This window comes from Danaus plexippus, chromosome 24 (genome assembly GCF_018135715.1).
Source record: "Danaus plexippus chromosome 24, MEX_DaPlex, whole genome shotgun sequence".
In the NCBI taxonomy this organism is placed as follows: Eukaryota; Metazoa; Arthropoda; class Insecta; order Lepidoptera; family Nymphalidae; genus Danaus; species Danaus plexippus.
In genome coordinates, this window is record NC_083552.1 from 88173 (window position 1) to 376530 (window position 288358).

The 288358-nt window shown below is 31.8% G+C and overlaps 2 protein-coding genes across 2 annotated transcripts; one reads left to right on the forward strand and one right to left on the reverse strand.

Moving 5' to 3' along the window:
• Window positions 1-5266: 5266 nt before the first annotated feature.
• Window positions 5267-136643, forward strand: LOC116775892 (uncharacterized). The gene is made up of 7 exons (XM_032668919.2): window positions 5267-5517; window positions 130088-130302; window positions 130674-130809; window positions 131154-131287; window positions 134455-134651; window positions 134970-135115; window positions 135426-136643. Exons 1-7 carry the CDS (start codon window positions 5460-5462, stop codon window positions 135485-135487), a joined length of 948 nt encoding a protein of 315 aa, XP_032524810.1. The 5' UTR covers window positions 5267-5459; the 3' UTR covers window positions 135488-136643.
• Window positions 136644-202592: 65949 nt separating this feature from the next.
• On the reverse strand, window positions 202593-204805 carry LOC133319535 (piggyBac transposable element-derived protein 2-like). The gene is made up of 2 exons (XM_061524403.1): window positions 204622-204805; window positions 202593-204281 (listed from the first exon to the last, which is right to left on the reverse strand). The coding sequence occupies exons 1-2, from the start codon at window positions 204655-204657 to the stop codon at window positions 202611-202613; spliced, it is 1707 nt and encodes a 568-aa protein (XP_061380387.1). The 5' UTR covers window positions 204658-204805; the 3' UTR covers window positions 202593-202610.
• Between the last annotated feature and the right edge of the window lie 83553 nt (window positions 204806-288358).

Genomic DNA, 288358 nt, shown 5'->3' on the forward strand with positions numbered 1-288358 from the left:
TCAAGTCACCAAGTACATATACAAGATGAAGTCAATAAATACAGCCTTTGTAAAGATATTCTACAAATCTTAACATTTATTTAAAAAATAATGACCGTCCGGTGAACTTATTTCATACGCTATGTGGATGGTAAAACAACGTTTATTAAAATTTGAAATGAACTTTTAATTTGCTGTGATTGGTATCTCATAATATACGTGTTACATACAATTAGTATTAAGTAAAAGTTACTGAATTCAAAAACTTAGACAGAAAATATTTTTAGAGCGTCACAGATATGCGAACGTGTCAATTGACATAATTTTTATGATAAAAACACAAATAAGAAGCTAAATTGCTTCGATGTTTAAGAAATTGATTATAGAATAAGTTCACCAATACTAAACAATTATAACAACAATTACCAAATAAATGTTATAAAATGTTGTCAAGACGATATGATACAGATAATTAAACAAATGTAAAGAAGAACCAGGCTTCTAAATCTCCACTCTCAAACATTCTCAAAGTCATTTCTACAAGAATTACCGCAACGGTATTCCAACCGCTGATTTTAGGGAATCAGAAATATGTAAAAACGTAAACATTCTACCTTTGAAGGAGGTTTGACGGCTGAAAATGTATTTGTTTTGTTGTATTTATACTAATGACGGGTAACATACAAAATAAATTTTTTTAGGAGTTCAAAACTCAACCGGAGTTTTGAACTTCTACAAATATTTACAATTCTAAAAGTATTAACAGTCACCGGTGTTTAGATATACTAAGTAACATTGCTTTAATATTGAAACTTTACAAGTTTGATAAGTCCGCAATTGAAACCATTTTCCGAAAATTTATAAAAAGAAGTGTAACGAAACGAAGGAAACGTTTAAAGAAAAGACAGTGAGTGTCCTTTGCCTTCACTTTTCTCCGCTTGAATATTGGTGAATAAAATTGAACAAAGAAAAATGGAATACAAACACACAAATTGATTTATTAAGAAGTTTTATTTCTTTGTTTATAGTTATGATTATACAAAAGCCTTTGCTTATCAACTATTTAGTTAAAAAATATAAAAATCATTTATTTCACTCAAGATTGATGGAGATCAATTTAATAATATTCACCAGCCTTAAAATTCTTTGCAAATCTTAAAATTCTTTCTCCAGTGAAACAAAAGCACATCCTTTCAATGTAATTCACAACTTTTTATTCTGTAATGGCGTCCAGACGGATTTTTAAGCGCAATAACTAAATGCATGTCTTAGTTTTAGGTACTACTAAAATATGGAATAAGTAGTAATAAAAAATACTATTTCAATTATATTTTATTATGGTATTGCTATGCATGTTACTACGTTTATTCACTTGAATCAGAAATCCTTATCGATTTAGCTGAAATGGTATATTAATCGTATTTATTTACATGTCTGACGTCGCCCTGCACACAATATGTCCAAATATCCAAGATGGCCGAATAGTTATTTTCAATGTACTCATGTTTCATTACTACGAAACTAGACACGAATGAATAAGCCGGATGGTAAATGTTATAACGTAGCAGTTGTAAGTGTTTTAACGTGACTTGGCTTATAGAACTGATAATAAATTTAAATTTGTTATCGTTACATATTAGATGAGGAAAATATTTTTGTTTGTCACTTAATTTTATTTTACTTTATTTGTAATTGAACGTAGATTTATTCACGATACATATGAAACATAAAAAAGGACCAAAACGAGATACGCTTTATAACAATATTAGAAAGTAAAAATAAAAAAAACAGTTGGATTAAACAAGCCACTTCACACATGCTTTGTAAGAAATGTTATAATATTAAGGTTAAATAAAATTTTGAAATCTAAGATTTTCACGTGTCCTCATTTAAATAAAGCAAAGCTTTTCGGATACTACGCGTCTTTTATTATCTTATGAACTACATAATCCCGACGTTTCGGTTCCTTTACTGCAACCGTGATCACGGAGAGATGAGAAGAAACGACGGGACTATGTAGCTGTAAAATAATAAATAACGGCTAATATAATCCAAAAATATTAGTTTTATTATAATTAAATTAAATTTCATTAAGTTTAATTTTTGAGATTAAAATTGATACCAGGAGCTTCTATCAAAATTTTCCACGCATGGAGCGTGTGCGATTAAAACATAAACAAGAAAGAGAAAGTAAACATCATTATGAACACGTAAGAAGTATCTCCCTGAGGAACGCCGGATGAAACGTCGACAGACATGCGGCAATTATCGCTTCATCAAGGCTTATTTTTATTTCGTTGAAAATAATTATTAATTAATCTCATTAATTAGCTAAAAAGTTTTGGCATTGCATACACCAGACTCACTCAATAAAATAGCTAGTGTGGGACCACACCTGCCACGTAGTATATTTTATGATAATGTAAAATCTGTTTTGTAAATCAATTCAGTTCTGCGGTTTTTTGGCGAATCCAGCATGTGATAGTCTATATGATTTCCAGAAGACACACTCAAAAAAAATGACTATAACCGGAGCAGAGTTCATAAATATTTTTTTTCATATTTTTTTAAGTTGTTTATAATAATGAGATATAAGATTTTCACGAGTATTCATTGAAATAAAACTTATATTTTTTTTGTTTATAATATTTTAACATAACTTTTTTGGTTCTAGAAATATGCTTAAGCACTAGTCAGAACCTTTTATGTTCTTAGATAAGTTCCATTCCTCGTGGGCGATAAATTTATTTTTTCATAACAAATATCAGGTATCTTGTGTATCATATCGGGAAACGTTCTAAATGTTTGACTCTTTAGACTTTTATAATTTTGTGTTACATTTTTATTACATAACATTATATTTACATACAAATTATATAAGGTGGCAACCGGAGGTTCACAGGAAAACTACGAAACTTACTTATATGTATTTTATAATAAAAATTACACATTAAAACTTATACCCTATACCTAAGACTACATGATTGCCCCGATGTTAGGATAGCAATCCCATTCCATAGCTTGTGTGGTATCAGGAATCTTCTGGTTCACATGGCTTGGTGTTGGTTCCGCGGAGTCAGCGGCTTCATTCGTTATATGATATTTTATCCATACAACGATCTTGCTCGGGGATCTTCATTTATTTTATAATATATAGCGCGTACGTAACATACATCTTATTGCTATGTCACAAAACGTCGATGATATACTTTCACAAGCTGGAATAGAATGACGCCATTGAGAAAAAATCACATTACACTTTTGAATTATCCATGTGCAATAATCCACACAACTTGTCCAGGATCCGAGTTTAAAATTGGTTTGATTCGTGAAACTTAAAGTTAAAGACCCGAAACTATGTTAAGTGTTAGCTAATAAATTCTCACTTCTAGAAATGAAGAATAAAACGATTATTGAAATAACTTAATGAGCGATAGACAATGTTGTTATATCAATGCGATGTTGTAGTAAAAAAAGTTATCGAAAATTATCTCAAAAGATTAAAATTTTTAAATATAAATATTTCTATCTTTCTTTATGTTTGTAACTACTAATCTTCTTTAAAAAGTTTGTCAAATATAATTAAATTTGGACCAAAAATATGTTCTATAAGGAATATATTAAAGACAGGCGAGTTATGATGGTGCACGTTCCACGCGTAAAAATACATTGTTTATACAACTAAAACACGCCACCTACTGAACAAGCTAATTTAATGTTTTAAAAGGCTTCAATGTTTGATGAAATCTCATTTTACTTATTAAAATTTTGTTAAATAAAATGTGGTTTTTCCAACTTTTAATAAAGTTGCTATTTGTTGTTATTTATTGCTAAATTATATTCCAAGTGTTATTGAAATACAGGTACTTATAAATACAACTATATGTTGCTCGAGCCCTACTCGTTATAATTATTATAAACGATATACGTGTTTTTCAATAATTTATAGTCTCTTTAGAAATTTTTAGCATTTAATATTACATTTTTTTGTATCTAGAACTTAATAAAGAAACAGGGAACAACACGTCTTTAAACAGATATTCTCCTATATATAATAAAACTACAATTTTATTCATCAAAAGCAGCGAAGTTTCAAGACAAAAAACATTTCAAAATATTATTACAATGTAAAGCAATATTCAGTGAGTTCGACCTCCTCATTAGGCTGGGGTCACACAAGACTCGGGACGTGGATGAAGTGTTAACGTTGTTACTGATCAATACTACCTTTATTGTAAGTCTTAATAACAATTTAAATGCTCATAAAATATTTAAAAAAATAAGAAATCTCGAGTTCTATGAACATTTGAAATTTGTTATTACAATTATTGAGAGATTAAGAGTAAAGGGATCCCGAACACGGACATACTCTTAATATGTGTAGGATGTTGAAGAGTATCAAGTGTGGCGTCTGTGAGGAGACTGTCAGGCTCCATAGGAAGGCTCGACGAGAATCTTCTCTAAGCCGATCGATTGTAATTTATTATTATAACCCTCCAACGGATTGTAACTTCATTTACTTGACTGTAATGTTTCAAATATATAAACAGAATACTTGTTTCTATTTTAAAATGTTAATAAGACATTTGTCACACTTTTCCATAAATTATTCAAAAGTCTTCATACTTTTTCTAGTCTCAAAATCTAAATATATAAAAGTCTTGTAATTTTTTTCTTTTACAATCCACAAACAACAAATATATAAATAAAGAAGCTATTGGAAAATACTAAATAGTATTAAAATTTATTTAATATATAATATATATTTAATTTAATTTAACTTAAACCTAAAATACTTTGCAGAACGTCTTTATAAATCATCTTGATACGTCACAGATACAATGTTACATTCTGTCACCAGATAGCGCTTGTGTTGGCAGAAGATATGCATATATTTGGCGATCTTAAAAACATGAAAACAAAATATAAATCGAAGAAGCGGAACAAAAGTAAGTAAGAAGGTAACATAAATAAAGGTAGAATAATAGTTGTGAACATTAATGAATTATTCTTTCTAGTTCCAGTAGAAAAATAAAATTAATATTGAAATATATTAATACCTTTTATGAAACAAATGAATTCAAAATGAGCCCAATCACTATTGAAGTTAATAATAAATGTAACAATATATGATGTAAAGCCGTGCGCCAATGCTAAGTTAAAAACTTTATTAAATATAACAGTGTATTCAGTATTGTATGCGCGGGATAACTCTCGTAGCGCGATCAGCGTTGTAGAGGGTCTACGCTGCCTCTACGTAGACTCTACGCCAGTCAGAGTGGACGCCTCGCCGCGGTCGCACGTCGCTAGTGTGAAGCTCGCCTTGTGTCAGTAGACAACTCGCGAGTTACAAAACATATGATAATATTTGTATCACCATTATAATATTCATATACTGTGCCCTGTGTCTGTGTCGTTGTATGTTTGTTTGTCACTGAGAGGAGAATCACTCGCCGAGTTAATTAGAAGACGTAAATTAAATGATAAAGATGAAAAGGATTTGTCACCTCATTTTCCGTCTGCTGTTTCTTCTTGACGGTGAGTTTTATTTTTTTTAATAATTTAATTCATTTTATTATGAAAAGAATTTTAATTTAGACGTGGCCTCACTTTTTTTTTAATATTGGGCTGTTTAATTAGGAAGTTCTGTGAGAAATTATGTCGCAATTAAATAGACGAGCGGACGTTAAGTGTCTTAAAAAAATTGTCTTAATTATTATAGACAAGTCTTAAATTAAATGATGACTATTAGTTTTGAATTAACTAATGAGAACGCCATATTAAATTAAATTATAATATTTAAGACTGGGATAAACTTTCTGCTACGTTTTGTTGCATCTTTACAATTACATTACGACCTCTTAAACTTAAATGATTCAGATATTAAGTGTTTATACATGTCAGAAAAACTAATTTTAATGAAAATACATTTATTTTAAACGAACCATAATTATGAATCGTGAGTTTCCCCAAACGTCTTCCGTGACCATTAATCTTTGATATCCTCGAGAAGACAAAGGCTCCACTAGGCTTGTTGTTTTCGAACACAATTGATTATAAAAACATCATAATTCAAAGTGAAGTTATTTTTTTAAATAAAGCGGCTTTGTTCATAACAATGGGTGTGACTAGCGGCGCCCCGCGGCTTCCGTCAAATGAGCCGAAGATAATTTATTATATTTTAATTTCCTTTACAACCTTTCTTTATGGTCCCTTTATTCTTACATAAATAGAGTTCGTTTATAACGATTGTAATAAAAACGACTCAAGCTTCTGTTTGTCTAGGACCTTATAGAAAACAATACCTCGAGTTAAAGGTTTCGCTTTATTTCCCTTTCATTGATTGTTCTTTTACTTAAAAAAATATATTTCGTAAACTGTACTAAATCCAGCTTTATACCTCAGTTCTATGATTACAATGCGTTCTATGATTACATTGTAAATTAAAGTGAATCCTTATAAAGATAAAGTCTAGTTTTCTTTAATAACGATCTTTAAATATTACAAGTAACTTTTATATGACATTAAAGTAATCCGGTCCGAGTGACGCGTCATTAGCTCCGAAGAAAGAAACAACTGTGAACTCTGAATACTTTAACCCCGAAACTCATTTATGAGGAGATGAACTTTGTGTCATCTGCATATTTACATACGTAACTTATGATGAATACAACTATTTTTTTACGAACAAAGTGACATCTATAATAATAAAGCAATTAGTAAAGTTAAATATTTTATGAGTGTGATTGATGAAAATCGTTTTATAAATGAAAATGTATCTGTGACCGTGATTTGAGCTTAATTAAAATTTTACGAGTTTGCTCGATCAAATTATTAGTGATCATTGAAATGTATGAACGTTATCTCATTCGTTGAAACGCTCTGTTTCATTGAACGCCGCAATCAGACGCCAGTTTATTGGTGGAATTAATTAAAACTGTTTATTGGATTTAGGCGGATGCGGATGATCACTGCTAAGTGCTAAGTGACACCCGCACAGCTTCATGTAAATAAAAGAGCATACAGATTCATGTGCACATTTTATTCAGAAAATACAAGCCGTATTTTTATATTAGCTCTAATGTCTTGAAATAAAGGCATTAATTACATCATATTTATTGTAATTTTTTAATGAAGTAGAAGTAAAATTAAAGTACCTAATGATATAATGTTTTCAAAGACATAGAAATCTTCGAATAAATATCACACTCAATAGTACTTACAAATGTATAGAATATAGTCCTACTTTATTTAAATAAAATTTCTGATTTATATATTAGAATATGTCCTCGGCTCGATATTAAAAATCTTTTCCATATAACCACACACATCCTCTTCACACAAATGTTACATAACATCTGAATAAGTCACAACACGCCCGATTCACTCACCCTCGTCACGAACGTGTCCTTTCGACTACGTTTCAGTCCACGAACTTGTATAACAAATCTTATATTAATATATTACACTCTCGCTATATAGAGCTCTGTATGTGATTTTAATTTACAATAATAGTCATTCTAGAAACAGTATCAGAACAAGTCATAAGACGCCTGTGACACGACTCACCCTTGTCATACCCTCGTGAGAGATCCTTTAGCTAAAACAGTTCCTGATACATTGTACTGGAGCTGGTTGTTGTGATGAAGGTTACTAACGTAATATACGTATTAAATATTGTGTAATCAATTATATCTATAACACACTTTGTATTCATGTTGTAACCTTTTTAATGCAAAGACAAATACTATAACAATAAGTCATAGAGAAACTATATATTATTGGTGAATTCTGTTTGGAATTCACTTTATTTTATTTTAACAAATATAATAAATCAATTATAACCTTCGAAGCTCATACAAGAACACAGATTTATTTGTTTTGATTCGTTTTGCTAAAATAAACTTATTTATAGTTTAAGTGATACTGATTAAACTTTTGTTCATGAGACGAAACCTCTCAGCATTCCATGGATTCACCGTGCGGGTGCCGGGTCCATCGCGTTGCAGGGAGAGGAACTTCTACAGTACCTGGGACTTGCGATCAGGTGTACGTTTAAGGGGCCCTATCTTACGCGTGTTAAACGCTCATCTCCACCGCCCAAGCACCTATCTCTACCAAACCAAATTATTAGTATTATATACTAAGTAACCTTGTCTCAGTATCAAATAGTGAGACATTTCTTTATTTGCTGATTTGAGACAAATAAAAATGATTAGCAAATTATTAAAGAAGACATTTTCTTCAGTATTTTGATTTACTTCAAACTAATTTTCATTTTTCTCTTTAAAATAATACCCCACTTATAATGTTTCTGACATAATAAATGTATAAATTTTCTCATAAACTCTGAGATAAAATAGTGTTAAAATACGAATACAATATTCACGTCTCAACAACTGTCGGAACAGAAAATAACTTAGAAGCAAAATTCTGGAAACGGTGGGAAATTGCAATAACAGAGTTCGGGAATTCACTTACACACATACGCCGGGAATGTTTTATATGAAGAGGCTTTCATCAATAACTTACTTATGTATTCTTATATTTATTCAATTTTGATATCAGAACTTAGGCAATGACAGGTAATTTATTATTTCTAGTATTATTAAAAATAAAATAAAATTAAATTACAATGTCTATTTGTCTTTATAACCATTTTACAATTCTTACAAGTTCGGATCTCCTTTTTTTCCGACTGTTCAGTTTTATTCTTAAATAACTAATTATGTTAAGAGTCAATTTTCATCGTACTAAGTTTACTGAAATCCCTTAAAATTGTATAAAGATAGTATAACAAGAGTAGTAGCGTGGGAAATAGTTCGGCTTTATAATACTTTGTATTATAGCGGAATCAGGATGGAGGCTGCGAAGAGCGAAGGCTTTATTAAATAATATATACATTTAAGAACTGTCAATACGGAATATTGAGAGTGATTTAGCACAGACACAATGCTTCCAGCTTGAATATGAACCCTCGTGCAAATGGAGTTGACAAATAATTAATTTTCAGACTTACGACACAAGCCGTGACGATATAAGAGTATAAATATTATATGCCGGACGGTTCCGAGCGGCTCGGGACCGAGGTTCACATGTTGAGAATGAAGTTAACGAACATTCTCGTTCATAAAAAAACTTCTTTTAATAACACTGGAGTATATTCGTATCACTCTAAATATGTTTTTAGTTCCACAAATTCCGCAATGAGTTTTGACACCTGTATTACAATGAACGTTTCAAATTGACATGAGACGGGATTGCTCTATACGGACTCCATAAAAAGCTTTTTTTATTACAAGGGTTGAAAATTCCTAACGGCCGCTCGTTCCACTCGCTCCAGCATCAACCTACGTCAAAACCCTTAACATTAACATAATCATAAGAAACTCGAACAAGATTCTCGTTCAACATGTCTATAATTGATCACTGGCCGTGTTCCCAGATGACGTCCTGATATTTGCATAATTACAATAATTACAGGTTAATACTGTGAGGGCGTTAATCGATTTAGCGCGTCGGAGGAACAGCTAAGTGCTAATTAATATTAACTTGTGTCAAAGCGATGACTCGAAACTGCTTTATAATGAGATAGTGATCATTATTGTAAACAATTTAGTTATAGATCATCAAAGGGGCACTTGAATCATTGAATTACGTTATAAATTAATATGAAGATGTAATGTTATGTAAGTTAACGCGATAAATAATACGTAGGTAATAAATAAGATAATTTTTCGATCATCCGTTAGCGAAACCATAATCGAGAAAATAATTACACATAAAGACAAGGGTGTGACAGTGGTGTCAGAAATTGATATCAGAGCGTCCCTAGTGTGCTATTACTTATGATACAATATTTTAAATAATTTTATTAAATCTCACATCAAATTTTTTGTTAGAAATTTACTAAAATATATTCCAGCTATGAAAACTTTAATGAATAGAATAATTAAAGTTTAAAATACAATATTTCTGTCAGTTGTTTAATTAGGCAAAAACGATAATGAAGGTGTTTAGCGTGAATAATGAACCCGCGTTCATCACAGGACAACCCGCGGCGCATAACTAATACACAACGAACTCATTAGGTACGAGAACACAGAGACGTTGCTTAAATTAAAAAGTGAACACTTTTACACAAAAATATTGCAAAAGGCAACAAGACTTGTAACTTTATTATTAAAAATGTTCTATTCAGCAATAAAACAAAACGAAGCGAATTATATTTTATAACGGTTATTGATACTTACATCGAGAGTAGCTCGCTATTTTTTAAGTTGTTATAATTAAAGTTACGTACCACTCGCGTGCTTCAGTAAATATTTACAAAAACACAGTAACAAATCATATCTCAATTTCGTTTATTTGTCGAATAAATTAAATGAATTGTCGTATCACGAGTGAGTTGAAGGACACTTCACAAGAGAGGGGAGGCTCTGTTTGAAGAGATCTCGAGTATCAAGGAATTCGACTACGAAAACAGATTTCATCTGTTGTGTTAGGGCCCGTTTTATTGTGACGTATTTGTATTTAATTATCTCTCAGCTTTCAGGTAAACATCTTGAGGTTTTTATGATTATTTATGAATGGCTTTCAACATCACCGCACTTGTTTTTTCCGTCTTTGAATTCTTTCATTTTAATGACGCCAACATATCGAAAGAAATGCCCATTTCTAAGAACTTAAACTTGAGTTAAAATGTTTGATGTTTAATAACTGTGAAGGTCATAATAGATATATTTGTTTGCCTCTAAATTTTAAGCTAGGATATGTGTACCTAACAATCCAATATTTAAAATCAGTGAGTTGCAGTGGCTTTGCTACAAATTATAAAAATTATTCGTATTAAAATATAAAATTGTATGTGAAATAAACGCGCAGTAATGAGTTCGCTTCATATAATAACAAACATCAGGCTCCGTAACAAAAATGTCGCCTGAAAAGTATAATTAATAATAGTTGTTAATCTTTATTTAACAGAGTAAATAGCGTCTTAACTGAGATGAAGATGCAATTAGTACAGCTTCCAGTGTGATGGACGATTTGCTGAGCGCAAATGAAACTGCGATAGATATAAATTACACGAATTAAGCATTTATACACCTATTGTGTTGGTTTAGTTTGTGAAATGTTGCTCGTTTAAATATTAAGGTGACGAATAAACGATGACATGGCAACATTTTATTGACTAGTAGCAAATATTTTTTTTATATTCTGTTGTTAATAAAGCGCTACTGTTTTGTCGTTAGTTAAATTATTAAAGCGCTGTCATTTTTCATTAGCATATAGTAACCAAATATTACTACTAATAATGTGAATAATATAAAAATATTGACATACGATATTAATATGAGAAACGAAAACTTTGTACCTCCTTTAAGCACACAAAGTGTACAAGAATATGTTTGTCATAGAAAATGTATAATATATATATATATTAAAATAAACATCCTACATATTATCATAACTCTGACTCACACAAATAATACGTCAATTTGTGAAGATTCCTCAATACGCGTTCCGTACGCGCAGCATCACTAAATGTCAAACATAATTACACATATTCTGCTATTGAATTTCAAATAATGAATCAATTATGGTCCCTGATTAATACTACAGAGAAATCTAGTACTAGGTACTTATATAAAAAAACTCTTTTACTTAAAACAAATATAAGAAAACAGTTGAAACAAATGCAAAACACGAAGCGTAAAGTAATTAATTAATACAATACAAATATCAGACATAAACAACGTCTCAACAGAGAGGTGGATTAGTCGGAGCTCTTAGCAAATGAAGTGAAGACTTAGACGGAACGATTAGCAAATCACGAGCTTTAGAGAAATCATCAAGCGACGGCTGAGTTTCGGTACATTCATATATCACTTGGGAGTTGAGTCGCGGAGGACGTCACGACGATAAGTAGAACAACAATTACAGAATTACTTTCAACAGAGAGAACTAAAACAACAGGAAAAGACTCAGAATTAATGATATGACCTTTAAAATATGGTAATGACGAGTATCATGAGACTAGAAGTAAATGTTACTGAACAAATCTAACTATTTACAATGACGGGTAGTTGATTACAGAGCACCAATCAAATAAACCGTTACGATATAAGGGTACATCGATGAATCGCTTAATTACTAAAATATCTCGATTTTCCACAAGTCAACAAATTAACCCCTCGCCGATTTATTGAGAACCCTCAATTATAGAAATCTAATACAGCAAAATCGTCTTTAATACACAAACGTAAAGCTTAAATTTCCGTTATTGGCGTTAATGTGATATTTTTCCCAATTAATCGTTAATTATTTTCGATTAGAACGTATTAATTAGTGCGGGATCATTTCCCGGGAGATTGAAGCAAATAATCGTTTTAATTAAATGACTTCATTCCGACGGTGAATATACTCGTATATCGTAATATAAAACGATCTTTAAGTCTCTTTTCTTGTAACGTAACGCTATTTTTAATAATCTCGCCTCGTTCAACATGTGAGACGTGAGTGTAGTATACACGTTTCCCTTTTCAGAGCTGATGTCTGTGTACAAGAATCTCTTATCGTTCAATTATAGTAACACAACAACAAAGTCGCGGCCGCCCCATCCATCAGACTATCCATAAATCTTTTTGGCATCTCAACATATTACTTAAGGATAAACAACACTACTCGTACATAGCGACTTTCCTCAATGGTGCTCTCCCTTTCGTTGTTTTAAATCTATCGCCGACTGGACAATCTTCACCTTGATAAATAAATAAATATATTCTGGTCTGATTTGATATGACAGCGCTTAATGGAAGGATTAGTCTGCTCATAATCAGAAATAGAAATCAAAGAGTTTGGAAAAAAAAGGTTTACGTTGAATTTGAGTTAACAAGATTTCGATGTTTAAAGTTATGGCAAAAGTTATCTGGATTGGAAACATTAATATTATATTTATTGATTCCAGAGGCACGCGGAGCTTTATAAAAATTCTACTCAATTATGACAAGTCTCCAGACAATTAGACTTGGAAATCGTCTGGTCGGACTTCTTGCCTTAATTAGATCAATTGATGTTCAAATTTTGAGTGAACTCTGAATAATTGAATTTATTATTTTCCTTTGTGCGACTGCGTTTCACAACATATGTTTTGGTTTTATATATCGTGACAGACGGAAGACATAGTGAACTACTTAGTATATTTGTAGCGAAACTTAAATATATTTTGTCTAAATATTTATCTATCTGTTAGTTTTTCATAATTCAGAAACTTAATATTGTTTATACTTACATTAGATGTAAAGCCAGTTGTCACAAAATTTTGCATAGAAGTGGTCTAAGAGTTATATTTATTCAGAAACTGTCTATTTCACAACAAAATGAGCTTTTAACGATAATATATTATATAGTATCGAAAAAATCATGTTCAAAATACTCTTATAAACTCCCATCGCCAACCTAAATAGCAAATTATTAAGGCAGACAATGAATTAACCCTTCCCCTGCGCCGCGGTCTGCAGTATCCGTTATGGCGGCATTATCCTGATAACGATATAACCGTATAACCTTTATAATAACTGTTACAACCCTCATTCATTCTTGAGTTCTTAGCTTGGCATCGATTTGAATAATTTGGAGATCATGATAAGCTGAAATGTATTTTGTTCAATGACAGTACTTACAGTTACAATTTATTTATTACAATTATCTGAATGTTTGTTTTTATCTGCTTCAAAGCAAACATTTAATATCTCTTGAATTCGGACGTTATATTTCTGTACTACATATAAATTTGATTTTACTCCAAAGACTTTGACTTAGAGCAACATTACTATTTGGAAAAATTGTGCTGTCAGATTATTATTTATGTCTGATTGATCTAAACATCACGGAGAAAACCTCATTTTTGTTCGGCTCCAACATTTTTTATGAAAGGGTGTTTCCACCTTAATAAATAACTGCTCTGAAACTGAATTAGTTATTATAAATATTATTATTTTGTTTCTCACTCGCTCGGAAACCTTAAAAACTGAAATACTAATTTGCGGCGTACATTTTCTGTCTCTTTCGCGTAATGAATGAAAATAAATGACTCTCAACGGATAGAAATAAAAAATACAACCTGCTTTTAAAACTGATTTTTTAGAAATTAATAAATTTGCTTTCATTAGGTAATTACGTATTTATAATATATGGATTTTTTGTTTCCTGACATAATGTAAGAAAAAAATGCATTTTTATTTTAGTATTACGTGTTTAGTTACGTAAAAATATATAAATAATTAACAAACATCACCAGGTTAGTGCCAATAATGCCAATATCAAACACACGGAGATAAAATAACATATAACATCTGACGTTGCTGACTCCGCGCTGCCATGGCCTCGCTGTGAGGACAAACAATATTCACGATTTCACATAGAAAATGAACTTCTATTGCCATCCTAAGAACGAAAAAATCATTTAGCTTCAGATTATAACCTTTAAATAATGTTATAAAGAAATCCTCAGTGTTCTCGGTACTTCTAATGGATTTGTGTCTCAGGAACATTAAGATACAGCTGCTGGAGTTTATAAGGGTTAGAAGAAAAGTTAAATAGATTAAATCTCAACCTTTTGAAAAGAAGACCAAGGCATTTTAACAAATATATATATAAAAACTCGTTGGAATAAGCTTAACAAAATTGTTCCCTTCACATCCAGCATTGGTTAAATTGTAATGAGATCTAAGATTTTCGCGAGTATTCATTTAAATGAAACTAGTATTTTTCGGATTTACTACGCGGATTTTATTATTTAAAAAAAAAAAAATTGATACAGTCAATTTAACCAATTAAAAATTGGTAATATAGGCGTGATTCACTTCTCACAACTATTTTACTCTCGGATATCCTTATAATCCAAAAGTTCCGAAAGAATCAAAAAATATCAGAGCAAATATTATTAATTCCGATCATTTTAAACAAAGGAAGCTGGCAATTTAAAGTTATAACGAGTGAATCAACATTACTCAATTTAAATTGTGCCGACACGAGCGCGTCAGTCCTTGTACCGGCCGCCGTCACACCGTCGTCACAACTATCAAGTATTTGTAATAAACCCTCGAAGTTCTCATGTTTGTCATACGGATTTACAAAATGTCCAATGTATGGTTGTTTCACAAATTTATTGCCTATAAACGTTACATTTTGCTGAGATGCTATTATTTATAACGGTTTTAATTGTACTTTGTAATTTAGGTTATGATTTAGTCGTTTTGGTATTTAATATTCTTCGTCTTTGACTTCGTTTGTCTTATATACAAAGGGTTCGGTGGGTGTTTTACGATTAGCAACTGAAAGTATGATGTGTCATTGCTTGAACCGAAATGCTTTATTTCGACCGCAGTGCGATATCGTCCACATTATGATAATATTAACATTGGACAGAGTCCAAACACATGATGTCTCAAGTGTTCCAATCTATGTTAGAGACTTCCAAGATTGCAACATATTCATATTAAATTGTAATATATTTCGCAGCTCTCAATGATTTAAATAATTGAAAACATTTCTCTTGACATCTTCATTTTATTCTCCATTATTTTATTCGTGAAATATAAAACAATTAAAAAATAGATACAACAAAGAAACGAAAGCGTTCTCAACTGGATAATGCCCTGCGTCTTGGAATTTTTCAAGGTCTGTTGGTTTCAAATGTCTGAGTTCAAGATTCAATCAAAATATACAAGAAACTACTGAGACGTATTGATTCAGAGTAGAAGTCCGACTGTTTTCCAAATATGTTAATACGACTCAGCAACGTGCGTGTTATGTTTTGATTTAGTGATATTTATTCAGAAGAGAATTCCACAAATAAGTATTTAACTATCTAGCTTTATACCGCTACTGACCCTATCTGAAATTTTCGTGAATTTCTTACGGCTTACATAAAATGACGTTTTACGTAAATTTTGTTGTCTTTTGCTAGAGACGTGAAAAATTTAATGAATTGTTTTGATTAACGTTGTGTATTTATATAGTAATAAACATGTAAGTAACATGTATATTTGGATTTAGTCAACGCCTTTATAGGATAAACAATCACGGTGGACTATGCTTGTGATTTATTTCAATAGTTTTCATATACACAATTATATAACCAGATTCCTATTAAAGTTGAAAAAAGTACAGCATCATGTGTGAACTAATATCTTTTCACTGTGTTATTTCCATTATTCGAATGTTTCAGTCGTAGTATCAATATCCAGTGTCAGTTTCGGAAAAACAGAGCCATCTTGCAACCAATTTATTACTCGCAGAGCATTGTGCGAAATAGATATGAATTTTTGTGTCATAAAAAGTAAGTTAAAGTTAAATATTATATAACCAGAAAACAAACAATATAGAATTCTTATTAAAATCGGTATCGTTCATAGTTACACTTTTTAAAAGCCCTATAGAAAGATTTATTTAGTAACAAAAAAGAAATTTGAGAGTTTGTCAAAACCAAATCATTAAAAATTTAATGGAACCTTCTTTGTGAGAAAATTAGTTGGAAATTAAAACAAGTGGATATAATAGTTTCATTTAATTTATAACAATGAACCCTCAGACAAAGCCTGTGTCAATTATACGAGAAATAAATGTAGCCTTAGATGTTTGTGAGAGACAAGTTTGTGACACGTCTGATTTCGATAATGGGGTTATTATGGATCCCACGGACACTGAGAGAAAAGGTTATTTATATTGGAAATATAGAACGCTGAGATTTATGATGTCACCTGGATACTTAGGGGCTCACTTATAGTTTTTCCTAGATCTAATATTAAGAGCAATGTTCGTTTTTTACACAGATTATAAAGAAATAATCAATGATAAATACTTGACTATCTGTTGGTCATTGCGCGAGTTATAATATCATATAATATAATGTAAAGGCGAAGTCTCAGTTCTAATATTTGTTTTTGATGAATATACTTTTTCTGCATTTAAATACAGTTTTTTGTCAAATTGATGCCATAAAAATACTTTTGAATGAGTCACGAGGAACAAATATTCCAATCAATGAGATCTAAGACTTTCACGAGTTTTATTCATTTAAATGAAACTAATATATTTTCGGATATACTACGCGGATCTTCCAATCAACTTAATAGGCGCTATGATTTACGAAGCCATCTCATATTTTTTCCAATGCGTAACGGACTCCGATTATTCTTTCGAAATTATTTGTTTTACCTCGAAGATAGAATCTGTACCTCTAGGTATGTCCTGTTACCAAAACTTAAGTTTCTCTTACTGATTGTTAATTTATAACATTAATGGCTCTCGTCATTAATATAAAATAGTTTTTAACTTTATCGAAGCGAACGACCTCAGTTCACTAACTACGAGATGAAGCTATTAAAGGAACCGCAGCAGAGTACAAGCGACTTCTATTGGTTAATTATTAACAAACCTTCACTCTCATTAAATATTATGACTAGCTTGAGCATACACATGTACCTAAGTGTGTTCATGCTACACAAGTCACAAATATTGTTGTTACAGCTTCAGAGAGCGTCAGAAGGCTTCTTGGTACGATAAATACTGAAGGTCTCCACGAATGGCATCAAAGAACATGTCTTTATTCTAGTTCTTCGTCTGCTGTAGGAACTGCCATTGATTATTGATTTTCCGGTGCGAGTAATCGCACGGATAATATGCGCAGTTCCATAAAAACTACAAACTTTTTATTTTGCTATAAAGATGTTCACTCAGCCTGTTACATGTTTAAGATATTATCATCAAATTCACAATTTATTGAGAACGCTCTCTAGAACTAACTAGTCTCCGTGTTTGAGTCGTGATTTAGGAGACTCTTTAAATTTAATTTCTTTGTTATAAATAAATATTATAAAGATTAATGTATAAGATTAAAAATATAATTATGCATTAAAATGTTCTTGCTCTGATTAAAAATTAGACAAAGGAATGAAACGTTCCGACGAAAAAAACCTTAAATTGTCAGAACACAATTAATTACTAATTATCGGAAAAAGGATCAGCCAAAAGCTTCCAATTAGATATAATACGCTTATTTTTTGGATTTTTCCTCAAACGAGCTGCGCTTTCTCTAACTCTACAGACAAACTGATTTCTTTAAATTAAATAGAATTTTGAGCCGTCCTCTCATTGCGTAGAGTTGCATTTGAAATGATAAGTCTCACTGTTTGCATTCAATTTATTAAAGTATCTTGATTTAAGTTTATTGGAGTGTCTCAATAATGCGAGTATGTTTTATTTTATGATATTTTCAAGTTAATGGATTTATTTCTTATTGAGAACAGACTGTAAACGTAGCAATATCAATTGTCAGTATGACGCAATTATTTTCGCACACCAAAGCTCAGAAACAAATTGAAATGGCTATGTTGTTCATAAAATTAAAAACCATTTTTATTCTGGAACATATTGATGTTATAATATTAGGGAATTTATATCAAGTGTACAAATATTTACCACGACTTAGAATAATGTTTAAAGTTCATAGTAAGAGTGGACTCCGTGAGATTTTATAATAGTAAATCTGATAAAGTTAGTCTTCGTTGAGATCTAATAACCTTAATTTTTATATTAAGCTCTAGTAATCCATACATATGAGTTCTTGTAGCTAAATGTATGTAAAGTAATATATTTATTGTGAATAGTATTAAAACTAATAAAAAAACAGGAACGTGAATAATGTTGAAGAGAATAACTTTATGAAACCGTCAAAACTATCGATGTATTGCAGTAAGGTATCTGTTCGTGTTTTATCAAATATCGTAAAACACTTTCATGTGAGGTTTCTGTTTCGTTATCTGTTGAGTGAAGTAACGAGTTCTACAATCGGTAAAGGAACGTCATGGCAACGTGACGACGGTCCGGTGACAAGCCGATACTGCCTTAATACATCGATTAGCCGAGTACATCCGGCAGACAAAGTTATATTATATTTGGAATTTAAATTATGAAATCGCTTGAAACATTGATTTTTATTTTGTTGGTTGTGATGACAAACGTAATTTTGTTAATTAAAATGAGCCATGGAATTCAATCAACTATTTATAATTTTCAATCAAATATCTTTGGTCTCTCAATATTGGAAAAAGTTGTATTCATTTTATAAATATCAGTTTTACTTGAATATTTTTCTGTAAACATATTTCTGTCAGACTATTTTAAACCCTATTTTTTTTGTTTGTACGTAGCAAACGTTCAAAAAGTTATAAATTTCAAGCTCGCTGTGCAGTTTTTTTCCAACTTTTCTGCTGACTGTACGTGACAGGCGAAGGCGGAAATTGGATTTTTTGATAAAATTGCCGATTCGCACGCCGGTGACGGGTTGAGATATTTGCGGCTATCTCAGGACTAAATTAAAACTGAAAGACGTGTGAAAACGTTATTGAATTTGTTTTTTGTCAACAAAAAATTTAAATTCTGATAATAGTGATACATTTCCTACTGCTATTGTATATTACTTCTCGTGTAATAAATACTGTGGCAAATGTGTAAATAAAAAGAAAATAGAAAAAAATTTAATAACATCTCATACAGAAAGTACTCGCAAAGCTATTAAGACTACAACGAACTGTCAGGAGCTTGTAAGAACGTGTTTCAGATGTTCTTTGTGATAGAAGTTTCAATAAGATCTAAACTATGAAATGAAAACATTTATCAATCTTAAACTATCTTCATACAAACTGCTTTTTGTATTTCATACTTTTATAAACATTTTTTTCATACGACGCCATAATTTTCTTCGAACTTCATTAAATACGTTTCAATGATTCAATTAACAAATTCATAAAAACGGACACAAGAATGACTTTTTATCGTCAGTTAATAAATAACAAAGTTAAATGCTGAATTATTTACTGAAATATGAAAATATTATAAATGAGATTTGAGGGAAAAAATATATTTTGACGTCGTAAATAATTTGATGTTATTTTCTTATAAAATAAAATTTTCCTTTGTAAGAAATGAGATTTTGAAATTTTACCAGAATTAATATATGGATAACTTTATTATAAAAAGAGTTGTCAGGCGATATGACTTTTTGTATCTTAGAATAACAATCATAGAAGTGAGACTAATAGTGTTCTATGAAATTCACAAAATTTTGTCATAAGATTGGAAACTAGGTGAAATATGAAACTACACTACACTAACTACACTAAACTACAAAACACTCTTTGATTTATAATCCTGTTTAAATATAGTCACCAGTTCAATCTACACTAACAGGTTTCGTTACTACGAGGAGCTTCAATATTCTATAGTTATGTGATGACGTCATCTTTTTGCAAAGGCGGGGAACAACGCGGTTTATAATTGTACTATCATTATTTTATTAAATATTTGGAAACAAATAATGTTTGGTGGCAGCGAAACGATTGACTCAAGACGGAATATATGTTTAAATCCATCTCCCATTCCCACCGATGGCTCAGAGTCAGCATTAGTACTTAACACTATTGTGGTACTTTAAACTTATTCCCCGGTTGCGCTTGCGAAACAAACACAATATATAAAAATAAAAAAGAATATAAGGAGAACTACGTTTTGAATTTATTTTTTGAAAAAAGTAGAGTCCTGCACTACGCGGGGCTTTTTGAACACCATCTTGTCATATATTATGTTATTATTATTATTTGACCACTAGAAGAGGCAATTATTACGACAAATATAACGAAGAGTTCTAACGTTTTCAAAGATGGGTAATCCGTTCTAAAATGACACAATTTTGTTAAGTTTACATAATGAGATCTAAGATTTTCGCGAGTATTCATTTAAATGAAACTTGTGTTATTCGGATTTACTACGCGGATTTTATTATTTTAAAGTTTTTATTGTCAAGTTCAGCTTTATATTATATTAAACTTAACTAAAAAACTCTTATAGTTATTAATCTGAGAAAACTGAACTAAAACCATTAGTCTTCTTGAGATCTTAGTTGGTTCAAGTTTTGCGAAAAAACATTAGTCGTGCTTAATACGTACAAGTACTTTGCATCGCTCACAACCCAACTAGGTCTTACGATACTTTGTCCTATTGCAAATGTATTGTTTTGTATCTTGTCATCCTTTTTGGCAGTTTCAAATCTGTTTGGGCAAGAAACTTATGTGTTTAAAAGAATCTATTTTTAGCTCGTGGCATATCTGTCTGGTTGCGCAAGTGCTCTTCAATTGAGGCCAATATCAAATTATACTAGGTAAATTCAAATATAAAATACCTATGGATTTATTTGGCAATATTTAATTTACATTAAGGTTACACCGCTTCTCTGAAACGTAACATTCTTAAATACAAGGGGTTTGTTACACCCCGCCACATTGTACAGCTGATCGTCCGCTGCGCCAGCGATGCAACTGTTTAATCAGTATGTGTGTGCCGTTCGTCATAGTCGTAAAGCTTTAACTCCTGGACTTTTCGATGGATTAATTAGGCCGTTTTAAAAGATATCAACATTTTTGTTTTTTGGGTCTCTATAGACCCCAAGGGATGTTCGCACGGTTCAAACATTAAATGATAGATAAGAAGTTTTTCATTTTAATTAATGATGTAATACAAATAAACTTGACCACAAATAAAACAAACTGAATGACTTAATACAGCATTTACAGAACCCATCTCGATGTTGATTTTAATAAAAGAGACCGAAGGAAAGAAAACTAAAACCATTTTCCTCAGAAAAATCATCACAATAATTATTTATTTAATGAAAATATGTTTTCATAATAAAACAAAACAAACTGAGGAAATAACTCAATTTATTTGTTTCGTTGTAAACCAAATCGGGTTTCAAAAAAATTATGTCGCGACGTTCGCACGACGCTTGGCTCGGGACCAGAAATAATGTGTGCTTAAGTTAAAAGATACGGCGTGTTTATAATGATAAGTTAAGAAATAATAAGTAAGAATAAAAATTATTAAGTTGAATATAAAAAAATGATTCAAACATAATTCGAGATGTCTTTAAGTTATTGTCCTCAAGATGGTAAATAATAAAAGTTATTAAATAACCAATAAGAAGGGATTTCTTATTTCTGATCCATGCCTCCTCAACAAATGCCAGTAATGGACATTGTACTGGTAACAGTTCTGATTCTTAACCAGTTTCAAATATTGTCTAAACATCAATGTGCTATATTCGCGGTTTAATCGTCTCAAACTCCTTTGCCAATAAAAAATGAATTTATTAAAACGAATCGAGCTTCTCCCCGAGACATGGCAGCGTTCCTAATAGCTGTTTGACGTCTAAAGTTTACATTTTAATAAATATGTGCAAACAAAAAGGAAATATCTTACGTCATACCAGAAATGTGATGCCATGGAAATGAAGTCTGTGAGGTATTATAAAATTATATCATTTTAAGTACATATTTATTACTTACAGAACTAGAATTGTAACATTTTAAAATATTAAACAGCCGCTTAAAATTATCGCATTTATATAAATATATATTATACGTTATAAGAGAACACTTGAAGTGCAAATATTTAAAATTAAGCTGAGTTTCATAGTTTTCGTGAAGAAATAATAAATCAAATATATTATGATTTTAATTATACTCTCCTACCGAACCTCCGTAACAATTGGATTTCATCATTTATTATCAAACATTCGGTAATATTCCCGTTTATCACACAGTGTGTATTGTCCTAAAGTGTACAATCATGAATAGAGTCGGAGAAGTTATTAGAAATGAAAACCTCAAGTTTTATAATATAAGGTCGCAGTGAATCACAAGCGAGGCTCAAGTTTCTGATGGAAACGTTTGAAATTGAAACGGAACTAGCGAAGAGTAAAGATATCATGAAGTTGACACGATAAGAGTTTAAAGTCACTGATGTAAAGATTGTAATGAAATCATCAGACGTATCTCACGGAATATAATTTGAAGAGCCAATTCGTAGTTTTTAGAACCGTAACCAATAACCGTAACCAGGAAGTGGTTTGAATATTAAATGAATTCACAGCTAACCACTCGATTGGTGTTCATTAATTTTAACAGCGTGCGGTTAATTACATTAAATTTCATCCACTAAAAGATTATTTGATTTGTATAAAATTTTTAAAATACGTGGAAAATATCATGAAGCAAATAAGATACATTGAAAATAAGAATAATATCAATAGAATAGTTTTTAAGACAAGATTTGCTGTTAACCTGACAACCAATTGGTCTTAAGACGGTGTGACGTAATTTTATAAATACTTCTATTAAGAAATATAAAAACAAAAAAAAATCGTCTAAGAGACATCATCTGCTGGCAGTGAAACTGCTAAATTCTAGTGAGGTAATTTTGTGTTATATTAAAGAACTTTGACCTTATTACAACCTTTCACACTATTATTTATTTTTCTTAACGGCTCGGAATAATTTATACGAAATAATAATAATACTGTAACGTTTTTTTCAAAAACTTTATTAGATATATGATAGATGTATGTTGGCATAAAATCATATTGATTAATTGTAGATAGTTTTCTGACCCGATTTTAAATATACATTAATCGAAGTGGAGGAAAAAACTGACTTATTACGAACCGAACTATGAATATTTATTAAGTGTCATTCATGAACTAACAAGCGTTACTGAGTTTTATAATTTTCCTTAAAAGGATACACAAAGGAAATTCTGACAAAACCATACACACGGGCTTCTTTACTTTAAGCAAAATGTCAAAAGACTCAATGGAATAAATGACTCTCCTTTATTCGGGAGAACTTTTTAACATCAAGAAAATTTTTGAGCCATCATGACTTAGGAAAGAAATTTCTTCTCACACGTGTGATAATAGCAACCGATTTATAACTTAAGATCAAAAGGTCGTTAGGTAAATATTCCCATAAAAATCAAATTATAAAATTACACACAAATATTGAAAATACTTTACTTCATTTACAAAGCATCAAATCGAAAAGCCGTTTTATCGAAAGCCAAAGGTATAATATAATAAAAACACGGAACGGAAGTTATGTAAACAAAACAGAAGTCCCTAACAATGGTAACTTGGCAAGTAATGGCCATCAAATGCAAAGCGGATCGAGAGTGTGTTTTTGTTATCTCAGTAACCGAAGCGCACGAAATGCAAGTTTCAAACAAAAACCTGTTCAACTGATCAAATAAGCCAAATATGGAAACTGAATTTTGGCCGCTTTGTTTTCCTCCTCGAGCAAATAAAACTTTGTTTAAATTAAAGTAAATTTTTCTTTTATTTCGTTTTTCAAACCGTGCGGTTCACTGCTGCTGCTATTTTCCCGAATGCGTACTATTATTAAAGATACATTCGTTTATATTTGCAACTGTTTTCATGTACAGGATTTTGTTTTAGAAATATCCAAGTCCATTGTCTCTTCTAAGCTGTTATGATGTTTACGTGATTGTAGCTGACGCTTAAAGTCGCTTATCTTGGAAAGAGAATTAAAAATTTTGAATATTACAAATAAAATTTGTTTTTAGCAATTAAAGTATTTAAAAGTAAAATCACAAACAAGTTCATTCATTGTTGGAATCGTATTAATTATTTATTTTGTACGTGAAAAAATTATTCCAAAAGCTGATACGCAAAAAAGGTTTTAAGTATGTCGCGTCAACTTTTGTAATTTAAATAAAATAATCGGCAGCGCATAGGACAGCTCTCTGTGTGATAAATACTTTTAAAAATGTATACGAAACACTTTCGTCGCATAAAAATAAAATTAAATACTTTTATTTTAAGAGAAAAACTATTAATCGAATGAAATTACATTTCCATAATTGATTTAATTGGAATCATGTCTGTGATAAAATGCTTCGTCATTTACAACCAATTAGCAACATGAGTTATCCGAAGATTCATCTCGTCAAGGACATTAATTAATACGTTACCACTCGTTTAAAAGCAATCCTCTCTCCAACGGCACGTCTTCGAATGCTCGAGTATTAGTATTTTAACTTGAAATGTATAAATTTATAGTTTTTTGTTTCTTTACCAATGTTTTATTTAATTTAATTTTTATGATAGCAAAATTACGAAATAAAAAATGTTATTTTTGTATTACTGTAAAGCCTTGCGATTAATAATGACATGTGAACCTTATTTTTAATGAAATTAAAAGTTCTTCATTGTTATGGCAGCTCATTTTTCTTTTGATTTCATTCAGACGAAGATTAGTCATCTTCATTACATGAGCTGTACAAAAACTTTGACGAAGCCACACTCAAGGGAAAGTTTCCGTTGGCTTTGTACAGCCTTACACTGAACACGGAATCTCATCGCTGAAATAAACTCATACGTTTTCCTGTAACTCTATTCTTTTTTAATTTAATAAATAATTTTATTTAATTGCTTCTCAAAATATTGTAGTTCAGAGCGTGGTGTTGTGACATTGTACAGTGAATTTTATTTTTGATAATTAAATTCGCTTACATTGAAATAGGCGTCGGGAGGTAAATTTATATTTTAAATCCAACGATTCGTCTCGTTTTATTGTATTTTTACGTCAGATATTAAATGTCTTCTTCGGTCGTCAAACAGCTATTAGGAACGCTGCCACGATTCACAAAGAAATGCAACTCGCTGAAATAAATTTATTTTTTATTGGCAAAACGAGTAAAAGGCGTCACCCATTAAAACCGCGATAAGGGCGCCATACTGTCGTTTGTATGGAATTTCATTCAGTTATTTTTATAATTGGTGAACTGAAATAATTATGAAGTTATTATAATTCCAACGGTTGAATGTTAGTGAATGGAAAACATTCTTATGGTTCACCATTAACTCATGTTAATTAATTCAATAAATATTTATTACTAGCTTTTGTCCGTGACTCCGTCCGCGTCCGTAACGGCAGAGTTGTTCTCTGCCGTTACGGCCACTGAATCTGAACTGCAATTCATGGTTCCACCCGTATAGTCTTCGGATCGGAGACGAGATCCGGGATCGGGTTAAAGGTAGCCTATGATGTCCTTTCCCAGGGTCCATCCATCTCTATACCATAATTCATCAAAATCCGTTCAACGGTTTGGGCGTCAAAAGGTAGCAGACAAACAGACAGACAGGCTTACTTGCTTTCGAATTTATATATTACTAAAGGTATTTTCATTTTGTTTATACAAGTACTAGCGAATGAATATTTCTTGTGACACATTACCTAAGTGTATAATGGCTGGAATTTTATTTTTATGATCACAACATATGTTTTAAATCGTAATATCCTGCTGGTAATATACATGTTTGTGCAATTTAAATGTCTGTGTGTCCTTATAGGTGCGTTACATTAAGCAAAATTCAAAAAGCATTGTTTTTGATAAATTAATGTAATTATATCAATTGAAATAATACTCAAACAACTTCTGTCCTAAAAATCTTAACGGAACTATTGCGTTCAAGTTCTTCGATTTTTTTTTAATACTTAAACAAATCACGCTATATTTTATTAGACGTATTTTTTTATATTTTTATTGGTAAATTGTCAATTTCAAAAACTGATATTGACAGAGCTTGTTACAAATAAATATAACAATATAAAAGTGCGCTTTACAAAGTATCATAGCGGTATCGCAGTGGCTAGGAGTATGTCGAGTCTGCATAAAAATACGAGTATCAATATAAGTATCGTTCCCTTGTAACTAGATTGTGTTATCTGTAAACAATGCGATGTTCGAACTATAACAGTCGCAGACGAGTTGTTTTGTTTCACGACCCTCGTGCCGTCATGCAGCGCTTTGTTTTATTTTCATTACTATACATAGAAACAGAGGATTAGAATGTACGATGTATACAGAGTGTATTTATATATACGAGTATATATGAGTGTATTTAAATAATATCCAAAGATAACCAAGCAGGCATATTTCGTTCAGATCACATTATAATTATGCAGTTTTTCAACTATTGTTATACTAGATGTCACCGGTAACTTCGGTCAGTTCATTATAACATACAATGTCATTTCACTATTATATAAGTCACTGACACTTGTATATATATATATACGATAATCAAAATCCTTTAAAGTTATATTATTAATAATTTTAGCTAAAAGAGTTCTCTTGTATTTGTAACACATTATCTGAAGTAACCGTCCCCGAATTTAAATGAAAACCGTTTTTAGAGTGTCCATAGCAAGTTGTAAACTGCTGGAGTCCATGTGAGAGGACGAGGCTTTACTTCTCATGACCTCAGTAAACCGTATCCTGTTTATTTACTAGTTTCGTTGTTGTCTCGAGGCTCCGTTTCTAACGATATTATCACATTTTTCTCAATTCCACTCGCAAGAACCACTACACATATAAGTTTGTTTTATAACTCGCGTCGTCTCCGCTACACGTTAACCCGAAGTTGTATCTAAAACAAAAATATGTTTATACATTTAATGTCTGTCTGTATGTTCTTCAATGTTAAATGTATCATGCAAAATGAATTCAAAATCTATAAGTTGTTTTTATGTACTAAAAAATACTGTTCATTCCTTATTTATTTTTTTTACATAAATTAATAACATTTGTGTTAATAACCGATTTTATTTAAATATTGCAAGTAAGAGGTCAAGAGGCGATAAGAATGAAAATCATTATAACTAAGAAAAAAAAGATATAATGAAAAAGAAACATCAAAACTGATCAAAATTTAAATATTATTTACATATCTTTACAATACGAAACGAGTATAAATTTTTTTTTATTGATAAATGTAAAAATTTACTGTACAAAATATATTAATAGAAGTTTAATGAGCAAAAAAGGAGTGAGGTCTTTATTTATTTGTTATGAACTCTGAGCCTATTTAAATTAAATGTTGTATAAGACTCAATGTGTATTATTAAGCAAAGCCGCTGGCAAAACTAGGTATAAAAGGAAATTTATTTCACTCCAACAAATTCCATAAAACTTAAAATCTCAAGTTCCGACCAAAACAATCGAACAAAACAAGGCGCCAAGTAATTCTCAAGCAATTAGTAATATTAATTATCTGGGAATTCACTCTCGAACAACTCTGAAATTATTTTATAATTTCTCGTCGAGTGAGGAAAATTGCTTTAAAAAAAGGTAGCCTCTGTAAGGTATTATAATGTCTCATCAAGGGTTGATATTAATAAACACAATGCTTTTATACCACACGGCTGGATCTGAATTTAAAACCTTAAGATTTTGAGTCATCGCTAGCATCTGATAGTCGACGGTTACTTAGCTCTTAAACTTAACGAGTTTATTTTAAACATCGAAAACCCTTAACTTAGTTCAAATATTTTTTCTGTTGGTTTTTAAATAACCAACAAAGTATGTGTGCTACGACTGAAGGCAGCATGAAAAATTTTGTATTATTATATACAGGAAACCTAACAGAATAGGACTTATTAATTTTTAACGATCTTATTATGTAAAATTTCTTTTTTAAATAATAATCACACTTCCGATCGTTAATTTATGTATAGTGACTTAATAACACGATAACGACAATTTTATTTGAAGAATAATTTAAGTAACGTGTTCTATGATAAATGTTAAACTCATGAACAAAACAGTTTATTAAGCCTTAGGCTGGTTTGTTTTTGCAAAACTGTTTAATATAGTATAAACAAGTATATCCTAATAAAAACAAAATACCAAGTTTGTTCTGTTTCTTCCAAATACCGTTTTTGAGTTGTTTTGATTCAGACATACGCGTGCGATATATTGCAACAAAGTAATTGAAGCTTCAAATAAATAAATGTCTATGAGAACGCTTTTGAAAATAAAAATAGCAGCGTTAAATATTTTCCAAACCAACAGAACGTATTTTATGACGAACACGATTTCATTCTTATAATTTAAGAGTTCATTTACCCGGGTCGCTCGCTGTACACACTATCTGCCGACACTCGTGTTCCCGAGGGAATTCAAGGAGCTACTAATAATATTTCGACGAACAGACTAACAGAACACACTGGGACATAAAAACATTACAAACAATTACCTCTACATATAATATAAAAGCGTACATAAAATTTTAATGTATCCAACGCACGTTGACCTTTGTTTATTAGCGAATACCTTTATTTGGTTTCCGACCTTCGTTTCATTCCTAACTTTTATGTTGCTTTAATATTGAACAATTTTTCGTTGCAAACACTTTCGAATACACTTTAAGAGTATTTCGAACTGTCATTGAGAAAGAAAAAAACAATATTAACATTCCACACACCGACATTAATGGAAAATTTATTATAAATATTTAGATGTTTCTCACAAACAGTTGGAATATTTAAAATTTATATCTTCTTAACTCTGTATTCAGTCTTTATAGATAGCCTTTTTGGAGTCATTACTAACTCTCGTCAATAGACGTTATAATAAAAAGTATCGGATTATTTGAATAAAAAAGTTGAATTATTTTTCTAATATAAAATAATTGAATATATTTATGTTATCAAATATACCAACCTGGCGTGTTATTCCTTAATAGTCTAAGACACGGGATACGTGGTCTCCACTTCTTTCCCAGTACCGGAGTCTTCAGTGTAAATGTAATTTTAGGGATAAACAAAAAAATTTTCTTCAATGTGTCTGTTAGACCTCGTTTTGGTTCAACTGCGCTCCAGTCTTCGTTTTCCCGGAAGTCCCACAATTCATTATGGCATAGGTTTGTTTAAAAACGTCTTGTAACGCTATTCTCTATAAATTCTAGTATATGAGAAGACATGTTAGAAGAGAGAGATTTTTTTTATTCGGAAATACTTTTTTCTTGTATTTAAAAATAAAGAACAATCATAAGAATTATATAAAATTTTTTCCTTAATTCTAAGAAGGAATTATTTTAAAGCAATTATTTTACTATTTATATTGTTGTAAAAAAAAGTAATTTAAGTTTTATTACCTCCCATGAAAGTGTTTATTCCAACGCGACTTACACATCCAACGGTTACAATAGCAAAGGAAGGTATTCCAAGCCGGCGATAAGTTGGGTGCCTGTGATGTACGATGACGTCACTTTATCTCTAAATATTTCCTCATAGACCTGTACGTCTCACCTCTATTATATAACATACACCGGGTCGTGGAACTTGGACTTGTTACATAATTAAATAGTTTCCAAATGAAATATATAAAGGTGTAAAAGATATTTTTTTAGATCATAATTCTTAAAACTCTTGTGAAAGTATCAATCAATTACTAATAAAAGAAAATATTATGTGCATTAATAAATTATTTGCAAACTCTTCTCGATGGCAAAGAATGAAAGAGAATTGAGTTTTCGAATTAATATCGTTCTCTTTTTACTTTTATTTCGTTTTGTGCTACACGTCTTTGTTTCTTGTCGCCATACTTTTAAAAATAAGGTTAAAGTGAACAAGAAAACTTCAATTAACTTGACACAAAACGTTGCAGTTCATTGAAATAGATTTTCACTTTACAGGAAATAACATTTTTAATATAAAAAATTCAATTTAAACTGTGGAGGTTACTAAAAAAAAAAATCTATTTCTAGTCTGTAGTATCAAGTATTGAAGCAGTAAACTATTATATGTCAATTTAAACTGATAATTTAACAAAGAATATAAACATCACTTAATGTTCACAGAAGCAGCTTCACATTAAATTAAATTTAATATTATATTGTGTGCTCATGTTATAGCTATAAAATTGTTATAAATGAATTAAATCATTTTCTCATTTAGTGTAGCAAGATTTACTTTTATAATAAAAGTGTTTGGTGTTGTGATTGTGAACCCTATCGTGCTGTCTTTAGTCAAGGGGTAGTTTTAACGCAGTTGTTTACTAAAAGCTAGTAACTATAGGATTGTCGACAATTTGTTCTACCCGACGTTTCTCGCTCTTTGAACCTTCAGGTGGATGTGAGGGTTGCAAAGAGGGTTCATATAAGTTTCCTTCTACAGCTTTGAAAAGAAACTAAAATGAGTACCTTCCCGTAGGACAGTTCAGTACTTTCCTGCCAATTCTGTAAACATTTGCGTGATTTATTCTGGCAAAGTTTTTTTGCAGGTTCTGAAGGAAGAATGTAATATTTTTTTTTGCGAAAGTCGCCTTTGAATCTTTCCAAGCTGATTCAGCAACCTAGGCTTGATATTTAAGTTTTTTGAAGCTGATCCTCTGGCACATTACTTACAAAACCAGCGTTACGTTTTGCCACCAATATCGACAACAGTGCTGAGAATGACACTATTCTGCTTGAATTATATTTCAAGCAGAATAGTGTCCGACGAAAAGCATAGCTGCTTCCACTAAAGAGATATGTAAAATTGTCGCCACGCTTCCCAATCCACTGACTAATAGCGCCATAAGAGTCTATACATTGTAAGCACTAAAGATGTCTCGATGTATGTCAGATAAAAATCAAAAGAACCTGAAGATGATTGATTGAAACCTTATAGTAGTACTGGCGAGAATACATCAGAAGTTTTAGCAAGGAAAGAGTATGATCTTAAATATCAGGGATTCTGGTATATGCCGTATATACACCATTCGGGATCAAGTTAAATTATACCTGACAGAGAGCCTGTGATGATAGACATTTGGGGACATAAAAGGATATGGATTAAGAACCCAGCTCTCTATCTCATCGGATGAAAAACAGCGCTAAACGCTACTGCACGTTGATCTTCTGAGAAAGGGTATCATTTCCCCGGTCGAGCCACCCCTAGTACGAGATACAGTCTGGCTGTTACTTGGATCTACCGCCTATGAAACCTTAATTCAAACTTTAGCAAGTTATTTATTATTCAACAGTATCTAAGTGATGAAATATAAGTTAATAAGTGTTACATAATCTCTTATAAAATTATTAAATATAAGCTAATTTCAATTTTAAAATCAAGTTATATCAGAAGTAGCGTCTCGGATAAAGAATGGTAATGTAATAAATTTAAGTGCTATGAATCTTGTAATGTTCTTTTATATTAATGGTATGGGATTTATTAACAAGGTTTAAAAAAGCCATCATCAAAAACTCGTAGTTTTTAAGTAGTTCCCTCTAGTACAAGATAGTCCTAATTAATGTTGGGCCCGCTATCAATCATTGTTTGAAAATAAACCCTTTAACTAAACTATGAGATTATAAACAAGTGTGTTGAGGAAAACTTTTGCCAAATGTAACCTAATTTGGATAATAATCAACGAATGTTTTCCGTAGTATATCTACGATAAAGATATTTTGAATTTTTCATGTTATACCAAACTCCATAATGAGTTTTAAAATAATTAAATAAAACAAAACGTTGAGCAACTCTCGAGTAATTAGTGAAATAAATTATCTGTGAATTCAGTTTGAAATAATTCTCCAAGTGAAATTAATTTTACGATCCTTATTATAAATTATTAATTATATTTTTTTTCAATTTAGGATGATTTGTCATAGGTATGAGATGGATGTGATCCTTTTGCTTATTAAAGTTCTATCAAAATACATTTCGTAGTTTTTGCGTGAAAGAGAAACTAACATCCAAACATACATAAATCCACACAAACTTTTACATTTACGATATAAAAATGGTCTTATTTTTGAAATATATTTACTAAAACGATTTGTGAGTTATTCAATAACTAATAAATGCATACATAATATAAATATAGCAAACTAATTACTAAAAAAATTCTGAAAATTTTATTTTTCTTATTGTTTTGGTAAAAATAAATTTCATTTATGAAATTATTTTCTTTTGTACGATATAAATTGTCTACTATCGTGTTTTCATAGGACAAGTGTCACTGTTCTGGAAATAGCTTGAGTAATAAGAATATTAAATTTTCCCACATGTAGGTTAATTATATCCCATATGTCAGACCCAAATCCCAGTCTACGACTCCGTCAATTTATTATCAACAAGTATTTCACATTTTAGATTTTCAGGTTTAATATCCTAAATGCTGTGAGTATCACGAATCTTTCCTTAAAGGTAGGTAATGATTGTTCCGAAATCGATAGCAATTGTAGCTTTCCTTAGACTCGGTTAATACTGAATATACGATATAACGGTAGCCCAGCCTGCTCTCAACTAAAGCTCAGGCTGGATACTTTCAGTGTGAAAGACTTTAAGACGCCAGATCTTGTACGGAGATGACGGCCGAGCTCAGTATAGACTTCCCTTAAGTTAGTATATTGGTTGCGACACTGGGGATAGTGAATTATTGGTAACATCAATTTTGTTTCAATATATATATATTTTTAGTAAAATTGTTGTTTAACTGATGTTTTCATACAATTGACTCAAATCATAAAATCTCTACGGCTTTGTTAAAATCTATTTATTATAAAAAAAATATTTTGAAATATTTTTAATCAACGCGTTGCATTGTCCGCTAAAATATAATGTGTACAGAATAACTTTTTTGATACGTTCGACTATTTGCATATGCCAGTAGTTCATCACAGCAATTAGTGCGGTTAATCGACATTCGATAGTTTTTTAAATATATATATATTTTTTCCAATGAAGGACTTTCATAAAACAAACACCAAATGCTGCTGGAAACTGCATTCGACGTAATTGTAACTATCAAAATTATGTTCAGTTGCTTGGACGATAAACGGAAAACGAGGGACAGTTGGTTACAAAGAAAAATAAATATATAAGCATATTAGTTTAACCTCTCTTTACTTTTTAATTGTTATTTCTTTGTTAAATAGGCACCGGTCACTCATTAACTCTGTCAGTTTGTAACACGTTGACGAATAAAACCTGGAAATTGATATTTCATTGCTATTGTATAAAAAATAAATAAATTAAAAAACTCGTTATGTCGAACCTATTCGTGATATAATAATATCATGACAGACATGTCGTGAAGAGTTGAGTTGAAGCTACAAGCATAAATATAATAGGTAATTTTGAGTAAGTATCAAGATCTCATATTTTTTACCAAATGTAAAACTAGTAAATAATAATATAAAGGAATAAAATTAAATGTTTTAGCTTTTGTCTCTAAAACCGAAAATCTCTTGCTGATATTCGATAACTTTTGGTGATGTATGAAATCCTTTAGTTACAAAAATCTAATATATTATTTTGCCTAAATCATCCCAAAACCCATCTATCTATAGATAAAAGGTCAATGGATATGTTTTATAATTATTATTACAGTTTTGTTCAAGACAGAATGATGGCACGTACATATTATCTATTCCTTAGTGTATTGATGTTTTGAGATGATGAGATTTGTGCATTATAAAGAGTTTGTTGTGTAAGAAACACTGGTGTAGGAATATGTGAGGGTGCCAGAATCGCCCCCTCTCTCCGAGGGAGTAAGTCCGGTCTTTGCCAGGATCGGCCAGTCGCTGGTGTGCCCTGTCGCTGACAGATCCGGGGTGCATCAACATAGCGGCCGATGGCTTTCGCAGTGGTTTTAGTGAGTAGGGACCTGCCCAGGCTGAGTCTCACACATCGTCTCCGGCCCCACCAAGGCCGGTTAGACGGCTCGCAAAAAGAGTCTCCCTGCTTCATCAAAAAAAAAAAAAGGAATATGTGAGGGTAGGAGAGACTCGAACGACATATAAGCAGTTGTCAGATGACATCAAAACTCTTTTTTCGTTCGTAACGCGCGTTGCTGCGATAGATCAATCGATCGTAATTTTTCAAAGTGTGTTTAAATCTTTCGTTTCTGTTATATTCACATTTCATCTCACGATAAGTTTAAATTGAGGTAGTTGATAGTTATTAATTTAAAATTGTTTTCAGTTTTGTGTAAATTTAGTAAATTAATATATTCAACATTATTTTTAAATAAAGTCAATTCTAATCTTGTTTCTAAGACTAGATAAAATTAGAATTTGTTTTGTAAGAAATATTAGATTAAATGAGTCATCTTGTATCATGAACAGAAATGTTGTTATTAAATAAATAATTCTTTTAAAATATTATTCTTTATTTTATTTTATTATTTTGTATAATACATACACAATCTATGTACATAATTTTATTAAAGTATATAATGTATAAAAGGTCAAATCAACTGTTAAGCTACTTATTTTGCATTGACATAAATATAATTTAGGTAGCGATGGCTCTCCAAGATATAAAAGATTAAAGTCGTATGAATATTACTCTAGCATCGCTTGATCTATCTGTCTTGACCTCGGATATTATACAATTGAAAACAACATGGCCGGATGTAAAGTAAATTGAATCTAACTAGGACAGTAAGGAGCGTCTTAGAAATAAAAGGTTTACTTAAGTCTTACTATTATATTATATGTAGAGGTAATTTATAATGTTTTTATGTCACAGTGTGCTATGTTAGTCTGTTCGTTCATATACTATTTGAGCTCCTGGACTTCCCTCGGGAACACGAGTGTCGGCAGACGGTGTGTACGGTGACCTGGGTAAATGAACTCGTAAATTATAAGAATGAAATCTTAGAAGTTCTGGATACCTTTCATAATCATGAAACAAATGTTATTAGCTTTCTTTGCAAACTTTTCTGTCGTTAAAATGTTTTGATGCTCTTAAACACTACATAATATAAACAAAATTTAATATTATTAAACAGATAGGTTTTTAAATGTCTAATTTGTTATTTTTAAATGCGCTCAAGTAAATATTGAAAGAATAAGTTCTCATTATTTTTGTAATAAATTTTTATTAAGTACGTGTCATTCGTTAATCACAAGTCAAAAGCACTGAAACAATTTACATAATAATTATATTTTTGTACGACGTATTGTTCTTTGAATAAAAACAGTGACAGGAACAAGAGTGACAAAATAATCTTGTATTTATTTAAGATTAAAATGTATTTAATAACAAAGTATATAGTATTTGGTTCAGTAGAAGATTTTATATTTTTGTTGTGAAAACGAATGTTAATATTTATGTTATGTTTCCATTCATTCTAAGATACCTTTTATGATAATCTTGCATTTCGCAAATCATCGTGCTCCTCCCATTCTGTGCAGATAACTCATTCCCGAAACCAATCAATATATTGAAATACAGATTGAGAGAATATTGTTCGTAGCAATATCATTATAGTGGTCAAATTACAGTCTCATTAAAAATGTTTCAGTAAAATCCCATCTATAGGATAATCTCGTACAAATGTGACAATTGGAAGCAAATGTACGACTATTGACGAGCGTCGAGGGTAGCAACAGTACAGAGCAAGCTGTCGTAGAACTACAATTGTCTGAACACTGCATTGTAAAGAGATAACACAATCTCCTAGTTGTACTAGTTTTCTACTACGGATAGAGGTAATGTTGAAGTGTCTATAAAAAGATAGCATTGGATACAAAAGTATATCGATTCCGATATAGTAATTAGCTAGATTTCAAATATATCTAAAAACAAACAGAATTATTAAAATAAATAAATATAAATACTATGTTATTAAAAGAAATAAAATGGTCTCTTATACTAACAATTGCGTAAATAGAAGTTAGTCCTGTGGACCCTACGTCTACAACACGATTAGACATGTTTGTTATGAGCATTGTAAAAAAATTGTCAAGAAACTGCTGTTATAACTGGCGAGTACATTGATTATACTCGTGTGTCGTGAGGTCGGACCTGAACACGGATACTATGTAATGTATCACCAGTGATTAATTTTTGTATTGTAAAGAAATATTTGCTATTCTTAATTCATTAATATTTATAAAGAAACACCTTCAGCCTTTATTTAAAGAAAAAAATTCACTCGCCACAAATCTCTGTCAGTAAATAGTCATGTTTAAGGAAAATCATTTACGGAAGTTATGTCGCATTATTTTAGTTGTAGTAAACATTAAAGCATCCGATATAAGATAACGAATAAATGGGTTCTTGTTTATACTTTATATAAAGTGTTTTTATTAATATTAATGATCAAAAATATTTCTTTGTTATATTATATCGCTGTAGTTAATATCATTCGGATGACTTGAAAAATATCAAAATTACAATATCACATAGAAAGAATGAAAAAAACTTAAAAGTAAACTTAAAGCTGAAAAGTTTGAGATAATTTAATTAATCTCTTCGTAGTCTGATGGGACAAAGGAAATTAAAGCGACCATACGGGTTCTTTTGCATTCAGAAACGTTTGAAAAACTGGGGATTTAATGCTAAAGAGACTCCGTTTTTTCCGACAGTGTGTACAAAAGGTTCTGTCGAGGAAAAGGTTTTTCCGACACTTAATGATAGCTAATATTTGCAACGAAATTGTATCAAAGGGAGGAAACAAGTTGCTAATTGATGTTTACCGCTAAATGACTATTATATTAGTCAAGCAAGTCAAGCGAGCGACATATTTTAATACACTCGTCTCTTTTAGTAACACTATTTTACAATATTACCTTTAAATATTTTTAGATACTGAAAGGAATTAGATTTTCTTCAAAACGTGAGTGATGAAACAAAGCAAAGGTAAAAAGAATTAAGAATAACAATTTGTATTATCTGAGTTTTTTATAATATAATTTATGTTTATTCTCATGTATGTGTTAGGATAACTGCACCTTTTTATATTTATTATTTATATTTCATTCGAAAACTATTTAATAATGTAACAAGTCCAAGTTCCACGACCCGGTGTATGTTATATAATAGAGGTGAGACGTACAGGTCTATGAGGAAATATTTAGAGATAAAGTGACGTCATCGTACATCACAGGCACCCAACTTATCGCCGGCTTGGAATACCTTCCTTTGCTATTGTAACCGTTGGATGTGTAAGTCGCGTTGGAATAAACACTTTCATGGGAGTTAGTAAAACTTAAAACCGGCTTGGGTGGGTTATATTTTAATAAATTGAGCTAAAATTTAAAAGGTTACATAATTATGACATTTAAAGTCTACAGCAATTTAATTTACTTAGACCTACGAAAATAGTAAGAGAAATAGTGAAACGACCATTCAGATATTGGATTTATTTATAATGTAATGTTAAAGAACCACTTCCCCAAGAATGTAGAAAGTTTTATCAATACCTACTTTATATTTAAGACTGATTCTGGCTTTTTAAGTGTTATTTTGTGAGTAAAATGTTAAAATATTACGCCAAATACTTGAAGACCAGGATGTATGAACTTTAAAGTCTTAGTTCCAGTTATCGTGTGTGATAGTCGTAAGGTCAAAGATCCTAACAACTAGCTAAACAATCCAGAACTAAATGTTTTTTCGATGTATGATAAGATAATATATTTACAAAGTTCACTGCTTTTAAATCCATCTCGTGTGGAATTTAAGCATGAGTTGAATCTTAAGATTTATATTTTGGTCCAACTTAGAAGCTAACTTACTTTTTTAAATACAAGTACAATATGTACGACTTGAAAGTTTAATCTTCTTGTCGTAATAGTTGTTGAGTTCTAAATTAAAATCTAAATATCTTATGACATCTGTTTAAAAAGAAACAGTAAATAAAGAAATATGAGCTATGAAAAATAACATTTTCAGCAAGCAGTTTCAAAATTGTATTAGTAATGTTCTTAAAATTTGTAAACCCATGGTTTATTTGCAGCAGCGGTAGAAGCAAATAAATAATACTACTTGAAATGCAAACACAATTGCACAGCAGTAACAAAAAAAATATTACAATAGAATATGAAATATTAAATTTAGAAACATTTTTCATTGTTTAAAATACAGCACAAAAACCGAGTACAGGGATTTTATGACTATTGAGTTGGTATTTAAAGATATTTATAATATATACTTAGCATTGTTATCGTTTCATATTATATTATTTTTAGGAACAAAACTACGGAGGTGTCGTTTTAAACATTACTTTGAATTTACCTTAATGAAACTCGTTATTTGTAACTTCGTCACATTCCTTGACTCAATAATATTGGTCGCCGTGTATTAAAAATGAGTAGAAATATTTCTGTATCATAGGCAGACAATATTTAGTTCGACAACTTTTATTTTAATGAAATAGAAAAGTTGACTTTTTAAAAGAAATAATAAGGACTGACAAAGAGTAGGCGGACCACGAACAACAATTTAGTTACGTCACGGTGTCTGCTTAAATTAACGACGCTGGTTATAATTGAGACAGTAACTATAACACGACATCAAAATGTTTATATTAAGTTATGTTATGAATTCCCAAGCTTAAGAGATAATATTAATACTATTCAGAACGAACGAAATCTCTTACTCATATTTGTTTTAGTGAACTGCAATTGTAGATACTAATAAAGGGAAATAAAATGACCTGAACCCTTAAAATAAACAAGGGAAACAAGTTTAATGGTAAAATTATCAAAACTTATAAATACAGAATAGTAACAAAGAAGACAGTATAGCCATTCGTCCCTTCGTACAAACGTTAACCCAAATAATAACGCGTCGAAGAGACAACTAAAAACCCTTCGAAACTGTGGATCCTGAACCTTTAACACTCCACAAGTGACGTTGTTGTCGGGTCATATACAGGGATATAACCCTGTAGCGTATTTGAAAAGGGGCATAACTATCCCATTCGAGTCGAAGGACCGAACTGGATAACGTTTAATACGGGGTAACCCCGGCCAGCGCTTAGCAAATAATCAACACAAACTATGCCAATTGTGACCGCCGACCGTAATTGAAACCCTGAATGCGATTGTATAACCCTCAAATGGAAATTTAAACCCGACATTAAATAGAATATCCAGACCATTACGTAAGTGAATTTAAAAAGTTTCAGCCTTTTTTACATGTAAAATATTTCATCATAAAAATTGTTCATAGTGAGGAATTGCCCGATAAAAAAATGTTCAAATATTTGAAATTCACTCGGTTGATGGAGTGATTTTGTGTATATTTTCAAACGGAATCTATCAAGGCGACTGCTTTTTAAGCTCGAAACGATGTCCATTACAAACTTGAGCTAAGTAATAAAAGCTAAAAGTTCTGCTACTGTGAAAATACACGGGCGGAGTGGAAGTTCGGCCGCGCGATGTAAATCGAGGGTGTTTTGTTCTGGCTCAATAACAGATCGAAGCAGTGTATAAAACAGTGGCTCGAGCACCGAAACGTCAGACATGAAACACTTCTTGGCAGCCACGTAAGGTTTCTGTATGAAGGTTTTATGGAATATTGTTACGTAAAAAGGTCATGAATTTAGAGAAGGAAATGAAATATCAATGGCTGTTCACGTGATTATTTTAAAATTGTATATGTATGTAATATGCAGAATGAAACTTTAGTCTTGGAGAGTGTATGTATATATTTAGTTATAAAAATAAAATCTCTTATCTTATATTTTAACATATGTATATTACTAAGCCGCCTTAAGCTTTCCAACAACAAGGATTTTAGGTGTCATTACTATATTTTACACCCTCGTATGGAATCAAACTCTTTAATTAGTTAAAGATATTTATATTTTGCGTCGATACTGTGTTTATAACCAAACATAAACGTTGTCATAAAACAAGTGAACAATCTTAATGTGAAAAGTTAAAACATAAACTGCAATGATTTATTTCATTCGAATAAAAGCGCAAGAATAATTTCCAAGGCATGAGGCGTTTAAAATACGGAGCGCGAAGTTTTGGTTTCTTTCTGCTCTCTCGTCCGCATCATTTAGTTTTTTAGTTTGTACGAATTTGTACATTTTCTGCAGAAAAGATTGTTAGGAAATAAATAATTAAAATATTTTTTTGGTATAAATACAAAAATTTATTAAAGAAGTAACAAAAAATTTTAATGATAATAATTGTATCAAAGTAGTGAAAGAGTTTAAACAAAATTTTCTTTAATACAAACGGCTTTTAGGTCCGATCATCTTATCTCTAATAATAATTTTGGTTTTAATGAGGTCGGTGAAAGCCATTAATCTAAAGTAACCAGTATGCGTTACCCGAACTGGAAGCGGTCGGTAAAGTTACATAGACTTGTCATGTAAGACATAAGTTTAAACGTAGAAATGTAAGTTGTATGTTAATTTTCTAAAACGAGATTAAAAATTTAGGAACAGTCCCGGCGGACGCTGACGTCATGCGACACACAAAAAGAATATAACCTGTTTGAGAAATCCCCACTAATAGAACGTCGACGTCGGGGCGGAAATTTCTCCCTCTGAAGTGAACTAGTCGTTATTTTAAGAGTTGTAACTTTAATTGAATTTTGTAACAGGAAAAGCGTCAGCAGCCTTGAACACCACCAACCACTCCGCAGAAATGAAATTTAGACAGTCGATTAAAATGATTGAAATGACAAATATAATTTTTCGAACGGGTTTAACTCACAAAATGTTAATACATTGAAGGAAATTTTTATACGTTTTTGATCTAACGAACGTTAAAGATGACATTTTAAAAAATAACGTATGACCCCAAAACGATTGAATGGATTTTAAAAGTTTTTCTGGTAAAGCTGATAGACTAAGCTTTGAAATAATATAAAAGTACCCAAAATGGGTCAAGCCATTTTTGAGATAGTTTTCAACATGAGCGTATACAAACAACACAACTTTTTCCTCTAATCCCCAGTACCTGTCAGTACCGCTATGTTGCTATGAAAAGTTATAAATATTCTAGACTTAATCACACTCAAATACCCTACATATATATAATATAACGTACGTTATAATTGTCTGCCTTATGATCTTCAATAAACATGTTCAAATATAATTTCTCTCTCCACCATCAAAAGGATTCTAAAAGAATAATTGAAGTCAGCAAAAGATTTCAGGAAACGATTGAGAATTAAAAAAAGTTCAAAGTCAAATTATTTGCAGTCAAGTTCCTTTAAAAGTACTGAGATTGTCAATCAATTAGTATCACTAATGGCTCGTAAATTTCCTCATCGACAATTTTGATGGGTAATTTATTAAACAATTCTCGTTTCATAGCTTTCAAAGATGCTTTAAAAAAAGTTATAAATTAATTTCTTCTTGTAATATAGAGTTTTCATATGCACGAATTTTTAAGAAAAGTCTGCAAGAAAATTTAAATATCATTTAATCATCATCTCCACAAAGATAGGTCCTTTCTCAATAGGAACGATTCATTTTATTTTCTGTATTACATTTATCTTGACAGTATTATTCAAGATAATTAATCTACTTTTTACTTATCATTATATATTTATGACACTAATAAATGCAACATATTATTTAACTTCTATTAAGCACTTAATTATAATAAAATGCGAGGGACCCATTTAGCTGTAAACATCTGAACTTACGAGTACCCAGAACTCTAGAGACGTGTTACATAACTCTAATAAAGGTTTTTAGTGGAAATACAAAATCCTTGTTGTCTTTGTTTCAGCTTTTAGAGACTAAAAACTTTAGAACAAGACTAATTTAACCTCACAATTTAAGATTTTATTTTAAGACGAAATTCCTTTTAGGTTGAATTTATTATTTAGGTACTAAATGTCCCTGCAAAATGTTTTAATAACTTAGGAATCTTTCAGTTGCGAATGATAGACATCTTATAAAGTTGGTCTGTATTTTGCAACTGATTTATTTCTATTTTTCAGCTTCAGAATACCGTTGCCTGGAGAATACTTTCGCCTTCATCCTATAATATGATGAAAGTTTTTAAATGAATTTTTTAATTTCATTCCATATTTTAGTTAAATAAAACACCAGATACACGCATTCTCGTTGATAACAAAATCGAAACAGATGTGCTAAGTGTGGATATCATATTCGGTTTATCTACGTTTTACGTAATAGGATACACATAATATGAAAACATGTGGATTTACACCCATAGCTTTCCTGTCACAAGCTAAACGAGTTGATTAAAACAACCACGATAGAGAATATACCTAAAGTATGCTCTTACAAGAAAAAGGCAATATTTAAAAAAAAACATATTAAATTCCATATATAACTGGTTTTCTAGAAGCATTAATGCATAAAAGAAAATGATTATTAGACACTAATACTAAATTGATATATAGAAGCTAACAACGAAAGACAATTAGAAATGTCTAGAACTAGCGAAACGTATAAGGTGTTTTTTAAGAATATTTATTTGTTACTATGAGAAAGTAGTTTATTAGGAAAACGAGTGAAAAATTCTTGAACACCAATGAAAATAAGATTGTCGAGAAACTGTTTCTATCAAACATTTTAAGTGAATCAATGAATATTTTTATTTATTTCCGTTCATAAAACGATGTCAACATTACTTTCGAAAAAAACTAATGAGATCTATAGAATACATTTTGTACTCAAATATAATTAAGTCAGAGAATCATTATACTGCAAGCTGTAAGTGCGTCATACAGACTACTAAGTAACATTTTTATTTTCACATAGCTGTATTCATTCATGTAACTGTTAGCGCCGTTTTCTTTCATAGCATCTCTGGCTAAGCTAATTGGTACTCTACACATTGGTAAATTGTTGTAACATTTTTGAAGTCTCAGCCTAAAGGGCCCAAGTTTTATAGCATCCCTAAATTCAAAGCCTCTAACTAGTATAGGTTCAAACTGATAAGAGTAATATGGCAGACGATCTGTCGTGGCTAAGGAAATCTGGAACATTGTCTTGTCACGGCATATACGGTCGAGTATTTTTTAAATTTTAAAGAAGGAGAAGGTTACTTAAGTCGAGTGTTTTTTTTTTTTAATTAAAAAATAATTATGAAATGTTTCGTTTTACAAATTAGAGGAAGAGGAACGACTTAAGCTTTCCTACAGAATTCTAACAACAACATAGTTGTGGTTTTAATTGCAAATCTGTTTGAGTGGTGGCAACTACTTACCGTTTATTGTTGCTTCTACTATTTTATCATTTTAGACACTAAAAAATTTTACTAGTTTGTTTGAAATCACAACTCGTTGGAAGGCTTAGTGTTTGAAATAAAATATTATTTTTATAAATGATACATATTAAAGTTTATATAAGTTACCTACATCAGACAGAATATATATCGGAGTAATAAAGACGGGATTCGTGGAAAATAATGATAAAAAATGTTGAAAAGTGAATGAAATACTTTCAGTCTGAAATATCGTTGAAAACTTTTTAAATTTATCGTGCAACTTGTTTATGTCCGTGTGGAGCGTCAGCCGGGGCTTAAGGCTTTATTTAGTATAACAATATGTCTTTCAGCTGAATATTATAATAAATAAAAATACTAAATACGTCTCTGTAACATTCTCTGGAAACAAAAATATATTATTTGTCGAGTGCCTTGGACAAAGTAGGAAAATAAACAGCTTGGCCGATTTTAATGAAATTGTTATTTCCAATGATTATTAAATGAGGTGGCGTCATATAGTCCGAGTCGTCGCTAATGTCAAGAAGTATGTTTCACGTTATATTTTGTAACCACCACTTGTGTAGACCTCGGGAAATGAGGAGATGACATCTCAAATGCTGAAACATGAAAGGGGGTCGGCCACCTAGGATTTATTATTTGGGGAATAGAGCACTATATATAATACAGTTCAACAAAAGGATTTAAATTTTATTTTAAGACTAATCAAAATTCTTCAAAGGCTACCGAGTAAAGATTTATTGATAAAGAGGTATGTAACTCATTAAGATACCTTTATTATAAACACACAAATGTAACCATCGATGTTTTCATTAATCTAAGTAAAATATAAAAAAACACTGCAGACATTCTTCAAAATGATACTAAAAGTTAGAATTCCTCCGAGTTTGTGCACTTACCTCTACTCAGTCGGATTTGTTATTGAACCGGGAACAAAATACTCCGGCCTTGGATTTCACAGAACAAACAATATGTTAACTTACGACGCTTTTATTACATTTGCTTTTTTTTAATGAAAACATTTTTGGTTTGAATCATCATCACAGAAACTGGAAATTTTGTGTCTCTTTCTGTGATGGTGACATCTTTAAATTGGTTGAAAGAACTCAAACATCTTTTAATATAAGTTTAATGGCGTGTCCTCAGATGTGTTTGTAGGATTTTAAATTTCCTAATACGCCAATTATTATAACAAAGTAATCGTTATGGAATATAAAACATTGACTCGATCCTTTCGTCATGTCATCTTCGAAGTACCAAACTGTCATCCATTTGTCTCTAATGGTATCAAAGATTGCTTTAAGAATTAATAGTTGTGTTTTTAATAGTAAGCCCAGAAAATGTAATTGAAATGTCAAATATCTGAAACCTATTTCAAGTCGACTTACTTCATATTACCTTATGATTATTTGACTTCGGCTGTTAGGTTGTTAATAGGTTTGTTGATTTTAATGTTTAATGTTTTATTTAGTTTACTTATTAATTAGTTAATGAATTCATAAAGAGAATTAACATATGCGCGGATGCATAGAGGTAGATTGTCTCTTACGAATAGTAAGTTTATGATGAATATATATAGGGTTTTCCATTAAGGGCGCTTGATCTTTCTTTTCTTCCATCGTAGCGTGTGCTGTGTGGCACGTAGCGCCGTCCTGTTGAAACCACATGTTGTCCAGATCCATATTCTCGATTTCAGGCCAAAAGAAGTTGGTTATCATCGACCGGTATCGCTCACCAGTGACGGTGACGGCCACACCATTATCGTTTTCGAAAAAATACGGACCAATCACGCCTCCGGCCCAAAATCCGCACCAAACAGTCACTTTCTGCAGGTGCATTGCCACTTGGTGAACCTCGTGTGGATTGGTCTCGTCCCAAATACGGCAATTTTGCTTGTTGACATAGCCATTCATCCAAAAATGCGCCTCGTCGCTGAAGATGATTTTTTTGCCAAAATCGGCGTCAACTTCCAACTGCTCTAATGCCCAGTCAGCGAACACACGGCGCTGTCTATGGTCATTAACCTTGAGCTCTTGGGTCAGCTGGATCTTGTACGGGTGCAGGCTCAAGTCACAACGCAAAATTCGCCAAGTTGTCGTCTGCGAAAGGCCGAGTTCCTGTGCGCGACGCGGAATTGACTGCCGCGGGTTTTCGAGGACACTGTCGCGCACAGCGGCGATATTCTCGGCAGATCTCGCGTTACGTTGACGCACGGGAACCGGCTGATTGTTAACTGACCCGGTTGACTCGAATTTGTCCACCAATCGACGGATAGTCGACTCGGCAGGACGATCATCGCGACCGTAAAACGGGCGAAGTGCGCGGAACGTTGCTCGAACTGAAGACCCATTTTCATAAAACAATTTTATGATTTGCACGTGCTGCTCGACACTGTAACCTGCCATGGTGGTTTGGGAGGACGGAATGAATATAACACACTGCATTTGACAGCTGTCACTCAAACAACATGGCCGCAATCAGCTGTCAAAGTTCAAGCGTCCCTATTGGAAAACCCCATATTTTAAGGATAAAATGTAAGTTATTAATAGCTGGTATCAGAGCTTATATAAATAGAATACATTTTGTTGTTTGAAATTTTTGCTGTAAATATAATTTAATGCAAAGTTATCTAAATATACAGAATGAATGAATATTTCGATTAAAATTTAGTTTTAATTTTGTAATACGATATCTAAATACATATCGGGTGTTGCACGATGGTTAGAATAGGCTTAGTTTGTGACCATTACTTGTCCCTTTGTTGTGTATGAAACGTTATTCTGTTTGAAGCCGAGGGATAAGTAAGTGGTAGTTAGAGCCTTTACGAATACGGAACAATGGGATTGAGACCTCCAATCAAAACAATGTTTTTGTTTATTCACTTACCGCATAGTCTAAAAGGAAATTGATAAAATTATAATACTTTAAAATTATTTCACACACACACACACACATATATATATATATATATATATATAAATGTCGCGCCGACAGCCTTCTCGTATCGAAAATATTCCTTTTCGTGTATTCGTTCATTATAATTGTTTTCAAATTACCCACTTCACCGATGTAAATAATTTTAGTAATACATCAGGTGATTCGTTTTTTTCAAGTACCCACAATTGTAATACAAAATTTACCATATAAAAGTCCAAGCATAATCGTACTGAATTCATTCTACATTGGTCGCTCTTAGGAGCCACACTGGTAGAATCTATGTATGTAAATTCATTGTAAGTATTTGTTAGCAATAAACAAGTATCATTTTGAGTAAAGACTATCTTTGCTTCAAAATGGAAGCCTGTTCATCGTCATCGGTACTTCACGCCCAGACTCGAAAGCCTTTTAAAGGACTAGGGTCTTGGCCAAGGTTCCACGAGGATCCCCTCGCTCTCACATCCGAAGCAGGGACGTCTCACGCTACATTTTTAACCGCCGGCTCTTCTACATGAAATTGCCTGGTTCAATATACAATTCCGCACGTTTTTGAAGACTCGAGAACCGTTGCACCACAATTTTTGAGTTAAGACGTTGGGGCATCTTATTTCCTCTTGGGGAACGAGAGTAAAAATAACGGATTAATTCCTAACGAACTTTAATTCTTAAGTCAGCATTGCCATTATAATGATATCAGCACTTATCAGCACTGCAACAGATCATTTGAACGATTAGGAAGTTCGGATGAAAGTAACTTCCCTTCTTGAAGAAGTTTGAAACATATGGCGAAGAGTTACCAACGACTAATTAAGCCAAAAAAAAATGCCGTTTGTGGAAGCTGCTATTGAAAATGCAGGTGACAAAAATTAAGAATAGCATTGATGAACGTAAGTTCTCATTTCGTACCTAAACTGATTTTCGTAGCTGCCACTACAAGATTAAAAAGGAGTTAACAATGGTTATCACAAGGAACTTCCCGTTTCACTTCAAACCATTAGATCTTATCATTTAATCATCGGATCTGGCTTGTTTTGCTATAGATGCAAAACAACGTCATCCTTAGGATGCTACTTCAACAGTAATGTCAATTACTAAAGATATTTCCTCGCAATAAGTGAACATCGGTAGTCCTACATTCACCACTATGGTAAAATAAGTTCAAAATTTATCTCTTATTGCCGTTTTTGATAGTGGTACTGATTGTGCGGTTATTAGAGAATCTTTTCAAAAAAAAATCCCTAGTTGTGAGTCATTTACTAACTAACTAGATGGAGTTGGTTCGGATCCAGTCATATTCGCGTCCCGTCGCGTCGCGTCATATGTGCGTCCCAGCCGACAAAAAGTAAAAAATTCTATAAAATCTCCTATTTCCAGAACTATTAACCAAGACATACAATTCAACGGTCTTGCAGGGTGTTTTAGAAAGTTTATTCCCAATTTTTGTATACATCAACCTTAACCAAGAAAAGTGAAATTGGAATTCGATTGACTAACAAGAGATGACTCATAATATGATAATATAATTCTTAACGGCTGAACCTGTTCTCTTCATATTTCAAGAAAACGCTTCTATAGAAATATATGTCGAGGCAAGCTCATTTGGTTATAGGACAGTACTCATTCAGGGCCTAAAACAGTCGACAGCATGCTGTCGATTATAGGAGCATACAAACCACTGCTGCTGAAAACGGATACCATTTGTAGGAGCTTTATTCTCACGTAGTAGTCCGCGCCATTAAATATGGTCACTATTTCTTTTATTGCAGAAAATTCAAATTATTAACACACTTTAACTCCTTAAAAGCACCCAAGTACAAACGAGTTCTTCTTTCACGTATTCACCGTTGGTCGACTTTCCTTCAAAATTTTGATTTTGGTGTTGAATATAAGAAATGTGATAGACTACAGAATACTGACTTCAGTCCGAATCTTGTCCATTTTAAAGAATCACTGGTGAATATTATGACCCTCGGGTCATAATATGGATAAAAATAGAACAGAGACGAGACCCCGCATTAAACCAATCACGGAGGAAATTATTGAAAGGAATTCTAATATTGCCTGTTTTCTAGAAGTCGAGGTCCTCAAGAAAACCATATCGCACCTCAACAGTTAACAGTTGTACCAACTGCTTTCAAGTGTAGTCTTATATATGCTTATCATAATTTTCTTCAACATATTGGGTGGAGGAAACTTAGTTTAAAATAAATGGCACCAAAAAAAAAAATAACAGCATCATTCGCACTTTTATAAATAATCGGTTAATCTTTAAAATGTTTTAAAGTTTATCAGTATCAAGACAACTCGGATTGCATCCCATACGAAATCACTCTTCGGCATTTGAAGTTATCCGCGTGTACGTTGCTAGTAAACTTGGTATACCAAAAGACAGGAACACATTATCGTGACTATTATTGTCTTTTCCTAATACGTGTTATAATGTCGTGCATAGACAAAAGCCACTATAGTATTTTGGCAGGTTTAGAACAAGTGAAACTTTTATTTGGTAATTTATTTGGTACACCAAAAGAAATATAATCGTTGACGGGGGTAGTGACTTGTTAGGAGAGCTTAAAACTTTCTGTGATAATTTTGGAGTTAGTATTTACTCCTTATAGCCAGGTATTAGCCGAGCAAATGCATAAGTAAAGCGCGTCAAGTCCATCTTAAAAAATAGTTTAGTGATGATCAAGAAATAGGTAAGTTCTGAATGGCATACTACATTAAGAGGATTTTAGCGCACGTTCAAATTGTAAAAGTCATAAAACTAGCATTTCTCCATTAACTTTACTGACGCGACGTTATCACTGCTCAATTAGAATAAGTAAATTTAATTAACATTGATGAGATAATGAGATCTAAGACTTTCGCGAGTTTTATTCATTTAAATGAACCTAATATATTTTCGGATATGCTACGCGGATTTTATTATTTTAAAACTACATAATTCCGACGTTTCGGTTACTTTTCAGCAACCGTGATCACGGGCAGACAAGATGTGAATGTCTGTCAGTCAGTCCTTTCTATTTATCATCTACCGCCATCGATTTCTTAATTTTCTGGCGTACCGCTCTGAATGCTGGCAGAATGCGCTTACGGTGTCGCGAGGTCATGCGGTGTGGTCACGGACGTGGGATTTTATATTTTTAAGGAGGGGATCCCAGGTGTTGGATAGATTCCAGCCATATCTTCTCTATTGAAATTCGGATGTTTTTTAATTTCAATAGCCTCGCGGATTAGACTCGGTTTGTACCTGTCTTCACGAGCGAGGATTCGTGGTTTATCAAACCGAATGTAGCGGCCTGGTTTGTCCATTGTGTGTTCACACACTGCTGACTTCAACGCGCGCCTATTTTTGATATTCCTTCATGCTCGTACCGATGCTCCTTTTTGTTTGGCCAATGTATAATAAGCCACATTCACAATCGAGTTTGTAAACACCCGCTTGTTGCAAAGGAATGGTACTCTTGATAGTTCTCATGAATTGGCTCAATTTCTTATGTGATTTGTAAATCGTGAAGACAGGTACATACCGAGGTTAATCCGCGAGGCTATTGAAATTAAAAAACATCCGAATTTCAATAGAGAAGATGGCTGGAATCTAGCCAACACCTGGGACCCTCCCTTAAAAATATAAAATCCCATGTCCGTGACCACACTGCAGGACCTCGCGACACCGTAAGCGCATTCTGCCGGCATCCAGAGCGGTACGCCAGAAAATTAAGAAATCGATGGCGGCAGATGATAAATAACAAGGACTACCTGACAGACATTCACATCTCGTCTGCCCGTGATCATGGTTGCTGAAAAGTAACCGAAACGTCGGGATTATGTAGTTTTAAAATCATAAAATCAGCGTAGTATATCCGAAATATATTAGTTTCATTTAAATAGAGTTTTTTCCCTATATTTATCAGAAATACTTTGTGATATGCATATTATTTTTCAACAAATTAAAATGCAGATTGCATTAATAATTTGTGAATTTTATTAAAGCAATCAAAATATTGTTTTCATTTTCGTGACATGCAATACTAGTGACATGTTCTTCATTAATTCAGTTATCTAATATTCCAGTTTTTAGTAGATTCTTTTCCTCGATTCTTCCTCGGTAAATCACATAAATAAAACAAAAAACAGTACGGAAAACAAAAATAAAGAAATCTATTAACAATATTATTACGTTTCACATTGAAAATATCCTTTTTGTTTCGATTACTCTGTTTTGTTATGTTTACTTCTGATAAAATAAAGAATTAACAGTTCACTAACTATATTAATTATTTAAGTTTTTCAAGCTATGCAATATTTTTTATTCAACAAGCATTAATTTTTCCAAATGTTCTACCGTCAATACGTTCATGTGAGTTTTAAATAATTGAAGCCTTATTTTGATAAAATCAATTTCCATATAATATCGTTTCTAGAAATCCCTATTTCATATATTATATTGTTATTTACATTCAAAATAAAGAATACATATGTTCTGGTTATAGTATTTTTATAATAAACTATATATTTGATTTGAATGGTTGTGATGTAAGCAGAAAAGCAGAAAACAGAGACGAAACCTCTTAGCATTCAATGGATTCACCGTGCGGGTGCCGGGTCCATTGCGTTGCAGGGAGTGGAGCTTCAACAGTGCCTGGGACTTGCGACCCAGGTGTAGGTTTAAGGGGCCCCTAACTAACGCGCGTTAAACGCTCACCTCCACTGTCCAAGCTCCTCTCCCTACCTAACCATATTTGAAAAGAACCTACTAGGGCTGCCTTCGAAGTACGTTCCAAGAACGAATTGATGTGAGTTCTGGACAGGCCTAAGTCTTTTAGTAGGTTGTAGAGAGATTTAGCCGTTATACCTCTCGCTCCCACTTCTACCGCGTATAAATCCACGACGAACCTATTTCGAGTGAGTTCGTTTGTGAGCTCGTAATATTTGTTGACCTTGATGGTATGGTCTTTGGGGATGTTGGTTTCCCAAGGAACCGTAAGCTCTATCATCACAACGCGCTTTAAGATTCGCGAATACATGAATATGTCCGGTCTGGAGGCCGACGCACAAATATCCTCGGGGATTTTGTATTGTTTTTCACACGTATCCATCATTATAGTCCAATCCGTAGCCGCTTTAAGGATGGAGTAAGGCTTGACATTTGTTTTTATAGTCCTAATGCCCTCTCTCACAAAACCTACTGATCGCTCGTTTGTGGTTATTCCTTTTTGCGCTCTGGCTACTGAAAGACTAACCGCTTCACGTATGATTTCCAGAACCCTATCGTGACGACGCGAGTATTGACCGCTATCGAGGAGTACCTTACATCCCACTAACAAGTGCCTAGCAGTTCCAACTGCCTTCCCACAGATATAGCAAGTCTTTTCGGTACCTTTACCCCATCTTACTAAATTACTCTGATCTGGGAGAGTCATCTGGAACGCATTGAGATAGAATTTTAGCAATGCTGGCGACCAATCATGGATTAAGGTGCGCCATTTTAGTGCTAATGGGATGCAAAAATCTCCTATGTCTAACCACTCGTTCTGCATTTCTAAACTTATTGCATGGATCTTATATTTATCATTCTCGTCTTGTCGAATAAAAGACTTCAATATATCCGTATCTTGGACCTTCCTACTTGATCCTAACCCTACTCTGTTACTTTGCGCTCCTATCATAAACTGCTTGTGGAATTGAAGCCTTGACTCTAGCTCTGGGGCATCTTTGTCTTTTGGGAGCGATGTAACGACGTCATCATGGGATTTCCCCAGGATATATCCCTTGGAAACTCTTAGGTGTTTATAGAGCTCCGAAGGCCTTTATAGACTCATCCCAAAACTATTGCGATCCCTAAATAAAGCCGATGAATCAGCCGTTAGCGCGAGCCCGAGCCACAACTTCAACATCTTTATGACGCCTGCATCTAACTTTGACAAAAGGGTTTTATTAAAATCATAGACGAGGAAAGGCCAATTTAAACGTGAAGTTAGATAATTATCGTAGATCCAAGCTTTTTTAACGTTACTGATCTGTTGGCTATCTACCTTGTTGAGATCGTTCAAAAAGCTATCTACTATACCTTCCAAAGAAGGAGTACGACCTATATTATCAATCTTCCGACCGAGAAATTTAAATGGTGCATTTTCTGTAACCGTAGAAATGCATTGACCGCCTAACGATAATCCCGGATCGTATGAGGTGTATCTTGTACTCCGCCTACCGAGACACAGACAGTGACATTTACTTGGTTTTGTCCTCAATCCATCGGTCCACTCACAGAATCTATCCACTTCATCTAATAGTACTTGACAGTGTTTGGGGTTACGTGTCAGTATTGCGAGATCGTCAGCGAAGGCTAAAATGGATTCCGTGTATTTATTATTAAACTTGAACCGATACCCCCATTTTTTCTCGTTGCTGGTTAATTTATCTACTAAGATGTTAATTACAATATTAAATACAATTGGAGACAAACAGCAACCTTGAAATAGTCCTACATTGTAACTAAAAGTTTTTGAATGGCCTTCTTTAGTTGTTATAGAAAACTTTAATTTTGAGTAATACGACGCGATCATATCAGTAACTAGGGGCGGAAAGTTGTACCATCTCAGCGCGAATAGCATCAATTCGTGTTGTATCGACCCGAACGCATTCTCTAAGTCTATCCAACAAACTGTAATTTGCCTCTCGCTTTTCCTAGCATCTTTTAAACTCTCCGACAGCAAAGTGTTGTGTTCTAGGCATCCAGAAATTCCGGGTAAAAACCCTTTCTGGTGATTTGGCCTAAAATACCTGTTGCTCAGCATGAATCGCGTCATTCTCGTTTGTAGAACTGAGAAAAAGATTTTGGATATAGTATTTGTTAAGGCTATCGGTCTAGTATCTTTTGGATCTGTGACTCGATCTTTTTTGGGAATGAGGACAAAAATTGCTTTCCCGAAGCACTCCGGGATTTGCTTCCTTGACCAGATTTTATCGTATATATATGTGAGATGTTTACGAACCGATGGACATTTTTTAAAGACTATATATGGGATACCATCGGGTCCCGGCGCAGATTTAGACGATTTTTTCTTTATCTGAATACTTATCTCATCTAGCGTTGGTGGAATGCCATGGAAATCGAAACGAGGAATTCCAGGTTTTTGTTCGTTGGGATCCGCATAGAGTCTTACACTTTTAGGCACTTCGTATGTGCTCTTAAAATGATCGTAAATTTGTTCATTGGTCAAGAGAAGCTGTCCGCGTTCTTTCTTAAAAATGGTTTTCGAATACTCAAAAGGGTTTTTATCAAAATCTACTTCCTGTTTTGCCCGGTCAAAATTATCGCGATTTTCTGCGGTTTGCGCCGATATTCCTTGAATTAATTTTAGAATCGATCTTAACGCCCTAGCTAGTTGATGACTAAGGTGATTGTCGCCTAGGGCTTTGGCTATACGTAGATTTTTTATTAATTCCCGTTTTTTCCTCCTCATTTTTATCTTGAAAGAATTGTCTTTATTTTTGCGAGCGTAATGATTTCGAGGTGGATATTGCTCGTTAAAGTAGTCGTAAATAGTATTTTGGAAAGTTTCTACTCGCGAGTTCAATTCCTGCTTCGAGCCCGGATGCTCTAACAGGTCCGCTAAATTGTCGTCATGAACTTTCCAAGCCGATTGTTTCATGTTTGGAATGCTAAGACGTGTCCGGATGTCAATGGACTCCTGGTAGTTTCCAGTTAATGGTTCACCATGGGATACATGAGGGTCAACTCTATCCGCAGTGAAAGTTGAAGAACTTACCGACGATTGTCGTGCTTCAACACCATTATGTGTTTTTAGATGTTTAATGTACCAGGCTCGTCTCTTGTAATTTTTCCCGCACGTAGGGCATTTCAAATCCGTATTCGCGCCGTTTTCGCCGTTTACATCGACCGGTGGACAGATCTTTCGCCCCCCCTCTCGGACTGTCCTAGGGGTATTTTTCTTAATAGGACTTTTAGCTTCGTAAATCCCGGGCTGGGCTTGCTAGGCCGTTGCCCTCGGCTGTCTTTCCAGCAGTCATCTGTCTTTCCAGCGCCATCTGTCTTTCCAGCGTCAACTGTCTTTCCAGCGTCAGCCCGACTCTCCGGGCAGTCGTTTTAAATGAGACGAAACCTCTTAGCATTCAATGGATTCACCGTGCGGGTGCCGGGTCCATTGCGTTGCAGGGAGTGGAGCTTCAACAGTGCCTGGGACTTGCGACCCAGGTGTAGGTTTAAGGGGCCCCTAACTAACGCGCGTTAAACGCTCACCTCCACTGTCCAAGCTCCTCTCCCTACCTAACCATATTTGAAAAGAACCTACTAGGGCTGCCTTCGAAGTACGTTCCAAGAACGAATTGATGTGAGTTCTGGACAGGCCTAAGTCTTTTAGTAGGTTGTAGAGAGATTTAGCCGTTATACCTCTCGCTCCCACTTCTACCGCGTATAAATCCACGACGAACCTATTTCGAGTGAGTTCGTTTGTGAGCTCGTAATATTTGTTGACCTTGATGGTATGGTCTTTGGGGATGTTGGTTTCCCAAGGAACCGTAAGCTCTATCATCACAACGCGCTTTAAGATTAATATTCAATCAATCAATACTGTACTGTGTACTGTATAGAAGAGATATTTAAAAGTGGGATTTTAAAAAGATGGAACGGGTTTATGTGACGTTAACAAATGTAGGTTTTATAAACAGTAAATTAAAAAAAGACTAAACAGAAACGAGAGCTAAACCAAAACACGAACAAAAGCAACAAAAATATCCCCAAGGCGGCAAGCAGTTAGGCTGTGAAATACACATTGTGAGCGGTTTTTCTGACTCAATCGTAAAATTAAGTGCAGCTATAAGTATTGACTTAATGGATAGAATTATTATATTTGTATTAATTTTAATATAAGTAAGTATGTTTTGTTCTTGTATGATGTACATGTAGTTAATACAGGACAAGTATGTGAAGTATTCCTAACTAACCCATTCAACTGATATCTTTGAATGAATTCAACATTTATTTTCTTAACACCTTTGCCATTTTTAAATATTTCTTCGGCTCTTGTTTTGTGAATTTAACTCTACAAAACAATGAACAGAACAATTTAGTCAAACATGTCCGCGTTATCTTATTTGTAAATTTTGCATGACATAAAATTGACGTTAGAATAACGAGTTTTAACTTGAATCGTATTTGAAACACTGGCTAAAACATCAAACATAACAAAATAAAAACAGTCGAAGATACTATATGCATTATGTGAGCCAAATAAAGAGAACATAGTAAAGATTTATTTCGTTGTCACGTGATTAAATCATCAAAGTGAGTATTGGACGTGCGATCCCTTGTGAAGGAAACATCTCTGTGATTTATCATCCCCGCTCTATTCTATCTGAAGTGTTTTAAGATTGATCTTTACTACAAGAGATTTGCGGATATGCATACCTTTTAGGAGAACGATGACGAGGAGGAGTCATTGATACAGTATTAATGTGTCAGTATAAATCAGATCGTATCTACAAGTTAAAATTAATATAACTATTCTTTGTTATTCATACAAAAACATTAAAATTTTCAATGCTTCTTTTAAACAAACAGATTTTTAATTAAGTATAAATAGATGTAGAATAAAATATAAAACTAAAATAAATATATTTTTCAATAAAATTGTGATATTAAAAATGTAATAAAAACATTATATTTCACCCAGACGATTTATATTAATTGTAATAAAAATATAGATTTAGTTTTTAAATGTAACAGTTCGGTTATAAAAATGTTTACATCGGAGTGTATTTCAAATTATAAAATTGGACTTAATTGGATAGACGTTTCATCGAGGTCACTGCATTACCCGTGTAATATTTATAATATAACCCGTGTGTATTGTTGCTCCCCGTTGATGTACTAAGCTGTACTCAGATCTGTTATTGTGTTTGAATAAAAACACTCACTTTACATTTTAAACACCAACAGCTGTCTTGGGACTCATTTTTAGCATTTTCTGTTCTAACTCTTGGTTATAATAGTCACTTCTTTGTTTTTTAAGTTGGAACTTCATTTTAACATCTCAAACGAGACGTTTACTTTACAATAATAGTTAAAGATTAAGTTAAAGATTCGATAGTTTTTAATTGCAAACGTAATATGAAATTTGCAAATGTGCTATATTCAATAGCGTTACATGATGCGGGCATCACACGTGATCATTGTTATCCTTTGTGTGAAACGTTAGCCCATTTAAAGCTGGAATAAGCGACATCGTAACGAGATCCGAGTGAATCTTCGTCACTGAAACAAGGAGGTGATGTCGCTGTAAATAAGCGAACTTTGTGTTGTTCAACTCGTTAATTAAAATTTGTTTGGTGGTTTCTATAAAAAGAGACAAAAAGAAAAAATACTCAAAATAACAGAGGTTTGTTTTTGTGATAAATAAATGTTGTATTTGTATGGTTTTTTATATATACGAGTATAATATTAATATATATGATAACACACATGTATGCTAACTTTACCACATATGTTTAGCAATAACTTTTTTTATGATGGTCCTTAAATTTAAAGACTCTCTGTTTGTTTTTTCTGCACGACTTTCTATGGGATTAATTAAATATTGTTTAATTAGTATGTATTTTCCCATTAATAAAGTAAATGATATTACTGACAAAATACATTTTAATTTGTATCTTTATCCTTATTCATATAAATTAAAATAGAATTCACTTAAAAAGTTTCTCCATTACGAACAATAGTCCTTACTTTGATAGAATAATGCTTTGGTCACGCTACCAAAATTCACTTCACGAGGGACTGATTGATGGAGTATAATAATTGTAAAAATAAAAAAATAAAAAATTTATTCGTGATATTATGGAACTATATTAAAATACGTCGGGGAAATAAGCTTCATATTTTGTTAAAGAACCGTACCTCGAACTTGATATGAAATAAAAATTATCAGTTATCTTATTTTCTGCTCTCGTTAATGAATATGTTTAATGAAAGTTCGAAAAAATACTGTTATAAAAGTGCAAACATTTCAAACACGAAATTAAAAGTTACAATAGTTCCTTCAACTTCGTGCACTCAGCTGCTCTCAGGTCTGCTACAGCGTCGGCGACAAAACATTCAGCTATTGCAATTCACAACCCAAACAGAACCTTGAGGCGGTTTTTTAACTTTTGTAGCTTTTAGCGCAAACGCAATCTTGTTTATGGAGACTTAATACTAGTTTCAATAATTGTCCATGCAAAAAAATATATATATATATTTCAACATGATTTTGTTAAACAATAACAGCCTTTATTTTTATGATTTAATATGGTGTTAAAATAAATGCTAGATTATATCGACATATTTACGATACCACTGACAACGAGCGTAGGTCGAACTCATTATTCGTTTTCCTATGAAACGTTGCTCCTTTTAAAATCTAAGCTAGATCAATGAACCGTTATGAAAAGTTATGAAAGAGGTTTTTCTGTATAATCTCATGCTTAAATATCTCAATTTCAGTATTCGAAATAGTATGGTTGCCACGGTCAAACAGAAAGGAAATAGTTCATAAATTCTATCAGTATTAAAGGTAGGGTTGGTATTATTCAAAAAACCTCGGTGAAAGTATTATCCAAGTAATTACGCACGAATATAGACGGTAGAGAAAGGTGTGCCAATGAGGCGGAGGATTTGATCTTATTTAAACTTACTTTGTGCTCCTATCATAAACTGTTTATGAAATTGAAGTCTTGAATGTAGCTCTAGGGCATCTTTGTCTTTTGTGAGTGATGTAACGACGTCATCATGGGATTTCCCCAGGAAATGTCTCTTGGAAGCTCTTAGGTATTTAAGATTTTTTTAATGTTCAGTATCAAAGACTTCTGCAGGACCCCTCGGATTTTTGTTCCATTCCAAGCGATGTAATGCATTATAGCTTATAAGTTTAAGGAAATACAAAATTAACACACTTGAAACCTTTCATAACTTATTAGAGAACGATATGTAATGTAACGCACCAAGATACATCGTAAATAGTTTATCAAAAAAAATTGTCTAAATCTTGGTTTTAATATTTATTTGAAATAACAAAGTTAAAAAGTTTTAGCGAATAATATCTATCGGCGTAATTCTCATTATTTGAATAACTAATAATTGAGGGTAGTTGAAATTATCAGGTGTCATCCGCATAACCACCTGCGTAGCCACATGTTCAAGTGTAGTCACAAAATTGAGTGTTGCTTGGTAATAATAAAGGCGATGGTACAGATTAAAACGGTCTCGTTCGAGCCGTTGCAGGGATCGGATCTCTTTGAAGTAAGGGGTTCGTCAAACCGGCTATGAGATTACCACCTTCAATAGCCTTAGAGCCTAACGACAGTCAAGAATAAAGTCTTTGGTAAAGTCTGTAATGCTGACATCACTATTCTAAAAAACGTCAAAGTGCTTCCAACTCCGACATATCAAAATACTAAATAAAAACTTTTAGAAGATATTATTTCGAAACTAAACTGTATCTATTTAATTAGTACATTATATATTTAATGATTGTCCAAGATATGTGACGCTAATAGAATAACTGACAAACAAGTTAGGAATACCTTCACTGTGTCTGCGTCAGCTTACGTATATTTTAAGAATCACTAACTTTTTCATTTATTCAAATAACACTACACTCTCCATTACAGTGCAATACCCCTTTAATAGTTTTTCTAATCAACTAATAGAAACTATAAAAATCAGTACTCTTTATATTATTTATTTATCTTGTACATATTTTAGACAGAGTTAGCAAATAAGTTGTAATGATTGAACTCTAAATATTTTTATTGATCTGAAAAGCTTCGTATAAAATATTTACCATAAAATAAAGTTACATTGTGTTGATAGTGTTGTGAATTAAGATGTCAGATTTAAATGAGTCTGAGAGACGACGAGAACAAATGGTTTTATAGATTGTATACTCTAAATAAAGTTTACTAACAATTATAATAGTTAAGAACGTATTTTTTTCGCAAATCATACTATACATATTTAACTTAAACGATGTGGCTTTCGTTAGTACTGTTTTTATAAATTAATTCGGAAAGTCTAGATTTTTTCCAGAGTGAATTTTAATTACCTTTCCAAATTATGTTGAATAAATTGAAAGTGAAATATTTGATTTTGAATTTTTATTGTTTATATAATGTTATGTAATGTCACGTGATTAAATCATCAAAGTGAGTATGAGACGTGCGATCTCTTGTGAAGGAAACATCTCTGTGATTTATCATCCCCGCTCTATTCTATCTGAAGTGTTGTAAGATTGATATACACTATTATGTGTGCATTGTGTGAGGACTTATCATTTTGAGAGTGAATTTGAGTTACTGTTTTCGTATGATGACACTTTGTCAGTACATTATGACTATACATTCAGAGCTATACTGAAAGAACTGAATTATTAAACTTAGTTGCAGTCTTATTTTGTTTTGACTGGCGCGTATTCCATAAACTGTGAAGAATTTTGAAAATGTTTTATTAAAGATTTAACATTTGTCCTAAAGAATCTGTTTCTGTCAAACTATTGGTACGAAGTGTTTTCTATATTATAATTAATCGTTAGTAAGGTCAATTAAATATTTAGTTTGACAATTGGGTAGAAAAACATTTCCCTCTACTTCTGAAAACTTCTCAAATTTATGTCTTACAGAAATAGTTTTATTTCAGTAAATCTATATCGTAAAGATGGTGATAATAGTTTGTCCTCTTGAGTTCAGGACAAGCAACGAGATCTCTTCAAACGATTTCGTTCAGCGCAGTAGAAAGCCTATAGTCGTTTAAAGTTCAATCTCACGGAAAGCTTCACGTAAGTGTTTCAAGATTTTATACAATTTATTTAACTGCAAGGTTATTTCAAATTTAAGTTAATATTTGAACATATTTGAACTCTGCTTTATTGGATTTATAAAAATATAATTCGTATTGGTTTTCTAATGTTCTTTATCTCAATAGAAATATTATTTGGACAGTTTTGTACCTATATTAAATAAAAAAATTATAATAAATATAATTTCATCTCAAAATGTATATATTTTAATAGAATTGAGAGCTAGCCATCCGTCAGATGAACAAACAAGATATTATTAGAGTTGAGCTGAAGCTGATAGTGTCTGCTCGTAAATCAACGACGCGTTACCTTTTGCGGCGGTTCGTTTACTTAAAATGTTCGTGGATATTTTAAAAACAACCAATTTTTTCTAAGAGTTAAATTAAAAAATACTTATATAAGTCAATTTGATATTGAGTGCCTTAAATAATGTTCATACAGGCGTTTAACATATCCGATATTGATGATATAAATACGCAAATCAATCATTATGTCCGTTTCGGTGTACATTGTAAGCTTCATTAATTCAATTACTTTTAATAAACAATATGTTAGTCAATGATTCACAAATATACCAAATGTAAATATTGGAAATTAATATTTCATAAATCAATGTTATGATCGTGTATGTGGTCACGGTGAAATTAGCCGTCTCATTTGTCGATATTCTTTAAATTATGAAGAATTAATCAAAGTTATTATTAGTATAGAAGTAGTAATAAGTTTCAATACTGTCCTATATTTATCTTTATATATAACAGAAGTAATCTTAAACTTCAACAGATATTTTGCTTTGAATGGATTTTATAAGAACGACCTCAATCAGAAATAATTTATTCAACCGTGACTAATGTCAGTGATGTTTTAATTAGTATGGTTATTAGGAATCCCGTCGCTGAATGTTTGAGTTAATAGGATTGTCTAAGGATATACAATGAAATAATCACAACTGTTCACTACATCTCATGAATTTGTATGTCGCCCATGCATGCATTAATTGATACGGGCTTAAACAAGTTGAAGAGTTAGCGTGATACGTATTAAAGCGGCCATTCATCGGCTAACGTGATACTAACATTAACATCAAAGGGGACTAAATGAAAACGAAGTGTTTACACTTAGCTAACTCTGTGAAAAGAAATACCGTTTGTTTTTAAGTGTATAATTTATTAATATCAAAACTCGATAGTGTGTTGATGTGAGAATTTAGCAAAGGTTCTTCAGGATGTTAAATGTTCAGCACTAAACGTTAACAACATTATTATTAAGAGTCTAGGGATTCTGTAATATATTTGTTAATAAAATTAATTTTTCAAAATATTTTTTCTCTTGAGTTCTTCCGCTATCGACAAGCTGTGGACTCTAACGATCTCATTAGACATTTTAGTGTACAACAACTTCTAGGTGTGTAAGTATCTTATTTGGTCATCTCCCGTCCCGAACCCCAAAACTTATTGACTGTTTACCTTTAGTGGATTTACCAAATCCGATTACTGTTAATCGGAATACTAATTTAGCAGCGTCATTTGATTTTCCTCTTTAATGGACAAGTGCAAATACAGGATATTTGTTCAAACGTAATTCTCGTACGCATTAATTCAGTTTCTATTGTTGTATATATCAAATAACAAAAATATTTATACATGTGTATATATTTTAAATATAATATGTACTGTTATCTGAAAGTATATTTTCTTATTTTTATTCTATTTATTTAAACTTTATTTTTGGTATTTTTTTTAATACGTATAAGTCACCGTCTGAAATTTGTAGTTGGGAATCCCTAATTTCAACTGTTCGTTTATTTTTAAAACGAAATATTAGCTGAGCTCTGTTGAACATCACCACTGAGGTTGACTGGAGCCTTTGAAAAAAACAAAACAATTAAATGTTCAGAGCAAATGAAAAACTGTCGACTGCTTTATGGAGTGTGCAAAGATAAAAATGTAATTTGCATTCATAACGAGTTGCAGCAATACTGGCCTTTATTAAAGCAGCAACATTTCGATTTAAAATACACTTTCGACAGCTTCTCTTGAATAAATATAATGACCTTTTTGTTTAATTCACTTTTCATTTACTCCAAAGAGAGAGGCGTGTTTATCAATGAGCACTAATAAGAAAGCTCTTATATGCACGTTAATAAAAATAAAATTCAAAATATACTCACTTGTGATGAATGTACTAAAACTATTAACATACAACTATAAAGACCGTAATATATTATTATGTACTCATTTTACACAAATAATATATGAATGACGCTCGGAATGATATTTCTTCCGAGAATATATTTATTATTGTGAGTTATTTGGAACGTTTATCTGGACTATAAAACTTTAGTTGTTTGTTTGTCCTTCGTTGTACGTGATATAACTTCGGTATTTATTTGGCAGTAAATCAATTATGGTTCCTTAAGCTTATTTTATTGGCTTAATTTTATGCATACAATTGTCTCCTTATTTACATCTGGCATGCATGCACGCACTTGTCCTAGCACTAGCATTTTCACTTGCACTTGCATTCACACTGAACCCGCACTCACACACATATTGATACTAATAATATAATAAAAAATAAAAATAATTCACAATGATTTATAAGTTCTGTTAGTTAATTTTATTCTATTATCTTAGATATCTACAAAAAAAATGGTATTGTAAATACATTTTTGGCCTTCGTCGTTGAAATTAATTTGTATAATTGATTTTTAAAATACCCCATCTTGTACATCTCGGAAAAATCTTGAGAAGGAATATCTTGCTAAATCATGGTCAATTAATCCTCTTTGTCCATATGAAATTCGATCCTGCTTAAAGTGAAGTACTTTAGTGGGTCACCATCCCATCACTCGGATCACTCGGATATAACATCCCACTATATTAAGCTTCAAACTGAATACATTTATGGGATGGATTTTCAGTTTAACCCACCAGTCTGCTCGCAGAATAAACACAGACATTAACCAAGGTTAATCTTTGGTAAGTACTAGTTTTCAGACATATATTCTAAATAGCTAGATCGGCTCTACATATATCTGACTAAAATGTTAGCGTATAGCCTAAAATGTTGATCGTACATATCTAAAATGTCATTGATTAATTATTTAGGTTAGATCTTCTGTCGCCTACAAAGGGGAATTTAAAGCCTTAAATAGATCTTTACAAAATATTGGGAATAATAGATTTTTAATTGAGGAATTACTGTACTGTTAGCAGTCGATCTCCGCCAAATTTTACCAGAGGTAGTTATTATAGTTAATGGTGATTTCCTGGAATTGGAACGTAATATAATTCTGAGGCTCTGACAATATATCCACTTTAGAAACTTATAAAATAAACTCTTTCATTTACTCAATCCCAAAAAAACTTTTGACGGCCTATGATATATGAAAAATCGCACCAAAAATCAAACTATCCTCAGTCATATCTGAAATACTTCCACGGGTCGCATATTATTCTAAATCTATCAACTCAGTTATAAAAACCGATGATGTCATTCAATATCTGTCTAGTTCCTTAACATACTGTAGCCTAACTCGCACATTGAATTTCGGAGTTGGTAACCTAACGTTACCAAGGTTGCTACTCATAATAAATTGACTAAAATTATGTATTATTTAATATTGTATTTATTGTATTAGTTTACAAGTGACAGCATTGTATCGTTATATAAGGCAAGGTAATTTAACTGGTCGGTGTCTTTTGACTAGAATCTGTATTAATTCCTAAGATTACTCTAACTCTAAATTTCCTCTTTGAAATGGAGTCTCCTTTGCCACTCGTGATGATAAACAAAGCTCAAAGGTCCAACTACAAGAAGTTATTTTGAGAAAAAGCCTCTTCTTCCACGACTTTGTTTTTTGTTGGTGACAGAGACTACTGGCGTTACTAGCATCAGAAAAAAAAAACAAATAAATATTGTTTATAAAGAAATACTTCGCAAAGTGTCACATTTCGTTTAGAAAATCATTTGTATAAAAGACAACAAAACTTCATTGAATTCAAATTAAATTTTAATGATTATTGAATCTCCGAGGCCCCAAACTACATCAAAGTTTCGTATATCGTTCTGCTATCCAAATATTGCTTCGTAATAATTATAAAAATATATAATATTATATGTTGTAAAAAATCAATAACGCCAAAAATCTGTTAATTAAAATCCAAAGAGAATCATTTTTCACTTCGCGAACGAAATCGCGAAAGCCGAAGCCCTGCTAAAATATTGTTTAATATATTTTAATTTAATTGATTGTAAAATTTTTATTATATGCTACATCTTCATTTAATGTTATATTACTAAAGTTTCGAGAAACAATGACTTTTAACAGGGCACATGCTGCGTGTTTTCTTGAACGTAAGAAAACTTTATTAATATATCACACAACGCAAATAAAGTCGCGTTTACGAGCTAGTTTTCTAAATATATCAATATTATCATTGCTTTGTAAATAATAAACAAAAAATGGTAACAATAAATTTTCCAAAAAAACAAAAACTACATGTAAATCTTTTCTTGTATTCAATATCCTTTCGAAAACCTTTAAGCTAATTTGGCGTTCAATAATAATTATTTAGTATGAAAGTTCACTTGAGGTGGTACCGCTACTTTTGAGGCCGAAATCAAGGTCCGAATGTATATATGTAGTCTACTTTTGTATTATTTTGCAATATTTATATTTATAATAGTAAACATATGTGGATGATCGACGTCGATGTTGATGAGATTAGGACTTTATATTATATGTATATACAGAAGTAAGGTAGACTTTTCTTTGCATTTATCATCATCACCTCAACAACATCGGTGATCATCACACACTGACCTCAAGCGGATGTTCCGTTTCCGAGGGGATGTGTCTTTTCTATCTTCGGTCTAAATCGATCCAGCAATGACAGAGAACCTATCGACTCTTTTAAACTGATCTTAATTACTTTTTACGAATGATTACTCGATTAAATGACGCACGACTGCCAGCATAATTGCTAAATAACAATCAATTCTATGTTTTTTTTATTTAATAAAATATGAACAGAAACGATGTATTATTTTATTATTATGATTTGTAATAATTATGAAACTGAAATATATTTATATATATATGTTTATTTATTGAAACAACTGCACAAGTTGTTGCTCTGAAAAAAGAGTAATTTATTTAAAAAAAAATATTTTACAAACTACTTTAACACACAAATAACTTTTAGTAGATAATTACAAACCTGAAAAACAGAAACAACATAAAAGCCATTGCTTCAAATATTTATTTTATTATTTTCCAACAATTAGTGGAACGTGTTCATACTCGTACGTGTTCGTTTATTAACTGCTACTTCAAATTCATCAATAAATTATTTCTAATTCCAGTCCACCCTTACATTCAGTACAAACTATATTATATCAAAGCCAAAATTGTGTTTAAGTTCGCGTTTTGAAATTTGAATATCACTTATTAGAGGTTATAAGTAAATAGTAATCAGGTTATAACAAGTATGTTGTTACATCTGTAGTGTTTGTATTTACTGAGACTATTTTGATGTAATTACATTCCGACTAACCTGCCAGTAACGGTAATGGCGGCGCTGTTACAGATATTAATTATTAATTGATTCAGTTGGGTCGAAATTTGATTTAGGTTTCATAAACAAACGGCAGAACACGAACCGGCTTTTAATACAAACTATATTCCGTAACAAGTTTAACATGAAGGCACTCAAAATACAATCACAGTTGTATTTTAAAATATATATATTTCAATACAACAGCTCTTGTATTTATAATTCCGCAACAATGAGTATTTTTTTCTATTCTATAATCGTTAAAAAGCAACAAATTATTATAATTTTCATTCAAATTGGGAACTATATTATCGATTATAATGTGAACAGCTTTTGTAAAGAGCTGTTTTGTAATATGAATTGATGAAAAAAACGGTTCAGTGATCACATCTGTTGGGGAGGCCTGGATATAATATTCTGGAAAAGTATAGAAAAACCCTCTGTGGAGCAGTTCTGGTGCTGAATAGAAACAGGTAGTTCGAGAGGATACAAATATGTCTCAATACAGCATTCATCAGTTATATGAATAGAACGCTTTTCTTATTTAAATGTATTTTTTATAGTTTGTACTTTTTATATTCAGAAGATTTTGTCAAAAAAAAAAAAATTCGCGCAAAAATTTATCAACATCAAATTTGATTCGAGGTAGTAAAAAATGCATTACTCAATACAAATTTAGTAAAAAATGCATGATTAAATTTATTTTAGAATATTATTAAGTTTAGTACGAAATAACGTCTCTTACGTTACACTTCTATCAAGCGAGGTCTTGTCGGCCATAAGCATCTTACGTAGATCAATAAGCCTAGTCAGACGCTACAAAAATTATCCTCAAGTAGACGCCGTATTACATCTCAACAATATGATACAAGATACAAAATAATTCTTTACGAACAGATATAGATACAGATAAATAATATACATTTAAATATGCTTAACTACCAACAAAGGGAACATTTCATTTTTTTCTTGGCTTAAAGACACAGTTTTCTCGTATATTCCAAAAGTATTATAGAACTTTGTCCAACATTTAAAACCACATTTTGCACCGGATCCTGATTAATACGAGTATATAAAGATCCAATATTCAGAACTTAGTTATCAAGTGTAGTGACAGTTACATCGAGTCTATTGTACTCACTAATTAGTTAAAATACCCATCTTTTTTACCGAAAGTATTATTACAAACAATTCGAAATACCCTTTAAATAGTGTTCACAAAATTCGGCGTGCTCTCGATTACAATTTTCAACTATTGTAACCGTCTTTAGTAATGAAATGTCAAATACAATACAATGATTAAATTTTCTGTTTAAGACTGGTTTAGGAATATAGTTGTTACAAGCTCAAAAGAGAAAATTTTATAGATAAATATCGAAGTATATAAAATAAAAAACCTTTTAACCAAATTTGAAGCTGGCTTTGTACATCATGGATTCCCTGAATTCTCCGAATAAAATCTCAGCATCGAAATGAGTGTGAATCAATAACTATAAAAAATTTTTGATCATTATATTTCACACGAACTAGAAAATGTTGTATTCTCGTTAATAGACAATATTTTTGCAACCGGAATTATTCTAAAGGTGGGCCGCTATTAAATAAAGCTTTTTTTGGTAGATACATTCAAATACCTCTAAAGACTGATCTAATATTATAAAAGCAATCTAGAATGTTCTTTTTCTTATTGTTTCGAATACAAAATATTTTTATTCATAATAATTACATTAATGTTTACATGGAGAGTGTAGTTTCATACGAAGTTAAATTTATTAAAGGTAAACAAGATTCTCTCGTATATTGAAAATTCGATCAGAATTACATTACGTACGACAATGTTCACGAGAAGAGACTGGAGAATTTACACCTTAAACTTTAACATTATGTTCTATATGATTACATTAAGAATATGTTTTACAGAAAATATATTTACTAATAACAAACACAAACCAAATTAAATAAACAACGATTTATACAATTTAATATAAAACAAAGATCTGTGTTATACATACGAGGACATATTATAGCAGTATAGACACAATTTTAATAACAACATTTTTGACACCAAAGAAATTTAAAACTTAATGATTAAGGTTGTTTATGGTCACCTCTGCTTCAGAAAAAACCTCTCAATCACATGTGTAAATGATTATTATTCAATGATTAATTTGAATTACAATTTATGCCAATATGTTTGTACATAATTCATCTCATGTATGAATGTTATTACTCAAAGAAGTAAAATTATTAAAATCATTGAAGAAACTTTCATAATAATACATAATTCAAAACAGTCTCATTTCGCTTTAAAATGTACACGATATTTTGTTTGCGATGGAAATATTTCCATGTCGAAGTGAATTCTAGAAGAGAATACGAGTGAGCTAATTTATTGATAATAATTCCAGATCTGGAAGTATATATTTTTTTTACGCTAAGACTTCTTTCTTGAAAATTTGAGAGTTTGCTAGTTGATCACCGAAAGACAATATAAACATTGCTTCAAAAGCAATATAAAAATAAAACAATAGTTACAATTACAGTGATAGTGTTATAGAAGAGAATAATTTATTTAGGTTCATATAAAAAAAAATCATAGCATTTTATAAAATAAACTTACAATAAAACTATTCGTATTTCAAGGTACTAATTTAATATTTAATATTTTTGTAATGGAAACGTATTTTAGCGACTGTATTCACGTTATTAACTAATGTATTTTATGGAATTGTATAATTCCTTTTTTTTATTTATTTATTTTTCTATGCTCTTACAATAATTCAACTGATAATGAAAATGAAAGAAAAGTCCCAGAACCATTAATGATTGAAAACTGTTAGTCTAGTACAAGAATGCTTCATTTCATTCAATTTACTTATGTGCGAGGCGAATGATTCCAAGAATAATATATCGCCCGCTTCAAATTCTCAGCTTCGACTTTACATACATTGTTTAAAAACATATCTATTCTGCAGCTACTTATTTTTTCACATTCATTAAGATAGAGAATAATTAAGGACAAAATAATAACTTTTTAATGTTTTAACATTTGAATTACTCGTAAGAATTTATTGCATATAAAAATGTTACTGGTTTTACAAACGAGTCAGATCTGGATCCAAAACTAATTTAAAAAGACAATCCAAAATAGTAACTAAATGGCCTATTATGTTTGTTCTAATTCCTTACCAAACCCTCAAAAGGTAACTCGCCTGGTATATGATACGTAATGATACGTATACCTTTAAACAGCTGTAACAATATTACAAATGGGTTTCCACTTTTAGAAGGTGATTTTTTGGGGATAAGACAACGACAAAAGTACCAAGTAAATCTAGCTGTTTAGTAAAAGGAAGATAAAAGTGAGTCAGTTCAGCCGACCTCTGGATGAGCCTTAGTCAACAAATACAAGCTCTAACAGGGAAAAACTGATTGGGTTCGCTTCATAAAGTATTTCTGTAAACAATCCTCGTTAACTCATAGACTTATTATAATACCCTTTTTGAAGGCTAGATTATCTTGCGCCTCGAATAAATGTACAGAGTATTTATTTGAAGGCATCTCAAGGTGTTAATACCTCTCCCATTAAGTGGTACTTATTACTGAACAAAAACAATTAAGACATTGTTTTCTCCGGCGGCGCGAGTTTTTAATATCTACAAACGTCCCAAGAAACCGCTTTATTATCGTTCCGCCCGTAGCATACTTCCTGTTAATTTAGCTAATTATTGTGTTTTTAGGGTAAGTGAAGACATTGTTTCGGTAATGTTGCCAGCGACCAGAATAATCAGAACCAGTAAACGTATTAGATGTGTGGGAAACTTTGGGGTAACTTGCTTTACATTTGGGTCGTGTGGGTTTTAACAAGAATTTAGTGTTGAATATAAACAATTTGTATTATAACATAATAAAAATTATTATAATAATTATATCTTTACCATAATATTGTCAATTTAGTTCCAAATTATCTACAACAAATGCTATTTAATAATTCACATAGTACACTTGTTATACCATGAAGTTCTATTATAAACGTAACTAATGCAAATAACCCCGCTAATTCCCTAAAGCCTCCAACATCTACCTTTAAGTTCGGGCTTTATTAAATAACATAAATTATTAATAGCTTGACAACGATTAAAGTTCCAGAAAAGGAGGTTAAAATTATTACACCGCTATTGACATGAAAATAATTTTTTTTATTGAATCTATTTACATTGTCCAATACATGTATATACTTGTTACCTGCTGAGGTTGACATTGACATACTTTTATATATATAAAATAATATGTTTGTAGATATCTCATATAAGACAGGATCTAACAAGTCGTAAGGCAGTACAATCAAACAAATAAATGAATATTTTTATTCCCTTTCATGAAATGAAGATATAAGATCCAATCTTTATCTCCGGACAACCCTATGTCTTTTTGTTTGTCAGAAACAAGCAAGATCTTATAAAGAGTTCTATTAAATTGCTTAGAAGACATACCGAGCAAGCAAAGGGAAGATGCTAAGAAAAAGAAAGGGGAAAGGGGAAGCGATGTCACATAAAACGATTTGTCCTGCAATTGTACAAAAAGTATATTACGAGCTACTTAGTGTCAAGAGAGGGATCAATGAAAACTTTATATCATAAATATTTTTCATTGAGGTTGAGCTTTTTACTTTCATGAAAGATAAAATCATATAATTATTTTACCGTTGTTAGTGAGTTCATTAACAACAGCATGCAATGTGGATTTGTTTTCGATATAAATAACATATTTGTCTTGAAATGGTCACGCTTAAATGTAAGTACCAAGAACTCGTGAGTGTCGTGCGCTAAATGTGAAATATTAAATTATATTTATGAGAGAAATTAATGAGTAGATAGACATGTGCTAACAGGTTATATTAAATTTATATCAACAATTAGTTATATTTTTCTGATAAGTTATTTTTTTAATAATATTTAAAACAGTACCGTGTATAATAAAAAGTATAGTATAAAAAAAGAGTATTTGCTGCAAAAAAAAATGGTAAAATAGAAGTAAAAACACTCCAATGACTAGATATTCAATAGCAGAAAGCACAATCACAATCAGGGTACGCTATTAAATCAATCGAACCAAAGGAGGCCGAAGCGGGTTTATAGAGTGAGGAGGGAGGCTGGAGGGAGGATGGAGGGAGGCTGGAAGGAGACTTCGATAAAAATACGGCGTTTGAGAATTGTATTGTAAGGGGAGTGAACCACGAATATCTGAGATAATTGTTGCATTGAAAAGATCGCGCTAACGAGCCGCTGGGAAATAAAAAGATGGTACCCATTACTGGAACGGTCTCCAACACTACTGAGTTTCATAATTTTATTCACCTAAAACTCTAAATTTATCTTCTTTATTCAGTTAATTAAAGTTTTGTTAATAGTATAATACGTTATAAGAGCGATTAAACTTACATTTTTTCTTGACTATTCTTCTATTTCAAGTAATAGTTCAATAGTGCTATAAGTACAGCTATAACATTCAAAAATGACTTCTATTATAATTTAAATATTTCAACTCTGCTTTCTTAGCCGCTTCCGCTTGGGAGAAAACTTAAAAATAATACAAAGACATTCGTTTCCTTTGAGGGCACAAAGCGTGATTCGTTTCTGGAACTTGCATTTGATTTATTCATTCCAACGAATTAATGTTTATATAAAAATAATTATTAATACAAAGTGTTATATGCTTAAATTTTTCATTCCAAATTCATCGTTTCAACTTGAATAACATTTCAATTTTGTGTATTCATAACAGAGACAAAAGGCTCGACACAAAAACTTAGTAAACACTTTAAAATACAACCGTGACCTGTTTAGAGCGATGTCACTTCCACAGAGATACGTGCTATTAGGTCTGTAAGTAACTCAAAGTCATATTTGAATAGTTTCGTTCACATTTTTCGACAATGAAACTAAACTGTTCCTTGAATAGATATAATGTTAACAGATTTAATGATAACATTTTTTAGAAAGTTCCTTTGATTTGCAGAAATCGTGAATATTTTTTGCATGCAAGCTGATACCGCCCCGGATGTTAGGCGAGGCGTGTTCATATTGCGGGAACTGCGATGAAATAAGTATCTCTCGTAAACATAAATGATACATAATTCTTTTTGATCGAGTCGATATTATGACCTACATCACTAAGTCTGGTTCACGACCTCTCATCATAATGAACACGGTCACATATTGGGAATTGGTTTAATCCTTTTTTCAGTTTGTCCGGTTTTATTTTGTTTCTATCTTATCCGACGAATTTTTAGAGGTGTTTTGTAAATTACGAGCCATTCGAATATCAACACAGAGACAAGCATATTTAAGAGTTAGTTTTGCTATAATTGTTATTTGTAATTCATTCGCATTCTTGTTATGAGTCTAAAACAAATATGAACGAGGATAACTGCAAAGCTTTTAGCATAATGTCGCAACTGTGAAATAAACAGAATTAAAGCATAATGCATCTTATTTCTAAAGTGTTAAGATTTAAAGTCAGGTAGCATACCGAAGTCATATTTCAGAAGTCTGTACTTATGTAAATTAAAAGCTTAGTAAATATTGTTTTATAGTAAAATTTCGTAATTACCGGATTTTCTGTGAAATTGTAGGATAGAATTTCGCTAAGGGTTCATTAGTGTTTGTTAATTTGTAATAATGCATTTGAAGTATCTAGCAGAATATTTTATTTCAAAACAACAATTAATTTCTGTTTTAACTGCCACAGACACTGATGCGTCTGTGTATAAAGAATATATCATAAGGTGGCAATGTTTGCCTCCACATGGTACACGAGTAAGTGTCAATTTGATCGGTAGATGCTACGCTGATCGAGCAAACAACAACAATCCGACAACAGGTGGAACTGAAAAGAGCCTCACTGGAGTTGTCTCTGTAATCGGTCAAGAGTTTGAATATGGTAGGAACAGACTCACTCGAATTAATGTTACGAATATGCAAGCTTAGTTGTTTTTTGGTTAGTGTTTACTGTTTGAACATATATTTCAAAACTGTCTTCCTTATTACATACTCATTGACGTTTAGTTTCGGGATGAGAGAAGTGAAACCGTTAATATTATGTATTGCTAAATGAAGTAAATACCTGTTTTTGTTACACGAAATATAGGTTTATTTCATGGAGCGGCATTGAGTAAATATCACGTAATATAAAAATCAATTTATCGCATGTTTCTTCTACGAAATCATATTATGTATAATAATTTATGTTGCCACCATCTCTGACGGATCTTGACTGCTCAGTGCATGTTGGTCATTGTGTAATTGATATTTTCCCAATTAGTTTAAATATTCTGTTTTTGAAACAAAATAAATTAATATCTTTGACTTATTAGTTTGCTCGTTTGTGGATAAATGGTTAATAGACTACTAGGAATTCTCAGAAAATTCGTATATATTGCAACATATTGACTAGAATAAGCGTTATTGTGTTTCTAACAAAAATATGTTTATGTCTAACAGTTTGTCTCTAACTGAAAGAATATCGGTCTAAGTATGTGTTCGCTTTTAAGAGTTTCTATAGAATTTGTTAAATAAAAGAGTTAAATAGATTAATTTAAAATTTATGTCCGTTTAAGTCTGCCACGCACATTGAATGAGTTTCAGCGTCTGGTTTGGTATCATCAATAAACAAATACATTAATCTACCGGCCTATATTTAATGTTTATAAAATTAAACGCAAAATAAGATTAATTTGCCCAACTACCAACGCGTGTATCAATGAGAGCATTGAAACCGACGATTAATTCTGATGTAGTGGAAATACGAAAATTGCTAATTATCCGATTATTGTGGAGCTCATAAACTTTAACGATATCACTTACGAATAAAATTACCTTAAATTAATGATTACATCCTTAAAATATATTGATATGTTTGTACGTCATTTATTAAAAAGAAAAAATTGTACAAGCTGATTTCATTCTGTCCAACATTGACATGAAACTTACGAAGCTTGTGAACGTAAATAAGTTTCTTTGTTTTTTCTTCACACATTTTTTATTCGTATTCTGCGACGGCGTGTGTTTTTGTTGTAAATACATAACGATGCTAATTTATTAATGGCGTTATTTGATCACGTCATTACGATGTTAATGGTGAGTAAATATCAGTTAGTGTGACTGAAAGCGGGCGACGTGGTAAATTAACGTATGAGCATTTCAAACTACTATAACCCAATCAATTATTATTCGTAATAAATGTAAATGCAAATGAACTATTTATGTTTCACGTTAGAGCCTCAGTCGTTCAGTCATTTTGTAAAAAAGAATTAAAACTTTACACAAAAATTAATGTTTGAAACGAAGCAAATTCTTAAGAATTTTGTTTCCAAATTGCAAGAGTTATAATTAAAATTCGTACGACGAGAGTAATGTCACCGCAATTATAAAAAATAATTAATCTAACTGCCTCTTTATCCAAAAAATAATATTGACTTAAAATATATACGAAATTTACTTAAAATTTATATATATATATTTAGATTGAATTGGTGGTAGACATAGCCAGATTCGTAGCCGCTTGTCTAATACTAATTTGAACGTACGTGAGTACGCATGACCGTGGCTCATTTAATAAGTTTTCCAATTTCAATTCGGTGAATTAACTCCTGCCTCCTAATAATTTCTTGCTTCAGAGATATTATGAATGTAATGAAGTTGGTCTAGCTGAAATAATTTGGGTTAAGTTCACTGTAATATGATTATTTTGTTACTACAAGTGTTCTTTTCTAATTTGTTTAAAAACTTTAAATAAAAAGGTAGAAAAAATGTATTTTATCCATAGACAGGTTTAATAACAGCGATGTTACCATATATTTTAGTAGTTTATAATTTTGTTATTAGCTACAAGACAAAAAATAATATTATTGATATTTATTTTCAGGTAAGGTCCACAAAACAATTCTTTGCAGTTTAAAAGGCAAAAACCCAATAAGGTATGAATGAATGAAAAAAAATCACGAATATTTTAGTATTTTATTTAGAAACAAAAAAAAGTTTGATTCAAAAATCAATAATATGAGTGTCCTTATTTCCTTTTCATTCTTACTGTGAAAGAAAAATATACGTGAGTTTGTGAAATCTTAGGGAACATATTTCCATAATTAATTTCCATTCAATGGCCGAGTAGTTAATTGCGTTATGTCCTAAACGCGCGCCACTCCTGACCCGTCTCAAACAATTTGAAAAGCTTTTAAGGTCTCCACATGAGTTAAATTGAAATTATCGTTTGAGCTATGGAGCATGTTTGTCGACTGCTTGCTGTATTTACCTATCAAGACGTTAACGTGTACACATATTCTGAATCGGATCCAATCAAATAAATTGTATCGTTGCTTGAATTGAGCTCAAATCACGACCAACTATACATGTGTATACAACGCATCACTGTACATGTGTGTGTGTGTGTGTCAGGAAACATGAGTGAGTAAAATCACGACGTTATGCTTTCAATGTTGTACGTTAGAATATTTGTATGAAAAATTCATTTAAAAATATAACAACATCTCTAAGCTGATTGCGAGGATCCATCGTTTTAATTAAAACAAGAAATAAAGCGATTTAAATATAAAATGGTTATTTTTTGTGAGCGAAGCTAATGAATGGAATATTGTCAAAGAAAATGAGGCGGACAAGAAGATATATGGAACGCTTTTTGATTTTGAGTCTTATATGTAATGCTTAAGACTGATTTTCAAAAAATATGCCGACCATTAAACACAGGAAAACTACTTTTTACATTATTTCTATTCTTATTGAAATGGAACACGGTAGCAATACGCGCTATTAATTAGAAAATAATTAATCCTTAGACTGAAATATAAATAAAATATATATATTCAAATTCATAACCAAGATATTTTATAGTTGGTAGAGGCTAGCTGTGGTCAAGTTACTACAGTCGGACCTGGTCTGGCTCGACCAGGGAAATACCACCCTCTCACAGGAGATCCGCGTAAAATAGCTTTAAAAGGCTGCATTTCGTCCGATAAGTGAGAGAGCCGGTTGCTCTTTTTTCCATCTCCCTTTTCCTCCTCTTTCTCTTTTCCCACTTTTTCCTCTCCCTCTTACACAATCAAGGTCAGTAGCACATCATTGCGTATGTCCATCCAGTAGGCGGTCTGCTCGTTTGTCACCATTGATATAAAAATACATACGAGTAAAACGTTTATTTTTAACTATAATGGAATAATCTAGAATTGTAAAACGTCAAAAATCATAAGCTTGTATCAACCAGTTTCGGTGGTAGTTTAAGGAATAAAATGAACAGAATGAGACAATCTTCTCATATCTCTTACATTCCTGAATAGAATAGATTGTTTCATAATGTGAACGTTAGATTTTTTATATAAATTAAAAATTATAAATGTTTCTAAATAGAAAACGCTTGTTTTAAAAGAAGTTTGAATCACCCTTCCCTATTTTCATCCTCAATAAGGTTCTAATACGCTCTTAACTACTCGTGTATTTAGAAGATTTGTTAGAAAATGTCGAGTAAATTCAGAGTGTTGTTACAGTAATTAGTTTCATCCAAAAAGTGGCAACATGTGAATTTTAGATTGCGAGCCAACCTTCGTAATTTTCAACTCGGGAGCTGCAACGCCATTTGCAGATCACAACTAAAGAAAAGTACAGTCACCGACACAACTGTTTTTTCTAATATTTTAAACTTAGTTCATGTAACAAAATGTTAAAATATTTTATATTTGTTAGACAAGTAACGTTTTCTTAATAATTATTAAAAGTAAACAATAAATTGAGTATAGTGAGTGTATTTTACTGTTCAGTACATTGATATTTTTATATTGTACGGTAATCTTCCAAGCTTCTTTAAGAGAATTCCAGGACAGTATAAAAACTTGTACGGACTCTTTATAATCCGTTGTATAACGTAAGTAGAAAGTTCCAACACTTTCATCGGTGACTGTAAGTTTTCAAATTGTCAAAGCCATTTCGCTGTAAGTTCGCAACACTGATGTTAATTTTCGTTTCGTGTGCTGCTATTTCTAAACTAACTCTAAAATAATGTAACGTTAGGTCTCTTTTAGTTTGGAAACTCTTAAAATATTTGTACATTAGAGTGTTGTTTACATTTATTAAGGCTGTGACTGTGTTTCGTTACGTGTATCAAATATTTTAATAATTTATCGTAAAAAATATTTTTCCATTGCTATGAGCATAAAACTATATTACCAGCTGACTGACTAACTGGTTATACAAAAGGTTCTTGTTCTAATATTTTTTTAAATCACAAAAATATATTATTAGAAGTTCACACAAAGATTTTTATTCGTGACTTCTTGGAACTAGTTTTAAAATAGTTGTTTTATCATTATCGTAAGTTACAAGGTATTAGGTAAAAATTGTTCAGAGTCAATGATAAAAAATTGTAGCAATATATTTCATATCCACACACATATTAGCTAAGGATTTGCTAAAGTTAATAAGAGAAAGAAAAAAAAGGGATGATTGGCGTCAAAAAGACCTAGTCTTAAATGCTCAAGACTTTCTAATTTGAAACTTTATAAAATAACAAATAGTATCAATAATGCATCATCATATAAGAGTCTTGGCAACGAAACCAGAACTTTAATCTTACGAAGCACAAACTGAATCTAAACCAGACTAAACCTGTCGTAACTTACCGGATTGACCAAAGTTAAGACTGCCATTCGAATATGCACTGGCTTTTGGACTTAAAATCATCTAGGATAATGCATGGATTAGCGTCAATAAAAGTGACTTATGTCTGGTTTGTGCAGTTAAAGGGCAAAATTAAATTACAGGACTGCTATTTATTATTTGTTCTCAGAATAAGTTACAGATGTTTAATGTACTTTCATATTTACATAGCACGAAGATGCAAATAATCTGCTTTGTTCAAGGAGTGTAGCGAGTTCTCGGGGATGCATCAATGTCAAGCTCAACATCCTTAAGCTGTTTACGAGCGCTAGAGTTATCAACAAATTAGCTTGCTAAATGTATTCTGTTCTAGAACTCACTTCTACTTGGAATATTTTTATCCAAAACAAAATAACATCTACATTTTAAAATGAAACGAGACTGTTTTGAATTATGTAATGTAATAAAATGTTGTGAAAGGTTTTTTAAATAATCTCAATGGTTTATATCTCTTATGAGTGGAGTGTAAGAAATATACGAAATATAACGAGTGTTCAAACCGAATCAATTTATAATACAGAATTCATATCACATTTTGAGTTTACTGTTAAAATTAAAAAAAAATGTTTTATAATTCTTTAGAGAATCTTTATGATGTGAAATACTTTGACAATCCAATAACTTATGATAAAGAGGTACTTTTTCACTTGTATCACTTGTATTGTCAATTAGATCATTTGTCAAAAATGTTGCTCGCAATGCCTTAAACACTTTTATAGTTTTATATTATTTAATAAAATTATTTTGATATTAAATTAATTTATTGTTGCAATAATCTTTATAAACTGTTATGTCACTTATAAAATTTAGTACAAACATAAAATAATTTATTCCGAAGATGACAAAGCGAAGTAAAAGCGACCTATAGTTTTGTGGGCATCTAAACAAGGTATCTTAGATGCGTAATCCGACCATTCATCAATGGTCGTCAGTGATGGATGGGGCGATCAATCGCTTATTACCAGCGTTACGGATACGCCTGATTTATGTTCAATTATCTTATCTGTTGGACTGTGACAAGCACTTAGTTTATTGTTGTTTTATGGTTCACCAACAGCCAGACCTTCAATATATCGTCTTATATATTATTTTGTTGACAATAACATTACATTGATGTTGGAAGTATAAACTTTTACACTTTAAATAATAAATAGAAAAGTAGGCTGATTCGTCTGTTGCTGTTTCTTCCATTTTATTTTTTGTAATCAACTGTTGTTTAAAGTATTTTATTTTAACATTAGTCTCCCAATTAACACTGGTTATCCTGCTATTGAAAAATGTACCAAGTATGGAACAGATTATACGTGCACATAAAAAATTCACCGCAACAGTTTATTCTATGGCGGACGAAACTCACAAATACCGCGGAGCACTTGCAAGTATAACAGTAGATAAAATCTATAGGAGAGTAGTTCATGAGAGATCAGCCGGATCGAGCTCAGTTGAATGCTTCATTTTACCCCCACTCCAAAGCCGACGGAGCGACATGCAAGAGTTAGAAGAAAAATTTGAGGCGAAGTAGTAAAAGTGTCACTGTTGTAAATAATTTGCAATTTAGTTGAGCATTTATCAACAGTAAAGTTGTGATTAATCCAAAGTAAACTTTCGATTATTATTATTATTATAGTATTCAGTCAGATAATTTATAAATTTATTGATATTCTATACATATCATATACATTATCAAAGTATTAATGTCGAATTTTTTCTGTAAATCTGTATAACATAATTTGCAATGTTTTAAAAAATCCATTTTATACGGGTTCCCACTTCCGTGTCAGAAGTAATCCTATAATTGTATCTGGTTGAAAACCTCGCAAACATGGTATTAAGCAAAAAGGTTGTTTCTTCCGCATCGTTTTTGTTTAAGCCCTCTTTGTGGTGCAATTTTCGTTTTATTTATTATTCATGTAAAAAGTAAAACTAAAAGCAGATTATCAAAGGAAATGGTCTTAAAATTTTCAATTTTTAAGCTCTGTGTTATAACATCTTAAAGCTTTTATTTAAATTTAAGAATCATCATGTCATATTTTTTGTCTGAATTTAATTTATTTTGTGTAAATTTAATAATTCAAAATAAGGATATAATCAAAATTATTCAATATAGTATCGTTTTATTGCCTGTTCTGTCACAACTGTAAACATCTAAAAAGGTTGGCAAGAAAAGGTTCAGACACAAGAAGGTAGTCGATAAATCGATAAAACCTTCATGCTTGGTTTTATTTTTCTTTTTATGTTATTAAATTAAGTTAAATAATATTTTCGGAGTTATGTTCAAACCGTGGTTTTTAAAGAACCTGAATTCAGCGTTATTGATGTCGATAATGCCTATGTTCTTGATTTCGTCAGAGTCTCAGGAAATTGAAGGTAGCCTCGTAGACGGTTTGACAAATCCTTTGTTTGAATGGGGTTCCATCCCTGGCTCGGAGGAAAACGGCTCGAGAAAAAATCATTTGAATTTTTACTCGCGCATGTATTTATACCAACCGACACTCATTGTTGTGACTGAACTTGTACAGGTGACTACGCATGGGGTTATGTAGGTGACATCTAATAATTTTCACTACCCTTAATAGTTCATTACGTAAATAAAAGATATCCACTCCGATATATCTATTTTTGGAAAATTCCTTAACCATTATTTAGGACTTAAATTTTCCAAACACGGTTTCGATTAATGTCTATAATCATAATAATAGTAAAAATTCATAAATTATCAAAAAGAGTACAGAACATAAATAAAATCTAGAAAGAATCCTGAAAATATTGAGGGAGATGTTGCGGAAGAGATAATCGGTTGTTACGTCGTTTAAAAGTAATGACGACACAATTTGTTCTTTGCCGGAGATATTTTATTATAAATTTGTTTAATTTTCATCTTCTATTTGACTGATCTTTTATTATGTTTATTATTGGATTTAAATAGAATAACTAAAATTGGCAACTTATATTTTGTCATTAAATAGAGAATTGCGGGATCTTTATACATCAAATGCTGACATTTTTATAATAATATGAATAACTTAGCATTTCATGGCATTACGGAAAGCTTTTTCGCTAACCATATTACAGAACGGATTTTGTCATATCTGAAAACAAAAAACAATATTCTTGAACGTTAGGTATTCCACTAAAAATATCTTACAGCAATCATTTATTCAAATAAAACTAGTATTATTCGGATTTACTACGCGGATTTTTATTATTTAAAAACTACATAATCCCGACGTTTCACACACACCTCGTCTGCCCGTGATCACGGTTGCTGCAAAGTAACCGAAACGTCGGGATTATGTAGTTTTTAAATAATAAAAATCCGCGTAGTAAATCCGAATAATACTAGTTTTATTTAAATGAATACTCGCGAAAATCTTAGATCTAATCATTTATTCAGTTTGTCCTTTAACGAATACTTTCTCCAAATTTCTTGAAATTCTCTCTGTCTAGAGCTCTTCTTCTTCAACTTTTATGACATCATCTTCTCATCTTTTCTATCTTGTTCAATTCTACAACGTCGATTTGCTCTGTGTCAATATTAAACAAGCTTCTTCATTTTAACTTTCCTTATTTCTGTACTTGTACAACGATCCTAAACTCAAATGTTGATCATGAATAACAGCCTAAGTTATTGGTAAAAAGAGATATTACCTTTGTTCATAACCTTTGGCAGTGAAGGAGCCTGATTGCAGTCAACTTGTGTGCCTTTTCAAAAAGTCCCAGAACTGCTCGGAAGAGCACAACCTTTAGGAAAGCGATATGTTAACAGCATTTTAATGAGTTCTCTAATCCTACCTACTTTCACTCCTAAAAGTCGACCATAAATGTAAGGAATCCTTTTCGCGATATAGGTAAGTTATGGCCGCTGCTAAGGACCTACTTGAAATATCTCATCTGGTGTATTGACTTCCTCTCATAATTTACCAAAACTGGATCGTTAGCACAAAAGAAAACATATTTGGATCTTATTTTCTTATCGAAAACCAGAACACAAGCCGAGAAAGTAATTCTAAACACCCCCATGTTTATACACAATACTCTGGATGCTAGAAAGTTCCCGATTTAATTAAAATTTCGCTTGATTGAGGAAACAGCCCTACGGAGTAATAACTTTTAAACTTTCTTATTAAATCACAAATTTAATTTGAGTTCTTACAAGTATCGTGTAGCTTGACCAAAAAATTACGCGTTTAGGATCTCATATAACGAAAATTGAGGTGATATTTCAATAGGGAAATTAGATTTTGAAATGAATTATTAGATATAATAAACAACTTGAGTGAAATTATTCACTGGGTTCGGTTAACATATTTGTTGTGCAAAATGTTTACAGTCGGATGTATGATCGCTTTGAGTGGTGAGTAGCGACGAACATACCACAGAACAACTCATTTCTAATATAATATGTAATCATGAACACAATTGAGGAAAATCGATTTACACAAACTGAAATCTTATCTAGTTAACTTATTCAAACAATCATTACGTAACTCTGACTAGTAATTCTAACTTAGTTTCAATAATCAAAATCAATATTTAGATATTCAATATCACAATATATTATACAAATCCTATTTCTCTTACGTCATAACCGTTGTCCTTTTCATCTTTTGTAGATGGCATAATATATAAATATATATATATATATAATCTCTATTATGGTAACATGGAAGCAACATCATTATATTTTCTTAGAAATGTGTATAAATCTTAAAAGAAAGTCACATGTTTTTTTTTTTTTTTTTTTAATACGAACAACCCAATTGTAGCAATGCTGTAGTTTAAACACTCATTCTTTTTCTTATTATTATAAGTATATTTATAAGTATATAAGACGCATTGTGAAGTTAAATATCAAATCAAATATTATAACTTAACAGTATTGAAGTCAGGCGAAGCTAAATTGATATGAGATGAATTAGGTTGTAATAAGATTAGGATGGATCGTGGCCTGTTGTTATAAAGAATTAAGGATCATGGTGTATTAAAAACGTTCAGTTATTTTTATAAAATTAGAGGAATATTTTGTCATTAAACAAATATTTCGAACTGGAACTGGTATCATTAATATAAAACAGGTTTTTTAGTATCCATATTTTAAAGTAATGGAATCATTTTTTTAAGTTTCTTGCTATCATTGTTATGACGGACAGGATAAAGTCTATTACTTTATCACAACTACGTGCCAGGGTTTTATAAAACACTGTCAAGAAAAACGAAAAGATAGCAGTTTTAATAATCGCTACCATACGGCATTTATAGAAACCGGATACACGCGTGTCTGAGCAATATGTGTAAAAATTATATCGTGGAGAACAACTACAGTCCAACAAAATATATTTTATGTATCCCCATGTTTTGGTCTCACAACCTTTCATATACTTTACTTAAAGAACTTTACAAAGAATGCTGTGAAGTATAAAACCAACCTTATGCCAACCTTAAACCAACCTTATACCACTGTTACAAATGCACTACGAAAATTAAACACTTATTCGTACAAAAGATTCCCGAGCCGAGATAGAATGAATGAGGCACTTAATTACCTGCAGGCCATGCGACGGCGGATACAGAATAATATGGGAAATAAAAGTGTTTTGTAACATGTAATACAGTATACTATGAAAATATATGTTTATGAAGCAACGCTACGTCCTGCGTTTCCGGAATTGTATGAAGCAAAAATCTTGCTTTTATTAAATGCTCAAATGCTCTAGCTGCTGTTTTTGACAATGACATTTGGATGCAGAACTTGATTATCAAAACTTTTTTTTTATAGGGTTGTAATTTCATGAGCCATTGTAGAAATATTATGGAAGATACATATCTGAAACAACGCGGTTGTAATCTTTAAGTTGTATTGTTTAGACGACTGTTTGAAATTGCGATTCCCGGGTTCGATCCCGGGTGATCAAATATTATATATTTTTCAAGCTTTGTTGTTCAAGAAATAAAATTATATGTCTTGAAAAGATGTGAAACTCAGACCATGAGAAAATAGTAGGAGAGATACATTAAATATTTATTTAATTTTATCTTAAAAGATTAGTAATAGTTTCGTCATGTGTTTGAAGCTGACTGAAGACATATTTAGTTTTAAAATTTCTAAATCAAAGACTTAAACACAAAATTCCATCAACTCAGCCCCTAATTCATTTGGTATTTTTTTAAGTAACACAAATAAATACTCACACAAACATTTATTTATCGAGTTGGATCGCTGTTGTTTTAATGCGAGAACGTTATTAATTACAAATCGAATAACGAAGAAATAAATCCCGCTCTCCTTCTCAAAGCACTTGACCCTCTGTTAGTGAGAAATGTAATTTGTTTCAATACAGCTCGTCTGATTGTTTTTCTGTCACTCGCAGTCTACCAAATGAATGACTGTCTTCTGTTCCCGAGCCTCAGGCCCGGGCTCTTTAACTAATTCGCATTGAGCGCGATATTCAATCGTGATGAGACTGTGAAGTAAAAGATACAGTAACAAAAATCTGATTTATAGAATAATAATTGCTTATAAAGAAATAAACAACATTAACATGTCAAATACATTTTATTTTATACATTTAGGAATTTCTTCAACGATATACTTTTGTTCGTCCTGCAGTGTGTTAGCGTGTAGACGTATGTATGTAATATGTGGGTGTAAAAGTATTGATTTTTAATAAATAACTGAACCTGTCTTATTTAGACTGATTATTCGTAGAAACTTAACATTAGATCTTTACCTAAGCTACGTACAAATTCTGCAGTAATGTATATTCTAGTGTTTTCAAATCGTTAATATTTAATTAACACAAATGTACGCTGATTGAATAAACTGAATCAAATGTATACCCAGTTAACTGTACTCACAATAGTTTCATTAAAGCCTAATAGTAGCGAGACAGTGTAAGCGGATTACAGGACGAATAATATGCCACCGAAAGTGGTTGACTGAGAATAATGAGTACGCAGAAGTCATAATTCCTACTAGAAATATGTCGATTGCTCACATATTAAGACTTTAATTTAAAATTTTCAAAAAAAAACTTTCACTTATCAATATCATAAATAAGGCTACTGAAGAAACAAAACACAAAATGACCCAACTGTGAAATATTAAGGGAAGTTATTTTGTTTGCATGTTTATATCTGAACATATTTAAAAAAAAGCAATCATTTGTTCAACATTGTTATTTTATGATAAATACGGGAGTTTGCAAGAGCGGCTCAGTGGGCGGGCAGGTGTATGCGCCTTTGTTATTGAGATCTTATTCTATTATAACCAGTCCGAAAAGTAACCTTAGATCGAGTATACTCTGCCTTGGTACTGGCATATATTTTAATAAACTTAAGTAAAGCAGTTACTAATTTACAAAAAAAAAAAAACGGATTCGCTCCTATAAATGTTTTTGATATGAAAAGGTCCATAAATATGCTTCAAATTGTTTGAATGGAAACTCTATATAAGTTTGACGAGTCTTAACACTAAAATAGTCTAATCTCCGTAACCATACGTGTACACATTGTAAGAAACCTTACATTTTAAAATAGCTGCAGCTTTTGATGCTCTTAGAATAAAGCCTGAGGTTGTTGCCATCATAAGCACGTTTGTCAATAACAACTTGTGAAACTTAAACATACCTCGTCTTTTTTTAATAATATTTTTTTTATACGTGAAATATCTTTATGAGTCATGTCTGACCTGAAAAGGAGAGAATTAAAATGTACTAAAATATATAACATTTACCGGTGAGATAACCACTAGTGAAAATTAGGGTGACCTTAACTCATTATTTTTGTGGAATAGTTTAAAGCAAATGTAGTTCACAGATGTTCAGCTTAAGCTTGTGATAGAACACTCCATCCGCTGTCTCCGTGCCTTGAAGCACCTTCAGCCCAGTCCTGTATCTGTAAAAATTATATGTTCAAGATACAAGAATTATTTTCTTAACATGTGATAAGTTTCCCAACGAGCGATTTTTGCACATTCAATGTTATTATCTGGAAATTATTGTAAACGGCAGTTATAAAAAGTATTTTCATTTGATGTAAAATCAGTAATTATTTGAATATAAATTTTAATGTTTTTTATAACGTTTAAAGAAAGGATAACCAGATTTGCTTCTTTAAATCGCTACAATCCTTGGTTGCTTATAACTTTATTAATATATTTAAGGTATTAATCACCGCAGTGACCCTCGTCTCTTATGACGCCTTGTTACAAAACTTGACACGAGTCTTCGTTAAATTTAAATTCTCGTTTGAGTGTGTCAAGTCGCCACGTGTATCAAGTTAATTTACAAGTTCTGACACTTACATTTGACGGTTTAACGCGTGTGGAAGGGCATTATATTAACATTTTCAACTTTAGGAACACGCCGCTATAGAATATTTAAATTTAAGGGATTAACAAAAGTAGCCTATAGAAGTGTTGATTGAACTACTACAAGGTAAAATTCAAAATTTTGTTTTGTTTTAAGTTAAGGTTTTAAAAGGAAGTTGTTATTTAAATGAAAATTGAATTTGCGTCGCTACGAAGAGGCCCAAAACTATTATTATCATTAAAATCATTTTCTGTTTATTTCCTTTTATTGACTGATGTCCATCTGAGTAGACAAACAATAATCTTATCTAATATCGTAAGTGGAAACTAAAAAATATCTTACTTTAAGTAAATTTCAATGCAAGAGCTAATAAAATTCTCCTCTTGTCGTTGAGAGGTATTTATCCCGTCGTGGTAATATGTCGCCTCTGTTGTTATCCTGATAGCAAATTTATGCTAAGTGTACAGTGTAGGGGGTGTCAGTATTAATCAACATGAACTCAGCCTATGTGACCGTATTGTCGACTCCTGGTAACCTTTATGATCTTCAAGAAAAATAAGTTTTTTAATGGTAAATCTTGGCTAGCCTTCAAAACGATACGCTTGATAAAGATTTATGAGTCACAACGTTTCTCCTTTAGTTTTGATAGATGTAAAAAGAAAAAAGTTAATGTAAAGCAGCTTTTTATTTTTAGTATAAAAATATTAGATGTGTTATGTTAAGAAATTCGCTCAAGTCGACGATTCGTGCTTCATAAAATGCTGAAAGCTGCTGACGAGACGAACATTAACAACGGATGTATTAAACTCTAGTTCCAATTTCGGTTTTGACGATAAGTTATGTTTTAGATTGGGCTTGAAAATCGGTTTCCTTCTGACATATACAGTATACCCATATCAAAACAAGAATCGAGACACCGTTGGGTAAGTTCAAAACATCTCGCTAATGAAACTGTACCATGTTATAACGTTACTGTAGCACTTGCGGTAACGAGCGACACAAGTCACTTTGAATTGGGCCAATTCGCGCCTTGCATACGCACCCTAGCATGCATTCAAACTCCGGGGACTTCCACAATAGACTTTATAGTCTAAGTAATTTGGTTGAAATTTATGCACCATTATGTGCCATTGTGAATTCCTAAGGCAATTTGGCAAACACGTTGACATGAAGTTACAAAGTGTTTTTCGCGTCCAACTTATTGGATTAGGTCTTATTTTTTTAAAACAATACAGCGAAGTAATAGTTACTCCCTTGGTTATTTTAATATACGAAAGTTAGTGAAAAATTTAGAGAAATGAGGTGATGCAATAGGAAACCATTCAAAGTAGAGGCTGCTAGACTTGTGTCTTATGAAAGAATTGTGTGTTAACAAAAACTACACTCACAAAGTATACAATAAAAAATGATGGCATATAAGTAAAAATCTTCCACAGTTATAAAACAATTTTTGGAATCCACAGTATATTCTAAATTATGAATTTTAAAACATTGTTCTTATAAATATTAATCATATGAAACTATCCAAAGCCATGACGAATTATAACTACCCATCATGTTAGGCAAAATAACCAATAATTTCTCATAAAAATATATGCGAATGTAGGTGATTACTTTTGAAAATTATATTGAGATAAGATAAAGAAGACTATATAGACAATCTGCTCCATCATAGAAAAACTTCTATACCATATACTTCAATCTGGACCTCGGCCTTTGGTTCGGCTGTAAATAAAAACAAAACCCTTATATGCCATGATTATCAGACTCGAAAACAGCGGTATAACGCTACAGACATTTCATATATGATTAGCATCATGAGCTCTGCAAACAGATTAATGTGCACTTGACAACTACCGAGCATAATATTAAAGTGACGCATTCTCGCAATTGTGGTCATATCATACATAAAAATTAAAACAACCATTTCATTTAAAATTTTGTAGAAATACGTTACTTAAATTCATAAGAGCACACTGACATTTATTCTGTGAGATTCGTTTATCTTAAATTTATTCGTAAAATTAATAATTGTACTTTATTATATCTGGTATTTTATTTTATTTAACTTTGAAGAATTAATTACAAAACATCATTGATATATATGATATCCATAATTATTATTATTAATTGGACTCATTTAATTATTGCTGCAATTCGTATCGTTCGTGTCGTTCCAGTGGCTATTTATTGTTTATTGGACAATAGACATTTTATTGAAAGTAATTCGTTTGGAATTAATGTGTATGGCAGCTATTTTGAATTCCTAAGGCAATTTGGCAAACACGTTGACATAGAGTTACAAAGAGGCGTTTCGCGGCAAATTTATAGCGTTATGTGTCTTATTTTGTGTCCCGGTGGTATTCAGAGTGGTGTGAAGCTAATTCGTTGTATTTGTTACACCAACGGGTGTGGATTGCATCGTGGCTACGACTAAATGTAACACATATATTTACATTGTTATTGTCAATTGATGTTAGAGGAAGTAAAACACAATAATTTAAATTACATTCAATTGTATACAAAAGGTTTTTGTATTCAAGATTATTGTTATGAATTAATTGATAGTTTTAATGTCAAAAACACGGTAACTTCGTAAAATTAAAAAGATTGTTCGAAATTACTATGATTGATGCTTATTTTTCTCGAAGACAACAGGAAGAAATATAATCATATCAATATATGCGTAATACTTTTAACAAACGCGCTATAATTTCAGCGGAGCCCGAGTTTCAAAGTTGTGCAATATAAGTTGGACGTATAATGTTACGCACACAGGAGTCACGTATAGGGATAATGCAGCGCAATAAAAGTCTTGTGCGATAAATGATGCTCACGACTTGGAAGACGGAGTAGACGACCCTTCATGTCTTTGATATGCTGTATTAATAGGTAACATCATCTTTTAAATAAAAAGATATCGAACGTGACTGCTTTGGTTATCTGAAATGTTTTTGACGTTTCTATTTTTATGAATAAAGTATAAGATTACATATTCGAAAACTCAGATCGAGGACAGGTTGGCCTCTGAAACTGCTTCGCTTATTCCGTTGTCAGAAAGTGTGTGTTACACTGGCTTTTAGGAACTGGCTCCAGAAAAATATATATAAAAGCCTTCGAAGTTCTACGAATTCAATTCAACAACGCCTTCGGAATGCTTTTTAGATTTCTTCTCTGGTAAAGCGTCACTCTAGACGTTGTTGACTGTTAAATTGATGTTACTCAGTTTTTGAACAATCTTTAACAAGAAGGAAGATTTATTATTTACTCGTGTGCAAAAGCATATATATGTATATATGTCGGATTTTAAGCGCTATTTACATTTTTTAAAAGACAAGTACCGATGACTCCTTCAGGGCCATCAGTACTGGCATTGGATTTCTCCATATTGATAAAATAAACAATTGATCAAATAAAAAGTATAAAATTACAATTAGCAATTAATTTATTGCTGGAATAATTATCTTGTTACATAAAAATGCAATTTAAATAATTAAGGTAAAATAATTAAAAATGTTCAATTAGAATTTTTTCACTTAGTAATAAAAAAATAACTCACCATTCGACCGCTGGAGCTCGAGTGTGTCTAACACTCGACTCCGGTCCGTTAAATGCGCTTTCCCCACCCGTCTCAGGCAGGTGGGGTGCGTAAGCAAGTTATGACTACCCACATTTTAGTTCTTATCAACTATAAATCCTAAAATAATTTAAAGTGAACGATCCTATGTAAATCCTTAATTAAAACAGTAATAAAAAGACTAACATAGTAAAAAAAACTATTAAATCGCCTATTTATCCTAATGTCAAAATGCCATCCATTTACAATAATTAAGTTAGATAGTAGTTCTTAACTCATTATTATCTTTACCTAAAATTAATATTAACTTTCTTTTAACACAGACCGTTATAACACAACAGAATTCATTACATGATTCACTTCCGGTGTCATTGAACAGTTAGAAATTCAGTGACAATCAAGTAATAACAAATTTAATAATATCAACGTAATTCCTAAACGTATTCATAATTATTTACAACTGATTTATCACAGTCTAAGTTTCATTAATAATTGTTTAGTCTCGTCGCAATATCAATTCGTGGATAATGTCTTACCCACAAATTGAAAAATAATATTGCGGCGACATATATATACTTTCCTTATACAAAATTCTTCCATATTTCATAATCTTTATTTTAATTCGCATTGTATATATATATGTATAATATTTGATTACTACGTAATTTCTTGTCTATTAAACACGTAAGTATCAATCAGTTTGTCAACATCTACTCACTAGAGTTTGTGGGCAGAACATACACAAAGCCAACATTCCTCATATGAAGCAGATGTAGCTAAATGTACATTGATTAATTTGTTATCTCACTGTATCGGAGTGCTTGAATCAGATACAAGATGCGTTCCTATCAACCTCTCCAGGTAATAACGCGACACCCAAGCTCCTTAAATGTTAAATACGTACATAAACAAAATGTTCTTTGATTGGTTTAGTTGCTTCTGGTAGAATGTCTATTTCGTCAAGCAATACTATTTAATAATTTGCTTTTAACTGAATTGTATCGATTGGAAATAGGAAAAAAGTTTATAGTATGATTTTGAAACGACTTCAAAAAGTGAGGAAAGTCTCAATATAGCTTTCGTTTTATCGGATGTTTTTGCTTCTTCTTTAGAATATTACAAATCATAAATTGATTTTGAAGAGTATTTTACAAGCTGGTACAATATATTTCTGTATTAGTCGCGCATAAATTGTATCAAATTTGTTTTAGATTTATTAAAGAAAATCAACAAATTCAAAAATGTATGCCCGGGTAAGATATAGTTTGTGGTTTCCGTTAATAAAGAATTTGATGTGAAAATTCTCAAATGTTACTTACATCTATCTTTAAGAACATTAGTTGACAATATATATACAGATTTTTAAAATTTTACACCCAAAGAAGAAGAATTAAAATATTGTAATATATCCATAAAAATGAAATTCGTTAAAAAATATTTAGGCAGGTGATAGAGCCTAGCTGTGATCAAGTAACTACTGGTTCGACCGTGGAAGTACCATCCTCTCACAGAAGATCGGCGTGAAGTAGTCTTTAATGGCTGCGTTTCGTCCGATGACTGAGAGAGACGGTCGTTTTTTCCTCTCCCTCTCCTACAATTACGACTCGTTAACGCATACGCAACTTGTTTTCAGACCTTGAAATATAAAATATATACATATTTTATATCAATGGCAGAACAAAACCTTCTTGAAAAGTTACATCATTTATCTATTGTTATAAAATATTTGTAGCTTGATCTAAATCATTAATAATTAAATACCAAAGTCTCTCAACTGATAATGACGTCAAAGGTCAAAAGTTTATTTCTCGATTTTACTTAATACCAAATAAATATTAAGCCATTTCATGGCTGGGGCCCTATCAGCAATTTATGCACGCTCTACAATAAATACGATGAATTATGGTTTTGCTGAATCGTGTGGGGCCGCTTATAACGTTACATTTGAATATCAGTGAATTGGACGAACTCATCCAAGATTATACAGAACGTTTATTATGTAGATGTATTGATGGAGTGCATTAATTCGCTGTAATTAATTTGTTTTATTGTCGCTATAAATAATTCTCTTGTCCTCGTGTCTCTTTCAAGGATGTGAAATGTTAATCATCGTTTCAGTAGCCGGCTATTTTGTTAAGACTTATCTCGCCATTCATCTTTTCATTCGTCATACAAAATAAATATATTTTACTTTTCATTACTTTCAATGTATGGGATTTTTTTTTCTATATTTTACTTTTATTTTTAATATTTATTTAAACTTATTTTTCTATATTATTAAGTTAAATCTTTCTACCTACATTCTTTTCATTATATTAGCAATATTAACATATATTTTTTGTAATATAAACAAAGTAACAAAGTTCACATCAATATAACGCGAGAAATAATATCATTAAGCATAGAAATAGCATTCACTTCAATAATAAAAAAACTGTGATATGGTTTTCAGTAACCACGCAAGTGGAAAATGTTAATGTTTTTTTACTGAAATGTTCTGAAAATCAACCAATTTAAGACATTGAAATCGTGTTTTAATGCTTTCTTTACAATTTAATGTTATTTGTATGATAACATATAAATATAGATTTAAACTTCAAACTATACATAGGAGGAGGAAAGGCAGAAATTGCTCTGGACGCATGTTAAAAACCAATTAACAATAGACGTATATGTAAATCACTGCTATAAACAGTCAAGCTATGAAGGAGGACTTGCACGAGTAATTAAAATTCAAATCCAAAACGATCAGCCTCTTGCTTCATCTCCACTCCGCAGCTGTATTGCGAAATGTGATAGATGGACGAAAATAATTGGGGCTGTGTAAACAACAACGAGCTTTTAAAGCGATATTTCGTGACTTAAAAGTAAAAGTCTCACTTCCCAAGCTAACAACGAATGATAACTAAATTTGTCCCAGGTCTGAGTGTAAGTCTAAGTGTTCTAAGAAACTTCTGGGTGCGACATCAGTAACCGCAGAACTCGCTACTATACTTAGACAAGTTCCTGTGAGATGTCTCTAACTAATTATATTTAATTATGATATGATTCCAAGCGTGCTATGTTCAAATTCTGTTTGGTATCATCCCATACTTGTGCTATATTCTTGTACTATACTAACGAACCTTTTACTGATTGTCAAATAATAACACAATATAATGTCACTGACCTTACGATGGTTTTTTTTTCTTACATTTTACGTAAAAACTTTTTTATAGTTTAAAGAATTTAAATTTAATAGAAATTTTTCTTTTTATTTTTTTGTAAAATATTAATAAATATTTTACTTGAAACGAAACGTCATTGGAAGTTTTTTATTTATACTGAGCTCATATTTCCTCTGCCCGACTTCATTGAGAACCATTCGAAGTGACTTACAAATATATCACGCATTTCCTTGTTGAACATGATGTATAGTTTAAGTTTTCATTAATTCTTAGTTTAAAGCATTGAAAATAAAACGATATTGATGATACGATATTAGCTGATAATAATTAGAAAGTTTAACTGGAATCAGAAACAGTTTCCCAGAAGCTACTAACCGCAGCCTCGCTCCACAAATTTATGAACATGTAGTTTGGACACGCTCTGATATTGTTCTCAAAGTTGCAGCTAACATTTGTATATTTCGGTATGACATCTGAAATCGCAAAAGTTTTTAATTAGGACTTAAATTAATTACAATTAAGTAAAGAATATGTAGTTTTATAGAATGTCAATGTCACTAGCAAATAAGTACTAAAGAATAACTTATAATGTTACCACTTCAGTTTCTCATATACAATATTCTAAAATAGTAATACTTAGCTATAATTGCCGAATTCACTCGCTTATTTTCAATGATATATAATTTTTTTATTTACATCTTATATTATATTTTATATTACGATAAAAATTATAAAAATCTACTTTAGAAAATACTATTGATACTTTTTATTACCAAACCGGGGAATATAAGTCTTTTACGGGAATTATTATAAACGTTGCTCAAAAACAGGTGTATAATTTACCGGGATAATAATTATTGTTCCTCATAAAACTTTGTTCCTTTTTAAACAATCAAATCAAAGGGAATCAAGAATATGAGACAATACAGAGAACAAGATTAACAAGGTATGAAAGTAAAGTAATTTAAGGTAATAAATTTGGGTGTTTCTTTCAAGACGTCGTAAACAAAACCTGTACGAAACAGCCACAAAATAAAATCAGTTCACAGTCGACTTTAGGTGTCTGAATGTCACTCGCAGACTCACTGTGACATAGAAGAGGGCTCAAAGCACTCCGTTATTTTAAAACCTTACCTTTTACTCGTCTTATCTGAAAGAAGATATTGTTGAAATATCATTTGTGACGGAGAAAATAAAACAGGTTGTTGTTCTCAAGTCTGTCTTATTAAAAATTGTAAAATTATTTCATTTAATTATTATTTTTAATAAAAAAAATATAAATGTTTATAAAATAACAGCATTCTTTTTCTATTGAGGTTTGAAGGGACGGACTGCGATCAGCTTCACAAAGGAGGTTTCTTTTCTGAAGTTTCCATTTTAATGAGTTCTGAAGGTAGAAGTTGAAATAAAACGTCTCAAACCTCCCCTTTCATTACACTTTGGCAAACTAAAAATAGCTAAAAATCTTCAATAAGGAACACTTCTTTCAGACTAGCCAGTCTCACGTACGGAGGTGCGAAAACAAAAATCTATTGGAAACTAGATTCTCAGTTCGTGATGTCCTTTTCTAAAGGAGCTTCCCCCCCAGCGCTCCCACCCCTCAAGGTGCACTGTAAAATTCACACGTCCCAATATAGCGATGCGGTTGACACTTTATTTAAAACAAATTCCTAGGTTTGCTGAACACTTTACTGGGTTTTGATATTCATGTATCGATTTCGTCGTTCTAAATAACGTAGTTTTGAAAGTGTTTCAGGAATGCACCCGGCATATAGTTTGGTAAATAAATCTCTGAGAATTTTATAAATATATGGATTTCTATTTTATTTTATAAATAAATAGTTTCCAACTAAGCTTTTTTTATCTGAACAGCCAATTATGTAACTTGTCGTGATGACTGCAGCACTTTATACGCTACGACCCAATAAACGCTTATGATTAACAATTCTCTCCTAGTCCTAATCACACCGTCACAATAAGAGCCATATTTTAGTTTAATTTAGTCAAAACTATTTTGTCGTGAATCCTTAATTTCTCTGCTAGACGTACAATTAAAACGCCACCTTACTACAATTTTAAAAATTTTAACCTTTATCGGTGTGATAGACGACCGGAACCAGTTGTATGTTTGATATAACGACTTTTTTATTCATTTGAGTTTGATTTTGTTCTTTTCATTTGTATTCTTAGTGACCAGGACTCGTGAAAGCAATAACGAGTAACAAATTTCGCAGTTTTTTTAAAGTTTAAACCGTAATATTTAATTAATAATTATTCTTCGCAATATATAGAGTTCCTTCGTTAGATTCAAACATTCGGTTATCAGTTTGAGGTGTTCTAATGATGTTAAAAATACATGTTTAAATGTAAAGACAGACTCAAAGAGATCCTAGTTCAACAGTTTTGATAGAAAATCATTTTACTTTAAAGTAAGATATAAATTTAATAAGATATAACTTTAAAAGACTCCGATCATGCTTTTGTGAAGGTTACTATAAGAATTAATATGTGTTTGTATATTCATTTACCAGATGCTATTCATTTTTTTTTTCATTTTCCATCCATTAAAATTTTCTTCTGTCTATATTATGTAGGTGAAATTCCTATTTCAAAAGTAAAACCAAACTAAATTCATCTCATTTACAAAATAAACACACAAACTTCAAATTATTTAGAATACAAATTAAATTTAATTCTAAACTGAACGAGTTCAATTAACTCGTAATTAGTACATATTTTGATGGTCGATTAACAATTAATTTGTTACAAAATGTAATTTTCCAAACATAATTATCAATCAAATGACGTTTTATAAATTTAAAATTCTCGCTTGTAATCGGTCTGCTTTGAAATTTATTTTATATTTACGTATTGCAAACATGTCATGTTGAAGGACTACTCATTGTGATGTCAGCTGTAGTCGTTATGCTTAGATTATTTTTAGACACATAGAGAAAAGTCGGGTAAACGTACATATCTTTGACTACAGTCTTTGTAAATCAAATCCAGGTAGCGCTAATATTCAGCTGGTACCCTTAGCTGATGAAGTCACAGATAAGAAATGCTGAAATAGGTCATTTTCTCATCTGTCTTTTGCAACAAAATTCATTCAAAATATAATCAAGAATTACACTTCTGTCATAATATGTTTATAAAAATCTAAAAACTTGTATTGAAGCTCTTTATCATGTTTAACTCAAGAGATGTATTTTAAAAATATTTTTCTCTGTACATTTCTATGAAAAATATATTTTATCACTGAGTTTGGAAATATTTATTAATTAAAATTATTTTAAAATTACTAGAGTTATATATGTTTTTTGCATCTTCACACACAAACATTGGGGAAAACAATTTAAAACTGTTTTCCCTAACAACATCCCACATTAGTCACGACTTTTATTTTATTAAAAATAAAGCAACATTTTCTTCTCACATAATTTTTTAAACTTCTTCGACTCTATACACTCGGGCACTTTGGAGGCTAATTTAATATCTGACTTACATAACTACAGCTTTTATAGTTTTCATGTAAACTTTAACAGATACTATTATTTTAAAAAGAGAAACAGTGCACTGGTGGTGTTTTATTAAATACCTTTCCTCACATTTTCAAAGTTTATTTATGTAGCATGCAAGTACACATATGTAATTAGTTTAAGTCTCAAGATAAAACACAACTCTGATATACATAAATATCTCCAACCGACACTGTTTTTTTTTTTATAAGTTCCGTTTGGATTGCAACGCATAGTTATAATAATCTTAAGGCGTCATATTTAACACAGCATGGCGACATATCCAAAATGGCGGCCTAGTTATTTATAATGCACTTCTACAATATGGGTATTAAAAGAAAAAGCTTGCAAAGAATAACTCGAAAAATATATCCATATATAACTAAAAAGTCAAAAATAAAAAAATAGGAAAAACTGTTTTAATGCATTCTTTTATTCTTTAAATAAGGCCAAGTCTAAAACGAAATATAAACTTTAAAACTTTCACTGTCTGCTAATAACGTGATTTTATAATTTATATAAATTAAAGAAGTCAATTAAATAAATCTGTGTGATTTGTATTTAATAGGAATACAAAATTTTCAACCTGCATAAATTCAAGTACTTAAATCTGTGCCTTCTGTTATATCATTCATAAAATAACCCGCAGCTAATCAATATACAGCTTTTTAATTAGCATAAAGATTAAACAGTCAAAATTATAGTTCACTTCAACGTTCAAACTGAAATGGGGACTGTTACTTATTCCATCATAAATATCTCTGTCAGGTCTCGACAAACATTTCATATTCCATGCCCAACATGAAAGAGTTCGCCGCGAGCCCGTGATTTAACCGACAGAGAGACAAAACCATTCGTATCGCCTGAAACGCTTTGTTTCTTGTGTCTATTATAAAGGGCTGAGTTCCAACGCACTGACCAACACTTGGGTACGGTCAATGGAATCGTTTAAATTACACAACAAGATATTTCAGTTTGATTTATTCCTAAATAGAATTCAATATCCTTAATAATAATATTGAAAAAATGAACACATTAAATAGATAATATGTTAATAGTTTTAAGTAAATATCCTTTAGAGTTTTTCGAATATTGTAAATGTATTTAATACTGTAATCTGAAGAAAAGTGCGGCAACGAAGTGTCGGAAATGCTGTCTTCTTTAAAGATTATAAGGATTTAAAAAATTTGTCCACAAGATGTTGGATGAAATTAAGTATAGAATTTCAAATATGGTGAATGATGGAAACAGGAGATAGACGATAATAATTCTTATTCGTGATTTCGTTCCAACTAAGTAGTTGACATCGACGCTGCTGTAAAACTAACTGCTAGTTATACACACAAAAGCAGAAATAGGTAACATTTTTGGGGACGCAATAACGGTAGTAATGGGTTCGGTTTTATGATTGCGTGTGATTTGCGAATAGGCACGGATGCAGTATGGCTTTTGATTGGAGCTAGTTTTTTATTTTGGTGTAAAAGCTGTTCCAACTAACGCGGATTTCTAGCTAAATGTTTGGAACGCTTTTAAAAAATTCACGGAGGATACGTAATGTACATTGTTATACTCGAGCAATCTCTTTTTTAACACTTTTATGAATACATTATTATTTTTCTTTCAGTACATCTGTTTCGGACAGCGTTTTACTGAAACTATAATAACTGTTTTGGTATTTAGAAGGCGTCTCAAGTAAGTCTCCAGTGTAATGTAGATGGCGATTGAGTCTTCAAACTATCGCTAAGTTGACTTCAGTGGAAGTTGTAACAACCCCCCCAATTGAATCCAGTTGTGGCGACAAACAACTTCGACCGACAGTTTTGAAACAACTCTTATTAAAAGAAATATAAGTTTAAATACGAGTCTTGTTTTTATAAATACAAAAGTACTTCCTTTAAAACTTAGTTTTACAAGGAATCGAACTTGATACATTTGAGATATAGGTTTAAATTTGAACGTCATTCTTTTTGTTAAAGAATCTAAAATAATAAAAATTTAATGATTTATGCTTTCCCATATGTTTTCTTAGTTATATATAAACTTTATATTTTAGAAAAGGTGGCGTATTATATTTAATTCATACTTTTGACACATATATATTGAATATATTAAAAACGGAAAATAATAGAAGAAGTCGCTTCGTAAATTTTTTCAAATAAACTTTAACGTTTTTTGTAAATCAGCCCAAATTTTTAATTATTTACATTTTGATAAAATAATTTCAAAATAAACATAAATTTCCTGATAATAGAATAACGAAAAATATATCTTTAAGTTTACCGAAAACAAGCTATACTGGCTTAGTTGGCTTAACAAAAAATTCAATTATATTATTTTCCTTGTGAGGGAGCATAAATGTTGTGTTATATCGTATAAGCAGTAACAATAGGAAATATTTTGCAAACGATCATAACTGAAGATGCAGTCGTAACATTAATAGTTTAAGATAAAATCCTAAATCATAAGTATTAAATTAACCTGCACAATTTCATTTTTTTTTTCAGAAAACAATCATAAATCAAGCGAAATAATTGCATATCACCTTATAATCGCGGGACAAACAGAGCCATTATTCTAAAGACCTTGTAATTAAAAAAAAATATTTAGCTGAAGGAAACAAAAACTTTATCATCATAATAATTCTAAGGTTGTCCAACTGTTGTGCAGAACGGTTTTATGATAAAAATACATATTCTCAAATCTATGACGTTACGAAATGATAATTAGAGTCAAAATGAAGATTCATCTTTCAGTTTATTGAAAAGAATGAAAATAAAAAAGCACTAAGAGGAATTTAAAGTGGAAGGAAAATTTTATTTAAAGGGAAAAGCATACGGGCCAGCGTCAGACCTTATGCTCTGTTAGAATGACCTCTTCACAATAACCCAAGTCAATCTTAAAATTAAGGGTAGTTACAGATGCTTTAGCGATAATTTTTCTCAAAGGTAAAATATAATAGTATTCAAATATTGATCATCAAACTTCCTTATTCAATAATCATTATGACTGAAATATAATTGATATAAACAGAGAAAATGTTCGTTACCGTTTATTAAGTCTCATAAGTATTTTGGGCAAAAAACCAGAAGTGTTTCCGAACTTTTCCAAAATAAGGAACCCAATTAACTAGGAACCCAATAAAACAACAATACACGAAAGTTCTGTTCGCTTATAAAGTTACGATGTATCGCTCACAGAAATTGTTTTATGGAGTTATGGCATAACCTTAAGATAATGTTTACATTGCTCATTATGTAATGGAGTGACGGAAGAATGTAAATGAGAAAAATAAATGAATTTTCCCTTAATATTTTCCGTGGATTTTAAATAAACGTACAAAGTGTTTTAAGTATCTTTAATAAAGCTGTGAACTGACATTACCTAGTTCGTTAAATTTTAACAAACTGTCAATTTGAGAAATTTTGACTTAATTTTGCAACTTCACAAAACCCTTTAAATGAACATCAGTTACGTTCAAAATTTGAATGGTTTTTGTTCTAAATTGTATGAAAACAAGACCAACATCCCTATATTGCCTTTTTAATAAGGTCCCGAGTAATTACAATCGAAAACCCACATTAATATGACAAGGCTGCTTCGTAAATGCGGGGATAGGAAGTTGGAACTTTGTTCAAATTAGGTGATGTTATAAAAGGACCAGTTTTAATCGTCGGTAATTGAGAAGGACAAAGGTCAAACGGCGCCGTTAATGTGTTTTGGAGGATAATAGGGGTAGTAATAAAATTAAATGCTATTTATGACTAAAATTAAAAAATGAATTAACTATTCTAATAATTTATTTTTTATGCGGTAATTTAAAAAATATATCATTTTAAATTAAAGAAACTTTAAATAAAAAAATATGAAGTGAAACGTTAGTCGTATATTTTAATGAAGCACACGTTTATATGACATTTTTTACTGAAAATTTGTTATATTATGGCAACGGAAATAATAAAGATTCCGTTTTCACAAAATAAAAAGAATCATTTTGTTCAAACAAATCCGGTGCGAGGAAATTATTTGTATGATTTTGTTAAATAAAAATGTTTTTTATATGACTGGGCGTATCTGAATATATGAATTATAAGGAATAGATATTTTGAGGTATAGTATTTTGGTAAACAGCAGGCATAGTTGACCCTCCATCATGTTTCTGTTACGAGAGTGTAACGCGGGGTATGTGGCGGGCCTTGACCCTGCTCTGTTTGTACTTAAAAGTCTGCAAAACTTTGATTTTATATTTTAATTTCATTTAAAAAGTGGCGATTAAAACCTTATAAAAATTACAAATAAATCATATTATTCCAACTTTTGCAGCTTCGTTAAGATCAATTGAAATTTCCCGTCTTGTGGAGTTTTATGTTATATTATCTTTTTATTTTTTATTTAACAATATTTTTTTTTGCTTTTATTATCTATTTGCTTGTTTGTTATTAAAATATATTTATATCACGACTACAAGTACTGGCTATGACCTTAATACTATGTGCTGTCCAGAAATTATTTTTATATCAATTTTAATAACTGAATCATTTTTATGTCATAATCTGATCTTTGTTTTGTATAAGGCTTGATTTGAAATAATTTTACCTATAACTAACAACTCTGAATCAGCTCAAACTTTTGTTCCAAATTTGAAAATAGGAAGACAAAACTTTAAATAAAACAAATAGGAGCACTTAACGTATCGAGCCGGGGTCAACCCACCAACTAGTAAATATATTTAATCGTGAAAATTTATTATAAATGACTGAAAACTATTCATTGTTAACAAAATTTAAATCCTCTTCATGCATAAAATTTTATTATATTAAATAATCATATTATATTGATGTGCCCTAAGCATAATATTATCCTTCCAACAAAAATATGACGATGGAGATCTTAGATTTATTTCCATATTTACTTGATTGTGGCATTGAAAGTTTTTCCCGCATTTCTGCTTCGGATTCCGCTACATTTTTTGGAGAAAACATTATAATATGTATGATTGTAGCACTAAAGTACAAAGTATTATGTTATAAGGTTTTTTTCGTAAATAAGAAAGTAATACACACAAATAAACGATGCTATTTATAATATTACCCAGTCGACCGAATGCCAATTGTTAGATCCCTGATTGAATACAGTCCAGTTTGAATGCAGTGAATTACAATATACAATTACAATCTCGTACAATAGATGAATTGTAATACAAATCGTTCTTTAATTAATTTGTGAGAATATACACTTCTATATAACAAAGTAATATTGTTTACAAAATGCTGTAAATAGTTTGTATACCAAATAACAGAAATTCCAATAAACAGCAATTACTTACCACACACCAACTTCTAAGACCCTTTAATTAAAGTAAACGAAGGAAAATATACGTTAGTGAGTTCAAGTCGCGTGCCCCAAGTTTGCAAGTTCCTCACTAATATAATTAAGATCATCCCCCCCCCCGCCGTATACCCTCCCCCTCCCCCCTCGATGAAACTCAATCCAATTTCCAGCTGAAACGTGGTGTAAAATAATTGGTCATCATTTTGTTGCAAAGTTACTGTAATATATCCTTTAAAGTTTGTAAGTAAGTGAAAAATTGTTTTCTTAAGTGTTATCCTCGCACGTTCTTAATAACATGTATTCCTTCGCTTTCACCTGGTAATATATTATCAATATAAAGATATAAAATGTTTCATAATTCCTAATTCGAGGTCAAATTACTGCCAGAGCGAGGCGACGAAGGTAAAATAAAATGTAATACAAATGTGAAGATATCTCAAAGATGACGTGTTCTGAGATTTTTCCCGTAACCGACACCTGCTGCCTCGTTATGTCGGGAATGGCCTTCTCGTTAGTTTGTTTTACAAATATAACATGAAATAACATCGCTTATAAAACTTTTGCGATGTAATTGAGTTGAACAAACATTTTTAGTACCCGCTTTTATTTTCTCCTTGTTACAGCTCGTTACCTACAACGTGATTTTATTTATGTTAAAATATTCTTTCGTAAGAGTAATATCATAGTCATATTGACTCCAATACTGACATACGTATGCATGTTACGAATTTTATGGCATATAAAACTGTTTATTTTGTAGTCGGTTAAAAATAGAAATATATATGTCTTGTAGAAAACTATATATATAAATTATACTAAATCACTTAATACGCCATTAACTTTAGAGAACGACCCGGCCGTATACAATTGAAACCGGTTCAAGGCGGTTAAATGCGGTACAATTCAGTACGATCCGGAAAAAATTGCACTAACTCTCGCAGAGCTGTGAGTATTGAAGTTTAAGGAAAGTCTACAAATAGAAATATACAACAGTTTCAGCTTCTGTTGAAATGGTCAGTGTTGTTTTAAAACACAGAATTAAATTGTATATAAAAAAATAAATAATAGTTATAAAAAACGCTTCTTCATTAATAAACCGAAGTACAAAAAAGAAAATATTTTTTTTATGTATTCAAATTATGGATAAGACTGATCAATAAAAGAAATTATTTTAATGTAAATAAGCGTGGGGGCGCCGTATACATGGATTTGTGTTCTCTTGCTAACAGCGCACACTCGCCTCACACAACTAGGTACTGATAGGAGTAGTACATTGAGGAAATATTATTCGGAAAGCACCTTACGCTACAACAAACATACAGGTGAAGCTAATATAAGTCTGTAACAAAACTGATAACGAAAAAGTTTTAACTATAAAGTAGCTTATCTTTTGTCTCCTTGAGTATTTTAAATAATTACATTTTAAATATAAAATCTTTTCGTTCACTTATAGGTTATTTGACGATCAGGAGTTACAGTATGAAAAATTCTTTTACAAATACGAAATGAATAAAACAAAGAATGATTGACAAAATTTTGTGACTCGTGTTTCATATATAACGAATACCGAATATCCTTCGTATTACATTCACTTAATGAAGTTAATATATGTAATGCTTTTATTCCTTTGCTTCTAAAAATACAAACAATAATTACATATTAAGTATACAATGTACATACATTTATAATTGACAATTCTAAACGAACACAGAACACAGTACGTTGTGTGCTTGTGGACATCTATGTATACAATATATGTATTTTATAATTACAAGCTTATTGTCCTAATGAAAATCACAATACTGCTAATAACAAACGGTATAATGGTATGTTCAGTTGATAATTACAGCCTTTGATCATTTGTCGCAGTTGGCTTTTGTGTACGAAACTCCTAATGTTGATAGGAAATATTCGTATTGCGTTCATAATATTTGTTGTTTCATTAAAAATAGTTTTACTGTTCACTGTAATCAAGAGTTTTTTTGGTGTTCAGATGATTACATTAATTTGCTAACGCTTATGAACTCTTTAAAAAAATCTTAAGTTTTCAATATGACATAATATAAGTGAGTCTAACAAAAATATAGTGTCCTATAAGAGCGAAGTCACAGTTAAAGTTATTACCGGACTTTTTGAAAGTGAAAAGTTTCAGAATGTTTCAAGAGAAAAATGAGTTTTATAATGAACTCGTAAAGCATCGGTCCGCCATTTTATATCCGAAGAATGTTCCGACATTAGAGCTAGATTTAGTTATACTTTGACAAATGTTGACACTTATGTTTGTGCTTTCAAGAATGAGGGGAATTACTTCCATCTGACTGGATCGTATCGGCTCTGGTTCAAGGTTTTCGTATGAAGAAAAATATTATAAGGTTATAATAGATAAGAGTTATATATAAGGGTTCTTAATAGTTTTTATGTAAAATAAATAAAAATAAATTGTAATGAAAGTTTATACTACGGATATATTTAAATAACTTTAATGTCATATAAAGTTTTATTGAAGAGAAATATTCCTTTTAATCTATGTTTTGAAAACGTACATTAGACAGTTATTATTAAAATTTCTTTTTATTCAGTTGTATTTGAAGCTTCTTAAGTTATTTTATTCAATAAGTCTTCGCAGTTTCATGTGCAGACACTAGTTTATTGTCAAACATACATAAAGCCTTATAAGTCGTCTAAACATATTTCTCTAAAGACCGCAATCACAAATAAATCCGTGTTCCTCTGGTTACTTCTTCCACTTGGCGGAGACGAGTCGCAACAAAAATTGTTATTCCGGACAAAAATATTAGAAGAGGTTGGAGACAGGCCAATTTATTTTGTAACGAACTGAGGCTTACTGGACTTGAAGCTACTGTCGTATTATCCGCTAGTGGTCGAGCTATTTTCTGTAATATGGCATCGAAGCACAATACTAACGCTGTGACAACTTTACACGATGAAGGCCCTAAACTCCTCAACAAAACTGTAATTTGACCAATAAACCAAAACAGAGCTAATTGATTAATTCATATAGTAATTTGATGCATCAAATGTTGAATAGCTTCTAGTTGTTTCATATTTCTGTCACCCATTGAATAAATTTAATCACCAGATGGACTTTTGTTAGCTTACCGTGGATAAAGGCGGTAAAGCTGACCGCTAGCGATGGGGCTGCGACCCAATCTCATACAATATACATGGGAGGGATGGGAGATAATTTGTTGATGAAGACACGACGTCGTGTTCTATCACATAGGGTTTCATATTGATCCTTGAAACATAAGCGATTGTGAAATACAGATTTACGTTCAAATACATATTAAAAATAATTATTAAGTGTTAAACCTTTTTCAGTACTTATAATAGCGGTAGTATTTATGTTTTTTTTTGCAATAATAAATTCATTTATTCAACTAAAAATATATTGAAAGTTTCACAAAAACGTTCCTCCCCAATCTATATAATTTCCAGTGCGAAGTATCGTATTTATATTTAAGGACGATTTTGTCGTGTCGTAGACGTAACGTGAAAGTGTTCACTAACATTATATTATGTTGTATTATGTCATGCATGCGGTTACCTCATTATACCAGTCCTTTGAAAATACGCCTCCCATTTGTGTTTCGCCGAGGATCTTTATGTTTCTATCAGGGCTTTGTGGATATTTTTCAGTTAGTGCTACTATAATTTACGAGTGCTCGCATTCTGTTAAGAGTATTTATATTTAAGGCAAAAAATTAAGAGTTTTTAACCCGCTGGTGAAATTTAGTGATTACTTTTTTCATAGACTTTTCAGCTTTATGAACAGTCGAAGTTATGTTCTTACTTTATCACGTTTCTTGTAAGTCAAATGATTATTTCCTTAGAATATATTCATATACTTAACCAACCAATAAACATTTGAGGAATTGTATTAATAAAGGTTTGTAAAAGAATTTTGACCGAAATTTCGTACATTTGTTTGGTTTTATTAAAAAATCCAACGCGGCTATAAATTTCAACGAGCAAACTCAGCCTGTTTATATTGGTTTAAAGTTTCGCGCTTATTAGAGTTGGAAAGTTGAGGATTTTACTTTTTTTTTGTCAAGAAAAGTCTGTAATAATAAAGTTGTTTCATAAAGCGTGAAAGTGAAAAAATATAATAAGTGCTACGATCACAACGTCATAAGTAACACCAAATTAACTTCAATAACATCTATTCTGACGAATTTTTAACAAAATGTAATTAAATTAGAAAGATTAAATACTTTAATTCTGTTTGAACAACTGTAACTGCCTTTTCCTATCATTAATTTAGAAATATAGTTAGGCATTTCAATTATTTTAATGTAGATACTCTTATCACTTTCTCTATATGAAAAAAAAATTAACGCATTGAATGATCCCAATTTTTGGAATTTTGGAAAGCATTTTTTAGTGACTATCCTGGTTACTATATTACTACTCTAGTAGTATTTTTCACTATTTCAGTTACTTTTAATAAAAAAGAGCTTTTCTTTCAGAAGTCGTAAACCTATTTTTATCTATCGCAATTTAAATTTAAACTAAAAAAATCGTTTTAAAAATATAAACAAAAAATATGCAAATGGAATAAGAAGTAAAAGTTAAAAACACAACAAACAATAAGAGTAATAAGTTTCGCTTACCTTACCTGTACAATAAGTACGTTCTGCTGTGAGGATCTTCCTTGAAATATGCATTTGAATATAAACATACACACATACATAAGCTATAAGCTAATGCAAAACCCGCACAAAACGCGAAGTTCATATACCAAAGGTTGGTAAAATTTTAAAGCAAAACTTCATGAATACTTAGTGATACACAACGAGGAAGTTGCAAAATTAGCGCTGTTTATAGTACAGAAAGCCTGACATTTGCGTTTAAAACCCCTCACGGCTCTAAAGTTAACATTGTATGTATGCAGCGAAGTTACTCAAACGAAGTGAGTTATTATACTAACGATTCATTGTAACACTAGCATAATAATTTATAGTATGGATTCGTTTAAATACTAGTAAATAATGGTTTGAAGTATAACTATTATGAATTTTACATATGTATATATAAATATAAATGTAGTTAAGGTGCAATTAAAACAAGCCAGAAGCCCCTTTCAGATCATTTCGTGAGTGGCTACTCGCTTAGCTCTTCCTCAATTACTTTCATTCGCTCTTTATTTTATTATTTAATCTCAACTTTTAAGGAAAAAAAAATTGAAATAGCGAAAATCTTAAATTCCACACAAAATTAGATTCGTTTCCTGAGATTATTATAAATTATTGCTTTTTATGGAAGAGTCTCAAAATATTTTTGTGCCAGTTGCTTTCGTGTTTTAAATTCAATGAAAATAACTGAAATAACTGGAATCAAAAATACATTTTTGATATAAAAATACCTTGATATTTAAAAACCTTTAAACTGTAGGTTTAATGAAATTTAAAACCGCTCTCAATTTGTTTACTTTTTTATATATTACGCTTAATATATTTCCAGTGTCTTTAAACAAAGGAACAATTAAAAAACAATTTCAGAAGCAGTAAATAACAAGACAACATTAAAAATCATTTAAACAAATCTAATAAATTTAAAAAAAACAAGTGAAATATAATCCTTTCTATTTTCGTCTGGAATAAAAAAAAACGTAAATTAATAGCGGTGAGTATAAGTGCGATGGGCCTTTAAAAGTCGATTAGAATATAAAAAAAGAAATGGTCATGATAAAAATACCTATTCAAATTGTTAGAGTAATTACTAGTATAATTATTTTAATGAGAATCCTTTGTCAAGTCAATTAATTTATATGAATTAAAAAAATCCCTTAACGAACACATAACTTTCGATGTAAGATATAGATATTTAGTACGTGCTAAATATTGAAAAGTTTGCCTTAATTAGATTTTTTGGTTTTGACCAAGTTGACAAACGAAAATAAAATTACTATCAGAAAATGAAAGCGAGTTAAAAAACAACATAAGACCCAATTAACAACCGACGTGCTGAGTTTGGTCCTACGATTAATATGTTAAGTGAAAAACAGAGAAATATTTTTAATTTACTCATGTAAATGCTTTGGGACAGCTCTCTAAGCGGAGTTAGTGATAACATGAAAGGGGTTATTTGCATTCCTAAATGAATTCTCAACATAATGCTTAGTTGTAGTGCTGTAACACAAACAGATTTTTAAAACAACTTAAGTTTATTAAAACTTAACATTTATTAAGTACTTTTTAACCGAGGTAAGCTTGTTAGCATTTCATTCTTAAGTCAATGTTTAATTATTTAAACATTAATTATTTCTATTCATTGTAATGTTAGAAGCAAATCCAATCCATTTCTATAAAAATACACCTCTTCGAATTAAATGTATCTTTTATATCCCAGGACAGCAGTTATAGAATGATGATGACAAAGAAATCATTCTAGCATGATTTTAATAAGCTTACTCTGTCTACCCGCCGTGTATAGTAATTTATAAAACCTCGGACTAGATTAGTCTAGACGTTTCAGTGAATAGAAGTAAAGTTAAACATATTTTTAAAGTGACACAAAATATAAAACGTTTTAATCTTCGCATAACTTGTTCATATTTTTCAGGATCACATATCTACTTTACACATACCCTTTACACATTAAACTAAGTGCTTTTACGTTATTATTGCACATTTATGTTAAAATAAATAGCTCGGTAACCTCTGACTGCTTCCCATCACTACACTCCTGAGGGAAATAACGAACATTTGCTGTTATGACAAGCTCCCTCCCCCCGGTTTCACTTGCAGTGAATAATTTTATTGAGTGGTTTACAAAGCTGGCGTTTATCTTTAGTTTTATTTGAATTTGCTACACACTTTTTCATTTTATTTATTGTAAAGCTATTTTTATTTTGTTTTACCTTAACAACTTTTTTTTTTGGTTTTTGATCTTTTGTTTTTATATTGGATTGTAATATTTTTGAAACATTATTTGTGTGTCCTAAGTCCCTTTCAAATATTGAGGGAATTTTAGAAATGTACATATAATACATTTTCAGTTTAACAGAAATTCTCTGACGTCTTGTCATACTCAAGGCGCAGTGCTTCTGAAAGATTGAGTAGATTAAACAGGAGAGAACCATGAAAAGCCAATATTCATATTATGTCCAGTAGGATATCTTGAACCTTAAGTTAAAGGAATTTCTAAGTTAGTAATAAATTTAAAATATTCTGTTCTGTTGATAGTGATTTATTGATTATTTAGTTTTGTAAAGTCGACAAAGGATTAAATTACTTAAAGATGCTTAAAGCAGTCTCTTAAAGGACAACATTTAATCAATAATGTAGAACTTTAAAAATAAAGCTTATGTTTATTACTACGCTTATTAATTAAATGTCTTGGCTTCTCTTAGGTATTAATTTCGTATATTTAAAATTGACATATACTTTAGGTACATTGTAAGTAATTCGTTACATGATAACGTTAAATGATATTTAATATTATAATATAAATATAATTGCCTCAGTCTTCTATAAAAGTTAAACAAAAAAAATATGTTAAATTAAGATAAATTTAAGCTATGGAATAATTCTGTCCGGGATACTTCTCGACAAGTTGTCACGGTTAATAATATCAATCACGAGGACAGAAAAAATATTAAATTTACGATGTATATTTTATTTTATTATATTCTGAAGCAGAATTAAGAGGAAAACATAATATACAGCTAAGAAGTTACATTTCACTGAAGAATAATATTTTTATAAACAAATGGAAATCGATATTAATTAGTGGATTAAACTGAATCTTTTGGGAAAGTCTAAAAATTCAATCATTCTGGACATGTTTTATTAATCGATTTCACTAATTTATATTTTATTAAATCGAAAAAAGGCTCTTAGTCTCTAGGCAACCTGAATTAGAGTAAGTTTATCTGAGGATTGAACTTGACGCCCTAAAAGGACACTGTTAGTATTATTACATTTATTTCAGGACACACATGTAATTTGCTTTATATGTAATTACCATCATTAGCCGAAATGCTAGGCTAGTCCCTGCCACGACGTTCTTTCTTATACCTTCTTATCTATGATGATTATCTACCTATTTATATATTGATAATGTAATATTCAAATGGATGCTAGCATTCATATAATCCTAGCACTACATCAATAAAGGTAACATTCGATAAATAAACAGTAATTACTATCATCAATTGAAGTTAACAAAAACCACTATAAATAAATAGCTCTTAGTATGACAAGGAATAATAACAAGTAATTTTATCAATTACGATTGTTATTAAAATACACAATATAATGGTGATGATAATCTTTTTTGTTTTATTATTATTATTTCTAAATTTATAAGGTTTTCTTCAAAAACACGTAAACCAAACATCCTCATGCATAAATAACTGAAAACAAATCAAAGAGAAAACCCATCGGTCAATTTGCAGTCTCGGAGTAATAATGCCAGATCAAAGACCTAAATTGTAGACCGCAGTGGTGTTGGAAAAATAAGCTACTTGTGAATTCCAATCATGAAACGATTTTAAGCGCCCTTCCTTTATCAGTTTTTTTTTTCTATTCTTTTGTATCGTTTTTAGTAAATTAGTTTAACAAATTTATTGGAAATGTTTGTTCCGTGAGAAAGTTTTTACAATATGGTATTTTTGTTCTCATATCCGTCATGGAATATTTTTTTAAGAAGCCTTAAGACTCATATCCGCTTTTAGTGCACTTTTTTATATTGCTTGAACAAATGATTTCGAAAACTTGCATTAATTAAAATCCCAGGCATAGATTTGTATAAGAAAATAATCTAAGCTAATTAGAACTGAAGGTAATATGCAGCTATTTAACGTTTTCCATGAACTTTAAACACAAAATCCTCCTACAGTTCTCATAAATATTCCTAAACGAACAAATTATTCCTTAATGAAGAGAGCACTGAAAATTCTCGCATTGCAGAAACTAAAAAAATAATAAAATTCTTAATTCATTTCTTTACATTATTAAAATCTTTTATTTTTGTATAGCTTTTCTATTTGTATAGAATATTTTTATGATCTGGTAGGAGTCTGTATAAAAACATGCAAATATTTTTCTTATTGGAATCTAAGAACAACATTTTATTGAACTTTTATAATTTTGTATTTATATCAAAATGACACTTTTATTGCATGTGGCGTTACGTTTGCTGCAAAGTTTTTATTTCCTCACTACTTGCTCTTGGATGAGCGCCGCTGTGTTGTGATCATGGATTTAAATAAATATTTTGTTTACCAAACGAATCTTGTTCCTCACGTTGTCTATGAAAACAGCAAAATAAAAGGTTTCGTTAAGTAACATCAACTTTGTTAGGATTTTTGTTATATCGCAACAGATATTCATAATCTCTGAACATTTTACGGTTCAACTATTGCTATTCATTAGATGCAACTGTATTTCTGAGGTACGGACGTACAGACAGTAAAGTGATAGTACTATGGTCTCGTTTACCATTTGGGTACAGAACCCTAAAAGGAAAATTTTCCGTAACAAAATTCAAGTTTTTATTTAAATTCAGTAAAACGGATACGCATTAAAATGTACCAATTATTTCGTAAATTTATAAAATATATATTTTTTATTTCTTGAAATAGGTATTTTCACAAATTTTTTTTTGTTTCTTTTAAAACTTCTCTTAATAGTATCCGTTCACAATAGCTAATTTCATTTGATATACAACATTAAAGCACAGGTATAAAACCCTCCCTGTGAAGCTCCACAGGCACCTAATGTGTAAGCCGGTTCCCATCACCTCGTTGTTATTCGACGTCACGCCCCGTATTGGATCCGACAGCTTTAAAAGAATCATGAATTCATTTGCGTTTTAATGCAAATCTTTTACTTTACCTTTTAGCGACAAAAGAAAAATAAATCATCGAGCTTTTATAATACTAAACGATGGGAAATTAAATTAAATTTGCTGATCTAAGGAAAGCTTATTAATAAAATTCTAAAAAAAATATCCGTCAACTGAATACCGTCAAGGGAAAATCTACATAATATATAAAAACGTCAACTAATATAAATATACAATAATTTTATATTTATTTGTTACAGAAACTTCGAGTGTAGACTAAGTTTTAATAACAAAACGGGTAAAGAAACGATTGATATCTTCAAATCGTCTTCCGCGGTCAATAAACGCCCCGAACGTCGTAAATTAACATATAAAGGAAGTCCTTTCATTGCTTTGTCGTGATCGATTCTGTTTTGTTCGAAATTGGAATCCGTGGAAGACAAATTTTTTTTATATTCTAACTGATGTTTATCTAATTTGAAATGAGAACAATTAGTTTTTACCAACTGCTGCAACTTAAATATACATAAATCTACTTCGTATATTCCTGTCATATAATAGTATTTTTTGATTATTTATAACATGATGTTGGTTTGAAAATTCTTCATCACATTTCAATGTTTGGAATATGTGAGTAAGTAGCATATAAATATAAAATTCAATAAAAAATTGTTTCACCGTTTACTAGTTTATAGTATTAGTATTAAAAGTGTTTGTAGAAGGTAATTCCAATTGACAAAATTGTCCTGAGAGAGTTCCTTTAGTCAACAAAAATTCGTTTCATATTTACCATTATAAGGCAATCGTTTCATGTGTGGTTAAAGGTTTTTGTGGAACTTTTAACGTGGACATCCGTAAAGCTCTGAATTCGAATTGTTGGGTTGGGATTCCGACAGCGTGTTTTGTTTATTTGCCCGATGTCGCACTAGCGCTTAACAACTAGAACACTGGAAATAACATTGTAAAACGTTCAAATTTTAGGAGAAAAGGTCGGTCGTTACCAATAAAAATATTGGCTTTTTAAATTTTACAAATGAGAATTACTTCCACTGCCGAATAATGTTTCCTCTTAATAATGAAATCTCAATCAAAAAAAAAATCAATAGAACATCATTTAAAAACATTTCATTAATCTGTTTATATTTTATGTGTAATAACACTTTTTATGAGCTAAAACCTAAAATTAGAAATCTTTCCTGATTTACGAGTACTTATATTATAATAAGTTAGCGTATTTGGATCTTCAAAACAGCAATGTTTATTTAATAATAAAAAAATACTTACTTTATATTTTCCCACTAAAAGGACATATAATTTTGCATTTCGGTAAATGTCATTAAATAGGCCTCTCAAAAAAATGTCCTGGGAGACCCCGATTGCCGAACGTAATTTTTGGAATCATATCTGTCAGGCCATTGTTATCCCACAACCCCCCGGCATTCAAGGCGGCACCTTCAAAAGAAACGTGAATTTCTCCCTTATTTTATTGTAAATCTGTGACCGAAATGTTGACGAGCTTTTAGGGGCTTGTGGAATTGAAAACGTTGAAACTAAATGTGAAACTGACACTTTAAGACCTTTCTTGTTTTGTGGTTAGATGGCAGATGGTTTAGAGACTGGGAAGTGTTGTTTTATGAATAAACGAAACAAATAAAAATAGTTTATAAATGTTACAAATTTGCATAATGAATAAGGATTAAAATAATGTTGCGAAATGTTACAATTGTTATATAAAAGACAAAACAATCTGACGACAGGGAAACTAAAAATGACCAAAACGTGTCCCAAGTTTGGTGAAAACAAAAACCTATTGAAGTGAGTCGTAAAATCTAATGTATAATATTCGAAACTAAAAAAAAACTAAACAACAAATGTTACCGAATTCGTAAAGTTGGTGAGACATGTATATTCACTGCCGCATAAAGCGTAAAGTGAATCACGGAAGTCGGTAAAAGTTAGCCGAGATAAAGTTTAATGGCCCTTGAAGTGCCTTATCTTAACTGAGATGGCTTTAACATCTCCAAAATAAAAATTCAGTTTAGATTTCCCCTTCGAATGCGATTATTGGGGGTTATATTTTAAATATGCTCTTTTATTTCGTTTTGAAATGATGGTTATAATTTACATTACATGAATTATGAATATAACATTACCTGCTGAGGTTAAATATTTTTGATACTCATTTAAAATAATAAAACTATTTGTATAATTTTCATATAATTATAATTGCCAAGTAGATAAATCAATACGTAGCATAGAATAGTGGCATCGTTTTAGGAACTCTGGCTTATATTTATTACTATAATCATGTCATAGTGACTTTGCTTGAATAAAATATGGACTTTAGATTAATCGTATCTTCTGTATGACATACTTGCAGTATTTAAATTTGTTTTTCATAGTGCTACAACATTTAAAAAATTACCTTCGCCACAATTTCAGTTCATCCATCCATCAGGATTTCCATTCATCCGGATGAATTTTCTTCGAACTTTATACCTGGATCACGCTCATTCTTTACTAGCGCTGTCAGGACTATTGGTTTTGAATATCTTGAAATGATTAGAGGGAACAAGGCATTGTATTTTAAATGTCAAGAAGATGACACCAATAAAACAATGAATTCACATTACTCCTTTATGTGGCAGTGTCCTCAAGTGACATTTACCTCTCACCATCAGATAGACCTGCCATTATATCCCATATGAAAATAAAAAAGACAATATGTCTTTGAACATTTTGTAATATAAAATTTTCTCTGTGTACTGTAATTAGTCTGAGATTATTGTAAACGTCATTTATAATGGTAGTTATCGTATTTATATTTTAATTATGTGACAAAATTGCCAGCGGTTGAGGAAGCAAAATTTGCAACATAATAAAATTCATTAACGCCTGTTACAGCGGCCCAAATTGCTTGTTATAATTTATGAAGGGAATTTTTATAAGAATTTTATATACGTAACGCATATAGTATATAGTAACGCGTATACCTAATAAGCATTTCGGATACATTGGTGTAAGTGTATAGTTATTTGTATCAGCTTAAGAATAAGTATAATGAATAATGACAGAAAGTACTGCTTCTAATTTACATTACTGGTTTTTTGTGCGCTTGCAATCTCGTATGAATTATATTACATTCCTTTGTTTTGTTTTATTTTTATATAAAATAATGATTATTTTTAAGATTGCGGTTATTAGGCCTCCAGGGTTGACCGTTTTATGAGAGCCAAAAGTCGTACACTTCTGTCGTCAAATAATATTAAAAGCGGTTTAAAAACATTTTATACGTTAATTAAATTTTCCGACAATAAAGAAAAGCTCGTAAACCGCGGATAAAAAGATGTTTTTTATTTAACGGTTTTTATGTCGCGGGACGGTTTCAGGTTACGATTACATAAAGTATATCTAAAAATTTTACGTAAATACATACATTTGGGAACAATTTTGTTACGACCGAATGAAATGTTTAAGAAAAACAGAACGGAACGAAACTAAAATTCCTTTGATATTTTAATTTAAAATCCCATAACGAGCTATGTCCGTTGAATTTTAATTTCACATAGTTGAAAACAAGGACCCTCTGCCTACCGAACAATACATTGTGATAATCTGCCCTTCCTCGGGGTCTTTGTCTCCAAGATTAAGAATACTTAAGTACTCGGATTCAGCTTAAAGTGGACTTGAGTAGACTAAGATGAAAAGAAAGATTTGAGATAGAGGAGTTTAGATATTAAGTCGACAGATGAGACAATACACAGGTGACCTACAAAGAAAAGTGTATTGAACAAAACAAATGCACTAATTATTAAAGTTAAAATTACAAAATACACACGGATGAAACGAATAAGCATCTACTGTTACTGAATATTATTTTTACATACACAGAGACGTTACAAAGTTAGAAACAGAGACAATATCTATTACCTCAGGTAGGAAGGAAGTCTCTATTCGATAATACAAAACCAGAGTAAATTGGTCGAGACTTCGCCTGACTTCCTGCCATTACGTCACAGAAGTTCCTGAAAGTAGTTCAAATCAAAGCAATCTATCGACGGATAGGTTCAGTATTACACCTCTATTTCATTCTGATACGGCTTTGGGAAGAAAAAATATAAGAGTGCGCTGAATTTGAAGGTAAATAACCGGCTTATAATATCTTATCTTAACATCAGATATCTTTATACAATATAAAGAGTTTTGTTTTTTTTTTTTTATTATAAATTAATAGAAATATATAAAGTTAGAATTACTCTTTATTTTTTGCTTCAATCTTAAACCGAGGAAAAGTATTTGATTTGTGTTTTCATTTTATCAGTTCATCTTGACATTTCCTTTGAACCAAGAGGTATTCAACTAATGTTGTTTATAATAAATAACGTATTTATTTAAATGAAGATCAAGGAATTACTTTCAAAAGCATTTTTAAAAGTTTTTTAAATGATCATATTCATTAAAATCTTTCAGGTACATTGATGTTGATGTTTTATAAATCAAATAATAAAAATGTAAAATTTCATCCTAACTTTATTTTCTAATTTCTAGTGCGACGATAAATAATAGGCTAGTTTTTGGACAAAAAAAAATTGTAAAAGCAAACAAAACCGATAATAAAATTAAGTCGGTTATGAGCATTCAAAAAATTACAAACGAGGTGAAATGGACTATTATTAATAACAGACCATACAAATTATATTTCTTAAACGACTATTGAATTTTACATTTAATAAAAATCATATGCACCAATAAATCGTATTAATTTCAGTTATCTTCGTATAAATCTATAGTAATCCTGATAAATTATTACCGATCAAGTCTCGATTCGTATCACAATTCAATCGAATCGAATTATAAAATTTTTATTTTCATTTTCATTTCAACAGATACATTTTATTAAATTTTCAATTCCGTCGATTTGCATTTCAAACGCGTTGCAATTCAAAGTAATTAAAATATGTTGTTCAATGTTTATTATTCAGTATTTTAATGTATGTATGTATGTATTTATCCTCTATATATTTATCCACGTTAATACATTAGTGTTTACGACTCTGGAATAGATTTTTTTGGGATAACAAACAAGCAGACTTTACACCTAACAGTTAACAGTTCCCGTTGTTTTCGTCAACTATGCCTTTAGCTGCAGATTTGTTTTTAACAAAATTATGTAATGACGGAAATTATGAAATATAAAGCGATGAACAAGAGTTTTTAAAATCTTTCATCACTTTTGGAGCCTCTTCATGACTATCATCATCATATCATTTTACTACCAAGATCTAAGACCAAAATCACATCTGGGTTTATTCATGGAAGATGGTAGACGGTGACCTAATTTATGTCACTTCATTACATAATAAAAACTGGACAAAAAAATAAATATTGCTTCCGATAATTTGTAAAATAAAAAACTTGTATTTGAAGTTTGGAAATGTAGACTATACATGCCGTACCGTAAAGAAAGCTGCAGAATGCAAATAGAATTATAGGATATTTTTTAAATTAAAATATAAATGAGTTTTTGTGGCAATCAATGTTCGCAAATAAGTTCCTAGATTAAATGTTTCAGTTAAGCGGCCAGTTTCAAATCAAATCATAGAAGATTTCATCTCGCAAGAGTTGAGATAGTTTTCCTTTGCGATAACTTAGAGATTGTTAGCGTTAAACATTATTTAAGATTCATCTTTCCGTTTACTTGAAATGAGTTTTAAATATTTATTTCTTAGTTGTGACAGATTTAATATTGATTATAATTTGTCTTTAGAAAATAGAGTCACTAGCAATAATTAGATTTAAAGTTGACTGTTTTAATGAAATAAATTTTCGTTTCATAATGAAGAATATAATTCCAAAAATTCTAAAAACCTCCGACGTTAAGGACTCAGTATTACAGTTATTGTTGCTTTTGAATAAATTTGAGAAGAGTGATTGTTAATATTTTATAGAGAAGAATATCCAATATTTCGATAATTCTATAAAAATAGTTAGTACATAGTTTTGGAAGATGGCAAACAATTCCAGAGAATATATATATTTAATTATGTATAGGACATCACTATTTATGAAATAGGGACTTTTAAAGTTAGTATGCATATTATAAGCGATTAAAATTAAGAACAATTAACAAATATGATAATAGTTTAAACTAGTTTCGAGAGTTGCATGCTTAATGCTTACACAACATTGGTTTTGATTGTAAATGAGTGTATCAAATAAAGCCACTTAATTATAAAGTCCAATTACAATTTCAACAAGTTTGTAACCATCCCGCACTAATACCTAATACAGTTCATTAGCTACAGAAGTTTAAGCGGACGATGGCCGAAGTTGTACTGCGACGTAATAGACCAATAAAGGTCCCAGCTCTGTCTTTATGCCGAGTTAACGTATGCAATTAGATTGGTTCGCTATTATTGAGTTACTGGAATATTCAACAGTTATAAAAATTAATTGGTCCATTGTAAGAAATTTTCGAAAGACTTTTTTAAAGCATATACTGTTAATTAAATTTAAGAATTGGATTAAAAGTAAATAAAAAGTTATCGTTAAACGAGTTACTCTTTTTTTATACTTCTAAGTCAAGTTATGTTTTTCAACATCTATCCTCGTTTTGACTATCTATCTGTTAGAATATGTTCATAACGATCCTGAATAGATAGTAAAGTGCACACTTATCCAGTGGGAATCACTCCCGCTCATACAATTTAAAATAATTTGCATCGGTGGGAGTTCCAGGACCCTTCCTCACATTTTCTGTCCATAATATTTAATAAACATTCCAAAAAATAAAATGTCGCTGACCAGGACGTGTAAAACTTGGTTAACGGGTACATAAATAAGACAATTTTTAAATAAAAAATAAAAAATCTAGCCAATTTGTTTCGCCTTTTACAAAATCCAATAAAGTTTTAGTATAAAATTGCATATAGATTTTGCTAAAAACTATTTCAAAGTAAATGTATGTTATAATATGTATATTTAAAATAAAGTTATTCATATTTCTGAACCTTACTTATTATTTTTTTTCATATCAAGATTTTCATGTTCTGCTTGTTGCCTAAACCGAAAAAAAATTATATATTGTATATCACAATTTTTAGTTTTGCTGTGGTGTTATCGGATAAATCTTAGGATACCTATACCTAGTGCATTTAATTAAATTGGTTTGTACGATCCAAACATATGAGATTGAGTGACATTGACATATATTTTTAAGCTCCGTCCTGCGACTCACTCAGGAGATAACTAGCATTAGGGCGAGGAAGAGTCCATTTATAAAATGACCCATTGAGAAAGTCTTTTTTTACAAGCGTGGATAATACAAATTGCAATTAATTTCAAATATTTGTAAATGAGTTAGAAAATATATATATATATATATATAATTTTAGTGAAATTTACTCTTATTCTAATAGTCATATTGGTTTCCAAATAATAAATATTTTTATATAATCATTGTCATAGTCCTAGATCAATTACGGTTATCCTTCTCTCATATGTTTGAATGTACTTAAGAGTTTTGTCTCATAACAATATTGATACAATATAACGAACCAATAATAGCTTAATGGAATATCAGTCTTCAAACTTTTTGGATATTAATAATCATAAAGAGTAATTTAGTAGTTTTTGGTTAATCATTTCAATTATAAATGAAAGAAAAAAATATTTTTATTACAAAAGGTACGCGATTAAATTTGAACGAAAAGTCCATAACTCAAAGTCTGGCTTCAAAGAAAAGGTCTATTTAAATGATAAATAACAGAAATTTATCAATAAATTAAAATTATTAACGCTCAAAAAGCTTTTAAATAAAAGCACATTCTCTTAAAAGTAAAAGATAAGAAGGTATCATTTATTTTTAAAATAATAAAAATCGACGTTAAATCAATAAGACGAAATTCTTTACTTTAACGAGGGTGAGAGGAATTTAATCATTCCTTTGAGATCGAGCTCCGAGAACACTATAAATACTGAAAACTGTTTATTTCTTTAAAAGAGCTTTAAAATAAATTGTTCTTTTAATTTATTGACAATAATATAAAAAACCCATTTAAAATAATTGGATACGTTTAATATTTTTTAAGTGCCTTTGGAGATAAATGACATCAATCTGCCTGATGATGCGCTGGAATATTTAAGTCAGGAGAGATGTTTCTTATATGTTGACACCTGGTTTTGAACACAACATTTTTTCATCATAATCTTGGGGTAATATTCTTCACCATGAGAAAGAATACAATAACATAACCTTGTCAGCGACATGTGACACATTATCATATTATCTACAGAAAAGTCCACTTTAGGGTATATCTAAGTATTATAGTTGCGCCAATATAAGAACTTTTATAGTTTAACAAACTATTTAAATCGGCAACGAAAATAAGATGTCGATATTCATACCATGGTATTTATACTTATCTAAATAACTTACTTTTTAGTTATCAGTAGTTCAATATCTTTACATTGCTGTTTAAATTATTTTAATCGGACACTCAAAAGATATAGCGAGTTTAAAAATTTGGGTAACTTAAAAATAACTAAGCGCTTCGCCGCATCGCGTCGCGATGTTGATTGAGCGTAGCTGAAGTGCGCATGTGCGTGCAATGACTATGAGGAAGGTAGCCGGCGTGCAATGTAATAGTGACGAATTCGATAGAACTTTATTATATCATGAAGTTCCTCACTATTACACATGGTCAAACAACAAATTTTCTAGAAGAAAGAGGGGACAAAATGTTGAGTGCCACCCTGGTATAAAAAAAGATTGAGATTGGTGTATAGTATTGTATAGCATTGAGAAGGGTGTATAGTATTCGTCCTTCTCAGTCAGAAAGCTTCTATCTAAGAATACTTCTGAACCATATCAGCGGTCCAACTTCATTCCAGGATTTAAAAACTGTCGATGGAGTTATAGAAGAAACTTACCAAGCTGCATGTCGAGACCGTGGTCTATTGGAAAATGATGATCAGCGGGAACTTTAAGGGAAGCATTGATTTCCCAATGCCCGACGAAACTGAGATATTTATTCGTTGTGTTATTACTGTTTTGTTTTCCTTCAGAACCAATTAAATTATGGAAAGAATTCAAAAATGATTTGTGCCAAGATATATTAAACAGAGCACAGCAGCGAGAAGAAGACTGTGATGTGAATAATGAAGGCTTGATTCAAATTTAAAACAAACTTTTAGAACTCAACGATAAATACCTGAAAGATTTGGTTTACCTTCTCCAAATCGCTCCCAAACTGCTGTGCATCCTACACAATTACAGTCACATAATTTTAACGACTTATCTGAATTTGTAAATCAAATATATCAAAATTGGTAGCTGACCAAAAAATCGCGTATGATTCGATAATTGACAGTGTGGAAAATAACAGAGGAAACATATTTTTTTTGACGCCCCTGGTGGCACAGGTAAAACCTTCCTTTCCAATTTGATATTAGCCAAAGTACGGCAATCCGGAAAAATTGCATTAGCAGTTGCTTCGTCCGGAATCGCCGCAACTCTTTTACACAACGGAAAAACAGCCCATTCTACATTTAAACTCTCTTTAACTGTGTCTTTAGAGCAACAGTCAGTATGTTCAATGCGCAAAAATGGTCCTTTGGGGAAGCTATTACAGGATACTTCACTAATTATTTGCGATGAATGCACTATGAGCCATTGACCTCATATAGAAGCAGTGGACCGAACACTAAAGGACATTAGAAATTCAAGCGTTGCGATGGGAGGCGTAACATTCGTTTTCGCCGGAGACTTTAGACAAACCCTCCCAGTTATAGTAAAAGGAACACGTGCCGATATTATTAAAGCATGTCTTAAATCTTCTCCTTTATGGCAATCGATTCAATTACTTAATTTGCGCACAAATATGAGAGCCCACTTGGCAAATAATAATGATAATAATTTCCCAGAGATGCTACTAAAACTTGGAGAAGGAAAATTGCCGTCTATCAATTCAAATAGTTCTCAAATATTGTTGGATAACAAATTAGGCCAAATTGTTCATAGTTTAGATATTCTTATAAGTTCAGTATAACCCGAAATTGAAAATATTACACACAGAAACTTCTCTTGGCTTTGTTCGCGAGCAATAGTGTCACCAAGTAATGAATCTACTAATGAAATAAACGGTTTTATAATGGAAAAAGTTCCCGCTGATTTTCAATAATATAAATCTATTGATAACTTATGTAACATTGAAGATACAGTACATTATCCACAAGAGTTTTTAAACTCTCTTAATCCTGCCGGCTTGCCACCACATGTATTACAATTAAAAGCAGGCATACCAATTATATTACTTAAAAATTTGAGCCCACCCAGTATGTGCAATGGTGCTAGACTCCTGTTTAAAAAACTAAGGGAACATTTAATAGTGGCAACAATCATCACTGGCCCTGCATCCGGACAAATTGCTCACATACCGCGAATACCTATGATACCAACAGCTTTACCAATATCTTTTAAAAGGCTGCAGTTCCCTTTGAAAATATCATTCGCCCTTACCATAAATAAGTCACAGGGGCAGAAGTTTTCGACAGTAAGCATTGACTTAAGTAAAGAGTGTTTTTCCCATGGCCAGTTTCTCATGGCTTTTCTAGAGTAGGATCTCCCGAAAACCAGTACATATTACTGCCACAAAACAATTGCACTGCTAACGTAGTATGTAGTGAAGCTTTAAGGTGATGTGTAACGAATTTATCATTTTATCTATGTTTTTCATGATTTTTAAAATATTTTTTAGTAACCAATATCTATCATTACATTACTATTCTATTAGCCAATAAATAAGTACGTTAATGTACTATAACTGAAGGTATTTACTAATAAATTGTTTGGAAATATGTATGTGTAATTTAAGGTAGTAGGTACCTATTTCTTTAATTCTTTGGAGAGATAGATTTTTATCCTTAAAAAATAGGATTTCCGCGAGTGAAACCGCGGGGCGCAGCTAGTACTATATAAAAAGTAAGGACGTTCTAAATTTATTTTTAATTTTTAAAGAACTTCATGATAATTTTAGTGCCACAATAAGAATATATGACACATCGAGAAGAAGAGGCGCTACAATCGTGTCAAAACAGTAAACAAAGCCGATGCATACATTTACTATGTACTATGTATGTATGATTTCTATATATTATATACTAGGACTATGGCAAGAATACCATCCAGATACTTATCTTTGTTTAGGTCAAAACTACGCAAAGTTCTTAGCACCTGTTTATTAATAACTAGCTGTTCCCCGAGGCTCCGCCCCCGTGTTGGTCGCTTTTTACATAACCATATCATCATCATCATCAGCCTATCGGAGCCCACTGCTGAGCAAAGGCCTCTTCTCACATGGTGAAGTCTGGAGCATTAATCACCACGTTTCCTCACAATGTTTTCCTTTATCCCTCAGTGGGTATATAAATACCCTTAGAAAGTACATATGTATGACTCGGAAAAATCACATAGGTACTTGCTAGGTTTTCATAAAGGAACACAATGTCAAAATATTTCTAAAACTTATTCTGACAAATTATATTTGTCAGTTAAATCAAGTTGAATTTGTGGTTTCATATTTTTCTGTGAAGCATCCAAAACTTAAACATTAAAGTGTTAAACTGAAGACGTTGTGTTGTAAAGGTAATACTCAAAGAGCCTTGTCACAACGAAGTGGGTCGGTCACTTAGTTGAAGTTGATAAAATATTATCATGAAACTAAAATGGCTCTACACAATAGTATTGACGTTTATAGACTAAAAAAAAATGAAAATGGAACATATTTTAAAAATCGTGTTTTGGTAGAAGCAAGACCAAAACATGTTACACATGTTTATCTAAAAAAAAATGTTTAACAAATCGGTTTATTAAAATAAAGAATCGCTTATAAGAAATATTTCTTAAAATTTGTTTTAAAAAACAAACCACTATTGGGTTTGATTATTTTACTTTCTTGTGACTAAATAAAAGTAATGATATTAAAATTCCTTCATACACAACATTTTCCCTTTCTGAACCCAGACATTAATTACATATATCAGAACCGTAAAATATAACCCTATTAAATGTAATAAATGTCAGTAATTGCCAAGATTTGTATCTCAGTATATTTCTATAAATAACATGTTAATAAAATCTCTTGGTTTTCATCAAAGTAGGGCTAAGAATTTTTTATAACTTATCCAATTTCTTCCTATTTATTAAATACAAGCTCGAATATGTATGTATATATGATACGATCTTTATATCAATGATGATATGATATTTATTTATCCTAAAATATACGTCTAGAAATGTTAGTCAGTTAAATTTTGCATATGTTATTTTGATTTCTGAATATTCGTTGCTAAGACGACTTCTGTCACATTATAAATCAACTTGAACGCGAGTGTTGTGGCAGTGTCAGCTTAACAGTAACAACATTATGATTATGAATCTAAACGTAATGTGTTTGAAGTAACGGTTTTGCGGATTCAAATCAACCGAATGTTACCAGAACTGTTAATCACATTTCGTTAATGAGCTCGTTCAGTTTGCTGAAGGTAACAATGTCAGCATCGCAATCAGCTGCCGATGGACGGAACGGATGACGCGATTGGATTTTGCTGATTACATTTACTTACTAGTTAGTTAGTTTTTGGTTATTTGAATAATCGATAGTAGGAATATTCAATAGAATAGGATTTAATTCTATACGAATTCATAAAAAAAATTAAGATACCTATCTTAATTTTTTTTATTGTTAATATAATGAAATATGAAATTGAATGATAAAACAGTTTTTAAGAAAAAAAAGAAAATTGAATAAAATTTTAAAGAAACAAATTTAAGTTCAGAATTTTTCGTTTAAAAGTTTTTATTCAAGATTGGAAAAGATTCAAATCGTTCGAAAGAGATGATACAAACCAAATCCAGTCGTAAAGAGTTCCACCGACGGCCATGATATGGTTTGCTGAGACTGCATTTTAAGAGAAACGAATTTTACACATTTGATTTCAGGTCGATACTTATTTGGATGATATACCAAAGGCCTTTACAAACTAGCTTATAGAGACTACTTCAGTACATGGATTTTTCAGATTATTTAAAGTAAAGATTTTATTACATCAAATGAATTTCGCCGAGCTAAAAATAAATTTCGTTATATTTGTCTTTTTCACAGCATTTCTTATTTTTAATGTCTCTTTTAGCTAGACAAACATCTATAACTGTTATTGCTAGTTCAAGTTACACTTTTTGTCCAATACGATAATTCATAATATAAACTCAGAAAACTGGGGCTTCTGAGCAAAATACATAGATAAATAACTTTGCCACGGATTGCGATAAGGTGCAAAATATTTTGCTACCGTTCCCTTCACAAGTCTACCTCTCTGTGTAAGTTATTTCATTATCAACTTAGTTGTCTATGCTTGTTGATTTATCGGATCATTTCGTCCCTTCATTAATACATAAAGCCCTCAGACTATAGAGGATTAAAACTGGAACTGAATTTAATTTTCCATTACTTATGTCTTGATCCACCTTTAATGAAGGCTAGTGGTTCACCATTATGTCTTATATATAGGACTTATATCTTACTATAATTTGCGTCAATGTATGGGCGTATGTATATATGAAGTTTAGTTTTATTTAATATTTTATTCACACTTACCTAAATATAAACTACAACATTTATAATATTAATAGATTTCAATCTATTCATAGTCCAAAAAAGAACACCTGCCACCAATCGTGCGCCATTAAATGGACTTTTCCTTGTATCAATTTACTGTGTTTATTTAAACGGAACAAGTGTAAATTTGCAAAATTCATTTCTCATCACTGTAAAAGTAGGTTCAAAAAATCTTAGCTAAAAAGTTATATAAAACCTTAAATAATTTAAAGTTACTTGTATAGATTACTGTAACTCAAACATTTATTTGATTCATCAATTATTCAGAAATGGAAGAACTCATTTGACTGTAAAGTACATGGAAAAGTTTCTGTCTCACAACTTCATTCTTGAAAACTACTTTAACGTCTCTATACGAATGTTTTTAAATATAAATTGTAGTTATCTTTCTCTAAATTAGATTAAGGAAAAGATGTAAAAATATCTGTAGGTACAGCTCATTCCCATCATTACAGATGCGTTGCAGAACTTTAAGTATTTTCTTCCTAATTACATTTTCCCGAAATTCTCATACATATATGTAAATCTTGCTTTCAACTGTAATTGACAAGTTAATACTGTAATATTTAAAATTGTAGTAATGTCTTTTCAAGATCCTTGATTATTTTTTTACGTTCACTTACGTGGGGCCTTTCGGGTTGTAAATCGTTTCTGTAAATAAAATTGCACTTGTCTTGTATACCGGAAATTATGCTATTTGTACGCCATAACCAGAGTAACATAATAAAAGCCCAATAATAGAAGATATTTCCTTTTAAATAATCGAGGAGCTTTTCTTGTTTAGCAAAGAACTTGATTATTACTCGAAACACAACATAAAAAAATTTCACATTTCCACACCATACCAGAGATTAAGCAAACCTTTAATTCATTCTTATAGGAGTAAAAGAATCTACAAATTTAATCTTTTTTAGAATCTTATTAATTCTCACAGAAATCTAGTTTTTTGTTGTCGACAAGATGTAAAAGAATAAAGTGTGTCATAAATCCAAATTTGTTGAGGAAACTCTTATAACTATTTTCAATCATTGATGTCACAAGCACATTATAAACATATAATGATGATGAGTAGTGAATACAACATGATCCAAGATCTATTCTAGGACGTCGCTGAGCCTCGTCGTTTATCCTCTGTAATCACCAATGCTTGATTGAAATGGAACAGTCCTTTATGGCATACTCTATCAAATACTCTTGTTGTGAAGGTAGACATGATAGAATTTCTGGATTTGAAGAGATTCTTAGAAACAGTCATGTGAATTACGAATTCAAACGACATTTGATATCGCAATTGTTTTTAAATCCTTATGTTACGTTTTTTGGAGACAATATTTGATTATATTATAGACCCGTTTTAGTTTAGATAATGTTATAAGGATTTTTTTAGAAATTACTTTATAAAACAGTCATTGAAACTACATCCGGCGATTTAGTTGTCTTAGCTTAACTGAAAATAAATTTCACTATCAGTATAAAATTATTACAAGACAAATTGTATGACAATTACGGTCTCAGTGTCAATATGTCACCCAACAAATACAGATCACTTAATTGGACACTAACAAGCCTAATCTCGTATCACTAATTAACCGCACACACTAATTGGAAATGTTACATTATATTCCATGATAACTAATTTACGATATATCCTAATAAAAATGCTGGCATTGATTTCACTGTGTACGTGAATTTTTATATTTTTATTAATATTTACGGGAGTGTTTGGATAGTATTATTATAAAATAAATGAATTTTCCCTTCTATATGTCCAGTGTAAATTTCATTTGGACACAATAGATATTTTTCAGCACAGTCACGTACAATATAACTAAAATAAACCCATTTCTAATCCAAAACGAGAGTTGCATCACAAAATTTCCGGCCAAGAATTGAAAAAAAAAACACAAAGTTATTTCTATTATGTGCAACAAAATATTATTTTGATTCTTTAGTCTTACAACATAGGGTTTATAATCGCGTCCAATAATTCAACACAGTTGAAGCCGTCACACCAAACGCAGGCTTTTGTTAGGGCGTAAAGGAAATGAACCTCCCAGTTGTGGAAGTGTACATTGAATTTGCTCGTTCAAAAGTTCCAATGGAATAATAAAAATGCTAAGTAACGGCAATTGCACCTGCTTTTCTGGAAAGTATGGCAATTAATTAAAAAGTTTTAATGAAACTAAGCACAGTTTATATCCTGATAATGTTTTAATTAAAACATTAACAATAATTTCAAATTCACAAATGAGTTCTCATTAATTTTAAGAATGAAATTCCAAATGTTTATTATTAACTTTAAGTTTAAGATGAGTAAATATAACTATTATGTTTTTTCCACAATAAAATTACTTGGAAATCTTCTCTCCTATCAAATACATTTATATTTATTGGGTTCAATATTTCGTATAATACTATTGATTCACTAATGACTACAGTGCTTATTTTCAAATTCTATCCAAGTGTACAAAACATGACAATACCGAAAGTGGGCGATGATAAATTAGCAAAACAAAAGAAAATCAGTTTCCCCCTGATCGTTTGAAACGTCTCAAATTGGTCTCCACTTCAAAACATAAGCGCTTTATCCTTTAGAAAATATTGTCTCAAAGACGTGAAGACAACTAGAAAAATATAATGCTAGAAAAATATGCGCCGATTTGCTAGAGAACAACTTTTTTTGCATTTCTTAGTATAATATATTTGAATTGTAAAGTGCGCTCATCTTTAGTTAGTTTTTAGTAAGGCGATTGATTAGTTAAACATATTTTGTAAAAATTTGTATATAAACGTGAAATTGGATCAATGTTTATGATATCATTTGCTTGATGTACAGACATAACGATCATATTTGTCCAAACCCATTGTAGCTCCCACCAAAGAGATCATATCAGACTATTATCAGGCCATTCCCTTATTGCTGGAGCGTCATTATCTACAATGGCGTCCATACATTGCTGCTTGTACGCACATGAGAGAACATTTATTACCTTCATTAGCTACAAGCGAACGCGCAATGATTGAAAGTCTCGATCCGACGTGAGGAAATTACCAACATCAAAGAGTTTCAAGAAGATTGTTGAATCGATTTGATGTAAAGAAAATATTTGTACATTTCTTAATACGATATTTGAAAGATTGAAATGATGACGTAAATATTTGCTCGTTGGAAGCCATTAAAATTGTATAAATAAGCTTGAGTATAACTTAATGCCTCTCAGATATGTTCTATTCCAGTTTGCTTATAGTTTGGCGTGTAAATATAAATAAAGAATAAATTATGAACTATAATTAAAACATCGACATTTTAAACCTTACGACCAAAACATTGACGAATATTTCCTCACTATCCAAACCATATTGAGCATCTGCAATAATGTTCTATACATCCTAATTTATACACCTGACCTGAACAATCTCAGAATTAGCAGTGCTTAACACGGTATTATCGACTTTACAATGTAGTATCAAAGGTGAATATTGCTTGTAGATACCTAATAAATTGTATCAGCTCTTGTGGACAGAGGGCGTACATAATTCGAGTGTTAGAGGGTTGGAACAATTTACTTGCGGTCATCCAGAATGATATTAAGTCCTTTGTAAGACGACGGATAGGATTTGAAGCGGAGATTGATAATGTGTAGGCTTACATGCTGACTGTTGGATACCATACACTGTTACTTGTTACACAAACTATGTGATCAGAATTAAAGTGTTAATTATTAACATTTCAAAGTGACTAAAATAATAAGCATTTTTACGTCCAAATTTGTAGTAAGTTTAATACGTATTGCAATATAATCATACTTATTATACTAATTTTTATTCAAATTGAGGCTTAATTAGAAAGATCCTCTCTAATTATTTGAATTCGGGGCAGACCGAAATTAAACTGTTCGCCGCGTACGAAGTCTCTTTTGTCCCAAAGGTAGCAGGTGTCCCATGATTAATGCTTTGACCCTACTTCTTTGTTCTATTCTCTCAAATATATGTGAATTTTCAAGTTTACTTGAACCTTTATGACGAGTGATACTTTGTTACTTAAAAATAAAATATAAATTCCTATACACTTGCTACTAAATTCATACTTCTGTAACTTATTCTATGATATCTATCTTAAGATGCTTCTATTTGATAATGTTATATTTATAATAAGTAACAACAACTTTTACCACTATCTCTTTTTATGTAAAAGGTTGTATATACTTTTAACTTCCAAAGAAAAATTCAACCTTAGAATCCTGAGTCATTCAATCATAGGAAAAATAGATCTGGAACTTCTAGATATCTGAAATACTTAAATATGTGACACGCATTAATGATTTATAGGAGGAAGATGTAAAAGTTTTATGAAGTAAATAAAAATAAAGAGTAATAATGTAATTAATTCACCTAATAACTTGTACATTTATTAGTAGAATTATAAATGGGATTTTTTTTTATTTATGACATGATAAATAAGAAAAGAAGGACAGGTTTTTGAATATAAAAAGTGTTGACATAAAACAAAAATAAACTCTAAGAGATATCAAGAACTAAAGCCATTTTTTATTTATTCTAACCCAGCATAGAGAATTTGATGTCACGGGAACATTGTTTGTTGCGTCTCCCGAGTAAAAGTTGCAAAGGATTTTGTGTTTCCAAGAAACTTGAGTAGATAATTTCACGGATGGTTTTTTGGGCTCGGTGGTGAAAAAGTTTTTATACCACCCAAGGGATAGAGACAAATTGTTTGTGATTTTAACAATTTCACGGTTGGAGTTCCTGAAAAATAGTGGCCGTTTGGATACATTTTGCAAATTGTATGTAATATGCATGTTAGGGAAATGTGGGCGTAAGGGAGCGTTAAACATAACCAAATATATTTTCGAATAATAATGTATAACATGTCTTAACATTTTTATTCTTCCAAATGAAATTCTTTATTCCTCTATACCTTGAGGCGATGAACCAAAATATCGTATATTCATAATTTTATTGTAAATTTCTATTCATCAGGTGGTGTTTGGTCTCTTCGTAATTTGTCAATCTCCGTCCCTCGAGCTGTTCTCTCTGGTGAGGGTCAGTCAGCTGTACTAAGGTGCTCTTACGATCTCGAGGGAGCAGCGTTATACTCCATAAGATGGTACAGAGCTGAGACTGAGTTCTACAGATACGTGCCTAGAGAAATGCCACCAACAATGGTATTTCCTCTACCGGGTGCTTCGGTTGATGTGAGTTAATTTTTCTCTGTTAATATAAATCTTTACAAAGCTACAAATGCGCTTGACTAAAGACTTACATCGAGCTGTTAATGCCCCAACTTATTATTTTAATGGCAGCACCAGGTGCAGTAAAACGCTGGCTTTTAGTTACGGTACATTTATATTATTTTAAATCCATGTTGATTGCATTTCCTGGAGGATACATTTAATTTTATAGCGGATTCCTTTGTTATATATGGCAGGATTTTAATTACTATCATCCATTCTTTTCGTCAATTTATAAATGGGTCATAAATGTAATTTGCGCTAATCTTATTGGTCCAATGGATGACCATTCCCAGTTATATGAATAATGTTTGTTTCTATATATTTCTCATCAGCTTGCTCAGTCAGATCATCAACAAGTACGTATAGTGAATCTCAATAGACGTCTCAGCGGTGACTATCAGTGCGAGGTGTCCGCTGATGCTCCTTTGTTTCACACTGATATACGATCTGCTCCGCTCACTGTTGTCGGTGAGTACCGAGTCATTTAATGATAATACGTGTCCAAACTGATTTAATAATATTTTGGTGAGACTTTTTTTTCAGATTTTAATTAACATGAACAGTAACTCATTCTTCAAATTCTGAAATACAATTATTTTCGATTCAGAATACATATTTCTTTAACACCGTTAAAAAAATACATGGCGATAATTATGTATTCAATTTCACCAAAAAAAAAAAAACAAATTATATTTATAAACTATATATCTGTTTTTCAAATGGCAAGTGATTTGTTAATACTTGCAATCGATTTATTGTAACAAGTGTTTATTTTGTAATACAAAAAAATAACATTCAATATTCCTAAACAGATCCACCATTCCGTGCACCACATCTCTCAATATCTCAAAGGAGTTATGCTCGAGGTGATGTCATCCGCGCCAATTGTTCCGTCGACGAAGCCTACCCTTCCCCTAACATAACTTGGACTTTGGATGACCACAAGGTAATAAGGAACAAGGATTCTGTTTCTCTATATGATACCCAAAATAAAACTATATATGTATATATAATCAACTATTTTTACATCGCAAACGACTTAAATAATGAACTCAACAAGAAGATCTCCTGATGTTAATTAAAAAACTATTCACGAAATGAATACGTTCTTTCATCCGGCATTAACTTCTCATTTCCATAAAATAACACTCCACTCCCAAGAGTTCATCTTGGCACGGACATATAAATAGATTTTACTTCGTACCTAGGAAGTCTAGGCTACAAATTGTCTGAACGACAGTACTCTCTAGGGACTTGACGTTTCGAGCTACCTGCAATTTAATTCAACGTGTAAATTGTTAGGAATGCAGTAACATTCCAAGTATAAATCCTTTTCTTGCTACGATGCCCCAAGACGAAAGTTTCATTCTTGAAATAAAGCAATCATATTACTTCCAAAACAGTCGTTTCAACTCGTTTAAAGAACTTGTTTCGAATTGAACCACGACTTTGAGATTAAATTAGTGATCACTGACTTAAATATATATATGTGAATAAAGTGAAGACTGGAATACCGTTTTGACTTTAAATTTTAAAGGTAAATTCATAGAATGAATATGAGCTTGAAGGACTTTTTAAATATATATATCGCATAAAAATGGAACTAAGGTTTTCTGATATTACGTCGCGTTTTTTGTTATTTTAAAATTACATAATCCCGACTTTTTGGTTGCTGCAAAATAATGATCACGGGCAGAACAGATGAAAGTCTACAAGATGTAGTTATACTCGAAAACGTGAAGGTTAATAGACGCAAAAATTTTACATATAATTTATGTATCGTAATTAATTTTGGAGCCCAAAATAGTTTAAATCTGACTGCTGACAGCTGGAACTAGTAAGCTATCAATAATGTAGGTTACTATTTATCGCTTGTACTTTACTCGATTTATCAACTGAAGGTCGATATTCCACGGATATTTACTATTTCCTACCTTATTTTATTTGATACAAGTGTTGGTATCGAAACATCCTGCATAAGCTAAAATTGAGTTTGAACAATGAAGCTCGGCGGTTCCTATGGGAAATCTAGAATTGTCTTCAAAATACAATGTTACAATCTACTACCAACGTCACTAAATACCTCTTTTACTATTACTTTTATTTGATAATAATAATCTCAAGTCATACCTCAACGAATATTTATTATGGAACCGGTAAAAATGCTTATAAATAAATAAGCATTCGTAAGAGCCGAGTCGAGAGAACTTGTTAGGGAACATTTTATTCAAGTCAGTTATTAAAATGCAAAGTAGCGATGTAATGAAAAGATAAAGCAGTATAACTGTGTTAAACTTCGACCGTAGAAACGAAATAATCAGATGCGAGATGCCCGCGACCAGAATACAACGACTGATAATTTCGATATAAATGCGAAATGTAACAGTGCTAGCATACATCAGAATCTATTTAAATATTTGAAAATATTAAAACACCTTTGTGAATACGGTATGTAAGTAACTGCAGGAATGACGTTCGAGTATTAATTAAATTAAATGATCCCAATTAAATCTTATCGGACCGAGTCCCAGGAATTGTCATTTGAAGATTCTTGGTAAGATAGAAATGTAATGAAAATTATCACAAACGGTAAAGCAAATTATTATCATACAAGAGACTGAATGCTGAAACAAAACTTTAATATCAAAGACGTACAAAAAAAACTAAATGTTATCATAGCGAGAGACATCATTAGAGGTCAAGTTTCAATAGTTATAAATAAGGAATTGGTCTGTTTGTTCGACAAATTGAGAAAAAACCTTTCCGCTGCTAACGAGTGGACTCAATCCAGACAACAAAGTGAAATGTAAACAAAAGTAAATGCTTCTAGTATAAAAAGCGGCCAGGATTGAAACGGAAAATAATGGTATTTTTCTACAAAGGTGGCTTAGATTTGTATATTTTGCTATCAAAGCTATTTTTTTAACTTAGTTTATTTTTTTCAAGGACTGATATGGCTGGCTTTCAAACGCCTGCTATGATTAAAGCGACGGTATTTTGAGTACATTAAGAATTAATCTTAAACAACTGTGTCCGTTATGATAGTCATATATGTCTGTATTCCTTTGGCCAATAAAAATTAATAAAATTCCCTTTGAGAAGGAACTCTAAAAATCTATGAATAATCTTCCTCGCTTTCGACTCTGATTTCCTCGGAATGAGAACATCTGCTCGGTATGGTAATGTCTTCGAATTCATAAGGACCGATTCCTCGGACAACTTTTGATTGTTCATGAATTTTAAATACGCCGTGTTTTTGTATAATTTAACAGACGACTTTGGAATTTTTAACGATACTAAAAAAAATCACCGAAGCAAAAGTTAAAGCATGAATAGTTTTTTTCTGCAACTCAAGTTTTGTTTTGAGCAAACAATCGAATTCACGAGATGAAAACTTTTAATGAAGAAGAAGAAGTAGTTAATTTACAATGTGAAGAAATCATTCAGTCTTTAATTTATTATGAAGAGTCTTATAATAATAATTTAGAATTTTTAAAAGGAGCTTTTTATATTCAGGCATAATGCATTCGTTTATAAATTATAATCTGCGAAAGCCTTACCAATATAATATGTACATTAGTTACCATAGTATTAAGTTTTATTCGGATTGAAATATAAGTTATAAAGTTGTTTAAGTCTTTAAAGTGCGGCTGAATTATATAAACAGTTTGCAAACATTCTTACTACTTTTAAAACTCAATTCTTAGCTGATTGCAGCTCACAGATATACCATATTTTATTTAAGAGGTGATGTATTTCCTAAATTTTGATTTACATATTGAGAATGAACTGACAGACGCTCGTTTATAAATTTGTGATGTTATATAAAGAATTTTGCTAAATGAAACTATAATTTTCGGATATATTTCGGTCATTATTATACTATATTTTACATTTTTCTGCAGTGAATAAATAGACTTTCATCTCATCTTCCCGGAAGCACGATTGATGTCAAGTGACCGAAACTATAAACTATTAACCGAAATAAAATGTTATAGAAAATAATAAATGAGCATAGTTTATCTGAAATACATAGTTGCATTTAAATGTGTACTCGCGTAAATCGTAGATATCGTTAAAAATTTGTGAAATGATCGGATTCCTGTTCCACAGATAGCAGAAACTATATCTTGGAGGTCTTCTGATTTGGACTTCAAAGAGCGAGGTGCTTTTAGTCAATTGGAATTGACCGTACTGGAGGCAGAACACTACAAGGTGGGACTGACTTACACCAGCGCTAGTCTTAACCGAGCGTATCAGGATCACTACATCTACGACAGAGACCTAGAAGAAGATACGGATTTGATAAGGTAAGCAAATAACAGTCCCCAAACAAACTGTTGGTTTCAATAACGAAAATCCACAAAATTATTAAATAAATAGGCGATAAAATTTAAATGTTCATAAGTAAGTGCTTATTGACGGTTATCATAAATGTTCAATCCTTTTCTAATAGAATTTCGGTTATATCAACATTGATTATCCGGATAAGGATATTACAACTGAAAACTATTTTGGCTTTAAAATTTAAATTCGAAAACTATTTTGTTGCAATTTTAGTGAAAGATCTTCATTATGTTGGATGCCTTCTTTTAGTTATATTCTCTCTTTAGCTACTATATTTTTAGATACACAATGGTACCTCCTCCGAGCTCCCAATTCGCACTTGGCTGCGTGGCAACCATCTATGATATCTACGCCCGTAAGAGTGAGCCAGTTTTCATTAGAGAAGATGCACCACATCCAGCTTCCGTTACTGGAGAAGATTCAGCAGGTAAAGGATATACTAACGCATATGCATAAAACGTTTCGTTCACATGTACGTTGGAAAATTATTAAAATATACTTTAAGTTTTTCTTTATTTAAAGACAAGAAAATCATCTCAAGAACGTAACGTATATCACTATATCTACAAAAAAAAATCTTACGATATACAATTATTTAATAATAAATAATTAACATTTATAATAACGAAATATTCTGACTCCGACTTTATGGTTTCATAAAAAAGTATTAAATGTACCTAAGCCACTAGTCGATTCAACAAATTATACATTTTTAAGCATTGAATATCTTTTCGTAGGTGAAAATGCAAGCTTCGACGTGGTTTTAGCGATTGTCAGCGCGGTGCTGCTTGCGTTATGATCACTAGAGCTGAAGATGCTGTTATAAGAAAATATGAAACTGAATGTTGTGATAGACATTAAGGGCCTTTAAACCAAGCCACCATTTGTTATAATTTGAAATTATCATTTGAGTTCCTGAAAAATTGACAATAATTATAATGATTGTTTCTTTGTGATCTTTAGTTCACTGTTGAATTTTCAGGGTGTGGAAGATCAATTATATTGTTAGAAAAAAATAAATAAACGAAATTAATTAAAAGTAATTGAACTAACGCTGAAAAACTCAAAAGTATTATCCTTATGGGCGATCGTTTCAATTGGAAGCTACTTAAATCCAAATACTTCTCAAATCACTCACGCATTTCGCGAAGCGTTCTCGAATTCCTTCGTATCTGAACTTCGATAATGGTTTGTACATTAACCTTAATAGAAATGGTATTTACATTGCCGAGAGGCAAATCGTTTATGTACCCTAACTGCTTTATTGGTATAGCCTCGACCCTTCTTGAACGCTCAATGGATTTTATGGCTGCTGAAATGGGTAACTTTTTATGGATTGGTTATTAAGTTTTAGGTTAGTTGGGGAAGGTAGGGTCGGTGTGAGAGGTCCTTAACAGTTAGTGGGTGTATACCTTGTTCAAATGATACAATGTGCATCGAAAGTACAAATTGAACTAAACATAATTCTTATCATTGCCATTAATATTAATTGTTTAGCATTGTTTGTCTGTTATTAATTTTGAATGGGGCTTGGTTCTTTATTTACAAATTATGTTGAATTAAAACAATATTCATTGTTAATCCTATCATACAATGGCCGTAAATTATATTTGTAGTTAATGCATTCTTTCTATGGATTAAATTCATATTTTTTTCCCTTGACCTATAACCTAATGCCCTTACTTATTTATCTAGAACCCTTTCCCTTTGTTTTGATTCAACACAATGTGTACGTCAGCAGGTCTCGGTAATAAGTAATAGTTGGTACGTACAATCGGCAACCAAAGTTTATACGTAAAGGAATTATAATGTTTTATGTTCAATGTCTAAGACAATAGTCAATTTAATATGTTAAAGAGCTGTGTTGCCGAGTGTACTAGATTTAAGCCATATGTATTTATTTCATGTTACAGTACTATATGTGAATATGTAAATAAATTTATTAGTTACTTAAAGTTTTTTTTATTTAAGTATGCTGTTTTTTAGTTTTATGTTTTTTTCAGAATTCTTGACATCTCTGAAATAAAGATCGTTTACTATTTAAAAAGTTTTCATATTAGTTAAAGTAAATTATTAGAAGTATCCTTGGATGTGAGCAACTTTCTCAACACATGTGATGTTTTCTAGTACAGGAGTATTAAAAATGAGTCCAAAGATTTCATAGAAATTTTAAATGTCAAAATTTTCTTAAATCAATTAAAGTACAGCAGATCTTAAGATTATATGTACTGCTTTGATGAAGTGAATATTTAAAACGGAGTAATGGACTACACTTACAAAGATATTTAAAATTACATTTCTTTAAGTCACATCGCTGAAAAGAGATGGAAAGTACTGTTGCCTTCGGTTACGCTGTCTCACTGAAAGCTCGTCGTCTTTATGCTTATATCTTTATTAACTAAAAGTATTTCAGAACTGGAAAGTAGAGATTTCAACTTCAGAAGAAAAACTGGTGACACATGAAAATTTTAATTTTGGATTTTACCAAGAACCACATTTATGAATATATTTTAATTCGAGGAGATCATTGACATAATAGAAAATTAACCTTTAAATAAAATAAAATGACTCCTGAGTAATGTGAAAACTGTAAGATAAAAATAAAAAAATAGAGACCAAACATGTATGTATCGTAAAAGACACAAATTATACGTACCGTATATTCACCCTTGCTAATAGATTATAACACTTTTTTAATACTTTTAAATGTATTATTGTTTTAAATAAAAATAATAATTTTAACTGTAATCCTTTGATGGCTTAGCCGTTCCTTTTGATAAAAGGGAAAATTGTCTCTTGTCCTGGGTGGGGCAAGAGGGAGTGTCAGAATCTTACTGACTAAAAACCTCCCGTACCTTCTCCTGCTCCGAGCCAGGCCGCGGTACATCATTGCGCTTGCATCCGCAACCCGGCTTGGCAAAGACTCTAGGGCCCTATCTGTAGGGGTCTGATACCCTTCGCGCCATACGCTTGAGTCTGGTTCTGATCGCGCGACAAACTACCCTTGCTCGCCGTCCGCAGACCCGCGCTTACGTGGCTGGAGATCGTCGTGCTATCCCCAACGCCTGGAGCGTCCCGTGCAGTGGCTGGGGCGTAAGGAGGATCATTACCTCATGCGCTCCGCATCCTCCTTAGCTAGCATGACTGCTTCGCAGAAGGAGGAGACGGCTTCCCAGTGTCTCTTGCTCCGCACCATGGCCTAAACTGAAATGGCGAGAGTTCGTCACCGCCGATAGCTACCCTGAGATTGATGGCTTAGCCTGGACGGTAAAAAACATTTTCTCTATAGATAAGCAAGAAAATCTCTAAAGTCTAATATGTAAACAATCCATTATGAACGTTGCTTTACTTGTAGATTAATGTCATTATATGTCCATAAAAAAGTCAACGTTCGACAGGTTTTTTCAGTATAAACTAAATATAAAATGTCTATTTATTTTATATGTTGATTATTGAAAACAAATTCACATTAATATGGATTTTTTATTCAATTTCAAAATAACACCACGTCGCTATCTTAAAGCTTAAGAATTAAGGTTCAAAATGTTTTTACCACAGATAAACGACCTCTGACAGACATTATCCACTAAAATAAGGATTCTGATGATGTGAATCTTATTCATACGGAACACCGTCTAATTTCGCTCACCGTGGCTCGGAATTATTTTTGTAATTTTAAGAGGCAGGTCGTGTAATAAAACATCGAATTGGAATGAAGCCAGAAGTAATATAATATCCAGAACTCAGCTTGTTACTGATAAGGAGTGAAGTCGTATAATGTAGTTAGGGAATGTGGAGGTTAGAACTAAAACATCCATTTTTTCATTGACATGCTCTACGATCCCTAGAATATATTTGAATAAACCAATTTTATATTAAAGTTAACGTTCGACAAAGCTATGAAAACTCTACTCTCAAAACGTATATTCTAAGTTTCAGTATAATATAGATGAAAAAGTATAATTTAAAAAAAAATCGAAGAATTTAAGTTTTATAAGTGTAGAAATGTAATATCTGTACTGGTTATACACGTGCTGCCATCTGTAATGGCTTGGTGTTATATATTTAAAATGAAACTTTAAGCCCTGGTCTGCAATACATCGACTTGTTTTATATAAATAACTCAAATTTCATTCACTTCCATGAATAGACGGATGTTTAAAAATAAAATAATATTTTTAGATTATATAAGAATTAAAAAAATATTATTATTACAAATTCATTATTTTAAAGACAGGACGCCAGCCTCGCTGACGTCACTAATGTCACTTGTTTCAGTACGTTCCAGATATTTTAAAATGAAACTTCAATTCTTCTAAATGTTCTTGTATTTCTCGAAGGTTCTTCATAATCACATTCTTTATGATCCGCACTCGCTGAAATCTGCAGTCCCCTGTCGTGCGTCCAGACGTCATACTTATACCAGAATTCAAACATAGTTCTATTCTTCTTTTAAACAGTCTTATATTTCGTTTTACTTTTAACAATAGTAACGACGACCAATAAGTTGTTATAATAATTGATGACAGCCTTAAGTTATTTTCATGTTGCATCCGTCATTGAAGCTGATAGCGCCGATATATAAAACGTTTGAACACTGGATTAAATCACTCTACTATTGTGTTTTACAATCTTTTATTGGATTTTGCAAAAGAATGACATTTCAGTGACTACTCTGCTGTCTAATTATCAGCTTTTCCTTGGTTATAGTCTTGGTTTATTTATAGTAAGAGAAATCGGCAGCAAGAGATGGAGCGGGTTCGTGTGAAACAACGATATAATATATATAAACTATCATAAATAAAATTGATAGTTAATTCCAGTTATGTATTGTTTTTCCTTCATTCCAATGTGATACGCATAATGAGACGTAACATTTTTAATTAGCAACAAAGATGCGTCATTCAACTTCAGCTGGTAGTCCTGACAATCCTCAAGTATGTGGGGTCGGTACAAAGTGCTCTTCCTCCATGTGCGCAGTAAACAAAGCCGAAGTTCAGCCTGTGATTCTATTGTTGAATAGCGGTGGTCTTTTTAATCTGAACCATTTTTATTTCTTCAACTTGATGTCTTTTACTGTCTCTCTATAAATTAAATTGCTTCTCCTTACGGTCCGTTTATGTATTTTAAACATCAGAATATATAAATAAGAGATAGAAGAGTTAATATTATTTAGTCGCAAATTCAGAAATATTCGTTATAAAAGAAATTTGCATTTTTACGAAATTAAGTATTTATTACATATGTTTTTTTATTACTTCTTTTCTTTTCTTATGAGGAAACAGTACCCGAGTTATCTCGATGTTAACACATAATATCACGGAGATAATAGTATACAAATATATATTACTAAGTGGAAATTAATTTCTCTTTCATATTAATTGACTGTTTAATGTCTTATTGAACTAGGATTAAAGTTTTATGACAAAAAATATTTTATTATTAAAGCATTACATCAACCGTGGCTAAGTTTCAAAACTCTTTTTGGAGCTTTCAAAGTATTTTAAATATGCAATAATGAAAAAGTTATGACTGGCCAGAACAATAATCGAAATATTTGCATAAGGGTTGCCCAAGTTGAAAATGAGTTTTTTTTTGGGATACTTGGGTTATTATTACTATTAAATATAAAGGATTTTTCTTATTATTTATTATATCTTATCATATGAAAGATTAAAGACTTCAAAAACCCCTAACATAAGAAAGGTTCTACGAATAAATGCATTTTTTTGTTGAAAATTTTTATATATATCGGCGCAAATGTTATTATTTGAATAAGTAATAATGGAGGGTATTTGAAAATATTAGGTGTCACCCGCATAACCACCTGTGCAAGTGTAGTCACAACAATGTTGGTATAAATACAGACGAGAGTACAGATTACGTGGACTCTCGCTCGATCCGTTGCAGGGATCGGACCTCTTCAAAGTAACGGATCCGTCAAACTGTCTACGAGGTTAAAGTCATCGGTGACGTTAGTTATGCTGACGTCACTACTTTTAAAAACGACATTCAAGAATATAGGTATTGGTGACGTCAGCTATGCTGACTTCACTCTTTTTAAAAACCACGGTTTGGATACAGTTTACTCCGACATATGAATGAGGTAACAGTTTTATAAGGTTAAAACATAGAGCATCAATTTTGTACAAAAACTATATAAAGGTTGTGACTACAAAACTAAATAAGAAATGTTATCTACATCTATTTCTTACTGTTTTCAATCAAATTATAAAAATTAATGGAAATAATTATTCAAAGCATAATTAATGTGACCTAAGACTTTCGCGAGTATTCATTTAACTGAAACTAACATTTTTCCGATTAATATTACGCGTATTTTAAAAAAACTACATACTCCCGACGTTTCGGTTACTTTGCAGCAACCGTGATCACGGGCAGACGCGATGTGAATTCGACATTCACAATGTCGGAAGTCGGTAGTAGGTAGTTGTTTAAAATAATAAAATACGACTAGTATATTCCGAAAAAGATTACATTTATTTAAAGCATTATTTTTAAAGTAAACATAATTATTTGTTCGTTTAATATATTGATTTACAAACTTCCGCATTTTAAATTATTCCCTGAGTTTAATCTGTACCTGGAAGAGATCTCTTAATTAGTCACGTTTATCAGTTTTACGTCTCACTTAGTTTTATATCTGTTGTGCACATATAAATAAATAAATAACCAAGGTCATCAACGCATCCGCAACATAAGATATGTTGCATATGTCCATGGGCGACGGCTACTACCTTCCATCAAGTAGGGCGTCTGCTCCTTTGCCTCCATTGATATGTATAAAAAAAATAATAGTTGAAAGCATTTAAAGGGCTTAGTTTATAAGTATAAAAGGAATGTCATAAAGTATGTGGAGATTGGACGTTTCCTAATACTTATTCCGTGATGGTGTGCGTCTCACTAAAGGCCTACCTTCTGAGTCACTGAGCAGGATCTGAATGCATCTTATATAAAACACTACGAGCATCATGATCATAAACCCATTTCACCGATGTTTCAGATCAGTGAACAAATGAAATGAGACAGGCAAGGAAGCATCGACATCTTTATGCCGAGCGAGGAAATTGCGAAAGTTAAGGCGTCTTTTTAACGATTCTAAATAAGTAGGTGTAATTTTTTCTCCATGTAATTACAGCTAAGATTCTCCATCCAGGCAGTAGCGAATATTAAGCCGAAAAAATTACACAAGTCTATATATAATGTCTTTTCGCGTTCATTGCGTTGTATTTTTTTTAGTTTTAGGTTCCACGTGTATTAATAGTTACAAATATTATTTTGCACGAAGTCTATGAATTTTTCTTATAAAAAATAGTAATTTAACAATCACGAAGAGAAAAGGTAGTATTATTTTGAATGTCTGTATAAACTTGAAATCATTTTTTACAGCAATATTATTGTATTATACTATTTGTATAATACTATTTACTTCGCTATTATTAAAGAATATGTATTTATGAAATTTTCAAATATTTTAAGGACATGAATATCTTTACATTTACCTAATATCCTCGAGATATCGCCGAGTCTAGATCTTATTCAGCATATTTAACACCAGCTTGAGTGTATGGAAGAACGCTGTAACGTTGTGAATATTTTAAACAACTCGACAGTAAAATATACAGTGAAGATAGATAAAAATGTAAATCATTGTAAATGTAGTGACACCTGGAACTTTGTATGGAAATTTGAAAAAAAAAATCTCCTGAATGTTATTCTAATTAAGTGTAAATAAACGAGAATCAAATAAAAGCTCTCGAATATAAGAACGTATATTTTGCTCTTTAATAAGATCGATTTGTGGTTTAACATTATAATTTTCTTTTTATATTTCAGGAATTTCTTATTTGGAGGGTTATATACTTGAACCTGTGAACTTTTTGTAAATTGACATGAAAAAGCAGTTTGATATGAAAAGAAGTCTAATTAAGAACTCAAAATATTTTATAAGTCTTGATATTAGGTATATGAAAGATTTTGTCATATTATTAATGTTTTTTTTTTACTGTGTTATATTAATTTTTCCGTAAAATTTCTCAAAGTTTTGTTGCAATCCCGATTACCTTTGGCCGTTATAACAATTTAACCAATAATGAGTATACCCTAAGATACGCTTTCGATCTATGATCTATCTGATTTACTCACAAATTAGTGAAAACCTTGAGCTTGATACTGTAATTTAAATTATAATGAGCATTTGCAAGTATATTTTTGAGATTGTTGGTCACAACTAAATCAAATCTAACATAAAGGTATCAAACTCCTAAACGACGGTATAAACCTATGTAAGTCATTTATTGTTTTCATGGATACAAAAACTAAAAATTATTTTTGATTAGTAATGTTGGCGTTGACAGTGAAAGCAACATTGGATGGCAATTACTTTAATGAGGTACATTGATTTACAAACATTGATATCATATTTCCTAAAACGTAAAAAATTTTTAATTCCTGTTCTCATCGTAAAGCGGTTTTACATAAAGTTTTACATCATAAAGGTTATTTATGTCACTTGGTTAAATATTACATTTTATGAGGGAATATTATAAATAACTTCATTTAAAATATACAGACCAGAAAGTCTCATAAAAATGTAAAACAGTCTAAACTTAGCGATGTCCTAGATAAGGAGTCGAGTACTTAACAGGACCGAGTGTGTGGAATCATGTATTTTTAAGTTTTCTGCTTATTATAATAATATTTTTTTATGAACGCAAAAAAAAATGTGTTTTGGATCTTCTCAAAATATTGAATAAAAAAGAATCTAAAGTAAAAGATTCGCCTTCTAAGCAGAAAGAAATAGGAATTAAATACAGACTTCAAAAGTTTCATCAAAAAAATCAATAAGTAAAAATTTATTAGGATTAGTAGTAGGATTTTTTTCAAATTATTGTCCCAACTTCGGTTAAAATAAAATAAAAATAGCATTAAGTATATATTTACCACAACAACTTGTATAAATAAGGTATCCGAACATGAATGAGCATTAAAAAAATATAACTACACTATATTACAAAAGCGAATTTCTTGCCAACGGCTACTAATGTGTTTATGCAAAATTTTCATGCAAATTGTTTATTGATTTTTAAAAGTAACATTAAATGTACCAATAGAAAACCTATTGTTGTGGACAGAAACCATTTGTTATTTGAGATTCCATTTTCGTCCTCCGATTTTAGTTTTATTAATTCTTCAAGACTTAAAAAATACCAAAAATATATTTGGTACTAATAATCAATTAACATATTCTTACACGTGATCGTATTTGGAACACGTGAAACCAGGGTGTGATGTGTTTGAAAATTGTCAGTAGTTTTACGTAACTTTTAAAGCACGTGGAACGTGAGTCGAAGGCAGCCCGAGTAGGTTCGTTTCTAATTGGGTTAGGTAGAGAGAGGAGCTTGGACAGTGAAGGTGAGCGTTTAACGCTCGTTAGATAGTGGCCCCTTAAACCTACACCTGGGTTGCAAGTACCAGGCACTGTTAAAGCTCCTCTCCCTGCAAAACAATGGACCTGGCATCCGCACGGTGAATCCATGGAAAGCCGAGAGGTTTCGTTCCATTAAAGAGATAAAAATTTAAATTTTCACTTTTTCGATGTTTATCTGTCGAAATTTTTTAAAAAGTAGGTATAAAAGTATTCATTACATTAAAAAATTACAAGACTTTTTCCTCAATTTGCTTGGCGTGAACATCAGTAATGGGCTTAGAAAGAAATGCGAGCTTAAGATAAAATATATAATGGTAAGTAAATAGCAAGATAAATACTACTACCATTGTCATGTGAAAAACAACTGTCATGATAGTATGTTGGCTAATATCCACGGTTATAAGACTCTTATTATATATAGAAACTTTCGTATTTATATAAAAATAATCTTTTAAGTAAAATGTCATATTTAGAAGGAATAGTGCAATTAGCGCTATATTTTAATAGGACCTTAAAATAATGTTTTGCAATTTTGTTTTTTTATTTCTTTAAAAATGTATATAATATACGTGTAACAACGTCTGTTTGTGCTGCATATGAAAATATTGGTATGAGTTATGAACTGAAAAAGTTCAATTAAATCATAGTTTGGTCTTTAAGAGGATCGAAATCCGAGTTAAATTGTTTATTAAATTATTTCCTCTTATGCAAAACACTTTAGACTTTATTCGTAACAGAATTCAAAAACGTATGTTGAATTTTTTTAAGAAACTCCAAGGAATAGATACTACTATAAAGTATATCACGAGAATGTTTTTAATTCACAAAGAAATAGACCATTTTCTAACAATATACATATGTACAAATAGTACATTAGTTTTTGAGTTCACGTGCATTAAAACCGAGCTGTTATTAAAAAAAAAAAATTTAAGTCTAAACCTTATTTTTTTATTTCTATACATTAATTATATTTTAATTTTATTTAAAACTCAATAAAAAGGTACAAATATTCGCAAAATTTTAATAAAATTTACAAAAAATAGGACCTTTACTCAGATGAAGCACAAGAGCTCGAAGTCTTTATCTTTCAGTTTCCGGTTGACGGCTCATCATCAAGATGAAAACTAACTTACTATGTGATAAGAATAGAACTTAAACATTTCTAAATAAACACCATTATTTGTCTTATAGGACGTAAAAAAAAAATGTTTATACATATACGAGTATACACATTCCTACGATTATGTCATATAAAATGTTTTTCAGGACCAGTCAAAGGTTCCAGGAAAACTACGAAATTATCTTATTTAATATATTGATATTATAATAAAAACTTATGACAGTGCCTAGGACTACGTGATTGCTTTGATGTCAGGATAGAAAAGCAATCCCATTGTGAGTGTTATCAGGAAATCTCTGATCCATAAAGCCTGGTGTTCGTCCCGCGGAGTCAGTACCGTCACTGCGCTGCAATGGATGCTTTACTTTGCGTTTAAGTAACAACTATGAGTCTGGCAATTATTTGTTCACCAAATAAAAAAACAAAAATAAAAATCAACCAACTGTCAAAAATTATTTCTTTAAACTAATCATGGAAGACATTCAAAGCAAATTGAATTCATAATAATGAATTGAAATAAACAGGTTGTTTAAAATACAATAATGAAGTCATTCATTTATAACTGATAATACTTGTAATATTCTGACCTACATTACTAATCTTCACTTTGTAGAGCTTATCTCGTTTAGGTTATAATGTTTATCGCTCCAGCGCCTACAGATAATGCTCCTATAGCTGTTTAAAGTCATAATTTTCGTTTATACTCATACGTTTCAGATTATTAGAATATTAAGCCTCATAAAGGGTTATGGTGGATGGTTAAATAGTATGTACATAATGTCTCTTCAACATAATCTATTAGAAATAAAAGTTTAAAAGCAGGTTAAAACAAGGAGAATGTTAATAGTCTTCTCGGTCTTTCAAGTATATTCAATAGCAATTTATCAAAAGGTCAAAAGACTATAAATTTAAGCAATAACCCAAGGAGTACAAAATCCCATATCACATATTCATTGAAATACGTAATAAAATAGCGATCGGACCGTTCACGTATCAGCCTCCATCAGCCTCCAGCCTAACAGTTTCTTTATAAGTAAATCTATTATGCCATTCAATTTCATTTTTTTGGATGTATCTCGCTGGGATCCTTCAAAAACTAATAAATAATGAAAGATATTCACTTGAACTTTATAAAAGATACAGTGTTTTATAATACTTGGAATGAAAATTGTAAGGAATGAGAGAATTTTACTCATTGTAGTTATATAACCTTCGAAGTGACGGCTTAATACACTTTTTTTTTAATATATGATTTTTTTATTCTACTTCTCTGAATAATGATAAAAAATCAGTAAATAATATATAATAAATCAATACTTTTACAAATATTACCCGGTATATTTTATTACAAATATTTTTACTGTTTTTATTAAGTCTTATTATCCACAAAGTACATGGTATGTATTTCGAAAAAATGTCTCTCGATTTTTCGTGATAACATATATTGAATGAGATAAAAACAGAATGTAACAGCCATAATTACTGCGTCTCAAACTAAATTGATATTCCAGCTCAGGAGAGCACTCGAGACTTCGTACACGGCCTCAATAATCCTATGTGTTTACATGTGATGTCGACTTACATCGCTATCGCTCCGTATTGAATCATATACATTGCTCGTTTTGTATAACATCGACTACAAAATATTATAATAATAAAGCTATTTATACACCTAAACGTTATGTTTCATAATCGTTTCATTCTATCTTTTTATTAATAACTACTAAACCAGAAATATCTTCCATTTATATATAGATATTTTTTTTACATACATAGACACACTAAATATTGTATTAAGAGTTCTCATTTTTAGCTTAGAATGTAGAAAACAATGTTAATTGTTTCTGTGATTTGATTATAAAATAAAAAACAATTAAGCCAGCAATGAACATAAAACAAATATCTCGTCAAAGCAATCGTTTAAATAATTTAGTAATGTTTTTCATGGTGAGGGTTATTAGTGATCACCGGCAGTCGGAATGTTTGTGTCTTATCTAATAAAGAGAATATGTGTTTTTTACTTGAATTGGGACGTTTACGAGACCGACGAACCGATGGTTTAGCGTTACACAGAAGTATATTATATTATTTAATTTTTATAGCAGTTGAATGCGCCCACGTTACATTTAGATAAACTTTCAATAGCGTCATACAACATTTTTCTATTAGCTTGAAACATGGCCATGTCTGGCTTGATATGTTTGTTTTTCTTGTCTCATCTGATAACTGTTATAAAGAAGAAAAACAAAGTTTTCTTGGAATTTCCAAATTTATTATTGTAGCTTTTATATTTTTATTTGAGAAAAACTCTTATTTTTTGGTTTTGTATTGAATAACTTTTTACCGTACTAAAAAAAGGACTGCTTTATATATTACTTACTTTTACCATAAATATGTTTATATTATTTGAAATTTCACACTAACTAGCTAAATTCTTGTTGGACTTTAGTAAAGTTATGCCACTAACAGCATTAAATCGACACTGGGTACTTGCATTGATATTATAATACAATTATTACACAAAAGGACTTAATAATTTCTAAACCATTTATTAGATATATATTATGCAAATGCAAAAGTTTGTCTTTAAAATTACATTAGCTACAATAACAATATTGTCCATTTATTCAGGTTTTAAATATATTCATGTTAGAATATTTTACTTCATATATCTTTGTAGGAGACATTTTTAATATCAACTATAAAGCTATAGAAATATACATCACAGGACAAGCCTTCAGTATTTTCATAACTCAAGAGTAAAAAATAATATAATACTTTTTACTCTTGAGTTATGTATCATATAACTCGTTAATTTAAATGTAAATCCATGTTCAGATATATTTTTTTCATTTTCCAATCCCTCTTCCAACTTAGTTTAGTTATATTTAATTTAATATCTTGTAATATCGTCAAAAAATCTTAGGTTATTGCTGCTGTGGATATTTAAGACCGAAATAATTCATTAAAAGCCTCTGAAACATCTGAAAACTTTTTCTTCTTCTAATTAATGTTATACTCATCTGGTTATCTCTCTTTGTTTAAACGTCTTCAAAATATTTGTATGTATTAACGAACCGTTCGCTGTACCACGACTTAAAACATATTGAACAAAGGGTTGATAGTTAATGAATGATAATTCCGCATATTTCTCTTTGCCCAACGTGAATATGGAAGAATATGCTGTGCATCGTAGATTTTACCTTTAACCACTAGACTACGATTTTTGCTAATACTGGCACAACCAGTGATATTTTTTTTTTATTAGGTATATTAGAGTTATATTGGATTTATTCTGTTGCAGAAAAATTGTTTCTGGGCAGTAAATATTGTTAAATATGTTTATGACTAAAGGTGTTATTGTTTGTTGCGCTCGTTTCAGTATTTCATAATTTCTTCTGTAAAATCTTGGAGCTATTTCGTCTCTTTGGGTTTTTGTAGGGAATTTTATTTCTTCCAACATAATACTGGGCAAAGATGGGAGTCTTTGTAAAATGAGTGAAATTTCTGTTTCCGCTTTAATACAGCTTCTTGTTGGAATAAGTTTCGATTTCTTTTATAAATAATTTACGATTTTCTTAAACGTATTTCTATCTTTCCGTTGTAATTTAAACCTCGATAATTGACGTTACCTGTTCCTTTTTTCTGTCTTTAAAATTTTGCTCTCCTTCATTTCTATTCTTCTGTAACGTCTATATTTTTTAACCGTCATTGAATTTTATAGTTTACTTCCGTCTGGTGTTAGCGTTTCTTTATTGAGTTTGTAGTTATCGGAACAAATAAAACTATTAAATATCTTTATGAGTTACAAATTAATTATTTGTTAAGTTTTTTGTCACAGCCTTGTGGACTAGATGTTATGTTTGTCTTTTTTACCAGCTGTTTTTTTGGTATTTTCACTCGCCAAGGCTTTTATCTTTTTATTGGAATCTATAAGTTTTGCCTTAATGGAATGTTCTATTTGGGTCACTCAGTAGTAGACAGGTTTTATGCCTGTCATAACATATCTTGGTATTGTGTTTTCAGGTATTGTTATCTCACCAAATCACTACGTGTTAAAAAATACCTGAAGTTAACTAAAATTTTTAAATTTATTTTGTCATTCATTTTCCCGTCTTGTGATGTCCTGATGCATAACTGTATTTTTTTTTCGCTTTAATATTTAGTTAAAGGTCCTCAAAATTTTCTTAAATTGAAACTTATAGGTTATTTTTATTAAATTTAAAGTTAGTTAGTTATTATTGTTTAAGGCCGACGATGAAGTAGGTAATAGTCTGTTCATTTGGAATAATAAACATCTTTTTGGAATAGTTTATCGTATTAAAGAAACCACTATGTGTTTGTTTCTTCTTCTGTTAAAGTTGAAGTAGGAAAGCTTTCTCTTTTAACTTATATACTATACAAGTAAAAGAAACTATAGAGTAGTCTTTCCATATAATTATTTGCCACAGATATAGATATATATGCACATTTTTTTATACATTAATTCTCTCTACTTTATTCTTATATAAATATTTTAAATAATTTTATATTAAAAGAGCAAAAAAACTGAGTTCACAGCAAGTATCGAGTAAGCGCGACGGCTTTGTGAAAACTATTTGTCGGAGCGATTACAAGGCCTTTGAAAGACGGTGTTAAAGTTTGAGCAAGGTTGTTTAAATATGAAAATTATTAATATTAAACTTGATCAGGTCCAACAGTTGACGAAAAGGTCTATGAAGGAAGCTATATATTTTGGGAAATGTTCAAAGATATATAAATGTCCAACATCATTGCTGTAATGATGGGTTAAACGTGAAATCCTTAATATTATTAGATTGCAGGATAAGTAAAAAACTTTAATACAAGTTTGCTTCGCATCGGTGTAACTCGTAGTAATCTCAACCAAAAATTACTGATTAGGAACTTATTATGTACTTATTAATGTATTTTTATTACCAAAATGCTCTGCACGCAGCAACATCAAGAAAATGAAAAGAAAAGACAGGTTCAGCAATGAACAATATTGTTATTGTATATGTTTCGATATATTTTAATTTATTTTATTTTAATTCTTGTTTTTTTTTAACAGTGTTTAATCTACGTGTTTTAGCATTGACCTTCATTTCCTCCCTTTCATGACTTAAAACATTAAAACAGAATTTGAAACTCCGTTATTGTTCAAGTAAATTCAATCTGCGTCGTCCATTGTTCTTTTTCTGGCATGAAGTCAAACAGACACAAAAAAGGCATAACCAGATATATACTCCATGTTATGTTATGGGAATGTTTAGTTAAAACGACTTACACAAAAATTACGGTTTCGGAAATTTAATAAGTATGAAAAACTTATTAATTAACCAAAAAGTAGTTTTCAATAGTAGTCGACTATATACTACAGGCAAGGACTATAAAATATCGATATACATACGTAGATGTACATAGACGTCTTACTTATACAGAAGATAATAAAATAGAACATATGAGACTTAGGGCTTCCAAGTTGCCCAAACATGTGAAAAAATTGTTATACATTTATAACACACCCTATACATCTAAAAGCCAAGAGTTAAGCGTTAAAAATGTATAAATATTTTGTTATATGTATTATAATCATCAAAGTCATACGAAGTAAATTATTTTCTAATGAACTACAATAACTTGACTGCTGGCCTCGTGACTTCCTATCGATACATAATTTATCGCAAGAATATTGTATAAAAATATCGGAGAGCCAATTATATTAAATGAAATTGTTGTGATATTCGAGTACACTTAAAAAAGGTTTTCATTTTTTTTGAGTACACTATGTATTCCATGCCTTAATCGAAACAGGAATTCTTTAACATCACTTTGTAGTCCGATTGTGTGCCTTCCAAGAATCTTTTTCCCAGGATCTCGAGGAAAGTTCAAGCTGAAATAATTTCAAATCAGGGTACGTAACCTTCGGTACAACAATATCAAACTATTATTTTAAAACTTCTGTGTTCTGTTCTCGTAACAAAAACGAAAAATATATTTATTTATTTCGAATTTTATTATAGAGAGATTAAAATATAAAATCAGCGTAAACTTATTATAATGTAGCCCCACTTCCTATACCTTATAATTTTACAATACTTAAAAGTTTTGTAATGCAATAAACTTTTATTAGTAGATAGTTAACAAACCACGACCTATGGCGATGTGTGGAACAACAGTTTTCTAATGGTTAAGTTAAGTTTGTCCTTAAATTCAATTTATTTTTACTTAAAGAGATTGTTCAGTGCTTTCATAAGTTACCTAATAATTTATTAACCGAATTACTGCTATTAAACATCCGAATCCATTAGCGGAACAATTGTTCGTTTTTTCCTACTCTTTCTACTATGTAGGTACAGCTTCAAAAAAATATATAAATTTATTTTTTGAGTGCAATTTTTTTTTTAATTTTTTGATAGTTAATTTTGTATTACAAATTTTATTATTTAGCTATTTGCTTAAATTCATAAACACTATATTATATTTTTTGTATAAAAGCATTTCTTTGACTTATATGGCTTATATTTGAACAGTATTTCAAACCTTTAGGGCTTGAAAACAAGAATCGCTTCTTTGCAAACTTTCAACTTTTCAGCGGTTAGTAATTTTGAACGGCAGAAAGTTGACGATATTACTTTGTCGAGTTTACACAAAACATTGATATTTAATGTGCTTAAATTATATTATCATGTCTCATAATTATTATATGGACTAGATGTGACATCTCGTGAGACGTCACATTTTTCCAATAGCCGATGAATGAAATAAAGGAACCCGTTTCCACAATGTCACATTAACAAAAAATAACGCTCTATGATAATGTCTCCTCGTTAGTATTCCCGCCGTTCACAAAGTAAATAAAAATTTGCAATCGTACGCAGATGTTCCCAGCATTAACAAAGTCACGTATTTATTTACGATTTGTTTTATCACTTCAAATATAAGAGTTATTTCTAATATACAATTAAAATAATAAATAAGCAACTGAAATTTTTCGGATAATTGTGCGTGATAATATAAATTAATTTAATTTTAAAACGTTTTAAAAATATACGTAAATATACTTTATAAGCGTAATATACGGAACATTCGTTTTATTTTTGCTCAAATGGCTTAAAATTTTTATCATTTAAATATATTACAGTCGTATAAAATATATACTAAAAGTGTCCTTTTTCCGAGAATTCATACAATTACATAAAACATATCATACAGGCCATTCGTTCACGCATTCCTTCATTCTCATCAATCATTCCCAAGCAATAGAAAATAATACAAGAAGCAACCCTCTTCTGACCCAGAAATAAATGATGTATTTCAAACCTTTTAATTTTAATGAACATTTTAAAAAACTGTTCGACAAATTTAACTCCATGACTCCGTGTTCAGAAGCAAAATAAACGTTTTTTGAGTTCACAGCAAAATCACACTAAATTTTAATGATTTACATCAACAACTGAAAATGACGTTTAATTAATGATTTAAAATATAATAAAAATATTAGTGTGTTCGATGGATGAATCCAAGGGTCTCTTAGTATGCACACGACTGCTTTATATATTATTAAATGTATCTATGTTTGAGCATTTATAATAAAATATCGCATAATTTTATTGACACTTATAATATGACATTAATGATAGAAAAAATTTGAAAGCAGACGTCATAATCTAAAATAATCGATCGAAAATCCCTCATCATAAACTTCCAACAACGCACTTACACAGGCCGACATGAAAATCATTTCAATATATTTGTTTCTGTCTAAATCGATGGGAATATCAACTTGACTTGTTTGTTTGTCGCGCCTTATCTGGCGACTTTTATGACAAAGGAGATCCTTTCAATGATTATTCTTTTGTTTTATGTATAAAGATACGTTTACATTTAACTTATTTGCTATAATTCATTGTAATAAATAGATTACACATAATTTAACGCGTTATTAGAATTCTTGCTTGTAATGTCGAGCATACTAAGTACTTCATCACTAACTTTATTTCTTTACATGTCTTGTTTGTGTATAATTTTATTAAATTCTTATAATTTTTATAAAGAGGTAAAATGCGAATCTAAATCTCATTTATCGTATCGATTCAAGGCTCTCTCATAGCACGTGCGTCGTAAAGGAAGAGTGTAAAGCTCCCCGTACCCGCTTCAGACTACCTCAGGAATAAACTTAACGACTATGTGAAAGAAACTCCACGAATTTACATCACTTATTTAAAATATACAAAGTTATCTACGGAATTGTTTTTAAGCATTTGAATTTTTCTTACTTAAATGATGATTTAATTTTTAATTTTTCTATATTTATTATCCTTGTAAGACACCGATCATTTGAATTGATATTTTTTAATTACGCTGTTGTGTTCCAAGATGGTCTTTGATAATAATTTATAAATAAAGTAAAAATAAATTTTATTTATTTTTAGATCTCAAAATACTTTTTAAAGGAAATGTCTTCGATTATTTTGTTCCTATTTTATGTAAAATAAATAGCTTTGTAGTTCCTAGCGTAGTGTATTAGCCACCACAAATCAACTTGCGTTCTGCTAAAAACGAAATTATCTACTACCTTCAAAGACCAAAGACACACGGCTAACTTTAACTTTATGATATTACTTAAGCAATGCCTTACATTGATAAAACATATGTATCTTCATACTATGCTACCAGTACCATATATCCAACGAGATAATGAAACGACCTACATAAATATATTAATGTAAAAATGGTGTTTTTGAAAGTTATATGTATATAATATTATGTATATATGGTATGAAGAATTAAGACAACTAATAAAGTAAGCATTACCTTTTGTATAGTGAGGACCTCTGTATATCCAAGCCCCAGTCTCTCCAAGTTTTTCCCTTTTTATCTCACTTCCTTCCTAAGCTTAGATTTGGCAGGTAAGTAAGGCCATGTTTCTTTTTCTTCCAGTTGTATCCGATGTGTATATCGTGTTCACCGGAGGTCCAGTCCAATTCTGAACTTTTTGTAAAGATTATTATCAGAGGCGGGTTTTTATTTCAAGAATCCTATTCGTTTATTATAAGTTTTTAAATAATTTTTATTTGTAAAAACCAATTGTGACTATTATGCAACGAAAAAAACTTTTTGAATACCCCTATTGTAACTAAAAATTAGATTTAAAAAATATATACGCTGTTCTCACTAATATTAACAGTTCGTATTAGGAATTATATTTTCGTTACAGTATGACAAAAAAAAAAAACGCTTTTGATGGACGGTTTTACATTATTTAGTTTGCCTTATCTATTTGATTTAAATGTTTATGTTAAGAGCTTCTTTAATAATGTGAGCAATTTTGGACCAAGTACAAAACATGGCTTATGAACGCTAAGCGATTTGTAGATATTAATATTACTTTCAATTGAGTACGAGATTCAAATAAAACTATTATTCGTTATTCTTTATTCTTTAAACTATTATTATAATTGTTCTATTGGATGAAGTGGATAAATTCGGTGAGTGGACGGATGGATTGAGGACAAAACCAAATAAATGTTACTGTCTGTGTCTCGGTAGGCGAAATAAAAAATATACCTCATACGATCCGGGATTATGGTTAGGCGGTCAATGCGTTTCTACGGTAAAGGAAAATGATCCTTTTAAATTTCTCGGTAGTAAGATATATAGGTCGTACTCCATCCCTAGAAGGTATAGTAGATGGCCTTTTGAAACATCTTAACAAGGTTGATAACCAACCGATTAGTAACGTCAAAAAAGCTTGGTTCTACGAAAATTATCTAATATCATATTTGAATTGGTTTTTCCTCGTCTATTATTTAAATAAAACCTTTTTGTCAAGGTTAGATGCAAGCGTCATAAAGGTGTTGAAGTTGCTGATCGGACTCGCGATACCGGCTGATTCGTCATGAATCTAAAAAGCCATCAGAGTTCTATAAACACCTAAGAGTTTCTAAGAGTCATATCCTGGGAAAATCCCAGGATGACGTCGTTACATCGCTCCCAAAAGAAAAAGATGCCCTGGAGCTAGATTCAAGGCTTCAATTCCATAAGCAGTTTATGATAGGATCACAAAGTAACAGAGTAGGGCTAGGATCAAGTAAGAGAGCCAAAGATACGGATATATTAAAGACCTTTATTCGGCAAGACGAGAATTTTAAATATAAGATCCATGCAATGCCTTCGATATGCAGAATGAGTGGCTACACATAGGAGATTTTGTGCATTCCATTAGCACCAAAATGGCGCAATTTAATTCATGATTGGTCACCAGCACTGCTAAAATTTTATCTCAATGCGTTCCAGATTAGATTAATTTAGTAAGGGGGGGTAAAGTTACCGAAAAAACTTGATACATCTGCGGGGAGGCAGTTGAAACTGCTAAGCACTTGCTGATGGGATGTAGGGTACTCCTAGATAGCGGTCAATACTCGCGTCGTCACGATAGGTTTTTAGAAATCATACGTGAAGCGGTTAGTCTTTCCGTAGCAAGAGCGCAAAAAGAAATAACCACAAACCAGCGATCAATAGTTTTGTGAGAGAAGAAACTAGGGCTATAAAATCAAACGTCAAGCCTTATTCTATCATTAAAGCGGCTGCGGATTGGACTATAATGATGGATAAGTATGAGAAGCAATATAAAATCCCGGGGGATATTTGTGCGACGGCGTGCAGACCGGACATATTTAGCTTTTTTTAAAGCGCGTTGTGATAATAGAGCTCACGGTTCCTTGGGAAACCAATATCTCCAAAGACCATGCCATCAAGGTCAACAAGTATTACAAGCTCACTAATGAACTCACTAAGAATAGGTTCGATGCAAATTTGCACACTGTAGAAGTAGGAGCGAGAGGTATAACAGCCATATCTCTCTACAACCTGCTAAAAGATTTGGGCCTGCCAAGAAGTAAGATTAGTTCATTCTTGGAACGTCGTCGGAGGCAGCCCTAGTAGGTTCGTTTCAAATTTGGTTAGGTAGAGAGAGGAGCTTGGATAGTGGAGGCGAACGTTTAACGCGCGTTTGATTGGTGCCCCTTAAACCTAAACCTGGGTCGCAAGTCCCAGGCACTGTTAAAGCTCGTGTGCAAAACCTCCAAAATTGTATGGGTTACCTAAAATCCATAAACAAGATGTTCCATTACGCCCAATAGTAAGCCAGATTGACTCACCAAATTATAAACTGGCTAAATTTCTTTCAAAGATATTATCACCACTCCGGGGCCACACAAAGTCATTCGTTAAGGATTCCTACCAATTTGTCAAAGATTTAAAACACCTAAAATTGAGCGACAATGACAGTATGGTCAGTTTCGATGTACAGTCATTATTCACTAGTATACCTGTTCTTGACTGCATTGAGATTGTAAGAGGTAAGTTAAAGGATAACAATATGCCTATAGAATATGCAGAACTATTAAAGCATTGCCTAACATCTGGCTACCTAATGTGGAAGGATGAATTCTACATACAAGTAGATGGAGTTGCAATGGGTTCGCCGGTTTCCCCCGTTGTCGCTGACATATTCATGGAGGACTTCGAGGTGCGAGCCCTTTGCTCTCCTCCTATAAGACCTTTAATATATAAACGGTATGTAGATGACACCTTCACAATATTAAATAAAAATAAAACATCTGCTTTTCTGAATCATCTTAATTCTATCAATAGTAAGATTCAGTTTACTATAAAATTGGAGGCAAATATTTCTTTAGCTTTCCTTGATATACTTGTCGTTAGGAATCCTGAGAATACTTTGGGACATACTGTTTATAGGAAACCCACACATACGGACAGGTACCTCAATGGTAACTCACACCACCACCCTATCCAGTTAGCTACCGTTGGCAAATCCTTGTTACAGAGAGCCCAACACCTTTGTGATGCTGACCACCTAGAGGCCGAGCTGCAGCATGTAAAACATGCTCTCACCATCAACAACCTGCCCGTACCTCGCCAGCATCGCAAGAACCACCTGAAGCCACCCACAGTAGAACGACAACCTGCGATACTACCATATGTGAAGGGAGTTACTGACAGAATAGGCAACATTTTGAAGAAGGTTTCCATTAAGACTATTTACAAACCACATAAGAAAGTGAGCCAATTCTTGAGATCAATCAAGAGTAACATTCCTTTACAACAAGCGGGTGTATACAAACTCGATTGTGACTGTGGCTTGTCATACATTGGACAGACGAAGAGGAGCATCGGTACAAGGGTTAAAGAACACATCTCAGACATCAAAAACAGGCGCGCGTCGAAGTCAGAAGTGTGTGAACACACAATGGACAAACCAGGCCACTACCTTCGGTTTGATAAACCTCAATTCCTCGCTCGGGAAGACAAGTATATACCGAGATTAATTCGCGAGGCTATTGAAATTAAAAAACATCCCAATTTCAATAGAGAAGATGGCTAGAATCTATCAAACACCTGGGACCCCGTTCTTAAAAATATAAAATCCCATGTCCGTAACCATACCGCAGGATCTCAAGACACCGTGAGCGCATTCTGCCGGCATCCAGAGCGGTACGCCAGAAAATTAAGAAATCGATGACGGTAGATGATAAATAACAAGGACCAACTGACAGACATTCACACCTCGTCTGCCCGTGATCACGGTTGCTTCAAAGTAACCGAAACGTCGGGATTATGTAGTTTTTAAATAATAAAATCCGCGTAGTAAATCCGAATAATACTAGTTTCATTTAACTGTTGAAGCTCCTTTCATTGCAACGCGATGGACCCGGTACCTGCACGGTGAATCCATCTAATACTTAGAGGTTTTGTCACATATTGTACTTAAATAATTTCATGACAAATTTACACGAAAGTTGACTGATTTTTTATCAAATACTTATAATAATTGAGTTAATTGATGAGAATAATTTATTGGTAACAATCTTATATAAGTTTGGTAATATGAGTAAATATTTAATATCATCTATGCTCCATACTTTAAAATAGACTTATTTATAAAGTATTTAAATGACAAACCCAGACCCTGGTTAGATTTGTCATTTAGAGAAAAATATTTATCCAAAAAGCGAACAAGCTCCGACTGGTCATAAGGTGTCCTACAATTTATGTATATTTAAGAGCTATACAATTATATTTAAAACCTCTCTTCTGCTGCATTTCAATAAAAGGCATGAAATCGATTACACACCTTGGCTTTAAAGTTTGAGAGAGTCAAGCGAAGCTCTATATTGCACTGTAATCGGTTGAAGAGTTCTCGTCCAAATGACTGAAGCAGACGGGCTATTGTGGCTATTGTCATCTTCCCCGCAATTCTTTTAGCTCTTTTATATTGTTACCGCTCGTGTGATTTATATTTAGTTGAATGACTTGACTGAGACATGTGACTGGAGAGGAGCAATAGAAATGTTTAAATATACATAGATGGATGGACGAACATAATCCTGTTTACGGATGTTGATATTCTTTCACAAAAAAAAAATTGCTTAACAGATTTTAATGGTCCTTAACAATAGCAGTAATTTTTAAAGTAATAATATTAACTGATTTGTTGTTTTTCAATAGTTTTTTGTAAAACAAACGATAGATAGCGCTGCGGGTTGATTTACCATATCGTTTGTTTATTTCTCAAATTTGTTTCTCTTCGAACTTACTATTTGAAATGAACATAGATAAAAGCAAATAACTAGAGTAATATTAAAATAAATACTATTCCGTAACTAAAATAATTACCGTACTAGACATTTAAAATAATGAAAACAATGAGAAAAAGGGTTTTGTGGTCAAATCCAAGCGTTTTCTAACATTAATAATTATATTTTACTTTTAAACTAAGTTATAAAACTTAATGATGTAAAAAATAACAAACAAGAGATATAATAAAATAATACGTATAATTTCCAAATGATTCCTTCAGTATATTATATTTCTAGGAGGTAGTACACATTATTTAGGTTGATGTGTTTGTTAGTAAATTTTTATTTAATAAATTGTCCATGAAAGATTTCCTTAAGTTGTATTACGATAAGAACTTCATATAGTTTTTATTTTTATTTTCTTAATTAATTAATGAATCAATTTATTATTTCTTTTTTTTTTTTTCACTCATTGATTTGGAAAACAATCAGCTTTTATTACAATAAGTTATCTAATAAGATTTAAAAAAATGCTCGAACAGATTCCCCTGTTATTTAACACGGAGCGTGCGGGTGAGAAAAGTCTTGGATCAGGAAAAAACATAAATATAACAAGAAGATTAACATCGAGGGATATCAAACAGACACAATTTTAGGATAGTACTTTCTTATCAATTGTACTTTCTTATCAATTGTATATATATATATAAAGATTAAATAAACACAGAATTAAACTAAAAATAAAATTAAAGATATAAGGATTTAAAAATATATATATTTTACTTAAAGATTACCTGATTTACTACAACTCTAATATTTATAAAATAATACATTTTACAAATTTAAATATTAAATGTATTTTAGATGAACGCCCCATTCGTATATATACATTAATAAGTCTATTAACATTAGAGCCAACAAAGTTATATATTAATTGGCTATTTGAGGAACGGTCAAATCGCTTCCGAGATTAGCCCCTTTCCTTAATCCCGTCTCACAAACATACCCTTATAGAAAATTAATACAAATAACCGATATTATCATCAGGTAATACGTTCCCTAATTCACAACACTGAACTAGTTTCGCCTTATGATTTGATATAAATAATAGCGCAACTTTAGTAAAGTGATAAAGTTTTGACAGTCGTTTACCAAATCGGAAAATGTACAAGTTTTATTTTAAAAGTTTTTGAGATGTAATAAATTAGATTTGTCGTTCGATTTAACGCAATGATCAAAGAAAAATTACATAATTTCTTAACATAATATTATATGAAAATGATCAAAACGGACTGCAGATGTCTCTTAAATATTTCATTTATTTTACGATTAAAAAATATTGCAACCTTCAACAATTCACATCTATATGAAGAGAAAAATAGTATTATCAGTGTAAGGACAATATTTCATGGAATTTCTAGAAATCAATAAAATTATATATATGAAATTCATAATATTTATATATATTGTAGAAATGGTTCTTTTTTACTTCTTAAAAAAAAAATTAACATTTTGACTGTTTCAGAAGCTCGTAAAATATAATCAAAATGTTTTGTTCCAGCCAACGGAAACCGTTCAACTATATTGATAATGGAGTCAAAATCTTATTACATATAAATATAGCTGCAGTATGTATGTCGATCTGTTCGAGGAAATTTAAATAAAATTATAGCACTGGCACACTGGCATGGCGGAGCCTAATAAGTTCCTTTTATACCTATAAAACATTACAATATTTTATTTGAATTATAAAAATAGAGCCGCTATGTTTTGAATAAAGTAAGACACTCCACACGTATGTTTTCGATAGTACCTTTAATATAACTTCTTTTTCTTTATTTATTGTTCAGGAGACGACCTTAATTCCTATTTCTCTCGTCCTGTATAAAAACATAATTTGCTTGACCTTGATGTAACGAATCTTAATAAAAAAATATTAGGCTAGCTCGCCACACAACAAACAGCATTGACTTACTTTAGAAGTAAACCATTATAAATGACAGATAAAATTTCGACCCAAAAATTTTACACAATATTAAAACAAAAGTTATTAAGTTAAATTAACATGCAATGAAAAAAATCGACCGAATCCTTCGGAAATTTTTATAATTTAACAACCAACAGTTCTTCATGGACTTATAACTAATAGTTATAAAAAGTCACTATAGAGAAGTATTTTACGACCGATACGTATAAAATTTAATCATAATGATTTTTAAACCAAAAATTATTTTCGACTTAAACTTCTAACTTAACGAAGGTTATCGTAAAAACATATCTACAGTTACGTGAGTTGTAAGTGTGTACGGTTTTATACAAGTTTTACAAGTTCTTTGTAAATGTAGCTGCTCTCAAGCTATATCATAATTAAAAGAAAATCCTTATTCTACGAAATCATATGCGTATTTAACAAACGTTTTAAGTCATGTTTAGTACTATTAGAAGTTATTAAAATCTTAGTCCGGTGATGGGAAGGTCTTGAAAATAATAAAACCATTTCATAGATTTTCATTATCATCATCATCATCATCAGCCTATAGGAGCCCACTGCTGAGCAAAGGCCTCATTCATTTCATTATAAAAACTTAATTTGTGTTTGACTGAGCTGAACACTGAAAAGATTATGTAAACTTTTTAAAGTATGTATATATATTATAATTTCAAATCAATCAGTTGTCAAAAAAATTTTAATGCAAAAGTGGTATATTTTTAAAATGAATTCATCAAGAAAACAATTTCCTAGTACAAGTTTCATGAGCAACTGCAGAACAAAGGAAAGCTCAAACTAAATCCTTCTTGCTCTCTTTTCTTCTCTAGCGGTATATAATCCTTGAACAAATAAAAAGTACGCCGACTCCAACTTTTCCATTCTCGGAAACTTTAATGCGTATGACTATTCTAATACTTAAATCTGCTGTCTTCAACGAATTATTGTTAGGCAATTTTTTTATTTCATAAGCTTTAAACCTTCAGATCTGTATCACTAATTCCTTTGTTTTGTTCTTCCTTATTACAAAATAAACATACGAGATTTAAAAAATATCATCAGTTTATTGTCTCCACATTTATAACCCTTCAAACAATAAGAAACTATTGATACATTTCTACTTATATTGAGATAGATTTCAAGTAATAAGCAATATTTCGTGTGAGTCTACAAACAGAAGCAGAAATCACAACATGTTCCAAATGGAATTTTTTAAACCATATTTTTAATTGTTGACTAGTTTTAATACCACTCTACACTGAAACCGAAGATCAAATATAAAACTTTCAAATGAAACTGAGAATTCATTCGAATTCTGTATCAATGTTCACGTATTTATTATTCACTTCCACTGCGCTTATCACAAGTATCCATCTCCGCACTACATACTGAGCGTTCCTGTTTTTCATCATTAATTAATGACACATGATAGTGCCAAGGCAGGTTTATTGGTGGAAAACTACGAACGCTTCGTATTTAGTTTGATGATGCAAACTAGTGGTAGGTATAGTTTGTATCTGATGTGTCAGAGAGAGATGGAGGAGAGAAGGGAGATAGTTCGTCAATGTAAGATTAAACACTAATTACATATTAATAAGTTCTCCTGAATTGTTCCCCCTATTTCTGAACTAGTTAAATATTCTGTTAATTTAATGTACACTGCTCGAAGAAATGTTTGCATATTGATTTTCATTTCTATTATATATATTATTTCGTCGTTAACGTCTGTGCTTTAAGTTCAAGTGGTAAATATGATAATTTAACGTATTGCAATAAAACTAATACAGCTGTTTTAAAACCTTGTCTAATTTTTATACCACGAACCTTACAAAATTGGGAACGAAGCAGAGAGCTAAGCTAATATAATTATTTTTATTCTTAAATATGACATAATGTGATGCACGATTGAATCATGAAGTGTTACCAAAACTCTAATAAAATATCACTCACAACCTCAATCAGTCACAGCTGATCCACAAAGAAACAGCAATAATTGCTATTTTCCGCAAAATAGAGACTAGTGTTGTGAGAGCACTTCACATTGTGCTGACGCTAACCCAATAGTCCCACGTGTTTACAAACCTCAGCTTGGTGTGATTGCTTCTTTTGTGTTTCCTTCGTGCATTACATTTTTTTTTAGTACATTATTATTCCATATTGTCTTTAATTTTATAATTACTTTCAGCGGCCAGAGACACTAAAATCAGCTTCCTTCACATTAACATATAATAAAAATGGCTTCCAATCAAAAATTACTCTAAGATTTAATGAATATAAACAACATATCCTTGTTAGAAACACTACACCGTCGTGTCATTGTTGCTCGAAATACTTACAAAACTGTCTTTAGGTTGGAAAGAAACATGCATGACTATTTTATAGTCTTATTTATTAACACTAAGACTTTTCCATAACATAATAAAAGAGGGTGTTTCTTTTTTAAATAATGGCTGGATAGTTCTTGACTATGATTCCACGCTGGTATCTAGATGCAAACGCCCTATCTCAGAAGTAGTGTATTCACCCTAGCCTTAAATACACCACAAATTATAATTGGAAGAAAACACAGACGGAGGCAAACTGTTTTAAAGGACCGAAAGGCTGTGAGTATTGGATGGAGGTAGAGTATCTCTTCGTCATGATGCGAAGAGAGTCTGCAATAAAAGGATAGAGACCCGCGGGTTTGGTTTTTGGTATAAGCACAATCATAGTCATTTGGCCTCGTAGAACATGAACATACGCAATTTTTGAGTGTTTTATTTTGATTTCGTTGATGGAATTATAATACTCAATAAACAATTTTAAATTCAATTCAGTTCAATACACGACTTCGGGTTATTAAAGTAGAGTTAATATTTAAACAATATTATTAAAACTATGATAATATTTTATGAATACTGTCTTATCCACAACGTATGGATAAAATAGAAAGTTTCCAAAGAACAATGTTGATTCAAGTCCGACCTTACGTATTTCAGCGTTTTATTTCTTTTGATGAATTATGTTAAGGTCTTTCTTTGTTTTTCCTCTTTTTGTGGTTGCTAATTATAACGAACACACAGTAATGCTCCGTCTTTGTTGTGAAAGCTTATTTAGTAACAACATTATCATAAAACGTATTCGTTGTATTATGTTTGAAAATAAATAAATTTTAATTTGTTACTACAATGACTTTTACAATTACATATTATAAATAATGAAATATTAATAGAGAGCATGTACTTCTAGGCCAAAACTAAATGAACTATTAATTATTTTATTGTTGCCTTTAAAAGACATTTCTAAAAACAAAAATAAATTTCATTATATATAAGTATTTGAATTTTTCTACATATTTTACATTAAAAAATATATATATTTAAAAGTTTGAAAGCTTTTCTGATAAAATACTTGAGTTTCTTGTTATTATTATAAATATTATGTCCAGTTTTCAGTTAAAGGAAAAATGTGTACTTTTTAGACTATCCAAAGTTTTTAGTGAAGGCGCGAGTATAAATATTTAATATCATCCCTCGGCCAACCCTTAAAAGGCTTAAAAAAACTTAAAGCTTTAGCTTCACTCCCTGTGGGATTAATTTGTACCTAGAATACATTAAGTGTCTTTTTATGTTAAAAAATACTGTACGTAAAAAGTACTGCCAAAAAATCATTAAGGTTTATATTTTAAAGATAAAATCCGATGAATTCATCCTCATACTAATATTCGGTGATTCATTAAAATTTGTAAACTAGTTTGACTAATTATTTTATAATATGGACGTATATACGTAAACAAAATTTCCTAGTTTTATATCACGATCAATTGTTGATTTAAAAAAAACTATGATCAATGAAAGTATATAATGTTGTATTATATTTTTTTTATTAACTTTACGTAATTGTGTCCAATATTAGGATAGCAATGGCGTTTATTATATGAGTCCATATTTTTAAACTATTTAGCCCGTTCGCTTAAGCTACTTTAATTCAGAACTAAAATAAACTTCTAAAGCAGTGATAAAGAGCTTTGTTGACAGTCTTTTCTTGTCGTACCCGTCGCTATGACTGAAATGTGTAAAGATTGATTTTTAAGTCTTATAAAACTTGATCATATAAAAAGTAACGTTACCCAAAAGAGCACTTTAAAAATTTCATGTACCAGTAATACTGCTCGCTTATCTTTCAGCCCGAAATTCACGTCTTGATAATAAAAAATGTACATAGCCTCGATTACCTGTTGCCTGACTCCTTGTTGACTGACTCCTTGTTGACTGACTCCTATTTCTTCATACGAAGATCCGCATTAATAATAAGCAGCTACTGAAAAGTCTTGACGTGAACAGCGCTAGAGCACAGATGTTATTCTAGCCCTAGTATCAAAAACATGTGCACTCGAATCGTCTCCTGGTTTGACATGATTGTACCGGCTTTAAGTTTGCTGACGTGGTTTTTGTGCCAAAGAAGAAAATTATTTCAATTTCAACTTCCTTACTTTAATCTCTACGGTTATGGAACGAATATGGATTTCCTTTTCATTTACTAACCGGAAAAATGGCAGTCAATGTCTATCCATTCTAAATAAAAAAAAAAAGATATTTGTTCACTAGCGGAGGCTCTCACGCAACTTGGAATTCACTAAAGTCAAAGACTTCTTCATAGATTGTTTTATTTTCAAGAATGAATGTGGGTGGTTAACTAATTTGTATAGACGGCATCCAACCTGTTCTTATTAAGTGACAAAAACGTCATGTAGCCAGCGTTGATTCCTAAAATAGTGTTTTATTCGTTGAAGATTTTTCTATGAATTATATATTGGAGACTAACTTTTGGTTCGTATGAGTTTTCACAGCTATTTTAGAGTTAGCCTCGAAGTGAGCCTTATAGGTAGATTGGTTTTCGATTACCTTAAAAAACGCCGCTTTTAATTCCTAGCTTGTAATTCAAGAGTTGTTGAGAACCACACTTACAGCTTCGGCTTTTGGTTTTGAAGTGCTCCGGAAACATTTCGGAATTTGATTTTTTTTAGCATTCTCCGCTTTTTAATTGATATTGTGAGGTTTGAAAAATTGTATTTTAACATAAAACTCGCAATTGTAATATTAGTTTATAAATGAAATAAAATTTAGAAAAATATATATTTAAAAAAATAAAAAGGTTTCAACACATTTTATGTAAGCAAATCAATTTCCCTTATATTATAAATAAACAAACAGAATTATTTCTTATGTTACACTTTTGAGGATTTCATTAATAATTTTGTTTATATACAAAAACACTTATATTTAATTATCCCCTCTGTTTAGAAGTCCGATAAGTTAGTTAATACTTCATGTATAGATTAGATAAATATTTGACGAAGGTTTTTGAAAATATGTGTATCTATGGAAACTTTTGACTCATTAACTGTTAAATTATTTCACCGTGTAATTTTAATTAAAAAAAAAACAATAGTACCAATATTATATGCTGTGTAATATTTGGCTTCGGTTTGTATGGTTTCACAAGCCTAGCGTATAATGAGACATAAATAATATTAATGAGACAAAGTTGATTCAGTGTGATAATAGTTGAGCTCGTAATATTAATAGCCCTTTTATATATTTATGATTCACTGAATGGTTTGATGTGATCGGTATTTATTTTATAATTTTATTATACTATGTGTAAATTTGAACTTATATTCTTATTAAAAACGATATTACAGTTTAAAAAAAAATTGCTATTATTTTCTTTCTATTTCTCAATACAGAAATGAATTCTAAATTTGAAAAAATTATGACAGTTTTTGTAAATTTATACAATGTATATTTTATTATATTCTTTTTTAGCTAAGCCCGTGACTTCGTCTGCCCGGACTCTAATAAATTCTCGGAGAGTAAACAGGCGACGATTGTAAAAAAATATAATTTTATATGCACCGTGGTTACACAAAGTTATACAAGTATATGATTCTTTTTACCAGGTTTTTGTTAACATACCAAACAGACATTACAGTTCCATTTATTTGGATAGATTGTTTTTTATGTAAGGAACATTATCCTTGTCACTATTTCTGACACGCAGCTCTCTATAGTCATTAATTTTGACGGTGAAACAATGATAGATTACATATATTCTGTGAATTGTAGTTTATACGGATATCAGTTTACCGTACAGTGCATTGTATAAAATAATATGATTTTGCTTTCCATGAATACTGTTATGACCCGTTTTATATAAAAAATATGTATTTTTAAAACATTAAAAAGAATGAGTACTCTCCAAATAACATTTGAATTGGTGCAAACTATTCTTTTCAATTTCGACTGGATAGTGCTTCCACCCGTTGGTAGGTAGACTTAAAGCTATATCTGATAAATTCACTTTTTCCTGTGGACTTGAAGATACCCAAATTATAATTGAAAGGAAATACAGTAGCGGGCAAACGGTTTCACCCTCCGTTGTTCAATTTATAAAGATGCCTATTTGTTATATATCCATTGACCTAAAAATAATATACAAGTGTATAATGCACTGGATATAAACTTATTTTACGGTTTCAATTTTATTCTTTACAACTAGCATTTGTTTAATTATAATATTTCACGACCTGTTTTTTTAGTTAATAAATAAATAATCGTTTAAAATGTTGCACGCGGAAACTATGTTTGGTTCACACCCAATCACGTTTACTTTTAGATCGCATTAGTGCTATCTCTTATTAGTACGAGATGGTACTAAGATAAAACGTTTTACAAACTTTGTATAACCTTAAAATATGGTTACAGTAATATGCTCCTTCTATAATTAAAATAACAGAGAATAAATATGTTCTACCTCATATTGCGATTGTACATATCTGCAGTTAATGTAAAAATATAATATGGACTATCTAAACCATTTTCAGTAACTTGCTTATGAAAAGAGCCAAACCGACATTAAACCAACATACCAACTATCACTAAAACTATATAAAAATGCGCAAATAAATGTTTCATACTCATATTTCCCTCAATTCCACTTTAAATAGAATAAAAATACAAGGTTGGTAATTGACTTCAAAATGAAAATTTATTCTTTTCATAGCGGAAATCCTATTAACCGGGTCTTTTGTTCTCGCGACCGCTCGCATCACGAAGGGTGGATTGTAAAATTTAAATAACTACTTACAATTTTAAAATGAAGGACTCAATCAAGGAGCACGAAACTTTTTAGGGGAGTTATAATGATATCGCAAAAAAGAATCAACTTTATATAAAATACAGAAAACAATTTCATTTTTTCAACATTAAAAATATAAAATAAATTTTATCATAACGACTATGCGTTTAATTCAATTTTTAAAATTTTTAATTAGTCGGAAGAGGTTAATGCACTTTTACCAACGTTAGTTACGTATAAAGAAATGCCGCCAAACAAAATTCAAATCATGAAAATGATTATGGGAAGTATAAGAAAATAATAATTTTACCGAGTATACATTCGTAGTATCTGTATTCACAACCAGAAAAGATGAAAGTGTCAGTCAGGTAGTCTTGTTATTTGTGATCTACTACCAATAATTTCTTAATTTCCTCGCGTACTGTTTTGGATGCACACAAAATCTATTATCTGTATCTAGAGAATCTAATATTTTGTTTACTGTCGTTGTTATTTTATATTTTTGATGAGATGATCCCAGATGTTAGACAATTTTGTGGCACTTATCTATTAAAAAAGGTAAGGTTTTAAAACACCAATACGTTTGCTCAATATATCGGTATATGTCTTCATGAGCGAGGAACTGTGGTTTTGCCAAAACAGATTTCATGGCTTGGTTTGTCCATTATATGTTTAGATACTACTTATTTCGAAACACGCCAATTTTTATGTCTAAAATATGTGCTTTAACTTTGTTATGAAGCTCTTCGCTTGTCTCATGTATGACAAAATACAATCACAATCAACTTTATATTTTCCCGCTTATAGTAAACAAATGATAATCTTAATTGGTCTCAAGAATTGACCCATTATTTTTAATTTATTAATTAAAACTTTCTTAAAATATTTCCTACTCTGTCAGTAATTCCCTTCGAACATTGTTAGTTTTTTACTCAACTGTGTTTTCAGATAGTTGATGATGGTAAAAACATGTTTTATATGTCAGTGGTTCGGTCTCTGAATGTTTAAAATCGCATAAATGTCTAGGCCTATGAAACAAAAATATGCCAATGTTATTTAACTCGTCATTAAGAACTCCTACAAAACTTTGAGACATATTGTTTACTAGCCTTTAACTGCCCGATTCCGAATCTTATAAAATACAGAAAATTTTCATTCTTAAAAGACACACCCCCGCAATCATTATTGAGGATGAGTAATTTTAAAATTTTGCTCTTAGATAATTTGTACATCACATAAAGGAGATTACTACGAAATTGGGAGCATGTAGAAGCTATATAAAAGACGGTGTTTTTTCCATTTTTGATGGTCCTACAACACTTCTTGTGGGTGGAATTTCATAAAATTCGCTTTTAGCTGACATTTACTCCACAAAAGGAATATTCCTAAAAATATTCCGGTCTCTACGCCGTATGTTTCCAGAGATATCGTGATGATTTCGAAGCAGCCGACCCAAAATAACCATGACATTGAGTGCACGCCGCTTTAAGTTCGCTTATGTACCTGCAACTCACTTCCTTTGATATATAAAAAAAATATACTTACGTAATCTGCTTAAATTTTTTTCTCTCAAACTATGTTTTTTGGAGAGCTGTTAGAAAATACTCTTATGTCCAAACAATAAACGTTTATAGAGAGTCTACCATTCTCTCCTAAATTAATATGTGATTAATTAATGCAATTTCTGTACTTTAAATTACTATAAGTTTGTATTTCGAAAATAGTAGGATAAAAAGGGTAAAAAGTGACAAAATTAAAGCAATTAAATGACATTAGCTACTTAATGGTTAGAGATAATAAATCAATCAAAATATCCATCCATCCACTCCATCAATCAAAATAATATCTCAAATTCAACCACATTAACTTATTTACAAATAAACACACCATAGATAGAGTATAAAGTTAAGTATAATAATATATAATATCTGAAATTTTTTAACGAGCTTGGATCGGATGATTTAAAGATACAAGATTTGTATAAATACCAACAAAGAAAAAGTTTATGGACAAAGATGTGACGTTAAAAAAATCGCGTGCTTCATTAAAAAGACGATTTTTTTTTAAATATTAATTCCCAAAAAAAAGGATTATAGATTTTTACAAAAGTATATTTCAAACATTAAAGAATTTCATTAATCTATCCGTATTGGAGCATTCTACAACTTCATGAATCTTATAAATTTTGTAATAAAGAAAAATGCTTATTTTTAGCGAAAAACGATCCATTCAAGTAATTTCTACGAAACTAGTAAGGAAAAATTCCAAAAATATTTTGGAGATCTTAACAGGAAACAGCGTTTTAGATGTAAAGTCAGCTCTGTCCAACCAATCCATTATAAGCTTACTACCGATAACGATAGTATGGATAAGAATATGGGATTTAAACAATATTTTTTTTCTGAAAGAAGACATTGTGTGATTGAAAAGAAACCTTGGCTTTGCTCTGGGCTGCGGAAAACTTTATTGTTTTTTTTTTTAGGTGGTAGAGCCTAGATGTGGTCAAATTGCTGCAGCTCGAACATGGGCTGGCGCAACTAGGAAAGTACCACCTTCTCACAGAAGATCGGCGTGAAGCTGTCTTTAATGGCTCCGTTGATGAAAGTCATTGAGTGAGAGAGCCGGTTGCCTTTCCTTTTTCCCACCCTTTCCCATTTCACTTTTCCCTACCTTTTCCTTCTCTCTTTCCCAAACAAGGGTGGCAACGTATCCGCAAAATTATTTTGCGGATGTCTATGGGTGACGGTACAACCTCCATCAGGTAGACGTTTTCCCCCCTTTATCATAAAAAAAAATATGGCCCTGAATTCAATTAAATAATTGACCAAAACGAATTTGGCCCGATTAATCTAGGATAGTCATTCGGAACGCATTGAGATAAGATTTTAGCAATGATGGCGACCAATCGTGAATTAAGGTGCGCCATTTTAATGCTAATGGGATGCAAAAATCTCCTACATGTAACCACTTGTTTTGCATCTCTAAACTCATTGCATGGATCTTATATTTAGAATTCTCGTCTTGCCGAATAAAGGTCTTTAATATATCCGTATCTTTGGCTCTCTTACTTGATCCTAACCCTACTTTGTTACTTGGTGCTCCTACCATAAACTGCTTATGGAATTGAAGTCTTGACTCTAGCTTTAGGGCATCTTTGTCTTATGGTAGCGATGAAATGACGTCATCATGGGATTTTTCTTTCTTTGACTCTTGGAAACTGTTAGGTGTTTATAGAGCTCCAATAGCTTTTTTAGACTAATCCCAAAACTATTGCGATGTCTGAATAAAGCTGACGAATCAGCCGATAGCGCAAGCCCGAGTCACAGCCTCCACCACATGAATTCAGGAGGGACAACAAAAGACTTGATGTACCCTTAACCAAAGGGAATGCAAGACTGGTCGTAGTGAATTATTTTAGGTTATTGATTGATTGATATTGAAGTAGAATTTCAGATATTTAAAGATTCCAAAAGAAATATTATACGCCGTGAGGAAATACAAACCAATAAAACTAATTATTTATGAACTAATTTTGCAACAAAACTTTAAGTTTTTATGTAGAAACCGAAATATATTTTTATTTGAAAAAGTGCCGTATATAACCCAATAAAATGGTGAAGTGAATCGCAAAATAGATTAATGACCCTTAAAATATGTATGTAGACCCTTAAAATATGTATCGGATAGGATATTGTGGGTACCAAGTAAGGACGCTATATAATGTCTTTACCTTGACTGAAGGAATCACAGGTTGAACATATCAATCTTAAACTAGACTTCCTTTAATGTAAATTGTATGTACTTAAACTGAATACTCAAAATAAAAGTTCTTTTCGCATATTAAATTTGATTTTACTATTTTCTATTCATCATTTTGTTTCAAAACTTACTATAACCAAAATTGAAAAAAAAATAAGTCAGAACATTGATATTTACAATCAAATTGGGAGGTTCTCATTATGCCTCCTTTTTAGAAATATGATAGTAGTTGTATAGCAAAGCTTTCACAGTTTTCGAACGATCAAAGACTTTGAGGACAATATAGTGTCTTTGTTCTATATTGCTTAGTTCAAGAAAACGTATTACCAGTACTGCTTACATAATGTATTTATTTACGGCGGCACTCAAGTCTTGTCTAACGTCGAAGTATAATATTCTTTTTGTACCCGGAGACAAATAAAATTAAGAACAGTATTGATTAACCCCAGTTAAATTATAAACAATTGTGAACATTCCTTTTAAATAAAAGGAAAAATTGTTACTAATACAAATTCTGCTCTTTAATCTCAATTTAAGTATGTAACATTTATTATTCAGTTTTTCCCAAACAATTCTGAATAAATTAAAAATATATATCGAAAGTAAAGTTCTTATAAACGCTGTGAAACGGAAACAAATCGTAATAAATTATAATTCAAGTGAGAGTGCGTCGACGAAGTGTTGACTCAGGACACACCGGCTCCATTTACATATTTATTTTATTTTCAAGCATTTCTCGATAACATGGACGGTGATTTCTGAAATAAATTTTGTCACTACTAGGAATTGTGCTGGGACCATTTTTGACTTAATTTTATTGAGTTTATGGTGATAAATTTACATTTATTTCAGAACATTATTATTGTCTAAATACTTATTTCTTTATATTGGTGCCAAACAGTTTTATTTAAAACTTGAATAAAGAGGACATTTTACACTTAGAACCAGCTTGATACTTTTGAAAATGACTCCATTCCACTGAGGACTTGTGTAGACTTGAAAGGATAACAACGTGATTCTATAAAGTTTGCTTGTGTAAAAATTAAATATATATATTTCTAGAAATAATTATTTCATTAAATTACTAAAGTGGTTATTATAAACAAAACATTATAATCACATAGGTTTTAAGAATTATAATAAACTAGAATTATTATGAAACAGATATTCTAAATAATGATAGTTATCTTATCATGGAAGTTCTTGATCGGGTGGCGGATATGTTGTTACAAATTTAACACGTCGACGGTGACCTATCCGGATCTGTTTTCAGCAGAAGATCCAGGCAATTGGCAGTGTTATCCACATATGGCACGTAAGTCCAAGTAAGTATTAAGTAAGTAATCCAAGTAAGTTACATTCATGGGTGAAGTTCATAGGACGTAAGGGAAACCATGTCTGTAGGACATGAGTCTCTAGCTGGTGGTGGACTGGTAAAATATAGCAGTGCTAACTTGTAATGTCAGTGAGGTGCATTTTTATAATTATAAAAATAGGGTAAAATATTTATTTTAATTTGTATTTCAAAGATTATTATTATTTACCTTTAAGATTGTTATTGCTATATATGTTTATATTAAATCATTCGGAAGTCGTTGGGGAGGAAGATATATAACATTAAGAAATGTTTAATTAGTGAAATATGTAGCCAGGTTCAAGTTACTGAATCAGTTTTACAGAAATATTTATTAGTATTATCATAATATTATGTAGATTCCACGAAGATTCCAGTGAGAGAGCTCAGGAACAGAAACGGATTATTATATCATAATACACAAAAGGATTTCACGGAAATTATAATAATTGAATTGAAATGTTTACAACAAAAATCGAGAATATCTTATTTGAATATGACTTTTATGTAAATTAATGTTCCATGAAATTACTATTTACGCTTTTGAATCCTTTAGACATTAGAGCCTTTTTCTTTAAACGTTAAACGCAAATATTTTCTTAAATAATGATATCTGAGACAAATTCTAAAAGGTCTGTATTGTGTGGGGAAAACAATGTAATTTCTCTTTTTCCAACCAATTTATTTGATGTGATAGAAGCGAGTTATGCCGCGCTTCCATCAAAGTTATTAGAAATAAAGAAATAAAATTCCTCAAAAATGTATATCTCTGAAATTGAGTTATTTGGGTGGACCGAATATTAATGTGACTTTTGTTGCATGAAGACATTCCTTGAGGTATTTGATTGTTTTTATATTATGCTGGAAAGTTGCTGTAACTTACAAAAGTTTATGAATTACATTAATTGTAATCAATTTTGGATAAAAAAAAAGACTATGCATTCGGCTCCTTACTATTGAGTATTAACAACAATGTTATTACCTAAGTTTTCATTTTTGTATATTTGCTGTAAAATATCAACTAAAAAATTGAGATAAAACATTTTTTACTCCTCGTAAAGGAAGATCGTAATTCTCCTAGTATAAATTTTACTACAAGTAAGTTCATTTATCTCAGGTACAAAGTTATTTCACACAAAATCCAATTTCGTTTATAGTTTAGGACTGACTCAAGATATGTGAGACGAATTCAAAACGTTAATAGTGAATGATTTAGAGTGACATAGCTATAATTAAAAAATTAAAAATAAATTAATAGCAGAGTGCTAATTAACAATTAACATTAATTTAAAATAAATATTACAATTTAATCTTGATTTACGACTTACTCGATATAAGACTGTACGATACAATGCTTAGTAGAGTTATAATATTGGATTTATATGATTAGCAGATTCGATGTAGCACTCTTGATAAAATTACATAATTGCTCGATCTGATGTTAATGTACATTACTTACTTTATTGGATTACAGTGAATAACAAGAAAGAATTAAATTCCTGAGTATTAATTTATAAATCTTAATGAAAATACGTTGTTATTTAATTCTCTAGAATTTTACATGAGATAACTTCTTGTATTACGGTGAAAGAAAGTTTAATAGAGAATTTAATTCCTTATTCATATTTTTAGCATTGTCGATAAATTTTCATAACATTGCTTCTTTGCATAGATCTGTAGTTTATAAAACAGTTACGTATGTGACCCCGTTTTTTTTCTTATACTGGACAATGTGCTATAGTATAATACATCTATATTCATTTTGTGTTTATTCGAGTGGTTAACCTAAGATTTTCTTCCAAAAACTTTACACAATGTTTGAGTTATGTAGAATGTTTCATTATCATGTTTCATTATCATGTTTAAGTCGGAGCTCGATGGCTATATTGGTAGGGTATGTGAAAAGTGACATCCGCAGGTTGTAGGTCCGAATTATATAAGGTCCGAATTTTATAAATTTTTTTCATACTTTTTAAAATATAAATTGAATTTTATTGTTATGTTTTATGAACTGGCTGCAAATCTAAAACTTGTTACACGTGAAAATGACTTTCGTTGTGGGTTTATTCAACAATAAAGCTATGCTAGGCTGTAATTAGCATTTCTTAACGAAGCCCCATCGCGTGCCACTATTTACAATTGGTTTAATATTTTAAACGTGAACGTAGCTATATCAACGATGATCTAGTGAGGGACGTCGATAAGACGGACGAAGACGGGACGAAGATAAGAGAGTAACCAAACAGCATATAACGACAAGCCTAGGTATTGGTATGAGTCAAGTTCAAAAAATATTACACCAACATTAAAGCGTCAGGAAGTTTTGTACTAGATGGATTCCCCATACTTAAATCAACGACCAGAAACACCTTCGCATAGACTGGTGTCACCAAATGCTAGATAAGTTCAACAGCGGTAACTCAAATTCTGTATTTGACATCATCACATGAGATGAAAGCTGGATATATTGCTACAAACCAGAAACCAAACGACAATCAGCTCTGTGGGTGTTTCCTATCGATAATCGGCCAACTAAGGTAAAGAAAGGAAGAAATCAAGGGAAAAAGATGATTGCCTCATTATTTGGTCGGAAAGCAGGATCCTCCTTCACCACGACAATACTTCAGCGCACTCCACAAAAAGGACCGTTGAATATTTGACTATGACAGGTGTCGAGATAATGTCATCTGACATACAGTCCACACCTGGCACCCTGTGACTTTTATATATTCCCAAGAACTAACCATAAAATTCGATTAGGAGGTATTCGTTTTACGAACCCTGAAGGTGTGATGAAAGCGTATGAAAATGCTATTCAAAAGACCACTAGGGAAGAATGGACCCACTGCTTTTCTCAGTGGTTTCATCGAATACGACGATGTGTAGAGAGGAACGAAGATTACTTCAGTAATTAATAAAAGTATTGGCAACTTTCTACATTAAGCCGTTTTTAATTTTCTAAACATTTTCATTGGTGAAATTAATTGTCGTTATATCTATTTTAATTTGTTATTTATGGTCATTATATCAATTTGTATGACTATCATATATGCTTAAAATTATTCATTTAAAAAATTAAAAAAATTGCAGCTTTGATGTCATTAAATTACATTTTTTTTACTTCTTGAAAATTTAATTTAACATATTATATCGGAAAAGGTTTTTTAGGAGACAATGAATTGATTAACCTGCATAAATTATACTTCTATTATTTCACTTGTAATTCATGCTTAGGGTAAATGAGAAGCCATCGCCTGGACTCTTGATAACATGCATAATAAATTTTATAATAAAATTTATAATTCTTATAAAAATACTATAATACATAAACATATTTCACATTATATGTAAATACAGACGATCGGTATACAAAGGTATACATACATATATTGCATATGTGTAACGTTAAATATATTTTTATATGTTTATAAAACAAATAGGTGGTTTATGAGCGGTGTGTATTGAAGGCTCAAGATAATGATATTGGGTTTGCCAGAAGCAATTTACCACTGACTTCAGAGAGGAGCTTTACTATCGAAAGCTTTATTTATATAAAGAAACAACAAAGACAGTTATTTTTTAAGATTTTAACGGTTTGTTTTTATCTAGTAGAATATTTATTATAATCATTTTCTTAAACAGCTACAGGAAAAAAAATATCTATCTATACTTAAAAAAAATATATAATAATATATTTGGAATGAAAACGGGAAGAGGTAGAAATTGATTTTTAAATAATTACTTACAAGTCACAATTGATTTCCAGCATGCGTTCGAGCGCCACGTTTTCCATCTCGCCCTGTCTACTTTTCTCCCACCGTCCGCCAGGAGCTCTCAACATTTAACGCAACCTTGTTGGAAGTCGCATAGAAGTCTCACTCAAAAAATCAAATTATTCCTATCTCGTGTAACCTTTTATTGGAAATATTATGTACTTCAATAAAAAAATAATTTTAGAAAAAAATTCTTTGTATCAGAAAGTTGTCTTTGCTTTATATTCCAAAAATTTCACTACTTATTTATTGAATGCATGTGTCGTTGTAAACGTTTGATCAATACTCAAATACGCCATAAAATATTTTTTTATACTTTCCAAGCAAAAATCATAAAAATCTATAAAAATCCATACAATAATAAACTCTGCCTGTTTAAATGAAACTAATATTTTTCGGATAAACTACGCGTGATTTATTTTGATAAAAAACTACATACTCCCGACGTTTCGGTTACTTTTCAGCAACCGTGATCACGTATCAAAAGTAACCGAAACATCGGGAGTATGTAGTTTTTACAAAAATAAATCACGCGTAGTTTATCCGAAAAATATTAGTTTCATTTAAATGATCAAAACTCGCGAAAATCTTAGATCTCATTACTCTGCCTGTTTTCTTCCAATTATTATTTGAGTGTCTTCATGGCTTGAGTAGATAGGCTGTTACGGAGATGGATTTTTCACCATATATGTTTTCATTTCCACCTACCAACTAGTCTAGGTCTATTCGGTCGTTATTAGAAAAAAATGTAAAGGGGCCGTTGTTATTTTTTCGATTTAATTATATTGAAATACTTTACTTGTGATTTCCGTTTCCTGGAAATAGCAAAGGCTGCTTAAAGATATGCTTCTATGGTAACCAAAGAAAACTACAGAATAAGAAGTATATTTCCTTTTTTATTTGGAAAAAGATTTTGTGAGAAGTGTATCGACATTATATAATAGCCGGTCAAAAGGGTTTTCTAATATATTAATGCTCTTCGTTGGCAAATATTAAATTTGCCTAAAGGGTTTCCGTAATTGCCTCATTGATTTGAGAAACTACGTGATCGACATCCCATATTGAATTTTTGGGGAAAGATTAAATTGTTATAATATCTATTATTCATTTCTTAATACGAGACTTAGTTATTGTATTTACCATCCTTAGCAACCTTTTCTAATGCAAAATGTTATGTATTAATTTAAAAATAATTATAACAAGCTTATTAAGGAAGAAAAATGTAGAAAATAATTCTTAGTAAAAGATTAAACTTTTATTATTAACAGATTTTTATTCCATGAACTCTTACAAATGGGTCTTTTACAAGGAGAAACTTTTTCTCATTAAAATGTATTCATATTCACATGGACCTTTGTGAAGATAGGTACTTATATAGAAATAAAAAAAATAAAAATATATTTTAAAGTAATCCGCACCATACTACAAAGTTACTTAGTAATAAATAAAAATATTTTTCTATAAATAAAAACTGGATACGGCTTTGCTGTCGCCTTATCTAATTATAAAACATTTAGATGGTAAACACACTATCTCATTAAAAGCCTTTTTTATATAAAGCTGAAAAAATGCTTGTCACATACTCTTCCCAACCTGGGGTGAGCAGCTGCGGTTATTAGGACTTCTAGGTTTAAGGCATCCAATCTACCCACTAAAAAATCAGCGTGATACCTCCTCACCGCAAAGGATGAAAGAGGCTCCGGTAACGCTTTCTCCAAGTCACATTCACCCAGTACTGGCTATCCAACCACGGTTCCAATGCACGACGTAATTGTAGCAAAGGCTTTCAGAGGCGAGCTTGTATGGTATGGCACGCCATCCAACTCGAAGACCTTGTCAGATCGAGACGGTAGACTGTCCAAATGGGAGGATGATCTCCAACAAAAGAGTAAACGCCAGCAGTACTTCTGGTTGTTGCTTGTAAAATTTGTAGTTGGTAGAGCCCACCTGTGGTCAAGTTACTATAACTCGTAATGAGATCTAAGACTCGCGAGTTTTATTCATTTAAATGAAACTAATATTTTTCGGATATACTACTCGTGCTTTATTTTTTGTTAAAAACTACATACTCCCGACGTTTCGGTTACTTTTCAGCAACTGTGAGGACTTTTCACGGAGGACTTCGGGGCGCGAGCCCTTTGCTCTCCTCAAATAAAACTTTTAATATATAAACGGTATGTAGATGACAACTTCACAATGTCAAATATAAATAAAACATCTGCTTTTCTGAACCACCTTAATTCTATCAATAGCAAGATTCAGTTTACTATAGAATTAGAGGCAAATAATTCTTTAGCTTTCCTTGATATACTTTTCGTTTGGAATCCTGATAATAGTTTGGGACATACTGTTTATAGGAAACCCACACATACGGATAGGTATCTCAATGGTAACTCACACCACCACCCTATCCAGCTACCATTGGCAAATCTTTGTTACGGAGAGCCCAACACCTTTGTGATGCTGACCACCTAGAGACCGAGTAGCATGAAAAACAATCTCTTACCACCAAAAACCTACCCGTGCCTCGCCAGCATCGCAAGAACCACTTGAAGCCACCCACAGTTGAGCGACAACCGGCAATATTACCATATGTGAAGGAAGTTACTGACCAAATAAGCAACATCTTGAAGAAAGTTTCGATCAAGATTATTTACAAACCACATAAGAAAGTGAGCCAATTCTTGAGACCTATCAAGATTCAAGTTTCAAGATTGAGACCTATCAAGATTTCTTTGCAACAAGCGGGTGTTTACAAACTCGATGGTGACTGTGGCTTATCAGACATTGGATAAACAAAGAGGAGCATCGGTACATGGGTGAAGAAACACATGTCAGACATCAAAAATAGGCGCGCGTCGAAGTCAGCAATGTGTGAACACACAAGTGTCAGACCAGGCCACTATATTCGGTTTGTTTTTCAGGCCACTATATTCAGTTTGGTTTTAAACCACAAATCCTCGCTAATGAAGCTCATAAAGGTACATACCGAGGTTAATTCGCGAGGCTATTGAAATTAAAAAACATCCCAATTTCAATAGAGAAGATGGCTGGAATCTATCAAACACCTGGGACACCCTCCTTAAAAATATAAAGTCCCATGTCCGTGACCACACTGCCGGACCTCGCGACAACGTAAGCGCGTCCTGCCGGTATCCAGACCGGTACGCTAGAAAATTAAGAAATCGATGGCGGTAGATGATAAATAACAGGACCAACTGACAGACATTCACATCTCGTCTGCTCATGATCACGGTTGCTGAAAAATAACCGAAACGTCGGGAGTGTGTAGTTTTAACAAATAATAAAGCACGCGTAGTATATCCTAAAAATATTAGCTTCATTTAAATTACTATAACTCACACATGAGCTGACTCTACCGGAGAAGTTCCACCCTCTAACGTGTCATCGAGAAGTTGTCTTTAATGACTACGTTTTTTCCGATGAGTCAGAGAGCCAGTTGTCCTGTTCCCAATCTTTCCTGCCCTCTTCCTATTCCCATTCTTTTCTCCCCCCTCAACAACCAAGGCTCGCAACGCATCAGCAACATCTCTTATGTTGCAGATGTCCATGGGCGCCGGTGACGACTTCCCATCAAGTTGGCCGTCTGCTTATTTGCCACTATTCTCTTTAAAAAATAGGGATGGAGGAATCGTATCCTCCAATTCTTGCTCACACTCTCTAACCTATGTCCTGTAAAAACCTGTAGGTGTACATATTTTAAGACGGTATTCAAAGCAAGAATTCCTCGAAGGTGAAACAATACACAAAGCGCTATAAGTCTTTTTCTTAAACTTAATAACTTAAAAACCTTCCAAGTCTAAGTTGGTATCGAGGAACACCATTGCACAGATTAAAAAAAAATATTAGAAGCGGGGTCAGATTTGACCGTTTTAAAGCAGTTTTGTATTCACTTGCTTGCTTGCTTGCTGTTCAGCGCACCAACTCTCTAAACGACAAATTGGACTTATCAGATAAGTGGCACTGAAATTGAACGTTTTTTATATTAAATTTTTGATTGGTCAGTACTTGACTGTCATTCCACTCGTTGTCAGATGGAAATGAATACGTAGGTGGTGAATGCACTATCTTAGTATCAGTTATTACATCACTGAAGATTTCGATATCAGGCATCCTTTTTTTGGTAAAGATTATAAAAGGGTTTTCTGGAAACTTTTGTATTGCTGGGGTTGAAATGGCCTATGATATTCCTATTTTGAACGGACACACAGGGTGATCTACTCGCTTTCTTCTTTGATAACCAAAGCTGCCTCTACAGGAACTATGCGGAATTATTTTATTTTTTTTATTAGTTAATGTTGTTTTTAATTTGTCACATGAGGAAACCTCTCAGCATTCTATATATTCACCTTGCGGGTGTCGGAACAATCGCGTTGCAGGGAGAGGAGCTTTAGCAGTGCCTGGGACTTGTGACACAGGTGTAGGTTTAAGGTGTGTTAACGCTCAGTTCTACCATCCGAGCTCCTATCTCTACCTTGCCAAATTTAAAACGAAACTGCTAGGACTGCCTTGAGGTACGTTACGAGAATGAGTTGATTTTAGTTTTGTACAGGTTTTTTAAAAGGTTGTAGAGATATTTAGCTGTTATACATCTCGCTCCCACTTCTACCGCGCACACATTTACGAAAAACCTATAACTAGTGAGTCCGTTAGTGACGTTTGATTGTATAGCCCTAGTGCCTTTTCTCAAAAAGCCTATTCAACCTAGGCCTACTCAATAACAATATTTTTAGAATAAGTGTACTAAGTGAGCTCATACTATATTATCTGTGCTTTTTTGAAAAACAAGACATTATAATTTCTTCAAATTTATTAAGATAAGAATTATGTCAATGTTTATAGTTTTTACATATTAAATATATATTTAAAAGGATCACAACATAGAGGGAAAGCTTAATTTATATATGAATTAATAATGGTAACAAATTATTCGTTAAATACTCTATAGAAATAAAATAAACAATTATAACATAACATTAATGAAAATATCATAAATTTAACCACTCTGTACCCTATGCACACTTTGAATATCTTATCATCCGTCTTCTACTCGGGAGGTATCAGATCTTGTTTTTTTATTTCTACCTTCAATTTGACCTCTTATTAGAAAAATACAAATATTTAAGTTATAAACAATAAAAACCAATTTATCATTCTGATATTGTTGTGGTCCAGAGCGTAATCCTTTGCAAGAATGGAATCAATTGAATATCTCTAGTTTATTTTGATCCGCTAATAATTTATATTTATTTAATAATCAGAACCAATAGAGCTTTAGTTACATCAATAATAGTTATAAAGCACACTTAATATTGCATTTAAAATGTTAATAGGCCGTTAACAATACACTCAGTATTATTATCACCTCGTTGTTAACAAACACTGTCTCGTTAATATGAAATATTTCACTTTTTAAGCTCAGTTTATGAATCTAGTAATGGAATCGACAATTATTTTTGTACTAAATCGTTTTTATACATTTATTTTACTATTGTAACTTGGTCATTGTAAGTTATTTATAAGTATAAATTAATAATTCAACAGAAATGATGTCTCTATTTTTAAGTAGAAGTTTAAATTGTATATTGTCAATAACGAGGCAATCGACACTGTTTTTTTATATGGAAGCTAAGCCCCTTATTAATTTCTACAAGCGAAGTTTAACTGACATGGTAGATTTGAACGCACAGATGAATTGTAAAACATTAAAATAATTTATCATTATTGAACTAGAAGGATCATATTTCAGGTTTTTAGAAATATCGTAGCTAATTACTGTGACTGTCCAAATTGTGACATCCTGGATACACATAACAAATTACTTACTATCATCGGTTTAATAAATTTTCAATGCGTTTTAGCAGACATAACAGCAACTTAGTTTATATTATTTTTCATATCAAACATGATACTTAAAGTAAACTTTACCATATAAATGTTTCGGTATTTTATGTATAGTAAATATGAACGAGAAAGCATAGTGGAATGGACACAAAATCTGTGTGAATCGAATACCAAGTGAGGTCGCTATAGGGTATAAGGGGACGTTATGTTTACTCAAAACCCAACCGCTTTATGTATATTTTCATTAACATTTTAAGGATTATTATTTTATATATAACATTACTATAAAATTAAACTTACAAATAAATAAATGTTATTCGATGTTAATCGACACTTAAATAACATTATTTGTTATTTGATATTTACCAAAACATTAATTGTTTCAAACAATGCCGAACAAATATAAGTTCGGAATTTCAAAGGTGTCCGGGTTTGAATTACCAAGTATCATTTCATTTTAATTGATTAAAGTTAGAATCCTTCCACCCAAGTCGAGTCCTCCACCAAGTTATGAATCTATTGTTAAAGTGTTTTTCATGAACATGTCTTTACTTATATCAAATTTTCAAAAATAAAAAGTTTGTGTATGTAATGCTAATCGTCATAATGACTATAAAATATGAAGACAGGCGCCAACTTTTAAGATTATATTAATGTTTAATAGCTTGAGAACGCTGGACTGCGGTGTGATGCAGACAAAGCCGAGGAAAGTACGTTTAGGAAACAACAATAAATATGGCGCCTTACTTTCCTTATATCGACATGTTGAGATAACAATTCCGGATATTGTTACGCATTTTCCTGTTATCCAACTTAGTGGTGATTTTCTGCGTTTTTTTGAAGATCGATAGGATAATAATATTATAACATCAAGTGAGTCGGTGTAGAAAACAGACAAACGATTCAGATGACATTGAGTCCTTGATACTAATGAAAATGAGATTGTTTTGTCCAATAAACCACAGTGTGAGTGAGGAGAATCAAAGAAAGTAAATAATATAAATGTTTTGTTCTGAAACAAGATCCCCTCATTTTCATTACTAATAATAATTGAAATATAATTAGTTATATATAATAATTAAAGGATCTTTACCTTGAACCGACAATTTTTTTTAGATTAACTGTCAATACATTTATATATAATTCTTACTAATTGATGAATAATTAAGTGGTATTTATATTTATAACAAATCCAATAAATAAAACTAGTATGACGATGTATGATCTTATGTTCTGAACAGACCGCTAATAATTGCAAAGTATTAGATTTCTTAAAAGGACTCCTTAAACATTCCATACACGAGATATATCATATACATACTGATACAAGATGTTCAAATAAATCGCTTTTATAATTAATTGATTTTTCCAATTTGAAGTCACTAATTTCTCATTAAATGTCCATCTTTGTGATTTGAGTTAATAATGTTCTGCGAGACTTATAAAGTTTTTGATTGATTCCAACCCATTTAAAGCAATTTTTGAATTAAGATAAGTGCACTTATCTATCAAATTAATGTCAAACATTAAAGAAGAAAAATCACATGTATCTGGTGTTTATATTTGTATGAAAATTAAAAAAAATATATTTCACTAAAACATGCGACGAGCACGTTAAATATCATCGTCAGAAAGCTCGTGATACCAACTCTGTACATAGAACAACTCACTTCAAAACATTACGCCTTGAGCATACAAATATGCAGTTTTATTTTATATCACTAACAAGTTACGGCGGTTCCAATGAGGCAGTCAACATCGAATACCGCTGACTCCGCGCCCAGAGACGTTTCCAGGCAAATATTCTAAAGATATATAATATATATCGGCGCAAGCAGCTTCAACGACGGATGCAACATGAAAATAACTGGCACCAATTATTATAACACCTTATTGGTCGTCGTTGCTATTGTTAAAAGTAAAACGAAATCAAAGGGAATACGATTAAAAGATTCCAGAAGGGAGATATTGTAATAATAAAAATATAACCCCAGAAATCGGATATCCCTATATTTAAAATTTTGTGAACTATACAAAATCCAGAAAATAATTGAGAATGATTAATATCTTGTAAAGTGATTTTGGACAATGGATGACTTCGAAATGTGGCACATGACCAGCAACCAATGTGGCACATGACCAGCTACGATGAGACTTCACAGCATCTGAGGGACGACACAGAATTACTAAGCAAGCAGTTAGGTGGACGGTTCGCCTACCTAATAGTTATCCGGTGAGCGTATTTCATTTTGTTCAAATTGCTTCATTCAAACGCATTACCATTAATCATTGCTAGCAATGTGATTGTCTAACACTTAGTTTGAGATATATTACTATAAAAGATGCATTTGGCGTGCGGATCCGAACCATAACAAAAAAAAAAAAATAAATAAAAAAAAAAAAAAAATCAAAATAATATTGTACACGGGTGGAGACGTCTTACGCCAAACAAATAAAGAAATAAAAAAAAAAAAAAAAAGTAGACGGGTGGAGACGTCTTACGAAAAAAAAAAAAAAAAAAAAATTAAAAAAATATTGTACACGGGTGGAGACGTCTTACGCCAAACAAATAAAGAAATAAAAAAAAAAAAAGTTGTAGGCGGATGGAGACGTCCTATGACATATGTTATGAATGTTCGTGTGACGCCCCAAAGCCATAAGTAGATTAAATAATTGGACCTGATATTATGATTTCGTCTCACGATGAGTCGTAATAAACAACGTAACCCATACGACCACAACAAATTTGTTAACCATAACTATAACAATATAAGTTATCTAGGTTTACTGTGGAAGTACCTAGACTACATAAGTATCTCTCTGTTATCACAGAAAACAATGCAGAGCACGCATCAGTATAACCGTATCGGCATGACTTCGGACGATGAAGCATCAATTCTTGAACCTGGCCCATCTACTCTACGAGACCTGCAACGGGTACGAGAACATAACGAAAGCTAAGCAAGAGAGAACACATCACCAGGCAGGTGCAGAGCACGCACCTCCTGCCAGAATGGCCGTATCGGCGCAAGCAGCTTCAACGACGGATGCAACATGAAAATAACTGGCACCAATTATTATAACACCTTATTGGTCGTCGTTGCTATTGTTAAAAGTAAAACGAAATCAAAGGGAATAGAACTATGTTTGAATTCTGGTTTAAATATGACGTCTGGACGCACGACAGGGGACTGCAGAGTTCAGCGAGTGCGGAGCATAAAGAACATTCGAGAAATACAAGAACATTTAGAAGAATTGAAGTTTCATTTTAAAATATCTGGAACTTACTTAAACAAGTGACATTAGAGACGTCAGCGAGGCTGGCGTCCTGTCTTTAAAATAATGAATTTATAATTAAATCCGATATATACCCCTCTCGATGGCCGTCTTACCAATAATTAAAACAATCAAGCGTTGCTATAATAAGAATAAGATACTCCCGGGCGGCATTAGTATTAGGATTTTAATATTATGTTGATTAATTTCTTTCTGTAAATAGTAGTCTAAGTAATTGCTTCTCGAATTAAATGTCTATTATGTTTGAATTAAATCTATTTTTAATAAAGCCTTTACCGTTCATGGCACTTGACTAATATATATATTGTAGGAATATGAGAGGGTAGGAGAGAATCAATGTAGGAATATGAGAGGGTAGGAGAGACTCAAACGACATATAAGCAGTTGTCAGAGGACCTCAGGGCTCTTTTTCGTTCGTAACGCGCGTTGGTGTGATAGTTTAGTCGTTAGTAGATTTTAGAAGTGTGTTTAAATCTTTCGATTGTGTTATATTCGGATTTCATTTAACGATTAGTTTAAATCAAGATAGTTGAAAGTTATTCATTTAGAATTGTTTTTATTTTTGTGTAAATTTAATAAATTAGCGGTGGAATTGTATCGAATGTTATTTTTTAAAAAGTCAATTCTTACCTTGTTTTCTAAGATCAGAAGTGCGATACGTACCTTGAGAACCCCGTTTGGTAAGGCCTTGTTATTTCAATTTACCCCCACATTATTTTTTTTTTGTGTTTTATTAAATATTTCATTATAACTTTTTTTTTAGACACTGAGTTATTTTAAATATCGTGTTACGTTATTATCGAGAATATTAATTTGTGTTAATTACTTTGATTAAGCGGTGAGTAAGCTTTTATTGCGTTTGTTTGTTGATACGTTAATTTCTAGCGATCATACTTATTTAATTATTTTATTTTGTTACTAAAATGTCTGAACGTGAACGCAATTGTAGCCGCAGTGGTCTTGATAGTAATCCTCGTCGTGATCGTAGCTAGAGTCAGGTAATAGTTCCCGTGAGCAATCCTTTGATGAGAATAACATGTTGAGACTTGATATGGAGGCAATGATGTCTCGTCTTAAAACGTTAGAGGCGAAAACAAGGGCTTCGTCCATGCCGCACCGCGCGTCGGTGAATTAACACGACTATGAGGAATTGCGTTACAAAGGTTTGACGCCCGGTAGCGTTTGTAATAGGCAGTCATCACGACAGTTGCAGACACCAACGCGCGTCCGCGATATATCTCGCGTTTCCGATCGTCGTGTACCCTTTAGAATGCGTGAATTATCGTCGATAGGGCATCTGGTTTCTCCGACGCATGTGACTTGACGTGAAGCTACCATTCAGAATGTTATCATCATCAGGATCCGAGGCCTCGCTCAACCACGACAAGTAGGCGACGCGGGTATACCGTTGGAATTAGTACAGGCGAGTGTTGCCGATTGCATTACTAGTGCCATCAGATCAATTAGTACGGCTGAAAAATCTCGGTATTACTATATTTCGAACTTTGACCCAAATCTACACAACTTTGACGATTAGTGCATACAAGTTGATTGCGCGAAAGTTTTAAACAATTGGAATGATTTAGAATGCCTTTCGCGAATAGGAAATTGTTTGTTAGGGGATTTGAAATCTTGGCTCAATGAATGGGTGTCTAGCTACCGTAGTTGGACCAGTTCTAAGAAAGAATTCAAACCTTTATGTCCTGAAGTATTAGATTTTGCTGGAATATTGTTTGAAGTTATGACTAAGAATTCCGATCACTATCCAACGTACGCGTAATATGTACGCCGGTCGATACTTTGCTTACGTATAGTGCAAGGACTCGGTGAGGAGCTTATTTCGGTTATAATTATTCACAGTGTCACTGATCCAAATATTAGGGCTACGGCGACAAATGCTAAACTATTTCCGAATGATTTAGTCGAATTCTTTTCAATCTATGTTAAACCAAATACAATTAGTATTTCGAGACATCTATACTCGCGTTCGGAATTGTGAAACGTTACGACAGATAGACGATCTCTGGAGTATTCACGTAAACGTAATCTGAGTGATATCAGGTGCTTTTTCTGTGGGCAGTTGGGGCAAAAAGAAGCTTTGTGTAGTAAGAGACCCAAAATCGAACGGTTATCAGGGAGTTTATCAAATAGTGAGGGCGTTAAGTTATCTAGGCTCGAACCATGCACATATTTTATGAATGAATGGTGATGATTGTTCAGTCTGATGTTTCGATGACAATTGATACACCTCTGGTAGGTAACTATTTAGAGAGGGTTACTAAGAGGATAATTAATGAATTCTCTCGGTACTTTGTTACGGGAACTGCTACATCAACCGTAAACATAGGCAGCATGTCAATTGAACTTAAATCCAGCATTCCTGTGTATAATCGGTCATAACAACCCTCACACGCTGAAACGATCCGTGGTCGTGACATAATAACAGATTTGCTTGAAAAGCAAATAATAAAGGAATGCTCGTTTTTAGCTACCACTATTGAATACCTGGGTCGTACGATTAGTAAAGGTCAGGATAGGCCAAGTCGTCAGAAAGTGCGGGCCTTAATTGATTCAGCCGTACCAAAAAAAATATTAAGCAAGTAAGGCAATTTCTGGGGTTAGCTAGCTATTTTAGGCGGTATATAGCTGGGTTTGCCCAAAGGGTTCCTTGCATAGCGGCACTTACTAAAAAGGGAGTTAATTTTCATTGGGGAGCTGAACAACAAGCCGCTCGTGAGTACATTATAGATTGTCTTACAAGTGAGCCAGTACTCGCCATTTATGATTCTACGCTGCCAATAGAAATACTACACAGATGCGAGCTCGATTGGTTACGGAGTCGTCATGATGAGAGTGCATAAGGGAAATCGTAAACGAGTACTCTCTTATTGTAGTAGACTCACTCAGGGGGCTGAGAGGAAGTTGCACTCGTACGAACTGAAGACGCCGGCAGTGATTAAGGCTGTAACGCGTTAAAACTTACCCAACGTAAGAAAGACTTGTTGCCAAGGGTGGCTCGGTGGTGGGTATACATCCAAGAATTCGATTCTAACCTGGAATATAGAAAAGGTTATTTTTTGTCCCATGCAGATTATCTTAGCCGCAATCCGGTTAACTTATGTACCATTAAGAGACCGTTAAATTGGGCGCAAGTTGCTCAGGCTTCTGACGAGAAAACTCACTCTCTAAAACAAAAACTGGTGGATGGGCAGTTAAACCCTAGTCGTTATGACATCCTTTAAGTCAAGCTCTCACCTATTGGTGAAAATCATAATTTTTGTTGTTATATTTCAAAAGGCCATAGACTGTCTTATGTGTATTTTTCACGACGAACATGATCATCAAGGGGCTGATAAAACTGTAGACTTGATAATAAAACACTTTTAGTTCCCAGGGTTGAGAACATTTGCAAAAAAAAATACAATTCCCATTGTTTGGTTTGCCTTTCTCATAAAAAGGTAGCTCGTGCTCTTTCACGGCTCATTCATTCATGGGAGAAAACCAGACGTAGCATTTGAGGCAGTCCATATGGACACCTTGGGCCCCCTACCAGAAACTGACGGTCACCGTCAGACGCGTTTTCAAAATTTTGTTTATTGTATCCCATGTTCCGACAAGACACTGACGAACTAAACCAACACTTCACTACCATGGTGTCTCTCTTTGGAACTCCAAAATTAATTGTCACTGATCGGGGACGCATGTTTCAAATCACTGATTTCCTTAATTGGGCCAAGGACTTGGCCAGCTGTTTTGTTGAGGTTACAGCTGATCCTAAACATAACAAAACGCAAGACAACTCAATATTCTGCCTTAAACCTGCTTATAGGTACTGAAGCTGCCACACCGCTCATACGTAGTTTGATACGAGACGTTACTGTTGAAGGCTCAAGTGGTAATCGAGAAGTCCTTCGTCAGATGAGTCGTCAGAGGGCATCTAAACTCCTTCGTGCCAACTAAGCTCGTCAAGATGCCTATGCTAACTAGAGACGTAAACCGGCTCACTCTTTTGAACTACATTCCTTAGTTTTTGTTAGCAAGGTGGCTCAGTCAACAAGGAAGCTGGACTCATGTATGCGGGGACCACACCGGGTTATGAAGACACTATCACACTGCCGATATGAGCTGCAGATGTTAGCTGGCTCATACGGCAAATCGACTCGAGCAGCTGCGGAATATATGCTCCCGTGGAAGGGAGAATGGACTCCAGATGTGTGGTCTGCTTTCTCTGATGGTGAGGTATTTGCCTTATTCTGCCTGAAATTTTGACTAAAACTCCTTTTGAGATTTTATTGAAACTTAATCCCATTGTGTTTTTTATTTTAATTTTGTTTTGACACAAATCTCTAAATGTATTGGGGTTAAAGCGAGGAGACATGAGTTACTTGTTACGATGTGAGCGTTTGTCTTGGAGTGTATCGGACACGCTGTATTAGAGGTTAGATCTCTGGGTCTGGGATAGCTGTCTTGGAGTGCATCGGACAGGCTATGCCAGAAGTGGCGCTGTGCCTGGGACAACCGTTTGCCTTGGAGTGCATCGGGCCGGTTATCCCGGAGGGGACGCTTAGGTTGGGATAACCGTTTGCCTTGGAGTGCATCGGGCCGGTTATCCCGGAGGGGACGCTTAGGTTGGGATAACCGTTTGCCTTGGAGTGCATCGGGCCGGTTATCTCGGGAGGAGGCTGATTCTGGGATAATTGTTTATCTTGGAGTGCATCGGATACGTTATCCCAAGAATCTAGTCTCTTGGTTAGGAATTAATTTAGTATGTTCGGAAGCTTGACTTTGATAGTGAGTTGTGTATCGAGCTGTGGTTGTAAAAGATCATGAGTTTATTTATGGGATGTTGGTCGGCGAACATTGCCTGTATCAGATGGTATGTTTTGGAACATGTTTTTATAATAACCTTCACACACACACCAAGTCATGCCTCAAGCAATTCCTTGTGGGTCTCTGACGAGGTGTGAGGGGGCGATCTTCCGACAAGTCCCGCCCCAAGTGGTTGGTTATTGGGATGTTTTACAACCACTTTGTGTGGGCTATGTTTGTTTAGCTCACTTTACATTGACGTTAACCATGATGTTACTGTTGAGTTAAATCAAAAATCGAAAAGATTTCTGCCGTTATATTTCTCAATTTCAGACGTAGACAATGAGGGAGAAGAGTTGTGTCATGACGCCAACTTGCCTCCGGAGGTTGATCTGCCTGTGGAGGGGACTGAGCCGCAACCAAGCCCGTCTGGAATGTCAAGACATTCAAAACTGAATACGTCTAGTGCGAATGAAAAGAATTTCCTGCCCTTGGTGCTAATACTACGTTTTGGACGACAAGAAAGTTAAACACAAAGGAGCCCGGGGACGTGCTCATGTCAGGAAAGGCCGTTTAGGAATATGAGAGGGTAGGAGAGAATCAATGTAGGAATATGAGAGGGTAGGAGAGACTCAAACGACATATAAGCAGTTGTCAGAGGACCTCAGGGCTCTTTTTCGTTCGTAACGCGCGTTGGTGTGATAGTTTAGTCGTTAGTAGATTTTAGAAGTGTGTTTAAATCTTTCGATTGTGTTATATTCGGATTTCATTTAACGATTAGTTTAAATCAAGATAGTTGAAAGTTATTCATTTAGAATTGTTTTTATTTTTGTGTAAATTTAATAAATTAGCGGTGGAATTGTATCGAATGTTATTTTTTAAAAAGTCAATTCTTACTTTGTTTTCTAAGAATATATTATTACTAAAATAACATATCTTTTGTCTTAAGTTATTAAACGATTTTATTGACAGTTTCAAATTTTTAAAAGTCTGTACTGACCCGAACTTGGAATCTCGGAAAATTAAAATTAAGTTAAGTTTCCATGGACTTAAACCAATCTGAGCTTTTTTAATTATTTCTATAAAATATTATGTCTTTACAACGTCAGATGTTAGTTTTTACATCGATACGTAGCAACATAGTATTTCAGAGTACTGAAACTAGTTAAAATAATTAATTACTCCGTCGCGGAGCAAAGGAATTTATATTCACTTTGAAAAAATCCATTGATTACCTCGGACAATCTTTGAAGCCTTCCACCCCATCATGAGAAAGTAAGATGGAGACATAAGGCAGGTGTTGTATCTTCAGAGGTCCTTTCTAGAGGATAAGACTGCTGCTGTGGAATTTAACCTAATTTTTCAAGTCGTTATTGAAGGATACCGTAGGACTCCTGGAAATTCTACAAAGAATTTCCTACACTTTAGACAGATGAACGTTCCATCATACAAATAGCAGAGTTATGGTGTCTAAAGTCGAAATCTGAATAAAAAATTGTCTTGTCGAAAATTGTCGCTTTTTTACATAACCTAACAATTTTTTTCTTTTTCGTTGGGAGTTTTGAATGAATTTTCGTCCAATAATGGAGCCTCTTTCATTTATGGTGTATACATTTTAATGAAGCTGAGTTCTTCGGATCCTACGCGCTTTTTATTATTTTGTATCTACACAATTTCGAGGTTTCGATTCCTTTACAGTAACCGTGATCACGGGCAGACGAGATGAAAATGTCTCGCAGTAAGCCTTGGTGCTTGTCAGCTACCGCCAACGATATATTAATTTTCTAGCGTACACCCAGAGTGGAATTCTACTGTTTAAAAGTAACAACAGGTCAGATACTTAAATATTTATAGTTAAAATTTTAATGATTACAATAAAGATCAATTACCAACAGCGGCTATCGTATTTGATCCCAAAGTTATTAGCATATAATAGATGGATGTTGATCTATACTCGCTGAGGTGAGGATAATGTGAACGATTTCACAATCAAGGAAAATGGCCAAGTACTATCAGAGTCGAATTATAAAACTGATAAATTATTTAATATATATCTGAATTCGTGTTATTAATGAGAATAAGTGAGACAAACGCTTCAAAACTTACAACAGTTGAGCAACTCACTGAAATATAAGTAAAGTTTTAGCGGCAATTAGCATTTTGATAATACAAGTGATGTGTACCGAACTTTTTAGAAGTATGGGATGGTTTTTTTATTAGTAAAATTACAATATATCAAAATGTTTTCAAAAGTATAAATTATTATTTATTGTTTTTACTCAGGCTGTCGAAATTTTTTTATACTGACCGGGTACCAGCAGCCGATAATACCTTAACAAATCACTCCTCTACTAAATTTCAACCTAGAAGACCGTTTCTAGTAATCCACCGAATAAGTTTTTAGATATAATATCTAATACCCTGGCTCAGATTTTCTTTATAAAGCATTTGTAGGAAATCAGCTATTTCAGTTACTTTTTGTATTTTTTTAATATTTTTTATGGATCATTTATTGAAATGAAACTTTTATATTTTTAAAATATGATATAAAAAGTCTCCAAAGTTGCTTTTTTATAACTAAATTGCATTTTTTTTAAATTGCAACGTGGCGTCTCATCTTATATGATAGCTTCACAAATAGAATCTCAACTTATCAACTGGAAAATCTCTTGAATTTTAAAATATAAAATTTATAGTAATTGAATATTATTTAAAATTTATCCACATTTAACTCCGACTTTATATTAAACTTTCGAATAAGTCTGTTTTAAAGTTGATGTTTTTTTTAATTAAGGATAAATACCTGGAGTTTTAGTGTTATTCTTATATCGGTAGCGGTTTTTGTAAAAGTTTTTTATGCCTTAAGAAGCCATCCACTACAAGATCCACGATTAGATATTTCTGATAGCAAATTTTACCAAAAGAAATTTTACATGTTGCATTTTTTGCGTAATAATTTCAATCAATAGCAATAGAATTCCGTCTTGAACAGTTGAGCGTATTTCATTCACATGGGGTCCAGGGAGATCCAATGACATGGCCCACTGCTGGTTGCACCCGTTACCAAATAGGACCCGAACTGAGACTATTCCGGTTTGGGAGACTTTTCTGATGCATACGAAAAAAGTTGTCTGCTGTGCAGAAGTGGGTAGGATGAAATAGAACCCAGCTATCAACGACGAGCCAGATTGCGCCCTTCAGTCCTCCTAGGCTCCTTCTTCTTCTTCTTGGTCCTTTGTCCCCTAAATGGGGCAGAGGGCGTCCACAGTATGTCGCCATCTCGTTCGGTCTTGAGCTTCGCCTTTCATGTCGCTCCAAGTCTTGCCGATGTTTTTGAACTCTGCAATGTTCGTCCGCCGTCAGGTCTCCCTAGGGCGGCCAAGTTTTCGCTCTCCTTCAGGGGTCCAGTTAAGGGCTTGTCTCGGTATGTGTTTCGGATCCCTTCGAAGCGTGTGGCCGATCCACTTCTACTTGCGTCGTTTGATTTGCAGGTCTATCGGTGTCTCACCGCAGCGTTCCCACAGATTGACGTTGGAGATTTTCTTGGGCCAGTAAATATTGAGAATACGGCGAAGACACCAATTGACGAAGACCTGAAGCCGATGCAAGATGTCCTTAGTAACCTTCCACGTCTCACATCAGGGATTTGACGTTGGACCGGAATATTTAGAGTTTAACTCTCCTGGTCAGTTTCCGCGACTGTCATACAGGACGGAGTTGTGCGAAGGCTGCTCTTGATTTGGCGATTCTCGAAGCGATGTCCTCTTCAGTACCTCCACTCTCCGACACTATGCTTCCTAGGTAGGTGTAGTTGTCTACTTTATCTTCGTCCTCTGTGCCAATGAGCAACGGCAAAGAGGTTGTTGCTCCGCACTTCGCTGAGACCGAGTATCTGCAGCTTGTATCTTAGCATTTCTGCTTCTGGTTGAGCTAGTCGGCTATCCTCGCTCAGCGTTCGTAAGTTCTAGCAAGCAATTCGTGTCCGTATTTTCAATGGCAGCGATATACAAATCTTACCTTTCAGTTCTGATCAAGGGTGATACTTTTGACAATAGGGTCAGTAACCTATCAGAATACTTCGCATCTCACATTACTGATAAAAATATCAAATAATGGTTTCAGTTTAACGAATTATAAGAGTTTCACAACGGCATCTCCTTCCACACTCAATGTAGGTTTTTTCAACAATAAAGAAATCCACTCGAACCTTATTGCTGTGTATTACCAGCTCGGGATACAAATATCAAATCTTGGTTTCACATCTTACCTACATTATTCCGAATAAGTAGTGTTCCAGAGTATCAGCCTTAAAAAGGCCAAAATATCACGCCTTGGTTGCGGCATCAGATACGAAGGATCCAAGGACCGACACCAAAAAAAAATATTCCTGACACTGACACCAAAAAAAATGGTCCTGCAAGAAGATTAATGCCAGAGAAAAGCAGGAACAAGTCTACACAACTGTCATGGCCACTTACCATCTGCGGAGGGCACATAAAAATTATTACTAAACTTGTATTATACATATTGTTTGTGGTGTTATAACCCATTCTAAACTTACGATTTGTTAAAAATAAATATATCAAGAACTATTAGGTCCTTTTACAATGAAAACTTAATTTAATCTGGTATTTTAATAAAAACGTAGCGTTATTTCATCTGAATTCTTGAATTGTGTTTATAACTCTAGGATAACACGACGGTAACTACGATAAGTTCCCTATTTGATTGACTAGTTAAGAAATACAAATTAAAAATAGTGTTTAAGAGAACGTATCTTTTACCAAGTTAATGTTTATTGTGTAAATGTTTTCTCTTTGTGACGACTGACGAAAAATTGAAACGCAAAACGAATAAGTGTGTAAATACAGAAATATATAATATAACGATACAGCACGGATTAATATGACGAATTGTGAAAAGATGTTTGAATTACATAAAAATAAATTTCAATAAGACGGATATCGATTGTAAAGATATGAGTACATTATGGCGGGCGAGTACTGAAGGCTCGGAATATGATACGGGATTTGCAAACAGCAATTCACAACTGACATCAGAGAGGAGCTTCATTATCGAGACCTTTATTTTATATACCGCTTTTTGTTTTGGAGATTCTTACTATCAGCGTTTTATTTATTTTTTAAGGAGTATCGTCATTTTTCTCTAATAGCTACTGGAAACCAATTTAAATTTTTTGGTGTGTAAATTGACTTAGTTTTTATTAAAGAACAGTAGTAATAGTAGTACCTACTGTATTTTATTTATTCAATACATCTGTCATTGTAAACATCAGATCAATACTCAAGCCGTAAAACGTTTTATTATACCTTCTAAACTTTAATGCCGACGTAACTCAAACCAATGGCGACAAAAATCATAAAAATGTTTAAGAATTCCATACAATAATAAACTTTAGTTACCAAGACGTCAAGGAACTATTGTGATTCGTCTGAATTATATTTCAATATAATTCTTATTCCTTTTAAAAAGAATGATTCTTTCCTTAACAAACTCCATGTTCTAGTTATCAGAGCGGATACTGTAGTATTGTGTATCAGTGTGATTTCCGTTTCCGAGGAGTTGCAAAGGCTGCGAATAGTATGTTGCCATGGTAACCAAGGGAAACTATTGATAAAGAAATTTGTTATATAAATTATTTGGTAAATACATACTTACAAATTTCAATAGTAATCAGACGAAAAGTTTTCCTAATATGAAATTCGCAAACAATTTGCTTATCTGAAGGGTGTCATTATTTCCTGCTTGTTGAATGCCTGCTTTAGGAGAACAAAATGTTTTAATTTTAATGATTCACTTCTTAACACTATAGTTAGTATTTACTAACTTGAGTTCAGATATTAGCCATGCGATTTAACAAGTCAATTCATGATCGTCTTTTGGTTTAAAAAGCGAGATGTTAATTGTCAATGATATTTTTTCTGTTCCTACTACATACTATGTCGAAATTTTACAAATGTTAGGCTGACTTCTAAGTCAAAAAGTATATTTTTTGATACATCGCTATCCTTGTAAGTATTGACATACTCAAAAACTGAATGGATCTGAGCATAGTTTTTACTTCTCATCCTTTTTCAAAATTGTGCTGACTGCAATAATAACTCATTTCAAGCCTTAATTATTCCCAAATGAAAGTTGCACTTACAAAACTGATAACAATGTAATAAATAAATCACTTGAATATTTATTGATTAATTATAAATTAAGTTTAATGGGAAATCAAAACGTATGTACACATTTTTCAATATCACATGACATTTGAAATACAATATATTTTTTATCTTGCTAACAAACACGCACGTTGTGTAAAGGATCAATAAACATAAACATTTCTAATTAGTTAGGAAATTCTTTGAAAGTGAGTTGTAATTAAAGAAGTTTTTAATTTTTATTCGCTTTGAGTTTTTGCAGCAGAGATCTCAGATTGCCTAGCTTTGCAAGACAACGCATGTGGCCAAGATCTTTGGGTTCAAGTACAAATTTACTTAAAAACTATTAAAGACTAAAGGTAATAAATTTTTTATTCAAATATGCATTATTTATAACGATGTCATAAGGTAAGAAAATTATAAAAAATAATTCTAAAAAAATCTTTCTGCTGTTATAATTAACACTTCACCGCTATGAACTCGCACAGAAAATAATTTTAAAAGGACCCAAATTTGCCCCATAAAAATAATTTGTGATTCGAATAGACTTGATTTTAAATATATATATAACTTAAAGTAATCCGCATAATTACTCAGAGATTTAAGTTACCTGATTGCAAATATAGGAAGCAATCGGCATACGTTTAAGACTAACTGGCTGATAACTGGCTGACACGTCAACAAGGTAAATAATACATTGAAGTGATAACCTGCGTGTTTTAATATTTTATTTGAAGTAGGAACAAATGAGGTAAATTAGACAGAAAATGTAATCAGTAATTCAATTCATTGAGGTTCACATATTTGTAATTCATTTTTTTTTTTACAAATTATAAATAATTTCGTAACTGAAAACAATCTCTAATTGCCAAAATCTTTTCTTATGAATTAAGCAAGTTTTTTTTGTTATGAAAAAAGTCGCTGTGCCGACATCTTGCTTGCAATTTTTGTAACGATCCCAAATAGATCCTCCTATCTACACGAGTGGGGATTTCTCGTTGGTTCTGTAACAATTTATAGAGAAGTAAGTAATGAAACAATTGTATAACTAATATTATTAATACAACAATGTTTACTTAATAATACTCTATCTTAACGTTCAATATTTTGCGATCTATCCTCTACTCACGGATTTCCGTTTTTTTAAATTTTCCCTACCTTCAATTTGAATTTAGTTTTACTGACATGGTTATTAATTATTGTTGTAAAATAAAAAAAAATTATGGAAAATGTCGGGTCTATTGAAATAAAATTTATTATGTATTCTTAAAGTTTCAGGCTGTTCCTATGATTATATGGATTTATTAAGAGGTGCTGAGGAAAACACCAAAGTAACAGACAGCCGCGTTTCCTAGACTAAGACAACTCTACCGTTTACAATACTGCGATTGCTATTACACTTGCCAATTGTGGTAAAACGTCTACAGTATGAAGACAAACAATATTCGAGCCGCAGTCCCGGTCGACTCTGCTATTCCTGGTTGGGATAGCGGGTGTGGTAACGCCGGGTCACGAATAATTCCCGAAGGAAATACGGCTACAAAACAAAACCTGCTTTTGAAAACATACAATTGAAGTAAAAGGTAGTGTGAAGGAAAAGGTATTCGAGGCGGACAAAGAAAGATACTGAAATAACCTTAACGCAAAATGGAGCAAACGTGATGGGGAGCCGCGAGTAGAAGCTCAAAATTGTCCTTTTATATGCATCAGGGGGCATTGGATAAATATTTACCGTTTATATCATCTAGAATTGCTACAACCTTTTTAGACAGATGTCAAACAGCACTCAGATCTTTTTCATTAAGGAATTGAAACATATCATTATTTGATAATAAATAACGAAGGATCACTAAGAAGTCTGAAACTGCAACTAATGTCTGGTAGCACAGGGCTATCACTAGATTGTCCCCAGACATTACTAGTGAGACCTAGAGATACACGAGATTAGTGTACTCTTAAAATAATATATGAGTTCACCTGGGAGCAGGTCTTACTGTGGATTTATGGCAATTATGCTGCTAGAAATGGGGAATGGTGGAGGTAATGATTGTGACGGTAAAGTCTCTGTAAAGAACGAGTTATGCTCCGTAGTGGCTAATGTTCGAAAATAAATCAATGAATTATACCTCATATTTTAAGCGCACAAGATCAAAATCTGGAAATGTATTTGCATTACTTATTTTAACTCGAATGAAAGGCAATTAATGAAATTGTGCTGAATTTGTTGATAGGATAGAAAAAGATACAAAACTGTTAAGACTTGCAAGGAAATAAGGATGATGTTAATATTAATTAATAGTATCCGTTGTTGTAACTGGCTGTGCTCAGGGTGGTTAACCATATTTTAAATATAATCCTTATTTCATAATTACGTCTTCTTTTACTTTTAATGCATTCAAATCCCTATATATATATCATGGCATAGGGATATATATGCCATGACAATAACTAAAACCCTCAGCCGAAATCTGAAAGAGGGTGAATGGTTTTGTCACACGGCCAATTTTATGTAGTTCGGTCGTGTGAGAATCCATCCAGAATTTTATTTCTTTCACCGTCATCTAATAAGATGAAAAATATTGTTCACTACTATTATTCTTTGACAAATAAACAGCATGGAAGGACTTCAAACCTTTATAATGGACAAAGGCTATTTTTGTTGCGAATACCGACATCCGTGCGGGCGAAGCCGCGGTTGGAAGCTTGTTTGAGAAAAAAAGAAAATAAAAAACGCAGTAGAATGCAAACAAAATCTTAGTGAATCCCATTCCAAGTGAGGTCATGATAAGTGGACCTTATGTTTACTCGGAACACTACCACTTAGTAAACATTGTCACTCATTTTTGAGGATTCCTATGTCGTATGTACTTTTTTCCTCATAAAAATAGACTTAACTCTTACAAACGTAACGCTTTTGTAACTTTTTGTTGTTCATTGAAACTTAATAGTTTTGTTTGTTGTTATAATTTACCAAAATATTAATTGTTTCAAACAACTCCGAACAAATATAAGTTCGGAGTTTCAAAGGTGACCGGGCTTGAGTTTCCAAGTTTTATTTCATTTCAATTAATTAAAGTGAGAATCCTTTTATCCCAGTCAAGTCACCCATCAAGTTATCAATGTATTGGTACTGACATTAAACCATTTTCTTATATTTTGTTTTAAATTCACAACTTTAAGTTTATTTAACGAAGTGTTCACGATTGTAATGATGACTACTTTAGGAGAATAACATATAAATATATATTGCTATATTGATATAATGTCTGTTATAAATTTAATTATTTAAATTCAATAAAAAATATTATTGATTTAATTGAAATTTATTGGTCACTATATTAATGTGCAAGTATATAGAAACTAAAAGTGATGCGATCCCAATTTAATGTTATAATTATAATTATAATTATAGTAATGTTTTTGTAATAATTATCTTTAAAATATTACTCCTTCAACTAAATGTAGTTGAAGGAGTAATATTTTACTTATATATACTATCAATGGATAGTGTTCAGTGTGCAACATTTAGACAGACACTAATGGACATCTTTCCTACACATGACATACCCGCCACTGGTGGAAAAACTGTTATTGAGACACATATTTTATCAATATATACTTGGATTGTAATCATTCATTATCATCAATTATTTATTACTATTAAAATGACACAAACAAAAATCTTTTTTATGGTTTATAAAATCTTTATCTCTTAAAATATTTATTTCATAATGTCCAAACCAAAAACACGAATATATATTTGCCACTCGAGAAAATAAATCCGATAAAAGCAACAGCAAACAGCGACGGCAAATACAACTGTATAATATTATAAACGCTTCAAATGAATATTGAAGTTTTTTTTAGAATGGAATGTTTCGGTTCTTCTGAAAAACTCATCTGAAGGACTTCTCTGTTTTCTACATCGAGTTACTTCATGCTGTAATATTATTATCCCATTGAACTTCAAGAAAAGCAGAAAACCACTGAGTTAAATAACAGGAAAATGTATAACAATATCCGGAATTGTTATCTCAACATGTCGCTATATGGAAAGTAAGACGTCATATTTATTGTTGTTTACTAAAAGCATTGTTCCTAGGCTTTCTTCTACCATACTTTGGGCTTATTCTTGTGTGTTTAAATCATTGATAAGCATTAAAGTTTTTGCTCTTATTTATTTTGTGGTAACAGGTTTATGTATCGGATAAAAGTTGTATGGAAGTAGAAACATAAAACAAACGGCGCGGCAAAGCCATGTACAAATGTCCTGAAAATATGTTTAAAAAGATTGTGAATGATAGATACTACAAAATCGAAGGTTCGAAATTGATCATTTTAATTAATATCACTTAAATTCATTACATCTTCTTAAATTTATAAAACAAAAACAGAGGATAGTTGTAATTTTTTTATCAATACTTTATTATGGGCGTTAACAATACGTTTCTCAAAGTTTTTAGTATTTCAAATAGACGTATACCATATAATTACTACCAAGAATAAATAAATCTGTATTTTATAGCAATTAGAAGTAATTTTATTGTAATCAAGTAGCATAGCGTCTTTGTTTTTGTTTTGGAATCAATGGACCACTTTAAAAATGTCTCAAATTATGCCAATACGCTGTCATAGTAATCTCAGAATGTCCTACATATTTTAAAAGTAGATCAATCATTTTAGCAAAATTTTCATGCTAGATAATTAGTTTCTTCAAACAGTTTATTGCTTAAACTCCTTTTCATCGAAATAGATTTCTTTGGGAGTTTTTTGTCGTAACAGTTATTTGCCAATTTGTACGTACGACTCCTTCAAATCATGCTTTCAAATTTAAACAGAATTTTGTTCTGATCTTTATAGTTTTCTCTTTATTTTGTCATTTAATTTGGTATAGTTATATATATATTCATAAATTATTAGTTATTACTGAACCTGTATTTCTGTAGTCATTCCGCAACCTCGTCAGTTTTTACCTCTCATCCCTAAAGTTAGTCAATAGAGACGACATTATAGCATTAAGCGTTGTGCAACATTTGAATACATGTGCAAAAAAAGATATCAAAATATTTCTCTGGAATAAGTCAGATTTCAAAACATTACGTTTATTATAACTGATAGTTCTAAGGATTTTAATCATTAGTGGTTTCCTTCTAAAATGATTAGATTTTCAGAAGGACGTTATCTTCTCACTTATGTTACTAAGTGGTTTTATTAATCTTATCAGATTTGGCAATGTGTGAAGCAGTCACTGACCTCAGAAGACCGTTAAGATTAAAATTAAGGCAAGTTTACTCAGATTAAAACCACTCTGAGGTTTTATGTATTAACCCTTTACTTGGCAAGAACTAAAAATATGAAAAAAAAGGAAATTATTGATAAATTTTGTTTAATTTATGAATGGACAACTTGAGAAAAATAAAAATAAAAATCTAGGTATCCTAGGTTTCGAGAAAACTTAAGTACATCACAATGTACACTGCCAATTTTACAGAAATATTATAAATAAATTGTTTGTACATTTTGGTGTACACTACCAAGGACATAATGAATTACATTATTCAGGTTATTATAAATTTATTTCAAAAAAAGGAGGAAATATTTAAATTATTCTTTATTATTTTAGGTGAAAATTACGAAAGCAATTACGTTTTATTTTTCCCACAACAAAACACAAATGTACGTTACATTTTATACAGTAGACAGATGTTCTTCCACTCTTACAATATTTGCAACGCATTGTTTCATTACCTGCTTCTGGAAGATGACCTGTGTTATCAAATCTGACGCTATCAGTTGGTCGGACTGAGACTGGTTTATGGATTTTCAGATTCTCGCCTATATCGTCTGTAACGTTTTGGTTTGTTCCTATTCTATTAGACTTAGACAACCCATCAAACAATTCAAATCTGAAATCTTTCAATGAAGTCTTCTTCCCATCTCTTCTATGTAGGAGCCAAGCGTTATTTATACACATATCAACAAGTTGTGAAAATATTCCCAAGTACCAACGGTGACTTTTGAAGGGAGTTCTATATAACGATATCAACATATCTGCTAAATCGACCCCTCCCATATGTTTGTTGTAATGTTTGACCACTTGAGGACATTCTACATCTACTTTCTTTTTCTCATCCTTATCGTATCGTTTGATTGTTTCTAAGGGGTACGAGTCTATGTAGGTGCTAATAAGTGTAACCACTTTATTGTCGTTCCACTTTACGACTGCCAACTTATTCTTATTGCAAACCACCTGGGCGCTAGAACCGCGTTTCTTCTTTTTTAATTGTTTGTCAGTTGGCAATAACTCTTGACAGCCTCTGAGACGATTAGTCCTTATTGTTCCTAGACTAAGGATCCCGTATTCTTCCCGCAGAATATATGTTAGTTCAGGCGACATAAAAAAGTTATCAGCATACACAATGGCCGGCTTTTTCTTTATAGTTTGACACAATGCAAGCACTACCATACCTCCTAAACCAATTGTAGCTTCTTTCTCTGAAAAAGTCAGTCCACGAAAGGTATCGTCGCCACCATACAGAATAAAATCGTAGATGATACCCGAAACAGCCGCACGGACAAAATTCTTAAACCCCCATTTCTTAGGTTTCATTTTTATGTACTGCTTTCGTTTACCTGCTTTACGACCTTTATAAGGTATCATCATCTCGTCAATGGAATATTTTCCTTCTTCTTCAATTTTCAGAAAATTTTTGCGTATTTTCTCCATTAGGGGGCGAATCTTGAAATAACGGTCTGAATCTTGCAAAGTATTATCAACAAAATGAATATATCGACGTATTTGTTGATACTTTTTGAGAGGCATAAGATCAGCAATGAGAGGGTATCTTGTTTTTCTTGCCCAATAGTCAGTATAAGCTGGCATCTGTACTATACCCATCATGATTTGAATGGCCAGGAAGCTTTTAATCTCATCTTCTGTCAGCTGAATAGATCGACCTAGTTGTTCAACTGCATATAAATTTGTATTATAAACAATGTCAGTAATTAAGTCAGGAGAAAAAAAGAAATAAAAATAATCCAGTACTGTCTCTATTTGTGTTTGATGGAGATTGTATAAGTTTTCTTCAAGAGATACATTGTGACGAAATACTGCTTTTAACCATTGATAATTTAGTGATGATGCTATTGAAGGTGGATCAGAGGTATCTGGTGAAGGCGGTATATAAGCATTTGCTTCCTCATCAGATGTGGAACTATCGTCAGAGCATGCGTTTTGAGCGGGTACCAAAGCCAAGATCTTATGGGCGCGAGTTAGTTGTAAGTTCTGCAGGCGGAAAAAGAAAAAAAAAAGTTCAAAGCAGACAGTTTTTATGAGAAGGTAAAAAAATAAATAAACAAAAACTGCCGATTCGTTGAAAAACAAAAACTGTGTAAACTTAGCAATGTACAGCGTGGTTACCATAGTTCATTTTTAGTATTTTAGTGCGTTATTGGCAACGTGCAGTGCAGTGTACATACATTTGTTTCAACCAAAATCGGCCATAAAAATTGACACAGTAACGCATAAAACCACTTTTTGAGTAATACATAGTTTTTAGATCAAATAACACACCATTTTTTATTAGTTTTTGAGCTAAAAAGTAATTTATAACGCAAAAACTTACCCGGGTCCCGCCAACACTTTGTTGTTTCGAAGCCATTTTGAATTTGACATGTGTTGTTCAGTGTTGCAACAACGAAAATATTTTTCTACTAATTCTAAATTATTTAGTAATATTTTTAATAAAAACAAAACAAAAAAGTATTATTATTTAACCAGTAAATTTTTTTTGAAATGTATGTACAGTCTAATGTACCTTACCAAGTTAAGGGTTAATAGATGAAATAGGCTGTGTAAATAATATTTAGAAAACATATCACTTTAAAACCAAGTGTTGGTTGCAAGTTATTTTGAAACTACCCAGAAATAATGAAGATTGTTTTAGTTAAAGAACTGGTTACAGTCATAAAGAGTAATAAGGTTTTCCAAAAATTAACACCTAAAAGCACTGTGTTGGAGATGGGGGATAGTCCAGTCCTATAATAACTCCAGTCAATACTTTGTAAATCTGTACATATCCGAATTATCTTGGGAAAGATGATCAACTATAGAAGCAATAGAAATAATTAACAATTTAGATTGTAGGTTGCTTTAAAACTTTAGGTTCATCTTCTGAAGTATAAGTTGCATTTTATGGATAAATAACATCTACAAAAAAAGTGATCCACGGAAATTTCTGAAAAAAATTCTTCGAGTATTTAATAGAAAATAGATTAATGTTCGAGATTCAAGATACGAACTAAGTCACACTTAATTTTCAATTAAATAATACACGCCGAAAGCTTCATGTCACGACACTTCAAATTCGTGAAGAGATTTAGTTATAATTTTGATACAACAAAGGGAACAATTACCCTCTCAATATAACGTAACGGACATAAAACAGATCGACTAACAACAGAGGTCATCGTATTTGATCCCATAGTTATTAGAATATAATGGATGGATGTTGATCCATACTTGATGAGGTGAGGATAATGTGATTGATTTCACAATCAAGGAAAATGATGAGTTAACATTAGTATCAGACTCATGTATGAATATATGAGGTTGTTTGAATAAGCAATGATTATTTATTAAACATAAGAAACAGTTTGCTTACTATTATTATAATCTGATGAACTAGTATTCTAGATTCTAAAACCCTTCTCATACACATCTTACCTCTAAATGTTCTTCATAGTGAATGTGTAAAATAACTACAAGAGGAAACAGCGAATTGTAAACTATTTAATGATTTACATTGGAAGTTGGAAGTAAGGCTGAGTCTTGGTTTTGTACGTATAATGTAATCTAGATACAAATAATCAGTGTAGATCTAGTTAAAAGCCCAAATTTATTTAATAAAACCAAGTATTTTTGTTATCATAATGAATAATCGTACCACTTTTAAAGATAGAGAATTTGAACACACGGGAATTAGATTTTAATAGACAAAAGCGATAAGTACAACACTTTCCTTGTAAAAAGCATGAAGTGTGACGCTGCATTTGTTTAAATTTTGATTTTAGTAGGTATCAAAAACAGCAGCATAAATAAAAATTCACATATGTTATTAAATTTACGCCTTTTATGTTCTTAAATAACAGAAGAGCACAAGTCAATCTCAATCCCTTGGAAAGAAAATCCTAGACTTGATTTGAGCTGACGAGAGCCTTTTCCTAACCCCCGAAATAAGTTTTAGCTATATTACAATGGATTTTATCTGCATAACCAAATATTTACATAAAATCTCACAGTTGGCTTTAATACTTTTGTCGTTGCGTTTAATGGAAAGTAACTTTTCTATTATTACATTGTACAATAAGCAGTCTCTCGTAATACATCAAGCGACTCTATTATAACATATGTAATTGCATTTAACTTAATGTGGTCGTATTCAACCCAATATTTTTCTAGAACGTTTATATTTCCCATAACAAACGTAATAGAAGGAAACGTAAAAAATGTATATTTAAGGTTATATATGATAATTACTAAAGATATTAAACAGGTAGAAAAATAAGCCAAGTAGATTACACGTAATACGTGTTAGGGAACTTGTTTTATTAAGAGAAGTTATTTAATAACAGGCGTAATGTCTTTAACATACCTTATATAAAATCAGAGTACACACTTGTGCGACAGCAAAGTATATGTTATGTAATAAAGATTTCATTAAGATAAGAGATTTTAGGAGAGGAGACATTGGCTACAAGTTTGTAAAGTAATAAACGTAATTCTGGTAACTGCTCAGTAAGCTTTCTAAACTATGCCTTGTATTATTTCATACAAATCTGTGACTTTTGGTAAAAGATAATCCTTTTTCAAATAACATGCAAATATATTATATGACATCTATTTTCTTCTATATACACACACATATTATAAGTTATTCTTAATAATTATCGATCCAATAGTTAAGGAATATTAGCTGTAAAACAGTGCTTAAGGAAATTTAACTTTGACCAAATTAATATTCGTTTTTCATACCACACTGATAGCAAACCAGACTACTCTATAGAAGTCAGCAAAAGCAGGACTATCACTCGCGCATTGCTGACCCTTGAAATACCTGGTCACTGTATTGGACGTGTTTACTCACCGTGAATGACAGACAATAGGTATTACACAATTTATATGTAAATATAGAAAAACTAATATAACAAGGATTAAAATCACAAAACATGAAGAGATGTATAAGTAACATACAAATTTATTTCAATAAGATGGTGTATGGGATATAGATTTATTATGAAGGGTGTATATCAAAGATATGATATTGGATTTGCCGATAGAAATTTACAAGTGACTTCAGAGAGGATCTTCACTATAGACTTTTTATTTATATATAGATACTTGTATACAGCTATTTGCTTACTATTTAAAATATATGATAACAATAATTGGAAACTAAAATAGTCATTTTTATCTACAAGCTTATATATGAAAACTAAAATTATCCTGTGTATAAATTGTGTTTGTTTTTATAAATAAGAGTATCCCTACTGTATTTTATTTATTCAATACATCTGTCATTGTAAACATCAGATCAATACTCAACTACGCCGTAAAACGTTTTATTATACCTTCTAAACTTTAATGCCGACGTAACTCAAACCAATGGCGACAAAAATCATAAAAATGTTTAAGAATTCCATACAATAATAAACTTTAGTTACCAAGACGTCAAGGAACTATTGTGATTCGTCTGAATTATATTTCAATATAATTCTTATTCCGTTTAAAAAGAATGATTCTTTCCTTAACAAACTCCATGTTCTAGTTATCAGAGCGGATACTGTAGTATTGTGTATCAGTGTGATTTCCGTTTCCGAGGAGTAGCAAAAGTTGCTGAAAGGTATGTTGCCATGGTAACCGAAGGAAACTATTGAAAAGAAGAGTTTTCTCTTGGTTAGTTGTTAAAGATTTTGATAGAAAAATTATTGATATTATACAATAGCCGGACTAAAGTTTTGTCAAGTATATCAGTGCTTTAAACTCTTAGAATATAACTTGTCTAATGAGTTTTAAATAGGATTTTATACAAGTTAACATAATTTAAGTGGCCGTTTCCAATTTCAAAACACTAGCCGTTGTCGAAATGCGTACGAAAGAAAATACAATATCTTAATCTAATACATCATTTTCATTTTTTTTTATTTTTCTGTTAATTTGTGCCGGCTAAGCTCTGAAGTGCCGGATTGATTTTAGCAAGAATTTCACTAGCAGATAGATAGACTCCCAAAAAAGTGGAACTTTTCATTTCGAGTAATAGTTTGTTATGCTTTTACTCATCCAATTTAAGGCTGAATTTCCAACTTATTTTTTTTTTTATCAAAAAGCTCTATTGTCTTAACGTATCCCTTATCCCCAAGCCAGGATCTGACGAATGGGTTCTCGAGAAGTCGATTGAAACCTCAACTAAATTAGATTGGCGTGTTCCTGAAGACCAAAGTATTTACAATCTTATATCAAGTTGAAAAATATACGAAGTTAACTGACGGTTTTCTACTGATTTAATAAGCAAAATAGAAATATTCCATTGACGGATTTTATTTCGAAATACCAAACAATATTAAAATTGATTACTCATCAATATAGACACATATAATTTATCCAATCTTACCTCTTAACCACAACGATAGCATTTATATTTAACATGTTAACAAATTTTCTATGAATTTAAATTTTTCTTTATCGTTCTCGTTTTAATTGCGGTAATCGCAACAAAAAATCTTTCAAAAGCTCATCCATTTAAATGAATGAAAATGAACAGTATTACTATTGGGAAGTTATTCATTATTACATTGGATGAGAAAAGACAAGCTTATATTGTTTATTAACTAATATGACGACTGAATATTTTATCACTCCCTGCCACAGCATCTATATTCCTAATTGTTTTAATAAACAGATTTTTTAATTTATTTACCAACAAGCGACGTTTAGAAGTTCTGTTTAAGTGTCTCCATTTAAATTCTTGAAATAGGTTTTCTATAAAGAGCTTTCAAGTCAAAAGTTTTTAATTTTTTATACTAAGAGCTTTTATAACGAGACTTTAAGGTGCCTCGCCTGCCAAAGTAGACCCACTTGGCAAGGTAATTTAGTCAAGACATATTTACTTATAAGCAGAAACTGTAATGAGAAAAGACTACGAGCTATTCGCGAGAAAACGTTGTATACAATTCTGATTCACGATAGTTATGATTAAGACATAAGATGCATTAAAATATTTAACTCTTGACAAAACTCCGAACTTTTATATGTATGTATGTGCAACAGATAACAAAAATTCTTAACAGATAAATATCTTAACGTATATCAACATTGAATCATTAAGACGAGTTATAACCTATAAACATATTTTTTTAGTCGTTAATATTTCAGTTTTTGTGGTCTCTAATAAATTATAAAATATTTCATACTTTCTCTTAATTTATTCTGGATTTTTAACAGTAACGTATTTTGGTCTATTAATGACACTTAAAGAAAATCTTTTTTCAGTGTCGTTTAGTTTCAAACAAAGTAAACCAAGTGCTTAAATAGAAAACTGATCATATTTAAAAAAATATATTCAGATTCTTAATTATGCAATGAAGTAAAATACAAATCAGATGAAAAATATTCTTAAGCAGAAAAACTATTGTAAGATGCCCTCTAAACCCAGCGACATCTGAAGTATGCCATTCACGCTTCTAGAAGATAAAATGCGTAAAGTGATAAGTTTGGCTAGCCAGTGAAGTATATTCTGTGAATTGTATTGTATGTATATAGTTTATAGTTGTATTGTATATAGTTCATAAATTAATTTAACAATCAGTTTCATCACGTTTTTAAGAATATACACTATTTATTTAGTTTTAGATTTTTAAATATATATTTTTTATTTCTATGACAAAGACAAATAGAAATCTTCAATACACATATACATTATATGGTAATAAATTTATTACGATTATATATAAACTATTAATCATAGTGCAATTTCTTGTAGTGAATAAAAGATGCCTCGACAGATACAATGAGAAGGTTATTAAAACTCCTAAAGAATATTAATATCTTTGGTGTCTTTACTTTTGAAAGTGGAAAACGATGACAAAATATACAGATTCCTTGCTTTAAGATGATCGATAGACTTTATCAAATGTGCTTTATTCTAATATTCCATTCTATGTGATATTTATTAATGTGAGAGCTATATACATACTGTACTCGTATATACATACTTCACATTATAATTCAAATAAAATCATTTATCAATTATAATATATAAATATTTGGAGAGACAGTAAACTTGGAGAGTAATTTTTAAATATTTTGTTTAGTAGATACAATCTATGTCCAGACATATTCAAAACAGAGTTAACAGTTTCTCGATGTCTAAGATTTCCGCGTGTAATCCTTTAAGTAAAACTAAATTTTTCGAATACTACGTGTTTTTTGTTGTATTATAACTACACGAGATGAAAGTGTCACTTTGTCTGCCCGTTATCACGGTTGCTTTAAAGGAACCGAAACGTTGAGATTATATAGATTTAAAAAAATAAAAAAACGCGTATCTCAAAAGCTTAGCTTCATTTATAGAGTTTCTTATCGTCATTTGAGGAAAAAAATTTTAAGTCTGTCCCTGAACTAATACTTACTGTAATATTGTGTCAGTGACATATCTTTTCTTATAGAACATTTAACCTCCATAACATCTGTTAAGTGCGAGGTGTTGATGTCACTCGTTAAACAGACGCCATCAAGTACATGTTGTGATATTAGTTACTGTGCTCGCTACTTTATTAACAGCGTTACGGTCAATGTTCTCCTCATAAAGATACCTCGGCGTATGTCATATTGTGAGACATATTTCTACAACGGTTTTTTTTGTTCACGTCTCACTGAGACTGAATAAGTAAAGTTCAAATTAAGGAATAGTCCAATAAGAGTTTTTATACGGAATCACTAATAATCTAATAATATTTCTACTTACGTATCATATTTTATATAGATCAAATTCCGATATTATTACTCATGAACAATACATATTATTTTCTTTTATATATTTTAATACAAATATTCGTCTTGTTATCTTCTGAACAGCCTTAGGATATTTTACGTTAATTAACGTTACAGTCTTGTTCATGAAACTTTTGTGTTATAGATTAAACCGATTTATTTAAATATGTTTGTCAATATTTTTATGTTGTTATAATTAAATTTAAATTTCTATGAAAAAAAAATACAAAAATAATTGTACACAATATTTTTTTTTTTAAGGATCGATAAGCAGAAATAATTATAGGAACCAAGAATGTTTTAGTATGTATTGTTGATTTACTCAATACAGTTTTAATTATATCGAACAAAGTCCTCAACCAAGTTTAACTTTCAATGGTCTAATTAATAGACGGGTTACTGAATATCATTGCATCTATACCATAAGAATTTGAAGAACTTTAATATATTACAATTATGAAGCTAACCTTGATAACAGACCTTCTCCCTCTTTAACTATCGATTGACATTGTTTTATTTATATCATAAAATTAAAAGGTAACAATCACCAAAATAGATTACAAACATATAAAATTATTCTAAGTATAGAACAAAAATACCTGATAAATCTTAATATAAGTTTTAAAAATCTACTTTGACTTTATCGTTTATAATTGATGATTAAATGAAATAGCAAAAAATGTATACGTAAAACTAATTCAGATGTGTTGTCGGCGATGGTTTACATAAGCTGAGATTGTTTGAAGAAGTTTCAGAATATTGCATAGCAGAAGCAATTTAGTGGAGTCTAACATAGTTTAACACGGCTTAGCAATCATTTAGAGAGATAATCCTTTGTACTCAGCCTTCGTTTCTAGTAAACAGCTTTCATTTAAAAATATATACATATATTTTACATAGAGGAGAGAATTGTGCACTATAATATTCAATTAGAATTAAATGAGTATGTTATTTGATTCCCAACTTTTGTACGTGGTAGAGCCTAGCTGTGGTCAACTAACTACATGTCGAACTTTGGCTGACTCGACCGGGGAAGTTCCTCCCTATCACAGAAGATCGGCGTGATGTAGCCTTTAATAGTTGTGTTTCATTCAGTGAGACAGCCGGTTCCCTTTTCCCTGTTCCCACCCTTTCTTGCGATTTCCTTATTCTCACTACTCCCTTTTCCTCAAAAACTAAGGGCGCCAACTCATGGACGACGGCGACTACTGCTCATCAAGTAGGCCGTCTGCTCGTTTGCTACCTTTCATATAAAAAAAATATGTATATAAAGAGTCACGAAAATTAACAGATCATTTAATGCAGTACAACAGGCACAAATAATAATACATGGCTGTTATGATTCATATTTTTCTAAGATTAATATTCTTAACCTATTTCTTCGATTTCGGATATCTCTTCAAATTTCAGTCACATGTTTAATAACATATTCAAATTTGAAATATTTACGATTAAATTTGCGATAACAAAAACAATTTAGCACATTTAGGTCGATAGTTTGTTTTAAATTAAATGTATTGAAAGGTTTATCATCGAAGTGTTTAGTATTTACAAATAAATAAATGAACATCTGTTACGTTAATTACATTTGACTAAATTTCTAACTTCAACAAAACACTTTACAATGCAATTTACAGTAAACGTTGCTGTCCACACTAGGCTAAGCCTGTATCGTGGACATCGATTAATGTTTAGCAGACAGGATTCAGTCATTTATTATTACGCTTGTAAGTGAAGTGTAGGAGTTGTGCGTGTGTGTGTGGGTGTGGGTGGGTGTGTGCGTGCGTGCGTCCAAGCGAGAGTGTGGCTCTATTTTTACTTAAACGAAATGAGATTTACCTTTGCTATATATTTTTTTCTCCTCTCTCATTTATTTCTCTTAGGACAAGTACGTAGATAGGTAACTACAATATATATTTGAATATAAATTGGTTTTTACTAATAAACTTCAAGGATGAAAAGGTCTCTCACATTAGTAATTTTTGTCGTCAAGCTCACACTCTTGTGAGATAACTTGTTTTGTGACAGAGGTTTTGGCCATTGATTCGTCACTAAATACCTATATGAAATCAGAAATTTGAACTGGAATCAATAAAAACTAATCCAGATTACGGGCAGAAATATTCCAAAGACTGCAGTTATAAATCCACATGGCTACGTAAAATTCACGCTTTTCCAGGATGAGTCCGGCTTGGGCTTTAATGGCGTATGTTCAAAAGTCACATTGACGGATGACATATCCAAATGTTGAGACCTTTGTATGATACACAAACACCTACGATCTGTTGCTGTATAAGGAACGAGAACAAAACCAATCTAATTACACTGAGAAGTCAGACAGATGTGACGTCTCCAAAACTATTACTCAATGCACGGGCACAGCAATGCAATCAACGGGCGTGCCATTTCCTTATATACTTCCGTATTCCAAATGACATAGTTACGAGTATTTAAGCGAATTTTACAGATATAAGACACAATTTTGAATATTTTTGCTAATTTTTGAGAAGTTACGTCATATTCCTGAATCATTGATGCAAATATCTTAAAAATCAGAGCTGTAAACCAGTTCGTTCTAACAGTCCCAACTTCCAGAGCAGAATCTTAGACGTTCCAAAGGACTGGTACATAAATTCAAATTACACAATGTAGAGTTTTCTAAGCTTGGAGTTACTTTGATAGAAACAGTAATATGTGCATAACGTTAACGTGGCTTAGTTTAGCCCTTGGCAAAAAAACTCGATGTCCTTAAAAAAGTCTACACCGAGCGCAGGTGGCCTCGAAGAAACGTACATTTTATCTGTCACCATCATTAGGTTAAAACCAATCTAGTCTTGAAAACAGGCGCTAAGTAGCCAGTCTCTCAGTATTCTATAGGAAACACTTTTGAGAGTGTGCACAGAAATTACAAAATTCATTTCATCCATTCCCTTTTTACCCTCTGACTCCTGGGTGCACAACGAATCTCTATTCTTTTGTTGTAGACCTTTCTCATATCTGCACGAAACAATACCCTGTCTCCTTTCTCATAGACATAGCAAACGTTTGGAAGAATTTGCCTGAGTCTGTGTTTACTTTCAATAATAAATAATTGGAGTATCTGTAAGGCTAGACTATCTTTTGCTGAGATAATAAGTTTATCACGTACAATTTTAATTCTACCCATCAAGGTATAAATACAATATCAAGACTTGTTCATTGATTATTATTTAAAAAAACTGTCTTCTTAAAAAAAATTAACAATAGTAAACTAAGTAATAATTAAAATTTATTTATTATAAATAATTGAAAGCATAAACTACATTAGCAAGTTTCTGCATATTTCAGCTTTACTTGAAACTAGTATTCATAAAATAATAAATATGATTATTTTGAAAATCATGATTTTATATGCCAGGTTGATGGATGATTTTAAATTCAAGGATATGACTCAAACAAGTCATTCACTAGATGTACCATTTATCAGGATACAAACGAAATGTTAGCATATAATATATTTATACTTTTTGTCATAAACTTCTTGTTTCGTCATCGTTGGCATTATATAAAATAAATCTGATTCGAGGAATCTATGAAGTTTGTGATTGACTTCGACCCACTTAAACGGATTTTGGGGATTAAAGTAAATTCATTATTCAACAAATTTAACGTCAAAAAGTGATGGAACTTCCTACTTATCTGGAAGGTGACAATCTGGAAATTTTGAAAACAATCAGAAGGGTATATATTTATATAAAATTGGTGAAACCTTGATAGTAAATGGCACAAACAATGTAGGTAGTTTAAGATGATAAATACATACATTATCTGTTCTGACCGAATTTTTCGAAGAAGATTATCTTCTTACTTATGTTATTAAAGTGATTTTATTAATGTTATCAAAGTAGTCAGTCGTCAGAGTTCCTGACATCAGAACTCTGTTAGAGTAAAATTAAGGCAAATTTCATAGAGCTTAAGCAGTGTGAGTTTCTAGTCAGTATAAATTAATGTTTTGTTAATAATATATAAGAAAACATTATCATTGGAACGACATGTGCTCGTGTCTAGGTACACGTTATTCTGGGACCAACGTTGTTCTTTGATGCTAAATTGTTTTGTGAATTTCACTCCTGTCACAAACATATATTCAAGTTGACAAAATTTTGTGAATATTAGTTGAATTTGTCTACTTCAGGACCGGTATGAATTTTATTTGAATTTTAGAAATATATTTACAACGAAATAAATATTTTTTAAAGCTATTTCTTGGAAAATAAAACTATATGAATATCAATACAAAACTACCAGGACTACAGTATCGTAATTAATGAGTGTTGTGTGATTTAAAAACAGAATTATTCTTGACAGGGTTATAGTTCTCCTTTAAACTTGTCTCAAATATAACGCACCCGAATAAACAATTATTATTTATTATTTATTTTATTAACTGACACTCGTCAAATGTCAGAGAGAGGCGTTGACTTTCAAAAAAAAATTACAAAATATATTTTGTGTCAGCCATTGCATTACACTAAATAATAATCCAAAGAATCGATTCATATACTAAATAATAAATTATTACATTAATTAATAAATAATATTCAGAGATCTTTTTTTAATAGTATGTAAAATTCACGGCTAAATATTGTTATAATGGGGAATAATTTCATCGTAATTTTATATTATTATCATGAAATATCGCAAGCCGTAAATAAACTTGAATTTAATACATTCCAGCTAAGTTACAAACTACGTGTGTAATAATCAAAAAGATAATTAAAGATCGTTTTCCACTTAACACAAAACTAACTGACAAATATTTAACGTCGGTTATAAACTAGCCTTAATTAATATAATATGTCAGACTAGGAAGCACTTCGTCGTTTTTGATAAGAGTGACGTCAGCGTAACTGACGTCACCGATGACTTAATTCTTGAATGTCATCAGGCTCTGAGGTATTTAAGGTAGCCCCATAGACGGTTTGACGAATCTCTTACTTCGTAAAGGTTCGATCCCTGCAACGGCTGGAGCGAGACTGGCAATAATCTGTACTCTTGCCTCTATTTATACCAACATTGTTGTAACTACACTTGCACTGGTGGTTACGCAGGTGGTTATGCAGCTAACACCTGATAATTTCAACTACCCTCAATCATTTGTCATTCATCATCATCATCAGCCTATCGGAGCCCACTGCTGAGCAAAGGCCTCTTCTCACATGGAGAAGGTTAGAGTATTAATCACCACGCTTGCTCAAGACGAGTTGGCGATTTCAATCTTATAATTTGAAATTATAAGACCAGGTTTCCTCAAGATGTTTTACTTCATTGTCCGTCAGCGGTGTCTAAATACTCTTAGAAAGTACATATGACTCGGAAAAGATCACATTGGTACTTGCCAGGTTTCGAACCCGCGCCCTTACGTATGAGGGGCGGGCCTTTAACCTCCAGGTCACCACGACTTCAAATAATAAGAATTGCGCCGATATATATAATATCGAACACTAATTATAATAAAAAAAATTACTTCCAGGTTCAAAAAAAAAGTTCAAAAAAAATATATTAGATTTTTTCTTTTAAGTTATTGAATGAGGCTCTTAAAACCACTTAGGTAAATATTTCCAATTTTCTTGAAAGTAATACACAACAAATAACCTGCGAGTATACAAAGTGAATTGGTACGTACCAGTATATAATATATAATACAACAAACAGAAAACCAATCCTACCTCACTTAACACCAACGCAAGCTATCGTCCGTCTCGGAGCTGACGTAGCAAACATTTCTCAACTCTTCGAATTAGCTCACAAGTGCAGCGAAATAACCTGTATCGTTTATACTTAACATGTGCTGGTTAATATTTAACATGTTATATAAAAAATAATAAATAAACATCTCCTCGTGTTACAACTTCATCACATAATGATGATGAATGTTGAAACTTTAATGAGTTAAAGCTATTTTCAATATAACTTTAATCCTCCCCCTTGTTAATAACTAAGCGATGCTTATCATATTTATATTATTTATTCATGAGATTTTAATACTTTCCGCTAACCATGTCATAATCCCTTACCAACTTTATGTTATTACAAACCTTACCTAGAGTTCACCCAATTAAATTCTCACAGAATAAATGGGGATATTTGATAATACGAATCGGTATCAAGTTCAGTACTTAACAATACTGAATGTACTTTCATTTATATATATAATATTTTCATTATGTTGTTTTTTGTTTTATTCTATTAAGCCGATTGTGGAAATAAATTCGCATTTGCACCTTTCAGTGCACATAGAGTGCATGTTCATAAAGAAGTCGAGATATTTTTTGACAAAAGCAGTAGAGTAACAATTGTAGTCCTATCAAAGATTCTTATTATTTGTATAAGCCGTTGTTAATACCAGGAGTTATTCTTGGACATAAATAAAATTCATTATTATTGACTGAAAACACAACGTACCTATCTTTGGCTGTTGTCAGAAAAATATTAATATAAAATTGCAATGTATATTTTTTTATTCAACGTAATCGGATATATACAATAAAAAATCTATGTTGAAGCGACAGACGGACAGGTTTGAAAAACTTTATTTTCAATATTAATTAATTGTATAAACGTAAACCTCTTAATAAAATAAGCTGTATTGGAAATGTACAATAGAAATATTTTTCATATGTTACTTAACTCCAGAGCACAAACGATCATCAGTCACACGGCTAATGTAGCGGAGGTTTTTCAACGCCTTGCGAGTGCACGACTGCACTGAGTGTTGTAATTTGTATCTTTTATATTCCACTTGCCAGATGCGAAGTCATCGATAATTCATACAGAAAATATTCATTCCCAGCTGATTTCGACTGAACAGAGAATTTATTTATCAATTACAGACAAACTGATGCTACATGAAGTGTATTTAATGTGTATTTGAGTAGAAATATTTTACTTGTTTAAAATGAACGTATCTACTCTTAAATGTTATTTGTTGACTACATATACTTTTTATACTAACTACAACATAAAAATCCAAGAACCTTTAAATAGTTCATACTTGTCCATATATTATAGAAGTACAATTATGAATGTAGCAACAGAATTTGCTCAAAACAATCACGCTACAGGTTTCTAAAACCTCATCACTCAAAAGACTTATGTGCATACTAACTTGAATATCCACAGCTGAGTACAAGCTATAAATTAAATTAAAAGATACTAATAAATGTTCTACAGAGAGTTGGTTATTCTGCTACACTATGCATATAAACATTATAACTAATCAAAATAATTACATTGAAACTAATGTTTTCAGATTACTACGCTAATTTTATTATTAAAAAAAAAACTAGATACTCCCGACGTTTCGGTTACTTTGCAGCAACCGTGATCATAATAATTATAAATAACTTGCTTCCGCGGAACATATGAATAATTTTATGAACCTCGCCTGGCCAACAACGTTATATGGATGAAATGTCATTAAAACGAGTGACGTTGCTGACTCTATCCTAACATCGGTGCAATCAAGTAGTCTTAGGTATCCCTAATTATTACTTACTAATATTATAAATGCGAAAGTAACTCTGTCTGTCTGTTACTCAATCAAGCCTAAACTACTGAAACAATTTGCACGAAATTTGGTATGGAGATATTTTGATACCCGAGAAAGGACATAGGCTACTTTTTACCCCGGGAAAATGACGCATTCCCATGGGAACATTCAGGTGGGCCGATCGCTTTTACGCCTAAACTACTGACAGATTTGAATGAAATTTGGTAAGGAGATAGTTTGAGACTTAAAAAAGAACATGAGTTACTTTTGACCGAGGGAAAACAACGCATTTCTATGGGAAAAAATACTTTTCTGGCCAAGGAAGAAAAAACAAAAAACATCGTTTATAAAAATGTATTGCAGTAATATATCTTATTCTTAAAATGTATTAACCTAACCTAAGCTATGATAATCACACTTAGTATGGCCTCTTCCTATCTCGGCACAATTCAAACATACGTACAAAAAAGTACAGCTCAGGTTTTTTCATACTACTATACAAAAAAACTATCCAATGCGGACAAAGTCACGGGTAAAGGCTATATATAACTAATTCTGAAATTTACGCGAACGAAGTCGCGGGCAAAAACTAGTAGGTTATACGTTTTAATACGTAACTCTTATTAAAATACGCATACAAGGAATTGTCATAGTTTTCCTGGAACCTCTGGCTGGCAGTTTATTTATTTAAAACGTCGTTCCAACACCAGATCTCAACATATAAATACAAGGATAGCAAATCTCCAAACATTTATATTTGAAAACTTTTGCAACATATTTAATATAATTAAAAACAAAAGATTTATAACAAAGCCTCTTGTATTATTGTGAGGAATCGTATGTGAATACAATTCCTTACAAAAATCAATCAATTGATTACAATATTCTATTTTGAAAGCTTTATATATATCTACTTTGGTTTATAATAAAAAATATACACATACCTACTCATTACATAAACTGTAATATGTAGTCCCTGCACAACTAACCGGCATGCGGAAAATAAATAAGAACATGTGAAGAAGAAATAATATATCTTTATGAAACAAAAGACAATTTGAATTTGCACATACCATTCATCAGGGGAAAATATTCAATAGTAGGAAAATATATTTCTACTTCCCACAAAAACTCTTGAGAAAAAATGTACATTTCCCTTTTGGTAGCATTAAATTAATTCGTCGGTCGTAAACAAACTCACGTTATTGTCCCAATATTCTATGCCCTGAATACTTCACTATTTCTCTTTGCATTCGTTTAAGATATTTTTTTCTGTAATTGTAATTTATGTACTGGGCGTGTCTTCACAGAATGACTTAATTTTGTTTGTATGTTCGTTACTGTGATCATTATAAAAAACTAGCTAAGTTTCATTCAAAAACTAAATGTTTTATGCGATCGTTGTAAGATCGTAATACATTTTAATTTTTTACCCGTCACAGACATAATGATAAAAAAGTTGTGAAATCTTTTGCATTAATTCAATAATAATATCATTCAATAGAACCCAGTACTATATTGAGACGTATGAAGTCATAGTTTACCTCTTGTGGCAATCAAACGAGAGGTTTTGTGACAAAGATTATATTAGAGAACAAACAATGCTTTACAGGCATTGCTATACACATTGGAAATGATAATCCTAATGAATACAACTCGAACAGGAAATCCACATTTCATTACTTAAATGTGGTAAATACAGTCCAGATGACATTTTCAATGATCAAGACTATTAATTATTTCTAATTTTCTCTATAAAAGAATATTCAGAAAATAAATATAAAAGAATATATACCTACAGAACGTATTTACACCGCTCGGTGTTTTCAAAGAGCTTTAATAACAATAATAAATATATAATATTCTGATAACCATTTCCACGACTTGGTCACTTTCCACGAATTGTCTTATTTCAATTGAAAATATATATATAATTTATAAATTTTGGTCGAATAAATTTCTACAAATATCTTATATAAAGCAAATCAAAGTCCTGTTTTTTATGATAACTTACCTATAATACTTTAAAATATTTTAAAATATTAATTCCAGCGCTCATTGAAAGTAATTACATCTTAAAATATGTTAAAAACTGATGAGTTTGTAAAAAACAATAAAGTTTTAATTTCTCTCTTGATAACCAACCAGCCTCCAGGTTTCTCTGAATAAAGAGTGAGTGAACTGTGACCGTAATAAACAGTGAACTCAGAAATGTTACGGTTACTTAATTTTCTATCACAAAATGAGAATTACTCACAAACAGAGTCGCTTAGTCTGATAAATAGAACAATTTTGTCTCAGTTCAAATAAAACATTAAAATATTTATTTTATATAATGGAATGTTCTGCCATTGTTACCTTTCATATAATGTAACACCTTTCATATAATATACCTAATTATAACATACGCTTAAATATTAAAATGTGCTGGAAACTAGAAGCTTTTGAAGTTGTTACTCGTAAACTGGTTGTTATACAAATATATTTGTAAAATATAATGAAAATGAATTTTGAACTATTACAAGCAGCAGGTGCTTTACGGAAAGATTATATTTTTTTAGATTTCATGTGAATGAAGTTAATTTAAAATCATATAAAAAATGACACCATCTTTAAAGGTTTGTGAACATTTCATATATTGCAAGTACTTAAGAGTAGACTTGTGAGTCTCTTTGTGTAGATTTAAACTTAATAAAAGATTTTAATTTGAAGATTATTATCTAGTGTATAACTGCATGTGTATAATAAATGCTTTAGTATTATGTTTAGCTTGGCCAGTGTTTGATACTGTGTCAGGTTCACACCGTGTCGGATAACTTGAATAAAAATAAATTATAAAAGTTTTTTTTGAGATGGTAAGCAATTTACGTCCATATAGTCTAATTATATAGAGTGGCAACCGGAGGTTCCAGGAAAACGATGAAACTTACTTATATGTATATTATAATAAAAATTACACATTAAAACTTATAACCTATACCTAAGACTACATGATTGCCCCGATGTTAGGATAGCAATGCCATTCCATAGCTTGTGTGGTATCAGGAATCTTCTGGTTCACACGGCTTGGTGTTCGTTCCGCGGAGTCAGCGGCGTCACTCGTTATATGATATTTTATCCATACAACGATGTTGCCCCGGCGATGTTCATTTATTTTATAATATGTAGCGCGTACGTAACGCTCTCGTATTGTATGGCTCACCTTAGTAAATATATTATTATACGAATCCCAAAATGACATGATCTTTAAGTAATAGCTCAATTTAATTTTTAATGGAACTTGTTTGTGTCATTAAATTTCTTTAATTATTTTCTTTACAACAATATATGGGTTGTTTTTTAAGATAAAATATATATTTAAATCTTGATTTTACAAAATATAAAATTATCTGTAAAGAAATTGAACAAATTCGTGAAATAGAAACTGAATCGAAGCGAATCCCGTCTTGAGTGAGGTCTCGACGAGAGGAGATCATGTTGACTGAGCATACAACGACTTTTGTGTACACTCACACTTAATCTTAGAGATCTGTCTTTTTATATCACAATTCGAAACATGAAGTACATTTTATTTTATTTCAATGTTTTCGAAATTATTCCGTAACCAAACATACTGTGAAAATGAAAATAAAATACAATATGTACGTATATTTTTGATTTTTAATATAGCATGTTCCAAACAACAACTGATTTTAACATTCCGGAAAATAGATAATTAAAGGCTAGTGACTTTAAAGTCTGTATAGTATTAATCATGATTTATTTGAACTTTTCATTGGGATATATGAAATTTAAGACGTTTTATTGGAACTACAAAAACCGTTCTGAAGTATTTTCTTGTTATAAAGAGCAGTACTTTTCTTTCGTTCTCGTAGTTAAAAACTTTTCGGTTTTTTGTATGAGAATATATATTCGTTTATTATTTTTTTTCTGTTGAGTTTCAAATGTTTATTCAAAAATATGTTGAGTTGAGAAAGATCACATCATACTAATGATGAAGCATACTTTTATTATTTTTCTTGTATATTTAGTGTGGAAAATATATTTGAAAAAATTGTTTAATTTTTTCCTTTTCAAATATAACTCATGCACTTTTTTTATTTTTTAGTCTTTTCTTTTGTTATAACATGACTAAAGTAATTTCTTAGAAAGTAGAAATTATTTTTTTATTTCTATTGATAATATTATGGAACGAAAATTTTTTTATATTAAAAATTATGAAGCAGGCATCCAAAACGGTCATAAAAAGAATTTTTATTAGAGTAACGTTCCTATGGAACCCTTGCTTCTGATTGAAATCGACCCTTTTCTAAAGTTGTTCCACTTAAATGATTCCAAGACCCTGGTAACGTAAGGCTTACAAATTTTTATTGCGGCCAAATTTGTTGAAAGGTTCCCTGTAAGAGATTTCATTACTTTACATGATGTATTAATAAAATAAAATTATTTTAAGAATATTAGTAATAATTTTGTATAGCACTTCGCCGTATTAGCTATTATTCAATTTTGACACATTATAGTTACTTTGAGTAGTACTTTACTTATGTTTTTATAAGAACAACCCTCACATCTAATATTTACGACAATAATAACTTTTATAATAAAATAAAACGTAAATATAAGTTTGTGCTCTTGGAAACTAAGTGCCATAAACATTTCAGTCAAAATCATTAATTTGTGTCGCTTTTCCTTGTTGTCACATGTTTAAAGTCTCACAATAATATTTTGCTGTATCCTCCTACTTGTTAACATTTTTTTTAACAAGAAATATAAAAATATTTCTTTGTATCCTTTTTATAGAATGATACTGTAATAAAAAAATACTATGACATTTGACCAAGTCTATGCTTAATAAAGGGTATAATAAGATACTTTTAGATAATGAGATCTAAAACTTTCGCGAGTTTTATTCATTTAAATGAAACTAATATTTTTCGGATATACTACGCGTAATTCACATCTCATCTGTCCGTGATCACGGTTGCTGAAAAGTAACCGAAACATCGGGATTATGTAGTTTTTTTTACAAAAATATAGCAAGCGTAGTATATCCGAAAAATATTAGTTTCATTTATATACTTTTAGATATTTGTAAAATTTTGGCAAAAAAATAAAGTAAAAATTATCAATAGAGCCGATTGTGTAGCATTAAATAGAAGAATTCTAATAAATAACAAATTGCCCTTCAGCTAATTAAGGCAACAAGTAGAGGTATTTATCTTGCTGGTTGTTAAAAAATTATATGACGATGTTCGATTGCTCAGTATGTGTGGTCAGCCACTAATCCAGCCTCCTTGTATTTTGCAATTATTCCCTTACCAGTTGATGTAGTTGATTGATTCAATAGATCATATATTGTTTGAAATGTACCTCAATTCTTTTGGCAGATTAACGCTGGGAATCAAAGAAACTGGAGGGCCAAAAATAACTTAAGTAACTTTAAGTTAAAAAAATCATTTTTTTTTGTACCTACGGTCATATAATTATAATTTTGTTGGGAACACTAGTTCTTTTAGTTAAATTCTTAAAAACTTTAGAGTCTTTTAAAGTATTCAGTCGCAAGATAAATGTAGGAATAAAATTAAAAAGTAAAATAAAATATGTCCTGATTATATTCTTGATCAATATGCTTAATTAAATTATCTTGTCAAAATTTTATTTTTTCTGTGGCCTTAAAAAAAGTGAAAAAAGAACAAACAGATAAAATTTAATACTAGTGAAATGTTCTTAAAGTAATATGGCATTTGCTGGGATTCTTACATCTTCATCTTATCTTCATTATTAGAGATACTTCTGGGCTGTCATGTAAATAATAAATATCAAAAAGAGAAGTTATGCACAATTACACTGCAAAACTTCCTTGTCCACAGATTCATTAATCGCAACTCTAATTTTGTGAGATCTATGAATATTAAAGTCCTTCAAAGTTCCAAGTTTCAAAAGATACCTTGAGTATTGATTACATTTAATATTAACGAAGGAGCTGGCTGCTGTTCACATAAATTACTTTTTGAAAAGGAGACAGTCCCAGGAGGATAGTATATGTATTATATGTTAATGAGATGTTATTACATAATGTAAGGTCACCTTTGTTTATTACTATTCACTACTGATCAACACTATATCACACATTGAAGTATCTTTATGATAAAAACAAATGTGTAAGTATTAATTACATTCCTTAGAAGTGAGTCTCACTGCTAGTATAATATTTGTCTTTATATTCTGTTTTCTTGACGCCGAGAGTTCGAGAACTTCTTATTTGTTTGCAGATTAAGACTTCATGTTTATAGTGACGGGATTAATTGGAAGTATCAAGAGATATACCACAATATTTCATTAACATATTCAAAATAAATACAACTTACATAACTAACAGGAAAGGTAATAAAAGAATATTGGAATTTCAGAAATTATAATTTGTATTTTAAATCTAAGTTTTCTCAACTCTGAGTTTGAGTGCAGCGTTGTAGCACGGTTGGCTCAGTTATTATTCAGAGCAGCTGAACGGGGGACACGAGAGTGAGGAGGAAAAACTGGTCTCTCAACGGAGACTTTGCAGATTGTTATTTTACAGTTTTCATGTTTGGTTTTCCCATAAATGATAACATTACATTTTAGGCAAAAGATAAAGCTCTAAGGAGCAGCAAAACTAAGAACTTGAAATTAATACAGTGTTACAAAAACAAATCAAATGCTAATTTATCCCTGACTTTGTGCGAAGCTTTTAAAATATAAATTGTTTGGAGCTGGAAGGGATATAATATTTTTCTATATTAAAAGCATATTTTGTTGATATAAAAAGTTACTAAGAATTATATGAAAAATCTTTATAAGAAACTCTTTTTATTATATTAATTCTTAACTCTTCAAGTAAATTGATTAGATTCAACTGAAATATACACCGCGTACTTAAGGTCATTCTTTCAATTTGTTCGTTAATATTAATTTCTATTTGCATTTTTTTTTATTTGTCAACATTTTGTTTGAGGTTACCAAAGATTTGAAATATTTTTTTTTTTTTATTTTCACAAATTAATAATTTAATTCACACAATCATAAAACAGTTAAAGATATTTTCCTTTTATTAACTTCTTTGTCATCCAAATACCTTGTTAGCTACTGAGAAGAACACTACTCAGTATTCGATGGATTCACCGTGCGGGTGCCGGGTCCATTGCGTTGCAAGAAGAGAACCTTTAACAGTGCCTAGGACTTGCGACCCGGGTGTAGGTTTAGGGGGCCCTTATCTAACGGGCGTTAAACGTTCATCTCCACCGTGCAAGCTCCTCTCTCTACCTAAACAAATTTGAAACGAACTCCTACGGCTGCCTTCGAACTACCTTCTAAGAAGGAATTTATGTTAGTTCTGTACAGGGCCAGCGTCTTTTAGTAGGTTGTAGAGAGATTTAGCTGTTATAACTCTCGCTCCCACTTCTACCGCGTACAAATCCACGACGAACCTATTTCTAGTGAGTTTATAATATTTATTGACCTTGATGTCATGGTCTTTGGGGATGTCGGTTTCATATACGAAGGAAGTAATCCTAGCCAACATCAACAATTATCATGAACAAATAATACTTGTTCCCTGTACCTTGGAAGGGTTTCTATAGAGATACATCTTTAAAAACAAATGGAAAAAAACCAGTATAACTTGTATCGATATGCTTTTATAATGATTATACCACGTTAAACTTGTGGTTTATACCTCTTCTATTTAACCCTACAACTTTGGCAGTTTGTGTTGTGGACGACACAAATGGATGCAACTATAAACTTCCGATAGTTCTTCCTCTTAATCCTTTGAAAGTTTGCTTTGTGATGTAGCTTTTTTCGAAATACAAACAATTATGAGATATTTTTTGACATAGTTCCAACATCACGGTTACATCAATACATTCTTAACCATTGGATATGATCTCGATCATAGCACCTGGCTATTGGATTATGGGATTTCCTTAACATGTTGAATCATATCATAAACATGATATTGTGTTGGCAACAACTTTTATGTTGTAGTTTTTCAAGGGCGATAGAGAACGTGACACATTAGGTGAGTTGTGTAGCTGTTGTTGTTTACCCCTCATGATACAGAAATATATTTGTACTCAATAATGCACAGTAAGTATTTTTACAGAGTATTTATACCATGTGTACGGTATGAGAACATCGAGTTACCCTTAAAAACAGAATTAGGACATCTTTAAATTGAAGTATATAATTTATTAAAGTTAAAAAAAAAAATATTTCTTAAAGTACTTGTCAGCAAGGTAGACTACAAATACGCTTAATAGACTTAATTACTTACGATTGTTCCCAACAGTGAATAAATTCTAAACACGGAAGAAAATAAGGAGCTGGTCTAACCTAACCTAACAATTTTCAATTCTGGGTCCGGTACATTTACTTTCATTAAATTATACATATACCAACTGCAAAACTCTCTTTTCAAATCTCTGCTTCCGACAGACTTCCTTAATTATTCAGATGCATTTCAAAGTGACCTTTTACATCCACTATTACGATATCGTAAAAGGAAACTTTAGAGATTTTTTTAAAGTAAAATATTTTTAAGAAAACCTTATAACCTTTTTCATTTAAGTAATATTACAAAATTCAAAGAAAAATAATTTATGTATATATTTTTGAGCCGACTCTCTTGGTTTGTGAATCATTCGACATAGAAATTGTAACGTTTATTACGCATTGATTTATTGTTTCAAGTCATCCAAGTATAACATCTTCCACCTCAACGGACGTTTACAATATGTACTGTAGGTATTATATGTATAAATATATATAATAAACAGAAAGCAAAATTTTGGGTAGCATTATGGAAGGTCTGGTGTTGTAAACGATCCAACACAGCGAATGAATACATTTACTATTCATTCCCACGAGAGATGACTAATTAGCTTTAACAACCTTTCTCAGTTTCTTTTGTATGAACAATTGTAAAGCTAAGTTGCCAAACGATATTTTCTATTGCCATTTATGAGATCTTCTGCATTTTATGCTAATGTTACGTCTCTGTTTTATTACATTATCCTAATCTACTTTACGGCCGTTAACTCGTATTTAAATTAGTTCAGGGCTAGTTTTGAAATGTCTCTTGCACAGTTATCCTTCGGATATACTTCACTTAGTATCCTTTTTCTTATCTTGACGATGTATGTTTAAAACTTCGTGAGTTTTTAAGATACAGAGGAATTTTCATACTATTAGTGCAAAAATAATTGAGATTTATGTTTGTTTTCACACAATAACTTGAAGATTAACGTTAGTAAATATGTTTAGTTTATAGCAATGGCATAATAATTATATATAAAACTATTGCAATACAATACTTTTCGTCATAGGTCGAAGAAACTAATCGAAAAAGTCAATGCTAAATTTGAAAAACACGAATGTAACGAAGAATAAATTCTTATAGGTATAAACAAGGTCAATTATATAACATAGGACGTTAAGAGTAATGACTATATCATACTTTAATATGTCTTTGTATATGCTACAAAGAAAATAACCAGTGAAGAAAAAAGTAAACTTACTTTCCGATATCATGGTTCATAAATATAGTGTTTTATTAGAGTTGCCTCACAGAAACACTTTTTCCCGCACATTGTATGCATTAGTAATGGTACGTGGAGCCTATAAAATTCTTGATTGATCTTTTGCTTTCTTCGAAGGTTGTTGGGATTAAAGCGAAGTTATCGTTTTACGTGCTTTATTTTTTTAATGTAAGTTAGATTCACTCAAAACGTAGTTCAAAAATCAACAATTTAATTTACAATAAGAGTAATTATAAAAATATACAATAAATATGCAAAATTGTAGGGGGCTCAATCAAAAAACTTGTCTTCATATTCTTTTCCTGTTTCTTAATGACAATATTATTTAAACACCACCACAGCCACGAGTAATGGTGGCGTGGATTGATTTCGACTAATCTAATTGACAAAGTCTCTATGGTAGCATAGTCCTCTAATGTGTGTCCAATTGGTCAGAAATAGAAAAGTTATTGAGTGTTTATATTAAAAAGGCAAAATGCTTTTGCGTCCTGTAGCACGATCCTAGTAGTCCAATAACGTGAGCCTGTTTAACTTCCTTATCGTTTGTCCTAGGACCCTTTCATATGAGGTTGTTAGATAGGTTAACAAAATCTGTATCACTATCAAACGATGTAGGTGGCGAAAATGTAATATAGGTTGCAGATGACATACCGCATTTGGTATCCTTCTAATACGAGCAACTATCAACTGAAATGCTCTCCAAATCAATAAATGAGTACACACTAATACAGTTCAAAACGACTTTACAGACATCAATATTTGATACAAAAAAGAAGATATTTAATACAGAAAACGAGAAAGAAAATGCCAACGAATTTTCGCTTTATATGGCTCAATGCGCTATAAAAAAAACCACTTCCTATCAAATATTGTCATTAAAGAACTAAAAAAACTCGGACTTACATGTAAAGTGTGCACCTTTACACCCAGAATATAGACTAGCTATAAGTGCCTCTACAAAACAAGTACTTTAAGCCTCATTGGTTTGCACAAAATTGAAATATTGATCTGTCACGTAAAAACACTGATTGGTTCGTAAAACAAAACGATATAAAAGAATTATACAAACATGCAACACGAATTCTATATAAAAATTGTTATCTAAAACCTTAAATATTCAAAACTATAATTACTCTGTAAAAGCTTTAAATATGAGAAAAAACCTCACTGTCTTTACTCGGTGAGTTGGAAATATGTCATAGACGAGGCCAGTTTTATCATTGTAAGAGACGATGTACAATAGTTAACAAATAGTGGTAATGATGAGAAAAAATGGTCGCTTAACTTATTATAACATTATTAATATATGTTTATAAAATAAGTTTGACATTTTTTTCTTGATAAAGTTTAATGTAAAGTAGCAAAGAATTTTTATTGTTTTAAAGACAATTGTAGAAACTGTACAAACATTCGTATTTCAATAAAAAATGTGAGCTGGTATCAAGTATCAGACATCAGGTATTTGACTTAGCAAAGGGACATTATCAGCTGAAGCAAGAGTAAAACCGGAATTTAGCGCTATTATTACTTCTAACAAATTGTGTTCTGTTTCTGTGTATTTTTGTTTATATAATAATAATAATAATAACAATTAAATGTAGGAAGGTGTTTTCCGAACAATAAATTTGTTTCATTTACTTTTCTAAATGAACTTTTTATAAATTGATTTGCCTTTTATGTTATATTATTACTAAACAACATAAATATGGCTCCTAAATTTTCCTTATATCGACATGTTGAGATAACAATTCCGAATATTGTTACGCATTTTCCTGTTATCCAACTTAGAGGTGATTTTCTGTTTCTTTTTGTAGATCGATAGGATAATAATATTATAACATCAAGTGACTCGATGGTTACAAAACCGAAGGCTTTTCAAATGATATTAAGTTTTTTGATATTTCCAACGGGGATGGCAGATTGTATTGTATTGCTTTTATCACATTATTTTTTAGTTGTCACACATAAATTAATGTCTTTGTTTGACACGTTTTGTTATAAATAACAAAAGAGATACAAAATTATTAATCATAAAATGATATTCATTTAAAAATTTTAATGACACGCTTATCCAAGACATGTTTTTCCTATTTCTTCATATTTTATTTTCTGTGAAAATGTGTTAGGAAAATGCTTTTAAATAATTGGCGTTCCTGACAAAGGCGGAGATGTTTTGTGTTGTGAGGACGTCCGTTATTGTTTGTTAAAATGTTAGACATTAAAACAAGTAGAAAGAATGTAATAGGATTATTATGTTACACACGTATACATTTACAAGCTTTCTTTCAACCTGCAATGTATGTACATATAAAATGAAGTCGAGTGAATAAGTTTGTGAAGTCTTAAAATTTACTTGTGTAGAAAAACAAAAAGATTTATCCACGTGGTTTGATTGATTTAAACAATTAAAACATAATGCTGGTTACGTTACTATGAGTACTTGAATATTACTACATATCTCATGACTTATAAATTATTTAACGACGCTATAAGTACAAATAAATCATTTATTTCTTTATATGTATGAGGTGATCCGACAGTGAATACATTGATTTATTAAAGGTACATATTAAACCTAACATAGGATATTGAAGTAAATATTTTTTTGTTGTATATGGCCATTCAAATGAAAGCTTGTGTTGTAGGAAGTAGTTGTACCATGACAAGAATCTATTATATTTACAATAATTTATATTGACCAGAATTTATATTATTTTCAAATATTCATCAGTCATTCATTCAGTGCAATAATAAGATTCATAATTACTGCTGCTTTTGTTTCAAAACTGCTATTTTGGAAAGTACTTTACTATTATTATAAGTTGTATTAACCTATAGGCAGATTTAGTTATGATATTTATTTTATCCATAACTTGATGGTTGACTTGACTTGGATGGACGGATTCTCACTTTGATTAATAAAAATGACATGATAATTGGTAATTCAAACCGGACACCTTTGAAACTCTGAACTTATATTCGTTCGTCGTTGTTTGAAACAATTAATATTTTGGTAAATATCAAATAACAAACGATAATATTTAAGTGTCGATTAACATCGAACAAGACTTACAATTAATTTATAAGGTTACACTTTGATTTTTTTTTTAATGTAAAGCCTTCAATACACGTTGGCCGAGCGTTGCCGAGTGAATGCCAATATTATGGTGTACACATTATATTTGTATTGTCTTGATGTCGCCCGGTTTCGCTCGCTCGCCTCGTGTCAACCACCAACGTGTGTAGAACTCGTTTGTTGCAGGTTGTTACAACTAGAGTTCACTCGCGACCATTAGCCGTACGTGGAACCTTGTCAGTTTTTCAAAATAAACCAGGCGCTTGCGCGCACTGGACAGAAAGTGCTTACATGATTGTACGCGTCTTGTCAGATAGCTGATTTTACATACTATTCCTGTAAATAGAAAGTTCAATTAAACAAAATTGGAACAATAAAAGAAATATCAAATCCTAAGGTCCATACCATATAATCCATATACATTTTTCTATTTCTGTGAACATTTAACATCCACCACCTTCTTTTTAGTCTTTTTCTTTTCACTACTTTGGTGCGGTGTACACTAACATAATAATTATAACACGGTAGAGAATCATAATTTTCATTTATTACAATCCCTTCACCCGCGTGTACACCAAGTATTTTTAAACAGTTGTAACTCCTTTTATATCTCCTCTTTTTTCATTTTTCTACTTTAGTCATCCCTTCCTCCGACAATGTTGCCAGAGGCTAATATCACAATAACTATCTTTGTATAAACAAAATCGAATAAATTAATGATTTACAATGTTTGGATGGTCTTATAAATAAGTTTTGATGATAGTAATATTGTTTTTAATATAAATTATTGTAATTAATTTTACCACGGATTTTATTATTTTGTAAACATAGCCTTACAGAAGAATAGATAGTTAGGAGAAAATATAAGCTGTAATTGAATTTCATTAATTTGATGTATAATTGAATTGTCATTTTTAAACTAATTACAAATTTGATAAAATCATAAAGATAAATATATTTATATATAATTAACACCCTCTTCCATTACTAGATTCATAAACTGAGCTTAAAAAGTGATATATTTCATATTAACGAGACAGCGTTTGTTAACAACGAGGTGATAATAATTCTGAGTGTATTGTTAACGGCCTATTAACATTTTAAATGCAATATTAAGTGTGCTTTATAACTATTATTGATGTAACTAAAGCTCTATTGGGTTCGTTTTATTTTCGAACAGAATTTTTTTTGGGTAAAATTAACTACATTTCTATAGATCAGATTCTTATTGATTTTATTGTTAAATACATTTTTTGGAGACAAGAATGCTAATTTTGTTCACGGTCTTAAAAGTATATTTGATTAATATATACTTTTAACAAATTGTTGGGAGATCATGAAAAATATCAGAATCCTGAGTGAGGGACTCATTATAAATAGAATAAACGTAAAATATTTGCGAGAAAATTTTTAAATATAATAATACTATGATTTTCGTATTTACAACGAGATTTAAAATACTATATTTTACCTGAGGTTGGGACTATTTTGAAGTAAATGTGATCATTGGCATAGGAGATGAAGATGACTCTCAATAAGATTTGCTTATTTCCGCTAACGATTTCTTTATTTTGTCACACTTTCAGAGACATTTTAAGTGGATCAAACCAGGTGTTTTGTAAGTTCAAGTCTCTTTTTCAATTGGGGTGATCCAAAAATCAACCAGTGGATTAATTGACTTATGGGTTCCTTCTGGAGCCTGACACCCAGCAAAGAAGATCAATGACCTCCAATCCTCCTCACTTAATAGCATTGTTTCAACTATCGCTAGCAGGAACAGATCTTGCCCAATCTCTGCAGCCAGATATCTAAGCTTATGTCAGACAAAGCCCTGATTGGAAGCCCAGAAGTGGTATGTTGGGAGACTTTGTCGCACCAAGAATTTGGAACTGAACCGAATTTTGGTAGAAACTGAACTAGAACTCTTGCCGTGTTTGGCATTGAAAGCAAATGACGGTTACAGCATCACGACAGATGTCACTGCATATATATAGATGTCATATTGCAAATGATAAAAGTTACTCTGGATACCCTTCCCTGGAGATACATAGGTCTTATTGAGTAAACTACAAAAATCAGAAAGAATGATTACATTCAAATTTAAAAGCTTAAAAAATTTGTTAGACGTAATACCTAATATGTACGAAAAAAAAATTCATATTACAAAATATCTTGCTTTTCCATTTCGAAAAACGAATACAAAAGTAAACTTTATTTAACACAATCCGTCTTTTAATTACTTTTGTGAGTCAGTGTAGTAGTATTCAATATCCGGTAGAAGTACTTGTATTTATTAAGTTCATGGCAACTTCCAATGCAACGTACAATGGAATCAAAACAGCATCGAATTTGAACCAACAAACATACGGAAGATATTTCTATTTTAAGACGCAACGATAAATGATCATTATATCTTACAAACCTCTAATATATTCATGAGATTTTTGGACTTTCGCGAGTATTTATTGCAATAAAACTAATATTTTTCGGTTCATAATTTATAATTATAAATATTATATATAAGTTAATCAGGAAAATATTATTTTTATTTCACACTTATATATTTTCAAATGTTTTGACAAGTATAGGTGTCATAAGGTGTTATAATCAACATATCTTTAAGGAACACATCACAATAAATCAATATCAATATTTTTAATAAATTGTTATAAAGTTTTAAATATTTATTTTAATATTCTTATAGAAGAAAAAATATGCGACTATAACACAATGGCAAGTTTAAACCTGTCATATTAATGTAGTCATTTACATCACACTGTTAAGCAGTGACTTTAATTTGACAGACTTTTCTCGAAACCTCGGTAGGATGGTCTAATGCAAAGTTAGGTATTATAAAATTTGTTGATAACTATTATCATAAATTACAGCTAGCATTTTAATATTAATTACGATATAAGATATTAATATATATGTACAAGTATAAAGAACTATAACCGAATATAAATCCGTATATTCCTTCTCGTTAGAGTTGTTCTTGTTCCTAATTTATGAAGCGCTCGGTATGCAAGTGAACTTCATGATACACGACCGACTCAAGAGAATCTTGTTTAATATTAAATTAGGAAATACGAAATGGTTACTCAGTATGATAAAGTTACTGACACTGGTTTTTATGTTCTTCATCAACAATTACGTCTTCTTTATAATAACATAACCTTTTTTTAAACTTTATTGTATGATAAATATATGCGATTTATTTGATATAATCTCGAAATATGTCATAGCTATAAAATAACTCCGTTCGCTGCATATCATCCACGTATTTGATATTTTTATATTTCATATTGCTCGTATTCGCATGCAAATAGTGTATCTATCGGTGTAATGTAAAAGAAATAGCGTTACGTTGGTTTATACCTTATAGTATATAGCATTAATTATGTCGACTACAGCCGGAGGCTCCAAAAAAAACAAAAAATTACTTAAAATTAATCTACTACTAATTATTAATTCTAAATACAACTTTCCGTTACAAGATCGAACGAAGAAGTGGCTTAAAAAATAATTTTAAGTTTATTTTAAACGTTTTTGCAAGCCGTGTGGAGTCGTATTTACCCCATTCTATTCCCATGGTTGCCGTGGTGTCAGCACTTGGTATTTAATATTATTTCTGCACTATATGGTTGCTTTATTTGGCTTTGTGTGCGTATTAATATAATAAAGTTATGCTGGCGTAACACATTGAATAATCAACATTAAGAAACACGGAGAAATAAGTTATTTTGTTTTATTGTCCCCGTTGTTGATAGCGAGAAAATTCACATTTTATGAATATAATACTTAATAAATTTTATAACTTGCACCAAACAAGAAATGCATCTATTCATCCCAGCACACGATGGAGGGGCGTTAATGTACTATAAATAAAAACGTCTTTGACCATTCGAGTTCAACTTCAAAAGACTTGTAAGGTTTTTGTTCCATGTCAATTTTCCGCTTTTAGTTCAATGTGATATGAAACAGAATTTATTCGTAAATGAAATATTAATGTACAGTGCGCTAGTTCAGTGAGGAATACTTTAATCAACATATGGACTCTTTAATCTCTCAAAAGATTCAGTTACCTTCCATTTGTGAACATATTGATTTGAAAATTTCCTAGAAATATTTTTCAGCATTTATTTCAGGAACCAAAAATATATATATAGTGTAATATTTTTTATTTTATCTCAAACTAAAAGAATAATCCTTAGTTTTTCCATTATAAATGTGTATAAAATGGTAATATAAATTGTAAATTTCCAAATTATGACACGGTTCCAACTGATCATATATAAGTACCACACACACAACCTTGTTCAACAGGATAAGAATGAATGGAAGTATAAATGACAGCAGCTCTCCGGGGAAGTCGCTGCTGATACTCTTAAAGCGTACTAAGGGCGGTAAAAAAATATGTGACGGAGTTATAAAGTTACAGTGTTGTGTGGGTGTTGGGAAAAGAAGATATTGAAAAATTACATATGTGAGATATAAAAGATTAAAAATCTTTAACGGGCAAAGAAAAAATCTCTTCATAGGATCCCATATTTGCTGTTTAAGATACGGTAGCCTTAAAAAAATATAACTATATCAGTCGTTTTAAATGGTAGTTAGGATTAAATATTATTAATTTAATTTTTAAAAAACCTGCATTTACATATTGTGTGATATTTAATGTTGGTAATAATATAAATATTATAGATATAATCCACAAACTGTACTGTCCACTTTCGAAGAATGAGCCAACGTCGCCTTAAACAGTAGAAATAAACATTTTTCTTTGTTAAAGTACTTAGTGCAAACCATTTCCTGGCAAATTCAACTAGAGCAATCTATTGAATGTACGTTACTCTAATTGTTTTTCTTAAATATCGTTCCAAGCTATCTATTTCGGTCAAGATGTACTTTAACAGCAATCTCTTGCCCGTCACGTCCGCCCGTGATCACGGTTGCTGCAAAGTAACCGAAACGTCGGGAGTTTTATGTATATTGTTTAATAATAACAAAATATGTGTAGTAATCCGAAAAATATTAGTTTAATTTAAATGAACAATCGCGTATATTTTAGATCTCATTATATACACACCTTTTTTACATTTACTTATTTACATGGGAGTATTTAGACATAAAAGTTATTACTTGAAGATCATGTAATATTAAATTGCAATAAATAAAAAAAGTTTATCAATCATCTTTGTGTAGGAATGTTGATCTGATGAGAATATTTTTTCCTTTTTCCTGTTACATTTATGACTTGGAAAGTTTTTTATTAGAAAAAAAAATATCGATAATAATCTGAACGTTAGATGATATTGGATAATTGCTTACCACATTTATATACTGGTTTGTCATATCAAATATATTTATTATTAATGTTTAAGTACGGTGAATGACAGAGGATTTTGTTGTCTATAATAACATGGAGTATTTTATATGAGGTAAAGAATATTTATTTATAGAGGAGGAACAAACAATCACTATATAAATCATCAATCAATATCAATACTTACTACAAAACAAATCCCCCGCCGCGTCTGTCTGTTCGCGATGAACGGGAAAATTAGTGCACCGATTATCAAACAATTATCACCACTCGATAGTGTAATTCTCGAGGAAGGTTATAGTATATAATTTGTTAAGTTTTTATATATACTTGTATGCACATTAACGATATTTGTAAAAAATGTCGGGAAAACATGAACCGTCTGAGAGCTTTTAATGAACACGCTGCCTTAAGTCTTTGAGATATAACAAAATAATATATGGTTGAATTGTGTATCTTGTATAGGTCTACAGAAAAGTCCGTGGTGGCATATGTCTATACCTTAAGGATAACATATCCATTTTACAACTCTTAAAAATTGGCATTCCTAAAGCTTTTAAAAATACGGTATTAAGTCTTATCAAAATATATTACTTCGTTTTCAAGCCAACATCAGTATCTGTAAATAACTTTTTGAATTAAATTTGAAAGTAATCATAATATAAGTTTAATAATTCTCAAAATTAAATAGGCTGTTTATATTTTATATAAAGAGTCCGTGCGTAGCCGGGACTAGTACCTAGTATATTATAAACAATATGATCTTAATTCATCAAGATGATGTCAATGTGAAATGTCTTATTGATGGATGTAATTCAGTTAATATAGTTGTTATAGTTTTCAATATTAATTTATAAAGAGTTTTTTTTTATTATCATACATAAAAAAAAATTGTTTTCTATTTATGATTTGGTAATTTTAAAATAAAAATTCTACCATACATTGGAAATTAAAAGCATGAAGTTTTCATAAGAATTCAATTCAATTTTGTTACGTGGATAAAAATCTATGTGCTTATGAATAAAAGCTTTTGTACTTACTTCCAATGAAAATATATTTTTCATAGTCCACTATCTGACATATTAACTGTTGCCTGTGAAACGGGAACTTTTGATACTTCGTTTATTGCAAATATTTCCGACAAAATTAAAATGAAATAGTTCTCTGCTTGACGTTTAAATTTAATGTTACATTCGAAACAAAGTATAAAGTTAATATATATACATACATACTATATTTATATTTATAATAAGGTAATATAAGTTTTAGTGTTGTTGAATACGAGGGTTATGTTTGTCCAACAATCGTTAGTGTAATAATGAAATCATAGATGTCACTGAACAGTTGTTACATCGCGCTAGCAAAATGTTTTTCCTTACTTATATATACACAAAGGATGATATACTAAGCGGGGTTCAGAAAATAGTGGTTAATATATATATATATATACAAACATACAAACATAACACACGTATAGTGTACCTTCATACGTATAGCCCGATAATAAATAAATATTTTATTGATTTTATAAAGCTAAATATGAAAATTAAAAGAATTAATATTACCCTGGTATTGATTAAATAATTTAATCAATTAGCAGACATTGAATTTGAAATATTTGGACCTTTGGATGGTACTTACTTCCCCTTCTCCTATTCTGTGACAGGATTAATGATATAATGTTGATATGAGAAAAGGCAAGGTTCACTTAACAAAATATAGGCATTGGGCAGAGCGAGATCCAAATACCAGCAAATCAGTGATTTTTTTTTTTTTTTTGATGACGCAGGGAAACTCTTTTTACGAGCCGTCTCACCGGACTTGGTGGGGCCGGAGAGGAGGTGTGAGACTCGACCTGGGCAGGTCCCTACTCACTAAAACCACTGCGAAAGCCATCGGCCGCTATGTTGGTGCACCCCGGATCTGTCAGCGACAGGGCACACCAGCGACTGGCCGGTCCTGGCAAAGACCGGACTTACTCCCTCGGAGAAAGGGGGCGATCCCGGCAATTAGGATCGCCCCGACGACGCCGGGCTTTCACAGGAGCCGGGTTACCAGCCCGACCCCAGCCCGGGGCGCAGGGGCGCTATTGGAGGAGGCGTTGATATCGCCCCCGGCGCGCCCCCGTCCGTCGTCTGCGGAGGGAGGGTGCATCAGCCGCAACCTCCCGTTCCCGCTCAGATGCCTCCTTCGTGGACATGACCGTCTCACAGAAGGAGGACACCGCCATCCAGGACCTGTCACTCTCAAGCATCTTCTCCGCGACACTCGAAAGCGACAAGCCCACTCCGCCGAGCGCCGCCACAAGGTCTTGGCGCTGCGCAGCCCATCTCGGGCACACCTCGAGGGTGTGCTGGGCTGAGTCCACCGCAGCGCCGCACTCATGGCAGCCTCCTCCCGGCTCTCTCCTGGCCACCCGACACAAGTAGTCACCGAAGCAGCCGTGCCCGGTGAAAACCTGCGTCAGACGGAAAGTAAGGGGTTTGCGTTTCCGCCTCATCCAACGCTCTAGGACCGGACGGAGCGCAGCCGTTGTACGTTTACCGTACGGCTGGCCCGCCAGGTCCTCCCCCCACTCCCGCATAAGGCGCGACTCCCCCTGCCGGCGAACCGCCCGAATCTCCTCTGACGAAGGGTTCTCTCCGAGAGCCCTCCTACCCGAGACGTAAGAGAACACCTCGGCGAGAACCGACGCCACCAGATCCCAGGGCGGATCGCCAGCAAGAGCCGTCGCTGCGGCCCAGGAGACCAAATCAGTGATGATTAATCAATTGGTTTCCGTAAACAACCGATAATTATAAAATTAACCTAATTATGAGGTAATTAGTATATATGATGGACAAACAACAATATTAAAGTAATAAAATAAAAATAATATATAAGAATATCTACGAAATGTATGTCTAAGCAGGAAGTTTTCCTGAAAGCTCTGGCTGGCCGGGAACCGTATCCATTATGATTCAAGAAACTGTGTCATTACTAAACTTTATAACTATTAATATTATTAATTTATAACATCTGCATTCGTAGAAATCACAACGGGTTTGTAATTCCGGTTAAAGTCTTATAAAAATTAAATTTTGATTTGTCATCGATTTAATTTAAATCGCCCCGACGAACGTTGGTTTCATTAATATTAATTGTACTTAAAACTCAACTTTACCGGATACCTTGATAACTCCGACTGGGAATAACTGACTTTCTATCGCACTTTGACCGAAGTTATAATTTATTTTAATATAAGAATCTTGGCGGATGTTTTTATAAAAATTCTATAAGATTGTCGTTGTTCATAGTGTCAGTGCTCACTCACTCAATCAATCATCTTTGAGTACTAATGTCCTCTAATAGACAAATTACATCCATCGATTGCTGTTTGTAGGTGTAATACATTAGCCGTCATATTAATATAGTACGAGATGCAATCTCCGAGTAGCTTTCATCATGAGATTGGTGATCTTAGTTTTGATGGAAAATTAAATTAAAACGTTATTAAATTAAAGTCTTATAAAGGTAAGGAGTTAAATAATTGTTACATTCATTTATTATGATGCATATAACAGATCTCTAGTACTTAAGTTATTTAAAGTTAGCTTTGGAGGCATTGGAGAATACAAGATATGTAAACATTTTTGGATTTAAAATCAATGTGATAAGATAATTAAGTTATCATTAAGAAAATAAAACTAGTATTTTTGGATATACTACGCGATTTTTATTATATTAAAATGAAAATATCTTTTCTTTCTTGAGAGTTTCCATCTCGTCTGCCCGTGATCACGGTTGCTGCAAAGTAACCGACACGGCATGAGTGTGTTTGTTGTACATGATTTTTTTAAATGAATACAATGTATTAGATATCATTATCATTAAGTTAGAAAATTATTATAACACAATACTTAATTTAAAACATAATCCTAATTTTATCTCACTTTAAAACACAAAATGTCTCTGGGTGAACTCTTATTTCTATATATATCTCTCTATTCTATATATACTCTTATATCTACGCTTATTAGTAAGTCAAACCTATGCTAACTACCTCAATTTATATATATTAAAATTTTAACAATACATAAATCAGACTGATGTTATGCTGAATTGAAACGAATTTGATCCGCTATCATCAATCACGTTGTATGTCATGATTCAATTTTAGTTTGTCTCGGATTTGAAACACAACAAACAGTCTAAACATATTACATATTGTTTATTATTTTTTGTCAAAGCAAATATTTACTTTAAAATGTATAATCCATACTACTATGTTGAATCGCAAAACCCCTTTGTCTATACTCTCGACTGATGTCTTTTTCCGTATAAACAACAAACCAATATTTAACGGTCTGTTTACAACACATTAATGCATACGGAGCTGTAGCAAAAACGATATTATAAATAAAAATTGTAATATCTGAAACCAAATGACGTTAAAACTGTTACCAACGTCAGTTATGAAAAGAGAGTTACAATTAAAGAGAACATCGTTAAATGCATAGACTGTTAACTGAAGTCGCAACGTAGCATAGTTTGAAAGATTTAAAATAAGAACTCACTAAAGAACTCGGGATTGTAAAATGACGAAAAAAGGATTTCAAGTTGTAAATTAGGTTATGAAGTTAATAATATTTAAATTTCATATATAGATTGTTAAATCCTTATCGATTTGTAATACTTAAATTAGTAAATGCTTTAAAATTTCATGTCGAATATTACATTATTGAGAACATGAACCGTCTATTCAAATGATAGTGAACTCTTCCTGTCCAACATCAAGGTGAAGGAAATCGCAGAAGCATTGACTAGATTTCTTCTGATGAAACCTTCAGATAAAGATAATATTCTGAATACAGTTCAGTTACAAAGGGCTTATTTAAAAGAAATCAGGTTTAAGTTGTAACATGATTTTAAAAAATTTAATCATCTATACGATAAATGAAAATTGAATGAGAGCCCAATCGTGGATGATCGAGCTTTATAATAAATAAATAATAAAAATAAAAAACCTTTTATTTCTTGCATTCCATAGTACAGTTTCTTTAACAGCGTGCAGGCAAAATAAATTAGAAAGACGTTAAAATTAATGTGATAATGATTAACAAATAATTAGATTGTAATAATAATATATGTAAATCCATTGCTTTTTTGTGGTTTCATTTAGAAAAATATAAATAAAATTAATTAGTCGTTCATTTAATTTGCAGTTTATGTTGTTATTGACATAGCATTTTATTAATATTTTTTAAATATCCTTTAGCAAGAACCCTCTCCATGAAAGGTGAAGGCCTCCTCCAAAGAAGACCAGTGCTCTCTATTCTTTGCCGCTCGTAACCAATGAGTACCTGCTACTTTTATGATATCGTCTACCCAGCGTGTATTTGGTCTTCCTCTCCTTCTCTATCGTAGTGGGCCTGTCCATTGTGTTGTCTCTCTTGTCCATCGATTATCGTTTAGTCTCGCTACGTGTCCAGCCCATCTCCATATGTTAGGGGTGAATTTTGCAGGTATATTGGTCTTTCAGTATGATTGGACATGACATTGGTTTTTGTTAGGTTGATTTCCAAACCCACTTTACAACTTTCTTCGTATGGAGCGTTTATCATTCCTTATAGTTGGTTTGTATTTTGTGAGAGCAGGACTATGTCGTCAGCAAATCTCAAATGACTCAAATAACATCCTTTTATTTTTATGCCAACTTTTTCCTAATGTAGTTTGTCAATGATGGCCTGTAACACCGTTATGAAGATAGTTGGCCACAGTGGGTCTCCCTGCCGTACACCTCTACTTATTTGTATGGGTGGTCCTGTTGTCTCTAGCTTCACTGTACTGTTATCATAGATATTTTTTATGACTTTTATGTAGCCTAGTGGTACTCCTTGTGAGAGTAGAGTATCCCATATTGATGAATGGAGCAGAGAGTCAAATGCTTCTTGGTAGTCGATAAAAGCGATATAGAGTGGTCTCTTGAACTCTTGGTATTTTTCTATCAGTATTTCTAGCGAGTGTATGTGATCCACTGTGAAAAAGCTTCTACTAAAACCGGCCTATTCTATAGGTTGGTATTTTTCTGTAATTTCTTTTATTTTTTTCTCGATTATTGAGAAGAACAGTTTATATAGTGAAAGTAGTAGGCTTATCGGTCTGTAGTTATTTATGTTCTTAGGGTCTCCTTTTTTGTACAGCAATATAATATTTGACTCTGACCATTGACGAGGTGTATATGAGCTATTCAGTATCTAATTAATTAGTAGAGTTAATGGATTTGTTCGAAACTCACATCCAGTTATTATGATGTCACTCGCGATTCCATCGGGGCCTGGGCTTTTCTCTGTTTTTTGTGTTTTAATCCCTTTAATCACTTCAGAGTCTTCTATGCTTGCTCTCGTCTCTCTTATATTTGCGTCTGGTAATTCATATGCATATTGACTCGGTGTGCTATATAGTTATAGAAATTTATCGCTATTTTCAGTATTTCTGTTCTATTTTGGGTATTTTTTGGTTGTCTTTCAACTCTTAAATCCATAGTTTATGCGTTCTCAGTTCCTTGTATGCCTTCTTGACACTGTTTATGGTATTAAGATGTTTTTCGAAAGTTCTTGTGCGGTGCGCCTTGTAGTCCAAGTAGATATTAGTAAATTTTTCATGGTTCTTGATTTTGGTTTTGTCTTTTGTAATTCTTGTCTTCTGTAAGTTAACGCCTTTGTGCGTGTTGATAGTGCCTGGTATGTCCTGGATTTGTATTGGGTGAAGGCTCGTAAGCTTTTTTTTTAGCTTTTTTTAGTGTCTATTGCGTTTATAATATTATCGTAGTGGTTTTGTACGGTGTCTTCGTCTCTCCAGTTCTTAAGTAGGTTTGTTATGCAACTGTTCAGCGTTTGTTTGTAGGCTTGTATTTCTTCTTCGTTTTTTAATAGAGATCTGGAGCATTGGCCAAACATGCACCGACTTTTTGCTATGGTAAAAATGTTTAGTGTCGCTCTCACAGGTATGTGATCCGAGGGGTAAGTTATGTTTAATGTCTGTATATTGCATAAGTTTCATGTAAAGTTGTCACGATGTAGTCTATTTCGTTTTTTATTTTGCCATTTGGGGATCTCCAAGCCCATCTTTGTTTACTATTTTTTTTGAAGAAGGTGTTGATGATAGACAGATTGTTCTTGTGCGCAAAATCAATAAGTCTGTCTCCTTTACAGTTTCTATCTCCGTAGCCGTGGAGGCCAGTAGCGGTTTCATTAGGATTGGTTTGTCCTATTTTGACGTTGAAATCTCCCACGACTATGATATGTTATCTTAGAGTTGTATAGCTTTGTCGACAGTACTATAGAAAAATTCCAGCTCCTCGTCGCTCGACGCCTCTATTGGAGCGTAAACTAGAATAACACTTAATTCTAAGCTATTGATACCCATCCTTAACAACGCTACTCTTTCTGATAGTCCCGTGAAGCTTATGACGTAACGTTTTAATATTTTTTAACAATAAATCTCACTCCGTACAATTCAGGTGTTTCTGCAATGTAGTATAAAATAAACTCGTCGCATTCTTTAATCGTGTTTCTAAGTTTTCTAATTTCTGATAGACCAATAATATCAACTTTATATTTTTCAAACACTCTGTTAAGTCCAATAATCGTGAGTATCTCGACAAAGTTTTAACATTGTATGTTATGTATGGGGTATTCTGATGACTGTTTTTTGTACTGTTTGTTTTTGTTATCTCTGGAGAGTTTATAGAAATATTATATTACCAGATTGAATTTAATCTTCGTCTTACCATATAGAATTTTTCCTAAATATATTAGACTGTAATAAAAGAGTCCAGTTTGGTTAAAGGTTGCATTGAGAAATTATTTATTAAACGATGATGAGGTTTTTGTGTTCATTTATTGTTAAAGAGTGGCTTTATACCTCCGGTGGACACATAAATATATATTTGTTATAATATTAAAGGATGTTCACATATAAGTAACTCATAAGGTATTTCAAAAGTATATTTAATGGAAGATATTATCTAATGGATGACATCGGTGTCCTAACACATACACTTTCTGCTTAAAAGGATATCTTAGTCACTCACATTGTAAACACAATTATATTGAAACAATAAACTGTTATAAAAGTATTGATTACAAAGTGTTGGATGAGATGAAATAAAGGGATTGTTTTGACCGCAGGTTCTATTATAGTCTAGCTAACAATTTTGACCTACGTATAGTTAATTGATTACTGTTCAGTTCTACAAATCTTTTTGAGTGAAATAGGTTATATTGAAACATAAAACCAGAATTTTTCATGAATTTATATAGCCTTTTTGTGTTGAAAAATTGTTAGAGTAACATTTGATTCCAAACGAAAATAAATTATTTCAAGAACTTTATAAACTATAATATAATAATTAGAGATTTAAGTTAGTTTTATATATAATAATTAGAGATTTAAGTTAGACGAGTTTTAACTTTCACTAATTGGGTTTGATGATAAACTACTTATGGTATTTCAAAACAATATTTGCAAACTATTTGCGTTACCCAGAAATGAACACAATTTGATATATTTGTAACGAAATGTAAAATAAGAGCCATGAAAAATTGCTCCCGGCTATTGCTTGTCACTGTCTGTGTCTGAGAGCTGAACAGCCATTTGTTTAATCATTATTAGGGTCGATCAATGAAAGTCGAATAACCTCGACCATAGAGACAAATTTTCTAAAAAAATTTCACGACAACAGCTATTGAGCAAATCAAAGTTTGCTCTGATGGCCTATTTTTAAATAACTTACTCTAATTGACTAAAAACTTTCCATTTATGAGAATTCAAGGGCCATTAAATATTTTAGTAATTTTTTTTATTATTATTATTACAAAATATTGTTAAGAACTTTTTTTTATTTATTTGTTTATTGAACTTGCGATCCGGTGACTCAAAAAGCTGTGCTTAAAGTATACTACAGAAATAACTTGTGAATTTATCTCTAACAGGGAATTAATCCACGTATTACTGAATGCTTTGTAACTCATCGTATAATTGACTAATTGTTCTTAATACAAACTGTCTGTAATTCTATTGTTGTAATGCACACAAGCGTCAATGGTTACTAACATGGATTCAATCAGGTCTTGAGGAATTTTTGAACAAATCTTGTTTTAAATACAGTGTGAATCGACGTAGTAAAAAATCTTTTCAGTTTGTATATGGTATCAAGAGTAATCGAGATTTAAATATAAGAAATGAAAAGAAAGTTGTCCTTCACACTTATCTCTTTTCTAAACTTTAGTCAACCCTTTGTACTCTATACCAATAAAAAAATTTTGCAACTTTTTAATTTAAACATTGTTACATATTTTTTTGGTGTTAATCTGCAGAGCCTTAAAACGCGTCGAAATGAATCTCGAACTTTACAGCTTTCCCAGAACATAATTAATTCATAAAGTGAAGGGTGTAGTAATATAACTATTTTACGAGTTCGCGCAACTACATATGAAGGAACAGGCGCTAGTACGACAGTAATAATAAATAATTGATAGATTTGTATACTCATGGAGATGAGTTTACTGTTGAAATAAAACTGCAAAACTTTTTCTTCCATTTAAATTATCAATGTCACATATATGTGCGGATGAGTCTACGTATCAATTCTAAATAAATTCTCTCTCTTCCTCAGAACAGAAACGAAAACTCTTAGCAAACCATGGATTCACCGTGCGGGTGCTCAGTCTATCTCGTTGTAGGAAGAGAAGGTTTAACAGTGCCTAGGATTTTCGACCCGGGTGTAGGTTTAACGAGCCCTTATCTAACGCGTGTTAAACTTTCACCTCCACTATCCAATCTCCTCTCCTTACCTAACAAAATTTAAAACGAACTTCTATGGCTGCCTTCCAAGCACGTTCCAAGAATGAATTGATATTAGTTCTGGATATGCCGTTATAACTCTCACTCCCACTTCTACCACGTACAAATCCACAACGAATCTATTTCGAGTGAGTTCGTTAGTGAGCTCGAAATATTTATTGATCTTGATAGCATGGTCTTTGGGGATGCTAGTTTCCCAAGGAACCCTAAGTTCTATTATAACAACACGCTTTAAAATTCGCGAAATATTTTTGTTTGGAGGCCGACGCACAAATATCCTCTGAAATTTTGTATTGTTTCTCATACGTATCCATCATTATGGTCCAATCCGAAGCCACTTTAAGGATAGAGTGAGGCTTGACGTTTGATTTTGTAGCTCTAGTGCCTTCTCTCACAAAACCTATTAATCGCAGGTTTGTGGTTATTTCCCATTTGCGCTCTGGAGACTAACCGCTAGCTAAGACTAACCGCTTCACGTATAATTTCGAGAACACTATCGTGACAACGCGAGTATTGACAGCCAGGAGTACCCTACATCCCACCAGAAATGCTTAGCAGTTCCTACTGCCTTCCCACAGATATAACAAGTTTTTTCGGTACCTTTACCCCATCTTACTAAATTACTCTGATCTGGGAGAGTCATTTGGAACGCATTGAGATAAAATTTTAGCAATGCTGACGACGAATCATAAATTAAGTTGCGCCATTTTAATGCTAATGGGATGCAAAAATCTTCTATTTCTAACTCATTTTGCAACTCTAAACTCACTGCATGGATCTTATATTTATCATTCTCGTGTTGCCAAATAAAAAGCTTCAATATATCCGTATCTTGGGCCTTCTTACTTGATCCTAACCCTACTCTGTTACTTTGTGCTCCTATCATAAACTGCTTATAAAATTGAAGTCTTGACTCTAGCTCTGGGGCATCTTTGTCTTTTGGGAAAGATGTATCGACTTCATCATGAAATTCATCCAAGATATATCTCTTGGAAACTCTTAGATGTTTATAGAGTTCCGATTGGCCTTTTTTGACTCATCCCAAAACTATTGCAATCCCGGAATAAAACTGATGAATTAGCCGATAGCGCGAGCCCGAGCTACATTTCAACATCATTATGACGGCTGCAACTTATTTTGAAAAGGGTTTTATTAAAATCAAAGGCGAGAAAAGGCCAATTTAAACGTGAAGTTAGGTAATTATCGTCCAATCCAAGCTTTTTTGACGTTACTGATCTGTTGGCTATCTGCCTTGTTGAGATCGTTTAAAAAGTTATTAACTATTCCTACTAAAGATGGAGTACGACCTACATTATCAACCTTACGACCGAGAAATTTAAATGGTGCATTTTCCGTAGCAGTAGAAACACATTGACCGCCTAACCATAATCCCGGCTCGTATGAGGTATATTTTGTATTTAGCCTACCGAGACACAGACAGTGACATGTATTTGGTTTTGTCCTCAATCCATCCGTCCACTCACAGAATTTATCCACTTCATCCAATAGTACTTGACAGTGTTTGGGGTTAGGGTTAGGTGTCAGTATTGCGAGATAAACTAAAAACAAAATCATGAAATACATAGTAATAGTTGGCAATACTTCCTCAAACTTAAAATACGAGTGGATAAATAATAATGACTAAACTTTAACACGTTAAGACGAAATATTGAGAATTTCCTGAGGAATACAGCGGATTTATTTAATATTATTACGTACATTCATTCGTACATATAAGTGACATTAATAATTTAATACAACTTTATCAATTATATATTATACTTTTTTGCATTAAAGTTTATATGTATTTGATTTTAATGTGTGTTTTTAGTAATTTTGCATGTTATTTTTATTCTATTCACTTCTGCATGTTATTTAATTGTTTTGAACGTCTAGCTGTGTAAATTCTTTCCGAGGTGTATGTTAAATTTGCTTCAGAAACATGTGAATATGAATCTAATCTAAGTTTTAAAAGTGAGGTCTTTGGTTACATAAAGAGCTATCGATAAAGTTGATTTCATTATCTTAGTGTTGTTCTGTTTGTGGATCGTTTGCTTCAATTGGACTCTGTTCAAACTTTCAAGCATTTAGCCTTTTGTATTGTATGTTTTTTTGTATTAACAGGACAAAGTATGATTTACGACACATTTGTTGTATTATCATTGATGTGTTTGAATTGTAAATTGCTCAAAATTTTTCCTTGAACTTGGCAACTTTTTCATATTTATTTCTTACTAATTGGTATCGTGTAACTTAAAATTTATCCTCATTGCTCTTTTAATTTGTCTTATAAACTCATAAGTTTTTTTTCTGATATATTTAATTATTATTGATGCTTAAGTAAAAGATCTCTCTCTTTTCAACTGCAAAACTTTTGTGTGATTGCTAGCTGGTATCTCAGTAATTTTTTTGTACTCATTAGTTAACTTTAGGAAAATATGTTACTTGCTAAATTTTTATGGCAGGGAAAGATTTACTTGGTTTATTTGTTAATTAATCATTTAAAACATTACGGAATAGTACTCTTAAAATTACTGGAACAACACGGAAACTACGTGTTGTTTTAGGTAAAGGAAGCGGGGGCTCCTGTTTAAGCTTAAATTTAAATATTTAACTTTCTAATTGATGTCATTGGCATTTACATAAGGTGACGTCTAGATTTTGTGATTTAGGAAATACTTTTTTCTAATTTAAATCATATGTACATATGTATTTTTTTATTTATGTAAAATAAACGTATTTATCACAGAAAGACCTAAAGAAGAACTGAATATGAAGAAACTTGTTGTAGAAAAAGAGATAAATTTTGTAAATTTTGTAAACATTAGACTATATTTTTATGCTGCGCGTTTTCTTATATATCACTCGTCTTATAAGAGTATTTAATATTTAACTAACGTCAAGAAGATAACTCGTGAAAAGATTTGCTCTAATTTGGAAGCACTTAAAATTCATAAATAAAGTTTTCATAGTATAAAATATGTAATACTCAAAATAATATTCTATTTTCGTAAATAATATTGTTCGTCGAGTAAGCTTAGGAGCTGGAGCTAGAGCTTGCAATGAATATTCTTTCTTCAAAAGCTGTTAGAAGGTAGTGCAGAATATTTTTGAATAATGTTGACAAAATTATTAGTCACAGATTAAAATGAACCGCAGGATTAAAGTGTCTAAAACTACATCTACAAATTTATATAATCTTATACATTAGCACAAAATATTGTATATTTAGGGAACCGAACCTTCAAATTCTCGAACGCACCCGAAGTGACGTTAAAGCGATAACATCTGGTTTGCTCACTTTTACGCGGGAAAGTATTTTGTCGACGTTACTTGTGTCTTTGTAAATTGAATTTAAATTATTTAAGGTGTTTTGATTTAAGATAATAACGGGTTTGTTCTAGTTAAAAGTACTGGCTTTATAAGACAACTTTATTTTTTTAATAATTTTGTTGGAAACCTAAATTCAAAAGTGTGATACCATTCACGTTCACAGTTATAGTTATATAATGCTTTCTTGATTGCATAAAAACGTAAGAAATAAAATAAAACATACAAACATACAATTGTCTGCTTATAAGTGTTATTTGTGTGTGAATATGTCTGGTAGACAACATTAGTCTCGCATCAAGTCGCGTCGACAAGACAGGGACCGTAGGTCTTGAAACAGAACTCGATACTAGAGAATAACGTATTCCCAGCTTGGATCACGATTGAGAAGTAGGACACGTTCTTGGTCAAACCGTCGTAACCGTGAAAGTGATAGAGTTTTGAAAATAACTTTAAAATTAATCCTATTAAGTTCAAATACATTTGAAACTGAAGGCACTGCCTAGAGTAAATCGACTCTTAGCAACGAAGTCCAAAATAACGAAACTGTTGGGTTGTAAGCTCTTTCACTGGGAATTTAGAAAGAACGAACAATCAATTCAAATTAAGGCATAGTCTAACAGCTACAAATTTGTTTTATTAATAGTAGACGCATTCGGTAAGTTTTGTTTGCTCTATTCAATTTGTAAGGATGTTGGAGAGCTTAAGCGCAGATCTGCCAATACAGTCTTACTCTTTGGCTTGTCTAAGCTTATCGTAACTGACCGTGGGCGAGTTCAGTTGCAATATTCACTTAATAATGCACGAAATACATAGTTGGCATCTAGAAAAAAAACAACAAAAGCTTCGGCACATACAATTGTAGTGGTTACTGACGCCACGACACTTATCATCTGAAAACTATTTCGTAACGTCACTATCGAGATTTCTGAAAACCCATAATAGCTGGCGGGAGCTGTACAGACCGATAGCTCACAGGCTGCTGATACAAAATCTAGTCATACAAGGCTCACGTAAATTGTCAGAGAAGGACACCACGTTCTCATATTGTTAATTATTTAATTTTCTGAATTAAATATTGACAGTTCAAAGGCAAACTAGACCCTGATGTACGTGGATCTTATCGGGTAGTTCAAGTCTTTTCCAGTGGCTGCTACTAGTTCAATCTCATCAGTGGTGCGTGTTGGAAAACTACACAAGCAGCAGTTGAGTATATGGTACCTGTGAACCGAGAGTGATGTTCTGAATCATGTCCAGTTCTTAAGAGTGAGTGTCTAGTTGCATACCGCAAGCTGATGACTGGCTTTGACGCATAATCATATATTTGACGTGCGATTCAGTGACGCCTCCGTCCATGCTAAACATATTCATGCCATCCTCGAAATACCATAAACATCAGAATCATTTATTGGACGTGCGATTCAGTGATACCTCCGTCCATAGAGATAGGCCTATAATCAGAGGCAGCCATCTTATAACTGAAGTGTTGACGCGCGATTCAGTGATGCCTCGGTCAACCGCAGACAGTGGGGACGCCTTCTGTCTGGTTTGTTTACAGATGCAGGCTTGGTGTTCGGCTCGACGGAACCTCGCTACGAAAAGTGGTGTAAACAGGAACACAAATTTTGAGGGCCCTCACAGATTTTATTTTTATTTACACGTTACAGCATTTTCTTCGTGTATCTAACCAATGATATTATAACAATCTCTGAAACTATTCAAGTTTTCAGATGACGACGTAAATGACCGGAGAATGCAGTCATCATCATCGTCAATCAAGTACAACACAGCTGTATGTACTGGCGACCCTACAGCTGCAGTCAGGCTTCACTATCAACTAATCGTAATGAGAACCGCGCCGAGGACGACGCTTTGTCAGGATAAGCCGATTCAGGGGAACACATTTAATTTGAACCGAACCTTAAAATTCCCGAACGCACGAGAAGTGACGTTATAGCGATAACATCTGGTTTGCTCACTTTTACGCGGGAAAGTATTTTGTCGACGTGACTTGTGTCTTTGTAAATTGAATTTTACTTATATAAGATGTTTTAATTTAAGATATTAATGAGTTTGTTCTAGTTAAAAGTACTGGCTTTATAAGACAACTTTATTTTTTTAATAATTTTGTTAGAAACCTAAATGTATATTATATATTAATTAACAAACAGACAAATTATTTATTTAATCGGCAAGACCTCAGGCTAAACTCTTTAGTCCGTAATGTTAAAGTCATCTTCACATTTTCCCTAATCCCAGTCGTTGACTGTCGACATTTTCAAATCTCCGTTACTTTCAATTCAATAATATTTTTATTTCAGAAGCAGCGATCATATCACTACATAAATATTCGGAAAAAAATTCAAGTACATAAAAATTGACGAATGACTTTTCAAATGTAAAAAAAATAAAACGGCAGTTTGTTTACGGTTCTGACAGATTTAACAGCTATGTTGTGTAATAATCCTACAAGAGGGCTGTCACTGTTATGAAAAGAAAATGATTTTCCAAATCATTAGAAGTAGATAAAGGCGATACAAGTTTAGGCAACATTTTTTACATTTCTTCGTTTTTAACACTGTTCAAATAATTATATAATCGACTAAATTAAAATTATATTACAATTAATAAATAGTTTTTCATTATATTAATAGCTGTACTACATAAAAAAAACGTATCTTAAATGTTAATAAATTCATGAAAGCGAATCATTTTATTGATGATGTAAATACGTGCCTTGTTCTATTTTTTTATAATTTTTTTTCTATCAATGTTTATTGCACAAGACTATTCCAAGCTACCATAACCTCTAATAGCTTTAATACAAATCATTTAAGTTATTTTATTTACTGTCCTTTCTTTCGTTGCATATTTTGTGTGTGATAACCGAATAGAAAACAATTAAAACGTCCAATAATCTGTTGTATCTAAAGACATCGAACATTGAATCATAATATAATAGACATACAGACATGATTAAATTTAAAACAAATTCCTTTACCTTCGTCTAAAAATAAAATTTTAACTCTGTCAATAAAAAAAATATCTCAAACGGTTTTCTTTTAAGTTAATAGTCACAAATAAAAACTTAAATTAACAGGAAACAAATAAAAAATTAATATATTCTAAAGACACATTTTATTTAAATTATTCTACAACAAATGTCGCCTGGAGGTCCCCGAGGCTAGTCTTACGTAACAATGTTATTACAACAAGGAATCGATTCTGGAATTGAAACGTACGATAGTCGCATTATTCATCGAAATATGACAGAGTTCCGTTTGGATAGAGGCTCCTATACATATTAAGGTTTGTGTTACTAGTTACTTCTTGTACATTATAAGTTGCATAGAGGATACGAAAAACAATATATTGTGCTAAGTGATGTCAATTGAAAGACATATGTTTTGGAAGGACCACAAACCGTGCTTATTACTTTAACATCTGGTAACAATGTTTAAAATCATGGATACTTACTTTCCTGCCGCTAAAAACTATTAAATATATTTTTATACATTCAAGCAATATTTTTTAATGTATGCTATAACGTCTAAAATGGTAAATACTATAACATTACAAAATTACGTCATTATAAATAACAAGGTTTCGAATTAAAACACCCAATAATTTGACACAATTATTCTCCAATCACTTTCATATATAACTAAAATTGTTATATGAAAATCATTGTTTTTAATTTATTATCGACAAGGTCTTCAAAGTAACAGATTGTTTGGAGTCTCCGCAATCATGTAGAGTATATATACTATTATTAGCGTATACGCTATATAGCAATCAAAGGCTTTGAGTAAACAACACAACCACTTACAACGGCACCATATAAGAGGTAACGTTAACTAGGGTAGCATTTTAATACAGCCATCCTTCGTATAACAACTTATTTAACTTTAATAATATAAAGATAGTATTCAAGTATAAATAATTCAATCATTCCGATTATACACTGAATATAAATTATCAATGACTATGTACTGAAATGAGGAGACTATTATTCAGTTTTAAAAGTGTATAAATTTTCTTTGTCTTATAATGTATTTTTATTTTACAAGTTTGGCATCATATATAAATAAAAAACACGGAGAGACCAAACATGAAAACTTTAAAATAACAATCTGTAAGATCTCCGCGTGAAAGACTAGTTTTTCGTCCGCACTTTCGTGTTTCGCATTTACCTGCTCTGAATAATAACTGAGCGAACTCTGCTACAACGCTCCACTCAAATTTCCACGTCTATTGAATCACTTACATTATGCAGATATGAGAAATTATGTTACTAGTTCTTACTATGTTACTAGAATTTACATATGAAAAATTAAACGATTTTAGTCGATTATAAAATTCTTAGCTTTTCTTTATATAAAATTCTCATTGAGCCCTTCAGCTCTCAGGGAAGAGCGACATTATAAGGAACTGTTAGACTCTAACTGACTAAAACCAACTCGTGCTCCTCATGTACCCGTGTGTCAGACGGGCGATTATCGCCGAAGCATTTGTCGCAACCTGTATACGTGTATTGGCGTGTATTGGTCAGGCGGGCCTCGTCATCCACTCTGCGGCCGTCACCCGGTATAGTGAACCATGAGGCGCGCGCGGAACACGGCGCAACCGCCTCCAAGCCTGCCGCTGTTATCGAACTGCAAGATCCTCCGATTCTGCCGTCCACAGAATGCGCTTTTGTCTAGCTGGAATTCGGCTACTCTACGGTGCCCATTTCTTTCGCTGTGAGAGGGGAGGGAAGAGGCAGCTTATCTCACTTTCCACCGCTTCTTTGAGAGCATTACATCTTTGCGGACCGTCAGAGCGTCAACCCACACGGGGGCTACGTGAAGCGCCATCGACCGTCAGACCCCCATGTAGAATGTCCGGCAGGAGGAGTTTTTTTTATTATATTTGTTCCTCTAGCGACTTTATGCCAAAAACTTTATTAATTATATTTTGATTCAAACATCGTTTTTATTTTTCCCATTTTTGTTTTTGAGGCTGACTTTTTCTTAAATAACCTTTTTTATTTGCTCTCCTTAAATTTTATTACATTACTTTTATTTTGTTTAAGTCATATTTTGAGCATTTACATTTCTACTTAGTTCTATTGCTTATTGTATCTTAATCCAGTCTCTTATACTTATTCTATACAGTTATTTTTAATTTCTAGCGTTTCTTTATGTTAATTATGTTAAGCATATTAGATGCATAGGTGTTTCTTCAATGTTCGGGTCACATATACATGAAGGGCTCTCCTAGCACTTACAGCGATTTAGGTACTCTGAGCGTTCTGTCCGTTGAGCGCTTGAGTGAGATGCAGGTTCGTTTGCGTGGTGTTGATGAATGCATTTGCCTTGTAAACGTCAGGTACGATAGTTTTGATCGTCTGTACTGTGTCAGCTTCGTGAAGAGTATCATATAAATGAGACCGGACACTTATCATATTTTATGGGCTACTTTGTTAGACAACTCATCTGCCCTCTATCCCCATGTGGCCTTTTACCCAATACAGAGTGACTGATTTCCCACTGTGCATTGCTCGGCTTTTGTCCTCTAGTACTTTGATCGCCAATGGGTGTCTTGTTCCACTGGTTTCGAGGCCGTTTTTTGCTTGAGTTGCTAAGATTTGCTTCGCTAAGACAACTATTAGTTATTGTTTAAGAACCTGATATTGTTTGAAACTTTAAGAACTTTTAATAATATTCAGATAGAGATCACGAACAGACGTTTTGTTATATTTCACATTTTTCTTTTTTGGAACATATTTTTTCAATACATTTTTAATTAAGTCGCCCATATAAAAGATTTGGAAAAAAAAATTCTGTTCTGATAAAAAACGAAAAATAATTTCTTTAACAGTGTTTTAAATATTCAGAACATACAAAATCACCGCACTGTTTTAAATATGCATTTGATTTTGAGTTTGATGTAACTTTTTAATTTTTTTATAAGTGGTAGAACCTTTATTCTTGTGGGGGAATGCTTAATGCATACTCTCTTGCTTGGGGAGGAAGAAAGAGGAGTTATGTCGGACTCTCGTCCTGATAAGGACGCACTACTGACTAAAACCCCACGGGTTGTCCCACGCGCCGCTCTTCTGCTAAGCCACAGGGCCCGCAAGGCAATTCTGCTGTGGTAGAACCTAGCTGTGATCAAGAAACTACAGATCGAACATGTGCTGTATGGCATGTACTACTTTTTCACAGAAGATCAGCGTGATGTAGTCTTAAATGGATTTCTGCGTTTCGACCGATGATTGAGAGAACCGGTTGCACTTTCCCTGTCCCCCTCTTTTCTGTCATTTCCTTCTTCCCACCCCTCCCTCTTCCCGCCCCTCCCTCTTCCCGCCCCTCCCTCTTCCTATACAACCAAGGTTGGTAACGCATCTACAACAAAGATATTGAGGATGTCCATGGGCTACGGTAACTATTCCCCACAATGTAAGTCGTCTGCTCGTTTGCAACGTTTCACATAATATATATGTATATTATGAAACATATAACCTCTATACTATCTATTAATTGCGAGACGTTGATGTCAGTCGTTAAACATCAAGTACATGTTGTGATATTAGTTACTGTAGTCGCTACTTTTAATAACATTGTTACGGTCAATGTTCTGCTTATAAAGGTACCTCGTGTATATCGTGTGATATATTTTTTCAATGGTTATTTTTGTACACGTCATAAAAATTACTTCATGTAAGTTATGTTTTTATATTTAATTATTGACTTTATACCTCTATTCTTATTTATATCATAGTTTTCATCGATTATCCATATTGTTATCAGTACACACTCGTATATATACATATACTACCTGTACTTTTGCTGTGGATACAAATATTTTGTTGTCTCGTCAATAGTTAATATAGATTATGATAGCTAATATTTAGTTTGAATAAAATTCAGCTTTTTAATTGTTCTATGGCCGTCAAAACGACTGTGCCTTTATATCATTAAATAAGATCCACTGAAAGGGAATATAGTTTATAGTGTTGGGCTCTGAAAGTATATCATTTCATTATTTAATGTTACAAAAACACTGGAAATATAATAAATATTTTTCAAAATTTAACAATAAAATCATGTGCAAATCAGATAAATACAATTTTCTAATAGTTATATCCTCATCCTCATATATGGGAATACATAAAAACAATGCAAAATCGATCGCATATATGATTTATACTCGTATAAGGAAACATCAAAAGTAGTGAGAAAAATAATTAGTTAAGCCACTATTATAATTTATATCTGTCGTGTTGCTTACTTCATTTAGTACTCCTATTGATTTTATCTGGTCGAAATACTCAAGCATTCAAGATGTACTCTCAGCCTTATTATCATCACAATTTCCACCAACGTCCATTATTATGAACTGAACTTAAATACAATCTTAGTTAAAATTAGCGACCCAAAAAACATAACTATTAATGAATACAACTCAAAATAACTCCAAGTATTTAAATGTAACACTTTTATAATGAAGAATTCAATTAATATTTATAATAATTTTAGTGAAAGCTGACAACGAAGATTATTACTGAAAGGAAAAAAAAGTTTACAGTTTGACAAGAAGGTCCCTACACCATAGCTAATTGATGGCAGCACTAGTCTCAATATTGAATGTTGTATAAACAATGTATTTATAAAAGTTTCTTTTTTTACTATAAATAAAAAAGGTTTAAATGTGAAAACGATGAAGTTAAAGCTATTGAATGTTGGCAAAAAATTATAAAGGAAGAAGAAAAACGAAAATATTATAAAAAATTATTTGCACCAAAGTAAATAAAAAAAAAACAAAATGGTACATAATCTTGAAAGAATTGTGGTTACAGAAGGTTTACCGCTATTCGCACCATCTGCGTAAAAACAGTAAATAAAAATTAACACAAGTCTAGTATAGTTTTATAATACTGTTAAGGTTTAGGTGCAAACATGTTTATTTTCTTAGAAGATACAAACGAACTCAAAGCAAAGTTCTAAAACATGAAAATTATTACTCACTATTATTTGTTACTACTTTAATATATTTTATTTATAGTGAGGAATTTTTAATAATATTTTTTGATAATAATTAAATCAGTTTCAACTTGAATCTGCTGAGGTGTACAACCTTTTAATTTTATACTTCTTTATTTTATTACAATAACAAAAAAATTGTTCTACCATTAAGCCCGCAATCTTATAGTTGTTAAGTTCGGATGCCCGGTGTATTCGTCTATAAATTCAACAGACACTGCTAGTGAATAAGCCAATGAGTACATTATACACGTTTGATTTAAACAATATAAAGTTTCAAACAATGTTAGTGAAACAGATTTTTAAAATAAATATTTTTATTTATTATATTGTAAGTAACTCGCAAACTATCGTGCTTTTAAGAATAAAAAATAAACCAATAGTTCAATTATATTTATCGTCATTACAGGTTGTGTGTACTACTGTTGCAATAAACTAAATTATTCTCGTAAGATATTATTTATTTTAAAAAATCTGACCTGTTAATACAAGTTTAAAACTAGATCTAAAATAAACCAAAATGGGATGATATAACATTTTATATTTAATGCAGTAATTCAAATGGGATGAAAATCTTTAGCAGTGTTTTAGAGTTCTATTTTGACTGGTCAAAGAAAATTATATATATTTAAAACACATCAACGTGGAATATAGTATTGGAGGAGAGATAAACGTTTTTGTTACTACAACTTTGAAAATGTATACTACACTCATAGAATTTATTAAACTTTGGAGGAAAAACTGTTGGTATTTGAATATTTTTTTCTTAGTTAAAAAATATTCAATGAACTTAAAAGAATGTTGTGATATTCAAGAAAACGACAGTTTAAAAAAATATATATTGAAAATTAACAATTATTATTGTTATAATAGAGTCACGTGTCCTAAACGAAACTTATCGATTAAAATAATACAAACCTTGTTTGTAGTGATTCATAAACGCAACGTAAAAACGTGACGATAACGTAATCTCGATTATTTTTAAAAAATTGATTCGTCGTACCTATTACGTGAAAATCCGTCGTGGATAAAATACGTAGAATATTAATTAGGTTGTTCTGGTAACCGTTGAGGCTATTTTTTGTATCAAAAGACTTACTGCCTCTGCGAGTACGTATGTAAAAATTAACGGACCTAGTTTTGCCATTAATGTTGTTAAACAAATATTTAAAAAAATAAGTACGAAATATTTATTACTGTTACTGTGTGTAGTTAAATATATTTATAAAAAATCTTTTCAAAATTATAAAGCCTATTCAAAATGGTCTCCATTGGTTGCAATACATTTCTTTTAACGTAAAGGTCCGTTAGGAACAACATCACGCAATCTTTCTATGCGTAATTTTTTTACTATATATTGTACGGATTGTTTTAGGGGATTCAGTTTATCTTTTAGAGCAAGATTTATTTCTAGAACTGGCTGTAAATCATAATCTGTTGGATTCAGATCAGGACTACTTGACTGCTAGTCTTATCCTCTGATAAAGTCCACAATGAAAGTTTTTACCCAGAATGGATGAACTATTTGATGCCAGGTCTCGCTGAGAGCACCGTTCTTTGTTATTGAGCAAGGTATTGTATCTTCATAAATTTGTAATAATATGTAGACACCATTTCTTTTCAAAAAAATAACTCAGTCATTTCTTCATAGCTAACTCCTCACCAAACTATCACTGAAGTGCGATAAAACCCACGATTGTCTATTTAGAAAACTCCTGTAGAGCTTTCAATATAAACCTTACTAAATTGTAAAAAGTGTCTCACCCGTAAACATCTTTTTTCTATGCCCTTCTTCCACCTGTGTAACTTGTGTAACTTGGATGACTTTGAAACCTCCCCAGGGATACGTTTTAACTTGTTGTTTTTATAAAGCAACCTCTTTTTTTCTTAATTATGCTGATATCTTTTTCATCGGGCAGGACTTTTCGATTTTCTTGCTTATTGCTTTAATCAACTCTTTCACACAAACACTATGTGGACGGTCAGATATATATTTTTTTGTCACTTCATAGGCCCCATTGTACCTGTCAATAGCCCGGATCATAAACCCTTACTATTACCAAGCGTATGGAGGATTAAAAAAACTGCATTTTGGTAAGCACAGCGATTTATTGTCTTTATGTTTATTTTACATTATATTTGCTCTACAAAAAAAGATACAATAAACAATCGTATAAAAATTATTGAAATCTGTAATTTTTATCGAAAGTAAAATTTTATTTACTTTTAATTGTGACTAGACAAAGTATTTATTCAGACAATACAATGTTTCCTACAGCAATAATATAATATTGTATATAAAAATGTAATTCTGTTAAGAAAAGCCCTTGGAAGATACAATTGTGTTTGCTTTAAAATGTTGGTTTCCAATATTTTTTTAAATAATTCTATTGTTTAAGGATAAGATGAAAAATAAGATATTATTTCTTCATTATGAATTCAGGTTGATCAGTACTTTTCCGTCCATACAGTATGAGATTGATTTGTTCCAAGATAAATGTTCTAAGGGTCGGATGATGTGATTAGATGTGATCAAAAATTGTCTAACAACAACATCGAAAAACAGAAGCAGAATTTTTTATGTAAAGAAATTACTTAATAGAGAAACAGACATAAAAATGTATGTATGTAACTTTTTCGTTGGAAATTCTTTTGGGCTTTTTACAATAGAGTAAAATAATAAAACTGAAAAGTAAAACGTCCTTCCATTAATAGTAATCATTATGTCCATCCCCTATCTTTTTCCTCATTTTTATGTCTATTAAATACAAACATTGAAATATATACGTATAGACACATATAACCTATCTAATAAGCCTGTAACGCACTATGTAACGTAAAAAATATAGTCGTGAAAGTGAAAATATTCGTCGGTAGGAAGTATAAAAAGGGCGCCCGCTGTTAAATTGACATTTGGTCGGAAATCTTACATAAAATATCACCGCTAAAACACAATGTTTAATCGTTTTCTAAATTGATTTATATGTCCAATTAAGCTGAACGTCATCGAGTTTAGAAGATCAAAATATATTTTCAAATTTAGAATTGTTTCCTGTAAAATTTTTAATGAAATCTATCGCCAAAACCAAACGAATGTATGAATTATTTAACAAATTTTAATGTTGAAAAGTAAAGTCAATTTTTAAATTATTTTTTCATGAACTAGAATAAACTGTTGCTTTTACAAATAAATCATATTTGAGTAATAATTTAGAAAAAAACTAATGTTATATTGTATAGTAGATTTAATAATATTACAGTTTTACCTTTTTCAAAATATTGTCAAAATGGTGAGATGGTCCCGATAAGTTTATTAGATTGTCAACAAAAATATTACCAATCCAAAGGTTACCGTATCTTCTTTGCAGACGTAATTTTTTATTCTCTATCATATATATTTATGTACAACATTTTTCGTAGAAAATAGTGTCCCTTTAATCTCACTTATCGTACATACAATAAAGTCACTGTGAAGCAAATTAGGCTGTTTATGGTTTATTGTTATTTTACAGCTGCGTTTTACTGCTTGATTTGCGTCTGTCCTCAGTAACTCGGATAACTCGAGTCAGTGTTACGATTATAAAGATGTGGTCCGTCTGACAGCGGTATAGTACTGAGATAAGACATTTTTATTTTGGAATGTCACTTTATTATGTAGTCCAAATTCTAGGACATGTTTCAATTTGCAGTGTTGTTGATAAATTAGTTATTATTTGTTTTTTATGTTCCTTCATTGTTGGCTTAGCATAGAAGCAATATTTTTATTTAATGTTAACTGGTCCACCTTACAATGGTACCATCCCTCATACACCCGCATGTATTCATGTTGTCATACCGTATTCATGGGATTAAGAGATATTGCCAGCGACCTCAGTCTCATTGTGAAACTTCTCAACGAATATGACTTTTCTTTATTAAAATTGTACGTGTATTGTTCGGTTTGAATATTTATATAGCAGGTTTTATTCCTGCCATATTTTTGCTGTGAAATGGAACATGTTAAATTGAAGTAAGTTCATTGGGAACATGATTCCGTTAGTCTTCCTCGATTATATGTCTTGATAACATCGCTATAACAGCCAGGGAAATAACTATTTTCAACATAATTTAGAAATAATCTGATAAACATACCTTGTTAGGAAAAAAAACAAACAAATATTTTTATCCTTTTTGTAGACAACATTTTGAAAGAGATGTGTAAATTTAAATATATATAATTAAAATGAGTGTAATCGAAATTCATTACAACTTTCCATGACCAAATAATAATCTGTAAAATTCTGCTTCTCACGTACCACATGTGTAGCTTTCAATTCATAAAGGTAATTCTGTCCTTTGTGATGAAACAAAAGTCAAGCGGCATACCGAAAAGGCTTCAACATAAAAATAAACTGAGATTTCTCAATTTTTCACGTGTCCACAATCTCGGCTCAAACATTAACATTGTCCCGAACTCCGGCCTAGAATAATTGATGCGGCCGACAAAGAAACACTCGAGATCCAAGCTTTTGTAGGGTTTGCGAGCTTTTATTACCTTTTGTGATGTAGGAAAGGCTCGGTTTTGGCGAGGTAGAAGTAAATTTGATTTCATATTTATGCAGCTGGCATAAAAATCAACGAAATACCTCATTCGGTTCGTATGATTTATGTATCGCATGATTTTTCTTAAAGAATAATAGCAAATGATTTACTTTATTTAATGTATAAATAACATTATTATTAACATTATTTTTGTTAGATACAAATTATACATTTTGAGAAACTAAGACAGGCAGTTAATGTAATGTTAGAACTTGAAGTCTAAACTTGTTTCTTAGCTGAGACATCGTGTTCTCTATTATCACGTTCCTTAAAGCGTTTTGACTTTCTCCCCAATTTAGATACCGAATTCAACACACAATACACCTCTTACTTACAAACAACGAGTTAGACTACAAACATTTACAGTTAACGCTATTCTCATGCACGATTAAAATATTTTGTGGTAGTATTTACTTTTAAAATATTTATATGCTTGATGACAGTTCAACACGCGGGATCCAAAGAAGTATTGGTCAATGACGTAGTTATGAATTTTAGCAGTGAGCATCAAAAACTTATAAAATAAAAGGAGAATTATAAACGCCTTACTTACTATCATGTAAAATATACGCTAATTATATCAAAACATATAATTGGATTTTTTTAGATACATTAATAACTTTTAAGTATATTCTCAAATTATAGTTTAATATTTATATATATATGTATATATAGAAGTGTAATTTGTGCTATAGCCAGCCTTAATCGTAATTAACTAATTCTTATTATCCCAAGGTTCAGCAAAGAAGCGACCACGTTGTATAATGAATTATTCATGAGCTCATCAGATAATGCTGACGACAGCTTTATTCGAGAACCCGATTCTATTGAAGACATTTTTATGTAAGGCTTCAGTGGAGCAATAACGTTTTGTTACTTAGTTGGTTACGTCATATTGAGTGTCTGCTAATGATAAATAGGTATTCACTTGGACGTGTTTAATAAAACACGTATACAGACATTGAGAAAGTTCGTAAAACTCGTTATGAAATATAAATCAAAAGTCCTATATACTAATAACGTCGTACAAGTTGACATAAAATATAAGTCGGTTGGGGGACAAAGTGGCTTTAGATTTTACTCTCGAATCGAGATCTCAAAACCAAAGTGCTCAATACAAGCAATAGAAATTCAAATTTGTCTTAATGAAGGGAGTTTTACTGTGACGGTAATTAGCTTAAATGTATTTAAAACAAAATAAAAATATACAAAATGAAGATCATTAATAAAAATATTGGATTTTAAATTTAAAATTTAAAGTTAGCAATTTCATATAAAAAATAAACATTTTAAAAGTTATAAAAACCAATGTACCCATGATACTGACTCTTCTACTAAAATAAATTATTTTCGGTTTTCATCTAAACGTATTTTATAGTTAGTACTATTTGAGTTGAGTGGAATTCTAATTAGTTAGATAAATTTGATAGTGTCCCAATCAGTTTAGGCCACTCACAGAGCGTTGAGTATTTTGGATAAATTATACAGAAACATGTGCAATTAAAACTTTAAGCGGAAAGTTTCCTTATGTAGGATTTTAGTTTATATTGAGAATCAAATAAAAACAGCAAATAGATGAAATAGTATTATTAGAGAAGTGAAAACAGATAATTTTATTAAATTTATATTATCTCAATTAATATTTTCAGTAAATATGTATATATACTTCTTTAATATACTCAGAGGCTGAAGTTTTATAAATAACTTATAATATTTATATTCTGACAAGTTCTCTCATGATATTTAATTTTATTGAAGAACAACAATAAGTAATAAAAATATATTTACTTTCAAACGTAAAAATATAAGGGAATGATTGATACATATTCCATAGAAAGCAATTCCTGTGTGACACATTTTTGAATTTAAATTCCATACTGCACACACGATTCGTCTTTAAACCGTCAGCCATAAATGAAGCGTGCGTCCTCGAATGGACGATACCGTCGGTAATCTGTAGAACAAGTATCTCAGTGGACCATATGAGCGTCGTGTAGTCATGTCACCTCGCCTGATGACTGTCGAAAACATGGATGTTGCTATCTTGGACAGGATTCATCAATATAATCTAAAATTATAACATGTCAAACCAACTCAGGTACTTTGAATTTTTGTTCAATTAGAAGTATACATAAAATATCATTTTCGATTAATCTTTCTATAAAAAATCTATGTTAGGCTTTTTTTATATGATCCACAATTGCACCATAAAAGTAAGCAAGATTTCAATAAGACCTAGGATAGCTATAATATCTTATCCAATTTTTCTTGACGCCCATCCTCATAGTTATACTGTCAAAATGTCGCTGTCAGTTGCTGCGGCGGCTTACTAGTGAGCGAGAGTAACACTGGCACGTTTTAGGTCAGAAACCCTTCGGCATAGACATTGACTTATGTAATTATCACAAAAACTGTGACAATGGTCTTAATCTCAGAATTTTATGAAAGACGTTTCAAGATAACATAAATTTTTGAATACATATTTACAAAAATAGACATATAATAAATTAAATATATACGTATAGTTATAGCCAAGTCCGAATAATCCACCAGTGTATCACCGCTTATATGTCTTTGTCTCAGAACTCAATAAATATATGAAATGAAGCCAGACGTTGAGTCTGCCGTCTCGACAATTTGGCGAGTGTAATGTAAATGTAGCATCTGGCTCTGACCCATTAAACCAAACTGGGAGCAATCGTCGAGGCCACGATATTCATTATTAAATTGAAGAACAACAAACAGTGACATTGAAAACTATTGTTATCATAAAATATCTCTTATAAGAAATAATATACTTGTATAAAACCAAATATTTCAAAACCTTTGAACATGTAAAAGGGATCCCTAATAGAATTTGACGTGGGAGCATCTTTTAGAGCTAATAACATACAAGATAGCATTGATAAGTTGAGTAATAAAATTGTCCTTTTTATTTATGTTCCAAGAAGATTTTATCGAATAAAGTATAAACAGCTTTATTACAATAAATATATATCATCCAGCGATCTTTTGATGTAAAATAATTTGATGAAGTAAGTTTATATAAAATAGGTAGGGAATATGAATATACATACATATGCTATAAAATTATTGTTTGCTGCAAAAGGAAGACTTATTATATCTGAGCTGCATTTAGATTTTAAAACTTGAATTGGGTAAAGAAAAGGTGCGGTTCTTCACATAACGCTTTCCAATTATGGCTTTGAAAACTATTCCCTTTCCTATCCACGAAATTTTTAGGAACATTTCTGCATATCTGTTTTAATAAAGATAAATAAACGACAATTAATAATTTTTATCAAACCATTTTTTAACGTATTAAACGGTCGATGTAAACGGCGAAAACGGCGCGAATACGGATTTGAAATGCCCTACGTGCGGGAAAAATTACAAGAGACGAGCCTGGTACATTAAACATCTAAAAACACATAATGGTGTTGAAGCACGACAATCGTCGGTAAGTTCTTCAACTTTCACTGCGGATAGAGTTGACCCGCATGTATCCCATGGTGAACCATTAACTGGAAACTACCAGGAGTCCATTGACATCCGGACACGTCTTAGCATTCCAAACATGAAACAATCGACTTGGAAAGTTCACGACGACAATTTAGCGGACCTGTTAGAGCATCCGGGCTCGAAGCAGGATTTGAACTCGCGAGTAGAAACTTTCCAAAATACTATTTACGACTACTTTAACGAGCAATATCCACCTCGAAATCATTACGCTCGCAAAAATAAAGACAATTCTTTCAAGATAAAAATGAGGAGGAAAAAACGGGAATTAATAAAAAATCTACGTATAGCCAAAGCCCTAGGCGACAATCACCTTAGTCATCAACTAGCTAGGGCGTTAAGATCAATTCTAAAATTAATTCAAGGAATATCGGCGCAAACCGCAAAAAATCGCGATAATTTTGACCGGGCAAAACAGGAAGTAGATTTTGATAAAAACCCATTTGAGTATTCGAAAACCATTTTTAAGAAAGAACGCGGACAGCTTCTCTTGACCAATGAACAAATTTACGATCATTTTAAGAGCACATACGAAGTGCCTAAAAGTGTAAGACTCTATGCGGATCCCAACGATCAAAAACCTGGAATTCCTCGTTTCGATTTCCACGGCATCCCTCCAACGCTAGATGAGATAAGTATTCAGATAAAGAAAAAATCGTCTAAATCTGCGCCGGGACCCGATGGTATCCCATATATAGTCTTTAAAAAATGTCCATCGGTTCGTAAACATCTCACATATATATACGATAAAATCTGGTCAAGGAAGCAAATCCCGGAGTGCTTCGGGAAAGCAATTTTTGTCCTCATTCCCAAAAAAGATCGAGTCACAGATCCGAAAGATACTAGACCGATAGCCTTAACAAATACTATATCCAAAATCTTTTTCTCAGTTCTACAAACGAGAATGACGCGATTCATGCTCAGCAACATGTATTTTAGGCCAAATCACCAGAAAGGGTTTTTACCCGGAATTTCTGGATGCCTAGAACACAACAGTTTGCTGTCGGAGAGTTTAAAAGATGCTAGGAAAAGCGAGAGGCAAATTACAGTTTGTTGGATAGACTTAGAGAACGCGTTCGGGTCGATACAACACGAATTGATGCTATTCGCGCTGAGATGGTACAACTTTCCGCCCCTAGTTACCGATATGATCGCGTTGTACTACTCAAAATTAAAGTTTTCTATAACAACTAAAGAAGGCCATTCAAAACCTTTTAGTTACAATGTAGGACTATTTCAAGGTTGCTGTTTGTCTCCAATTGTATTTAATATTGTAATTAACATCTTAGTAGATAAATTAACCAGCAACGAGAAAAAATGGGGGTATCGGTTCAAGTTTAATAATAAATACACGGAATCCATTTTAGCCTTCGCTGACGATCTCGCAATACTGACACGTAACCCCAAACACTGTCAAGTACTATTAGATGAAGTGGATAGATTCTGTGAGTGGACCGATGGATTGAGGACAAAACCAAGTAAATGTCACTGTCTGTGTCTCGGTAGGCGGAGTACAAGATACACCTCATACGATCCGGGATTATCGTTAGGCGGTCAATGCATTTCTACGGTTACAGAAAATGCACCATTTAAATTTCTCGGTCGGAAGATTGATAATATAGGTCGTACTCCATCTTTAGAAGGTATAGTAGATAGCTTTTTAAACGATCTCAACAAGGTAGATAGCCAACAGATCAGTAACGTTAAAAAAGCTTGGATCTACGATAATTATCTGACTTCACGTTTAAATTGGCCTTTCCTCGTTTATGATTTCAATAAAACCCTTCTGTCAAAGTTAGATGCAGGCGTCATAAAGATGTTGAAGTTGTGGCTCGGGCTCGCGCTAACGGCTGATTCATCGGCTTTATTTAGGGATCGCAATAGTTTTGGGATGAGTCTAAAAAGGCCATCGGAGCTCTACAAACACCTGAGAGTTTCCAAGAGATACATCCTGGGGAAATCCCAGGATGACGTCGTTACATCGCTCCCAAAAGACAAAGATGCCCCAGAGCTAGAGTCAAGGCTTCAATTCCACAAGCAGTTTATGATAGGAGCGCAAAGTAACAGAGTAGGGTTAGGATCAAGTAGGAAGGTCCAAGATACGGATATATTGAAGTCTTTTATTCGGCAAGACGAGAATGATAAATATAAGATCCATGCAATAAGTTTAGAAATGCAGAACGAGTGGTTAGACATAGGAGATTTTTGCATCCCATTGGCACTAAAATGGCGCACCTTAATCCATGATTGGTCCCCAGCATTGCTAAAATTCTATCTCAATGCGTTCCAGATGACTCTCCCAGATCAAAGTAATTTAGTAAGATGGGGTAAAGGTACCGAAAAGACTTGCTATATCTGTGGGAAGGCAGTTGGAACTGCTAGGCACTTGTTAGTGAGATGTAAGGTACTCCTCGATAGCGGTCAATACTCGCGTCGTCACGATAGGGTTCTAGAAATCATACGTGAAGCGGTTAGTCTTTCGGTAGCCAGAGCGCAAAAGGAAATAACCACAAACGAGCGATCAGTAGGTTTTGTGAGAGAGGGCACTAGGGCTATAAAAACAAATGTCAAGCCTTACTCCATCCTTAAAGCGGCTACGGATTGGACTATAATGATGGATAAGTATGAAAAACAATACAAAATCCCCGAGGATATTTGTGCGTCGGCCTCCAGACCAGACATATTTATGTATTCGCGAATCTTAAAGCGCGTTGTGATGATAGAGCTTACGGTTCCTTGGGAAACCAACATCCCCAAAGACCATACCATCAAGGTCAACAAATATTACGAGCTCACAAACGAACTCACTCGAAATAGGTTCGTCGTGGATTTATACGCGGTAGAAGTGGGAGCGAGAGGTATAACGGCTAAATCTCTCTACAACCTGCTAAAAGACTTGGGCCTGTCCAGAACTCACATCAATTCGTTCTTGGAACGTACTTCGAAGGCAGCCCTAGTAGGTTCTTTTCAAATATGGTTAGGTAGGGAGAGGAGCTTGGACAGTGGAGGTGAGCGTTTAACGCGCGTTAGTTAGGGGCCCCTTAAACCTACACCTGGGTCGCAAGTCCCAGGCACTGTTGAAGCTCCACTCCCTGCAACGCAATGGACCCGGCACCCGCACGGTGAATCCATTGAATGCTAAGAGGTTTCGTCTCTTCGTCTCTTTATGTCAAGCGCTAAAAAATAAACTCGCTGTCCTGTTGGTGAACATACATTACTCACAAGTACTTATTGGCGTCGCTCACGGATACCACTCAAGAACTTGTAATATAGCATAGTTATTCTTTTGAACTTTGAGTTAAGATAATAGAATCCGAATATAAGAATTTTTTTATTTCAATTACCGAATTGCAAGATTAAATACAAACTATACATCGCCTTTAAATTAGAAAAGATAAGACTAAAGACGTAAAAGCTTAACACCGAAACGAACTTTCACAGCAAAATTGGGTGACAACTGCTAAGTACGAGAAAATTATATGCAACAGAGGAAAATCACTGTATAGGAGTCATAAAAGAAGCTAAGAATTATAAACAAGTAAATTTCCTGGATTGCTTAACAGAAATTTAAAAATAATCTTTGTTTCAAGAAAGAATACATTGAAGCGGGGGAGGTAAGGGCGAAAAAATTTCCGTACTAAGGACAATAGTCAAACTTAAAAAATATACGTACTTTAATCTTGCATTACTAACATATACAATTACCTGTTTACAAGAGGAGATTAATTTAATTAAAACTGAATGAATGTTTTGATTTCTACAATTTTCAACCTAAAAGCATATTGTTAACCTTTTATGTTTCGACATCAACGTAAGATATATTAACAAAAAAATATCAATCTTTCAATAAAGGCAAATTAATATCACAAATATTAATGTAATGATACTTAGAGAAGCCCTTACATCAGACAATCTTATCAACTATATTTTACTCTAGAGTATATCTTCATATCACTTAAGTGTCGTAAGCATATGGAGGCCTTGTATGTAAGTGATATAGATTTTACATACATAAGTGTTATACTTCTTTCATAAAAACTGAATATTGCGAAAATACTACGTGTAGTACTCAGTCAAACTATTCCGCTATGATACGTGCTGTACATATAACGTCCACGTTGACTTAGTAAATATCTTTTTGTAGCTGTATTTTTGGATAATTGTGGAACTATTATCAAAATAAGGAACGATGCTTATTAAGTGACATTATTATGAATATGGACATAGAAACTCTGGGAAAAGTAATACGAAAATTCATTGCATAGCATATGTCTTAAATGCGGAATAATCGTACTAAGATTGCAATGTGTAATGGCAATCCTAACAAACCATATACACCACTTCAAGACACAAGATTTACCTGCTATCTGAACAACACTGGCAGATCATTGAGTAGCGACGCTGGCATGTTAAGGCATATATTCAAACAAATATACAAGTTGCTCCGAAATACAAAATAATTGTTGACAATCACAATGTGTTAGAGTTCTGAAGTTTCATAGACTGAAAACAAATAGATAATAAATTAATCTCTATAAAATTGTATGATTTCAAACGAAATATATTTACTGCTTGTTTTAAAAGAATTGAAGTTATTAAAACCGGATCTAATGTATAACAGTAATTGGGTTAACAATAAAATATAGGAATAAAGTTTTTACAAAATGAATATAAAATTTTATTGATAAAGTATTAGAACGTAACTGCAACGGAGCAATTGATTTTGCAAATATAAACCTTAAAAAGACAGTAATTTTAAAATCAATTCAAATCAAATAACTCGCAAAAAACAGATAAAACTATCTAAAACGTATTGCGAGTAGACTAAAATCTTCCATAGATGAAGTTGTACGTAATGCTGTAGAAAACTAAAGCATAACTTGTAAGACCATTGCAGTTAGTTTCGCTTTTTTGTTTTAAAACTAACATCAAAGAAATAATATCTAAGTTCTCTGGACCTTTCCTTAATAATTCATTGTATAGTTAACATTGAATATGATCTACAAACAAAGTAATTTCTGTAGACGGAATATATAATTAAATTCTTTAGTAGTAATAAGCCCTAGGTATAGCCAGAATTACAGCTATGGATATTAAAAGCATCTATAAAGATATTAAATAAGTTTCAACTTTATTAATTATGTAATAAATGGAAAATATTTATTAGTATTAAGAATTAATTGGAATAATTAGGCTTATTTATAAAACGGATAGTCGAAAAGACTACAACAACTACAGACCGATAACGATATTGACGACTATTCATAAAATTTTAGAAAAGCATGTATGGGCATATACAGGACTTTTATGTGAGTAATAGGATCTAATCAGTATGTATTTTATATAACTGTTATCACCTCTAGAGGATAGTATTAATAGGCATGTATTTGTCTAAACATAAAAATACGGAATGTGACAAATTTATAACAGAATATTTGAATGAAAAGCTCATTAACAATAAAAATAACAAATACAAACACCACAATACAAGAACGTGTACTATGGCTAGTACACAAATTTGACTACCAGAAAATAGCAATATCAATTAAAACAGAGTATTTAAATATAAAAAGCGGAAACTATCAACTCGTTACCAAGTTCTTTAAAAAATAATATCCAGGCCAAGAACCTATAAAAAAAAAGGCCAAGAACCTACTGTAAGAAATAAATGATTTTTTGTGAAAGAAAAGGCCTATATCAATAACTATATAATCAAATCGTTCGTAATAATTACATCATATTGGAACCTGCATACCTCTAACTTATTCAATACTTGTTAAGAGATATCTTTTTTATTTTCTGTATAACAAATGTTAAAACAAGATTCAAATAAACTTAGCTTGTATTTCTTTTAAATTACTAATATTATTTTATTGTTATTAGTTGTATTAGCTCAAGTTATTAGCATGATTATATAAATTTTAATTTTATAGTAAGCAGCTTCGGTTGTTATAAGACGTTTATGAACGGTAAAAGTCGAACGAGTTTATGATGGCACCTTTTATAATACATGTGATTGTTGGATATTTATTTTAGTTTTTCCTTAAATATATAAATGAAATAAAACATATAGATACAAAAAAAATGGATTTTTTACTTGCTTCGTATATAGCAAGAATCACAACAGTAATTTTACAAGAAGTGAGCTTTTAATTTAAAACCTATTCATATTTATGTAATGGGCTAAAGCTTACTAAACAACTATTAAAAATTTTAATATAAATTAATTAATTTAAGTGATTCAGTTTCATCGAAATAGGTCAATATAAGTTATAAATTCCCAAGATTCAATATGCAATCGAAAAGCATATCATATTCGTATTTTATAGCAATAATTTTACAAATGCTCATCAACACTAACAGAATCGACATAAAAAAAATCAAAATACATAAAACATTGAATAAATTCACTGAAATATTTCCATCGGAACGTAACGGGTCTGTATAGTAACGAGTAACGAAAGCAGAGAAAACACCGTACTTAGGCATGTCGCCAGTCCAATATTCTGGATTTATGGACAATTTCATTAGAGGACTGTAGCACTGGCGGTTGGTCACACCGATACACGTTTGAGATGTAATTATTGTCATAGATCACACTCAATATTATACACTTGTTTCAAATATATAGATTAAACAGCAATTGATAAAATATTACGATGGTAAAATCGTTTAAAAAAATTTATATGTGTAACAAGAAGATGACAAAGAAAGTAATATTATGAAATTGTAAATTGTCACAACTATATTTATTTATTTTTATACAATCGTAATTTTTTTTTTATATGAAAACTAAATTTCTTATTATTTTACCATATAGAAGTTACTTAACGGGAACATTCGGTGTGACGCGTCTCCAATGGCATACCGCCCAAGCGTGCTGCATAATGCATGAAGGTATATTTTTACTGGGCCGCTATGTGCAATCACTTAGTTTGAAGTTCAGCTATAATCGCCAATCTTCATGCTGTTCACTGTTTCTGAAATCTTCTATTTATCAAATATCAAACGACGCAAAAGATTTTTACCTCACTTTTGATTATAAATATTTATTATTTTTCTGTGATATAAGTGTTCTATTTAATATGATATTATGTTGTAATCTACCATTGTTTAAAGATGACACTTAAAACCAAACTATCTTTGATGTAACACGAACCACCGAGGTTAAAAAAATATTCTCTTAATTTAATCATTATCATCATCATCATAGCGGATTGGCTATTTCAAACTTATAATTTGATTATAAGTCGAAGTTTCCTCACGATGTTTTCTTTCACCGTCTGTCAGTGGGGTCTAAATACTCTTAGAAAGTACATATGTCTCGGAAAAATCACATTGGTACTTGTCAGGTTTCGAACCCGCACCCTTATGCACGAGAGGCGGACCTTTTAACCTTTAGGCCACCACGACTCCTTCTTTTTCTTAATTTATTATTCTTCTACATTTAAATAAATATTCAAGTAATAACTTCGCTTTGATAAAGCAAATATTTTATAAATGAATTTAGTTAACAAAGCATGAGACAGAATTATGTTTAAACAAAATAATATATTTTAATAAATAATCGAAACTAATCGAAATAAGAAGTAATTTCACAGACCGAAGATTTTTTATAAATATCTTCTTAGAGAAATCGATTTTGTATCTGATAACGTTGCAATCTTACTGGCAATCAGCCATAGTTGCAGGAGGGACTCTGATTCAGCTTAAAAATTATAAAGATCCTCCTACTTTCACTTTGTTTATAAATAACATAAGACTCATATATAACGGGCTAAAAATACAGCCAGAAAAAATGTGCGGCAGAAAGATAATCCTATTTCTATTAATCAATTAATTTATTCTGCCAAAGTTATCTTTCTAAGTGTTTCCTTGCGTAACAGACATCTATAAGTATGTCAAATTATAAATCAAAATAGTATAAATCCAATATTGTTTACGTTGAGCTAAGCCGGGGAAAAAATCACACTTATGGACAATTTATCAATAACCCCACTAAGCCCACTCAGTCTGTTGGCAGCGAGCCACGCAAATACTGACATAGAACCCTGTTAATATATTACATCTATTTTCATACGAGAACTATTTGCCTTGATTAAATTTGGAAAATGTGACGATAAATCATTGTTTGTATAATATTTTTTTGTTTCTCTGATGTTAGAACTAGTGAATGTAAGATGCTGTGATGTTGATATGGAGTATAGTTTGGGACTAATAAATATTTTTGACACTGACAATTATATATAAATAAGAAAAATGATACATTTAATGATTTTGGATACTTAATAATAGAAATATGTAAAAATGACCTTGCATTTATAATGAAGAGAAATTACTTGTTTTCTAAAACGGATATAGTTTTCTAAATGAAGACATACCAAAAGAACAACTTAGAATAAAATATATAATTTTTTAATCCATATTAATGTGAACATCAATATAGTTTGTTTCCAATGATTATGAGTCTTGTTGCACTTTCATAGAAAACAAATAAAGCAGTTGTATCAGTTGCGAGATTTTATTGAAAAACATTTGCAATGAAAAATAACCACAAAAAGAAATTGTTCTTATGTATATATAAATAAAATGGGTTTGTTTTAAGTTATTTTCTCTTGATGAACGTGATCGCGGTCGCTGTAAAGTTATAAAATATAAAAAAAAATCGTATAGTATCCGAAAACCTTAGTTTCATTTGAATAAGAAAACTTGAAAATCTTAGGTACCATTGCTTAATAATATATTACTTATGAGCATGTAATACTTAATAGCATTTTTTTTTGGCTTCTAAACCACAGAGAAAATAGAATATAACGAATGAGAAATATTTATCTTATTGTGTAAAGTATACTAGGTATTATAAGTGAACCAATTTGAGTTTCAAATTTCCTTTAGATTATTATTACAACACTAATATTAAAACGGTGGAAGTGTTGAACCACCTTCAGAACAATCTGGCCGACAGGTCGAGCAAAAGGAATACCATATGAGGCAACTTATCCCCGTGTTTTATGTTTTATCTGGGTCATGCAACGAGGAAATGTCGTAGTTATGCTGATAATTGTTTGTTCAATAAACAAGTGTTGTAAGATAACCCACATAAAAAGTTATATTTAAAACCAGCTTTAAGATTGTTATTAGTTTTCTTAATAATTTATTATACCCACTGATGTTTACTTTCTTAAAAAAAGGGTATTGTTATAATATATTTATTAAAAAAGGAATATAATCCCAAGCTAAAACCTAGCTATAAAAATTCTCCTGTACTAAAAACCAGTACAAGAGAATTTTTGAGGGACTAATTATCTTAATTTAGTTTTTTGTAAAATTACCAATAGAAGTTCAATAGCTTTAAAACTAAAACTAAAAATTTGTTCATTTGTTTATTATGTTCGTTTTAATTTCATAATTCAGTTATTTCATTAATTATTTAATTAATTCCGAGCGTTCATTTACACCCATTGATTTCTGACTGAATAAATTTGTACACTATAAGAGTCATTTATTCTAATTATTTTATTTGACATAAATAATCAAAAATGAAAAATCAAATCTACTGTCCAAATAGCAGCAAGAGACTACTCCGACGTTATACACAGTATGGAGATAGTAATGAAACTGAAGTATAGAATTAACTCAATCAAAAGCAAATATGTATGGACAAGATATTATCTGTTTCTCTAAGCCTTAAGCTAGCTCATTGGCACTGAGCCACGCACAGACAATGTTTTCTTTTCATAGTTATTATCAGAAAACATTACTTGATTAAAGTGTTGCTTGCAAGTATCCTTCAATGACTTCTTGTCAGCCTATATTTTAATTTTATAACATAAAAATATTACAACGTCCCACTAATAGGATAAACAAAGCAGTTTTCATACAATTTGTATATATCTGTGAGTGTTTTAAGCAAAATCTTCTGAATGTAACTAACTTAATGACATTTTAAATTAGTAATTTGGTTACATTTTGTTTTGAAACCACATGTGGTTGCTTGAAAAAACAGTAAAGTATTCCTTTTTATTCAGTTACAATAAGCTACTGTTAGTATTTTTTTGGTTACAGTAGACAGAATATTTATACCATAAAATAAAAGTGTTCCTCGATTTTTTGGGGATGATTTAAGATAAGAATACAAACTTTAATAAAACAGTCTTACCCATTCTAATAAATTATTTAATGGTTATATTTTTCAATCAGAAAAATTTTTAGTTTGACAAAAAGTTCTAAATGGACTAAAAAGTGAAGGGGTGTTCGTCAAAAATACTAAGAAAACAAATATTTTTCTAGATCTCGAGCTCTTGAACTGAAAATTTCGAGAACATTAAGAGCATAAAAATAGTAGTGAATTTGTGTATTCTCATTTAAAAACCCAGAAAACGATGATAAGCTAGATAATAAGATAAATTCATAGTAACCAGGAGTTCCAATTAAATAGTAAATTTTATATCTTCACATAAAAATACATCTTAAGTACAATCATCCAAATAATAAATACGCAATTTATAGTTACAAATAAATAAAAACCTGCTATGTATAACAGAATCTGTGTCAACCTCATGGAACAAACATAACAAATAATTTAAAACAAGTGGAATAGTTAGGGAAAAGAAGCAACAAAATTTTTGGATTTCATAAACAAAACATTAAGATTTACAAGTAATTAATAAAAAAGTGAATTAAACAAAGCTACTTTTCTGACGCTGAATGTCCATCTTCATCTCAAACTTATTACGTTACTCTCTACAGCTACTACGTTAAATACGCAAAGATGAATATAGTAATTCTCATATTGAGATGTAGGACTTTCATGAGTATTCACTTAAAAAAAACAATATTTTCGGATGTTAACAATCTGCCCTTGATCAAAGTTGCTGCAAAGTAACCGAAACGTCGGGAGTATGTAGTTAATATTTAAAAAAAGTGGAGTAGAGTAAAAAAATATTACTTGTTTTTAATAGCTAGAGCATAATTTAATTTATGCCGTGACAAACAAACAGACTCAACTCTGATGGTTAGTGACCCTCCTCTTTTCCTCAATGACATCTCATTAACTCACTGAAAAAATATTATATTAAAAATTAATACCATAGTGTGTTATCTCTATGTTACAAAAAAAAAATACTGTAAAGGCTGCATTTTATCCGACGAGTGAGGGAGCCGGTTTTCTCCCCCCCCCCCTTTTTCCACCAATTCCTGCCCTTTCTCTTTTCCTACTCATTCATCTCCTTCTCCGACAATCAAGGTTGTTGTTTATGCGCGACGATGTCTACCTTCCATCGGGTAAGTCGTATGCTCTATTGCCGCCTTAGAAATAAAAATAAAACAAATTGAAAAAAGAAATCCCAGCAAAATAATTCTGCAAGTTGTCTGAGGTAATTATTTCTCACTAAAATTATTTCAGAAACTTCTTTTTTTCTTTTTGTTCTTCTGAACTGATGCAAGTGGTCTCGATTTAAATAAATATTAATTTAATAAATTAAACAGAATCACAAATACATACAATTCCGCTTTATTTTGCACAGATTTTTTTTATCTGATGGCACTCGGCTCAAGTGAATCTGCTCACTATATTCTTTTTATACATTACATTGTCCCGTTCTTTCCGTCCTTGTATGTAGCTTTTTATATTTCAAAGATAAATTTACTTTCTTAAACTCAGGTTACAAAGAAACGAGGATCTTGAGGAATTTAATATTGAAAACGTTGCATCACGATCAAAATCTTATTTTAAGATTAAGTTGCAACTTATTTTTAAATTTTGAAACTAATTTCTAGGAAAATATAGAACTAATTTCTAAAAATCGGTTATGTTAACATTTATATGTGTTTTTGTCAAACAAATTTTATGAGCTTACAATAATATCGCCTCCATTCAATCTTCTCGTGGCGATAAGGCTACATTATTGTACATCCTTTATTATACGTGTCCTGTTACGAGAAAACACACCACCCAACCATTTAATACTTATCGCCGCAAGCTACAAGCTGGTGCAAGTGTAAGCAACGACGTTCTCTGACAAATATTGGTAGCTAAAACTTCTCCTTTATATATAGATTTCCTAACGAAATGCCAAGAGTAATATCGTTTGTTTATTTGGTTCAAAATACTTAATAACTCTACAGTTAAATAAATACACATGCAAAAAATCTAAAAGAGTGATACAATAAAAAATTTAATTTAAATCAAACGGAACTATTATAATGAAATTATGCAATCAACAGAAAGAGCAAAAGGATTATTTTTAAAATCAACATCCATTCCCAAATGAAACGGATATGCAGGTAATGCAATCAGCAAAAACAAAAAACAAATTCCGCACGAGACTTAATCCTTTCACAGTTAGCACTCAGTAGGAATATGTAGAAATATTTTTGATTTGATTATTCTTTATCAAGCTGAATCTGTTATTGCTTAATGTCGCTATAAAGATAAAGCTTATTAAATAGCTTAGAATATAAATAGAAAGCACAACTATAATTTTAAAACCTAAAATTATTAAAGGTAAAAATAAATGTTTTACTTTTTTAACGTATTTATATGACGTTTAAAATGCAAGATTATATGACAATAACAGTTCGTTTTATATTAAGTTTTGGCATTTGTATTTAATAGTTATCTATGAGATTATAAAATAGTTATTTCTCTTAACCAGTCCAAAGTTAATGTAATCAATAATATTGAACACAGATTCTTTATAACCTAAAGGATTATTCTTATTATTTTGTATCACTTGCTTGTGCTTTAGGTCATACGTATAGGAATATCGCTGGGGGAAAAGCAATGTGTGTTGAATCCATACATTCCCTTCAATATGGTTCACTAACACGATAGCAGTGCTTTGTCCTAGATTAGATAGATGGCTTTCGTAAAGTCGTAGCTTACCCAAGTTGAGCCAGAGCTTCAGTCTAGTGGTCGAAATCTGTCTAAAAAGTTACTTCAGCTGGTGGAAAATTATATAAATACATTAGTGGAAGCCTCTTGTTTTAAAACATTTAATTTCTCTTTATAGACTGCCTTTCAATATTCCTTAGATTCAAGTTGTTCACGAGATGGAAAAGTACTGATTTGATAGCCATCATCTAGACAAATATAGACTTATCAATTAGTGATCTGAATAAAGCTTATTTTCTTTGGAAGGGGATAGAAGACTAGTCAGCCTGTGATTGGAATATGTATCTCATAGGACTATGACAACAGGGAGAAACAGTAGTGAGATCTAAGGCTTTCGCGAGTCATTTAAATAAAACTAATATTTTTTTCGGATTTACAACGCGAATTTCTATTATTTTAAAAACTACATAATCCCGACGCGACGTTTTGGTTACTTTTCAGCAACCGTAATCACGGGCAGACGAGATGTGAATGTCTGTCAGTCGGTCCTGTTATTGTCTTATTTATCATCTACCGCCATCGATTACTTAATTTTCTGGCGTACCGCTCTAGCTCTAACTAAATAATAAAATTGATATCCAATTTTTTGGTACATTTAGAAGAGTGTAACTCGTTTCAGAATGGAATTCCCGTTAGGAAAGACTGTAAAAAAGAACGCTATTATATCCCACAATAAATTCAAAGGCTGTCACGGATCACACTAGCTGTGTCTGTTTGATCTACTAAATAAATAACAATATAAACGATATTCATTACCACTTGTTATAAAACAAGAATACCTATAATGACGTTGACTTAAAAAGTTTGCATATTTGATAAAACAAAAATGGGTCTAAGACAATCTATATTAAACTATGCAAAAGTATGTTTTAAACTTTAACTAAACAGTGACTTAAGTTACATTTAACTTATGTGAATAAAAAAATCGTTGTGGCCTTGAGGTTAAAGGCCCGCCTCTCATACGTGAGGGCCCGGGTTCGAAACCTGGCAAGTACCAATGTGATCTTTTCCGAGTCATATGTACTTTCTAAGAGTATTTAGACATCACTGTCGGACGGTGAAGGATAACATCGTGAGGAAACCTGGTCTAATAATGTCAAATTATAAGATTTAAATCGCCAACCCGTCTTGAGCAAGCGTGGTGATTAATGCTCTTCATGTGAGAAGAGGCCTTTGCTCAGCAGTGGGCTCCGATACACTGATGATGATGATGAATAAAAATAAAAATGGTTGCACAATTTTATATCCGCTACATCACGTCATACGGATACCTCGTCTACCCTCGTTGATGTTCACGACAAGTGTAGTTATATAAAAAATCAATTTTATGTCAAAAATAAAGATTTCTTAATAGTAATATAGAAAAATATATACCATATACTATAACGGCTAAAACTTTTTCATATATCTCGTTACATATTACAAGCAATCGTGGAGGGGGGGGGGTATATTTTTATTATATATTCCGTAGTAATAAAATGCAGATTGGAATAAAATGTATAAATTAATATATTGATTCCTATTGATCGTGTTTTCCCATCGCCTTTCCGTTTTATTGAATTATGATTTAAAGCATGTTTACTCGATATTAAAAAATATTATATTCATACATTTTTATTTAAATGTTAAACATTAATATTAAATATCAAAAACCAAATACTAAGAAACAGGTCACACTCTTCATAAAAAATATTATATCCTTTATAAGAATTTATTTTTAAAACTATAACATTTTTTTGGTTACATTGTTTTTAAACGTTAACCATATTCTATCCTCCGTGAGTTAATTAACCATAATGGCGTAATAAATTCAATTTGAAGGTTTTCCATACGGGTTGTGAGAATTGTTACATACATAATTATATCAAGTATAGTGGACATACATTTTTTATTACAAGAAATATTAATGTCCGTTTGTAGATATAATGTTCTAATCTTCGAATATAGACTTATCATCATCATCATCATCATCATCATCATCATCATTATCATCATCATCATCTTATTATCATCAAACTCTATGTCACAAGTATAACTATAGAATAAATAACTACACGTATTATGAATGTCAAGTAGCATTACATTTTTACAGACCATTTTACTATAGTGAAAGTATTTGGTAAATTTTCTTAGGCACTGTTTTGTACAAATTTGGTTAATTAGTGCAATAAATATCACTTATTTATTTTATTCTAAATTTAAAACAAATCGATTTCTACAGTCAGCAGATGACAGACAACTAAAGAGCAGTTTTCATTTATAACAATCAACTAATTTTTAACCACAAAATATCCCAAAATAAACCAAATCTTAATAATACAATTTTTCTACTCTGACATTTCTTCTTCTATGAAAGAAGTTCTTCACTATTATCCTACCTAATCTTAAGCGAAAAAGAAGGCCTAGAGGTAAAAATCCAATCCACTTTGGCCTAAGGTCATCCAAATTGTTGACGCAAGGAAACATATAAAATGATTAATATTTAAAATATATGTATATAAATATAATATTCATGTAATGTATAGCGTCAAAAGATGGTACATAACAAGAAACATTATACGTGTAGTGTAGTGGTCTCGGTGTATTATTATTATTATTTTTATGATAAAGGCGCAAAACGAGCAGACGACCTTCCTGATGGAGGTAGCACCGACGCCCATGGACATCCGCAACATAATTTTGCGGAGCGTTGCCACCCTTGTTTGGGGGAGAGAGAGAGGAAAGGTTAGGAAAAGGGAAATGGGAAAGGGTGGGAAAAAGGAAAGGGCAACCGGCACTCTCACTCATCGGACGAAACGCAGCCTCAAACCTCAAAAACTATATATTTGAAGTAATAACTTCTTAGGATAGTAAACCACTAAGTAACGTAACGTAACGTAACGTAACGTAACGTAACGTAACGTAACGCAACTGCCCCACTGAGCCCCACTGATTTCCCTTTCTATCACGTAAACGGTATCAGTATTACACAAAGTGTTTCGAGAAATATTAAATTTATTCAGAAACAGATTATCAATTTAATGTATATAACATTTAAGTAATAACTTAAACTTTTTATAAATAACATAATTTGTGTTAAATAAAGTATTACTTCTGTCGAGCGTCCCGAGACGCACAAATTTGTTTTTTATTATAAATACATAGCATGCATGTATTTAGTCCTTTGACAAATAAATCAGTAATTTATGAAGTTTAAACCGTTTAATACATCGCCGACCCTCGACCATAAACAGTCAAATTTCCATAATTATTACTTTCAGGCAGTTACATTTAATATGGGCCATGGCAGTCCGTCTGAAAACGAGTTATGGTAATGTTGTCGTAAACTTATTACTGTTCAACAATCAACCGTACTGTATTTGAAATAAAGTTTAAAGTATTCCACGTCGATGTCGCAATAAAATTGTAAAGGCGTGGCTTCAGAGTATTTTCTTTAGAATCGTGGTTTGCAATGTTAAGTTAGAATAAGAAAAGCAATATTATTATGTTCAGAGGGACCTACGGAGATACTTTGACCCTTGATCACTAAAATCAAATAAATGTACATTTAAGGACATTATTCAATATATTCAAGAGCCAATATATATATAAAATAGTCCGAAAATTATTAAGAAAGTTGTATATAAGTTATATATAAAGCATATTATCGCTGTCAGAACTTATTTAAACATTCATATATATTTTTTTATTTCCTTCAAATCAAAACTACTGCTTTTTACGTCTTTATCTATTAAGAAACCGACTTAAAAAATAAGGTTTTCTTATTTGAAGGATTGGGTGATATTAAATATTCAACAACACATTTCATTAACATATATGTATTTATGTTTTGGGATATAACGCAATGACAGTGGTTTTTATAAATTAATTAAAAAACTGTATTAACTTGCTGATATGTTCCGTAATATAATTTTCACTCACATATTGAAAAATTATAAATAAATAAGATATAACATACTTTTTATTTAATGTTTTGTCGATTCGTTTGAATAAAACTTATCAAGGCTTACATTTTCTTTAAGCTAAACGCCTACAAGAAATCGCGCTGTAATGAGAAACCTCCCTTAACCACAACGCAATGATTGCGACCTACTACTGATCTACCATAAAGTGATACTTTACTAAAGAGCACAAGAATTGTGCTGTAAGAAAGGAAATTGTATAATTAATCTATTATCCTTCAAGTATTCAACAATCATTTGAGCATATTATTTCATTCATAATAAATTTAAACGAGATATTTTTGTTAAAATTGTCTAGTGTGTTATTGAGAGCGTATCTATTTTATGAACACAGATTTTGAGTGCAAAGGAGAAGCTGTTTTACTCAAGGGAAACACGCCTTGGTCTCCGATTCTATGCAACTTTGAAAGTGACATTAGCTAGGTTGCAACTTCTGGGAGTTTTAGATTTTTTGGGTAGAAATGAAAAGAAACATGATCTTAAAAATCTCAAAAAATCTGTACCACATCTTTAATTAAAGCCTCAAATACCTCCCTTGATTCGACCATCTGAAGAAGTAATAATATTAAGAACTATTGTATTCATGAAATCCATACGGCTCACCATTGTAATTTACTTAAATTTTAATTACCCTATGACGATAAATGGTAATAAAACCAGTTCATTGAACATTGAGAAAAATATTTTTAAGATTAATGTTTTGTAATAAGCATAGAAAACCATCAAAAGCAGACTTACTATTGATATTCAAGTTAAAAGAAGAAGAAGTAAATATATTTGCGTTTCACAGAGACATTTATGAATTTACAGTACCGTCATTACCGTTGCTGCAAAGTAACCGATACGTCGGGAGTATGTAATTTTTTAAAATAATAAAATACGCCTAGTATAATCTGAAAAATATTAGATTTATTTTCAGTGCTTATAGTTTCTTTACATTTTTCAGTAATTGTATCCCGATATTTAATCAAACAGTTATTTAAAGCATTTTATTATTTGAAACTTTCGAATGTATTCACAACTGCAACAATATTTAGAACTAGTAGTTAATATAACAGTTAATTGTTTATCACTTTATTAATTCACGTAATTCATAAAAGCCGCGACAGTTACTTTATTGATGAACTGATAGCTGGTTTATCCTTTGAGCCGCTTATTCAATTCTGATTTAATCAGTCTATGCCTCTTTTAATAAAATTGTTCATGCTTTCAATTTATTAATTTGATATATGTTATGTACCATTATTCTGTTTGATCAAATTAAATAATACAAGTATATCTTGTCTTTAAAACAGAATTAATAAATAAAGTTTACTTCGTAATTATTATGCTCCCACAAAAAAATGTTTCCGTCTAAGCCAAATTAATAAATTTTCATTAATTCCGTTAATAAACTGTATTTTTCTTCTTACTATTTAGGTGGGCTTATAATATAACAAAAGTTGCTTAGTATTTTTTTTAATTCGTTGTGAGGCTTCAATCAGATTTTTTCCCTGATGAATAATGGCTACCCTCACTTATTTAACATCTACAACAATTCCAGATGCATTGCATGGTATGTTCATGTTTCTGTAATAGCTATAGGAGGATAGGAAGAAATCTTGGCACATATTTAATATCTTTATAAAAAGATTACGAAATAAACACAAATCTTTGAATTTAGTTTCAAAGTATCAAAATGTGCGAGAAAAACATCTACATTAATGTTTTATTTTTTGTGATCCACTATTTACAGAGTACCTTCTAAACTTTATCGTTTACAACTCTTTTTGTAAAAAGACATGTTATTGTAATAAATTGTGTATATTTTTGTTTTTTTTTCTTTTGTTGTTATATTATTCTATTTGGTGTCTCATGTGTGAACTCTGTAATCATTACAGTACTTCTGCTATTGTTAGAAGGATCTTTTCCTCCAATCAAGTCACAATCACCCTATAGACCCGGCTTCCGCCAAAGTGAGACAACCTACTTTTACTAGGAAAGAGCTCATCCAACCTCAACAACTTTACAATAATCGCTACATCATTTTATTAACCCTCCGCTACTTTAAATGCTTTCTTAATTTATGAACCCGTGAATAATTTCGAGACTTGCTTCAGCTACTCGTCTGTGGACTGGCAACCACGATATACTTAACATAATGTTGGAAAAAAAATATCCTACGGATGGTCCCATGATAACACTAGGATAGGATGATGGTAATTTAGAAGGGAACCTCCAAGAATACTAGCTTATCTTAAACCAAAACATAAGCGTAGCAAATTAAAAAATATGAATATGTGCTAACCTTACAAAAATTATGCTTCAACTACGGAGGTATATAAAATTCATAACAGTTTTATGTGTGCAACACAACCTCGCACTTCTACGGTCCTCTGAATAGAAAATGTTTTATGAAAAGACATTAAAATTCATTACATCATATACCACCAACATTTAAGAGCCAATTTTTTTCAATATATGAATATGAGAATGAGTAAAAATATAATTAATTTTATATTACCAGGTCACATTAACATTTTTGAGAGGATCTCATATAAGTAGATGGAATTTATTTCGGATTGTGAGTAATGATCAAAAGAATTCCTCGCATAATTACCCACATTATGAGGGGTAAGAGTGAGTCTACGTTAGAGTGGATAATTGTATGGGAACCAAATTAATCTTTATGGAATTAGATCTAGTATTTTTTCTGTCAATATAATATGAAAATAATAAGCATGTTGATTGCACATGTTCGAATATTTTCCAGATCATTACTTAATTGTTAATAAAATAATATTAGACTTTGCAAACATAATAATAATAATAATTATTAATAAAATTATTTCAAATTACTTTAAAAAATTTGTTGATAAATTTTTTTGTATTAGTTGTGAGAGCATATAAAAAGCACTTAACAAGACGGACCGAGATCCTGCTATAAAGATAGTTGTACTTCCTTGGAAACCTCCATCGACACGCACTGAAGTTGTTATGAACACTATTGTTGCCCATATAAGAGGCGGCTTCACTGTAAGCATTGTTGTTTTTTTTATGTCAAAGGTAGCAAACGAGCAATCAACCTAAATGATCGAAGGTAGTAACCATTGCCCATGGACATGTGGAACATAAGGAATATTGCAGACGCGTTGCCGACCTTGATTATGGAAGAAAAAGAGAAAAGGGTAGAAAAAGGGCAAGAGCAACTGTTCCCTAGTGGAGCTAGCCCATGTTCGAGGTTTAGCAACTTAAATACACGGGCACAGTCACACATAGTTCACTAATTTCATTTTGGAGTTTCAAGGTAAAGTAAGTATAGATAACAAGTTCGGATTGTGGCGTTAGATACAAATATTTCAAAGCTTAGCCAAATAAGTTAAAATTCTTCCTCGACTCTTACACTAAAGTAAATTGCCGAAGTAATTGATCTGGTTATATGACAAAAGGGTTTTTTCCTGCTTCTCATTTTTTTGTATGGCTAAGTCTGAAATACTCTCAATCATTATTTAATACTGAAGAGTCTAAAAGATGAAACCTAGCTTTAATACTCTTTTCATGTTGCCTTCAGCATTATACTGATTGCGGAAGGGGGTGAAGTGTTAGAAAGAATATTACTGATTCGGCAGAAACATAAAAACGTAAAACATTGATAAGTCTTTGATAAGGCCCCCAAAGAATATCTAAATCCACTGGGTACATACAATTCTAGGCAATATGAATAGTCAACAATAACAAATTTTCAGACCCGCTAAAGGCTTTCGGACCCTAGATAAGTTAATTTCCTTTTTGTCTCCTTTCTTTACGGTCGCTACGAATGAGAATATTTAAGAGAAATAATTTGAGAGAGTTATAAAATCATTTAATTTTAATCTGCTATAGATTCTTGAGTGACAGACTGCCTATGGCTGAGTAAATAGTACATTGTACAAAAAAGAAATGATATAACGACCTCCTTTTTTTTTTTTTTTTTTGATGACGCAGGGAAACTCTTTTTACGAGCCGTCTCACCGGCCTTGGTGGGGCCGGAGAGAATGTGTGAGACTCGACCTGGGTAGGTCCCTACTCACTAAAACCACTGCGAAAGCCATCGGCCGCTATGTTGGTGCACCCCGGATCTGTCAGCGACAGGGCACACCAGCGACTGGCCGGTCCTGGCAAAGACCGGACTTACTCCCTCGGAGAAAGGGGGTGATCCCGGCAATTAGGACCGCCCCGACGACGCCGGGCTTTCACAGGAGCCGGGTTACCAGCCCGACCCCAGCCCGGGGCGCAGGGGCGCTATTGGAGGAGGCGTTGATATCGCCCCCGGCGCGCCCCCGTCCGTCGTCTGCGGAGGGAGGGTGCATCAGCCGCAACCTCCCGTTCCCGCTCAGATGCCTCCTTCGTGGACATGACCGTCTCACAGAAGGAGGACACCGCCATCCAGGACCTGTCACTCTCAAGCATCTTCTCCGCGACACTCGAAAGCGACAAGCCCACTCCGCCGAGCGCCGCCACAAGGTCTTGGCGCTGCGCAGCCCATCTCGGGCACACCTCGAGGGTGTGCTGGGCTGAGTCCACCGCAGCGCCGCACTCATGGCAGCCTCCTCCCGGCTCTCTCCTGGCCACCCGACACAAGTAGTCACCGAAGCAGCCGTGCCCGGTGAAAACCTGCGTCAGACGGAAAGTAAGGGGTTTGCGTTTCCGCCTCATCCAACGCTCTAGGACCGGACGGAGCGCAGCCGTTGTACGTTTACCGTACGGCTGGCCCGCCAGGTCCTCCCCCCACTCCCGCATAAGGCGCGACTCCCCCTGCCGGCGAACCGCCCGGATCTCCTCTGACGAAGGGTTCTCTCCGAGAGCCCTCCTACCCGAGACGTAAGAGAACACCTCGGCGAGAACCGACGCCACCAGATCCCAGGGCGGATCGCCAGCAAGAGCCGTCGCTGCGGCCCAGGAGACCGTACGGTACCCCCTAACCACCCTCACCGCGGGTGCCCTTTGCGCCGAGCGCAGAAGGGCCTTGACCCCGCGGCTCATCGGGCGATCAGCCCAAACGGGAGCACCGTGCGTGGCTATACTCCGACAGACCCCAGAGTATAGCCGCCTGCAAGCTGCGCTGGGTCCTCCGAGGTTCGGGAGGAATTTCCCCAGCGCACCTGCCGTCCTCATTACCTTCGGCCCCAACTCCCTGAAATGGGGCACGAAGGTCCACCCTCCGTCAAGGGTGAGCCCCAGATATTTCATGGTCGGGCTCACCCTGACCCTCCCTCCTCCTATGAGAAGGGTGGCACCCGGCGGGGGTCCTTTCCGCCCAGTCCCGCGGAAGAGGAGGGCTTCGGTCTTGTCGATTCTGACCCGAAGCCCCAACCTCTCTATGCGGCTGACCACGAGATCAGTACCGACCTCGGCCAGCCGCGCCGCCTCCTTGTAGCTTCGTCCCCGGGATAAGACGAGGGTGTCATCTGCATAGCAAATGACACCCATCCCGGGGAGGAGGCGACTCCGCAGGACCCAGTCATACCCGACGTTCCACAGAACAGGTCCCAGTACCGAACCCTGTGGAACGCCGTTGTCGACTGTCCACCACTCTATGGACCCCCTCCGGTTCTCGACTGCCACCCTCCTCTGGGAGAGGTAGCTGCCTAACAGCCTCCTCAGATACAGGGGCACTCCGAAGTATTCG

Bases quoted from the DNA above. Each gene is read 5' to 3' on its own strand.
- LOC116775892 (XM_032668919.2), top strand. From the start codon at position 5,460: ATGATAAAGATGAAAAGGATTTGTCACCTCATTTTCCGTCTGCTGTTT. The intron at 131,288-134,454 runs GTAATAAGGAAC...CCTGTTCCACAG, and splicing joins GGACTTTGGATGACCACAAG to ATAGCAGAAACTATATCTTG. The intron at 134,652-134,969 runs GTAAGCAAATAA...CTATATTTTTAG, and splicing joins GAAGATACGGATTTGATAAG to ATACACAATGGTACCTCCTC.
- LOC133319535 (XM_061524403.1), bottom strand. From the start codon at position 204,657: ATGGCTTCGAAACAACAAAGTGTTGGCGGGACCCGG. The intron at 204,282-204,621 runs GTAAGTTTTTGC...TTCCGCCTGCAG, and splicing joins AAAGTGTTGGCGGGACCCGG to AACTTACAACTAACTCGCGC.